The following is a 285,161-nucleotide window of genomic DNA, read 5'->3' as shown; positions in this document are numbered from 1 at the left end:
CCCTAGAGACTGTATATTAAGGGCAAAAGGGCAACTAGGGAGAGAATCAGTGTGGTCGGTTATGTGTGGAGCCATGGGAGACAGGCAAGATCTTAAATGAATACTTCTTGTCTGTATTTACTGTGAAGAAGGTTCATGGGAGCTAGGGAATCCGGGGAAGAGAACAGTGATGTCCTAAAACATATCAACATTATGAAAGAGGAAGTGTTTGCAGCCTTGAGACACATATAGGTGGATAAATCCCTGGGGCCAGACCAAGTGTATCCTAGGACATTGTGGGAAGCAAGGTAAGAAATTGCTGGAGCCCTGGCAGAGAGTTTTGTATCTTCCTTAGTCGTGAGTGAGGTATGGAAGACTGGAGGGTGACTAATGTAGTGCCCTTATTTAAGAAGGGCTGCAAGGACAAGCCAGGAAAGTACAGGCTAGTGAAGCTAACATCAGTGGTGGGAAAGTTACTGGAGGGGATTCTGAGGGACAGGATCTACCTGCGTTTAGAAAGGCAAGGACTGATTAGGAACAGTCAGCATAGCTATCTCACAAATCTGATTGTGTTTTTTAAAGAGGTGACCAAGAGGATCGACGAGGGCAGGGTGGTAGATGTTTGACATATTCCATATGGTAGGCTGGTCTGGAAGGTGAGATCACGTGGGATCCAGGGTGAGTGAGCCAATTGGGTATAAAATTAGCTCGGTGGAAGGAGTCAGAGGGTGGTAGTGGAGGTTTTTTCAGACTGGAGGCCTGTGACCAGTGGTGTGCTGCAAGGATGAGCGCTGGGATCTCTGTTGTCTGTCCCATATATTAATGATTTGGATGAAAATGCAGGTGTCATGATGAATAAGTTTGTGGATGAGACCAAAACTGGTGATGTGGTGGATAGTGAAGAAGGTAGCCTAAGGTTACAACAGGATCTCGGTCAACTGGGAAAGTGGTAAAGGAATGGCAGGTGGAATTTAACTCAGACAAGTGTGAAGTGATGCAGTTTGGAAAGTTTAAACCAGGGCAGGACTTACACGGTGAATGACAGGGCCTCTTTGGGGGATGTTGTAGAACGAAGAGACCTAGGGGTACAAATACATAGTTACCTATAAGTGGTCACAAACGTAGACAAGTGTGGTGAGGAAGGTGTATGGCACACTCTCCTTCATTGGAAAGGGCACTGAGTTCAGGATTGGGACAACTGTACAACATGTTGGTGAGGCTGCACTTGGGACCATTGGGTGCAGTTCTTATTGCCGTACCGTAGGAAGGATGTGATTAAGCTAGAGAGGGTGCAGGAAAGATTCACTGGAACTTGCTAGAAGGGGGCATGAGAAGGCCTTGGTGAGTAGGATTAAGGAAAACCCCAAGGCATGAAGAAAGTGGATGTGCTGGAACTTTTGAAAAACATTAGGATAGATAAGTCATGGGGCCAGACAGGATATATCCAAGGTTATTTCGGGGAGTGAGAGAAGAGATTCCCCACCTTTGGCGATGATCTTCGCATCCTCACTAGCCACAGTAGTGGTGCCAGATGATTGGAGGGTGGCAAATGTTGTTCCTTTGTTCAAGGGACTAAGGATAACCCTGGGAATTACAGACCAGTGAGTTTTACTTCAGTGGTGGGAAAATTACAGGAGAAGATTATTAGAGACAAGATTTATGGGCATTTGGAGAATCATGGGCTGATTAGGGACAGTCAGCATGGCTTTGTGAGGGGCAGGTCATGCCTCATGAGCCTGACTGAATTCTTTGAGGATGTGACAAAGCACGTCGATGAAGGTAGAGCAGTGGATGTGGTGTACATGGATTTTAGTAAGGCGTTTGATAAGGTTCCTCATGGAAGGCTCATTCAGAAAGTCAGGAGGCATGGGATCCAGGGAAACTTGGCTGTGTGGATTCAGAATTGGCTCGCCCATAAAAGACAGAGGGTGGTTGTAGATGGAGCGTATTCTGCCTGGAGGTCAGTGACCAGCGGTGTTCCGCAGGGATCTGTTTTGGGACCCCTGCCTTTTGTGATTTTGTTTTTATAAATGACTTGGATGAGGATGTGGAAGGGTGGGTTAGTAAGTTTGCAGATGACATGAAGGTTGGTGGTGTTGTGGATAGTGTAGAAGGTTGCTGTTGATTACAACAGGACAATGATAAGATGCAGAGCTGGGCTGAGAAGTGGCAGATGGAGTTCAACCCGGAAATGTGTGAAGTGATACACTTTATAACATCAAATTTGAAGGCAGAATACAAGGTTAATGGCAGGACTCTTAGCAGTGTGGAGGAACAGAGGGATCTTGAGGTCCAAGTCCATAGATCCCTCAAGGTTGCCGCACAGGTTGATAGGGTTGTTAAGAAGGCGTATAGTGTGTTGGCCTTTATTAATCAGGGTATTGAGTTCAAGTCTGCCAGATAATGTTGCTGCTCTATAGAACACTGGTTAGACCACACTTGGAGTATTGTGTTCAGTTCTGGTCGCCTCATTATAGGAAGGATGTGGAAGCTTTAGAGAGGATGCAGAGGAGATTTACCAGGATGCTGCCTGGATTGGAGAGCATATCTTATGAGGATAGGTTGAGTGAGCTAGGGCTTTTCTATTTATAGAGAAGGATGAGAGGTGACTTGATAGAGGTGTACAAGATGATAAGAGGCATAGATCGAGTGGACAGAGACTTTTTCCCAGTGTGACAATGGCTAACATGAGGGGACATAATTTTAAGGTGATTTGAGGAAGGTATGGGGGGATGTCAGAGGTAAGTTTTTTTTACACAGAAAGTGCTGGGTGCGTGGAATGTACTGCCTGCAGAGGTGGTGGAGGCAGTTACATCGGGGGCACTTAAGAGTCTCTTAGATAGGCACATGGATGATAGAAAAATGGAGGCTATGTGGGAAGGAAGGGTTAGATAGATCTTAGAGCAGGATAAAATGTCTGCACAACGTTGTGGGCCAAAGGCCCTGTACTGTGCTGTAGTGTTCTACGTTGCTGGGACTGGAGGGCTCGAATTATAAGGAGAGACTGGATAGGCTGCAACTTGTTTTCCTGAAGCATAGGAGGCTGAGGGGTGACCTTATAGAGGTTTGTAAAATCATGAGGGGAATAGATAATACATAGATAGCATAAATGGTCAGTCTCTTTCCCAGGGTAAAGGAGTCTAAAACTAGAGGGCATAGGTTTAAGGTGAGAGGGGAAAGATTTAAAGGGGATCTAAGGGGTAAGTTTTTCATACAGAAGGCGGTGGATATATGGTATGAGCTGTCAGAGGAGGTTGCAGAGGCAGGTACAATTACAATGTTCAAAAGACATTTAGACAGGTACATGGATAGGAAAAGTTTACAGGGATATGTGCCAAATGCAGGCAAATGGGGCCACCTCAGGCAGGCAACTTGGACAGCATAGATGAGTTGGGCTGACGGGCCAGTTTCCTTTCTGTGGAACTCCATGACTCTATACCCTTGTACTTTCTTTTTTAATTAACCCCTAAGCATCCTGTATTCCTGAAGCCCCCTTCCCCACTCCAATTATCAGTTCTCTATACCTGCCATTTCCTTCCGATTATTTAATCCAACCCACGTTATCCTTTAACATCCAGGGTTCTTTTGACTTGGTTTTCTTCTCATTCACCCTCTACTGGAACACGTTGGTCCTGAACTGTCACCAATCAACTTTCAAAAGAGCTCCACTTGGTGGAAGTTGACTTAACCGCAAGTAGCTGCTCCCACCCTACTTTTGCTAGGTCCTGCCTTATGGTATTCAAATTGCCCTCTGCCCAATTCAGGATTTTAATTTTCAGTCCATCCTTTCCTTTTCCATAACTATCTTGAAACATATGGTTATTGACACTATCTCCAAAATGCTCTCCCACTGACACCCTGCCACTCACCCAGTGATGTTTCTCATTAGGTCCAGTACTGGCCCTGCTCTAGTTACACTCTACTTACTTCTGGGCACACTTTAAAAATTCCACCTGCTCTGAGCTTTTCACACCAAGACTATCCCAGTTAATATGGTGGAAGTTGAAAATCCCAGATACAATAACTTTATTGTTCTTTCCCTCTCTCTGATTTGCCTACCTATGTATCTACTCTTCCATCTCCTGGTGACTGTGAGGAGGTCTGTAGCATAGAACAGCACAGGAACAGGCCCTTCAGCCCACAATGAACCACGAAGCCACTTTAAACTGCACGTCTGCCTGCACATGGTCTATATCCCTCCATTCCCAGCCTAAATGTCTCTTACACGTTGCTGTTGTATCTGCTTCCACCATCTTCCCTGGCAGCTGGTTCAAGGCACCTACCTGTGTGTAGAAAGAAATTTGCCTCATAAGTCTCCTTTAAACTTTCTCCCTCTCACCTTAAAGCTATGCCCTCTAGTATTTGACATTCCTTCCCTGGGAAACTCTATCTCTGCCTTTCATAATTTGATCTATTTCTATCAGGTTCCCCCTTTGGCAGGCCTACTTTCTCATGGACTTAAGTAATGAGTCAACAATAACTTAAAGCTTAGCCTCAAATGTGAGTATATCAACAGTGTACTCAAGGTGCAGTAATCTCGGTTCTAGGGTAGTAGCAATGTAGGTTCAGCAGAATCCCATTTCTCCTTTAGTTTAGGTCCACTCCAATGAGAAGCTAATTGGAGGTGAGGTGCAATGTTATGGACTGGAAGGTGCCTGTGCATGATTTGAGGTGGGTAGCTGTTACACACCAGCTACCACACGTTCTTAACAGAGTGAGGTCTTGGTTCCGTAGCAAGGGGGGAATCAAGACAGCTGTTCATTGTATCCAGTTGTAATCCATATGCACTCTGGACCCATATGTGACTCCAGACCTACTTTGCTCTGAAATACTCTGGCTTCAAATCATATCAAAATACCAACAATGGTTCAAGGAAGCCCACCATAACATCAAGGCAATAACTACCAAGCTACAGCGGTGCTTAGATAATGCTACAACAGCAAAATACTTCAGGCGCTGGTAACACGAAAAATGCTGGAGATACACAACAGGTCATCTGGCATTGAAGAAATACATCACACAAATTAGTTAGGATATTCTGGAAAAGCAATGTATAACCATGCCAGGATGGTATGTGAATTGGAGGCATTGGTGTTCAAGCACTTACTGCCCTTTAGCATGTAGGAAGCGGTTAGGGATTTAGAAAGAGCCAAAGAGGCTTTGAAGAATTCCTGCAGTGTATCCCATCAATGATATCTTGATCAGCTGTTCAATGATCACCTTAAAACCTACACTTCTTGCACCATAGTGCTTTATCTTACTGTTGAACACTGCGCAGCCACAGCCCCTCCAAGCAAGTAGTGTTTTACAACTTCCTAACTTGGCTGAAAAAGGTGGAAAACCTTTAGTACATTTCAGGTGATCCACGCATCTGAACTTCTAAGGGGCCTTGCAGCAGTGTCTTTCCATGTCTAATCTAGTTTTAATTTCTAACGAACAGTGGCCCCCAGCACACTGATGATGAAGGAATCAACAGTAGGAATGTGATGAGTGAATGATCAGGATTTGCTTTGAGGGGAAAGTTTATTGCCCAGTTCAGAAGACTTGCTGGTTAAAAACACTGATGGATCTTGTATTAAGTCACCTCCAGACTTCATAGTAACTTGATGTTTTATCTGCTTAATTGGTTTTCACAGAAAATAGATTTGTAGCAATTTCACACGGTGTTCAGAGTAGAGTATCAATTGCCAGTTTAAATCTGTGAAAAAAAATTTTGCCCAGCATCTGTAGAATTTTTATAGGGTAGGTTTAGATTTAGAAACTGCTTTGAAACCATGACATCATGCCACAATTTATTCAGTTTACGGATGATATCCATCCGAACTCAGTAACTCTCACACCCCGGTCAGGAAGCTCCTGCACTCGAGATCCACTTCAAAGTTTAGATCAGATTATGTAGGTTGACCCTTTACTGCTAATACTGAAGGAGCAATACACCTCAAGTGACACATTTTTTTTAAGAGATGTTTAAACCAAGGCCTTGCCTACTGCTCCTGTAGCTGCAAGATCCTACACCATTGGAAGGGTGAGTGTGGGAGTTCATCCTTCAACCAAAATCACAAAGACATTGGAATGATCATGTTGCTGTTTGCAGGACCTTGCTGAGCAGAAATCGGCTTCTGTGTAGTCCTATATTATCACATTTCAAAAGCATGCTCTTCTTGGTTGTAGGGCTCTCTGGCAATTTCCAAGCTTGTGAATGGTGCAATATACATGCTTATTTATTCAAAGAATGCAAAAAAAATGGCTCTGTAAATAATTTCAGGACAGTTGAGTTTCTTTTTGCTCCTTTGCAGGCACATATTGATTTTGATGGTTTCTTTTAAATATACACAGCACATCCTGGTATCTCAACTGTCCTTGCACAGAAGACAGAACGCTAATTTATCTTAGGATTCTCCCCATGAATGCAGCTCATCTGTTCATCCACTGCCATGTCTGGATGGAATCTAAGGCTGGAAAGAAACACTATGGGGAAAAGCTGGAACTAAAAAGCTGAAAATATCCAACTCAGGAAGTGCCCCACTACTGAAAGTGCAGAACTGGAGTCACATTGACCAAGTTCTGCACCGCCAGAGAAAGATTTTTTCTTAAAAAAGAGATGGCTCAATTCACCCTCAATCTCAACCTCAGAATGACAGATCCACTTCACCATCTAGCCATTCCTTTTGCCTTGTTGTAAATGCCAATTTTAGTATCAAATTGACGGGCAAGTCAGAAAAGACTGCCTTCAACCAGGAGCAACTCAGCTGAAACCACTGCCAGACTGCTAAGATGGGACTCATGCAGTTACAGGGAGATATGACCATCGGTAGGACTGGTCTGGAACCCAAGTCCACACATTGTTCTAACAGAGCAAGCAAACCCTTGCAGAAATAGAAAGCCAGTCACTAAACTCCAACACATCATGATGTCACTGGATGAGCAGAACTTCCTTCAATATACATTGGGAAGATCAAACCTAGTAACATCACGCACTCATCTACCCACACACTATACTCTGCTTCCCAGCCAACTCTCTGCTTAGTGCCAGAGACTGAATCAGACCATTTGCAATCTTGGTGCCACATCTAGCCCTCCTGCAAACTGCCATGGGACATTTTGACTCTGTTAAAGGTCCTGTATAAATATACGCTGCTGTTGAATGGATTTGGAAAATACAAGCAAGCCTGTGGGAGCAGCCAGCAGTAAACAGGGTGCAATCACAACAAAACTAATGTGTTTTTTTTTCTCCTTTTCTTGAGCATGATCCCAGCAGTACAACAATGCAAAGCACACACACTCTTATTTCATCTTTTTCTTCTTCCCTAAAGAATCATGCAGCTTCGACACTTCTGGCTCAAACAGATCCATAACCAAGGTTCCAGATTCATCAAAGAAGTACTCAAGGGACTTGGTAAATTCTCTTTCCCGCTCCTGGTTGGTTCGGCCATCAATGAATGTCATCCTTAAGGTGTACTGGTCATCAAACCTGGAGAACACAATTAGAAATTTGGTGCTTTGCAATCATCTTCCAGGGTCTTATGGGGTCAGGACAAACAATATCAATGAGCTCACAAACCGCCTCTTGCGTAAATTAAGTGGCCAAAGATCAGGAACAAGTCACTGGCCAGTAGCTAACCATCACAGACGAGTTGCACGAAAGGATCCAATACTTTTTCTTGTTCATTTAACTCAACTATCCCATCCAAAAAGCTGGCTGAGATACAGCTCAGGAAGGTGGCAAATTAGACCAATACCATCTAGACTTCCAATAGTAGGTTTTCAAATATTGATAGTGGTTGTGAGGCCTGTAGCTTGGCTGATATAGAAGGCACATATTAAGTCAGTTGCATATATGATTTAGTCTAGGCTGCAACAGGCAGCTAAGAATTATGTTCTTAAACCAAAATAACTGATTAAGTTAAATGAGCAATGCATGGTTTAGAGAGAAATTAAAATTCAGTACCTCCGCAGAGATGATGACAGCTGCCAGGTGTCACCGGGATCCAATCCAGCAGGGTCTTTCTGTATAGCAATTAAAAATATGCTTCGCTCTTTGTAGGAAGTATAAAATGTGAGAATCCCCATCATAACAAAATAGGTGCAGCAATGTTAAAGAAATCTCCAAAATGCACATGTATCTTCACTTATCCTACACCTTTCTCTTTGTTATTTTCTGATTGATCTAATTGTGCACAATCCTTGTACATCATCTCTGCATCATGTTTGGCTCAGCCCAACCTCCACTCTGAAACTTTGGCTAGTATAAACACAGGAATCTTTTGGTAATGCGCAGTTCCATGGAGTACAAATTCCATAGAGAATGAAACTTGAAAGAGGTGCTTCATGTTTTAAAATATCAGAGTTGAATTAATAATCTCAAATAGAGGCTAAACCAAAATCAAAAATCTTGAAAAAGAGGAAAATAATTACAATGCAATATAAAAGTGGACAGCTAGTGAGTATTCTTTTTTCTCTTTTTGTTATAAAGAACACAAGAAAATAGGAACAGGAGTAGGCCATCAGGGCTTCAAGCCTCCCCATAATATAATCATGGCTGAGCTATGCCAGCCTCAACTTCTCTTCTGTGCCATTTCTCTATATCTCTGTTCCTCAATCTATCAAATGTTCATCCACATCCAGTCTAAATACGTCTAATGATCCAGTTTCCATCACCCACTGGGGCAGAGGATTCCAGATATACACTACCCTCTGAGAGAAGAGATTTCTATGTACATCAGTTTTAAGTGACCGGCCCCTTGTTTGAGACTCTCCTACTAATGTAAACATCCCAACATTACCCTGTCAAGCACCCTTAGGATCTTATATGTTCGAATCAGTTCACCCTCATTCTTGTAAGCTCCAAGGAATACTGGCCCAAACTATTTAGTTTCTTTTGGGAGGACACCCTCTGATCCCAGGCATTAGCTTGGTGAATCTCCTTTGTGCTGCCTCTAATGATACTATATCTTTCTGAGGTAAGGGGACTAAAACTGCGTGCAGTATTCCAGGAGAGGCCTCACACCTTGTAAAAGTGCAACAAAACCTGCCTATTTTTAAACTCCAAGTCCTTTGCAATGAAGGCCAAAATGCCGTGTGCCTTCTTAAAGGGATTGACACTAAATTATAATCCACCGCAAAAATGGGAACTTCCTGAAAACTGTAGTAATTAGACTAAATTATATTATGATAAATTAGCAATGGAAATGCAAAATATGAGAGGGCATATGATGTGTAGTTGCTGTAGCATGTTTGAACTGGTGGAGATCACTGTTAACCACACTGACACATCCACAATAAATGTCTGCAGTCTGAGGAACTTCAACTTATGAGCTGGACTCTGAGTTTCAGATAATAAAACACACCTGCATTTCCAGAAATCATTGATAATGTACAATATAAAAGTTTACTGCACCAGGTGAGAATTCATGTTATTGGATAAATTTGCATGGGTTGAGGACTGATTAATGGTGAAGAGTTGGGAAGCATACTAGCAAGATGCCACAGTGCAGGGTCTGAACAATATATGATTTATTTTAATGATGCAGATTGAGAGAATAAGGGTACCATAGACAAATTTACTGATATAAAGAAAGTGAAAAAGCAAATTGTGAGATAAAGAAGGGCCTGCAAAAGGAATATAGATAGGTAAAGCAAGTGGGCAAAAATTGGGCAATAGGATAATAATACGGGGAAATGTGACGTTATGTACTTTGGTAGGAAGAATAGAAAATATTATTTCAATGAAAACAGATGCTGCTGTTGTACTGTTATATTTGGATATCCATCTGCATGAAGCCGAGTACAGCTAGTACTTAGAAAGGCAAAAGGAACATTGTCCTTTACTGCAAAGGGGACGGAGTATATAAATAGAAGGTCTTGCTACAACTGAAGCCCTGCATGCAGTTTGGTCTCCTCTTTGAGGAATATACTTGCACTGGAGGCAGTTCAGAGAAGGTTCATTAGGTTGATTCCTGGGATGAAGAGGTTAGAAAGGATAGAAAAAATTGGAATTATATATTCATTGGATTTAGAAGAATGAGAGATGATCTTATTGAAACAAGATGAGGGGGTTTGACAAGAATGATGTTCAAAGAATGCTTACCCTCAAAATCTAAAACTTCTGGGTACTGTTTAAGAATAAGGGATTGACTATTTAAAACAAACACAAGGAAGACTTTCTTCTCCTTGGAATTCTCAACACCAGTAAGGTGTGGAGGCTGAATCTCTGAGTACATTCAAGGCCAAAATAGACATGTTTGTTCTATAAAGGAGCAAGGATTATATATTTTTAAAAAAACAGGCAGGAGAATGGAATTGAAGCCAAAATCAAACTAACCATACATTACTGAATAGCAGAGTAGACTCAAGAGTCCATACAGATTACTCCTGCTCCTACTTACGTTCACTCCCTCTTCCCAAAATGCTTGAACTTCACGATTATGGTCCAGAAGGTAAAATTCAGTCACAAGGCTGTGGGTTTAAGCCACATTCTAAAGACTTGGACATGTAACCACTCAGTCAAGAGATGCAATCTTTAGCTGATAAAGTCCCCAGCTGGCTTAGTCAGAGAGTGTCATATCCCAAATGACCAATGAAAAATTATATGGTTACTATCTTGTTGATATTTGTGGGAGCCTACTGGGCACAAATCTCTGCCATATCTCCCTACGTTATATCAGTGACTGGTCTTTAACAAACACTTTATAGAAGGCACATCCAATAAGTACTTATAGTATCACATCCAAAGATCATGGCACTCCATTCATACTACAGTAAATAATAGATCACTTCCAAATAAAGGATATGAAAGAACACAGCCCGCCAGTACATTCTTTGACTCTGGAAAAGGGTGCATATAGTCCCAGATCAGGGCAACTATTGCAAAGAGGCAGGAGATTGTGCATATCAGAAGTCGACCATCAATCAGCCCGTAATTTTCCTCATACCCGTACTTCTCCAGAAGAACCTAAGAGGACAAAAGCATTAACAAAATTTGATGAATTCAAGTAGACATAAACATAAGTAAATGAAAGTATTGAAGAAGTAAACCCAAAAATTGTTGGAAAACACTCAAAGTCAGGATGTATTTGTAAACAGAACTCAAGTTAATGTTTCAGACTGATGAACTTTCACTGTCTACTGAGAAGCCCTTCCAAATGAACTCAGTAGCTTACATGTAAGCACGCTGATGAGAAGAGAAAGTTTGAGTTGTGTTTATCTACTTGGGAAAATTAGTCATCTACTGGCAGGATAAAATATACAGACTGTTCCAGACTGTAGGCAATAAAAGCAGAACTGGTGTAAAGCCAGTTCTAGACAAAACAAGTTTTAGACAAACTGCAAGAAATCCACATGCACAATGCTTACCTTTTTGGCAGCGTCGTCCAAGGCATTTTTCACAGCTGCACCATCCCACTTATCAATCTTAACTGGCTTGTCATCAATCTTCCACTAGGGGAATAAAATTAGGAAAAATTAAGAACAAAGAAAAATGGTCCCTGTAACTGCTGTGCCGTTCAATGAGACCATAGGCAATATTCTACTTCAAATCCACTTTCCCATCCAATCCTCATGACCCTTGATTCCTATAGAGCCCAAAAATCTAATAACTTGAAGATACTTAATGACTGAGCCCCACAGAACTCTATGGTAAATAACTCTAAAGAGTCAAATTTCTCTTAAACTCATCTTAAAATACTTATGCAGCCCTCAAATTCTTGACTTTTCAGTCAGGGGAAACAATTTGCTAACTTTGCATTCATTCAATCAGGACAGCAGCATTTTAGGAAAAAGCTCTCCACTGATAAGTTCAGTTCTCCAATGCTTTTTTAAAAAAAATGTATTAATTTCCATTTTTAAAAAGTATTCATTGATTCTACTTTATTCACCATTTTCAACAAGGAATTCCACATCTGAACAATATGGCATTAAAAAAAATCCTTAACCACTCAATCCTTTGAACCTTAAAATTATACTAAAGTCAGTGGCGCACTGAAAATTGTTTATGCTTAAGTATTTGATCAAAAACTTTTACCTACTTCTATCCAACATCCTAACCCTCTGTTTCTTTGAAAACTGCCTTAGTAAAAAGTGTTCTGCTCTCTTATATGCAACTACACAAAACTGTTTAAGAACATGGGAAATAAGTTTACTGGACTATAAGGTTCCTCACATCTGCATCATTATTCTATAAAATTGTGTCTGATATGACCATAGCATCAGCTCTATTTCCTTGCTGAACTCCCATAAAACTAGACTCTCCAATAGCCCAGAAATCTGTTTATCTCAGCTTTCAATGTATTCGACGACACAACCTTCACAACTCCCTGGCGTGGAGAACTTGAGTGCTGATGTGGTGATATCAATCTGTCATGCTTCTTAATGCATCCAAGTTTAAGGGCTTGCAGTTATTTTTTGTCAGTAACTGAGAGATAAAGTTTAAAAGCTAACCATTACTGAAAACAAATCACTGTACCATGGATGATGCAAAGGATCAACAGGTAACCTCAGTAGGAATATCATATTGAGGGACACTTTTCAGCGGACCCTGGTCTATTTTAGTTGTGTACCAATCCCCATCAAAATAGCAGGGCTGCCAATAACCTACAAGTTAAGTACAGTGGCAGCAGTATTTCCAGCTGGGCCTGTTTATTTTTTCCAGCACCATATACAGTCAAGCAACCAAAGTTAAATAGTGCACTTTCCAGCCTCAAAGTCTGAATAAATGTGAATCCTTATTTTAACTCTTCATTTTCTTTATCTTGATGCAATTTAATAATCAACTGATTTTGTTATACATCTTATTTCCTTGATGATAATCAATATAAAAATCAGATTTCTCATATTGATGCTAGTAATTTACTCATTAGTCAAAATTACCTTTTTAAAATCATCATACTTAAAAGTGGGAGCAGGAGGAATTTTTTTTAGAGTGGCATATCTGGTGTTAAGAAGAATCTACTAGTTGAAAGAGGCTGTGAGTAGCATTTGTAACAACAAACATATGTGACAAAGTGAGTTTGAGGTGAAAATAATTTCAGTTGTGTAAACTTTGCTTCTGAAAATGAGGTACACTGACAAGGAGTTAGTAAGTTTTCGGAAGTTTAAATATGGGCGAGATGTAGCATTCAGGCAGTTCAGGGCTCCCTCAATGAGAGTAGTGTTACATAAATGGAAGTTTTTGTTGGGACCAGACAAGAAAGCATCATGAATTTTAGCAGAGACCTAGTAAATCAAGGAGAAAAGCAACAATCAATACAGTATGTCTGGTTATAGCAGATGGATTACAGAGTTTCCGATATTGCAACCAAAATAATTAAAATAAACTAGAAAATGTAAATAGAGATTCAAAATATACTATGAAACATAGCTGTTCTGAACTTTGATAAACAAATGAATGGCTGTAAATTCTGTCTACGCTTCTCATTGCCTCGGTAAAGCAGCCAGCGTAATCAAAGACCCCTCCCACCCCAGACATACTCCTCCCCCCTCCCATCAGGAAGAAGATACAAAAGCCTTAAAGCATTTACCACCGGGTTCAAGAACAGCTTCTATCCTGCTGTTATAAGACTATTGAACGGTTCCCTAGTACGATAAAATGGACTCTTGACCTCACAATCTACCTTGTTATGACCTTGCACCTTATTGTCTGCCTGCACTGCACTTTCTCTGTAACTGTAACACTTTATTCCGCATTCTGTTATTGTTTTCCCCTGTACTGCCTCAATGCACTGTTGTAATGAATTGATCTGTATGAACAGAATGCCAGACAAGTTTTTTTTACTGTACCTCAGTACATATTATAATTATTAACCAATTTACCAATTTAAATGCAGCACCTCAAATATGTGGGTTTGGCCACATTCCTCTTAAACTACAGCTGCTTTTGCATGTTTATTTAAATGTTAGATTAATTTTTTTTCCTGCATTTTGGGGTCAGATATTGGCATCTTTGCTCAATCAAACAATGTCTCAAACAGTGCAGATTTGTTCTTGACCCAAAATGGCCATTTCCCTCCACAGACGCTACCTGACCCACTGAGTTCCTCCAGTAGCTTGTTTTTTTGTTTCAGATTTCAGCATTGGCAATCTCGTCTAATACAGGAACAGGAATGATCCATTCAACCAACATTCCCCCCTCCTGCTCAAGACTGCTGAATATGCACTCCTCCAGCTAGATTTGTGTCAGAACACACATACGTTGAAGCACAGCAGCTAAGAGTCACATTACAAAGCCATAATAACACAAGAACAGATACAAGGCTGCCATTCAACTCTCTGTGCCTGCTCCAACAGTTAACAAGATCATGGCTGACCTGCTAAATTACCATCAGTTGTCTATCCTATCCCATCCCCATATCTTGGTTTCTTTAATATCCAGAAATCTATAACTCAGTTTGAGTAGAATCGATGAATGAGGTTTCTCAACCCCAAGTAGAGAATTCCAAAGATACACCACATGTTAGTCCTAAATTGTCTTCCTTCTAGTCCTAGACTCTTCAGCCAGGGAAAACATTCTCCCCAGACCTCCCTGTAAGGATTCCTGTAACAAGTCCTGTAAGAATTTTACATATTCAAGGACATTGCCCCTTGAACTAGCCTTCTCAATTTCTTCTCAAACAACAGTTCTACTGTCCCAGGACCAGTCTGGTGAAGCTTGCTGCTCTCCTTGTATAGAAAGCATATTCAGTTTTTAGGCAAGTCTTCTCTCAATATCACCATTTTTTTTTATTTCTCTCACATCTAGCTAAGTAGGCAAGCACCTGTTTTAACATCCCATCAGAATGATGGCACCTTCAAAAGCACTACCATCGCTTGGTACTGCAGTGTAATGTTAACCTTAATCTCCGTGGAGCAGGATTTGAACCCAGTTCTGATTAGTTGATTGTCAGATAGACCAGGATGCAATGAAATTCCTTGCTTGCATGAAGCTTACAAAGTTATCAGTATACGTGGTTATAATAAATACAGCTAGAAATGGCATTTGAAGTACCCTGCAATTGCCGTTGTAATGAATTGATGTGTGAACGGTATGCAAGACAAGCTTCTCACAGTGTCGGAGTACATGTGACAATAATAAAGCAATTTACCAGTTAGGGGCTGGTGTTTGACGATGGCAAAATTTGGTTTAGAATATTTTGTATATGATGGCATTCAATGTATGCTGCTTTTCATCAATATATGCGTGCGCACAGTGGCGACTTGGATTCAATCCTGACCTCTGGTGCTGTCTGCGTGGAGTTTGCATACTTTCCCTGTGACCGTTTGCGCTTTCTAATGAGAATGTGGGGACAATAATAAGAAAAAATGGGACGAGTGTAGACGGATGCTTGACAGAGGCCCGGTGGGCTGAAGGGACTGTTTCTCTGCTGGATGACTATCTACAACAACAAATACAGCGATACTGTTGCACCCAAGTTTTTCACTGCACCCGTGCATACATATGACAGTAAACTCGACTTTGACGAGCGCACAAAACAACGCAAACAGCAAAGTACAGTAGTGCAACAAGAACAAGATCCCAGGAGCCCAGACTCAGGAGACATCACCAGGTCATGCACATAACGAAGGCGGTGAAAGGAGCAGCTATCCGAGTCTTTCATTAGTCTCTGCGGATTGCTAGAGGTGCCGAACTCATGCAGCGATGCATCCGACCCCCACGCCCCGAGGGAGCGGCCTTCGCGGCGCAGTTCTCCCCGGTTACATCTGCCATCTGGAGCAGCCGGAAGGATGCACGGCCGCTCCAGGCCTGAACCAGAAACCGGGGCCCTGCAGCTGCCGACAAATGGCCGAGATCAGGAGCGGGGGGCTGGGTCGGGGGAAGGCACGGGGCCCGGGGCTGGGGGGGCGGGATGGGAGAACGGGGCCCGGGGCTGGGGGGGGGGCGGGATGGGAGAACGGGGCCCGGGGCTGGGGGGGGGGGGCGGGATGGGAGAACGGGGCCCGGGGCTGGGGGGGGGGGCGGGATGGGAGAACGGGGCCCGGGGCTGGGGGGGGGGGCGGGATGGGAGAACGGGGCCCGGGGCTGGGGGGGGGGGCGGGATGGGAGAACGGGGCCCGGGGCTGGGGGGGGGGGGGCGGGATGGGAGAACGGGGCCCGGGGCTGGGGGGGGGGGGCGGGATGGGAGAACGGGGCCCGGGGCTGGGGGGGGGGGCGGGATGGGAGAACGGGGCCCGGGGCTGGGGGGGGGGTGGGAGAACGGGGCCCGGGGCTGGGGGGGGGGGCGGGATGGGAGAACGGGGCCCGGGGCTGGGGGGGGGGGCGGGATGGGAGAACGGGGCCCGGGGCTGGGGGGGGGGGGGCGGGATGGGAGAACGGGGCCCGGGGCTGGGGGGGGGGGGGGCGGGATGGGAGAACGGGGCCCGGGGCTGGGGGGGGGGGGGGGGTGGGAGAACGGGGCCCGGGGCTGGGGGGGGGGGGGTGGGAGAACGGGGCCCGGGGCTGGGGGGGGGGGGGTGGGAGAACGGGGCCCGGATCGCCATCCCGCGGCCCCATCACCGAGAAGGCGCGGGTCCCGGCCCACTTTCTCCTTTACCGCCGAACGTTTACCGGGGGGGGTGGGGGTGCCGGGCCGGGCCGCCTTACTTTGCTCAGGAAGCCGTTCTTGGTTCCCCTCGACGCCATTTCATCCGCCCGAGCCGCGGGAGGCCGACGGCGCGCCCGACAAACCGACCAATCGCCGGCCGCCTCGTGCCTGCTACGTCACAGGGACCAGGGGCGCGCGTGGGGGGGGAGGGGAAGGCGGTGACGTAAGGATCGGTCACGCGCGTGCGGCCGGGAGCCCGCCAGCCTGAAGCAATTGGAAAACAACATTTCCCAGCGGCCTTTGCGCACAGGTCCGTTAAGAGTAGCGGGAATTCGCGCTGAGTGTTCTGGGTATTGTAGTCACTTGGCTTTTGCCGCCGTTGGGGGGGGACGAAACCCACAATTCCTTTCGGTGGTTCGTTCGCCGTCGCCGTCGGCGTCGTGGTTGCCACGGTTACCAGCCTGGGCGGCAGGCTGGCGGAGAGAGTCCGGGCAAAAGTTAATCAATGAATACAGACCGAGAAGGGTGAAGCGTCAACGAGGGGAAAGAGTGGCCCGGTCACTTAGAGACGTCCAGGTGTAGGGTCGTGCCTGTCAGACAGGGCAGGTAAAGAGGGGGAGGGGCGGGACGCTTGACCCCTGTGGGGGTGGAATGGGGGAGGTGGTCAGTGAACCCCTGCAGGTGGAGGTGTGTGCCCCTGGTGAGGGGGGGAGGTGGTCGGTGAACCCCTGCAGGTGGAGGTGTGTGCCCCTGGTGAGGGGGGGAGGTGGTCAGTGAACCCCTGCAGGTGGAGGTGTGTGCTCCTGGTGAGGGGGGGAGGTGGTCAGTGAACCCCTGCAGGTGGAGGTGTGTGCCCCTGGTGAGGGGGGGAGGTGGTCGGTGAACCCCTGCAGGTGGAGGTGTGTGCCCCTGGTGAGGGGGGGAGGTGGTCGGTGAACCCCTGCAGGTGGAGGTGTGTGCTCCTGGTGAGGGGGGGAGGTGGTCGGTGAACCCCTGCAGGTGGAGGTGTGTGCCCCTGGTGAGGGGGGGAGTTGGTCAGTGAACCCCTGCAGGTGGAGGTGTGTGCCCCTGGTGAGGGGGGGGAGGTGGTCGGTGAACCCCTGCAGGTGGAGGTGTGTGCTCCTGGTGAGGGGGGGAGGTGGTCGGTGAACCCCTGCAGGTGGAGGTGTGTGCCCCTGGTGAGGGGGGGAGGTGGTCGGTGAACCCCTGCAGGTGGAGGTGTGTGCCCCTGGTGAGGGGGGGAGGTGGTCGGTGAACCCCTGCAGGTGGAGGTGTGTGCCCCTGGTGAGGGGGGGAGGTGGTCGGTGAACCCCTGCAGGTGGAGGTGTGTGCCCCTGGTGAGGGGGGGAGGTGGTCGGTGAACCCCTGCAGGTGGAGGTGTGTGCCCCTGGTGAGGGGGGGAGGTGGTCGGTGAACCCCTGCAGGTGGAGGTGTGTGCCCCTGGTGAGGGGGGGAGGTGGTCGGTGAACCCCTGCAGGTGGAGGTGTGTGCCCCTGGTGAGGGGGGGAGGTGGTCGGTGAACCCCTGCAGGTGGAGGTGTGTGCCCCTGGTGAGGGGGGGAGGTGGTCGGTGAACCCCTGCAGGTGGAGGTGTGTGCCCCTGGTGAGGGGGGGAGGTGGTCAGTGAACCCCTGCAGGTGGAGGTGTGTGCTCCTGGTGAGGGGGGGAGGTGGTCAGTGAACCCCTGCAGCTGGAGGTGTGTGCTCCTGGTGAGGGGGGGAGGTGGTCAGTGAACCCCTGCAGGTGGAGGTGTGTGCCCCTGGTGAGGGGGGGAGGTGGTCAGTGAACCCCTGCAGGTGGAGGTGTGTGCCCCTGGTGAGGGGGGGAGGTGGTCAGTGAACCCCTGCAGCTGGAGGTGTGTGCCCCTGGTGAGGGAGGGAGGTGGTCAGTGAACCCCTGCAGCTGGAGGTGTGTGCCCCTGGTGAGGGGGGGAGGTGGTCAGTGAACCCCTGCAGGTGGAGATGTGTGCCCCTGGTGAGGGGGGGAGGTGGTCAGTGAACCCCTGCAGGTGGAGGTGTGTGCACCTGGTGAGGGGGGGAGGTGGTCAGTGAAACCCTGCAGGTGGAGGTATGTGCCCCTGGTGAGGGGGAGGTGCTCCTGTGGGAGCAAAAGCAAACTACTTTGTCTACCTGCAATGCACTTCCCTGTAGCTGTGACACTTCTAACATAGAACACTACAGCACAGTACAGGCCCTTCGGCCCACAATGTTGTGCCGACATTTTATCCTGCTCTAAGATCTATCTAACACTTCCCTCTCACGTAGCCCCCTATTTTTCTATCATTCATGTGTCTACCTAAGAGTCTCTTAAATGTCCCTAATGTATCTGCCCCCACAACCTCTGCCGGCAGTGCGTTCCACACCCCCACCACTTTCTGTGTAAAAGAAACTTACCTCTGACACCCCCCCTTATACCTTCCTCCAATCACCTTAAAATGATGTCCCCTCGTGTTAGCCATTGTCGCCCTGGGAAAAAGTCTCTGACTGTCCACTCGATCTATGCCTCTTATCATCTTGTACACCTCTATTAAGTCACCTCTCATCCTCCTTCTCTCCAAAGAGAAAAGCTCCAGCTCACTCAACCTATCCTCATAAGACATGCTCTCCAATCCAGGCAACATCCTGGTAAATCTCTTCTGCACCCTCTCTAAAGCTTCCACATCCTTTCTCTGAGGCGACCAGAAGTGAACACAATACTCCAAATATGGTCTGACCAGAGTTCTATAGAGCTGCAACATCACATCGCGGCTCTTGAACTCAGTACCCCGACTAATGAAGGCCAACACTCCATACACCTTCTTAACGACCCTATCGACCTGTGTGGCAACCTTGAGGGATCTAGGGACGTGGACCCCAGGATCCCTCTGTTCCTCCACTTTACTCTATTCTGTTATAGTTTTACCATGTACTACCTCAATGCACAGTGTAATGAATTGATCTGTATGAACAGTACGCAAGACAAGTTTTTCACTGTACCTCGGTACAAGTGACAATAATAGACCAATACCAATACTTTGGGTGTTGAAAGTGTGAAATAAAAGCAGAAAATCCTGCAAATGCTCTGGGGGCATTTGAGGTAAAATAGGTGTGTGAGATAATAAAATGAGGAGAAACTTGGAGGGAAACTTATAATGTCCCACATTTTGTAGAGATGTGTGGGAGCAAGGTTGCACCCTCCCTGAGGAATCAGCTTTCAGGTCAGCTTGCATTGTGAATTACCTATTACTCTGTTTAAGGCATTCGTATTATATACAGTAAATAAAGATTTTTAAAAAAGCTGCAGATGCTGGAAGTCTGAAATGGTATGAGTAAATGATGGAAACACTCAACAGGTCAGGCAGCATTTATGGAAAGAGAATGAGAGCTAACGTTTGAGGTCAAAGACCCATTGTCAAGAAGCTATTCAAGAGGGGTAAGTGACCAATCATTTAGTGGTAGAGAGAGATAATATAGTGATGGGAACTGATGTCATTCTCTGAGGCAAAGATCATGTGTCCAGAAGACTGTGTTGCCTGTCTGGTGCCAGCATTCATATCTGTCCTGAGATAGGGCAAGGGGGTATTCAATGATTATGGCAAATATAGGTACCAACAACAAAGGCAGGGCTAAGAAAGAGGTTCTGCATTGTCAGTGTATAAGAGCTAGGCACCGAGTTAAGAAGCAGAACCTCAAACGTAGTAATCTCTAGATTGTTACTTGAGTCATGTGGAAAATAGCATAGGATGAATAAGGTTAAACAAATAAATGCTTGGCTCAAAGACTGCTGTAAGAGAAGTGGTTTCAGTTCATAGGGCACTGATGTAATACTCAGCAAAGTAGGAACTATACCAGGGGGAGAGTATATACCTGAATCTTTTTAGGTCCAGTATTCTAGCGAGCTGCTTAAGTAAGTAAATAGAGAGGATTTTAAACTAAATGGTAGGGTCAGGAAACAATGTATCAAAGATGTGGTAAATCTAGAGAGATAATAGTCTGAGAAATGGTTAAAAATGTGATTGGAAGAGGTAGGGAGTAGAAATCTAAGAGTAAATCTGTAGATGAGATTGGAGACTACAAAAATAATAGGACTAAACTAAAGGCTGTGTCTGATTTCAAAACAAAATAGATGAACTATCTGCAAATAACAATCTTAAATATGATCTGATAGGTGTACTAGAGACATAGCTACAGGATAACATAGATTTATTGGGATCTGAATATTGAAGGGTACATTACTTCTGGGAAGCACAGGAAATGAGGAACAGCTAGAGAAGTAGCTTCATTAGTTATTGTGAGTGTGAGCACAATAGACATGGTTGACCTAAGTTCTAGAAACCAGGATGTAGAACAGGTTTGGATGGAAATGAGATATATTAATGGCAAGAAGCCACTTGAGGCAGAGATGAACATCCCCCACCCCCACTGACGAGTAACCACATAGTAAGACAGAATATAAAGGAAGAGAAAATGGGAGTTTGTCATACTGTGGAAGTTTGTCAAGTACTGAGATAATCATGGGGGGCGGTGGGGAGGAGGATTCATCAGAGGCACAGTAGCGTAGCAGTTAGCATAATGCTATTACGGCGTTAGCGGTCTGGGTTCAATTCCCGCTGCTGTCTGTAAGGAGTTGTATGTTCTCCCTGTGTGTCTGCGTGGGTTTCCTCCCACATTCCAAAGACCTACAGGATAGGAGCTGCTACGTTGGCGCTGGAAGAGTGGCGACACTTGCGGGCTGCCCCCAGCACATTCTCAGTAACACGAAAAGACACATTTCACTGTGTGTTTCGATGTACATGTGACTAATAAATATCTATTAGTCACATGTACATCGAAACACACAGAGAAATGCGTCTTTTTGTGTTACTGAGAATGAGAGAGAGAGGGAAAAAATAGATATGGAAAGATGGTTTAGATGAGGAGTTCATATTCAGGATATTTTCTTAGAACCGCTGCCAACCAGGCCTAAACTAAAGTATAGCACAGGTCCATGATATTGTGCTGAACTAATTAAAGTTAATGACTCCTAATCTCTTTTGCCTGCTCATGATCCATATCCCTCCATTCTCTGCATATTCATGTGCCTACCTAAGAGCCTCATAACCACCTCTATCGTAATTTCCTCCACCGCCACCTTTGGCAGTGCATTCCAGGCACCCACCGCTCTCGGTGTAAGAAGAGAAAACCCAGACTTGGTACTCTACAATGAGAAGGGATTAATGAGTGAAGGTGCCCTAACATTTAGAAAGTATCTAGGTGAGCACTTGAATCACCAAGATGAAGCAGAACCAGGTGCTGGTAAATGGGATTAGTATAGATCTGAACTTGATGGTCAGCATGGATAGGGTGGGCTGAAGGGCCTGTTTCTGTGCTCTATGACTTTGTAATATAAAAACAACAATGAATGACAATAAGATTAATAAGGAAGGACAATTAGAGAATGAGATAAAGCTATCCTGAAATATAAACAGATAGAATTATTATAGATATCATAAAGGAGAGTTAGTAAAGTGAACATTGGCTCAACTGAAAATGAGTCTGAGGAATTAATAACAGAAAACAAGGAGATGGCAATGAACTATACAAGTACAGGTCCTCCCCAGGTTTCAGCAGGGTTCCGTTCCTGTGAACTGTTTGTAACCCAGACAGTTTGCACATCTGAAATGCAACTGCAAACTGAGTCCAAGGTGCAGAAGATGCTGCAACCCTGCAACAGCAGGCAAATACATCCCACCGGTCTGCCAAATGTTTGATCATATGTATGGGCTGTATATAATTCGGGCATTTTTAACCTGGGGAGGACCTGTATTTTGCATCATTCTTCGCTTTAGAGAATGCAAGTAACATCCTAAAATAGCTTTAGATAAGATTTCTTTATTGGTCACATGTACATCGAAACACACAGTGAAATGCATCTTTTGCATAGTGTTTTGGGGGCAGCCCACAAGTGTCGCCACGCTTCTGGCACCAACATAGCATGCCCACAACTTCCTAACCCGTACGTCTTTGGAATGTGGGAGGAAACCGGAGTACCCGGAGGAAACCCATGCAGTCACGGGGAGAACGTACAAACTCCTTACAGACAGTGGCGGGAATTGAACCCGGGTCGCTGGTGCTGTAATAATGTTACGCTAACCGCTACACTACCGTGCCTGCCCTGCACAGTAGTGTAGCGTTTAGCATAATGCTATTACAGAGGGTCCTAAATCATTGGAACTCTCTTCCTGAAAGGTGTGTGGAAATGTTTTTAAGGCAGAAGGAGATCAGTACTTGATAAACAAGGGGGTGAAAGGTTACGACAACGAGATGGGAATGCAGAGTTGAAGTTGCAGTCACATCAATAGTGAAGCAACCTTGAGGGGCCTACTCCTGCTACTAATTCATATTTGGATTTTACTACATTTCTCTGTTGTAGCTTCTGTTTATTTTTGCTTTGCCATGTGGCTTTCATGTAATATAATAACAAAAGGAAAAAGTGGTATATAAAGTTGTGTACAATAGTAACATCCATGTGGGATTCCTGATAAAATCCTGATCTTGTATTATAATTTTGTGTATTATTTGTTGTTTAACATAAAAAGACAATTCAAAGCAAGAAAGAAGTCCAGGAAAAGGGAGGGACAAGAATAAATGGCAAGAGGAAATGTGGGTGAATGTAGATAGAGGATGTTCTCTGTTTATTCAAATGTTTTTATTTATATTGTGAGCAGCAAGGTAGGATAGTGGTTAGCGTAATGCTATTATAGCGCCAGCGACCTGGGTTCAATTCCCGCCGCTGTCTATAAGGATTTTGTTCGTTCTCCCTGTGTCTGCACGGGTTTCCTTTGGGTGCTCCGGTTTCTTCCCACATTCTAAAGACGTACAGGTTAGGAGCTGTGGGCATGCTATGTTGGTGCAGGAAGCGTGGCGACACTTGCGGGCTGCCCCCAGCACATTCTTAGCAACGCAAAAAGACGTATTTCACTGTGTGTTTCAATGTACATGTGACTAATAAATAAATATCTTAAGCTTTATGGTATAATGGATAGAGGGAGCCTATTTCCTTTAGGAGAGAGAACAAAACTTGGAGGCAAAAAAATGAGTAATTTTTAGGACTGGAGGGACATGGAGGAATGTTTTTTCCATCCAAAGTCTAGTGGGAGTCTGGAACCTTCTGTCTGTAAAGGTGGTGGAGGCAGAAACTGTCCCCACATTTACAAAGTACCTGTATGAACAGTTAGGTTTATTGTAATCCATGGCTGCAGATGAATGCTGCAGAATTATATTGATCTAAACAGCTCTTTGGTATAGATATAATGTGCCAAAGGACCTCTTTCTGTGTTATAAATTTATATGACCCTGTTTTTCCATGAGTATCACAACTACATGATGCTCGATGTACAACAATGCAAAAATTATTGTTCTGAATGACAATACTTGGATTTTTTTTCAATTACCTGGTTGCAGGTTTAGCAATTCTGATTCGTGGAACCAAATTTAATTGAATGAAGTCACAACAGTAGACTGCAGGTTTTCATAGTAATGTTGGATTCGACTGTTTTAAGTAGTTTTTTTCTAACATACATAGTGTTTAATACACCTCAAGTGGCTGCACAAGGAATGGCCGCTTCCTAGCTTATTGGTTCGTCCACCAGGTGAATGTGTGTTTTCTCATTGGTTGGTTTTGCCACAGGTATCTAATAGGTTTCCTGATTGGACTATTGGTAACCAAGGAGTACCTCTCATCTCGGGTATAAAAGGTGTCATTTTTTTTGTCAATCTCTCTCTTGCTCTCTTCCCCGTCCACCACCACCTTCCCCCCTCCCCCCCCACCCCCCGGCCCTTGCTTGTCTTTAGTTCTTTTTGTCTCGGCTCATCTCCGAGTAGTAAAGCTAGTGCCATGTGCTCTGTGATTATTTCTTTGTTTTAAACTTTCCCAATAAAACTTTGTGAAGCACCAAGTTGTTTTCAACTCATTCTTGGACTCCTGAAAGAACCTGCGGATTTGAAAATAACCGGATCCGACAGTAATAAATTGCAGAGATTATAGAAGGTAGGAAGTATTCTATGAATGCTTCAATAGCTGATCATATATCCATTCCCCATGCATACAATGAATAAAAGTTGTATGGATTGTTATTATGAAGACAAACGCGAAAGCCACTTAGCATGGGGAAAGATGCCACAATGGCCTTATGTTGAGCAACTGTTTGATTCCATTCAGAAACAAAATGATCTTGTTTTTGATGAAAAGGGAGGAGGCTACCCAGGCTGACTACCTGCTTTTCCTCCGATAAATACTCACTACCTTGTAGAGAAGTACGTAAATTGTTTCGCCCAATCCAGCAACTGTGTCCAGTACCGTTTGAATCAAATCCTTCTTCCTGTAGACTGGGTTCTGTTTTTCAGATCTCCTGCAGTGATACTGGGTGCCCAAGTGCTTTGTGATATCTTTCTCCCCATGTCTGGCACAGCTCAGATAGACTTCGCACACCATGCAGTAAAAATTCTGGGTGCACTCTGGAACAGGTTGAATACATGGGTATTTGATGGCCCACTCATTCTTAAATTCATGGCAGATCCTTTTGTTGCCTTGATGCCGCATCTTCTCTTAACACTTCTCAGAGGAATGTAATGTGCAGTTGAGGAGGGGCAGGAGCCCAATTATTAGACATGTGGGAATCTCACTTGCCTTGCACATCCAGACTTTGTAAATCTTGAATTTTTAAAACTGCACTGATTGTAATATTGAAGCAAGAAAAAATCTCATAACGGTATCCTTACTAATCTGGTTAGATATCCCTCAGTAACACAGACATCACAATAACGTGCTGTGACAGAGCAAGTGTAAATCCTACCATATGGTAGTTACCTTTTTCATCAGGTTGATTTGCTTGACACTTTTGTCTCTTTTTCAAACAAAATATTGTTTTCTTTCTTTTCCTGCACAGCTAGGATAGCTTTGCTTTGAATGTACCACCACTATGAGTGTCTACCATTTTAGGATCAGCCATGAACTAAAAGAATAGTAGAGCAGGCTGCATGGTTGACTGCAGCTTCTTGTTGCTATGTTCCTACATAAAACAAGTAAGGATTTTTCCATCAGGATTACCTGTTTTGCACGCACAGGACTGGTGCTCTTTCTCAAAATATTGAGCGGAAGTCTTTAATATCAACTCTCCACTTATTTATGTATCATGTTCTTGTGGGTGAGGGGCTCTGGTATTAGAAATGTCCACCCTAAGTGTAGGCTTTTGGTTAAGTTAGGGCAAAGAATGTCCTTACTTATGATTTCTCAATGTGAGGGTCATCATTTTGATACTCTATAATGAAACAGATGCCTACAATTTTCAGATAGTGTCATAGAGATGATTCAGTTGTATGAAGTAAGCAGATTTCAGACATGTATTACCTATTTTCCTCTTTTTTTAATCTCCTCTCTTTCTCAGAAGTTCTCATGAAGCTTTGTGCCAATTCTTTTAATTCTCTCTTTTGGTTGCTTACCATTCCGTTGCCAGCACCAAGGAGCAGACCAGCACACATTTCCCCTATATGAGGTGTTTGGATGAAGAAAATTTAAGCCAGTCAGGTTGTGGGACCACCTGCTGGTAGATGTGTATCTGCACTGTTAGTTGGACGTGAGCATATTTCACTTTAGTAGACAACTTATTTCTTCTGGAGACAAAAACAACAAAGGATCACAAACTCAAAACATTGTCTGTTTCTCTTTCCACAGATGCTACCTAACCTGATGAGTTTTTCCAGCGTTTTCTGTTTTTTGTTTCAGTTTTCCAGCGTCTACATTTTTCCTTATTTTTATTTCTTCTGGAATCTTCTTATTCCTGAGGGAAGCTGGAACATGGGATATGATGGTATAAATATATGTGAATACCTCACTTTCTTCAAAGAATCCTATTATGAACTCTTATGCTCAACTCATAGCTTTCTGATTCATACAAGAGTGACCATGGCTTAAGACACAGCCCTCTTAACAAACTATGCCATACAAAAATGCTCTGTTAATTTACCTCATTGATAGGGTATTCAAAACTGGCCTCAGCATCCCTGTCCAGGTTTGTAATTCGCACCAATATTTAGCTACCCTATTCTCCCTACAAATGCAAAATTTGGTTTGAAAGCAAAACTTGAATAGTCAGGTTTGTACACTGACAGTAGCTACTTACAAATGAGGACTGCCTTTATCCTTGCATCTTGTACGCCATCATGGAAGGGGAGAAAATTAGGAATTCAGCAGATACCAGAACCAGTCAGTTGTGGTTCTGTGTGACATAATCTCAACTCTTCAGTCAGAAGGTTGTGAGTTTGCACCATTACAGAGTCCTGAGTACATAAATCTATGCTGTGGATCCAGTGCAGTGCTGAGAGAATGCTACTCTGTTAGGTAAGATGTAAAGCAAAGTCCTAACTGTTCTCTTCGGTAGATGTAACTTGCATCTTGGGTAGATCAATTTGCACGATACTATTTTGAAGAATTTTCCGGGTGTTCAGGGCATTGAGTATAAGAGTTGGGACGTTATGTTGCAGTTGTACAAGATGTTGGTGAGGCCGCAGCTGGAGTATTGCATACGGTTTTTATTACCCTGTTATGGGAAAGATGTCATTAAGTTGGAAAGGGTGAAAAGAAGATTTACGAGAACGTTGCCAGGACTCAAGGGCCTGAGTCTTAGAGAGAAGTTGGGCAGGCTAGGACTTTATTCCTTCATGTAAAGGAGACTGAAGGGTGATGTTATAGAGGTGTATAAAATCATGAGGGGCATAGATAGGGTGAATGCACACAGTTTTTCCCAGGGAAAGGGAACCAAAAACTAGAGGGCAGAGGTTTAAGGTGAGAGGGGAAAGACTTAAAAGGGACCTGAGAGGCAACTTCTTCACACAGAGGGTGATGTGTATATGGAATGAGATGCCAGAGAAAGTAGTTGAGGCAGGTACAATAAGGACATTTAAAAGACATTTGGATAGGAAAGGTTTGGAGGGATATGGGCCAAACGCCAGCAAGTGTGACTAGCTTAGGTGCACACCTTGGTTGGCGTGTTGGGCCGAAGGGCCTGTTTCCGTGCTGTGTTACTCTGTGACTCCTGGGTTAATATTTATCCCTCCTCCAGCACAATTACAAATTACCAGTCTTTATCATACAACACAGAACAGTACAGCACAGGAACAGGCCCTTCGGCCCACAAAGTCTGTGCCAAACATGATGCTGAATTAAACAAAATCTCTTCTGCCTGCACATGATCCATTTCCCTCCATTTCCTGCACATTCACATGTCTATATAACAGCCTTTTAAACAGCACTATCATTATCAGCTTCCAGGTTGCTTTTTATGGGAAAATTTTTTTAAAATGCAGATGCTGGAAATATGGAATAAAAATAGAAAATGCTGGAAAACTCAGCATGTCAGGCAGCGAATGTGGAAAGAAAAACAGTTCTGATGAAGGGTCCTAGTTTCTCTAGCCATAGAGCCTGCCTGACCTCCTGAGTATTTTTGGCATTTTCTGTTTTTATTGCTTTTTGTGGGAGCTTGCTGTGTGCAAGTTGGTGCTGTGTTTCCTAATATCCCTACAGTGACTACACATCTAAAGTACTTCATTGGCTGTACAGTGCTGAGGGACATCCTAAAGGGGATGTATAAGAGGCTGTAGAAATGCAAATCCTTTATTCCCTTTGTTTTTCAGCAATGACTTTCAAGGGCCAGTACAAACTTGATGATGGCACCAACGTTGTAATGGACTGCTTTCCAGTCAGAAAGATCTTCAAGGGAGGATACCAAAGTAAGCACTTCCTTTTTATAATTTCCATCCAAGGCCACTGTGACTTTAACAAAGGTCTCTTGAGTTTTCCATTCCCCGATTCCAATCCTGCCCCTCCACCACACATGCTCCTCCAAATGTGTGATTTACACCTGCAGCGTTGTGATTAATCACCTTGGGTGCACTATTTCGATTCACATACTGGAATATGAATTGATGAAACCTTCCTATGGCCTCTACCTGAGCTGTATACAGCCTAAGGATTCAGGAGCGGAACACTCCTAATGCAAGTATATTCTTCCTTGGGTAAAGAGAGCAAAACTGTACACAGCACTTCAGGTGTGGTGTCATGAAAGCCCTCGTGTAATTGCAGCCAGACTTTCTTGCTCTGTACTGCAACCCCCCCCCTTTGCAATAAAGGCTAATGTACCATTTGCCTGATGAACTGGTTGCTATTCCTGCATGTTAACTTCCTGTCATTCATGTCAAGGATACCCAAAGTCCTCTGAATGTCTCCTTTTTTAAAAAAATCTATTTTTTCAATTTTCCCAACAAAGTGGAAGATATCACACCGCAGCCACCGTATCTCCACACAGCAGCCAGGGTATATTTATTCAGTCATTAAACTCAAGACCCAAGCTAATACAGTAAGTACAGGGTAGTACAGTGCAAATTATGTGGATAAACTGAATCCTAGCTATTTACAGCAGTGTCAGGATTTCCTGACCAGCTCCACTTAGTTAGTGCAGCCTTTAATTTTTGTGTGTGCTTTGTCAACAGGTGCAGGACATTGGGTGGAGGCTCAGAAAAGTCCCAAGCAGAAGGACTTCCAGGCTGTCCTTGGCCCAAAGCCGCCGACCCAGCGGGTGTTTGCTGCACCTAGCCCGACATCCAAACCTCATGTTGCCCAGATTCCTAAGTCTGCCAAGGAGAAAGTACTGGATGGAAATTACTTGGTGAGTATTAATAAGCTGTGTAGCTCCTCTAGAAATGGTTGGGCAAATTCCTGCAGGTTTCACTGAATGACCGCCTTGTTCCTGTTTATCCGATCCTCATAGTCCAGCCTTTGGTGACCCAAAACGTACAACCTCACACCACACTGCCTTCCCACTACCAAGTGGAACAGGCAGTTTCCTTATCTGATTGATTATCTGGCACAGAACATAGAACAGCAGAGCACAGGAACAGGGCCTTCAGCCCATGATGCCTGCATCAAACACAATGCCAAATTCAATAGCACATTGGTGATGGGTAGATGGAAAGGGGAGGGGGGAAGAGGCATGGTGATAGGGGCCAGGTAGATCGGGAGGGGAGAAAAGAGGAATGCGGGCTGAGGGAGCAATTACCAGAAGTTGGAGAATTCAATGTTCATACTGCCAGGTTGTAGACTGCCCAGGAAGAATATGAGGTGCTGTTCCTCTGGTTTGCACTTAGCCTCAACTTGGCAGTAGAGGAGGACAGACATGTTGGTGTGGAAATGGGAGGGAGAATTAAAATCACTGGCAACTGGGCGATCCGGACGGCCATGGTGGATGGAGCAAAGGTGGTCGCCCAGTTTGCTTCTGGTCTCACTGACGTAGAGGAGACCACGACAGGAGTAACGAATATGTTCATTACCCACACTCTCCTCCCACCAGTTCCCCACCCCCACTACTCTCCTCTGCCCTCCCCACCTCCCTCCCTTTATTCAATGCCCCACCTTCCTCTCCTAGTAGATTACATTATCTTCAGCCCTTTGTCACTTCCACCTATCTCCTCCCAGCTTCTGGCGCCATTCCCACACTCCCCTCCCCCATCTGCCTACCAACCTTCCCCTCCGTCCCTCACCTGGATCCATCTATCACCTGCCAGCTCTTGCTCTACCCCTTCCCTCTAACTCTTTATACTGGCTATCTCCCCTCTATCTTTCAGCCCAGATGAAGGGTCTTGATCTGAAACGTCAACTGTCCATTTTCCTCCACAGATGCTGCCTCATCCACTGAGTTCCTCCAGCGTTTTGTGTGTTGCTCCACGTTGGCTCTATATCCTTTCTTCTTTTGTTCCTGTTCTAGTCTTATAGGAGGAGAGATCTAAACTACTTTCCTTAGCTCTTTTGGTTGTTCGTTGCAGGGTGAGATCTGTTTTTATTATCTCTCTGATGTTATCTCTCCATCTGTTGCATGGTACTTTCACTTGATGTATAAAAACTATGCTTTCTCATGTTTATTCATTTGAATCATTAATAAATATAGTAAAGGTATGAAGGCCCCGTACAGATCTTAGTGAGATAATACTAGCTAATCCTGGGGTATACACCATTTATTTCTATTTTCTATCTTCCTCCTCCTAAGTAATTTGCTAACCTCAGGCAGTACAGAGGGGCTGCCAGGGTGGGAGAGAATTAAGGGTTTTAACTCCACTAGATGTGGAGGTTAAGGGCACCTTGAGCAGTTAGACAGTCATAGGAGGACAAAGATAAGTAAACTGGAAGAATTTTTCAGTACAAAGGTGAGTGTGAAACAATTTTCCAATACTCACTACTTCTGCTTTCCGTTGAAGACTGAGGCAAATCTACAATTTGTATTTTTAAACTGAAGATCATTGGATGCCTCCTGTATTTCCTTCCGGCACGCTAGCATAGCGGTTAGCGTAACGCTATTACAGCGCCAGCGACCTGGGTTCAATTCCGGCCGCTGTCTGTAAGGAGTTTGTACGTTCTCCCTGTGTCTGCATGGGTTTCGTCCAGGTTCTTCTCACATTCCAAAGATGCACGGGTTAGGAAGTTGTGGACATGCTATGTTGGCGCCAGAAGAGTGGTGACACTTGCAGGCTGCCCCAGCACATTCTTAGCAACGCAAAAGATGTATTTCACTGTGTGTTTCGATGTACATGTGACTAATAAATAAATATCTAAAAAATATCCCAAGAGAGAAAGGATCATTGCCGATTCAACAGCGTGTCAACCATTCACTCCTTGCCAGTTTACAACTTCAGGTGATGGGATATGTGCATGTGCCATTGGGAACCTGCATAGAAAATATCCAAACGAGCCAAATTGGATTTTTATTACTCAGCAATGCCACATTCCTGGCTGTGCATTATCCTAGGACAGAGTCTATTCCCTGACAACTTCTTTGTTGTTCTTCACAGATGCTCCTGCACTGCGTGGATAATCAGTCGGACCTTTGTGTTGCAAATATTAGTGATCAGGACCTCAATGCCGTATGTATGACAAAATTCTCAATAGTGTACTTGGATTTTAGGGATCCAATGATAGAATGATACAGCATACATGAAGGCCATTCAGCCTATTGTGCCTGTACTATTGTTAGACCTCTCCAATTAATCACCTACATTTTCCCCATAACTCTAAATGTTTTCCCTTCAAGTAATTGTACAATTCCATCTTGAAATGTATTATTGCATCTGCTCCTACCACCCATTCAAGGGGTGCATTTCAGATCACAAGAACTTGCTGTGTTAAAGCTATATTTCCCACATTTCCTCATGTTCCTTTGCTGGTCCTCTCGGTTTGTGTCCTTACAACCGCAGACACTGGAGTCTCCTTGTATCACACCACATGTCTGGCCATATTATCATGGTCAGGATGGCTGTTGGATGGAGTTTTTTGCTGACTGCATCGCCTTTTTCCCTCGGGCTTTCAGTTTGTTTTCCTGCTCCTAATTTGTTGTCCTTAACTCTTGCACTGTGAAGTCCTCGGCTTTTGCAAGTTTCTGACGGGTCCAAGACTTGTAAGATCCCACAGAAAGAAAGTAACTTGCATTTTTTATATATTGTCCTTTATGACATCAGAATGACCCAATGAACTACCTTGTTGAAACGTAATAATAGTTGCAAGAAAACAGGTGGCTAATTTATGCGCAAGCTCCCAAACAGTAAAATGAAAGTAACAAATAAATGCTGGCTATCTTTCCCGTGTCCCTTCTCAAAACAGTACCATGGAATCTTTTATGCTGATCTAAGAGAGCAGATGGAGGGGCCTCTTTTTAATATCTCATCCAAAAGATGACACATCTGACTCTGCAGCATTTCTTCAGTACTCTTCAATCCCCTGCTTACTTACACTGTCGTCAGCATGTAGAACATTGGCCTTTTATACTTATAGTCTGGACCATTAACAACTTCGGACAGAACCAGATCATATTTGCAGGAAAGAAATTTGCAAATAACATGGTGTACAATTGACATCTCTCATAAATTAGAATACATCTGATTTAAGACATAATAAATTTTAAACTACAATAAACTTAAAAAAAAAGTTTTAAAACTAGCTTTCTATAGGGGTTTCTTTTTCTCCACTTTGTGTCCTTCAGGTTAATGAAGAAGATTTTCACTTGTTTGATAGTGTGGCTTTTATAAATGCAGCAGTGAACCATTTACCTTTTGGTAAGACTCAATTAATTATTAAAGAATCTTCTCAGCACCATGGATAAGGGGCAGGAAGCCCATGTGTAATGTATCCATACAGCTTTATCCTTCTCCATGTATTTGCATTGCGATCCTTTGTGTTGGACAGCAAAGCCATGTGGTCTATCTGCTTCTCAGTAATGTAACAATTTCACAGACATTCATTCTGTGTGTGTGTGTGTGTGTGTGTGTGTGTGTTTCTGAGACAATATATAATCATTTGCTTTTGTCTTGCTGTCAGAGCCGTTTCGTTTGTTTCCAGCTCTCAGGGATTTGGACCTTAGCGCGAATGGTCTGCAGAATCTGTTGGTGATATCTCAAGATTTCCCCCATTTGGAGGTAAATCATTCCATTTAGATTGATCCCCGGTGTCAGAAAAAACAGCTGTACGATACAACTCTGGGGCCAAGGACCAGTGAGAAATTTTACTGGCTTTTGCCTTGTCAGTCTCTCTGTAGAGGCCAGAAACGTAACGTCCTTATTCTTTGTATCAATAGCTATTATCTGTTGCTCTCTGTATCACTCTTCAGGCTGCCTGTTGTTTTCAGTATCACTCTTCTGATCATTTTCACTGGATCATCTAATGCTTCCCTTACTCTCAGTTTCACAGATGTTCCTCTTTCCTTGTGTCATCTGATGATAATCTAATCCTCAATATTTTGGTGTTGACTGTTAATCTCTGTGTACTTCTGCCCATTAACTGTTTCTGGCCATTTTATGTTATTCTCAATTTTCTTCCCCATTATTTCATTATTCCCAAAAATATTCCCATTATTTGTTTCATCAGCACCATTCTGCCTGTTGTCTGTCATCCTTGGTATCAGTAATAGTCTGTCATTTCCCATGCCTTGCTGTTTGTTGTTCTCTGTGTATTATTCACTGGGCTATCCACATCTTTACATCGGTGCTCATGTGTTGCAGGTACTAAATCTGTCCTACAACAATGTGTCTAAAGAAGATATTCTGGCACTGGGCATCCTCCCTCAACTCAAAGTCCTCCACCTGACAGGCAACGATCTGGACTCACTTCCCCCAGACCTGACGGCACCCTATGATCCTGTGGATAGGTATGATTCCAACAGAGACTACAAGCAGAGATGGAATAAAAGGTTCAAAACTGAGGGCATTTAAAGCAGAACATGACAAATAGAGTTATGATTGAGTTTGTTCCGCCATTGGCTCAGGTCATGGCTAACCTGATCTTGCCCTGGCTCTACTTTCCTCCTCTTCCTTGTAACCTTGACTTCCCTGTTGAACAAAAGTCTATCTATTTCGGTCCTGAATACATTCAGTGACTCAGCCTCAGCAGTACTCTGGCACAGAGAATTCCAAAGGGCATTTGGGGAAAGGAAATTCCTCAGCTCTATTTATAAATTTCTCCACAAGGGGAAACATTCTCTCAGCATTTACGCTGTTAAATCCCCTCAGAATCTATAACATTCATCCTAAGCTCCAGTGATATAGACCCAATCTCTTCAACCTTTCCTCAGTGAACCTTTACTGAACAGCCTTCCATGTAAGCGCATCTTTTAAACATGGAAACCAAAACTATAAGTGGTATTCACTAAAGTGGCCTTGCCAAAATGCTGTACAGTTGTAGCAAGACTTCCCTCCTTTAATACTCTCCTTAGCAATAAAAGGCAATATTCCACTTTGGATGTAAAACAAGTTTTTCATTGTACCTCAGTACAAGTGACAATAATAAACCAATACCAATACCAACCTTTAATGTTTCATGTATAACAACACCCAGATCTCTCTCTGCAGCAGTATTCTTTATTGCTTCTCCATGAAACAACATCTTACTTTCCTGTTCTTGATGCCAAAGTGTATAACATAGAACATAGAAAACCTACAGCACAATTCAGGCCCTTTGGCCCACAAAGCTGGGCCGAACATGTCCCTACCTTAGAAATTACTAGGCTTACCCATAGCCCTCTATTTTTCTAAGCTCCATGTACCTATCCAAAAGTCTCTTAAAAGACCCTATCATATTCGCCTCCACCACTGTTGCCGGCAGCCCATTCCACGCACTCACCACTCTCTGAGTAAAAAAACTTACCCCTGACACCTCCTCTATATCTATTCCCCAGCACCTTAAACCTGTGTCCTCTTGTGGCCACCATTTCAGCCCTGGGAAAAAGCCTCTGACTATCCACACGATCAATGCCTCTCATCATCTTATACACCTCTATCAGGCCACCCCTCATCCTCCATCGCTCCAAGGAGAAAAGGCCGAGTTCACTCAACCTGTTTTCATAAGGCATGCTCCCCAATCCAGGCAACATCCTTGTAAATCTCCTCTGCACCCTCTCTATGGCTTCCACATCCTTCCTGTAGTGAGGCAACCAGAACTGAGCACATTACTCCAAGTGGGGTCTGACCAGGGTCCTATACAGCTGCAACCTCACACTGTCCCACATTATTGCCCTCCTGCCAAATTTTTACCCTTGTTTAATCTATATTTAACCCCTCCAGATAACCTCTGTATCTAAGTCATTAATAAATATTGTGAATAGTTAAATTACTAATTCTTAAAGGACCCCAGTACCTACAGCTTGCCACTCTGAAAATGATCAATTTGTCCTGACTCTCGACTTTGTGGATTACCCAGCCCTCTATCCAAATTAACCTAATGCTGCCTTGTAAGTAACACACACAAAGTGCTGGAGGAACTCATCAGGTCAGGCAGCATCTACGGAGGGAAATGTACAGTCAACATCTCGGGTCGAGACCTTTCATCAGGACTGGAAAGGGCAGAAGACAGAATAAAAAGGTGGGGGGAGGGGGAGGACCACAAGCTGTCAGGTGATAGGTGAGTCCAGGTGAGAGGGGGAAGGTAGTTGGGTGGAGGAGATGGAATAAAAAGGGATGTGAGAAGCTGGGAGGTGATAGTGGAAGAGTCAAAAAGAGCTAGAGAAGAGGTAATCTGATAGGAGAGGGCAGTGGACTATGAAATAAAGGAAAGGAGGGGAACCAGAGGGAGGTGATGGGCAGGTCGTGAGGGCGAGGGAGGGGAAAGAGAAAGGGTTGGGGAGGCCACAGTAATGTGGGGAAACAAAGGGGAGGAGTTACTGGAAGTTGGAGCAATCGATGTTGATGCCGTCGGGTTAGAGACTACCAAGAAGAAATATGAGGTGTTGTTCCTCTGACCTGCATCTGGCCTCAATGTGGCAGTAGAGGAGGCTGTGGATAGACATGTCAGTATGGGAATAAGATGTGGAATTGAAGTGGCTGTCCACCGGGAGATCCTGGCTGTTGCAGCAGACGGAGTGAAGGTGCTCAACGAAGTGATCACCCAATCTTCGTCGGGTCTCAGGATGTAGAGGAGGCCGCACTGGATGCATCTTCGGATGTAGAGGAGGCCGCACTGGATGCATCTTCGGATGTAGAGGAGGCCGCACTGGATGCAATAAATGACATGGTAAGATTTACAGGTGAAGTGCTGGGAGGCTGGTCCAGAAGGTTAAGTTGCTCGGCATTCAGGATGAAGTAGTCAATTGGATTCAACATTGGCTTAGCGGGAGAAACCAGAGAGTGGTAGTAGATGGTTGTGTCTCTGATTGGAGGCCTGTGACTAGTGGTGTACTGCAGGGATCAGTGCTGGGCCCGTTGTTGTTTTCATCAATGTTAATGATTTAGGTGATAATGTGGTAAACTGGATCAGCAAATTTGCAGATGACACCAAGATTGGGGGCACAGTGGACAGCGAGGAAGGCTATCAAAGCTTGCAAAGTGACCTGGACCAGCTGGGAAAATGGGCTGAAAAATGGCAGATGGAATTTAATGCAGACAAGTGTGAGGTGTTGCACTTTGGGAGGACAAACCAGGGTAAGACTTACACAGTGAATGGTAGGGCTCTGAGGTGTGTGGTAGAACAAAGGGACCTGGGAATACAGATCTATAATTCCTTGAAAGTGACATCACAGGTAGATAGGGTTGTAAAGAGAGCTTTTGGCACTTTGGCCTTCATCAATCAGGGCACTGAGTACAGGAGTTGGGATGTTATGTTTGAGTTGTATAAGACATTGGTGAGGTTGACTTTCGATTATTGTGTGCAGTTCTGGTCACCTACCTACAGGAAAAATATCAATAAGCTTGAAAGGGTGCAGAGAAAATTTACATGGATATTGCCAGGACTTAAGGACCTGAGTTACAGGGATAGGTTAGGACTTTACTTCCTGGAGCGCAGAAAAATGAGGGATCTTGTAGTGGTATACAAAATTATGAGGGGTATAGTTAGGGTGAATGCATGCAGGCTCTTTCCCCTTGGGTGAAAGGTGAAATATTTAAGGGGAATCTGAGGGGGAACTACTTCACTCGGGGTGGTGTGAGTGTGGAACGAGCTGCCAGTGGAAGTGGTAGGTGCGGGTTCAACTGAAACATTTAGGAGAAGTTTGGATAGGTACATGGATGGGAGGGGTTTGGAGGGATCTGGTCCGGGTGCAGGTAGAAGGGACTAGACAGAAAACCAGGCCAGCATGGACTAGTTGGGCTGAAGGGCCTATTCTGTGCTGTAGTGCTCTATGAGTCTATGACCTGGAAGGACTGTCTAGGGTCCTGAATGGTGGTGAGGGAGGAGGTCTAGGGGCAGGTGTAACACTATCCACGGCCTCCTCTACTGCCACTGATGCCAGAAGCAGGTTGGAAGAGCAATGCCTCCTATTCCGTCTTGGTAGTCTCCAACCTGACACCATCAACATTGATTTCTCTAATTTCCAGTAACCACCCCCCTCCCCCCCCCCGCTTACCCCCCCCCTTTGCTTTCCCCCATTTCTGTAGCTCCCCTCACCCCTTCTCTTTCCCCTCTCATGACCTGCCCGTCACCTCCCTCAGGTTCCCCACCTCCTTCCCTTTATTCTGTGGTCCACTGTCCTCTCCTGTCAGATTCCCCCTTCTTCAGCCCTTTGCATCTTCCACCTTTCACCTAATAGCTTCTCACATCATTCCCTTTCATCTCCCCTCCCCCACCCACCTACCTCCCCCTCTCACCTGGACTCACCTGTCACCTGCCAGCTTGTGCTTCTCCCCCTCCCCCACCTTCTTATTCCGGCTTCTGCCCTCTTCCTTTCCAGTCCTGATGAAGGGTCTCGGCCCAAAACGTCGACTATGTATTTCCCTCCATAGATGCTGCCTGACCTGCTGAGTTCCTCCAGCATTTTGTGTGTTGCTCCAGATTCCAGCATCTGCAGAATCTCTTGCAACTGCCTTGTAAGTAACATTTTATACAGCACCTATCGAATGTTTGTTTGAAATCCAGATGCACTATATTAGCTGGGTTCCCTTTATCTACAGTCTCAAACAACTCCAATTAATATATAAAATATTATTTACCTTTCATAAAATCATGTTGACTTTACTTAGTTGCATTATGAATTTCTAAATGTCTTGCTACTGCTTCCTTAATAATGGGTTCCAACATTTTCCCAATGATATATAACAGATTGGCTTACTATAGTTTCCCGCATTGTCTCTTCCTCTTTTCTTGAATAGTGGCAATGCATTTATGATTTTCCAATTTACTGGACCTATTCATGATCTTGGGAATTTTGTAAGATGCGTCCATTATCTCTGCAACTATATCTCTTAAAACCCTAGGATGCAGACCATTACGTCCTGGGGACTCGTCAGCCTTCAGTGCATTTGTTTGCTTAATATCTTTTCTGTTGTGATAGTGATTATTTTAATTTGTTCTCTTTTGCCCTGGATTTTCTAATCTTAATGGGATGCTTTCTGTGTTTTCCACCATGAAGATGTACACAGAATATTTGTTCAGGGTCTCTGCCATATCATTATTATATGTAATTAATTCCCCAGTCTGATCCTTAAAGTATCAGCTTTCTTTTTATATACTGCTGCCACTGCTCAGCTCCAGGGACCCAGGTTCAATCCTGGCCTCCGACACAGCCCGTGAGCTGCATGGTAGTGTAGCAGTTAGTGTAACGCTATTACAGCGCCAGCGACCCGGGTTCAATTCTGTCCGCTGTCTGTAAGGAGTTTGTATGTTCTCCCCGTGTCTGCGTGGGTTTCCTCTGGGTGCTCTGGTTTCCTCCCACATTCCAAAGACGTACGGGTTAGGAGCTGTGGGCATGCTATGTTGGTGCCGGAAGAGTGGTGACACTTGTGGGCTGCCCCCAGCACATTCTCAGTAACGCAAAAAGAAATCATTTCACTGTGTGTTTTGATGTACATGTGACTAATAAGTAATTATCTTATTTTACATGGAGAGGCTCTTGCTTTCTCTTTTTATATCTCTTAGTAAAATATTCTCACAATCTATATTTTTCTGTCTTTTTTTAGTCATCCTTTACTGGTTTCTAACATTTTCTCAATCTTCTAGCCTACTTCTAATCTTCACAACTGATCATTGACAGAGCAAATAATGATAAATAGTGAAGAATGAATATATTAGAAACCTGAGGGATAAGTTTTTCACACAGAGGGTGGTGAACATCAGGAACGAGCTGCCAGAGGAGGTGGTGGAGGCAGACACAGTTACAATGTTTAAAAGGCATTTGGACAGGTACTGGGATAGAAAAGGTGTGGAGGAATATGGGCCTAATGAGGGCAAATGGGATTAGTATAGGTGGGCATCAAGGTCAGCATGGAGGGCCTGTCCTGTATGTTTCTATGATGTACACACCTCACTAAGGTCTTCTTATTACCATGTGTGTGTAAACACAGGCTGGAAGAACCCTTTCTGAGATTTCCAGTCCTTGAGGTTCTGATGCTGGATGAGAACAGACTCTCTGACCCCTGTGTGTTTTCAAGCCTGGCCAGTCTTCACAGGTAAGAAATATTGTTGGACCAACTCTCCCTTTTCTGGTTCACAGTGACCTGCTCCAGACAGGCAAAACCCACTCAGTAGTAACGTATATGAAGGAGATTTCGTTCATTTACCCCACAGTTTATTTTATAGACTGGGTTTTCAGTTTCTCTGTCTTCCAAGCTTTTGTCCAGTTGGGTGGGACTGTCCTCTCCTAGTTCCGTTCTTCAGGGTTTCAGATTTGTGGATCACTGGGATTTCTTCTGGGGAAGGTATGATCTATACAAAAGGGATGGGTTACACCTGAACTCAAGAGGGACCAATGTCCTTGCGGGCAAGTTTGCCAGAGCTTTTGGGGAAGGTTTAAACTAGGTTGGCAGGGGGTGGGAACCAGAGTGTTAGGTCAGATGATGGAGCAGTTGGTGTAAAGGTAGATGCATTATGCGGAGAGACTGTGAGGAAGGATAGACTGTGGACAGGACGTAAACACAGTCAGTTGGATGGGTGGAAATGTCTTTAATGCAAGAAGTATTAAGAATAAGGGTGATGAACTCGGAGCATGGATCAGTACATGGAATTATGATATTGTGGCCATTACAGAGCCTTGGCTGTCGCAAGGGCAAGATTGACTGCTTGATATTCTGTGGTTTAGATGTTTCAAAAGGGATAGAGAAGGAGGTAAAAGGGGGGGGGGAGTGGCATTGCTAATCAGGGATAATATCACAGCAGCAGAAAGGGAGAATGTCGTGGAGGGATCATCTACTGAGTCGATGTGGGTGGAAGTCAGAAACAGGAAGGGAGCAATCACTCTAGTGGGAGTATTCTATAGACCCCCATAGCCACCAGGACACTGAGGAGCAGATAAGTAGGTAGATTTTGGAAAGGTGCAAAAATAACAGGGTTGTTGTCATGGGAGACTTCAACTTCCCTAATATTGATTGGCACCTCCTTAGTGCAAAAAGTTCAGATGGAGCAGAATTTATTAGGAGTGCCCAGGAAGGATTCCTGACACAGTATGTGGACAGGCCGACTGGAAGAGAGGCTATACTGGATCTAGTACTAGGCAATAAACCTGGTCAGGTGACAGACCTCTCGATGGGTGAGCCTTTCGGAGATAGTGACCACATCTCCCCGACCTTTGCAATAGCCGTGGACAGGGATAGGAGCAGACGATATGGGAAAGGTTTTAATCGGGGGAGGGCTAATTACGACAATATTAGGCAGGATCTTGGGAGCGTAAATTGGGAACAGATGTTCTCAGGGAAATGCACAGAAGAAAGGTAGAGGCTGTTTAGGGAACACTTGCATGGGGTTCTGGATAGGTTTGTCCCACTGGGACAGGGAAAGGATGGTAGGGTGAAGGAACCATGGTTTACGAGTGGTGAAATATTTAGTCAAGAGGAAGAAGGAAGCAGACTTAATCTTTAGGAAGCAAAAATCAGGTAGGGCTCTTGAGAATTATAAAGTAGCCAGGAAGGAGCTTAAGAAGGGACTTAGGAGAGCTAGAAGGGGACATGAGAAGGCCTTGGCAAGTAGAATTAAGGAAAACCCCAAGGTGTTCTACACATACATTCAGTGTTCACTAGGGACAGGGACTTTGACGAATGTGAGGTCAGCATAGAACAGGCTAATGTGCCGGAGCATGTTGAGGTTAAGAAAGAGATAGTGTTGGAGCTTCTGAAAAACATTAGGATAGATAAGTCCCCGGGACTGGACGGGATATACCCCAGGTTACTACAGGAGGTGAGGGAAGAGATTGCTGGGGTGTTGACGATAATATTTGCATCCTCCCTGGCCACAGGAGTGGTACCAGAGGATTGGACGATGGCTAATGTTGTTCCCTTGTTCAAGAAAGGTAATAGGGATAATCCTGGGAATTATAGGCCAGTGAGTCTTACGTCAGTGGTGGTCAGGCTATTGGAAAGAATTCTTAGGGACAGGATTTATGAACATTTGGAGAAGCATAGTCTTATTAGGGATAGTCAGCATGGCTTTGTGAGGGGCATGTTGTGCCTCACGAGCCTAATTGAGTTTTTCGAGGAGGTGACAAAACAAATCGATGAAGATAGAGCGGTGGATGTGGTGTATATGGACTTTAGTAAAGTGTTTGACAAGGTTCCCCATGGTAGGCTCATCCAGAAGGTCATGAGGCATGCGATCCATGGAGACTTGGCTGAGTGGATTCGGAATTGGCTTGCCCACAGAAGGCGGAGGGTGGTAGTAGATAGAGAGTATTCTGCCTGGAGGTCAGTGACTAGTGGTGTTCTGCAGGGATCTGTTCTGGGACTCTTGCACTTTGTGATTTTTAAAAAAATGACATGGATGAGGAAGTGGGTGGATGGGTTAGAAAGTTTGTGGATGACATGAAGGTCGGAGGGGTTGTAGAAAGTGTAGAAGGTTGTCATAGGTTACAACAGGATATAAAAATGTTGCAAAATTGAGCAGAGAAGTGGTAGATGGAGTTCCATCTGGAAAAGTGTAAAGTGATGCACTTTGGAAGAATGAACATGAAGGTGGAGTACAAGGTTAATGGCAGGATTCTGAGCTGAGATTCTGTGGAGGAACAGAGGGATCTTGCAGCACAAGTTGATAGGGTGGTTAAGAAGGTGAATAGTGTGCTGGCCTTCATTAGCTGGGGGATTGAGTTCAAGAACCGCGAGGTAATGTTGCAGCTTTGTAAAACCCTGGTTAGACCACACTTAAAGTATTGTGTTCAGTTCTGGTCACCTCATTATAGGAAGGATGTGGAAGCTTTAGAGAGGGTGCAGAGGAGATTTACCAGGATGCTACCTGGATTGGAGAGCATGTCTTATGAGAATAGGTTGAGCGAGCTAGGGCTTTTTTCTTTGGAGCAATGTAGGATGAGAGGCAACTTGATAGAGGTGTATAAGATTCTGAGAAGCATAGATAGAGTGGACAGTCAGCACCTTTTCCCCAGGGCAGTAATAGACAATACCAGAGGAATTCTGTTTAAGGTCAGAGGAGGAATGTTCAGGGGAGATGTCAGAGGTAGGCTCTTCACACAGAGAGTGGTGGGTGCCTGGAACGCACTGCCAGGGGTGGTGGTAGAGGCTGATACAACAAGGACATTTAAAAGGCTCTTACATAGGCGCATGGATGTAAGAAAAATAGAGGGTTATGGGCTGTGCAGGAGGGAAGGGTTAGATTGACCATGGAGGAGGTGTTTGTATAGTTCAGCACAACATTGTGGGCCGAAGGGCCTGTACTGTGCTGTACTGCTCTATGTTCTATGTTGTCTACTCGTTCTTTGGCAGAGAAGCTCTTCTTCTCTTCCTGTACCTATATCATTACTTTGGCTTTACTGCCAATGATCTATTTTGGCTCCCTTCTATTTTCCATTTACTGGATGCCCTCGTCTGAAACCACAGGACCAGATTTACGCTGACAACACCACTCTCCACCTCTCCACCAGTCCTCTGACCTTCCCGCAGATGCACTTAAAGGAAAGCTAGGTCAGCATGTAAGCGACTAAAGGTAGGCTTTTAGATGAAGCTCAAGTGGATCATAAGCACCAGGCCTTATGGACTGAAAGATTTGCTTCTGTGCTCTAGACTATGTGTAACTATTACCCAGGGCAGAAGCTGCAGAGCAGTACTGAGAGACTGTTCCTTGAATGTCCTGCCTTTCAGATGAGTCCCAACAGCCTATTCATGTGGATAGGTAAGATTTCTGGGGTTTTGAGGAACACAAGACAGCTTTCCCACTGTCCTAGCCAGTAGTTATCCCTAAAAAAACAGATTGCAGCTGTCCTTGGAAACTTGCTGTTCACAAATTTAGTACTTCCTTGTATAACAACAATGAAAGAAGGACTTGTATTTCCATGGAGTCTTTCTTCATCTCAAAATCTTTTACAGAAAATAAAGTCATTGTCGTATTGTAGGAAGTGTAGCATTCAATTTATGGACAGCAAACTCCCAAAGTCAACAACGTGATATTGCCAGGTAATGTTTTATTCTCTGATGTGTTCTGAAGAACATTTTCTAGAACAATGAAAGTAACACTTGCTTCTCTTCAAAATAGGACCGATGGGATAAGTACGAGAGGACATGGCTTTAGGGTGAAAGGGGAAAGGTTTAGGGGGAACATTAGAGGGAACTTCTTCACTCAAAGATTGGTGGGAGTGTGGAATGGGCTGCCATCTGATGTGGTAAATGTGGGCTCACTCTTAACTTTTAAGAGTAAATTGGATAGATACATAGACGAGAGAGGTCCGGAGGGGTATGGGCTGGGGGCAGGTAAATGGGACTAGCTGAATAATGTCTCGGCACAGACTAGAAGGGCCGAATGGCCTGTTTTTCTGTGCTGTAGTGTTCTATGGTTCTATGGGATCTTGTATGTCCACCCGAGACACCAGATTGGGCCTTAGTTTAGCATCTTAAACAAAGGACCTCTGATAGATCGGGACTCAGTTCCACACTTGAGTGTCAACCTGAATGGGACTGTGTCTTAGTATTGAGGGATTTGACTGGGACTGCCTTGGCGTTAAGGAATTAGATGGGGCAGAATGTGTTAAGTGTGTCCAGGAAGGTTTTCTCAAGCAGTATGTAGGAGGCCTTATTAGAGAAGGTGCTACACTCAACCTTCTCTTAGGAGATAAAGCTGGGCAAGTGGTTGATACGTTGGTGGGAGAGCACTTTGGAACAAGTGACCATAATTCTATTAGTTATAGCCATTGAGTTATGGAGCAATACAGCACAGATACAGGCCCTTCAGCCCAACCAGTCCGTGCCGACCACCGTGACCACCCAGCGAGTCCCAATTTCCTGCATTCAGCCCATGTCCCTCCAAGCCCCTCCATGTACCTATCCAAGTGCTTCTTAAATGATACTGTTGTACCTGTCTCAGCCACTTCCTCTGGCAGCTCGTTCCATATACTCACCACCCTCTGTGTGGAAATGTTGCCCCTCAGGTCACTTTTAAATCTTTCCCCTCTCACCCTAAACCTATGCCCCCTAGTTTTGGACTCCCCTACCCTGGGGAAAAAACTGTTACCATCCACCTTATCTGTGCCTCTCACAATTTTAAACACTATTATAAGGTTGCCCCTCATTCTCCTACGTTTCAAGGAATAAAGACCCAGCCTGGCCAACCTCTCCCTGTAACTCAGGCCCTCCAGTCCTGGCAACGTCCTCATAAATCTTTTCCGAACTCTTTCCAGTTTAACCACATCTTTCCTATAACAGGGTGACCAAAACTGTACACAGTACTCCAAGTGCGGCCTTACCAACAATTTGTACAAGTGCAGCATAATATCTGAACTCCTATACTCAGTGGCCTGACTGATGAAGGCCAGTGTGCTAAACACCTTTATCACCACCTTGTCTACCTGTGACATTACTTTCAATGAACTATGCACTTGTATTCCCTCTGTTCCATTATACTCCCTAGTGCCCTACCATTCATAGTATAAGTCCTATGCTGGTTTGACTTTCCAAACTAAAGTAAGATATCTTTATTAGTCACACATACATCGAAACACACTGAAATGCATCTTTTGCGTGGAGTGTTCTGGGGGCAGCCTGCAAGTGTTGCCACGCTTCCGGCGCCAACATAGCATGCCCACAACTTCCTAACCCATACACCTTTGGAACGTGGGAGGAAACAGAGGCACCCGGAGGAAACCCACACAGACATAGGGAGAACGTACAAACTCCTTACAGACAGTGGCCAGAATTGAACCTGGGTCGCTGGCGCTGTAACAGCGTTACGCTAACCACTACACTACCATGCCTGCCCTGCACTTATCCTGCAAAATGCACCACCTATTGAAATCCATTTGCCACTTCTCGGCCCACTTCCCAAACTGATCAAGATCCCCCTGTAATCTACGATAACCTTCTTCACTAGTAACAACACCTCCTGATTTCATGCCGTCTGCAAACTTGCTGATCAAGCCTTCTGTATTTGCATCCAAATCATTTATATAAATAACAAATAACAAGAGCCCCAACAATGACCCCTGCGGCACACCCCTAGTCACCAGCCTCCATTCCAAGAAACAGCTTTCAACCACCAAACCTCTGCTTCCTAGCTCCGAGCCAATTTTGAATCCACCTAACTAGCTCTCCCTGAATTCCATGGGACCTAACCTATGTTAGATTGGGAGATTAAGAGATGATCTTTAGAGTATGAGAGGTCCATTCAAGAGTCTGATAACAGCAGGCTGTCCTTGATCCTGGTGTACATGCTGTCAAGAGGGAACAGTGGAAATAACGACAGAGGCTGGGAGTTGATAGGTGGAGGCAACAAAGGGTTGCGGTCTTGATTGCCCTTCATTGAACCAGCATGGATTCATACCTTAACAATTCTATGATTCTGACAGACTTCAGAAATAATTAATTGACTTTGAAGTGGGTCGGAACATCAGACAATATATGGTCAAGATTTTTCCATCGAGGCCCCAGAGAATGAAAGATAGCTGACTTTCTGAAGCTTTGTAAAAGCGACACTAGGGTTATCTACTCCTCTGTCTTCCCTTCTTTCATTGTTCAAAGTTTTTGCACTACCTACCCATTCACTTAGCTTACCTTTGCTAGTTGGTACTACCCCATAATGTGGACCTCAACTTTTCTAATTGATTTTCAGTCAAATCCTACACACTTTGCCCATATATTCTCTCCAATCCAAAATATTGTACCTTACCACTACTTTCTTCCTCGTTGTTAAACAGGCTAAAGTACTTAAATCTCGACCAAAACAACTTCACTGGGGTCCCCTACCTGCAACAGATGGAGACCTCTGCACCCTTTGAGAAGACTGAAAGTGCTCAGCTCTGCCATTCAATCATCAGCCAAATCAAACAGCCCATCAAATGTCCATCAGCGCCGTCAGTGGAAATTTCTGTGTTTCAGTCTGATGTCGAAGCTCAGGGACAATTGAGAGAAAGGGGCGAGAGAGAGGGGGAGGGGGAAAGAGTGGGGGAGGGGGAGACGGTGGGGGAGAGAGTGGAGCAGGGGGAGAGAGTGGGGGAGGGGGAGAGTGTGGAACAGGGAGTGGGGGAGGGGGAGAGAGTGGGGGAGGGGGAGAGTGTGGAACAGGGAGTGGGGGAGGGGGAGAGAGTGGGGGAGGGGGGGAGAGTGGGGGAGGGGGAGAGAGTGGAACAGGGAGTGGGGGAGCAGGGGGAGAGAGTGGGGGAGGGGGGGAGAGTGGAACAGGGAGTGGGGGAGGGGGGGAGAGTGGGGGAGGGGGAGAGAGTGGAACAGGGAGTGGGGGAGCAGGGGGAGAGAGTGGGGGAGGCAGAAGAGGAGCAGAAGGAAGAGGGTGAGAGGGGGAAGACTGTGAAAGAGGAGGAGGAAATGAAGGAGGAGCAGGAGCTGGACGATGACGAGGAGCTGGATGAGGACGAGGAGAAGGTAGAAGAACCTTTTGCCGGTGGGTTTAATTTCCCGTTTGCTTTTCCTTCCCTACAGTCAGTGACTTGTGGTCACACAGATGATGACTGCCTTCTGGTTACTGCATTATTCACGTGGCAATGGCAGAGAGGGACTGTTAATGGGATATTTGACTGTGGAAGGCAACATAGCCAACATGCTAACCCCTCATGCAGACGTCCACTCCTGGATCGTTATTAAGATTGGGAAAGGTGGTACAGTACCCTGCAAAGCTGAAGAAGTGCAGCCAATCAAAATGAAGGGACCCACCTGAGCATCAGCACGATATTAAACACACTCTTCCTCCACCACCTTACCTGTAGTGTCAGAGTTTCTTTGGCCACATCTCAAAGCAGCAAACTCTACCAACTAGAAGGACAACATGTAGCTTGGGAACAATCTCACTACTTTTTTCTCTTTCCATCAGCACAGCCTGACTTGCTCGGTGTTTCCTACAACTCTCACTTCCTAGCTTTTATGTTCCTTCAGATTCTGTCTCTCTCTATGTCCATTAACCCACCGACTGAATGACCTCGTTCATAGCTTATCCCCCATGGCAACCTTATCGGAGATATTCCCTTTGACCTATCCATCGCTCCTCAATAATCTTGATGCAGGGTCTCAACCTGAAACATCGACCATCCTTCTGTCTCCACAAATGCTGCCTGACCCACTGAGCTGCTCCAGCATAGAGTCATAGAGCCACAGAGCATGGAAACAGGCACTTTGGCCAAACTGGTTCATGCCGATTAAGATTCTGATCTAAGCTAGTCCCATTAGCCTGCGTTTGGCCCACATCCCTCTAAACCTTTCCTATCCTTGTTCCTGTCCAAGTGTCTTTTAAGCAGCTGGATTTTTGCACCATTGCTCCCCAAATCTCTCTGCAACTTAAAACCAACTTGCTTCCTCTTTCCCAGTTCTGATGAAGGTACTCTGACCTGTAACATTACCTGTTTCTCTTTCCACAGACGCTGCCTGACCTGCTGAGTGTTTCCAGTATTTCCTGTTTTAATGTCAGATTTCCAGCACCTACCAATTTTTTGATTTTTTTTATCCTCACTTCTACGTTCCCCTCCAATTCGTGCACTATCCTCGCTTGTGCATTTCTCACCATTTCTTTCTCATTTTTCATCATCAGGGCTGTGGGAGCACGGTTCAACCTCTAACCTAGATTCCTTGGCAGTCCTCTCTGCAAATGGTAATAGTGCCAGCAGCTGTCTTGATTCCATGCCCCACTATTTACATTAACTGGGCAGAACAATTACACCAACACTGCCACCACCATTGGAAGAGAGAGTACTGAGGGGGTGCCACACTGTTGGGGTGATAGTGTTGTGGGAATGCCGTATTATTCCCACAGGACTGAGGGGAACACTACATTGTAAATAGAACATTATTGAGAGTGTTGTACTGTGGGAACACCACATCATATTTTTATTTACTCATTTTTTTAGGACGTGGGTGATGCTATCAAAGCCAGAATTTATTGCCCATTGCTAATTGCCCTTGAGAGGATGGTGGTGAACAACTGCAGCCCTTCCAGTGAAGGTACTCTGCTGTTGTTGGGGAAGTTACAAGATGTAGACCCAGTGACCATAAAGGAACGGCTTTGCATTTCTAAGTCAGGATGGTGCGTGATTTGGAGGGGAACCAGCAGGCGGTAAAATAACATGGTGGAAATCTGAAATAACAAACACAGAATCCTGGAAAGGCTCAACAGGCCAGGCAGCATCTGTGGAAAGTGAAAAACTGAATTAGCATTATCTGCTTGGCATTTTCACCATTATTTCGGATTTCCAGCAACTGCCATGTTCCTTATCTCAGTTCCAACATTGTTTTCCTTCTCGCTCTGATGTGATTCATCTCCCTCTACTTGCACCCCCTCCAAACAGAATGGCTATGACTACCAAGCCCTCGACCATCTCAGCCAGCACCAGCACCACTTGTGTCTTCCAGTTTCTCATGGTCTCCACCTTATCGTAGCCATTCGCTGTTCTCTCACCTCTCCCCTTTCCTGCAGCTTAAAGCGTGCTTGTTTTCTAACTTTTCCTAGTTCTAACGGAAAGTCGTCGGCCATAAACGTTAACTCTATTCCTCTCTCCACAAGTGCTGCCTCACCTGCTGAGTATTTCTAGCATTTTCTGTTCTTACTGCAGGTAGATGTCTTCCCCAGCACCTCCTGCCCTTGTTCTCCGATGGCACGTGTCATGAATTTGGGAGGGGGTGTTCGAGGAGCCTTTGTGAATAACTGCAGAAAACCTTGGGGTGATGGGAGGTGAGCCATTTGCTGGATGAAATCAGCCCTCTGATCTGCTTCTGTAGCCTTGGTATTAATGTGACTGGTCCAACTGAGGCTTTGGTCTATGATGGACCCCAGGATGCTGACGGTGAGGGAATTGGTGATGGTGATGCTTCCTAATATCAAGGGTAGATGGTTAGATTCTTTCATTTTGGAGAGAATCGTTGCCTGGCACTTTTGTGTCACAGGTGTCTTTCCACTTATCAGCCAGTGCTGAAAGTTGACCAGAAAGAAACCATCTTTCTTTGGGCAAGGTATGACTCCAACCACGGGAGTGTTTTCCCCTTTGGTAAAAGCTGTGTTGAGGTTTGAAACCAAGGGGTTCTGGTGAAACCCAAATGGGGCCTTGTTGTGCGTTATTGGAAAGTGTCGGAGGTGTAGTACTGAGGGAGCACTGCACTGTTGGGAGTGCCTCCTTTTGCCTGTGATGTTAAACCATGGCCCTGTCTTCTCTCTCAAGTGGATGGAAAATAAGGAAGAATGTGGAATTTTCCTATTGCATCCACTCAGTATTTACCGTTAAATCAACGTCACAAACCAGTTATCTAGTTATTATTACTTTGCTAACGGTTGGATCCAGCAATCTGAACATTGTTGGACTGCAACAGCGTCTACACTTCTAATAAAAAAATTAATTGGTTATACATTCCTTTGGGACATTCTGAGTTCATGAAGGGTGCTGTGTAAATGGCATAGCTGTATTCAGTAACTTAGTTCATATACTACTAAAGAGAATGTTTAAGAGCTCGGTGGGCTAGGAAGCATCTGTGGGGGAAGAAAACAGAAGTCAACATTTTGACATGATGATCTGAACCAAAACCAGGAGGCAATCATCACCCTATAAACATTCACAGCATTTTCTGTTTTATTTTAGATTTCTAGCAAATGCAACATGTTGCTTTTGGAATTTAATTTGTGTCCTTTGATCTTTAATTTGCAGCCATCTCTACCCTTGCATGGGAGGAGAAGATCCCTTGAGCCTGCTCTTCCATGCAATGAGATCACAACTGATCCTCTCCCACATTCCCGCCCTACCACAACAGTCCCAGGTTTGACTCCACATCCACAGCTCTCTGGATAGAGACTTTCAAAGATTCAAAGCCCCCAGAGTGAAGAAATTTTGCACCATCTCAGTCCTGACCATTCCTTTACCCTGAGTATATACTCCCTAGTTGTAAACTCTCCAGCTCTCAGCATCTACCCTGTCAATTCCTCTCAGCATCTTATGCTTCAGTCAGATCAACTCATTCCTTAAGAGTCCAGTGAATGGACCCAACCTGTTCCTTGTAGAACAGCCTTCTCATCCTAGGAATCTGCCAGGTGACCCTAAGCTGTACTGGCTCCAGGCAAGTGTATGTAGAGTAATTTGGGTGTGGTCTCACCAATGTCCTGTCAACTGTAGACTTCCTTACTCCTGTACTCCTGCCCCTCCACAATTAGGGCCATTGCGCCACCTGTCTTCCCAAATCAATAACTTCCCAAGTTCCCACATTATACTACATCTGGCACATCCTTGCCCACTCATTAACTTGTCTTCGTCTCTTTGCAGATTCTGTGCGTCATCCTGTAAGTTCAAACGATAGCCTTGGCGAGACCTCTACTGCTGTGGAGGTATAGTATGTTAGACTGCTTTAAAAGTGACTGTAGTAATTCCTTAACTTGGTGCTCCTGTTGGGGACAACTGGACTTTGGCTGCCGTTTCCTGAGCTGAGGTCCCTGCCACTGACAGCCCTGATCAGGAACCATGTCTCACCGAATCACCCCTGTCTCTTGTCATCTCAGTGCCATCTTTCTCAATGTGCAAATGAGAAATTAGTACTTACAATTGGATTAGATAGGATGCGAGGCACAAAAGCAGGCCCTTTGGCTCTACAGTCTATTCTGGTACTTATGATCGTCTCAATCACCTCCCACCTTTCCTCATCTACATCTATCAGTGCGACCAATACTGTGTGCAGTTCTGGTCGCCACAGTGTAGGAAGGAATGTGAGGCAACAAACAGTCTGCTGGAGGAACTCAGCGGGTGAGCAGCATCTGTGGAAGGAACGGAACGGTCGCGTCGAAACCCTGCATCTCTCGTGTCCCCGTGGGAAGGATGTGATTGCGCTGGAGAGAGCGCAGAGGAGATTTGCCAGGATGTTGCCTGGATTGGAGGATGTTAGTTATGGGGAGAGATTACGTAGGCTGGATTTATTTTCACTAGAGCCATGAGGCTGGGAGGTGACCTGACACAGGTATATATTATGAAAGACGTAGGCTAGGTGGCCAAAATCATCTTCCTATAGTAGGGGTATCAACAACAAGAGGGCATGGGTTTAAGGCAAGGGGAAGGAGTTTTAAAGGGGATCTGAGGGGTAAGGTTTTTACACAGAGAGGGGTTGATATCTGGAACGAGCTGCCAGAGGAGGCGGTGGAGTCAGACACAATGACTACATTTAAGAAGCATTTAGACAGACACTTAAATAGGCAAAGCATAGAAGGATATAGTCTAATGTGGGAAATGGGATTAATATAGATGGGCAAAAAGGTTGGCATGGACGTGGTGGGCCGAAGGGCCTGTTTCTGTGCTGTATGACTCTGACGCCCTATCCCCTTCTCCCTCAGATGCCTGTCTGCCTTTCCCTAAATGCATCTCTTCTATTTACTTTAACCACTCCCTGTGGGAGTAGATTCACGGCCTCACCACTCTGAACTCCAGATTGAATGTGACTCTCCTGTGTTGACAGCCACTGGCTCTGCTCTTCCCCACGGATGGAAACATTCTCAGTGTCCATTCCATCAACACCCTTCACCATTTTAATTAGCTCACCTCTCAGCTGCCTTTTCTCAAGAGAAAAGCGACCCAGTCTGTTCAACCTCTCCTGACATATATGCTCTCGCATAAGACCACAAGATATAGGAGCAGAATTAGGCCATTCGGCCCATTGGGTCTGCTCCGCCATTCGATCATGGCTGATTTTTTTTTTCTCTCAACCCCATTTTCCCACCTTCTCCCCGTGACCCTTAACCCCCTTACCAATCAAGAACTTACCAAGGCCTTTCAGTATCTGGTAGGTTTCAATGAGATCCCCCCTCCTCCTGAACTCTATCGAGTACGGGCCCAGAGACATCAAGCACTCCTCATAGGTTAAGCCTTTCAATCCCGGGATCATTTTGTGAACCTCCTCTGGACCCTCTCTGGGACCAGCACATCTTTCGTTAGATACAAGGCCCAAAATTGCTCACAATATTTCAAATGTGGCCTGACCAACGCCTTATAAAGTCTCATATGGTATTAAAGCATTTCTGGTATTATCCTTCTAAATCCCTGCAGCCTCTCCAATGCTCTTTAATATCCTTTTTACAAAGTGGAGGCAAGAAGTGCACGGTTACTAAATGTGCTCTGTCCAAGATTTGACAGGTGTTGAGCATAACTTTCTGATTCATGTAGTTTATAAGCATATAAGGTGATGCACTTTGGGACGTCAAATTCCAACAGAATAAATACAGTAAACAGCAGGGACCTTGGGAGTGTTAGTGTTTGGAGGACCTCAGGGTGCAAGTTCACAGCTCCCTGAAAATGGCGACATAGGTGGATAGAGCAGTGAAGAAGGCGTTTGGCATGTTTGCCTTCATAGGCCGACAGATTGAGTGCGAGTGCTGGGACGTCATGTTGCAGCTGTACAGACCATTGGTCTGGCCGCAATTGGGGTATTGTGTACAGTTCTGGTCTCCACACTACAGGAAGGGTGTGGTGGCAATAGAGAGAGTGCAGAAGAGATTCCCCAGGATGTTGTCTGGAATGGAGGGCTGTAGTCATAAGGTGAGATTGGATAGGCTGGGTTTATTCTCACTGGAAGGTAGGAGGGGTGACCTCATTGAGGTTTACTGACGGGGCGGACTGAGGCTATGGAGTGATCTGAAAGATGAAGGTTGTAGAAATTGCCGTTCAGTTGAACAATACCAGCAGTTGATGTATGGGTAGGGCTTCATCCCAAGCCGCTGCCCTCTCACCAGGAACTGTGCTGCCTGCCAAGGTTTACAGTCTTGCCCCCTTGAACCCATTACTCCTACCAGGGTCCTAATATTGAACCCAATGAACTACTGGCAGTTGGTCAAGTGGCTTATTCACTTCTGAGGAGATACTGTAGCTAAAAATAAATGAAGCCATTCTCCCTTTTTTTTCAGGGGCAAGGAACAATGGACCAATTGCTGGAAACCCCCAAAGCCAAACAAATGTGTTTCCCAGAAGCAACGTATGAATTTCTACCTCCCTTCTCAGGGCTGGTACACCTCAGCCTTGCAAAAAATAAGGTATTGCCTGAAGTCTGCATCAGTCTCTCTGCCTCCCTTTTTCCTCTACCTTTTCCCCAGGTTCCACACTAGGAATGAGGTTCAGAGCCATAACCCTACTTGTGAAGGAGTGGTGAAGGGGAGGGGACCTGCATGGACGGTGCAGTGTGTAGGGGCAGCATTGAAGTGCTCCAGCATTTATCAGTGGGTGAACCCCACATCAACTCTTGTTCAGACCACAGCCATTTCAGCTTCACCTATGTCCTTGTACACTTGGAATGTCACTGATTGGCAGGGGTAGCAACATAATAAATTGCTAGATACAAATTTTTAATTGATCTCCGTCTCGAGTATACTCAGCAACTCACACATCCGAGGCCTTTGAGGTAGAGAATACACACATTTACCAACCTTTGTGCAAGGAACATTCTCCTCATCTTGGTGATAAACCTCCGAGTCCTAGTTCTGTACTCCCCAGCCTGAACACGAGAAAATAGGAGGAGTAGGCCACTCGGCCTCTCAAGCCTACCCATTCAGTGTGATCATGGCTGATCTATGTTGTCTCAACTCCTCTTCTGTGCCAGTTCCCCAAAACCCTTAACTCCCTGATCTTTCAAATATTTATCTATTTCTGCCACAAATATACCCAGTGATCTGGCCTCCACCCCCTCAGGGGCAGAGAATTCCAGAGATTCACCACCCTCTGAGAGAAGACATTTCTAGGCAACACAGTTTTAAATGACCGGCCCCTTATCTTGTAACTCTATCCCCTTATTTGAGGCTCTCCCACTGGTGAAAACATCTCAACATCAAGCCCTGTCAAGAAACTGCAGTGAGTTGTGGACACAGCTCAGTACATCATGGAAACCAGCCTCCCCTCCATGGACTCTGTCTACACCTCTCGCTGCCCCGGTAAAGCAGTCAGCATAATCAAAGACCCTCTCCGACACCAGACATTCTCTCTTCTCCCCCCTCCCATCGGGCAGAAGATACAAAAGCCTGAAAGCACGTACCACCAGGCTCAAGGACAGCTTCTATCCTGCAGTTATAAAACTATTGAACGGTCCCCTAGTACGATAGGATGGACTCTTGACCTCACAATCTACCTCACTGTGACCTTGCACCTCACTGTCTACCTGCACTTTCTCTGTAACTGTAACACTTTATTCTGCACTGTTGTTTTCCCTTGTACTACCTCAATGCACTGTGTAATGAATTGATCTGTATGATCGGTATGCAAGACAAGTTTTTCACTGTACCTCAGTACAAGTGACAATAATAAACCAATTCCAATTAAACATCTGAATAACGAGAACATTCAGATGTTAGGAGCGGGTGGGTTGGAGGGTATTAGGAGAATTCTGAAAGAGCTAGCACAGGCACATTGGGCCAAACGTCGTCCTCCTGTGCTGCATCATTCAGTGAACCTGTCGTTATCAGCTTTAGTTCCCCATCCCACCCAGTCCTAGTCTGAGCCCAACAAGGGCTGCTCAATGAGATCATGATGCCTCCCAGTGGCAGGCTGGTGAACAGCTTACAGATGAAGGGCCATGGAAGCAAGTGTTTTCCTGAAGGTGAGACTGGGATATTGCTGAGGCCAAACCATGTGGTTTGGGGGGGAAAGTGTTGCTGCTACTCCCACAGAGAGTCATGACTTATGCACGTTCCCTCTTCCTCTGTTTCAGATATCGGATGACGAGGAGCTGTTAGCTGTTTGTCTTTTCCCAGCACTGAGTAAACTGACCATCTACAAGAACCCTATCACCCTCAGCACCGGTAGAATATCTTGTTGCCACAGCTGTTTACCTTCATAAACTAACAGATGCACCACACAGATAAAACAGCAAGCATCCTGACACTGCAATCCCTGCTCTACTGACAATGCATTGTAACACTGGCCAATCATCCAGCCAGAACCTCCCCGGTCCAATAGCTCACACTTCTCGGCACTGATTCAATGTGTCACCTTTTTGCCTGCCCAATCAGTACACTGACATCTTCCTGCAGCCTAGAATTTCTTTCCTCAAACTCAACCACATGGCTAATTCCGAAATCACGGAGGGGAAATACTGAGAGTCTCACAGAACTCCTGTCAAAGAGAGGAAGGAATCTTCAAAGTGGGCATACCTTGAAGAAGCTTCGCAGTGGAGCAGTGAAATGGAGACACAGGAGACTGCAGACGCTAAAATCTGGAGCAACGAACGAGCTGCTGGAGGAGCTCAGCGGGTCAGGCAGCATCTGTGGAGGAGAATGGACCATCGATGTTTTGGGTTGAGACCCTTCATCTAGCTGGGAGATGAAGGGTCTCAACCTGAAACGACTATCCGCTCCCCCCCACAGATGCTGCCTGACCCGCTGAGTTCCTCCAGCAGCTTGTTCGTTGCTCCAGACTCCAGCATCTGCAGTCTCCTGTGTCTCCGGCTAAGTCTGATATCACTTAAGCGCATAATTCAGATTAAAATTCTCCATGCAGTACTGAGGGAGCTGTGTTTTATGAAGGAGGTGTTAAGCCGAGGATGCATCTGCTTTCTTGAACCGACTTAAAAGATTGCACATCACCATTTAACAGAAAAACAGGGGGTTTCCTCACTGTCTGAAAATAGGTTGTCTGCTCATTTACTTCCTGTTTGTGGGCTATTACTGAACACAAATTGGTTATCGCATTTCCGTGTTACAACAGGGACTGCACTCCATTGGCAGTGACATCCTTTGGTATTTCCTGAGGCCATAGAAGTTGCTAAATAGGAACATTCCCTCTTTGCAAACAGTGGTAGGGACATCAAAAACAATAGGGCACAGGTTTAAGGTGAGAGGAAGGGGATTTGAGGGGAACACTTTTACACAGAGAGCAGCTGTTATCTGGAACTCGCTGCCAGAGGAGGTGCTGGAAACAGGTACATTCACTACATACAAGAGGCATTTAGATAGATGCTTAAGTAGGCACAGAAGGATACAGACCTAAAGGTTGCACTAGTGCCTCCGTGTGACTCTGGTTTTCTGGGAAGCCCACAGCTCTGTTCTTACCCCAGCCCTCTTTGATTTGACACACAGGGAAGAAACCCCATCTGGTGATCTCCATGCTGAAGGACAGGCTAGGGATCGAGGTGATCACTGGTGAGCCGCGGCCAGTGGACAGGCCACCTGTCGTCAAGGTCTTCAATCCCAAGCGCAAGGTAACCACACACACACAATCCACTCTCGTTCCTCCTGAAGCTGTAACTCTCCCAACGATATTCCAGAGCGAGCACTTCAGAGAGTTATACAGCATGGAAACAGGCCCTTCAGCCACGTTCAAACCACGTTCTTGTGAAAGCTGAATGATCTTGGTTTGATGGCTTCTGGCTATAGTTGTGTGAGTCCCGTGGGTTTTGCATAGAAGAGGCCCTGAGCTGTGTCTCACAAGGTGTTGGGTTGATGTGCTTCCAGTGAAATGAGGTTGACATGTCCTGCTTGTTCCAGGTTGACAGTCACATTCCAAAGATCCCGAAACAGCCCCCGATGCTAGAAACAGCCAAACAGCTCCTTGGCTTGGAATGTGGTGGCCCTGGAGGGACCCAGCGTGGAGGGGCAGAGCTCAGACCTCCAGGACAGGTGGACGATATCTGCACAGAACCCATGTCAGCGACACACGGGACCTGCAGGGGACGAGACAGCATTCCTGAACCCACCACCGGAAATCCAGAGAAGCAACACCAAGAGGCCATGGAAGAAAAGCCCGTGGAAGGATTCTTCATGACTCAGGTTAACCCTGCTAAATTAGTCATTGGGAGATACAGCATGGAAACAGGCCCTTCGGTTCATTGAGTCTGTGCCGACCATGAACCACCCACTAACACTAATCCTACCTTAATACCAATTTTTTTTAATTTTCCCCACACTCTCATGAACTCCTCCCAGATTCTACCCCTCACCTACACACTAGGGCCAGTTAATCCACTGGCTTGCCTCTTTTAAGGATGTGGGAGGAAACTGAAGCACCCCAGGGGAAGCCCACATGGACATGGCTGGCACTAAATGTCCATCCATCAGCTTTGCAAAGTTATCAACATTTCCTGTTCTTCAAAAGTCAGATGTGACAACTCTGAGTTTCTGATATGTAACTAGCCTTTCTTGGCTGCATTCATTTCCCCCACTATGTCAGGAAGACCAGACTTATTCCTTCTGATGGGACGTGTCTGCCTAAAACCTAGCCTTCACCCTAGCTGTTATGTAGAATTGGATCCAGTCACTCCCAGGCAAGGCAGAGTTCAGACAGAGTACAGCAATCACCTGCTGATTTCACACCTCTTGCATTACCACAGTCGCCAATTGTGTCAATGACGGGCATTCCCCGACCTCGGGAATGGAGCCCTGTGTTTTCTGTGAGCACTGTCTTCTGACCTCAGAATTATCAGTGCTCCACATTCTCCTAATGCCAAAATTTCAATTCTGTCTGTTGTTTGAAATCATTAGTAACTGCACTGCACCTTGTCTGTGCTCCGTACAAAGCCCATCATTGGTCCCTGCCTTATCTCCCATTCTGACTGTGACACTGATATTTATTAGTCACATGTACATTGAAACACAGTGAAATGCATCTTTTGCATAGTGTTCTGGGGGCAGCCCGCAAGTGTTGCCACACTTCCGGCACCAATGTAGCATGCCCACAACTTCCTAACCCGTACGTATTTGGAATGTGGGAGGAAACCGGAGCACCCGGAGGAAACCCACACAGACACAGAGAGAATGTACAAGATCCTCACACACAGCAGCCGGAATTGAACCCGGGTCACTGGCGCTGTAATAGCGTTACGCTAAGCACTACACTACCGTGCTGCCATCTTGTATACTATAATATCTGTTGCTCCTAATTGTTTCCAAAGGTTGAAGACATAACGTTGAACAGCGAAGACAAGGTGGCCCTGGAGATAAAGCAGACAGCAGTGCCCTCGGTAACAACAGATCTCCCTGAGAGATACAAAGGGTATGAGGAACTCCTGGATGCTACAACTGACCCCTACTTTGTGGAACCAGTTGGTAAGTGATTCTTTCCCCCATTTTCCAACCAGGTTATCTGTGCCCTATCTATGGCATTTGGATTATTGATATTACCTGGAGTTGGCTGCTTTCCAGGAATGCCCTAGAGGGTGCAGGAATTGAACATCCATCTCTCACATACTGCAATGAACAAACCCAGAAGGAAAAATAAGCGTTAATAAAAATGTTTTTTTTTAGTTACTTTGAACACTTTTTCATTTATTAGTTACTAGAGAAAGGGGTGATTGGAGGCAACAGGTCACATAATAGTCATAAAAAGAGGCTGGGGCTTTTTTCCCTGGAGTGAAGGAGGCTGAGGGGAGACCTTATAGAGGTTTATAAAACCATGAGGGGCATGGATAAGGTGGATGGTCACAGTCTTTTCCCCAGGGTAGGGGAGTCTAAAACCAGAGGGCAGAGGTTTAAAGTGAGAGGGGAAAGATTTAAAGGGGACCTGAGGGACAAGTTTTCCCACACAAAGGGTGGTGGGTATATGGAACGAGCTGCCAGAGGTGGGTACTATTAGAATGTTTAAAAAACATTTAGACAGGTACATGGATTGGAAAGGTTCAGAGAGATACGGGCCAAACATGGGGAAATGAGACCAGCTCAGGTAGGCAACTTGGTCTGCATGGATGAGTTGGGCCGAAGGGCCTGTTTCTGAGCTGTACAACTCTGACTCTAATACCTCTAAACATAGTTAGCAGTTGAAGCATGAGTAATGCCTCTTCCCCAACTCCTTCCACTTCCCGTCTGGCTCCCAGTCACTCCCCTTATTCACCAGTGCTGTCATCTTGTTCTCGACCATTGCTCCTGCATTACCACAGCAGTACCAGAACAGACAAAATCAAAAATGTGGGAAGGCCATTCAGCCCAACAAACCTGTTCCTCCACAAAATGTTGCTTTCAATCCTGCTCTGAAAGGATTATTCTAGATGTTGAACAGTCTTTGCTTAAAGACATTTTTTCTGAAATCTCTTGTAAATTTACAAACCTCTAGTTGAAATGGTGGCACCCACGGGCACTGATGTTTCTTCAGTTTTTGGTGGAAAGAATGAAGAGAGGCAACATGTGTTAAATGGTGCACGGTCAATAGTGCAGCAACAGAACGGGGGTGGATGATCACGTCCTTGAAGGTGGCAGAACAAGTTCAGAAGGCTGCTAAAAAGCATTCAGGTCCTAGGTGTAGAAACAAGTCGCCGCATACTTACCCACATTCACACAGTGTCATGGGAGATATGAGCTGGGACCAATGCTGGACTTTGTACAGAGCTCTGTGGTGCAGATAGTAATGATTTCAAACAACAGACACAATTGATATTGAGTGCCAAAAGGCTTTATATAAAACGCTGGTTAGGACCTGATGTAATTCTGTCCAATTGTGGGTCCACTTTAGGGAGGGTGCAAATGTCTACCAGAACGGTATCAGTGTTGAGGGGCTTCATAGAGAGGCTGGAGAACTCGGGATTCTCTCTTCATAGTTCATAAACATCCATCATCTTTTACTAATCAAAGAAGTAAAACACTCAATGACTAAAAAAATACCCACAAGCTCTGCTTTACAACTTGCCAGTTTACCAACACACAATGAAGTTAAACTTCACGTGGATACACTTCGTGGAAGTGATATTTGCATCCCATAACCAACGTCTGGGTAAATTAGTCATGTTAAATTTATCATCAGAGGTCCAGTCAACTGCAAGTGGATCCTCCGTTAGCCACAGGCAGCCATTTGGGAATTTACCTGCATCACACAGGCCCGGCTGGAAGGAAAGCCTAGAGATAAGCTGTAATGGGACAAAAGGTCAGAGGCTGTAACTGGAACTGGGCTGACATCGTCAATGACCAACCCATGGAATGTTAATGCAGGTCAGGCAGCTTCTGTGGAGAGGAACATAGTTAACATTTCAAGGTTATGACTCTTCAGAACTGAAATGACCTGACATGTTTCTTTCTTCACAGACGCTGCCTGACTTGTTGAGTGTTCCCAGTATTTTGTGATTTTATTTCAGGTTCCTAGCAGGTTTTCCTTTTCAGTTACGGATCAAAGATTCAAAGTCGTGTAATCATTGAAGGGTCAGTCGGATCCGGTGGTAGTGAGCGGTGAAGGGCTGCTCGGGGACTGTTCAGAACAGATTGAACCAGCTGAGTTCCATGGCAGCTTTTTGATCTGAAGTGTCTTCACCATGTCCAGGTCTGCCTGTGCTTCAGTCATTGGTTCTCCTGCATTTTTCCTGATTCCATGTTTCCCCCTTCAGGAATTCAACAGAACGTTCAGCAACTGGAACGGCACCTTCGGAAACTGCAGCTGTATCCAGATCCCTTCAGCAGTGTGAACCTCCAGAGGAGGCCCTATGTTCCTAAGCAGAGGAAGGTATCCTCCTACTTTTATAACTTCCTTACTGCAACACTTCATTGTATAAAGTTACAGCATAGGAGCCCATTGTATCCATGCCAGGCAAGGAAGGAGCTATTCTGGCTGACACCCCACCGTCCAGGCATAAGCTGTCCACAGGATAAGGCGGCTCCCCTAATCACTTGTGACAACACCCTGTCCCTCACTCCTGCTCCCAGTGACCATGTCTCCCAAGGCCTACAGATCCTCACCTCCATGCCAACTCTCCCTTTGGAAAAGCCTCCCTGGAGCCCAGCTGCCTGCCGATGCCTCCCACTGTGCTGGGAGCTGCATGCAGGCTGGATCCTTTAGCCTGGACCCATGGTAGTGGCTGAGAGAAGCCAGTGGCACCCCCAGCATCAGTCCAACCGCACATTTTATCAACTGCTCTCCTAAAACACAAGGATGAAGTCTGCTCTGAAATAAAAAGCAAGACCTGCATTTCAACTCCTCAAGATGTACCAAACCTCTTCACAGCCAAGGAAGAATTTTCCAACTGTGATGATAGTTGTGATGGAAACACATCAGGGATGGACAAGTAGCAATGCAACAATGACCAGATAACTCACTTCAGTGATGATAGCTTAATGGTAAATATTCACCCCCCAGAAGCCCCTGCTTGTCTTCAACAAAGCTTCCAAGATCATGAAGAGAAGGCCAAGCATCTCACATCACCTCCAACACTGTAAATACTGCACTGTAGAATCTGCATGGACTATGGGACTCAAGTCTTTGGACTGAGACTTGAAACCATGATCTGCTGACTATCCCCTGACCCACAGCTGTCATAGGAAATGTGATCATGGGCACAGGCAGATCCCAGAAACATCCCTCACATGAAAGGCCTGTGGTTTTAAATTCTTTTAGCTGAGGAATATAAGCCAACTGTTTGCTCTTCAAGTGGCCCCTTCAACTTCCCATTCCCCAAGAGCAGGCAGACAAGCCTCTGACCAGGCAGCACTCCCTCAGCAACACAAAATCCCAACTAATTATTAACTTGCATGTGTTCACTGGCTTCCCGACCTTCCCGAGGGTCTGTGGTGAGGGAGGGGCAGTAGCTGTGCAAGATATTCATTGTTTTCTTTTGTGCTGCTCCAGAACCTTCCAGAATGTACGTCCCACAAAAGCAAAGCCGATAAAATGGAGGAGATCCTAAAGAGGATGAAGGAGCAGAGAGCCATGACTGGTATTCCATTAGGTAACTCCATCAGTGTTCTGTTTCAGTTGACCAACCAGCCCTCTACAGCAGGAAGATCCTACTGTACACCACTGCAGCACAGAACTGCCTTGTGAATCACTCCAGTTCAAGGGTATATATTCATTCCTCAAGTCCCCTGCTCTCTGAGGAGCCCTGGGAGATCTTTCATATTAAAAGGGACCTGAGGGGCAACCTTCATGCAAAGGGTGGTATGTACGTTGAACGAGCTGCCAGATGAAGTAGTTGAGGCAGGTACAATACCAACATATAAAAGACACTTGGACAGGTACATGGATAGGAAAGGTTTAGAGGGATATGGGGCTAACATGGGCAAATGGGACTAGCCTAGATGGGCACCTTGTTGGCATGGACCAGTTGGGCCAAAGGGCCTGTTTCCGTGCTGTATTTATCTATCCACCAGAGAGGGTAGATCACCATGACCTATCTATGAGTACTTGAAACCTACTTCGGCATCAGAAAAACAAAAGGCTGGAAAATCTCAGCTGGTCTGTCAGCGTCCATGGAGAGAGAAGCAGAGTTTCAGGTCAGATTCTCACTCCAGATAAATTTACTGCAGTCACCTCCTGTCAGGCTCTTCCTGTGATGATCATGACTCAATTCCCATCCTTATCCTGTTAATTGGTTTCATGGTGGACCGTTCCTATTTTGTACGAGCATTGATTCTTCTCACATTTACTGCCTCCATGGGGTAAAGTACCTCTTGCCTAGAAGACTGGTGTTTAGTCCTATCCTCAACTGGGTTCCCCACACGCACAAAATAAAAAATCACAAAATTGAACAAAATCCAGATTGAAAAAGCGTTAGGGTGGTACATACTCAGATGCAAAACAGCCAAAGGTCCTCCTCCAGAATCTCACTCATCTCAATGATGACAGCCTTGGAAACCACCAGCCTGCACGCACGCACACACACACACAGCTCAGAGGCCCTGGTAGGATGCAGTGTCTCTGAAGACTGTGGGAGTTGGCTCTTTCCTGACAGACATGGCCCAACTTACTGAGTGGCCAGCCATGGCTATAATGGGGCACTGATGGCACCCACTGGGGGAGCAGCTCAATGCTGGAGAAGGGACACTGGACTCTGGAAGGTGTTTGAGAAGCCTGCAGGCGAGTTCTGAAGTGACTTATGTCACCTGATGTCAGCAGTATCCCTGGTAACAACCCCATTCCACCCCCCCCCTCCAAAATAGCAGCACACTGCACTCCCAGTGCACCACCCATTCCACAAGGGACACAGGCTGCAGCTTTCTGCTCCAGTTTGTCAGGAAGGGCAGAAATGGGTGTTCCAGTAATATCACTGGCCTTGCACCTGCTGCAGGAAAATGCCAAGGATACCCAGAACTGAATGAACAATTGAGCAGCTGGTGTGATTTCACCTGGAAGGATCTCTAACTAAACCTACTAAGGTAAAGCCCAAACTGGACTCCAGTTCCCAAAATGCAGGCACCATGCAAATCCAATTTCCAGGCCTTTATAGCCAATCACTCGGGTCTTCCAACACCCAAGATTGATCATGGCCTGTTAACCATTCCTTAAATGCTGGCAGCTGCTCCTCTGACCTGGGCATGGTACAAGAGATAATTTGATCTTTACCTAGTCTAGGGTTTTTTCTGCATAAGGTCTGATGGGTTGATCTAAGAGAGGCCGTTAAAATGTACTAAGGTATTTGATAGGGAATATGTACAAATGAAATAAAATGGGGAATGTTGGAAATAACCAGGTCAGGCAATATCCAGCATTTAGGGAAAAGTCATTGACACGTAACATAACCCTGTTTCTCCTTTCAGACACTGCCTGACCTGCTGTGCGTTTCCCCAATTTATTTCAGATCCCCAGTATCTGCAGGATCTTATCTTCTGTAGATGTAGTGATTCTTCCGCTTGTTGGGGGAACCAAAAGCAGAGAATGAAAGATGATCACTGGCAAATTCTGTAAGGAACACAGAACTGAACGGACCTAGGAGAATAGGAGTATGAGTAGGCCACTTGGCCCTTCAAGCCTCCTCTGCCATTCGATATGATCTACCCCAGGCTTCATCTTTTCCTGTGTGTCAGATCCCCACAACTCCCAATTGCCTGACCTTTCAATAACCTATCTACCTCCTCGTTAATCTTGTCCCATGATCCAACCTCCACAACCCTCTGGGTCAAGAATTCCAGAGAGTCACCCTCTGCACCTCAGTGTTAAATTACTGACCCCTAATGGTGTAACTATGTCTCCTTGTCTGAGACTCTCCTGCCACTGGAAACATCTTGTCATCTACCTTGTTTACTGCCCTGGGACTAAAGGAAAACTAGATAAACAAGAGGGAGAAAGTTATTGGATCAGGCAGGATGGGTCATCCATTTGCAGCTCCCCCTCGGTTTGCTGATTTCTCTGTCTTTCTCAACCCTTGCCCCAACCATCAGACGTATCTTCCCATGTTGGCCGAACACCTTTAAATCTCCTAGCCTGCTCTGCCCCAAGTTCCTTGTCACCAACATCCCAGTAATTCTCTGCACCTTAGGCTACAGTGTCCAGACTCTGACCCTGTGATTAAGAGTAACTGTGCTGCCTCCACTAACCAAGAAACCTTGTGGTTCCACACAGCTCATGTTCTGCGGGGCAAGGGTGTCACCAGGCAGGAGTATGAAGAAGCCGTGGCTTTACTGAGGGATCTACAGCTGAAATACACGGAGATGCGTAGGCAACTGGCAGCCAATGTCAACAGGCTGTGCGAAGAGCTTAGGAGCAAGATACCAGACCCAGAGGGTTCAGTAGATCAGGGCACACTGAGTACCAGCCAGCCATAGGGGTTGCTGGCTCTGGTAGGATGGGTTCCTGACGGGCTGCATTAATGATTCCCAGACCCCCTGCTGCTAATTGAGCCTTTCTCACAGCATCAATTGTTTTTATAGTCCGAGTGACACATTGGTACCATGACATCGAGAGTACAAGCAACCTAACTACCGGTGTAAAGAAAATAAATTGAAAGAAAATTTGATGATAAACATTAACATTGCTTCAATTTTCCAGCTTACTTCTTCACGGTTCTGCCTTGTTTCAGGGCAGGGGAGCTGGCAGCTTGCAATGAGTGAGCCAAGTTGGGGAATGGTTTCAGGGAGTCACTGTGCAGCAGCAAAACAGGGCTGGGTATGAACACTGACAGAGCTGACTCTCAGCACTTCATGGGCAGGTCTTCTCAGTAATTCCCAAGTCAGTCAGTCAGTCAGGATCTTGGTTTATTGAGAGATTGGATCAGCAGGATACATGAACTACCTGCAACTCAGAGGCAGTACAGAATTGGGGACAGGATAACCCTTCATAGCCTCACCCTTTATATCGCTGAACTCCAGTAACAAAAATCGCAACCTACTTCTGATGCCTTCAGCATCCCCCAGTTTCACCGCTGGTGGCCATGCCTCCAGCTGCTTTGCATTTCTCAAGCACTTGTTGCATCTCAAGATTTAATAAAAAAACGTCCAAGACTTTTAAAGTGCAGTTAGTTTATGTAGACAAGGCAACAGTCCTTCACAGCAGATTATTATAGGTTAAATTAATCTGTATTGGGGGTCAAAAGGAATCCTAGATAGGAACTCCCTGATCAATTGAACACAGAACTCACTGGACAGGTTTAATATCTCATTCAGAAGACAGCATTCTTTCAGTCTGGATTACGTGCAGTCTCTGGAGTATGAGACAAACCATGAACTTCTGACTGGGGAAGAGAGAGCTGCTCACTGACACCCTTCCGAACACAGCCCATTTCACCATCTTCAAAGAGGAGCCCCCTACCAGTGCAAACTTTGGTCTAGATTTTCCCATTCACATGATTCAAACAGTGGTGATAAAACACTGATGTTAAAGACACAAGTATTGTGACCCAACTCACTGCATCCAGGACAGGAACACTGTGATTCAAGCTGGTGGCCTGGAGTTGTGTTTCAAGCACGCCCCTCTGGCCAGCCATCTCATTACTGTGCACTAAACCATCAATTTAATAACTTTATGCACTGGAAGTAAGCTCAGTTACAGTAGAGCCACCATGATCTGCACTCTAATTATTTGCTAAGGACACGTTCTTTGCCCATCTGGTTATGATTGCAGTGCCGTCTGACAGATGCAACAGTTAACCTCCAGGGGCCTTTACATCAACTTCCAACCTACATACAGGGTGCGAAGTGAAGAACAACAGAGGCAGACACCAGGAAAAGTAAACCAGAAAGTCCAGAATAAGTCTCTCTTTATATACAATCCCTCGAACCAACTCCTTTTTGGCACTAAGTCTCAGCTCAAAATTCCATTCTGTGCAAATGTCAGTTTTGAGACTGAAGTTCTGCTTTCCTGAAAATTCTTCTACAGGCTGCCTTGCTTAATTTTTTTTTACATAAATCTTTGGCAAATATTTTTCCTTTAAAGAATTTCAATGGGGTTGGAGGAGTCCAAGTGCTTTACTGGGTTTAGTATAAAGTGAACTAATAAAATATTCTCTGGTTTCATTAGTCCCATACTGCTTTCATACAGAAAAATCTTAATATCTTCCACAATGTTAGATAAAAATATTAGCCCTTGTCTGCAATTTCCAATCCAGTGCAGAAGCCAATACAGGAAACAAGTAGCTCAAATTGACAGAATTTAAATTATGGACCTAACATTACTGTAAATACCAGGTATAAACAAGACTTGTATGCAAGAGGCAGATAAATCCATGAATAGGGACAGAAAGCAGTAGTTCTTGCACTGTAAGTTCCATGAAATCTCACTGAATTAAAGTACCAATACTTGCTCCCACCCTCCAGGGCTCCAAGCCTCCCCATTAGTATACCACTCATGTACACAGTACAGTGGGGGTAAGCAGGAGCAGTCTGAAGATCTGGGTTCCTCTCATGTATCTGGTTCCTGAGGCACTCAGCTCAGTGCTTCATCTTGTTCTAGGATCACAAACTGACAGAACCTGCTCTGTTCATCTCCCACACTAGGACAGCCAATGTTCAGTGCTGGTGGTTCAGAGTGTAAGGCTGCCTAATTACCAATGGTGCCAAAACTGATTTTAAAAAAAGCCAACATTGCATGGGGCAGCAGAAAGATGGAACATCTGACCCAACGCAGAGCAGCGGACACTGCAATTCTGTGCTCACCGCTCTGAGGTCCTTGTCCAAGCCCATCCCTGATACACAGCTTCAGGACTGGGATTGGAGGGAAAGGCAGTTGTTCCGCTTTCCAAGGCCATCTGGTTATTTTACAAGTGGAGCTCTTGAATTGGTGAAGGTGGAGAGAGCAAGGAGCCTGTTAAGGTGCATCAGGCATGAGCTGGGATCAAGTACTGGCAATAAATAAGATGGTACAGTAGTGCAGCTGGTAGGGCCGCCGCCTCACGGCTCCAGAGACCCGGGTTCAATCCCGACCTCTGGTGCTGCCTGCGTGGAGTTTGCACGTTCCCCCTATGGGTTTCCCCAAGTGCTCTGGCTTCCTCCCACATCCCAAAGACGGTTGGTAGGTTAATTGGTCACTGTGAATTGCCCCTAGCATGAATGGTAGAATCTGGGGGGAGTTGATGGGAATGTGGGGAGAAGAAAAAGGAATTAGTGTAAATGCATGGTTGACGGTCGGCACGGACTCGGTGGGCCGAAGGGCCTATTTCTGTGTTGTAGAACTATGAGTAAAATTGAGGTGTCCAAGCCCAGAGATTATATCGTTGGTGCCCCAGTTTGATACACACTGCATTGCTATATCTGCAGGATTAACCAAGGCGGCACATTTAAAAAATAGTTCAGAATAAGGTACCCTGCTGAACTAACATCCGATAACTATTTAAGATTTCTCAGCTGAAAAAGTATTAGACAGCACAGAAGAGGGGAACTGTACCAAGCCAGACCTGGTCAGGAGGTCCAGAGGAACTTGTGGCAAGTAAATAATTTTAAACAACTTTAAAAATAATTGCATGAATCTTCAGCGAATTTCCAAGGACAGAGATGCTAAGGTGGACAAATTTCCCTCCTACCATCTATTGCACTGTGTGGGCTTTCAGTTAACCCTTTGTATGCTGTAGTTTCAGAGCAGGGCAGGCAAAGTGGCCAGAGATATCCTAAATCCTTAAAGAAAATATTTTTTTGGTGGGAGTGGGGAAGGGGTGCACTGTTGTCAGTTTACAAAAACATCAGCACTCCTCACCCCCCACAGGACAGCTCCAATACCACATGGAGCACCACCAACATTTGGGGGTCTCCTGGAACTCAGGAAATGATTGAGATCTTTCGTCCTCTCAAAACAGGAATACAGGAGATGACCCTTTCCCACACAGCTGCCAGAATAGCACAGCTCCCCATTAACCGAACCCCTCACCCTCATCAACAGACTCGAACAGCAAAGGGCTTAGTTGTGAAGCCTCACCAGTCATGGGATGCGACAGGATTGATAGATCAACTGGCCTTTTCCTGCCATCAGTTGGAAGGCTGAAGACCCGAGAGAAGTACACAATATTTAAAAAGTGAAATTGTTCCCCATATATAAAAAAATAAAGTACAGGCTGTGCTGTGGATACTGGCTGGTACAAGACCTGTGAAGTGCCAATGCCCCAGTGCTCAAACTACTTGTCCTGGTTGGCATGTGTTAACTCAGCACCGTGACCCATTGAGCGACTGAATTAGATTGTTCTGGGGCGAGGGCAGGAGTGGGCGCGGGGGAGATCAGCAGATTAGATTACAGGTAACAAAGGAGCAAGACCAAAGGTTTTAGGGAAGTGTGAGGTGCAGGGCTGTATTTTCCTGTAGTGGCTACACATCGAGGAGTGGAGCAACAGGCAGGGCCGAGGGAGGTTAGTGACGCCTCTCCTGCTACTCGGCGTTGGAGATAACCTTTGTCCGCAGCGGGTAGCTGTCCTTACTGCCCTTCTTCCGATTAACTGTGGTCCGCTCCAGATCAAACCTCCGCTGCAGCCTGTGGGCCAGCTTGCGATCCTCGTCCTCCTGACGGGCGCGGTCCATGTCCGTCAGCAGCGCCGTGTTGACCTTGCCGGCGCTCTGCGCCGGGCTCAGCTTCGCCCGCTTGTTTGCCTCCGCCGCCGTGTGCTTGGTCTTGTGGTGCCGCTTCCGGCTGTGGTGTGACCGTGAGGACGGGCAGTCCGCCCCGCTGCTGCTGGAGACGCCGCCCTTGCAGGATCTCTTCCTGGGGTGGGCAGGGGTCTGACGCCTGGGGTTCTGGTGCGCCCCGTTCTCCTTCTGCTCCGCGCCCCGGTGCCGGAGGGGGCTTGCCCCGGCGCTGCACTCCACCGTTTCCCACTCCAGGTCCTCCAGCACGGAGTCCGGAACCTCGGCAAAGTCCGAGCAGTCCATGGGCCGGGGCGAGGCTTGCGATTCTGCCTGCCCGAACCCAGGGGAGCTGTGGGAGCGCGAGGCAGTGGCGGGCTCCACCTCAGGGATGTCGCACTCGGGCACCGGCCGGCCAACACCTTCGTCCTCTTCTTCCTCGGAGGTCAGGGTGCCCTTGGAGGCAGTCTTCTCCTTGTGGCGATCCTGCAGGATCTGCCCCCATTTCTCCAGGACGTTGGGGCTCACTTCGTAGGTGGTCACTGCTTTCTGGAGGTTGCTGTACAAGTTGCGGGGCGTTGACTTGATGATCCTGGGCTTCAAGAGCCTGCCATCCGGCAGCTTCTTGGGTGGGGTGCAGGGTGAACAGATGATGGGCTTGAAGTGGTTGAGCTCCTCGGAGATGCTGTCATTGCTGTCAGGGCTGGTTGATCGCTCCCACTTGACCGGCTCTGACGCTGAGGTGTCGGCCAAGAGCCGCTTGTCGGTGCTGAGGTCGGGTGCAGAGTTGGGGCGGCTGTTTTCTGAGGAGGACAGGACGTTGAGGGTGTTGGTGCCAAGGGTCATCGAAGGTACCTGGAAGCAAAACAAGGAGAGGGGGTGGGGGATGTGAGATCAGGCCACAAATAAGTTCAAAAGGTCTGCCAGCACACTGCAGAAATACAGTAATAACCTCAACACTGAGGGTCAACACTGGAGGATACAAAGGGGTACACAGAACATACAGCATGGGACAGGCCATTCAGCCCATGATGTTGTGCTGATCTTGATGCCAATTTATACTAAATATCCTCCTCCAGTGTATCATCCACATCCCTCCATTCCCTTCACATTCATGTGTTGACCTAAAAGCCTCTTAAATTCCACCAAACTGCCTGTGTCCACTACTACCCCTGGTGACCCATTCCAGGCACCCACCACTCTCTGCGTAAAAAACCTTACCCCTCACATCACCTTTAAACTTCCTCCCTCATATCCTCTGGTGTTTGACATCTCTACCCTGGGGAGAAGGTTCTGACTGTCTACCCTATCTGTGCCCCTCAAAATTTTAAAAACCTCTATCAGGTCTCCCCTCAGCCTCTGACGCTCCAGGGAGAACAACCCAAGTTTGTCCAACCTCTCCTTATAGCTCATGCCCTTTAATCCAGGCAGCATCCTGGTGAACCTCTTCTGCACCCTCTCCAAAGCCTCCACGTCCTTCCTATATAATGGGGCAACCAGAACTGCACACAATTCTCCAAGCACCGTCTGGCTAAAGTTCTATACAGCTGCAACACGACTTCCTCACTCTTATACCCAACACCCCTACCAATGAAGGCAAGCGTGCCGTACGCCTTCCGTACCACCTTATCCACTTGTGTAGCCACTTTCAGGGAACTATGGACCTAGAGCTGATGGGATGAGATGTTGGGGTGTGGGGGGGGGAGGAGAGGAGAATAAACAAGAGTTTAGGGTTTTTGTTTTGAGAGTTGAGCTGATGGGACCAAACAGGCAAAACCGAGCATAATAAGAAAGGGGGAAACAATTTGTTTGGCTGGGAAAGCAGTCAGAGCCCGACGTCGAGGTTAGCAAACCATTCAACGTGGAATTAGCTGTGCTGGCTCCAGAACTGGATGTGCTGTAGCTGGAGTTCAATGAAATATTACACAGGATAAGGGTTACTATAGTGCCCGTCACCACCTCAGGAAGTCCCACAGTACCTTACGAGGATTTTTAACGAATGGTCACTGCTGTAACAACAGGAACATTTCACAGAGTTATACAACACAGAAACAGGCCCTTCAGCCCAACTCATCCATGCCGAATGAGATGCCTATCTATGCTTTGTCCCATTTTCCTGCACTCAGCCCATATCCTCCTACATCTTTCCTGTCCATGTACCTGTCCAATTATAACTGCACCCGCCTCTACCACTTCCCCTGGCAGCTCGCTCCATAAACCCACCACCCTCTCTGTGAAAAAGTTGCCCCTCAAGTCCCCTTTAAATCTTTCCCCTCTAAAACCTGTGCTCTCTACTTTTAGCTCCTTTACCCTGGAGAAAGACTGTGACCATCTACCCTATCTATTTCACACAGCAAGATCCCAGAATAGGAAAATGACCTGATGCACTGCTTCTGCAAATGTGGCTCAAACAGTGGGTATAACTAACCCCCCCCTCCCCACACAACTACCGCTGTGCTCATCTTCAAAACAGAATCATGGAAACTTACAGCACAGAAGTTCAGCCCATCGTGGCTCTCAGCAGGGCGGCATACCCTCCCTCAGTGCTGCCCCTCAGTGTAGCACTCTGGCTTTGTGTATTCCAAGTCTGATCAGTAGGGTCAATGAGCTGTGAGCACAAATCACCGTGAGGAAATATGATGTAGTGAGTGGCAATGAAGGAACTACGGCTTGAAAATAGTGAGGACTGTGCAGGTACAAAGTAGTCAGCACAGGCAGCAAAGGCAAGTACCGAATCAGAAGTGGTCAGGGAACCGTCTTTGCATTGGAAGGAGAGGATGTCCTTGAGGGGCAAAGAGTATCCACTTGGTTAGAGTGGAAAAGCAAAAATTTACTGGGGGTAAACCCTCTGCTTCCAAGTAATGAGAGGGAGAGGGAAGAGTAAACCTTCAGGAAAATTAGAGAGACGTACAAGAATTATGGAGACATTGTCCCTGTCAATATTTAGGAAATTTCTCAGATGTTCAGATGAACTCTCTTGTCCAGTATGTTCACAACCCAACTCCTGGACCTGGTGTTGAGGGCTGAGACGAGTGGACCAGGCATCTGTAAGAAAACTCGGGTAATAGTGATTGTCAGATTATAGAGTTGAGGTTAGTATTGGAGAAAGACAGGGAAAAATCTAAAGTAGGACTTTGAAACTGGAAGAGGGTCAACTACAGTGGCATGGATCAGAATTATCACCAGTGACTCAGATGACGTGAAATGTGTTGTTTTGCGGCAGCAGTACAGTGCAAAGACATAAAATTACTAAATAGTGCAAAAAAAAGGAATAACGAGGTAGTGTTCATGGACCATTCAGAAATCTGATTGCAAAGGGGAAGAAGCTGTTTCTGAATCGCTGACTGTGGGTCTTCAGAGTAAAATGAAACCAAAGGTTGGCAGGAAAACTGCTACAGAACAAAAAGTGATCCTTAAGGAAGAGATGTTTCAGGCACAGCTTAGGTATGTTCTCACAAGAGGGAAAAGTAGGGGAACCGAAGTTAGGGCTGCTTGGATGAAAGGGAAGATAGAGAATATGATAACCATAGAACACTACAGCACAGAAAAACAGGCCATTCAGCCCTTCTAGTCTGTGCCTAAACTTTATTCCACTAGTCCCATTGACCTGCACCCAGTCCATAACCCTCCAGACCTCTCCCATCCATGTATCTATCCAATTTATTCTTAAAACTTAAGAGTGAACCCGCATCTACCACATCAGATGGCAGCCCCTTCCACACTCCCACCCCTCTGAGTGAAGTTCCCCCTAAACCTTTCCCCTTTCACCCCAAAGCCATGTCCTCTCGTAAATAAAAAGAGTGCATGATGCATGCCAGGTGAATTCTTCAAGTATGAACCAGGCTACCTCCAGCAAGTTGAAAGGGGAATTGAAGGGGAAGTACGACTGGCAAAGAGGGAATATGAGAGTAGATTAACAGTTAACATAAAGAGGAACCCAAAGTCTTCCATTGCCATGTAAAAGCAAGCAGGCAGTACAAGGTGGAGTCAGATCTACGAGGGAGAAGGGGGGTGATGTATGCTTTGAGGCACAGGGTAAGGTTCGAACATTCAATCAGTACTTTGTATAACTGAGTAGCACGTTGACAAAATTTCAGTAGGGATGAAGATGAAGAGGTAATGGATGGGGTAGAATCAATCAGCACAATGTTTTGGAAAGGCTGGCTAAGCTTAGAGTGAGAAAGCTGGATGGTTTGCATCCCAGGTTGCTGAGGAAACGGAGGTTGGAGATAGCTGAGGAGCTTGCCCTAGTCTTCCAATCTTCCCTAGACATCAGGGAACTGCAAGAGGATTGACATGTAGCAAATGTGACATCCTTGTTCAAAACGGAACAGTGGAAGCAAAGATGACCAATGATTTCACAACAAAATTGGATGGCCACCTGTGGATAATAAAGTTCATGGCCACAGGGACAGAACAGGGGAGTGAGACTGCTCCAGAGAGCTGGCATGGGCTCAACAGGAAGAATGGCCTCCTCCTGAACCACAATCAGTCTAGGTCTTAATGCTTTCCTACAAATATGCTGCCATTATCTGCTTAAATAACCCAGAAAATGTACTGTTAAGAATGGTTTTGTCAATGCTTCCTACTGACAGTCTAGTCCATCAGTGTAGAAACAAGATCACAAGACAAGGCAGCAGAAGTAGGTCATTCGGCCCATCGAGTCTGCTCCAAAGGGAAAAACGAAATGAGAAATGGGGGGGGGGGTGCGGAATAAAACAAAAAAACCCACACTATTCTAACCCCAATTTCCGGCCTTATCCCCATATCCCTTGATACCCCGACTATTTAGATATCTATCTATCTCTTCCTTAAACACCTCCAATGATCGGGCCTCCACTGCTGTACCTGGCAAGGAATTCCACAAATTCACCACCCTCTGGCTAAAGAAATTTCTCTTCATCTCTGTTTTAAACCTGTACCCTCTAATTCTAAGATTGTGCCCTCTGGTCCTGGACTCACGCACCAAGGGAAACAGCTTGACCACATCTACTCTGTCCAGTCCTTTCAACATTTTAAATGTGTCTCCGAGGTCCCCTCTCATTCTTCTGTACTCCAGTGAGTACAGTCCAAGAGCCGACAAACGCTCATCATACGTAAGCCCTTTCATTCCGGGAATCATCCTCGTAAATCTCCTCTGAACCCTCTCCAACATCAGCACATCTTTCCTAAGATATAGGGCCCAAAATTGTGCAGAGTATTCCAAATGAGGCCTCACTAGTGCCCCATAGAGCCTCATCAACACATCCTTACTTTTATACACTATACCTCTTGAAATGAATGCCGACATAGCATTCGCTTTCTTTACCACTGATCCGACCTGGTGGTTAACCTTTAGGGTATCCTGCACGAGTACCCCCAAGTCCCTTTGTACTTCTGTACTTTGATTATTCCAGATAATAATCTGCCCATTTATGTCTGTTTCCAAAGTGTACAACTGCACATTTCTCAACATTGAATCTCATCTGCCATTTCCTTGCCCATTCTCCTAAACTATCTAGGTCTCTGCAACTTTCCTGTCTCCTCAATACTCTCTACTCCTCCACCCATCATCGGCAAACTTAGCCACAAAACCATTTACTCCATCATCCAAATCGTTAATGTACAAGGTAAAAAGAAGCTGCCCCAACACCGACCCCTGCAGTACACCACTAGTAACCGGTAGTCAACCAGAACAGGATCCTTTTATTCCCACCCTTTGCTTCCTGCCAACCAGCCAATGCTCCACCCATTCTGTTACCCTACCTGTAATTCCATGACCTCTCATCTTATTAATCAGTCTCTTGTGCGGCACCTTGTCGAAGGCCTTTTGAAAGTCTAAATACACAACATCTACCGCCTCTCCCTTATCCACCCTACCTGAGATTTCTTCAAAAAACTGAAGGAACTGAGGAACTGAACTGAGGAGGTCTGATGCATCACCCACTGGTGGCAGCTGCCAACAAGGTTACCTTGGTTCCACCGTCACTGCGAGGTATTGCTTTCCGGATCTGGTTATTTTCCACAGGTGTGCTCCAACTTCGAGATTCCTCCGAGCTGGAACCAAACATCCTGCAACACACGGAGGTGAGAGTGAGGGAAGAGGTGGTGTCATCCCGAGCCTCCGGGATCTCCCAATCATACAGCATCTTTAACTAGCAAAACGTCACAAGGCACTTCACAGGAGCATCAAACAGGACAGATCACCCAGACCTAGGAGGAGATACAGTCATAAACAGTCCCGGAAACAGGCCTGTCAGCCCATCTCGTCCATGTCGACCAAGGTGCCTACCTGAGCCAGTACCATTTGCCTGCATTTGGCCCATATCCCTCTCAACCTTTCCTATCCATGTACCTGTCCAAATTTCTTTTAAATGTCTGAATTGTCCCTGCCTCAACTACCTCCTCTGGCAGCTCATTCCAATATACACACCGCTCTCTGTGTAAAAAAAAACTTGTCCCTTGGATCCCTCTTAAATCTTTCCCCTCTCACCTTAAACCTATGCCTTCTAGTTTTGGACCCCACTGCCCTGGGGAAAAGACTGTGGCCATTCACCTTATCTATGGACCTCATGATTTTGTAAGTCTTCACAAGGTTATCCCTCAACCTCCTACACTCAGGGGAAAAAAAGTGTCCAAGCCCATTCATCCTCTTCTCATTACTCAAACTCTCCAGTCCTAGTAACATTTCTGTACACCCTCCAGTTTAGTGACACCCTTCCTACAGCAGGGTGACCAGAACTATAATTGGTACACCAAATGTGGCCTTACCAACATCTTGTACAGCTGTAGTGTGGTGTCCCAATCCTGTACTCAATATCCTGACTGATGAAGGCAAGTGTGCCAAATGCCTTCTTCACCACCCTGTCTACCTGTGTCACCACTTTCAAGGAATCATGTACCTGCACCCCTTGTTCTCTCTGTTCTAACCACTCCCCAGGGCCCTACCATTTATCGTGCAAGTCCTGCCTGGGACTGTCTTACCAAAGTGCAGCACTTCGCATTTATCTGAATTAAACTCCATCTGCCATTCCTTGGCTCAGTGGCCCAGTTGATCAAGATCCCAATGTATTCTTGAATAATCTTCCTCACTGTCCACTATACCACAAATTTTAGTATCATCCACAAACTTACCAACCACGCCACCTACACTCTCATCCAAATCGTTAATATAGATGACAAACTGCAGTGGGCCCAGCACCGATCCCTGCCGCACACCGCTGGTCACAGGGCTCCAATCTGAAAAACACCCCTCCACTACAACCCTCTACCTCCTACCACCAAGCCAATTGTATACCCCTGATCCCATGTGACTTAACCTTCCGGACCACCCTAACATTTGGTGCCTTGTCAGAGACCTTGCTAAAGTCCGTGTAGACAATGTCTTCCTGGACATGAGGAGGGAAGCGAGGCAGCAAGGTTTGTGGTGGGCCAATCACCTGAGGCGGTCATCAGTGATGGAGCGATGGAAATCAGGGATAGTGCAGAGATCTTAAAGTAAAAAACTACAGATGCTGATATTTGAAACCAAAAGAAAACTGCTGGAGACACTCAGCAGGTCAGCCAAAGAGAAACAGTTAACATTTCAGGTTGAAGACCCTTCATCAGATCCTGTGGGGTTGTAGGGTTAGAGAGTCAAGTCAACTTGAGTTTATTGCCATGTGCACAAGTACGGTGAGGTGAAAAACTTGCTTACAGCAGCATCACAGGCACGTAGGTACAGACAACACACAGGATATAAATTATATGTAAATTAGACAAGACAGTGAAGAGAGAAAAAAACTGCAAAAACAAGATAGTGCAAAAAGAAACGACTAAAACAGAGACAAGTCCATGGCAGTGCAAGAGGTGGTCCGTAGTGTTCCGTTGCTGAGGTAGGGTTAAGAACCTGATGGTTGTAGGAAAGTAGCTGTTCCTGAACCTGGTGGTGTGGGACTTCAGGCTTCTGTACCTCCTGCCCAACGGTAGCAGCGAGAAGAGGGCAATGAAACGAATGGTGGGGATCCTTGACGATCGATGCCGCCTCCTGTAGATGCTGTCAGTGGTGGGGAGGGCTGTGCCCATCACAGAGATGGGAAAGGGGGAAGCCACAGAGGGATGCAAGACAAGGATGTTACAATGGTGGTGTTGCTGGCTGCCAGTGCTGGGTGAAGGGGACTTGGTGCCAGCCAGGATATTGGCAGCAGAGTTTCGGTAATGAACTGCAGTGTGTACAGTTACACAACAAGCCAAGGTCAGTTCTTTGTTTACCTTGTGTTGTGACTGGAACAGTTGGAGCTCAGCTTGCCATTGGCCGTTAACCCCCATTGCCGGGTAGCCACTCGTTTAACCGGCTCTTCGTTCTCCGAATCAGACATGTTGTCAGCAGTCTGTAGAAGAAGGACACCTTAATGTTTCACCCTGGATCAACCAGGACAAAGAGGGGCACACACCAGCTACACTCCCAACTTCCCCTCAACAAACACATCTGATCATTCCAAGAAAATACATTAACCAGAAGATAATTAAGTTGCCTTGGTCAACAGATTTCAAACCGACCTAAAGATTGTGGGTTTAAGCCCCATTCCATAACCCAGGGTGACACCCCCAATCTGTATTGAAGGAGTGTTGCAGAGTCGGAGGTGAGACGTGAAGATAAGTGGTTAAACTGAACCCTTCAATGTTGGGTTTCTTATTCAAGACAGCGGGGAGATCCCCCCTCCCAAGTCCTGGGAGATTATTTATCCCTTAACCAACAACATTTTTAAAAAATCATCTGGTTCTTGCATCGTGTTTAAGCCTGGTGCTAACCATTCCATGATAATACCAACCAACATTCTGCTCTCAGCCACCACCACACACAGTAACTGGTCCTTCAGCACCAGTGTTTGCGGTGATGTATGCACTGATGCATGCACCGATGCAGGGACTGCATTTGTACATCAAGACCTTGTGGACATTTTATATTTCACTTCTTCCGTGTGCTGATGTCAATGATTCCGGCAGGTGTATAATTCCATTAGCCCCTGTGGCAGATGTACAATGAACCCTCGAGCTTCTAATATATGAATTAGGAGTAGGCCAGTCGGCCCCTCAAGACTGTCTCACATCAAAGTCATGGCTGACCTGATTGTAACCCCCAACTCTGTATCCCTGCCTACCTTTGTAACCTTTCATCCCTCGCTTATCAAGAATCTCTGACACCGCCTTAAAACTGTTCAGAGATCCTGCTTCCACCGCCCCTTGAGGAAGAGATTTCCAAAGACTCACAAAACTAATGACCCTTAGAGAAAAAAAATTACTTCACCTCTATCTTAAATGACGATTCCTTGTTGTTAAAAATTGACCCCTAGTTCTGGACTCTCTCACAAGAGAGCACATTCTCTCCGCATCCACACTGCCAAAATCCCTCAGGATCTGACATATTACAGACGTCCCCTCTCACTGTTCTATCCTCCAGCTTGAGCCGAGGTGTTGAGGGCTGTCACCCTGAGCCTGCTGATATCATTCCTAAACTCACTAGGAGGTGTTAAGCCCCCAAGGGTTTGATAGAAATCTTGTATTAGTGGCTTGTGGGTCAGTTGTTTTAATCCTAATTCAACAAAAGATGCACCACAGAACACTTGCCCCTGCCAGCAAGCACACTCAGCTTAGTCTGACCTCTTCCTCTGACTGCTCAGAAATCAGGAAAAGTCAAATACTTCTGTGTTCGTGCACAAGTTGTCAACAAAAACTGAAACGGGGAGAGCAGAGAGAGCTTAACACTCACAAATTCTCGATTCCATTTCCTCGCCAGCTGCTCGTCCCTTTTCACCTGCTCTGCGATTGTCAACTTCTTTTTCTCCAGCTGTTGCTTCTCCTGCTCCCCTTCGGCCAGAATGATCTGAATTATTTCTGCCGTGACCGTCTCATCATCCTCCTTCAAGCTCTCGTCTGCCTCGTACTGGAAAGACAAAAGGTTCAAGCCTCAGCCTCCGCATACTGATCAACATTCCTGTTCCTCCAACTGATCCAGGAGAGCAGCTTGGGAGGTGAATGGATGGGCAGTGGGAAGCTCACCTTTAAGGACATTGGCCACTGTCAGCATCACTTTACAATGTAAAGTGCCTTTAATGCAGTAAACTATCCTAAAGTCCTTCAAAGTGATATCTTTTGATGCTGAGCCACGTGAGGAGATTTGGGGACACGTGACCAACAGCTTGGTCAAAGAGGTAGGTTTGGAGAGATTCTTAAAGGGTAGCAGAGGTATGAACCAGTTTTTCTCTGTCCTGAAAACAGCTCTGTCTGGGTGACTCTCATGTTCCACAAGGACACACCCAAAACAGTAATCACTATTTTTGGAAGGAGTTAAAGTCAGATTTATTGTCATACGCACAGGTGCAATGAAAACCTTACTTGCAGTGATGCACAGGCACACAGAGCAGTGCAGGCTTCTGGTGGTGGTGGGAGGACACATCCTGCACATTTGCGTTATTTTTTTTTGCTTGGGAGTGCGTTATCCCTGCAGCAAATCCAGTCTTGAAGGATCGAGGATGCAAGAGAAATCTGGTTCCCTCAGTACCTACCTCTTTGTTTCCCCAATAGCACAGCACCTGTTCCCCTGGTAACACCGTGCACCCTCACCGCCCGTTCCCCTGGTAACACAGCGCACCCTCACCGCCCGTTCCCCTGGTAACACAGTGCTCCCTTACCACCTGTTCCCCTGGTAACACAGCGCTCCCTCACTGCCTGTTCCCCTGGTAACACCACACTCCTTCACCGCCTGTTTCCCTGGTAACACCGCGCTCTCTCACCGCCCATTCCCCTGGTAACACTCCCTCCCTTACCACCCGTTTCCCCTGGTAACACAGCGCTCCCTCACCGCCTGTTCCCTGTAACACCACACTCCTTCAGCGCCTGTTCCCTGGTAGCACCGCGCTCTCTCACCGCCCATTCCCCCTGGTAACACTCCCTCCCTTACCACCCGTTCCCCTGGTAACACAGCGCTCCCTCACCGCCTGTTCCCCTGGTAACATTGCGCTCCCTCACCGCCTGTTCCCCTGGTAACATTGGCGCTCCCTCACCGCCTGTTCCCCTGGTAACACCGCGCTCTCTCACTGCCCTGTTCCCTGGTAACACCACGCTCTCTCTCTGCCTGTTCCCCTGGTAACACCGCGCTCCCTCACCGCCTGATCCCTCAGCACTGGCCCCTCTCTTCCCTGACAGCTCCGTGCTCCCTCAGTGTCTGTGCCCCACGAACGCTGTGTTCCCTCAGCACCCACCACCCCTACAGTGAGTACGAGAAGCTCCAAACCTATGGAATACCTTTGATCCTGACAAAAGGTAGAAACTATACAATGGTCATAGGAGAAAATGTCTTAAACAAGCAATCCCAGTGCAAGGCAGGTGATATCCTGCGTTCTGTGTCCAACATGGAAAATGTGAGCTTCAAGGTGTGACCCAGAGGGGCGAGCCCAGGGCACAGACGTCTGGCTCACTGTGAATGGAAACCAGCTGGTGGTTCCCCTCCCACCTCCTCCTGCCTCTGCAGCTCAAGACTCTGGTCTCTGGCCAAGTGTGCAGGGAACATGCACGGACTTGCCTCGATAAGATACCAGCCTACATTTGCGAGCTCAGTAAATCTCGAGAGCTTGGTTTCAAAAGGTTACTGGGTTGTGCTACAGGAACTGGAGGAAATCATTTGGCCCCTTAACCTCTTCCACTACATCCTGGCTGACCGGCACATCAACCACTTCCTCTCCATATCCCTCAATTCCCTTCCACAATGAAAGGGAATCTCACCCCTGACCCCAGCACACTCATATTTAGCAGAGTTAAGAGCCCTGCTGCTCTCTGAATAAAACAGTGCTCCTTAATCCTTTTAGACCTAGTATCAACTTGGTCCAATTTACCCTTCGTAAGGTGTGACACCATACACCTTCCAGATGGCTACACAGTGAATTGTGGCTCCTCAGTGTACTCCAGCCCTCAAAGGCCAACATTTGATAGTCTTTTGGATTGTTTCTTTGCACTTGTGATTAATGATTTACCTACATGGCTTCTGATGTCAGCAGTCAAGGTTAATCTATAATGTGCATTCCAGATGCTTGCCCAGACTAATCTGACAGTAGCTCCCAAACCTGTGACTGAACCATCACGAAGGACAAGGATTTCTGCCACCACCTGCAGGTTCCCCTCCAAGTCACCCACCTTCCTGACATGGAAATTATATCACCGTTCCTTCATTGTCATTGGATCGAAATCTTGGAACTCCTTCTCTTACAGCACTAGGACTGTGGCGGTTCAAGGCAGCAGCTCACCTCCACCTTCTCAAACACCATTAGGGATGGGCACCTAATGCTGGCACAGTACATGAATAGCAGACTCTTGCTGGGAGAGAGGAGAGCTACGCACACTAGGGAGACCCTGTGCCTGATGATACTCATTGCATTTGTTCATGCATGGAGACTGACAACTGCGTTGGGGGCACTGCCCAGCAACAGTCAGCCCTTTAGGAGAGAGAAGCAAGAAGCATAGAATCATAGAACAGTACAGCACAATACAGGCCCTTCGGCCCACAGTGTTGTGCCGACCTTTAAACCTTGCCTAAGGCTATTTAACCTTTACCTCCCCCATATCCCTCCATTTTAAATTCCTCCATATGCTTATCTAGCAATCTCTTGAATTTGACCAATGTACCTGCCTCCACCACCGCATTCCATGCCCCAACCACTCTCTGGGTAAAAAACCTCCCTCTGATATCTCCCTTGAAATCCCACCCATTACTTTAAAGCCATGCCCTCTTGTATTGAGCATTGGTGCCCTAAGAAAGAGGTGCCGGCTGTCTACTCTATCTATTCCTCTTAATATTTTGTACACCTCTATCATGTCTCCCCTCATCCTCCTTCTCTCCAAAGAGTAAAGCCCCAGCTCTCTTAGTCTCTCCTCATAATCCATACTCTCCAAACCAGGCAGCATCCTGGTAAATCTCCTCTGCACCCTTTCCAACGCTTCCACATCCTTCCTATAATGAGGTGACCAGAACTGGACACAGTACTCCAAGTGTGGTCTAACCAGAGTTTTGTAGAGCTGCATCATTACCTCGCAGCTCCTAAACTCGATCCCACAATTTATGAATGCTAACGTCATGCAGTGATATAAACTTCACTTCATTCTCACAAGTGGGTTTCACTTCATTTTAAAAATAGAGCAGTTGGAGCCTTGGACTAATGCCCAAAGACAGGTTCAGCATCCGGAGAAGTTAAATTCAGTTAACTAAATACACCTGGAATGAAAATTAGCCTCAGTAATAGTGGTTATTAAGATACTGATTGTTGTGATAACCCATCTGGTTCACCAAGGCTGACCTTACCCAGTCCAGCCTACATAGAACATCAGGCCAACAATGTGACTGTCCTCTGAAGGGGGCAGCAAGCTATGTAGCTTCATTACACACATACACACTACAGTGACTCAAAGGGACAGCTTACCAGTCACACCTCAGGATGACTAGGGATAGGCAATAAATGCTGACCTTGCCAGCAAAAACTTGCCCCGCACATCCCCTTTAAACTTTCCCCCTCCTACCGTAAAGCTATTCTAGAGAGCAGAGCTTTAAGGTGAGAGGGGGAAAATTTAAAGGAGATGTGCAGGGAAAGTTTTTTTTTTCACACACAGAGAGGTGGGTGTCTGGAAGAGGCTGCCAGGTGTGGTGGTGGAAGCAGGTACAACAGTGGCTTTCAAGAGGCTTTTAGACAGGCGCATGAATATGCAGGGATGGAGGGATATGGATCACGTGCAGGCAGAAGGGATTTGTTTAATTTGGCATCATGCTCAACACTGACATTGTGGGCTGAAGGGCCTTTTCCTGTGCTGTACTGTTCTATGTAAGACCCACACCCGGAGAGTGAATGAATTATCACTGCCACAGAGGCAAAATGACCACATGGCTTCCTTCACTTCGGTGCTTCACAACTGCTGTGGTGGGATTTGAACGTGTCTCTGAACTATCAATCTTGGCCACTGGATTATGACTCCAACCACGTAACTGCGATGTTACTGTCAGATCAGAGGAGGACAGGGAAAACACAGCACTTGGAGGCTGGGAAAAATTCAGTGATTTCTCTGCTTCCCACTTTGATGACAGGAACTGAGTGCTCCCTCCAAGGTGGTGTCAGAACAACACATAACGATGCAATCACCCCAGGGACAGCTAGCCCCAAAGGCCACTAGCCATCACCCATCTGTCCCCTAAACAGGCAACTGCAGTAACCGGGAGTATAGTACCTGTCGGAGTTGGTTCTCAAACTCCTCACGGACGTCGCCTGCTTTACTCAAGACCAGAGGAGCACGGAACACGGGCTCTGCAAGCAGAAGGTGAAAAGGCAAACTCACTTAGGATAAAGCCAAATCCCATCTCACAAGGCTCGAGAAACGGCCAAGATAATCACAGAATAACACAGGACAAGAGACTACAATGCATGTGCTGGCTTTATGGAAAAAAACTCCCCAGTTAGTCCAGTCCTCTGCATATTTCTCCAAGTATTATTCAAGTTCCCTTTTTTAAAAGTTCCTGTTGAATCTTCCACTGCTCTTTCCAACAGTGATCTAGTCACAACTCACTGCATAAAATAAATTCTCAAATTTTCTTCCCCAATCTTTTTTTTTTGTGTCAATAATCCTAAACATGTCCTCTGCAGTTACCAACACCATACCCACACCCTAACCCCAACCTATTAAAATATGGAGTCTGGAATAAGGCACAGATCACAATAAAGGTGAGTGGAGCAGGACCAGGATAATGAAATCATGAGCCAAATCAAAGTGGCAGGGCCCAGTGAGACTGAATCTCCAGTAACAAGATCAATGAACACAAGAGGGATAATTTTCCCACTGCCTGCTAACTCACAACCTAAATCAAACAGTTCCTTTGAATCCATGTTGAGAAGGTTCTGTATTAATCAGAAACACAAGATCTGAGACTGAGCCACATTAGCAGATGCAAGGAGAGGGGACCAAAAGCTTGGTCAAAGAGGAGGATTTGAAGAATCATCTTAAAGCTGGTGAATCTTTATAAAACAATGGTTCAGGCACAACTGGAGTACTGTGTCCAGTTCTCTGCATACACTTTAGAAGCAATGAGAAGACTCTGAAGAAATTTACCAGAATGATTCCAGGAACGACAGACTCTGAAAGCTGGGTTCTTCTCACGAACAGAGGAGGTAAATTGGATCTTTACAGATATTTAAGATTAAGAAGGGTTTAGAGAGTAGATGGTGAAAAACTTCTCCTATTGATGGAGGGTTTATGAACCAGGGGATATAGAATAAAGCTAAATGGCAACAGAACCAAAACTGATGGGAAGAATATATTTTTTAAACAGAGTTTTGCTAGGGTCTGGTGAAAGTGGATTCAACAACAGTGTTGAACCAAGAGCTGGATATGTATCCTAAAGGAAGAATCTGCAGGGGCTGTGGGGAGAGCGGAGAGCTCCATCCTGTGCCAGCTCTATGTCGATAGGCTGAATCTTCCTTCCAATCTGTAACTATTCTAAGAGAGAAGAGAAAGGCAGAGGGATATTACAGGAGAATTCCCCACACCGTTACTTGGAAGGCATAGCCACCAACAATGGAATGACTCAACTCAGGAATGTGCAAGAGGCCATAATTAGAGCAGCTCAGGGAGCTGAGAAGGTTACAGAGTGGGAGAAGGATGAGTACATGGAGGAATTACAAAAGGGAATCAGAATTTAAAAATCATCACATTGCTGAATCAAGACCCTGTGTAGGTACATCCAATCCACACGCCCCTGTTCTACTTCACTAAAACCAGGTACGGAGCAGGAAGACAGAAGGAAAATCTTCCTCACATAAAGTGAACATTTGGAACTCACTCCCCAAAAAACTTTCAGGCTGGGGTGGAGAGGGAGGTTTCGTGGTAGAAAAAGGAGCAAATAAGTTCCCAACAAGATCAGGGCAAGGGTTTGGGGAGCTATGAAACCAAAATCATCATTTCAACAATTAAAATCAGCCAAAATCAAACTGAATGCAAGAAGAGGGTTAGGGAGCTGAATAGGCGCCTCCTGGTTGTTACGATAGAACGATGTCAAAGCAAATCGACACCACAAGTGAAAAGCCTCAAAAATGCAGCAACCCCTCAGCACTGCATTCCTTTTGATGCGTGGTCATTGACCTGAACCATCAACTCCCTGCATGATCCTGACTGATTCAGGAAGTATTTCCAGCTTTAGCATAAGCGTTACAGCCCGGAGAGAGAGCTGCCCATTAAGTCCACATCCGTCCATCCAAGAACAATTGACTCAACCCCATTCACAACCCCTTCCTTCCAGCTTTGTGAATTAGTTTTCTCTTTGTGTCGACTCAATTACCTTTTAATTGGATCTGCTTTTACCACCTCATGGGCGGTGAAAACCAGACTGGGGCCACAGCCAGTGTGAAAGGCCTTTTCCTGACATCATCACCTCTCTTGACAATCACCTTGAATTCTTTGCTTCTCAAACTTTCCACCAATGGGAACAGTTCCTCTTAAATCACTTTGTTTTTACTCTCTGCGTTTCATACCGCTCTACCCAACCTTCTCTGCTCAGAGGCGGACAATTCTAGCTTCTCCATTAATGAAGTGCCTCATGCCTGGTTCGTGATTACTGCACCCTCACATCACACAGTGTGCTGAAAGCAACACCTCCGCCACAATTATCCTCAAACACTGGTGCCCCACAAGGCTGCGTCCTCAGCCCCCTACTCTACTCCCTATACACTCATGACTGTGTGGTCAGATTCTGCTCTAACTCCATCTACAAGTTTGCAGATGACACCACTGTAGTGGGCTGTACCTCAAATAACGATGAGTCAGAGTACAGGAAGGAGATAGAGAGCTTAGTGACATGGTGTCATGACGACAACCTTTCCCTCAATGTCAGCAAAACAAAAGAGCTGGTCATTGACTTCAGGAAGTGGGGCAATGCACACACTCCTGTTTACATCAATGGTCCTGAGGTTGAGAAGGTTGAGAGCTTCAAGTTCATAGGACTGAACCTCACCAATAGCCTGTCCTGGTCCAACCATGTAGATGCCACAACCAAGAAAGCCCACCAGCACCTCTACTTCCTCAGGAGGCTAAAGAAATTCAGCATGTCCCCGTTGACTCTCATCGATTTTTACAGATGTACCATATGATAAGATGGACTCTTGACTTCACAATCTACCTCGTTATGGCCTTGCACCTTATAGTCTAACTGCACTGCACTTTCTCTGTTATTGTAATACTATATTCTGCATTCTGTTATTGCTTTTCCCTTGTACTACCTCAAAGCATTGATGTGATGAAATGACCTGTATGGATGGCATGCAACACTGTTTTCACTGTAGCTCAGTACACATGACAATAATAAATCATTTTATCACATTACAATTGTGAAACTGAAGAGCGGATTAGATAAAGAGTCTCAGAATTTAAGTGGCTTTGACACTGGTCATGGGACACAATTTACATTGATTGACAAAAGTGGGAGAAAGAACGGTACCCCTTCAGCTGCTCGTTCCACCATTCAATAAAATGATGGCTGATCTTTTACCTCAGTGGCACTTTTCCCCACTAACCCCTTATCCCTGGATTCCCTTAATATCTAAAAACCTATCGATCTCTGTCTTGTGATTGAGTGTCCACAACACTCTGGCACTAGAGAATTCCAACGATTCACCAACGTCCTGGTGAGAAAGTTCTTCTCATCTGTGTGTTGGGATTGTGAACCCCTGGTTTTAGACACCCCAGCCAGAGGAAACATTCCTGCATTTGCCTGGAAGAATCTTGTTATGTTTCAATGAGATCACCTTTCATTCTCCTAAATACTAAACAGACTGAGCCTACCTGTCTAATCTCTTCTCACAGGGTTAACCCAATATCCCTGGAATTAATTTGGTGAACCTTTGCTACATTCCCTCTATCCTTAGGTAGGGAGATGAGCTCCGTGCACAATATTCCAGATCAACACACAAAATGGTGGAGGAACTCAGCAGGTCAGGCAGCAGCTATGGAGGGACCCACTGAGTTCCTCCACCATTTTGTGTGTTGTTCCAGATTCCAGCATCTGCAGTCTCCTGTCTCCACAATATTCCAGATGTGGTCTCACCAGGGCTCTATAAAATCCTCTTGCAATGAAGGCCAACGTACATATGCTCTTCTAATTGCTTGCTGTCCTTTCACATTAACGTTCAGTAACTTGTGTTAGACATCAACAACTTACCATCTCCCATCATTTAAAAAGTATTTTCTATCAAAGTGGATGACGACATATTTTTCTGCATTTTATTCCATCTGCCACATGCTTGCCCAATCATTTAGCCTGTCAATATCCCACTGAAGCTTCTCTGCATCCTCCTTTCAGACTACACTGCCACCTAATTTTGTATAATCAGCAAACTTGGAAATCACGATTCCCAATGTAAACACACTGTGAACGGCTAGGGACCCAGCATTAAAACCTGTGGCACCACTCGTCACAGCCTTCCAAACCAAACAAAATACTGGTTTGTTCTTAAGTTTTTTTCCTGATATCCAATCCTCAATCTGTGCCTGTATAGTATCTCCAATATTGTGTGCTCTAATATTGGTAAATTGGTTTATTATTGCCACATGTACCAAGGTACAGTGAAAAACTTTGTTTTGCATGCTATTCGTACAGATCATTTCACCACACAGTACATCTTAAGGTAGTACGAGGGAAGAGCAATAACAGAATGCAGAATAAAGTGTTACAGTTACAGAGAAATTGCAGTGCAGGCAGACAATAAGGTGCAAGGCCACGTAATAGCCTCTTGTGTGGCATCGTCACGATGGCCTTCTGAATGTCCAAATTCATCACCTCAACTGGTTCACCGTCATCCTCAAAAAACTTTCAATGTATTTTTTAAGGTAGATTGTTACACCATGAAACAATTGCCCAGAAACAGCAGAAGGAGGTGTGGAGATTTATTCTGTTGGTGGCAGTGGTGAAGAGGGAACAGTCGATAGACTTATGAAGATCTGGAGATGGGGAAATGGAATGAGACAGCACTTCATTCAGAGAGACCACATAAGGGCGATAGACTGAATAGCCTGCCTATGCTCAAACATTCTACATGATGCCTTTAACCAGACGAAACACAGTGAGATACATGCCTGGGCAAGTTCTGTTTTGGAAAACTTACAAACTCAGACCAGGAGCAAGAAGTATTGAGATATTTTGCACTCAGGATACTTTTGCTTTTATTGTTGACAGTTACTTCAGCTTGACTAGATTTAAAACTAGCAGCTATCCATTTTAGAAACTCAGTTAACAATGGTGCAGCAGCCAGTGCTCTTATCTCATAACTCCAATGGCCTGGGTTTAATCCTGACCCTGGGTGCCATGTGGGTTGGACACATTTTCCATGACCGTAAGGGTTTCCCCTTGGGTTTCTGGTTTCCTCTCAGAGTCCAATGATGTGCTTGCTGGGGGTAGGTTAATTGGCCGCCGTAAATAGCCTGTAATGTAGTAGAGTGGCAGGAGAAGTGGGAGCAGTGATGGTCATGCAAGAGAGAATAGGTTACAGGGAAATAATTCGGGGGAAGGACTAGTGGGACAGTTCTGAGACATACACTTGATAGGCCAAATAATCTCTGTAGAAAGAAAATGTGGAATATGAAATAAAAGAGGGTTGCACTCCACCAATACACAAGGCTGCTCTTCACACAGGGTCCCGGTTGCCAAACTTGCTCAGCTCATCATCGCACCTCACTGTTCACCCTCCTTCCCTGGCAGTCCCTCAGGGTGAGAGCAACCTGCTCACACTCCAGTTGCACAGCATCTCTGAAGAGCCATAAGCAGACTCTGCCGCAGGTGGGACATGTGATGTTTGATGGAGCAAGGAAATTGGTTGTTTGGGCATTCCCTCCACTGGAGACACAAGAGAGAACAGATGCTGGAAGCTGAGCAACTCAGCAGGTCATGCAGCATCTGTGGGGGGGGGGGGGGGGGCGGAAGGAATTGTCAATAATTCAGGTTGAAACCCTGATGCTGGGTTCTGATGCAGGGTTTCAACTGAAACATTGACAATTCCTTTCCCCTCTTCAGATGCCCCTCAACCCACTGAGTTCCTCAGCAGGTTGTCTGTCACTCCTTCCACTGCTTGTGTATGGCTGCTGTGTGCTTCCTTTTCAGGGACTTGTACTGGGTGCTCAATTTTGAGCAGTCATGGACAAGAATTCCCATTGGTCAATGGGAGTTACATTTTTTCCCCAAGGAAACCATGGCAATGTCCTGGAGGCATTTTCTCTGTCCGTCTGGGAACATCTTGCTGTGATAGAACTCCTTGCTCAATTCAAGAGCCTGGTTACAGCATGCAGATGATGTAGTGCACACACCAGAGCCGGTTGATCAAAGCCTTGATGGCTGGGGATCCTGGCCTGGGAGAAGACGCTCCCATTACTGTGCACATCCAGCTTATAGATCGCTGGCAATTCTGCAGTGTGTTAGGCTGGCTGCTGTAGGTTGTCCATATTGCTGAGGCACAAAGGAAGGTGGAGATCGTTGTTGTTCAGTGGACCACGAGCTTGGTTCCGGGTATGAAGTGTTTTCTGAACAACTATGCTCAGTCAGCTGATTACTGCTGGGACATTAGAGGTAGTGGTGAATTTCAGAACCAATGTCTGCCCTCATTGTCAGTGGATTCTCTGCCCCAAATCTCACTTCTCTACCCTCCATGGGGCCATTCTTCCCCTCACACCAGTGTTCAGAGTACACTCACTCACTGGCTCACGTTGTCCTGCATCACACTCCTCCCCCCCCTACTTCCATCCTTACCCTGGGGAAGCAGCAGCAAAGAAGTGGGGTGGGAATGGTGATGGGCTGTGAAGAGGGGGGTGAGGGAGTAATGACGGTGAAGTAGCGGGAGATGGCAAGGGAGCGAGAGGGAAGGAAGGGAAATGGGACTGACGGGAGTGGGGGTAAAGGCACGTGGAATGGGTGGGTATTGGGGAGCAAAGAGGGAAAGGCAGGGAAGGGAGTGAGGATGGGATGAGAAATGAGGGGGATGGCAGGGGAAGGGAGAGAAGTGGGTGGTGGGGGAATGACGGGGGGTGGGGAGGTTTCGCGAGTGATGGGTGGTTGATGGGGTGGGTGGGGGGTTGATATGGGGAGGGGGTTGACACGCGGGGGTTGATACGGGGGTTTGACACTGGGAGGGGGGTGACACGCGGGGGGTGGACACGCGGGGGGGGGGGGGGGGGGGGGACACGGTGGGGGTGGGGGGGGGGGGGGTGGGGAGGGGGGGGGGGGGGGGGGGGGGGGGGGGGGGGGGGGGGGGGGGGGGTTGACACGGGGGAGGGGGGTTGACACGGTGGGGGTGACACGGGGGTTTGACACTGGGAGGGAGGGGTTGACACGGGGGGGTGGACACGGGGAGGTGGACACGGGGGGGTAACACGGGGGGGTGGACACGGGGGGGGAGTAACATGGGGATGGGGGGTTGACACGGGGGGAGGGGGTGGACACGGGGGGGAGGGGGATCCTCCTGCCGGCCTCCCACGACCCCGCCACCACCCAGGCCCCGTCCACCGCCCCGCTCACCGGCTCCGGCCGCTGCTCCGCCTCCTCCTGCCGCCGCGGGTCCCGCTGCTTCTTGCGGCGGCTCCTCTGCCACAGGGCGGCAGCGGGCCGGCTGCCGGGGGTGTCGCCGTGTCGGCAGAGCGGGCAGGCCAGGCCGAGGCCCAAACCCAGGCCCAGGCCGGCCTCGGGGATGGCGCGGCTCAGGCAACCGCCGCACAGCGAGGCGGCGGCGGGCCCGGTGTCCCCGGCCTGGCCCTGGCCGGGGCCCGCTCCCTGCCGCCCTCTCCGGACCCGCGCTCCGCTCCCGCTCCACGCCGCCATCTTGTGGCGTCAGAGGACGGCCCGCTGGGGCGCGCGCAGGGGGACGCGCGGGGCGGCGGGGGCGCGCGCAGGGGGACGCGCGGGGCGGCGGGGGCGCGCCGACCTGGTCTAAACTATCAAACCCACTCTGTACCAGATGAGGGAGCGCCTCACCCTGGGAGGGGTGTTAGAGGGAGCGTCCCACTGTGGGAGGGGAGGTACTGAGGAGCGTCCCACTGTGGGAGGGGCGGTACTGAGGGAGCGACCCACTGTGGGAGGGGAGGTACTGAGGGAGCGTCCCACTGTGGGAGGGGATACTGAGGGAGCGTCCCACTGTGGGAGGGGCGGTACTGAGGGAGCGTCCCACTGTGGGAGGGGAGGTACTGAGGGAGCGTCCCACTGTGGGAGGGGCGATACTGAGGGAGCGTCCCACTGTGGGAGGGGCGGTACTGAGGGAGCGTCCCACTGTGGGAGGGGAGGTACTGAGGGAGCGTCTCACTGTGGGAGGGGAGGTACTGAGGGAACGTCCCACTGTGGGAGGGGAGGTACTGAGGGAGCGTCTCACTGTGGGAGGGGAGGTACTGAGGGAGCGTCCCACTGTGGGAGGGGCGGTACTGAGGGAGCGTCCCACTGTGGAGGGGAGGTACTGAGGGAGCGTCCCACTGTGGGAGGGGAGGTACTGAGGGAGCACCGCACTGAGGGGAGGTACTGAGGAGGGTCCCACTGTGGGAGGGGAGGTACTGAGGGAGCAGCACTGTGGGAGGGGAGGTATTGAGGGAGCATCCCACTGTGGGAGGGCTATCTTTTACATCTTACCCTTCAGTGTTGTAACTTCATCAGTTGCCCACCAGTTTTACCTGCACCTGTCCTCCAGTGAGGGAGGGACCCCTGGTTTGATGATGATCACAGGGTGAACAGCCCAGGTTACCAAGTTGTAGGTTGAGGAGATGCAGAGATCTAATGCTGTGCCACCACATCCCAGGGATGGTCATTCTTGAGCAAGGAGGATATGGAGGCTTTGGAGAGAGTGCAGAAGTTCACCAGGATGTTGCATGGACTAGGGAGTATTAGCTATAAGGAAGTATTGGACAAGCTTGGATTGTTTTGAGGGGCAACCTGATATATAAAACTATGAGAGGCACAGATAGGGTAGATAGTCTTATTTACACGGAGAGTGGTAGGTGCCTGGAACACGCTGCCAGGGGAGGTGGTAGAAGCATATACAATAGCAATATTTGAGATGTTTAGATAGACAATAAGAACAAGTAAATGGGATTAGATTGACATACGGTGTATTGTCCTTCATCAGTCGTGGAATTGAATTTAGGAGCCGAGAGGTAATGTTGCACCTGGTCAGACCCCACTTGGAGTACTGTGCTCAGTTCTGGTCACCTCACTACAGGAAGGATGTGGAAGCCATAGAAAGGGTGCAGAGGAGATTTACAAGGATGCTGCCTGGATTGGGGAGCCTGCCTTATGAAAGCAGGTTGAGGGAACTCAGCCTTTTCTCCCTGGAGTGACGGAGGACGAGGGGGGACCTGATAGAGGTGTATAAGATGATGAGAGGCATTGATTGTGTGGATAGTCAGAGGCTTTTCCCCAGGGCTGAAATGGTGGCCACAAGAGGACATAGGTTTAAGGTGCTGGGGAGTAGGTACAGAGGAGATGTCAGGGGTAAGTTTTTTTACTCAGAGAGTGGTGAGTGTGTGGAATGGGCTGCCGGCAACGGTGGTGGAGGTGGATACGATAGGGTCTTTTAAGAGACTTTTGGATATGTACATGGAGCTGAGAAAAATAGAGGGCTATGGCTAAGCCTAGTAATTTCTAAGGTAGGGACTTGTTCGGCACAGCTTTATGGGCTGAAGGGCCTGAATTGTGCTGTAGGTTTTCTATGTTCTATATACAAGCTGGTAGTGACTATGTGAATGAGTTTAGCCCGGTGTGAGTGTATCAGAATTTGACCCACATTTCAAGTTGTTATAGACAGGTTCAGCTAATGGCTCTAAATCAGACTAAGCTCTGATATCCCCTCCATAAATCCCTCCTCTTTAGTCATCCCTTCTACATTCTTTTCCAAGACTTTGCATTTTCTCTATGCCCTGTGACACAATTTCTCTACATTAAACACACTATGTAAATTCAAAGATCTCTCCGAATGTCAAGCCAATTCTCTGCTTTACACCTAGTTTTCTAAGCACTTACTGTCCTCACCCAACTCTTTGTTTCCACCCTGAATGGCAGTTCTGAGGGCAGATGCCCTGGAATAGCTTTTTACGTCATTTTACTTCATTCACACTGAATAGTGGGAGCTCCCCAGCCCCCAAACCAACCCCTCCCCCTGCCCCCCCCCCGTCCTATTCATGATGTCACTGGAGTAGAACATTGTACAGTCAGAATAAAAGGGGAGTTTTGATAAATTGAAAAACCCAAAGAAAGAGCCTGAAGCTCCAATTCCTGGGCATTGCCAGGGTTGGAAACACGGGGAGATAGCTCTGAGTGCAGTGATCAAGTGGAGCTGGGTATACATCTTTCTAGAGACAGAGATCACTTGTATTTTCAAACTGGCAAAAGTATGGAACAAAACTACACAGGGTCTTTAAAATACAAATAACAGTTTCGTCAGCTACCTTGACTCCTAAACCTCTTTTTACCGTTCCTCTTTCAATGCCTGTGACATGCAGATTGATAATAACATCTCCTCCTCGCTGAAAATCAACACAGGTGCACCTCAAGCGTGCTTAGCCCACTGCTCTGTTCTCTCTACTCATAACTGTGTGGCTAGACACAGCTCAAACGCCGTCTATAAATTCGCTGATGACACCACCATTGCTGGCAGAATCTCAGATGGCAATGAGGAGGCGTACAGGAGTGAGATAAGTCAGTAAGATATCTTTATTAGTCACATGTACATCAAAACACATAAGAGTGTTCCGGGGGCAGCCTGCAAGTGTCGCCATGCTTCCGGCGCCGACATAGCATGCCCACAACTTCCTAACCCGTACGTCTTTGGAATGTGAGAGGAAACCGGAGCACCTGGAGGAAACATGCAGACATGGGGAGAACATAGACAGCGGCCGGAATTGAACCCGGGTTGCTGGTTGAGAGGTGTTGCAACAACCTTGCACTCAATGTCAGTAAGATCAAGGAAATGATTGTAGACTTCAGGAAGGGGAAGTCGGGAGAACACACATCAGTCCTCATTGAGGGGTCAGTGGTGGAAAGGGTGAGCAGTTTCAAGTTCCTGGGTGTCAACATCTCAAGAGGATCTATCCTGGGCCCAACACATTGATGTAATCACGAAGGAGGCACACCAGTGGCTCTACTTCATCAGGAGTCTGAGGAGGTTTGCTATGTCACCAAACACTTGCAAATTTCTATAGATGTACAGTGGAGAGACTGGTTGCATCACTGCCTGGTACAGAGGCTCCAATTTGCAAGATCGAAGGAGGCTGCAGAGGGTTGTAGACTCAGCCAGCTCCATCATAGGCACAACCCTCCCACCATTGAGGACATCTTCAAGAGGCGGCGCCTCAAGAAGGCAGCATCCATCATTGAGGACCCTCACCACCCAGGACACGCCCTCTTCACATTTACTACCATCGGGCAGGAGGTACAGGAGCCTGAAGACCCACACTCAATGTTTCAGGAACAGCTTCTTCCCCTCCGCCATCAAATTCCTGAACGGTCCATGAACACTACCTCATTATTCATATGTCAGTGATAATAAACCTGATTCTGATCTCCCACAACTCAATCCTTTGCCTCAACATCAATTCCCTGGAATGTTACTGGGACTGGAGGGCTTGAGTTACAAGGAGATGCTTGATATGCTGGGACTTTCCCCACACCACCAGGTTCAGGAACAGCCACTTCCCTTCAACTGTTTGGTTCTTGAACCAACCTTCACAACCCTAGTTACTACCTCAGTATGGCAACACTATGACCACTTTGCACTACAATGGGCTTTGTTTTTTTTTTGTTCTAATTGTGTTCTTTCTTGTATGATTAATGTTTAATTTGTTTTTCTTGTGAATGTTGTATCTCTAACCCTGTGTGCCTGTGATGCTGCTGCAAGTAAGTTTTTCATTGCACCTGTGCACACATGGACTTGTGTATATGACAATAAACTCTACTTCAAGGCTGATGGGTGACCTTTTAGAGGTTTATAAAATCATGAGGGGCATAGATAAGGTGAATAGTTAGTCTTTTCCCCAGGGTAGGGGAGCCCAAACTAGAGGGTATATGTTTAAAGTGGGAGGGGAAAGATTTAAATGGGACCCGAGGGGCAACTTTTTCCACACAGTGTGGTGGGTATACAGAATGAGCTGCCAGAGGAAGCTGTAGACGTGGGTACACTTACAATGTTTAAAAGACATTTGGACAGGTACCTGGATAGAATAGACCTAGAAGGATATGGGCCAAATGCAAGTGGGACTAGCTCAGATAGACATATTATTTGACATGGTGAGTGGGGCTTAAGGGCCTGTTTCTGTGCTGCCTAACTCTATGGGTTCTTCCAATTGTTGTCAGTGAGCAGGCTGCCTATGACAAGGTATCAAGTCCAGGTTCCACACCACGGGCAGTACCGAGAGAGTACTGCAAGGCTGGAGTTGGCCCATGTAGTGAGATGTTTAAACTAGGTGAACAGCGATTGGGATATCATTAAAGCATGATTTTCTTGCATCTCATTGGCATTTATGATACCTGACTATGCAGATAGAATCAGTATCAGGTTTATTATCACTGACATATATCGTGAAATTTGTTGTTTTGCAGCAGCAGTAGTACAGTGCAAGACATAAAAATTACTATAAGTTACCAAAAAATAAATAAATAGTGCAAGAGGAATAACGAGGTGGTGTTCACGGACCATTCAGAAATCTGATGGTGGAGGGGAAGAAGCTGTTCCTGAATCGTTGAGTGTGGGTCTTCAGGCTCCTGTACCTCTCCCCCGATGGTAGTAACGAGAAGAGGGTATGTCCCAGGTGGTGAGGGTCCTTCATGATGGATGCCGCCTTCTTGAGGCACCACCTCTTGAAGATGTCCTCGATGGCAGGGAGGGTTGTGCCCATGATGGAGCTGGCTGAATCTATAACCCTCTGCAGCCTCTTTCGATCCTACACATTGGAGCCTCCATACCAGGCAGTGATGCAACTAGTCACAATGCTGTCCACTGTACATATGCAGAAACTTGCAAGAGTCTGTGGTGACATGCCGAATCCCCTCAAATTCCAAATGAAGTAGAGCCGCTGGCCTGCCGCTGGCCTGCCTTCTTCGTGATTACATCAATGTGTTGGGCCCAGGATAGATTCTCCAAGATGTCAACGCCCAGGAACTTGAAGCTGCTCACCCTTTCCACCGCTGACCCCTCAATGAGGACTGGTGTGTGTTCCCCCGACTTCCCCTTCCTGAAGTCCACAATCAATTCCTTGGTCTTGGTGACGTTGAGTGCAAGAGTGTATACATTTCAAAATTACTTCTCTGGTTTGTGAAGTGCTTTGGCGTGATCTGATGTTGTAGGAAGTGTTATATTAACTCAAGTTCTCTAAAAGAGAATGAAGGCAAGCCATGCTGGTACTGGAGAGGACATGCTCTTGTCCAACAACTTGTGACTGCCATGAACACCAGCAGCTGGCAGGCATGGCATTCAAAAACTTGCACTTTTAAAGCACCAGTTATTTGGGAAAACATCCCAAGGTATCTGAGAGAGATGTAATCAAGCAAAGGTGGACAGGAAAGGAAAGGAGGCAGGAGGAGAGGTTTGAAGGAGGAGGAAGAGAGCAGTGATAATGTGGAAAGGCTCCAAGGAACAAATTCCAAAATTAAGGGTTTGGCAGCCAAAGGCATGGACAGTGAAAATCATGGAATGAGCGAGTACAGAACTGGAGGAGCAAGAGCTTCAGGGAATGACTGAGTCAGGTGATGAAGGAGACACAGGAGACTGAATCTGCTGGAGGAACTCAGCAGGTCGGTCCTGATGCACAGAACGTCACCACTTCCTTTCCTCCCACAGATGCTGCTCGTGCTGGTGAGTTCCTCCAGCAGATTGTTTGTTACTAGGTGATGAAGGAATTTAATCACAATCTGTCCTAAAAACCATGTAGATCTTGATATGCAGAAGCAGATGTGGAAAATGTTGTCTGACACTAACTACTTCTTCTTTAGAAAAAAAGAACGAATCAAAAATACATGTTCCGGAATGGTCCGTCGGGTTTACACCTACCTCAATGCACTGTTGTAATGAATGATTTGTATGGACGGTACGGAAGACAAGTTTTTCACTGTACCTCGGTACATGTGACAATAATAAATTAATTTACCACTGTCTCTCCTACTGCTGTGTGTATTAAAACCACACTCATCAGCTAATGTGTTTACTTTTCTCAAGAATGTTTTTATTCCCAAATCAATTCGATGAAAGTACAAGGGCTATTCAAATCCAGAACCTTTCCCTCACCCCCCACCCCATGGCGAGCCCAGCACCATTTCTCAGGCCTGAGACACAAATATGTAGTTCTTAAATACACATGTCCATGTTTGCTCAGTCTCCCAACATCTAGTTTCTCACAACAGCCAAGGCAGCAAGCAACACATCCTGAGGAGCAAATCACGTTTAACTGCTAAACTCTCGCCAAAGTCTGTGACAGGCTATAACTGCACAGGCGTCACAGGTCTGTGCAAAGCTGTCATTTGACATGGTTCAATGGGTGATCAGAACACCACATAACTTCAGTCACCTGCAAATAACCTTCTGCCAAAGTACACAAATAATAAGTCCTTTCCAAGCATGTTTAGGCAACACCATGCACCCTCCCCACACACACCAAAATTCCCACCGACACTTCTTGGCCACTGGGAGCTGTTATCAATGCCAGTCCACTGTCTCCCATCCCAATGTTGGAATGCACAGACGCAGAAGGGCGCAAGGATCAATCCCCAAAGCTTTCACAGTAAGTGTGCAGGGCCAGGACTGATTGATACCCACAACTGACAGAGTTTTGTCAATATTTGAAAACATGCCTGATGGGTCAGCAAGAAAACGTCACCAGGTTCAGCTGTGGGGCAGTACAGCCCTCGTACTAGGCTTCAGCTTGATAAATTATCTCATTACACCTGCAGCAGTTAATTAGGCTGGGGTAGTGTGCAATGGGGGAGTAATCAAATTAAAATGACCATTTACACTCCCACTCACTATCCAACAAGTTGTGGAAAGTGCACATTGGCGGACCCAGATTAGCCTGGGATGGCCAATACAATCTGAGGACATTCACAACCTCTGGGATAAGATACCAAAGGGCTGCAATGATATTGTGCCACAATCTGGGGCAGGGAGAACCTGGGCAGGTTTTTAAAAGCAGGTCTGATATGTTGAGGCATTTCCAAAACCTGGTCACAGATTTCACAGGACTAATAGGAAGTGTCTATGACACTAGATAGTGTTTTGAACACAACCAGTAACACGTTCACTCTGCTGTATAACAGGCAAAGCTCCAAATAGTATGCAAGGTAACAAGCTTATCCTGCTATAAACTTGTGTTTTTCTTTTTAAAATAAAAGGCCTCCCATTTCTCTTTGAATCTAAAAAAAAACCGATATTGACCCAGCCGGTGAGACAGCTGAAGTTTACTGCCTCCCAACTATCACCTGTGTGCAGTACGTGTTTGAAGCACGATTTGCCAACAACTACTGCACAGAGTTGAAGACAGTCTCATCAATAGATAGCACACCCAAGGCTCACTGAAAACCAGAGGGGAATAAATTACTCACAGAACTGTGAGGCAGCACAATGAACGATGTTTAAACATGCAAGGAGAAATGCTCCCGAGGTAACAGAACTGCAATCCAAGATCCAAGTCAGTGTCCAGGGTGCCCTTTTCCAACACACAATGTGCCCAGATTCAAATTTCCTTGAGCAGAGCTTCTGCTGTTATGTTTAATTGTCTGGCTATCTTTATGCACTCCTGTTGGTAGTGTCTGTCGGAACTCCACTCACGCTGAGGCGAGGTCAATGCAACAGCAGGAGGCGGCACTAAGTTGCCTTTTTGAAGAATCCCATGATGGATGCCTGCTTCCCTGCCCTGCTGGGGGCTAGTGCTTTCTTCTCCTTCTGCCCCTTCCGTTCGTCTTTGACTCCCCCCATGATCTTTGAGTCAGCCAGTTTCTCCACTTGTGGCTTGGCTGCAAACTCGCTCTCGCTGTCGGTGCACGACTCACTCTGGTAAACCTTTTCCGTCACTGATTGAGGGTAAGGAGACATGGTTAATACTATATATTATGCTGTACTTCTCCCCCTCCCATTGGGCAGAAGATACAAAAGCCTGAAAGCACGTACCACCAGGCTCAAGGACAGCTTCTATCCTGTTGTTATAAGACTATAGAACAATCCCCTATTACGATAAAATGGACTCTTGACCTCACAATCTACCTCGTTATGGCCCTTGCACCTTACTGTCTGCCTGCACTGCACTTTCTCTGTAACTGTAATTCTGCATTGTTTTACCTTGTGCTACCTCAATGCACTGCTGTAATGAAGTGATCTGTATGGATGGCATGCAAAACAAAATTTTTCACTGTACCTCAGTACATGTGATAATAATAAACCAATTTATTTCCAATTTAATTTATTTACTTCTCTTGGTGAATTTGACGAAGTGGTCAGCCGACATACACCCACAATGATGAGACCTAATTCCACAGCCCCTCTTTCATCCCTTCAACTGCAAGTCTGGATTGAGAGGAAGAATCAAAGTCACGTTCTTCAGTCAATGCACAACTGTGCTCTCTTGCCAATCAGTCCAACAACCGCTCTCCCCCCCTGCCCAATGTCTGTTTTGGGCAGACCAGAACTGCTTGCAACCTCAGCATCCTCTCCAACCCTGGGCCAACCCTCTCCATTACTACCACAATTTTGAGGACCCAAGCTTTTCAGTTACAGGGAGAGACAGGATAGATAGAGTATGTTTTCCTTGGTATGGAGGAGGCTGAGGTGGCACCTGATAAAAGGTGTACAAAATTATGACAGGCAGAGTTAGGGTAGAATAGAACACAAGAAAATAAGAGTAGGTCACCAGGCCCCTCAAGCCTGCCCTGCCATTTAATATCATCATGGCTAATCTATGTTGGCCTCAACTTCTCTTCTATGCCAGTTCCCCACAACCCTTGATTTTTCATACATTTATCTACCGCCACCTGAAAGATATCTAATGACCCACCTCCATCACCCTTGAGGGTAGAGACTTCCAGAGATTCACTACCCTCGGAGAGGAAATTTCTATGCACCTTAGTTTTAAATGACTGGTCCCCTATTTTGTAGCTATGTCCCCTTGTTCACAACTCTCCCACTGGGAAACTTGTTTCCCATAGTAGACACGTCTAAAACTAGAGGGCATAGGTTTAAGGTTATAGGTTTAGAAGGGTTCTGAGGAAGAAATTTTTCACCCAGAGGGTGGTTGGAATTTGGAACACATTGAGGTGGTGGTGGAGGCAGAGACTGTCACAGCATTTAAGTAGTGTCTGGACAAGCACTGGAACTGCCAAAGGTATAGAAGGCTATGGACCACATGCTGGTAAATGCAATGAGCATAGGTAGGTACTTAAATGGTCAGCCGAAGGGCCTGGCTGTAGAAATCGATGACCCCCATCCCTGTGACAACCACATGGACCCCCAACCATCCTCTACCATTCCCTTGTAGTCCTCCGTTCTTTGTCCCAATGGCCATTACCACCAGACACAAGATAATGAGAAGATGAACCGTTAAGCGGACTGAATCTTACCAAAGTCACCATCTTCATTCACATAGGTCTTGTTTTTGAGAACGCGACGCCGTTTCCTGCGTTTCACTCCTACCGTCTTCTAGGAGAGAACAAGGGAAAGGTGTGGTGTGGGTATAACACACACAAAATGTGCTGGAGGAACTCAGCAGGTCAGGCAGCATCTCTGGAGAGAAACAGTCGACGTTTCGGGTTGAGACCCTTCATCAGGACTGTGGGTATAACACTTAGTCCGTTAACGTTCTTGATACAGGCCCTCCCAGGGTAATGAATGGGTTCAATTTTACAGACATCCAGAATTCAATTTTGTCCATAAGTTAGAAAATACACAAAAATGACTCGATTCGGTAACCACACCTCAATGGTATTGTAATGAATAGCATCAAAAAGAAAGAACATTTACTAGAAGTGGAGAGAGAGGAAACTAGTTCTGCCATTTGTAGGAACAAATGCACGCACGTATGTCAGACTTTTGAATTTACTAAATATTATGGGAGCTCATTCATATGCAGGTGTGCCCATAAGTTGGGTGTTCATAACCTGGGGACGACCTCTACTATCTTATACGAAACCACGTTCGCCCCTGCCCACTGCTGACCTACAATGGCTCCACATGACAGTGCAAGTGTAAAATTCTCACCCATACTTTCAAACCCTTATAGTGCACCCCTTGCATTTTGCCTCCCATTCTAGCCTTCTGCACATCCCTGATATCCAAGCTCCACCACTGGTGACTGTGCTCTCTGCTGCCCAAGCCCCAGCTTCGGGATTTCCTTCCATAAGCTGCTTTGCCATTCTTTGACCAAGCATTAAAGGCGCTGCATAAATACCATACTGTTGTAGACTTTGGCAGCAAGTTGGCCAACAACAAAACTAACACACACAAAATGCTGGAGGAACTCAGTGGGTCAGGCAGCATCAATAGAGAAAGGTGGACGGTCGATGTTTCAGGTCGAGACCCTTCATCTGGACCAGAGAAGGGCCTCGACCCGAAACGTCAACTGTCCATTTCCCTCCACGGGTGCTGCCTGATCTGCAGAGTTCATCCAGTGTTTTGTGTTGCTCCAGATTCCAGCATCTGCAATCTCTTGTATCAACAACACTAACGTCTCCCGTCCCAGGTGCATGGATGAAGACAGTTCACACAACAGAAACACTGAAGCTCCTTTCTGGATCGTTTGTACAACTGATTTCTTTTGTTGATTGAAGAAGCTAAGTATTCAGGTAAAGACTTCAAAGAGGAAATGCGCATTACCTCAGTTTCCTCTATACTTTCCCAACATGGGGGCTTTACTGCAACCTCTGTAAAGCATGGGGGGGACGCATCCTCTTCAGCGATTGGGGCTTCAGGCATCGGTGATGGTGTTTTCATATCGTGGGCTTCAGGAGAGTCCAGGATCACTGGGACAGAAAGATACAGAGTGACTTGAAGAGTAAGCACTTAATCGTTTCTTTTAAACTTACAGTGGCATGCAAAAGTTTGGGGACCCCGGTCAAAATTTCTGTTACTGTGAATAGCTAAGTGAGTAAAACTTGACCTGATTTCCAAAATGCATAAAGTTAAAGATGACACATTTCTTTAATATTTTTAGTAAGATTACTTCTTTATTTCCATAAGTCATACAGCACGGAAACAGGCCCTTCGGCCTAACTCATCCATGTCAACCAGATCGTCAGTCCCATTTGCCCGCATTTGGCCCATATCCCTCTAAACCTTTCCTATCCATGTACCTGTCCAAATGTCTTTTAAATGTTGTTAATGAACATGCCTCACCCACTTCCTCTGGCAGCTCGTTCCATATACCCACCACCCTCTGTGTGAAAAAAATCGCCCCTCAGGTCCCCTTTAGATCTTTCCCCTCTCACCTTAAACCTGTGCCCTCTAGTTTTAGACTCCCCTACCCTGGGGAAAAGACTGAACATCCACCTTATCTAATCTCCTCATTATTTTATACAGTGGCATGCAAAAGTTTGGGCACCCCGGTCAAAATTTCTGTTACTGTGAATAGCTAAGCGAGTAAAAGATGACCTGATTTCCAAAAGGCATAAAGTTAAAGATGACACAAGCTGAAGGTTTTGCCATGGCCCTCACAGTTCCCTGACCCAAACATCATCGAACATCTGTGGATAGACCTCAAAAGAGCAGTGCATGCAAGACGGCCCAAGAACCTCACAGAACTAGAAGCCTTTTGCAAGGAAGAATGGGCGAAAATCCCCCAAACAAGAATTGAAAGACTCTTAGCTGGCTATAGAAGCGTTTACAAACTGTGATACTTGCCAAAGGGGGTGTTACTAAGTACTGACCATGCAGGGTGCCCAAACTTTTGCTTTGGGCTCTTTTCCTTTTTTGTTATTTTGAAACTGTAAAAGATGGAAATAAAAAAGTAATCTGGCTTAAAATATTAAAGAAATGTGTCATCTTTAACTTTATGCCTTTTGGAAATCAGGTCATCTTTTACTCGCTTAGCTATTCACAGTAACAGAAATTTTGGCCAGGGGTGCCCAAACTTTTGCATGCCACTGTAAGAACACACAGTTATGGAAAGAGCCGTGAGAGGAAGCAGTTAAGGCAGGCACAGTAACAACTTTAAAAAAAAACAGCCGGCCAGGTACATGGATAGGAAAGGTTTAGTAGGATATGGGGCAAATGCAGGCAAACTGGACTACCTTGGATGGGTATCTTGGTCAGCATGGACCAGTTGGGCCAAAGGGTCTGTTTCCATGTGTTTGTCTCCAAGACATATTTAATGTCAAGTCAAGGTATCATCTGAATTTCTCTAAGTGTTAACAGGCAACACTAAAAATTTCATTTCCTGCTCCCACTGAAAACTCAGCATTCTTTTTGTTTGTTCTGTCAAAGAATAGAGATACCACTGCCTACAGCAGCATTTCTTGTTCATCCATTATTGCCCTTTAATCAAGTGGAAAGTTAAAATTCATCAGCACGGTGGGCCTGGAATTGCATACAGGCCAGAGCAGGACAGGACAGCAGATTTCTTTGCTAACAAGACACTACTGAACCAACAGCAGGATCAATCCAGCTACTTTGAGAGTTTGGGCATTCTTCCCAATGTACAACTTGACTTTTAACTTTGCTTACCTCTACCTAGTCAACAGGAACCACCCTGCTCCTTACTGGAGTCAAAAAAAAGACAATTCAATGACTGCTCTTTGTTCCAGATCTTTAAGGGGCCCTATTTTAATTTTTTGCCCCAACCATGGAGTCATAGAGCAATACAGCACGGATACAGGCCCTTCGGCCCAGCCAGTCCATACTGACCACCCAACTAGCCCCAATTTCCTGGGTTCAGCCCATCTCTCTCTAAGCCCCGCCCTTGCACATACCTATCCAAGTGTTTCTTAAATGATGCTATTGTACCTGCCTCACCCACTTCCTCTGGCAGCTCGTTCCATATACTCACCACCCTCTGCATGAAAAATTTGCCCCTCAGGTCCCTTTTAAATCTTTCCCCTCTCACAAATCTATGCCCCTAGTTTTGGACTCCCCTACCCTGGGGAAAAAGACTGTTAACTCCTTATCTATGCCTCTCATAATTTTAAACATTTCTATAAAGTTGCCCCTCATTCTTCTATGTTCCAAGGAATAAAGCCATAGCTGGGCCAACCTCTCCCTATAACTCAAGCCCTCTAGTCCTGGCAACATCCTGACAACCATGGGTGATGGCCTGGACTCACAACCCAGGGGTAGGTAGGAATGAAATGCGAGAGGTATGAGAGAGTGGGATCAAAGAAAAAAAAGGTGAACAGGAATCAATGACACTTGTGATTGGCTGATTTGCACTCAGGATGTGGCTGCCACATAGAGTCCATTCTTCAATGACCTGGGAGGTGCAGAGGGCAATCACTGCAGCCCCTGTGGTGATGGTCCTCTTATGCGACACTATTACAGCACCAGCGATCGGGGTTCGATTCCCGTCGCTGTCTGGGAGGAGTTCGTACGTTCTTCGTGCGTCTGCATGGGTTTCCGCCGGGTGCTCCGGTTTCCTCCCACATTCCAAAGACATACGGGTTGGTTAATTTGGGGTTTAAAAATGGGCGGCGCGGACTCGTTGGGCCAGAAGGGCCTGTTACCATGCTGTAAATAAAATACATTTTTAAAAAAATGATTGCTTCCAGCACTTTGGCCCCACAACAGTGAAGGAACAGCAACCTGTCCAATTAAAAAAAAGCATACGACTTGCAAAAGACAGTGTTGCCATGGCATTGCCATCCTTGTCCTTTGCCAGGGTGCATCTCAAGGGCAGATGAGAAGAGCAGAGCTGGGTCTCCTCTACTGTGTGTGCAGCAGAGGTTATGGATGAGCAGAGGGATTTATCTCACCTCAAGAACTTATTCTACGATCTCCTTTGTAGAAACGTTATCCCTCGGCACGAAAAGGATCAAGACAAAAAGTTAAGTCGCAAGATCACCTCCTACCTTCCTCATCGCTGCTGTCTGACTGAGGCTGTCTGATCCTACGCCGCCGCTTGTTGTGGGGCTCCTCCCCGTCACTGGTCAGTGCCGCACTTCGCTTTGTTTTCTTGCTGCTGTCCAGAGAGAGGGATGCTTGGGATGAGGGTTTGGAAATATACAATTCTAAAACCTTTTCTGAACAAACCAGTTAACTGCTACCAATATTAAAAGTGCTTTCTAAATGCAAGGTGGTTTCACTCCTATTGCTGGAATCAGGTTAAAAAAAAGACAACAGTTAAGAAATTGAAAGAAGCACATCAGTACAACATCAGAAGAACAATGAGGAGATCTCACTGAAACAAGATTCTGAAAATGGTTGACAGGGTGGGTTGACCGTATTGGGCTGAGACAAGGAGAAATTTCTTCAATCACAAGGTTGTATGTCTTTGGAATTCTGGATCCCAGAGGACCGTGGACACAGTTGTTGAGTATATTCAGCTGAGATTCATAGACTTTGTCATCACCAAGGGAATAAGGGACTGGGAGCAATGGATCACCTGGACACTGAATGGAGGACAGACTCGAAGGACAGAAAAGCCCGTGCCGGTTCTCTGTGAAACAATCCAGTCACTGCATTCCCTGCTCCATCTGCAGGCTTATTTCCCTTGTGCCAGTCCAGTTTCCATTTGAAATCAGCGACCATCTCCACTTCCACCACTCACACAGAGCGCGTTCCAAGTCATCACCACTTGCTTTGTAAATTCTTCCTCACATCCCCTCTATCTCTTGCCCAAAACCTTAAATCTGGGTCCTCAAATCCTGGTCTCGTTAGTAATGGGAACAGCTTTTCTTATCCTACTTTATTTAAAGATCTTCGTTCTAATGATCTCTAAAGTTCCCTCAAGCCCCATTGCTCCAACAACCTCAATTTCTCCAAGCTTACCTTGTAGCCAAAACCCCTTACCTTAGAACATAGACCAGTACAGCACAGGAATAGGCCCTTTAGCCCACGGAATCTGTCCTGACCATGAAGTGAAATGAAACTAATCTCATCTGCCTGCACATGATCCATATCTCTCCATTCTCTTCATGTGTCTACCTAAATGCCTCCTAAGTGCCACTATCGTATCTGCTTTGTTTTTACCTGTACTACATCAATGCACTCCGTACTAACTCAATGTAACTGCACTGTGTAATGAATTGACCTGTATGATCGGTTTGTAAGACTAGTTTTTCACTGTACCTCGGTACAAGTGACAATAATAAACCAATACCTCCCCTGGCAGCACATTCCAGGCACCCACCACTCACTGTGTAAGAAAACTAGCCCCACACATCTCCCTTATGGCTTTGGGACCGTTCTGGTAAATCTCCGCTGCACCCTCTGAAGGTTCTTTCATCCTCCTGTGGTGTCTAGAATTGAATGCAAAACCCCACCTGTGGCCCTACCAGTGTTTTATAAAGGTTCAGCATAACTTCTCTGCTTTTACACTCAGTACCATTTGTAAAACCCAGGATCCCAAAAGTTTTAGCAATCACTCTTACAATATATCCTGCATCTTTAAACACCCGTGCATATAAACCTAAAAATCTTTCTGTTCCTGCACACTTCAGAACTGTGCAATTGAGTCCCTATTTCATCTCCCCATCTCTTCAATGAAATAGATCACCTCAGGATTAAATTCTATCTGCCAAGTCAGCCCGTTCTGTCAGCCAATGCCTTGTTGCAGTTGGAAGCAGCACCCTGTTGGCGACACCTCAGCACTGGTATCGTGGGCAAACGACACTTGACTCCGTATTCCAACATCAAAGTCATTTATATATATCAATGAAAACAGTGTTTATTTCCTTCCAATGGATGCTGCCTGACCTGCTGAGTTCCTCTAGCACTTTTTGGGTATTGCTCCAGATTCCAGCATCTGCAGAATTTTTTTGTGTCTCCGTGAAACAGTGGTTCTAGTCTGGCCCAAGGGGAACGCCACTGTCCACCACCTAGTCTGAACAATGAACCATTTACCACAATCTCTGCTTTGTATCCTCAGTCATTGTTTTATCTAAACCTACGCTGATGCTCCTGTTTCACCAGCCTCAGCTTTACAAACCATCCTTTTATGTGGTAGATTATAAACTTTAAAATTCATACAGATAACTTTAGCTGCACTCCCTTAATCAACCTTCTCTGTTACTTCTTCAGAACAAAAATCAATTAGTCATCACAAGCTGTCTTTTACAAATCTGCATGGCTTCTCCTTAATCACCTTAAACCTCCCCAAGCACTTAGATGAAAAACACTGATGCTGGAGGAACTTAGCAGACCAGGCAGCATCCGTGGAGAAAAGCAGGCGGTCAACATTTTGGGTCAGGATCCTTCTTCAGGACTGAAGATAGAAAAAGGGGAAGCCCAGTATATAGGAGGGAAAAGCAGAGCAGTGATAGGTGGACAAGAGAGGGGAGGCGGGTGGGTACTTCCGCCATCTCCAACGGGACCCCACCACTCATATCCTCCCCCCCACCCCTATCTGCCTTTCACAGGGACCTCTCTCTGTGCGACTCCCTAATTCACTCCTCCGCCCCCACCCATCCCACTCCCACTCCAGGGACTTTCCACTGCCCCCGCCATAGGTGCAACACCTGCCCCTACACCACCTCCATCCAGAGACCCAAACACTCCTTTCAGGTGAGACAGAGATTCACCTGCACCTCCCTTAATATGATCTACTGCATTCGGTGTTCCAAGTGTGGCCTCCTCTACATTGGTGAGACCAAATGCAGACTAGGTGACCATTTCATAGAACACCTGCGCTCTGTCCGTAACCGCGATCTGCATCTCCCCGTTGCCGGTCACTTCAACTCCCCCTCCCACACTGTCACTGATACATCAGTCCTTGGCCTCCCCCACTGCCAGAAGTTCAAGTGCAAACTGGAGGAACAGCACCTCATTTTCAGTCTTGGAACCTTGTAGCCTAACAGCATGAACATTGAATTCTCCCACTTCAAGTAATCCCCTCAACCATGCCTCTTCTTTTCCTCCCTTTCCTAGCCTCTCTTTCTTCCACCCTTTTTCCCTCCTTACCTTCGACCCATCCCCCAGCGGATCTGCTCTCGCCTCCTCCCCCACACCGGCCCATCACCATCTCTTACCTGCATCTACCTATCACCACCCTGTGCCCACCCCACCTCCCCTCTGTTGTCCACCTATCACTGCTCTGCTTTTCCCTCCTATATATTGGGCTTCCCCTTTTCCTATCTTCAGTTCTGAAGAAGGGTCCTGACTCAAAACGTTGACCACTTGCTTTTCTCCATGGATGCTGCCTGGCCTGCTGAGTTCCTCCAGCATCATAGTGTTTTTCATCTAGATATCCCAGCATCTGAAGTCCTTTGTTTCTCCCCAACCACCTGTTGATTTTGTCCTCGATTATTGCTTCTACAACTATCCATACTACTGACATTAAACATTCATACAACTGACAAAACATGTAGTTACAGGGAGTGTCCTTCCATGCTCTCTTGAACAAGGGTGTCACACTTGCAACTTTCCAATCCTCTGGCACCTCCCCAATATCTCAGGAGGATTGGAAGATGTGGGAAAACCTTCTACCGTCTCTACCACCCAGTTCTCTGTGATTCAATAAATGTTCTTTTCAATCTTTGGTGCCATTTTACTAGCTGAGCCCCACTGACAATAGCTCTCTTTCCATTTAAATGTTTTACTTTGGATTATTCCTTACTCTTCTCCATTACTGATCTAAACTCTATGATACAGTGATCATTCTTACCCAACTGTTCCCTCACTTACACTTCCTCCACCCAACTCCCTGATTTCTGATGTTCTTTGAACTTGGGTCTTTGGAATGGGGCTTGAATCCATGAATAGACTCAAGCAAAAGCTGTCGCTCACTGTCATTGACACCAACCTCTGTCCGTCGCCTTGCTGTATATTATCTCCTGCTTTCTTTGCCTGGATTTTCTCCTGCTGAGCCTTGGCTTGTGGTTTCTGTGCCGTGGTGTCACTTGTGGGGGCCATTTCTTCACTGTCCCCTTCCTGCGAAGCAGTGACGTGGCACTCTCCCCCCTCAGTGGCCTCCGCTTTCTCTGTGGACTCCGGGGCAGGTTTGCTTGGAGGGACCTCTTCCTTGCTGGTCTTGGATGGTGGTGACCCTTTCTCTGTGGGGTTTGATGTAGATTTAGACCTCAGTGTTGGTAACCTTTTTTGGAAAGTTAAAGGATCATTTACCTATGATTCAGCTGCTGCACTGTGCATGCAGCTCTCAGCTGTTGAGAAATCACAATATGGTGCTCCTTAAATACAAGTCTTCATGTTCAATTACTTTTAGCCTAAACTAAATTAAAGAATTCTAAGAAAGCACAGCAATCAGTTCAGTTGAATGATATGAGGTAGGGTTCTCAGAAGGAATGGAGTCAGCATTCCCTCAGTAACACACAAGGACTCTCACACACATTAACACAAAACTTCACAGCAGTGTTATCAGACAACCTCTGACTCCAAGCCACACAGGGAAATATTTGGATAGCTGTCCTAAAGTTTGGAGGAGCCTAGGAAGGAAATTCCAGAGCTTAGGGCCCAAGTGGCCGCAGAAACAGCTGCCAATGATTACTTACTGGCGCTGACTTTCTGGAAAAAATTGCTGAAGCTGTTTCCTTTGCTCGCTGTCTTACTTCCTGAAGGAGCCTGGAAAAGAAGGAAAGAAAGAAACACCCTCACAGTGAGCTGCTTTCTTTAAAATAAAAGGTGTTTCTTTTGCAGAAAAATAACATCTGGAAGCATCTCCTCACTCAAAGGCAGAGCCACACAGCTGGGAATTTAGGTTGTAGGGATCAGACAGGAAGGAGATCAGATCGGCCACAATCACTGAGCAGTGCAGCAGGCTTGAGGGCTGTATGGCTCGGAAAGGTTTAGAAGGTTATGGGCCAAACGCTGTAAATGGAACTAGCTTCGATGGGGCATCTTGGTCAGCATGGACCAGTTGGGCCGAAGAGCCAGTTTCTGCGTTGTGCTCAACGACTACTCCTGCTCCTATTTCTTAAGTTCTTCAAGTGGCCTGGACAGAAGATGGAAAGACGTGGAGTTATAAAAATTCTCATCTTACCCCCACCAATCCCTCATTTTTTAGTGGGTTTAAATGCCAATTTCAGAGACTATCTGACGAAGGCTCCAGTTCAGTAAAGAGGGAGTGCAGCACTGCTGGGGAATGCCACCTTTTGGACAAGATATTAAACTAAGCTACCTTCTGCCTTGGCAGGTGGATGCAAGCAGTCCCAGGACACTAGATGTTCCTCTACATCAGCCTAATACCAGACCCCTGGATTCTCCACTCCCCCTTCAGGGCCACTCTGCCCACCCTGCTCTGCTCATGCCCTGCAGATTTCCTACTAACTGCTGTGCCTCCGCCACCTCCATTCAACAGTCACGAGCCATCCAGCCCTCCAACCCTGTCACTAACCAGGATGCTGCCTGGATTAGAGGGTATGAGCTACAAGGAGAGGTTGTACAAACTTGGGTTGTTATATCTGGAGCGTTGGAGGCTGAGGGGAGAAGTTTATAAAATTATGAGAGGCAATAGATAGGGTGGACAGTCAGAATTTTTCTCCTCAGGGTAGAAATGTCAAGTACTGTAGGACATGAATTTAAGGTGAGAGGGGGAAAGTTTAAAGGAGATGTGTGGGGAAGGTTTTAATTTGGTGCCTGGAACGGGCTGCCAAGGGTGGCAGTGGAGGCAGGTACAATAGTGGTGTTTAAGAGGCTGTTAGACACATGAATATGCAGGAAATGGGGTGATGTGGATCACATACTGTCAGAAGGGATTTAGTTTAATTCGGCATTGTGTTTGGTGCAGACATTGTGGGCCAAAGGGCCTGTTCCTGTGCTGCACTGTTCTGTGTTCTATGAAGCACTGAATACTTTGGACAAATCCAAACCAGAGCCCCAGAGGCTGAGCTTGCTGTCCTGCGATACTTACAGCATCCTCCCTGTCCTTCACGACAACAGGCTCTGCCTTCTCCTCTTTGTCGCTCGATTTGGTCGCAGGTTTGGCAGAGAACATCCCCATGATTCCCTTGGGCTGTGGGGCAGTGCTTTTAGCGGGCATGGGCGGGCTGCCATTCACGAGGGGTTTGCTGCTGCTCGGCGGCTCACTTGAACTCCGGGAGGTCTGCTGCAGGGACTTCTGCAGGTGAGCCATCTCCTCTGCTGACCGGGGAACAGCATCTGCACACTGAATGGCGCTGTACCTGTGATTGGAAAGAGGCAGAGACTCAGCACAATTGGCATGGTGACCCCAAAATACACTGTAGGCTGTCATCTACTCCAAGGGTGAAGATAGTCAATATACCCCTTAATGAGTCTATGGCACCAGCAGTGGCTCAGTGTGCAATAATCCTGTCTTCAATTGGGTGTTTGTGAGTCATGCCCCACTTCAGGAACAAACATGTAACCCAGGACCACACTGCCAGTTGTATCCTCACTGGTACGTTACTGTAGAGGGTTAAAAAGGCCAAGGGGCAATTGGAGAATGGGCAATAAACGCTGACCTTGCCATCAATCGTCGTCGTGGCTATCCCGAGGTCGAGGATGGTCTTCGTTCTGTTGATTGATTTATGGGTTCTCAAGTGGCTTGAGTCCAATCTTGGCTCTGAAAGTTCAGAAGTAGCCCACAGAGCGAAGACGCCTGTGCGTGTGTTTGTTTAACATGTGCTTGATGTCGCACTACAAAAAGCACATGATACTTCACAAATCAACCAACTGATTCCAATGGCATGGAAACCACGACGATTGGAGCTGATGGATTTGTTGCAGCCTTCATCCGCCTTCACAGCCGTTGGGGTCGAAGTAACTTCGTCCGTCTGTTCCACCGTTGAGGTCTTGGTTGGATTGTTCTTTGTCAGGGACCTCACCATCGACCTTACCGCCATGGGTGACCCTACCAGGAGCATAGCTCCAGACGGCATCGCTCTCGGGATCTCAGGACCACACAAGCTTCTCCACCACGACAAGGTGACAATCTTGCCATCAATAATCAGATATCAACAACTGAAAAGTGCAGAAGTGTCCCAAGGGCAAATATTTATTACCCCCCCCCCCCCAATTGTCAGAGAGATGGTGAAAGAATTCTCACAGATCCAGGGTTTAGATCCAGTGAAGGAGACGGTGGTCACCTCACACCCCTGTGCCTTCTCGGTGATAGACACTGGGGGTTTGTTAGAGCTTTGGCAAGTTGCTGCAGTGCAATCTGTAGAGGAGCAATGTAGCCATGGCGCACTGCTGGGAACAGGCTGCTTTTTTCCTGCAGAGTACTGGCAGTCCCCAGGTTATGACGGGGTTCCATTCCTGAGAAACGTTTGTAAGTCAAAAATGAACAAAGACAACGTGTGGGGGAGCTGTGACGGGAGAGCAAGCAGGCACAGGGAGAGCGGCCGCCAGCCGGCCTTACTGACTCAGTGAGTGAGCGGGTGAGTCTGCTCAGCACTCCCAGTCTGCTCAGTTCAACCCAGTCCCCCATCGTTGCAGCTCAGGGGCGGTGGTGGTGTGGGAAGGCACACCAAAATACCCCATTCCCACCTGGCAGAATATGCCTACAGCCCCCAGCAGCCCGCAAATCCATCCCCATCCATCCTGCCGGTCTCCCAAACACATTCATATCTACGGGCTGTCAGTAAGTTGGGCATTCGTAACCCGGGAGAACTTGCACTATGCTTCTCGAGTGGTGTTGGGGCCACACATCCCAAGAAGTGGGAACTGTTCCATTACGTGCCTCAGAGATGCCCTATTCTCATAGCTACAAAATGGAAGGGAAGGTACAGCAATAAGGTGAAATGAAGGATAGGAGGATGTCCAGAACTTGAAATTTTTCCTCTACAACGTACTTCTTCCCCCTCTAGCAGACTGGAGCTTGGATACCTGCTACAAGGTCACTCTTGCCACAGGCACAATCCCTGCTCACTCCCCAACTCCATTCTCAAAGTAGCTAACAGTCAGTAGGGGGGAGTCAGATTTAAGAAGCGTTCACTGGGAGAAACCCACTGCAGGTCAGAGGCTGAGACAAGTGCTCCAGGCCATCACGTCAAGCCCAAGGGCACCATCATAGTTCAACACTTACTTGTTGCTGCTCAACAGGTTTTCCTTGATTGCTTCATAATCAGTGTTGAAGAGGGGACTGCTGTCCTTCAGCATTGCTTTCTGAATACTGTACACGTGCACACTGGCAGTCACCAGCATCTTCAGCTTCACTGCTGTGAATCCAAAAAACATTCAGAGGACACAGTTCAACAACTTGTCATAACTTATTGATATCAAAGCCCCCTCTGCCAACATCTCCAGCTCCAGTCTCTGGCAGAGTGAATGTCAACATGCAGAGTAGATCAGTTTATTCCTGTGCTCTGAAATCATTCACACTCCTTTTAGGGATCAGGAGTGTGGATCTGTCCTGACGTTGCCATCGCCCCCAACACCACCTTTCTGATCCAACTACTACTCAGCTAGAGATTAATTTATTGCACAGACTTGCAAATGGATCTTCGGCCTAAGACTCTGCGGGGCTCATGGGGACTGGAGTAGGCCAGTGGCCAGAGACCACTTCATGAAATGTTTATTCAGCAAGAACTCATGACTGGCACCCAAGCATCTGTAGCCACATGCTCTGTCAAATCAATACCAAACCCCTGCGAGTCTTTTTCAGACACTGCTCCACAGTGACCTCCATGCTCACCATCGAGTAATTAAATTACTTGGGACAAGAGACTGCAGATACTGGAATCCAGAGCAAAAATCAAACTGCTGGAGGAACTCAGCAGGTCAGGCTGCAACTGTGGAGGGAAATGGACAGTCAACGTTTCTGGACTCAAATGAGTCCAGATCAAGGATTTCAACCTGAAATATTAACTGATTATTTCCCTCCACAGATGCTGCCTTACCTACTGAGTTCCTCCAGCAGTTTGTTTATTGCAATCAACAAGTGTGAGAATAAGCAAGTCTTTTTCAGGCCAGGAGGATGTAACCAGTGGAGTACCCCAGGGATAAGTTCTTGGCCTTCAATCATTTATTATTTACCTTCATGACCTTGTGGAGAGGACAGAACGCAAGGTATCAAAGTTTGTGATAGCATGAAAATAGGTGGGAGGGCATGTTGCAATGAAGACATTATGACTACAACGTGATAGAGAGATTGAGTGAGTGGGTGGAAACTTGGTAAATGGAATTTAATGTGGGAAAGTGTGAGATCATGCACTTCTGTAGGAGGAGTCAAAAGGCAGACTATTATCTAAATGGAGAAAGGTTGCAGATGAGCAAAGTACAGAGCGACCTCGTGTTCTTGTTCATGAATCACTAAAAGTCAGCAGGCAGGTACAGCCAGTGGTTGGGAAGTCAAATGGCATATTGCAGAAGAGTTGAAGTTTAGAAATAGGGAAGCATTGCTGGTGAGGCCACATTTGGAGCATTGCACATGGTTTTGGTCCTCTTTATTTAAAAAAGGATGTACTGGAATCGGAAGCAGGCCAAAAGAGATTCACTAGGCTAACTTTTGGGGTGAGAGGGTTGACCTGTCACGAGTGGCTAAAGAAATTAGATCTGTATTCTTTGGAGTTTAGAATGAGGGATGATCTTATTGGAACATGCAAGATGCTGAGGTTGCATCACAGGGTAGATGTAGAGATGTTTCCACTAGTGGGACATAGTTACAAGATTAAGAATCTTATTTAAAACTAAGGTAAATATGTACATCGTCGAGAGAGTGGCAAATCTATGGAATTCTTTATCCCAGAGGACTGTGGAGGTGAGGTTGCGGGTATTTGAAGTAGATAAGTTTGTGAAAGATTGGGGAATTAAACGTTATGGGGAACTGACAGAAGAAATGAGGCCTGGGGCAGATCAGCTAAGATCATGTTGAATGGCAGGGCAGGCTTACTCATGGTCCCATTTTCTTATGTTTGTATGATTATCAGATCCACATTGAATAAAATATCAGCCACGTTCTGCGTGGCACTCCTACAATGCACTTATGCACCTTTAATATAACAAACCATCCAATTTGACACTGAGTCACATTAGGACACGCTTGAGGAGGTAACCAATAGTTGGTCAAAGAGGTAGGTTTTAAGGGGCTCCTTGAAAGAGCAGAAGCAGAGCTGTGAACAGATTTAGGGACAGAATTCCAGAGCACCAGGCAGCAGCAGAGGAATTCTGGATCCATTTAAAAAAAGTCAGGGATCCACAAGAGGCCAAACAGAAGGAATATGGAGATTCTCAGAGAACTGTATGGTCAGAGGGGGTGAGAGAGAGGGGCTGTGATGAGGCCATGGACAGGGCAGAAAACAAAGATGAGAATGTTACTATCCATGCATTGCTTAACCATGTAGGTGAGTGAGCACAAGTGTGAGGGGTGAAACTTCCTCTGTAAGGAGAACAATTCCAGTTTCTCCAGTCTCTCCACAGAGCTGAAATTTTTCATTTCCAATGGAACGGGATCAAGTTATGCAGACAACAATGCCAGCACTCAGTGCAAGCAGACACAAACCGACTCCCTCCTCCCCTCTTCACCCTGGATATGTGTAGACAAACACTCAGGTAATCTGTATACACAAGGCCACATGGACAGAATTCATATGTCTGCTCTTACCTTCCAATTGATCTTCTCTCACCACCGCTATCTTGTGACACTGCAACAAAATAACGCTGATTTAGCAAAGTCAGCCATCAATTTCACATTCCCTACGCATGACCCTCTCATAGACGGTAGCTGACTCCTTAGTAACTCAACCCAGGCAGCCAATCCAGTTTAAGCCTTGGCAATGATGGGATGCAGGCAGTTTATTGCCTTGTCCTGCTTCCTTCTCCCTGGCAGAACTAACATCAAAAACAGCAGCTAGAAATACCATAGAACACTACAGCACAGAAAACAGGCCATTCGGCCCTTCTAGTCTGTGCCAAAACTTTATTTGGCTAGTCCCATTGACCTGCACTCGGTCCATAACCCTCCAGACCTCTCCCCTCCATATATCTATCCAATTTATTCTTAAAATTTAAGAGTGAGCCCACATTTACCACGTCAGATGGCAGCCCGTTCCACACTCCCACCATGCTGAGTGAAGAAGTTCCCCCTAATGTTCCCCCTAAACCTTTCCCCCTAAAGCCACCCTAAAACCAATCCCAGCTCACATGAGCAAAGACACTGGATAGCACCTGGGGCCCTACTCTAGACGACTTAGTACCACAGAAGACTTGTACCTAATCCATCAGGTTACTACGGAAGCATTTGTTTTAGGAATGGGATGTGGATTAAACATTTATTATATATTATTGCACAGGGAACAGAGCAATTGGTTGATAATGAAGGAACATAGAATATGTGTCAGATATTAGGAATATGGGGAGTAAAAGAAGAGGGGGATTTGTGAAGGTGCTTTGTGAAGAAACTGCACAGCCATAATGGCTGAATGGCCTAATTTTGTTCCAAAAGATTCCATGAAAGGAAGTGAGAGATCAAACAGAAAGGATCGTGACAATTCCAGTTCTATGGCAGAAAAGGGAATGTCACTGAGGCAAAAATAAATCAAGATAAAATCTTGTAACTATGAAATGGTAGTTGAATAGAATTCTGACGAAAAAAAGGGCTAAAGGAAAAGCTAAGTTTGAGATGTTAACAAGGATGTTCAAAATGCTGAAACAGGAAAAAAGGGCAGAAGGTGGGAGAAACACAGATTCAGTGGCAGTCTTCAGATAAGAGAATGTTTTCACAGCTAGAAGCCAGCTGCAGAGAGCACTGTAACCTTACAGAACCAGCAAAACAATATTGTTGACAGTATTGTCAGCCTTGATCAGATGGCACTTTTACCATTTATTATTTGTTAACTTATGGGAAGCGAGGGAAGAGATTGCTGCGCCTTTGGCGATGATCTTTGTCACGTAGGTTGATAGAGTTGTTAAGAAGGCATATGGTGTGTTGGCCTTCATTAGTCAGGGTATTGAGTTCAAGAGCTGCCAGGTAATGTTGCAGCTCTATAGAACTCTGGTTAGACCACTCTTGGAGTACTGTGTTCAGTTCTGGTCGCCTCATTATAGGAAGGATGTGGAATCTTTAGAGAGGGTGCAGAGGAGATTTCCTAGGATGCTGTCTGGATTGGAGAGCATGTCTTATGAGGATAGGTCGAGCAAGCTAGGGCTTTTCTCTTTGAAGCGAAGGATGATGAGAGGTGACTTTCCAGCGACGAGAGAGCGGAGATTGCCGGAAAATAACGAGGTTTTTTTTTCTCTTTCTAGCGTTCGGGACAGTGGCGAGTGACTGCGCAGGCGCGTGACGTCACCCGGAAGCGCGCGGGCGATTTAAAAGTCGAAGGTTCGCCTTCAAGTTTTCTTTCCAGCGACGAGAGAGCGGAGATTGCCAGAAAATAACGAGGTTTTTTTTTTCTCTTTCTAGCGTTCGGGACAGCGGCGAGTGACTGCGCAGGCGCGTGACGTCACCCGGAAGCGCGCGGGCGATTTAAAAGTCGAAGGTTCGCCTTCAAGTTTTCTTTCCAGCGACGAGAGAGCGGAGATTGCCGGAAAATAACGAGGTTTTTTTTTCCTCTTTCTAGCGTTCGGGACAGCGGCGAGTGACTGCGCAGGCGCGTGACGTCACCCGGAAGCGCGCGGGCGATTTAAAAAGCAGACGAGCATATCTAGCGGGCAGCGTGGGAGCGGGCAGCGGAGTGAGACGGAGCAGAGTGGGTTCGGCTTTGGCTCAACGGGCTTCGGCGAGAGCGGGAAAGAGGCGAGATTATAGAGAGGGGTGAGTTATTAGTTTAGTTTAGTGTGGAGCTCAGTGATATTCAGCAGTATGCATCTGGGATTAGTGTTATGTTTGGAGTGTCAGATGTGGGGCCCCTGGGAGACGACCAGACTCCCTGATAACTACATCTGCGCAAAGTGCACCGAGATGCGGCTCCTCAAGGAACGGATTGAGAGTCTGGAGCAGCAGCTGGATGACCTTCGGTTGGTTAGGGAGAGCGAGCAGGAGATAGACAGGAGTTATAAAGATTATGTAGACAGCACCTCAGTGGCAGTCCCCCTCAAAAACCGATATCTCATTTTAGATTCGGTTGGAGAGGATGACTTCATAGAGGAAGACCTCAGCAGCCAGGACCTTGGCACCGTGTCTGATACTGTGGTCCAGCAGAGGAAGAGACATGCAGTGGTTATTGGGGATTCGATAGTAAGGGGTACGGATAGGAGATTCTGCGATAGCGATAATGAGTCTCGGATGGTGTGTTGCCTCCCTGGTGCCAGGGTACGGGATATCACAGACCGTGTCGAGAATATTCTGAGGGGGGAGGGTGAGCAGCCAGAAATCTTGGTACATGTAGGTACCAATGATGTAGGTAGGAAAAGAGAAGAGGTCCTGAAGGAGGAATACAAGGCATTAGGGAGAAGGTTGAAAAGTAGGACCTCAAGGGTAGTAATCTCAGGACTACTACCCGTGTCGCGTATCAATGACAGGAAGAATAGAAAGCTCTGGCAGTTAAATGCGTGGCTGAGTGACTGGTGCAAGGGGCAGGGCTTCAGATTCTTGGATACCTGGGACCTTTTTTGGGGGAGGCAAGACCTATTTGCTAAGGATGGGTTGCATCTAAACTCCAAAGGGTCCAATATCCTGGCGGGAATGTTTAATTTAGTTGTAGGGGAGGGTTTAAACTGATCTGGCAGGGGGATGGTAACCAGGATGCTAGGTTACAAGATGCTAAGGTGAGGGAGAAAGTGTATAGAAACGAATCCATTGAGGATGGCAAGAATGACAGGCAGGTGATAAGTCAGGATAATTTACTGAATAATAGAAGTACAACAAATCCGGATGTTAGGATACAGAATGTTAGGATCGGGGATGAGGATGTTCGGATACCGAATGTTAGGATAGGGGATGAGGTCTACACGAACATGTCTAAGATAGTAGGTAGCGAAGATAGTAAGAAGGATGGACAGGTAGAAAGTCAGGATAATCTGCTGATCAATAGAGGTACAATAAAATCAATAGCAGATACCAGTCTAAACATACTATATTTAAATGCACGTAGCATCAGGAATAAAGTAGATGACCTAGTGGCACAACTACAGGTTAATAAATATGACATCGTTGCAATCACTGAGTCGTGGCTTCATGATGGATGTGATTGGGAACTGAATGTCAAGGGGTATACAGTATATAGGAAGGATAGGAGGGTAGGCAGAGGGGGAGGTGTGGCCATGATGGTTAGTAGCGATATAAAATCAATAGAAAGGAAGGACATTGGGTCAGAGGAGGTGGAATCCTTATGGGTGGAGCTGAGAAATAGCAAGGGTAAAAGAACAATAATAGCAGTCATATATAGGCCCCCGAACAGCAGTCAGGAAGTGGACCATAAGTTGCAGATTGAGATAGAAAAAGCATGTCAGAGTGACAATGTGAAGATAATTATGGGGGATTTTAACATGAAGGTGGACTGGGAAATGCAGCAAGGCGGTAGTACTCAGGAGAGTGAGTTTGTGGAATGTCTAAGGGATGTTTTTCTGGAGCAACTTATTGAGGAGCCCACCAGGGGATCGGCTGTTTTGGATTGGGTGCTGTGTAGTGAACCCGAGGTGATTAGGGAACTAAAGGTAAAGGAACCACTGGGAACAAGTGATCACAATATGATTGAGTTTAGTTTCAAGTTTGAGAAGGAGAAGCTGATAACTGGTGTATCGATATTTCAGTGGAATAAGGGAAATTACAAAGGTATGAGAGATGAGTTGGCCCAAATTGATTGGAGGAGTAAGTTAGCTGAAGGGACGGCAGAGGAAAAATGGAAGAAATTTCTACAGGAAATAAGGACAATGCAGGACAGATATATTCCAAGAAAAAAGGTTTTGAATGGAAAAAAGGCACAGATGTGGATAACGAGGGAGGTGAAGGATAAAATAAAAGCAAAAGGGGCGGCGTACAAAGTAGCAAAAATTAGTGGGAAAACAGAAGATTGGAACGATTTTAAAAATCTGCAGAGAGAAACTAAGAAGGTCATTAGGAAAGCAAAGATGAGTTACGAAAGGAAGCTGGCGGACAACATTCGGAAGGATTCTAAGAGTTTTTTTTAAATACATAAGGAATAAAAGAGAGACACGGGTTGACATAGGACCAATTGATAACGGTGCAGGAGGTATTATAATGGATGATAGTGAGATGGCAAGGGAATTGAATGAATATTTTGCATCGGTCTTCACCGTGGAGGACATAAGCAATGTGCCCATTAGTCAGGAGTCTCACGAATTGGAGCTGAGTTCAATTGAGATTAATAGGGAGAAGGTGCTTGGAAAACTAAAGGGGCTTAAGGCTGATAAATCTCCCGGACCGGATGAGGTGCATCCCCGGGTTCTGAAGGAGGTGGCTGTGGAGATAGCGGAGGCGTTGGCGATTATTTTTCAGGAATCGATAGATTCTGGCATGGTTCCGGAGGACTGGAGGGTAGCGAATGTAGTTCCGTTGTATAAGAAAGGTGGGAGGCAGCACAAAGGCAATTACAGACCTATTAGTCTGACGTCAGTGGTGGGAAAATTATTGGAGTCTATCCTCAAGGAGGAGGTTACCGAATACCTAGAGGCGCAAGGCAAGATAGGACCTAGTCAACATGGTTTTGTGAAGGGGAGGTCCTGTCTGACCAACCTATTGGAGTTTTTTGAAGAAATCACAGGTAGGGTGGATAAGGGAGAGGCGGTAGATGTTGTGTATTTAGACTTTCAAAAGGCCTTCGATAAGGTGCCTCACAAGAGACTGATTAATAAGATGAGAGGTCATGGAATTATGGGCAGGGTAGCAAAATGGGTGGAGAATTGGCTGGTTGGCAGGAAGCAAAGGGTGGAAATAAAAGGATCTCGTTCTGGTTGGTTACCGGTTACTAGTGGTGTGCCGCAAGGGTCGGTGTTGGGGCCTCTCCTTTTTACCTTGTACATCAATGATTTGGATGATGGAATAAATGGTTGTGTGGCTAAGTTTGCGGATGACACCAAGATAAGTGGAGGAGTAGGGAGCATAGAGGAAATAGAAAGAATGCAGAGGGACCTAGACAGTTTAGGAGAATGGGCAAGGAAATGGCAGATGAGATTCAATGTTGAGAAATGTGCAGTTGTACACTTTGGAAGTAGAAATAAGCGGGTAGATTATTATCTAGAAGGAGAGAAGATTGATAGTGCGGTAGTACAAAGGGACTTGGGGGTACTCATACAAGATACCTTAAAAGTTAACCACCAGGTTGGATCGGTGGTTAAGAAAGCGAATGCTATGTTGGCATTCATCTCGAGAGGTATAGTGTATAAAAGTAAGGAAGTGTTGATGAGGCTCTACGGGGCGCTAGTGAGGCCTCATTTGGAATACTGTGCGCAGTTTTGGGCCCCGCATCTTAGGAAGGATGTGCTGACGTTGGAGAGGGTTCAGAGGAGATTTACGAGAATGATTCCAGGAATGAAAGGGCTTAAGTATGATGAGCGTTTGTCGGCTCTTGGACTGTACTCGCTGGAGTACAGAAGGATGAGAGGGGACCTCGTAGCGACATTTAAAATGTTGACAGGTAAGGATAGAGTAGATGTGGCTAGGCTGTTTCCCTTGGTGGGCGTGTCCAGGACCAGAGGGCACAATCTTAGAATTAGAGGGTACAGTTTCAAGACAGAGATGAGGAGAAGTTTCTTTACCCAGAGGGTGGTGAAATTGTGGAACTCCTTGCCACGCACAGCAGTGGAGGCCAGATCAGTGGGGGTATTCAAGGAGGAGATAGACAGATATCTAAATAGTCAGGGTATCAAGGGATATGGGGATAAGGCTGGCAAATGGGATTAGAATAGTTTTTTTTTTCTCTCTCTTTTTTCCCACCCCATTTCTTTTTCCCTTTTCCTTGGAGCAGACTCGATGGGCCGAATGGCCTGCTTCTGCTCCCTTATCTTGTGATCTTGTGACTTGATAGAGGTGTACAAGATGATGAGGCATAGATCAAGTGGACAGTCAGAGACTTTTTTCCAGGGCAAAAATGGCTAACATGAGGAGACATAATTTTAAGGTGACTGGAGGAAGGTATAAGGGGGATGTAAGAGGCAAGTTTTTTTATTTACACAGAGAGTGGTGGGTGCGTGGAACACACTGCCGGCAGAAGTGGTGGAGGCAGATACATTAGGGACATTTAAGAGACTCTTAGACAGCCACATGAATGATAGAGAAATGGAGGGCTATGTGGGAGGGAAGGGTTAGATAGATCTTAGAGCAGGATAAAATGTCGGCACAACATCGTGGGCTGAAGGGCCTGTACTGTGCTGTAATGTTCTGCGTTCAGGGTCATACTTTGGTATTCATTTCTGGTAAAATGACAGCCTCTTTGCTGTTGAGAATCGAACCAGCGACATGGTATCTTGAGAGGGCTTGATGTGGAATGGAACCCAACCACTCATTGGTCCCACAGGTAAAAAGTCAAATCCTTGCTGTGGCTCATCTGGGATAGATTTGGAAACCTCAATCCCAATAAATTGCTGGCGTACACACTCTTTGCCAAGCAATAGATAAGAAACATAGCCATACATTTGTGTCAGTGTTCATAAATCACCCTAAAACAAGTGTACATTAATTTTTGGACAAATAAGACTAACTGATCTTAAACATTAGTGTCAGGTTAAATCACTGCCCACCAGTAAAATCAAACCTTAAACTGATTTCAAAACCTGGTTACATTGGAAGACGTACCGAAATTCCATCTTCTACTGCTTTTCCAGACACAAGATAGGTCACGTGGAGCTGAGCTCCAGAGTTTTCTTTCCTTTTGAGCTCCACATAGTAATAAAGTAACCTGGAAAACGCATGGAGGGAACAGTTTAGTTGGTGGCACAAACCCTTGGCTGCAAACACAACCTTCAAATAAAACAGCTCTCTCCATACAAGCTGCAGAACATCAAGAGTGGCTCCTGGACCCATTACGACTAGCCTAATAGGTCCCAAGAAAACCTTGAGGGCAACATAATACACACAGTTCACAGATCTAAACTCAAAAAGGAAATTGGAGCCTCCCTTCCTTCAACAGTAGGGAAACTTCCCTCAGCACTTTACGAAGTTTCAACGTCATTAGACAAACTCTATCACCCTGCCTAATGCCATGTCGGACTGCTGAAGCCATATGCAGCATGTAGTTATAAAAGCAGATCAACTAGACTAGGGTTGATTTCTTTGGAACAAAGGAGACTGGGAGTTTTATTTGAGATACAGAGAATTATGAGAGGCCTGGACAGGAAGAATAAAGAGGAATTATTTTTCTTGGCAGAGGGAGCAGGGTCTTGACCTGAAACGTCAACCAACCCTTTGCCTCCACAGATACCGCTCAACCCCGAGTTCCTCCAGCAGTTGGTTTTTTGCTCCAGACTCCAGCATCTGCAGTCTCTCTTACGTTTCCATCAACTGAGTACAATGTACAAGTGATTCTCTTGCTCCACAACAGGTCCCTTCTCTTCTTAGATATTCTGGACAAATAACCACTCTTTAACCAGTACTAGTTTAAATTGGTCGATGAAGAAACGAGGTAGGTCAGGTTCAAGGTCCAGCACTTACTGTTTCGCCTGGTTGACATGAATGCCCAGGGAATGGCTCAGCATCTTGTAGGTAACCTGTAGAACAAAATCCAAATATAAAAATCTTAGAGTTGAGAGTAGGTCAAAAGGGGAAAGGGAATGTTTAGGATTGTGGCAATTGAAGAGGCCTGAGGAGCATTTATGTAGTGTCTTGAATGAAGAAAATGGTCGAACCATGGAAACGTACAGCAGAAATGGTGGAAAAGAATGGGCTGTCCCCAGAACACTCTACACAAAAGATGCATTTCACTGCGTTTTGATGTACATGTGACTAATAAAGAAATCTCATTTTAAATTGAAAGAGTCCAAAGACAACATTTTAGATGTCCCTACTATTCACCACGTTTCCACTCAATCCCCATCAGTCCAGTTTAACTATCTCTAAGTAACGTATACAAAATGCTGAAGGAACTCTATAATCCAGTCCTGATGAAGGGTCTCAGCCTGAAACATCAACTGTTCATTTCCCTCCATTGATGCTGCCTGACCTGCTGTGTTCCTCCAGCATTTTATGTTCCTTCCTCCAGATTTCCAGCATCTGCACTCTCTATTGTGCCTCTACTATCTCTAAACCATCTTCCCCACAAGTTTTAGCTCCAGCCAATCCTCATGGATTTAATACCTGCCCCAGGGTTATCTGCCACTCTCTCCCCCATCCACAGGTTTATCCCTACTCCTCACCCTCTCCCCGCCCCAGGTTTATGCAGACTCTCTCTCCCCCTCCATGCCCTAGGTTTCTCCATCAATCTCTTCCCTCTTCTTCCCCATCTGGGTTTATCCGCGCTTTACCCTCGTCACTTTCTCCCCATTCCTGCCCCTGGGTATCACACTGCTCCCTCCTGGGGGGTGGTCCGTTCTCCCACCCCTCCCCGTGTGTGTGTGTGTGTGTGTGTGTGTGTGTGTGTGTGTGTGTGTGTGTGTGTGTGTGGAGGGGGGGAGATGTCCGTCCTCCCGGGGGGGGGGGGGTCCGTCCTCCCGCCGTCCCTCCCGGGGAGGAGGGGGGGTCCCTCCTCCCGCCGCCCCTCCCGGGGAGGAGGGGGGAAGGGGGGGGAAGGAGGGGGGGGGAAGGAGGGGGGGGGAAGGAGGGGGGGGGAAGGAGGAGGGGGGAAGGAGGAGGGGGGAAGGAGGAGGGGGGAAGGAGGAGGGGGGAAGGGGGGGGAAGGAGGAGGGGGTCCGTCCTCCCGCCGCCGCCCCTCCCGGGGGAGGGGGGGTCCGTCCTCCCGCCGCCGCCCCTCCCGGGGGAGGGGGGGGGTCCGTCCTCCCGCCGCCGCCCCTCCCGGGGGAGGGGGGGGGTCCGTCCTCCCGCCGCCGCCCCTCCCGGGGGAGGGGGGGGGGTCCGTCCTCCCGCCGCCGCCCCTCCCGGGGGAGGGGGGGGGTCCGTCCTCCCGCCGCCCCTCCCGGGGGAGGGGGGGGGGTCCGTCCTCCCGCCGCCCCTCCCGGGGGAGGGGGGGGTGTCCGTCCTCCCGCCGCCCCTCTCCCAGAGAGATCAGACCCCGCTCCCTTTCCCACCCTGACTTCCATCCCCCGCTCCCGCGCCGCCGCCCCCGGGGCCGGACCCCGCTCCCTCGCCTCCCCACGCCCCCTGCTCACGATCCGGTTCTCGTCCATCACCAGCTCCTCCACGTTCTCCACCAGCAACTCCAGCTCCTCCATAGCGACCATGGCGCCAAACCGGGGTGAGAGGTCACGGGGAAGGGGCGGGGCCTCCTCGTTCCCCTGGCAACCGGGCCCCCGCCGCCCGCTCCCGGGGCGCCGACATCCCTCAGCAGCGAGCCCCCTCCGTTCGCTGCGGCAACCGACGGCGGAACCGTTGTATTAAACCCTCAACGTTGCAATAAGTGCATTAAACTTTAAAGGTGAGAATGGGGCTAAAGGTTATAAAGATGGCAGCGTCCGGGAGTTGAGGCTGTGACGCCCCGCTGAGGGTAACTTACAACCAAGTTTGCAGATAATTATTGAATTTTTACAGTTTTGGGCTATTTTATTATAATGTCCTGAAGGGTAATCGATTGTTGTGCAAACTACTTATTTAAGGTTCTGTTACTGCAGGACCAGCTCTTTGTATCAAGGTATTGTGGTCAACAGCAGCTGCAGGATCAACACATTTTGTGTGTTGCTCCAGATTGCAGCAGCCCTCCTGTGTCAGCAACTATAAGGTTATGAGAGGCATAGGTAGGGTGGATAGTCAGAGCCTTCCTCCCAGGGTAGTAATGTCAAATACTAGAGGATGTGCATTTAAGGTGAGAGGGGGAAAGTTTAAAGGAAAGTTGAAAAGCCTGGATAGAGTGGTCGTGGAGAGGATGTTTCCAGTAGTGGGAGGGTCTAGGACCAGAGGGCACAGCCCCAGAATAAAAGGATGTTCCTTTGGAACTGAGATGAGGAGGAGTTTCTTTAGCCAGAGGGTGGTGAATCTGCAGAATTCCTTGCCACAGACGGCTGTGGAGGCAAAGTCATTGGGTGTGTTTAAAGCGGAGGTTGACAGGTTCTTGATTAGTAAGGGTGTCAAAGGTTACAGGGACAAGGCAGGAGAATGGGGCTGAGAGGGAAAAATAAATCAGCCATGATCGAATGATGGAGCAGACTCAATGGGCCAATTTTGCTCCTATGTCTTATGGTCTTATGGAGATATGCAGGACAATTTTTTTTACACAGAGAGTGGTGGGTGCCTGGAATGGGCTGCCAGGGGTGGTGGTGGAAGCAGATATGATAGAGGTTTTTAAAGAGGCTGTTAGATATGTGAATTTGCAGGGAGTGGATGGATTTGGATCATGTGCAGGCAGAAGAGAATTTGTTCAATCGGTTAATTAGGGTGAAAGGGGAAAAGTTTAGGGGGAACATTAGGGGGAACTTCTTCACTCAGAGAGTGGTGGGAGTATGGAACGGGCTGCCATCTGATGTAGTAAATGCGGGCTCACTCTTGAGTTTTAAGAATAAATTGGATAGATACATGGACGGTAGTGGTCTGGAGGGTTATGGACTGGGTGCAGGTAAATGGGACTAGCACAATAACGTTTTGGCACAGACTAGAAGGGCCGAATGGCCTGTTTTTTCTGTGCTGTAGTGTTCTATGGCATGTGTTTGGCTCAGATGGCGCAGATTGCTCATGAATCTATGAACTTGCTTTCAAGTTATATGTTAAGGCATCCCCACGGAATTCACAGGAGTGTTATCCAACAATATCTGACAGTGAGCTATCTGGGGATATAGGGGGCTGGTGAGAAGATGCTTGGGTGAAATGGGAGGATCAGGAGCACCTTAAGGGAGGCAGAGAGGTTTGGGGGTGAATTGCAGAGTTTGGGGCCCTAGCTAGCTGAAGGGAAAGCCACCACTGATGCAGTGATTTAAAATCAGTATTGAACAGGCGGCCAGAATTGGACGAGCTTGGTGGTATCAGAAGGTTATAGGGCTGGAGGAGTTTACAAAGATGAGAAGGAATGAGGAGGACTTGAAAACTAGAATGAGGATTTCAAAAGACATTGCTTTACCTGGAGCCAAAGTAGAATAATGCATACATGGTGAAAAGTGAACTGAGCTTGATATAAATTTTATCAGAATCAGGTTTATTATCCCTGACAGATGTCGTGAAATTTGTTGTTTTGTGGCAGTAGTACAGTGCAAAACATAAAGATTACTATAAGTTACAAAAAGAAGTAAATAGTGCAAAAGAGGAATAACAAGGTAGTGTTCATGGGTTCACAGACCATTCAGAAATCTGATGGCAGGCCTGCTTTTCACAATTTAGTGCAGTGCTACATCACTTTGTACAAAAAGAGGGGAGAATTTCATGACTTGAGATACCCAAGATGCCTCAATGAAATTAATAGTCTTATTGCAGTGTTGTTATGTAGGAAATATGGCAACAGATTTTCTCACAGCAAGCTTTCAAAAAATGTCATTATGACAGCTAGATAATTTGAGTCACATTGTTTCAGTGTTTTCTGGACCAGAGGACATTGTGGAGGATTCTCCAGCTCTTCAAAATGGTGCCATGGGATAGTTACACCCTCCTCAATTTAGCATTTCGGCAGATAGGCAACAGAACTGAAGGTGTGGCACTTGCTCAGTAATGCACTGGTTATGTCAACTTGGGATGGAGGATGAAGGCTCCAGATTTTAACTTCACCTATTTAGTTTAGAGGGTGGACCATGGAATTGGAACTTGTGTGAAACAGTTTGTACAGAGATGGCTGGATCCCTTCCCTTAAGGACACTTGTGAAACGGTTTTGACTGTGCAACGGCCCGGCAGCTTTATGACCATTTGATGTGGTGTTGACCTGCGAGTCATCAGATTTCTGGAATGGTTTTTGAATGAACTTTGGTATTGGTTTATTATTGTCACTTGTACTGAGGTACAGTGAAAAACTTGTCTTGCGTACCGTTCGTACAAGTCAATTCATTACACAGTGCATTGAGGTAGTACAGAGAGCATTGAGGTAGTACAGGGTAAAAACAATAACAGAGTACAGAGTAAAGTGTCACAGCTACAAGGAAGTGCATTGCAGGTAGACAATAAGATGCAAGGTCAAACAAGTCCATCTCATTGTATAAGGGAACCATTTAATAGTCTTATCACTGTAGGATAGAAGCTGTCCTTGAGCCTGGTAGTATGTGCCCTCAGTCTCCTGTATCTTTTGCCTGATAGGAGAGGAGAGGAGAGAGGATGACCTGGGTGGGTGGGGTCTTTGATTATGCTGGCTGCTTCACCAAGGCAGCGAGAGGTAAAGACAGAGTCCATGGAGGGGAGGCTGGTTTCCGTGATGCGCTGGGCTGTGTCCACAACTCTCTGCACTTTCTTGTACTCCTGGGCAGAGTAGTTGCCATACCAAGCCGTGATGCATCCAGATAGGATGCTTTCTATGGTGCATCGATAAAAATCGGTGAGTGTCAAAGGGGACATGCCAAATTTCTTTAGCCTCCTGAGGAAGTAGAGACACTGGTGAGCTTTCTTGGCCGTGTCGTCTACGTGGTTGGACCAGGACAGGCTATTGGTAGTGTTCACTCCTAGCAACTTGAAGCTTTAAACCTCAGCACCATTGATGTAGACAGGTGCATGTACACTACCCCCTTTCCTGAAGTCAATGACTAGCTCTTTTGTCTTGCTGACATTGAGGGAAAGGTTGTTGTCATGACACCATGTCACTAAGCTCTCTACCTCCTTCCTGTACTCTGACTCATCATTATTTGAGAATGATGGGGCTTAAACTAATCAGCTCTTGGTATGCAAGCTCAGAATTAGAACAGTACCACTGAAAAAACTCACTGATTATTGGTAGTTTTGAGACTATGTAGATGCAGTTCTGAAAGCAATTGAGCAAATCTCAATTGATTTTTCATCTGTTCTTCCCCAGACTCTTGGAATGACTGAACTCCTTTACTTTGTAAACTGCCTTGGTGTGATGGTCTTTCTGCTCACTGTTCTCTATCACTGGGTCGACATTACACACACTAGATCTGCAACCCTTACTCAAAATTTCTATGATGCCAGGCCAAAAAGAAGCTTTCACAGCCACTGCCGAAGGAAGGTGTATACACGAATGTCTGAATCGGAGTGTGAACAAGAGTCTTGATCAGTGATTTTTGAACCTTGCTTGAGATATCTGGAGACGAAACATCCACTTGCATCAAAATCTGTGACGAGCTGAGAATATGTCAGTGAGAAATGTAATCTGCACAGAACAAGCTAGGAACTGATGGGATCCTGCTGCTTACTGACAAACAGGTGAAGTGTTGGAGAGCTGTTCTCTAAAACCCTAATCCAGAAAGTGAGCATGTAATTTAAGATGGTGCTTGTTGGTTTATTATTGTTACGTGCACTGAGATACTGTGGAAAACTTTTTGTTTCTGTGCGATCCAGGCAGCACATCGAGGAAGTAAAAAGAAAACAGAATGCAGAATACAGTGTAGCAATTATGGAGAAAGTGCAGTGCAGGTAGACAACTGAAGTGCAAGGGCCGCGATGAGGTAGATTGGGAGATCGAGAATTCAACTTTAGTATATGAGAGGTTCATTCAAGAGTCTGATGAGAGTGGGATAAGATATCTTTATTAGTCACATGTACATCGAAACACACAGTGAAATGCATCTTTGCGTGCAGTGTTCTGGGGGCAGCCCGCAAGTGTCGCCACACTTCCGGCGCCAACATAGCACGCCCACAACTTCCTAACCCATACGTCTTTGGAATGCGGGAGGAAACCGGAGTACCCAGAGGAAACCCATGCAGACACGGGGAGAATGTACAAACTCCTTATGGACAGTGGCCGGAATTGAACCCGGGTTGCTGGCACTGTAGTAGTGTTACGCTAACTGCTACACTACCATGCCTGAAGCTGTCCTTGAGTACTTCAGTAGCAAGGGAGTTCTGTAGTGTTGAAAGAGCCATCCTCAGAAAGATTCTGCTTCATCAGCCTGTTTCAGTGGCTAAAATTTCTCCCTCAGTCAAAAACAATAAAATTACCCATCTATGTTCCTGTATGTAGAGCCCTGGTGAGACTACATCTAAAATACTGTGTGTACATCTGGTCTCCCCATCCAAGGAAGGATAGAGTCAGTGGAATAAAGCTTCATTAGATTGATTAGATAGGCATAGTAGTGTAGCGGTTAGCATAACGCTTTACAGCGCCAGTGACCCAGGTTCAAATCCGGCCACTGTCTGTAAGGAGTTTGTACGTTCCCCCCGTGTCTGCGTGGGTTTCCTCCGGGTGCGCCAGCTTCCTCCCACATTCCAAAGACGTACGGGTTAGGAAGTCGTGGGCATGCTATGTTGGTGCCGGAAGCGTGGCGACACCTGCGGGCTGCCCCCCCAAAATCACTACGCAAAAGATGTATTTCACTGTGTGTTTTGATGTACATATGACTAATAAAGATCTTATCTTACTGGGATGGAGGGTTTGTCCCATTATGGGAGATTAAGGAGACTGAGCCTGTACTTCCTCTGGAGTTTTGAAGAATAAGAGGTCGTCTCATTGAAACAAGTAAAATTCTAATGGGAAGATGCAAGGACGTTGTTTCCCTTGGCGCGGATGCCTTGGACCAGGGGTCAGCCATTCAGGAAACAGATGAGAAGAAATTTCTTTACCCAGAGGGTAGTAAATCTTTTGAATTCTTTACCCAAGAGGGCTCTCGAAGCTCAGTTGCTAAGTATGTGCAAGACAGAGATCAATAGATTTTTGTATATTAGGGGAATTGAGGGATATGGGATTTGTGCAGAAAACTGAAGCAAAAGATCAGCTCTGACCAGCAACAGGCTGGTCCATTTCTTCTATTTCTCATGTTCTTACTTCTTATTATAACAGAGAGTGCCAAGTTGGGTGTAAAGTACTTTGGACCATCCAGGCATGATACGACGTCTTTTTCATCCTTGAAACCTAAAGTCTTAATTTGATGCCATGAACTTTTCAAAGCCAGTGATTGAAGTGGTGAACCTTGGTAGGATTTCTTATGGCAACGCACTGCAAGCTCAGCGGAAGTTCATCCGACGCCACTTTGATGCTCTGTCCCAGCTGCCCACTGCTGAGCCACCAGTGAATGCACTGCTCTTGTGTGAGCATGCTCCTGTTTACACTATCGGCATAAGGACAGCACAATACCCAATTGAGGAGGAAGAGAGATTGAAGGGGCTGGGCGCAGAGTTTTACCAGGCAAACCGAGGAGGTTTGATCACCTTCCATGGCCCCGGGCAGCTGGTGTGCTATCCCATCCTCAACCTGGCCCATTTTAGGAAGAGCGTGCGGTGGTACGTGGGTGAGCTGGAGAGGACCACCATCCAGCTCTGCCACAAGTTTGGGATAAAAGCAGAGACCTCACCTGAGACTGGAGTGTGGGTCGGAAACAACAAAATCTGTGCCATTGGTAAGTAATGTCACCTGTATTTGTAGGTGGAGGTATGGTGCCAGGCTCCACTTTAGGAGGCAGTTTGGTGTATGTGAATTGTAAGGTGCTTCACAAGAGGCTTGTTGAGATGGACAATATGTGGTTGGAACTTGGATAATTGATTGGCAAGGTGAGTAAAACCCCATGGTCCTTCTCGCCTTGCCCCATCCTGGTAGTCATTGATGCACTGATAATTGTAGGGCACTCATAGCCATCGATCATGTATCAATGAGTCTACAGCAGATCCATGCAGGAAGTGAGGAACTGAAGAGCAAGTCCAGAGTCATTCAGACCCTCGAGCCTGTTCTGCCATTCAGTAAGATCATGGTTCTGTAGATTAACCCATTTCTATCACTGACACATAGCACCAGCCTTGGCCTTGTATGGTTTTATACCTTTTTGTTTAGTAAAGTTAATCTCAAATTTAAAATTATTCAAGTTACCTGCTAAAGCATTAAGATAGGAAGAGAGATCTATTCAGCCCTCATGCTTGTTCCACGAGCCTTCTGTAAAATTTTAAGGAATTATTGAACATTTATGACAGGAAGAGACAATTTGGCCAATTGAGTCTGTGTTGGTGGAAATAGAACTACCCAGTGTAATCCTAGCTTCAGCTCTAAATCCATATGAATCCATTCTTGAAGAACACATTCAAAAACATTGTTAAATGTTATGTCTTCCTGCCTCTATTACCCTTTCGGTTAGTGAGTTCCAGAACCCTACTACTCCTTGGGTGAAAAGATGTTTCCTTATCTCTCCTCTAGTACACTTACCAATTACTTTAAATTTTGATTTTTAAATCCTCTGCTCAGGGAAATAGGTCCCTCATAATTTTATGACCTCAATTAACTCTCCTTTCCTCTCTACCAAGGAAAACATTCCTAGCCAGTCTAATTAGTTCTCTAAACTACAATTTTCAAGCCCGGCCAATATCTTCATAAATCTCCTCTGCATCCTATCTAATGCAATCATATAATTCCTGTAATGTGGTGACCAGAACTGTACACTGTAGTCTAACTAATGTTGTATACAGTTCTGGCACATTCCCCCTTTCTACCTCACTCTGTTCTATGCCTCTGCTACCAATAAAAACACACTAGGTCTTTTTAACCACATTTTTGATCAGATCTGCTATCTTTTAAGGATCTATGGACCCACATTACAAGGTATCTTTGTTCTCCACACAATATCCTCTCATTTATTGAATATTTCCTCTCCCTTTGCACCTCCCAGAAGACGGGTGAAACGAAGGGAATATCTCAGGATGCAGACACAAGAAATCGCAGATGTTATAATCTGGAGCCATAAACAAACTGCTGGAGGAATTCAGCGGATCAGGCAGAATCTGTGGAGGCAGAGGGATGGCTGATGTTTTGGGTCAAGACCCTCAATCAGGACTGAGTGTAGAGGTGAAATAGTCAGTAGAAGAGGTAAGAGGGAGCGGAGAGGCAGAATTGGCAGGCGATAGGTGCAGCCAGGTTAAGAGGAGGATGATGGACAGAAGGGGGAGGGATGGAGTTGGAGATGGCAGTTGGTGGGTGATAGGTTGCAACAGATAAAGAGGAAGAAAACGAAGCAGATGGAGCAAGATAGGGGAGAGGGCAAGTAGAGACAGAGGCTGGAAGGTGATGTGGAGACACAAGAGGTAGAAGATGCTGGAATCTGGTTAAGAAAGAAAGTGATAAGTGGAACGAGATAAGGGAATGATGATAGACAGATGGTACCAGTTGGACAAGGGGATAGGAGACCTAGTGGGTTAAGTGTTTGAGTGATAGGCAGATGGAACCATGTCGGTGAGGGGAACAAAACTGGGTGATGGGTTACTGGGGATGGGTTGGAAAAAGTGGGGGTGAGAGAACCTGACTGGCTCAGAAGCAGAGAGAAAGGAGCACATGTGCGAGTTATCTGAAACTGAAAAATTAATGTTCATACCATTGGGTTGTAGACTATCCAGGCAGAATATGAGGTTTTATTTTTCTAGTTGGCATTTGGCCTCACCCCGGCACTGGAGGAGACCAAGGACAGAGGTTGTTGTGGGAATGGAAAGGGGAGTTGAAATGGCATGCAACCAGGAGCTCAGGATTGCCATTGCTCTGTAAACCAGTCACCTAGGTTATACCTGATTCTCGCTGATGTACAGGAGGCCACATCAGGAGCGCTGAATGCAGTAGGCGATGTTGGAGGAGGTGTATATGAATCTTTGCCTCACCTGGAAGGCTGTTTGAGTCCCTGGATGGTGGTGAGGGAGGAGGTGTAGGGGCAAGTGTTGTACCTCCTGCGGTTGCAGAGGAAAGTGTCATAGGATGGGGAGTGGTGGGTGAGGAGGGACAAATGAACCAGGGAGTGATGGAGGGGTGGTCGCTGCAGAAAGGGGTGGGGAGAGGAAGATGTCACTGGTGGTGGGATCCTGTTGCAGAAATGACGATGGATGATGTGTTGGATGCTGAGGCTGGTGGGGTGAAAAGTGAGGAGCAAGGGAACTCTACCCCTCCCTATATTCTCTGTCTGTCTGTCTCTCTCTTTCCATAGGGATTCACTGTGGCAGATACATCACCTCTCATGGGTTAGCGCTGAACTGTAACACCGACCTCCTCTGGTTCTCACACATCACCCCCTGTGGTATCGAGGGGAAAGGGGTTACATCTCTGAGTCAAGTACTGAAGAGGGAAGTGACCGTCTCTGAGGCAGTGGAGCCTTTCCTGGAAACGTTCGCAGAGCAGTTTAACTGCACGCTAAGGCAGTAGAAGCCATCCATCTCCAAGCTGGCCATCTCCACAGATCCTCACCCAGTCAACTGGCTGTACTGTTTGAAGTGGGTTGAGACTTGCCTGTAATCTGCAAGGAAGAGTGGAGCTTGAATAGAACACGAAGATCAAACACATTACTTGTCCTGCCCAACAGGATCCAGTGAATTGCTAAATCGCGCCTTCTTGTCGACTGATACCAGAACACTGAATGAGAACTTGAGGGCGCAGATGCAAGTGACTGCAGATGTGGAAATCTGGAGAAAGAAACAAACTGCTGTAGGAACTCAGTGGTCAGGCAGCATCTGTGGAGGTAGTGGGATGGTTGACTCTGTATCAGGACTCTGGCTTGGAGTGGTTAAGTGAGATTAGGTAGTGGGAAGCTAAAGGAATGCTATTAAATAAAATGACATGGTGAATAATGCTGTGATGTGATTCTGAGCCATACAGAGTCGATGATGTTCTAAGTACATTTGTTGGCCTGTACCTATCATGGGGCAGTAGGTGTCAAATTAAAATTGCTCATTATATTGGTTTGGGATTGCTTTATTTTAGTTTTACTCATTTAGATGAACCATGCCACATTCTTGAACTACTGATGTCTATGTGAAAATGTCCCTAATGTTCTGGGATTTCTGATAAATGCACCGTGTATTTTCATGTCGAGATCATGCACTTGGTGTGTGTAACTCTTGTGGGAATAATGTGGGTGGACAGGACTGTACCCCTCTCATGGTAGTCAAATATGCATCTTGTCGGGACTCTCACTTGAAGAATATTAATTTGTGTAGTGTTGCCTGCATGGAGTTTGCATATTCTTCCTGTGACTGCATGGGTTGCCTCTGGGTGCTCTGGTTCCCTCCCACCCTCCCAATGGGATTAGTGAAAATGGGTGCTTGATGGTTGTTGTGGGCTGAAGGGCGTGTTTCCATTCTCTGGTGTAATGTTGACTGTTGATCTGCATGTACCATGGCCCTCAAGAGGGAAAAACTTGAGAAGAATATGGATTTAAACTATGCAGGTCCCACATACCACCTGCAATGGTTGTCAAAAACTTGGACATATGTTGACAGATGTCATGTGTGCAGATGCCAGAGGATGGCAGTGTTTGCAAATGACTGTACGTCACACTGCATTGTATAATGCAAGAAATCCTAGAACTGCCCAGTACAGTACAGAATGGATGGGCACCATTGGTATTTGTGTCAGCTCTTTGAAAGTGCTCTTAATCAATCCCAGTTCCCCATTTTCATGGTGCCTGTCATGACCTCAGGTTGGCCAAAGTGTTAAAGTATTTGATTAGCGGTAAAGTATAGTCACAGTTGTCATGTAGTAATCATTGTTATGCAGATTAAGACATTGGGGGAATACTCTCATTGGCCTCATTAGCCACCTCAGAATCCACAAAACCAGAGTGGAGTGAGTAATTCTTGATCCTTGAGGTGGTATGCTCCTCCCACCACTTACTTTCCCAATGCACTGCCTTGAGTTGCTCAATTCCATCCCGAATGCTCCTTCTCCACTTTGAGCAGTCGTGGGGATGTTGCACTTAAAGGAAGCTTTGAACATGTCCTTGAATCTTTTTCTCTGTCTGGCAATTTCAGAACAGTGCATCTCTTTCGGAAGTTTGCTGTTGGGAATGTAAACAACGTGACCTGCCAATGTAGCTGACAGGTAAGAGTAACTCAGGTCTTCAGGTCATGGTTGTAGGCCTGGGAGAGGACACTGATGTTGGTTTCCTTAATCTCTTCAGTGAATTTGGTCAGTTTTGCAGAAATAGCATTCATTTATTTTTCCAGTGTCTTGAGATGCCTGCTCGAGTCCAGATCTCGGAAATATCTATAAGGCAGGGATCACTGCTTCCTGGTAGAGCATGAATTTTGGGCCAGGTCTGAGGTTTCAATTTAAAACCCCAATGCGTTTCCTTAGTCAACTGGAGGCTCTGCTGGCACATTGAAAGTGGGGGTGAATTTTAAATCCATGATTGTCCTTGCTGAGGTGGCTTCCGAGAGATGGGAAGTGGTCTGTTTTCCAAGGTCTGGTCGTGAGCCTTTATGGAGGGCAGGGTGCTACAGCACCAGCAGGTTGACAGAGGACCTTTGCTTTGGGATATTGAATGCAAGGCTCGGTGGAAGAAGTCTACCGTGTCATGCAGCACAAAAAAAACAGGCCTACCATGTCTGTATTTACCAGGTTCCCGAGACAACTCCAAGACATCTCTCTTGTTCAGGGCGGTGTCCATGCAGCGCGCATTGCCTTCTGGGTGCTGTAGTCCGCGGTCGTGTCAGTCTCGGCGCATTTCCTGCGATCGAGACTACAATTCCCAGTTGGCTCCGCGGCGAGCTTGTCCTTCCCGCCCTTCCACCGTCGTTCCCCGGGCAACCAAAGCCGCGCCCGTGCGCGGTGCCCGCCGGGAGCTGTAGTCCGCCCACCTGCCTCCTCTGCGCGCCCCGCCCACGCCGCCGCCGCCGATAAACTACAAAGGCGGCGCCGTCCGCGCTGCGCAGGCGTGGTTTGAACTGTTATGGGGGAGGAAAATAGGCAGCGCTGGCGGCGGCGGCGGCTCGCACACGATGAGGAGGTGGCTCTGCGGCCACTGAGGTACCGGCGGCGCTCGGCCAGGCTGTGAGCGCGTTGGCCAGCGGTTGCGTGCCCGAGCGGAGATGGGGGACGGCGGGCAGGATGTGAACGCGAACCCGCTGAAAGGCGAGCTCCACGACGGAGACCAGGAGCTGGAGCGGGCGCTGCAGCAGTGGCTGCTGTGGGACCAGGTCGGTCTGCTCTCCCCTGCACACATGTGTGCTTCAGACCTCGGCCCTTCTCTCTCCCCCTCCCAGACCTTTCGGCTCTGTCTGTTTACCTTCGTTATCAGCTCGGCGCAGCGCGGGTCGGTCGCCACACGGCTGTTGATATTTAAAAGGCGTTGCTATTGGTAACGGCGGGTGGTGCAGTCCCTGATGGCCCTGTTGGGCTGATGGAATGAGCAATTGGTGACGGTCCTGTTGGGGTGGAGGGGTTGGAGGAATGGGTAATAGGTGATGGGGTTGGAGGAGGTGGGGAAATGGGAAATTGGTGACAGTCCTGTTGGGGTGAAGGGATCAGAGGAATGGGCAATTGGTGATGGTCCTGTTGGGGTGAAGGGATCAGAGGAATGGGCAATTGGTGATGGTCCTGTTGGGGTGGAGTGGTTGGAGGAATGGGCAATTGGTGACAGTCCTGTTGGGATGGAGGGGTTTGAGGAAAGGGGAAATAGGTGATGGGGTTGGAGGAGCTGGGGAAATGGGCAATAGATAATGGTCCTATTGGTCTGGAGGGGCTGATGGAATGGGCAATTGGTGACGGTCCTGTTGGGGTGGAGGGGTTTGAGGAAATGGGGAATAGGTGATGATCCTTTTAGGGTGGAGGGGCTTGGGGAATTGGCATCTCTTCTGATATATTGAAGTCAAATGCTCATGTCATGAGGGCAGAATTGTTTTAAATCTGTCATACAAGCTTTAGCATTGAAATTGACAGGTTGTGAGGTCACCTTAGCAGAACAATCCTGTTATGTGAGAAAATAATTTGTCCTATTAAAACAAACTTGATAACTGCACGTGGAAGGAGTGCAGCATAAATTCACCAGACTGGTTCAGGGGATGGTAGGTCTGTCAAAGGAGGTGAGATTGAGTAAGCTAAGCCTCTATCTCTTGAGTATGGTAGAATAAGAGGTGACCTCTTTGCAATATTATAAATGTGAGGATATGCTGAGGTGTGTAGACCAGAGGGGGAGGTCACTCTCCCTATATGACATGTGATTTTTATTTAAGGTGAGGTGACCAAAATTGTACGCACTACTTCTTCACTAATTTATCTATCAGATTCTTCTAAACACATATTCCCACCACCACTATTTTGAACCTGGTATTGGGAGACCGGCAAAATTAGTAATCTCTCCTTGGAACCAGACAGTCCTGCAAAATTCCATTGATGATTGATTAATGTCCCAGTAATTAGGCCTGGAGAAGAAATTTCAGTAAGATCTTTCAGTGTAACTTCTGTCTTTGGGTAATCCTGAAGTTAGTGTTCCAGTTAAGGCTGGAGTTGAAATCATGATAAGAATGCACTTCAGCATTTCTTTGCACTTGGCCTTGGTTGTGGAGATTCTGTGCTACAATATGCAATGAAATGTATGAATTTGATGCATTTGAGTGGAATGTCCTTAGCACATTGGAAAGACACTGCTTGTTCATTCTTCAGCCTTTGGAAGAAAGTTGAGGAATGTAAAGGTTGCCTTTCGTTTGTTATCTCTTTCCCACCACTGATGTGAGCACTATTGTGCCAGTGAGCAAAGCCAACAAGAAAGACTGAGCAGTGAAAGGAAAAGAAAGAACATGTCCAATAACAGTATTCTGTCCCACAAGAGGATTAATGAGATAATGATCAGTCTTTATGGTTTCTTTGATAAGAAGGGGGACTCTTGCAAAACACAATGCAAGGATTATCCTATCCAACAGCCTGTTTCTAACATGGGTATCTAGAAATATTGACAGTATTATCCAAGCTAGATAAATCATTAAAGTACCAGATACCCGATATTTTGTGGGTTTAGAGAGATCCCTTTGCTAAGAAGCTCTAGACCAATTAGGGTAAACAAGGCAATGTGAAAATCATGCCCTTTTTAGCAATCAGGGTTTTTAAAGAGTGCAGGGAAGCACCAACTGGACTTTTTAGCATTAGTAATAGAAAAGGAATTGAAACCATAGGTTGCAAAACAGATTGGATTTGTTAGAGGTACTTACCATTTTTAAGGCAAGGAGCAAGTAGATGGAAAGACACTGATACAATATAACATTATAACAAGATTGTAAGGACAGAAAACAGGAGAAACGTCTTTGCATGTAAGGCTATGAATGCAGAATACCAATTAATGATTAAATCACTGACACGTTGTGGATGGTTAAAGGAAAATAACAAAATGGGTATATGAGACTAGGACCAAGAGGAGGATAAACACCAGTATGGATTAGAACATAGAACAGCACAGGAACAGGCTCTTCGGCCCACAATGTTGTGCAAAACCAATTACATTAGTAATAAAATGCCCAACTAAACTAATCCCTTCTGCTTACACAATGTCCATCTCCTACCATTTCCCTCACATTCGTGTGCCTATCTAAGAGCTTCTTGAACACCCCTATCGTATTTGCCTCCACCACCAGCCCAGACAGCGCATTACAGGCACCCACCACTCTGTCTTAAAACAAACCTGCCCTGCACATCTTTGAACTTACCCCCTATCACCTTAAATGCACACCCTCTGGTATTAGATATTTCAACCATGGGGAAAAGATACTGGTTATGTACTCATAATGTTATAAGCCTCTATCAGATCTCACCTCAGCCTCTGCTGCTCCAGAGAGAACAACCCAAGTTTGTCCAACCTCTCCTCATAGCACATGCCCTCTAATCTTCATAAACCTCTTCTGCACCCTCTGCAAAGCCTCAACATCCTTCCTATAATGGGGCGACCAGAACTGAATGCAATACTCCAGATGCGGCCTAGCTAAAGTTTTATAAAGCTGCAGCATAACTTCCTGACTCTTCAACTTACTGCATAGACTAATAAAGGCAAGCATGCCGTACACTGCCTTTACCGCCCTATCAACCTGTTCAGCCACTTTCAGGGAGCTATGAACTTGGACTCCAAGATCCCTCTGCTCATCAACACTGTTGAGGCTCTTGCCATAAACAGTGTACTGTCTCTTTACCTTTGACCTCCCAAGGTGCAACACTTCACCGGGTTGAACTCCATCTGCCAGTTCTCTGCACATATCTGCAACTGATCTATCCTACTGTATCCTCTGCCAGTCTCCCATGCCATCCACAACACACCAATCTTCATATCATCTGGAGACTTACTAACCCACCCATGCACATTTTCATCCAGGTCATTTATATACATCACAAACAGCAGAGGTCCCAGTACAGATCCCTGAGGAACACCACTAGTGACAGACCTCCAGCTAGGATAAATCCCATCGACCACTACCCTCTGTCTTCTACAGGCAAGCCAGTTCTGAATCCAAACGGCCAATTCACCTTAGATCCCATGCATCTTAATCTTCTGGATGAGCCTCCCATGAGGGACCTTGTCAAACGCCTTACTAAAATCCATGTAGACAACATCCACAACTCTACCTTCATCAATCACCCTTGTCAAGAGATTCAATCAAGTTATTAAAGCATGGCTTGCCCTGCACACAGCCATGCTGACTGTCCCTAATTAGGCTGTGGTCTTCCAAATGCTCAGAAATCCTATCCCTAAGAATCCTTTCCAGTAACTTCCCTATCACTGATGTGAGACTCACTGGTCTATAGTTACCAGGATTATCCCTGTTTCCTTTCCTGAATGATGGAACAACATTAGCTACTCACCAGTCCTCCAGGACCTTGCCTGTGGCTAGAGAGGACACAAAGATATTGGTCAAGGCCCTAGCAATCTCATCTCTTGCCTCTCTCAATGATCTGGGTATATCCCATCGGGCCCTGGGGATTTATCTACTTTGATGTTCTTTCAGAAACCCAATACTACCTTCTCATTTATCTCGAAATGCTCTAGCATATTAGCATGCTCCACACTGATCTCCCTATCATCCATGTCCTTCTTGCAAAGTACTCATTAAGGACCTCGCCCACATCCTCTGCTTCCAAACACACGTTCCCTCCTTTTATCCTTGAGTGGTCCTACCCTCTCCCTTGTTATCATCTTGCTCTTGATGTATGTATAGAATGCCTTGGGATTCTCTTTAATCCTACTTGCCAAGGACTTTTCATAGCCCCTCTTGGCTTTCCTAATTCGCTTTGTGAGTTCCTTTCTTTATAATCCTCAAGTGCTCTGTTTGATTGGTATTGTTTGATCCCAGCTTCCTAAACTTTATGTACATTTCCTTTCTCTTCTTGACTAAATTCACCACCTCTCTCGACATCCAAGGTTCCCTTCCCCTGCCATCCTTGTCCTTCCTTCTTACTGGAACATACCTGTCCTGTACTCTGTGCAGTTGGTCTTTAAAAACCCTCCACTCATCAGATGTGGATTTGTCCAAAAACATCTGTTCCCAGTTAACTCTCCCTAGTTCCTGCCTGATGTTCCTGTAATTTGCCCGGCTCCAATTTAATACTCTCCTGCAAGGTCCATATTTATCCTTATCTATGGATATCTTAAAACTTAAGGAGTTGTGGTCAGTGTTCCCTAACTGTTCTCCCACTGAAAAGTCAGTTACCTGGCCAGGCTTGTTTCCCAACACCAGGTCTAGTACAGCCCCTTGTCTCATTGGACTATACACATATTGATTTAAGAAACCCTCCTGGATGCACCTAACAAATTCTGTCCCGTCTAACCCTCTTACACTATGAAGGTCCCAAGTTATATAAGGGAAGTTGAGGTCCCCCATGACAACAACCCTATTAGTTTTTCATCTTTCCCTAATCTGCCTGCATAACAGTTCCTCAATGTCCTGTTGGCTATTGGGGGGTCTGTAGTATAATCCCATCAGAGTGATTGCACCTTTTCTTATCTTTGATTGTTGGCTCAAAAGTCTGTATCAACCGTAATGCTTTAACTGACCTTCACCAAGGGATGTGATGACCTGTACTAAGGGAAGGGAAAGCATTTTGTGATCTCGATGCAATTGCTTCATTTATGTAAACATTAAAGGGGATCCTTTTGCATTCTTGCTGTTTCTCCCATGAAAGAATAGCTTGCTCTAGTTAGTGGTTTAGATTTTTGGAAGTAGATTAATTGCTTAGTCTTGTATTTTTGAGCCGCCGATAGCACTGGAAACTAGCCATGAGTCATCTTTTGAAATTATAGGCATTACAAAACCCATCTTGCTGTACATATCTTGATACGCAAGTGACTTCTCTGAATTTGAATTTGCTGCTTACCTGTCAGTTAATTAATGCCGTCTGGCTCATTGGATGTCTGCGATTATAGAGTTCAAGAGGCTTTAAAGATCAAATCGGAAGGACAAAATTAAGTCTTCAAATAAAAGCAAACCTGAGGAAGATTTCATTTTGATTTCTTTTTTTTTCCATTTTGTGCGTTGACTCTTTGAGGTTTGTTCTGAAGTACGATGTCTGTCCAGCTAAACATTGTGGATTGGTTCAGTGCAGTCGGAGTTCATCGTTGCACTTCACTCACAAGAATTTTTGTTCTGTTAATGAGCCGTTAGCTTTTAAAGCCAATATTTGTTTTTCAAATTCATCGTCTTTTTAGACACTGTCCAATGGCAGAAATCCATAATTTATTGTAAAAGAAATCAACCTTTTAAAAACAAAAGCTTGCAAATGAATGAGTTCCTTAATGATTTAAAGATTACCACAGTTTGAAATTATTCCAGCTAGATTGTTTATATTGAATACATGAATATTCTGTCTTGTAAACTGTAGAAAATGACTGACCAAATTATGTGCGAATTTCACAACATGACAAGTTAACAAGGAAGAAAAACGTATATCTTTTTACCAAGTGGCTTGGAGATGGTACTTGCTAGGCATTTATTGACCATTTGTATTTGACCCAAGCGTATTAAGAGTGATCCATGTGGTATTGGGCTCAGCTGGACTGCCAAGCTTTTTCACCCTTCCTGAGGGCATTAAGTGTAAATTATTTAAAACAGTCCAACAGCTGATTGTTTTTATCTTTCAACATCCTATGCTTCCACGGTGGTCTTTGAACTTCTGGTTGCAGGTTTCTAATTTTATTCACTAATTTTAAATTTCAATTTTATTCTCTACCTACCCTCCTCCTAAAAAGCTAATGAGTCGTTCAGATGCCAAATAACCTGCCAGTACAGCATCGGAATCACTGGGCACAACTATTATTCCCCCAACAAACAATATATGCTGGAGGAACTCAGCAGGTCGAGCAGCATCTGTTGGAGGAAAGGAATTGTTGACAAGTTGGAAGGAATTGGGAATTAGGAGTTCCTCCAGCAGATTGTTTGTCGCTCCAGATTCTAGCATCTGCAGTCTGTGTCTCTATTATTCTTATTGTACTTGAACCCTACTACAAAATAATTTTTGTTAGAACATAGAACAGTACAGCACAGGAACTGGCCCTTCGGCCCATGATGTTGTGTCAGATTAATTAAACTAGTAATTAAACGCCTAACTAAACTAATCCCTTCTGCCCACACAATGTCCATATCCCGCTGTTCTCTGCACATTCGTGTGCCTCTCTTAAATGCCTCTGTCGTATTAGTCTCCTGCACCCCTGGCAGCACATTCCAGGCACCCACAACTCAGTTTTTTTTAAAAAAAAAACTTGCCCTGCTCATCTTCTTTGAACTCTCCCCTTCTTGCCTTAAATGCATGCCCTCTAAAATTAGACATCTTGACCCTGGGAAAAAGATACTGTCTGTCTACTCTTTGCCTCTCAATCTTATAAACTTCTGTCAGGTCTCCCCTCAGCCTCCGCAGCTGCAGAGAAAACAACCCAAGGTGTTAAGATGTTAACCCAAACAGTGCCTAAAACAAGGGCACTATGCTCTTTGTCTCGGTCCTGTGCCACTTGAGGACTGGAGAAAATAAAACATTTTTTCAACTGTTATGTTCAATGAGTTGAATTAATGCCTTAAATTCATTTAGAAGTATAAAAGCATATTCGATGGTGTTTTTTCAATTTTCCTGAAGAAACGGATGGCAGGTTCTTTAGTCTGTTGAACTCCCAGTCAAAACACTTGGCTATCAATAGCTTAATGCTACTTTTCTCTTCACTTCACCATAAAGTTTGCCTATCATACCCGTACAAGAACAACCACACTGCATTGTATAGATGCTGTCCTATACAAATGCTCATAGCTTTCCTTCAATTATTGTGCACGATTCATCCAATTCAATGAAGTTGCCGCTGCAGTGGAAGCTGCTTGACAACAAACTAACATGTTCTGTAACTTGTACGTCAGCTTATCAGGCATTTAGTTTTAATAGCCCTAGATAATAACTCAGCACAGTGGTGCAGCTAGTAGAGCCTTTGCCTCACATCTGCAGCGACCTGGGTTCAATCCTAACCTAGAGTGCCGTGTGTATGGAGTTTGCACATTTTCCCTATGACAACATGGGATTCTTCCAGGTGCTTCAGTTTCCTCCGTCATCCCAAAGACATGCAGGTTGATAGGTTTTTAGCTGCTATAAATTGCCCCTAGTGTATAGTTGAGTGGTAGAATCTGGTTGAGTTGATGGAGTTGTAGGGTGAATAAGTAGGATTAATGTAAAGGGTGCTTGATGGTGGGCTGACGAGCCTGTTTCTGTGCTGTGTGATTCTGAGACTTCTAGGAATCGCATTTCCTTTCATCATATGTTGCCTATTGCAAAGCAAGCATCTAAATAAATGTCATCGAAATTCCTGCTAGCCATTATTCAATTGAATTGACACCTACGCATATGAACATAATAGATAATGACATTAGTTTCTGTTGCCTCCCTACTCCACAAGCCCAGGGGCTTTTGATCCTTGTGTAGCATGATAGCTAAGAACTGCAAAACAAATTGGGAATCAGACAGGCGAAGGTTGGAGGAATGACTCTTCATATTCCGCCTTGGGAGGTTCCAACCTGATGGCCTCAACGTCGATCTCTCTAACTTCCGGTAACCGCCCGCCCCACCCCCCCACTTTGTCTTCCCTTATTCCTGTCTTGAAGACCTGCCCATCTCCTCTCCTCCCCTCCCCCATCCTTTATTCCATGGTCCACTGCCCTCTCCTACCGGATTCCTTCTTCAGCCCTTTGCCTCTTCTACCTATCATCTCTCAGCTTATTACCTCTTCTCCCCCACCCACCTACCTTCGCCCCTCACCTGAACTCGACTATCACCAGAACTCGCCTGTCCCCTGCCTACGTGTGCTCCTCCCCCTCCCCCCACCTTCTTATTCTGGCTTCTGCCCTCTTACTTTCCAGTCCTGATGAAGGGTCTTGGCCCGAAACATTTCCCTCCATGGATGCTGCCTGACCTGCTGAGTTCCTCCAGCACTTCTTGTGTATTGCTCCAGATTCCAGCATCTGCAGAATTTTTTGTTTCTCTGTCAATTGATCTGTGTGGCTGAGTCATGCACCAGAGTTGGCTTCAGGGCATCCAGTAATGTATGTCTTTTCAGGTGTGGTGAGATTTGAGGAAGAGAGTCGTTTGGAGCATGTTAAATGGCAGCCTGACTTCGGGCGCATGTTATAGCCGAGTAGAGAATTAACCGTGTTTCTTGGGCAGCGAAAGAGGTCTGCCAACTGTGCTTGCACAACCAGAGCTCCTGACGTGGGATGTTTTAAAAATGTTTTTTCTGTAAAGTACTGTCAAGCTAATCATGCTTGTGTCTGAAACAGAAAATAAATCTCTCAACTGACATTTCTAAGCAATTACTACTTGGCAGTTCATTTTGTATTACAATTCTCCTAACTGATGATGGACACTTCAGATCTTCTGGTGGGGTACTATGTTGCTGAAGAGTATTATTAAGAAGCTCAATGTTGTTCTTGTACAATGTCTGTATAATCAGGAACCCTGAAATGATCTTTGCTCCCTTCCCAGTCTCAAGTTCAAAGGGGCCAATTGGAGCATCCAATGTTGCCATCCCTGAGAGCAGTGGTGGAGTCGTAACCAATCTGTTATCTGTACAGTACCTGAATGTGATAAGTTAAGATCTTTTTATTAGTCACACATACATTGAAACACACAGTGAAATGCATCTTTTGTGTAGTGTGTTCTGGGGACAGCCCGCAAGTGTCGCTATGCTTCTGGTGCCAACATAGCATGCCCACAACTTCCTAACCTGTACGACTTTGAAATGTGGGAGGAAACCGGAGCACCAGGAGGAAACCCACGCAGACATGGAGAGAATGTACAAAGTTCTTGCAGACAGCGGCGGGAATTGAACCAGGGTCGCTGGTGCTGTAAAGTGTTACGCTAACCACTACACTACCATGCCTGCCATGATAGTACAGGTATGGTATAAACATTGAATTTTCCAATTTTGGGAAACCCCCGAGCTTCTTTCTTTCTCCTGATCCACCCAGATTCTCTAAACCACAGCTCACCATTAATTAAACTATGAGATAGTTATTTCCCAGAATGTCTGCCAGCCACACTTGCTCCCACAATAGCCTCACGAACCTTCAGGAGCCCATCAGCACCCAACATCTTTAAGGCCTGCTGCCCTCATGATGTGGCAACCAGGCCTCTAGATGTTGCATCCTCAGGCCCTGCCCCAATCACTGCCCTGACAGCCTATAACACTGGATACTAATAGTGGCCTGCTTCACTTTTTAAATATTTGTTAATATCAGCAACATTTAAAGATAATTGAAATTGATTTAAATAATACAAATTTTAAAAACTTAAACATTAATATTAGTTTAAAACAAAATACAGTAATTAAATGTACAATTGAATAAAAAATAAAAATAAATACTAAGCTCAATTTAATGAAGATTGGTGACGCCATTCAAAAAAAAATGAACCATCTTTTTGAGCTGGGGAGCCAAAAACAAAAGTTCTTCCATCATCAGTGCAGTGTTATGGAATGCCTGGAGCCAACCCAATATAACAGACTGGATCTTGCAGTTGCAATGACTGAGGAAAATATTGGCATTTGCCATCATTGCACGATGGAACTGACAGCAGCTTGAAACTTCTACACATGCTTTGTTTAACATGGGAATGACACAACTGCTGTTGGTAGTCTGACATTTCTCCACATTGCTACTATTTTACAAACTTCCCTTGTATAATCAAAGGAAATCCCTGATGTGCATGTAGTTCAGATATTTATGACCTATTCTCGCTGTAATGTACCTTGATAATGTTACACTTTATTGCACGATATTTAATGATTTTTTTAATCAAAAAGTGGTGCTAACAAAAGCAGAAAATGCAATTTCAGTGTTTATTTCAGTTTTTAATTTTCATTTATTTGTAAATTATGAATACTGCTTGAGAAACACTTGGGGGAATTTAAAAATACAATTTTATGTATGTGGATTTTAATCCCTGAAATGATTATAAAATAGTAAATTTATTATTGCGAGCTTTTGACCACTGTTTAATGAAAGCAGAATGGCCATCTTATTCTGTGCTTAACTGGCCTGTATGTACAAGTGGGAGTGTTTTCAGCAATGTTAATTTTCATGGAGTCATAGAGTCACAATTTGTCTGTATTTGACCCATATCCCCCTAAACCTTTCCTGTCCAAATGTCTTTTAAACATTGCAATTGTACCTGCCTCTACCACTTCCTCTGGCAGCTCGTTCCCTCTGTGTGGGGAAAACTTGCCCCTCGGGTCCTCTTTAAATCTTTCCCCTCTCACCTCAAACACATGCTCTCTATTTTTAGTCTCCCCTATTCCTAGATAAAGACTATGACCATCTACCTTATCTATGCCCCTCATACCTTATAAATCTTTATAAGGTCACCCCCCAGTCTCCTTGTTCCAAGGTAAGCAGTCCCAGCCTATTCAGCCTCTCCTCATTAACTCAAGCACTCCAGTCCCAGCAACATCCTTGTGAATCTTGTTTGCACCCTCTCTAGCTTAATCGCATCCTCCTGATGCAGTGACAACCAGAACTGCACTCAGTATTCCAGGTGCAGTCTCACCAATGTCTTGTACACTTGTAACATAACGTCCTGACTCTTGTACTCAGTGCCCCACCTGATGAAGGCAAGCATACTTTCTGCCTTCTTCACCACTTTGTACTGAGGTCTCCCTGTTCTGCAATATTCTCCAGGGCCCTGTCATTTATAATTGATGTTGTAAATTACTGCCATGAATAATTTATGGTACTCTGTATGAGACTGAGCAACAGATGGCTGGTCGGTGTGTGTAATGGGAAAACATTTAACTGGGTTGAAATCTGATTGAAATGGCTCAGTGACATATCATTAGTGGTAACTGCCAAAATGAAAATTTATTTTCAGATGTCAGCAACTCCACTCGTGATTTGTGGTCTAGTGACTTTTGTACAGAAACAGAAGCATTGTTTAATGAACAAAAGTTTTTAGTTTCTGCAAAATTATATCCAAAGATGTAAGATCTTGGAAATAATACACTTTGGTTCCCAGACCCAGAGTGATAATGCTTAGCTGTGGGACTGCCTGTGTAACTGTAGCCTTACAACCGACCCTGAGGGATCTCAAGCCATCCCATGTCCCAAAATTCCCAGAGGCTATGTTTATACTGAAGTCTATTTTATTTATATTGAAAGTTCAAGTCAAGTCAAGTTTATTGTCATGTGCACAAGTACAGTGAGGTACAGGTACAATGGCAAAACTTGTAGCAGCATCACAGGCATATAGGTACAGACAACACAATATAAATTGTACAAGACAGTGAAGAGACAAAAATAGACTGTCTTTTCTTTTGCACAATCAGGGACAAGACAAGAGAACTTTGCGTACAAACTTTCAATATCCTGTTGAAGTGCTGATCTACTGAGAAACGGAGCCACCAATCTCTTCATCGGTGGCCAGCCAGTAGATCTGGCAGTGATTGTAAGCCAGACACTAGGGCTCTGGCCGCAGGAGTAGAACTGATGTTGAGCTGGGCATTGGGTCTCCCATTAGTTGAGGGGGAAAAAAATGATGGCTTGTTCTCTTGTTTGCTCTGTTGTACTTCCCAAGGCACAAACTCTACTTTGGAAAAATAACTATTCTTGTGTGACATTTAAAGATGGCTATGCTGAGGTGGTATGTGTTACTGAAATGAACACTTATAAAGTGTGACTTCTGGGACCTCTGGCTTCCCAAAGCATGGACTGATCTTCTGGAACCCATCAAGTTGTTTCTCTGGTTACGTAGTTCCTGCCGGCTTTTGTCTGTGTCCTTGGTGGCAGAGGGTAGGAGAGTAAGTTGGTTCCACTGTCAACTACAGCTTTGTTCTTGGGAGCACATTTCCTAAAGCCATGCATTGAGGTGTGTACCTTTTGGTTCTTAATTCTGTTTATGGGTTTTATTTGTTGTACTGTGCATGAACAGGACTTTATTTTTTTACAATGGTATGTTATGTCTTGGCAGCCAATCTCTTGTAAGGATGGCCCATTTCTTGATCTGGGTGTATATTTTCTGTCTGGCTTCCATACATTTACTGGAGATCAAAAATGCTAAATAACTGAAGTTGAAATACAAATTTAAGCCATTTGAAGATAGCCTGGTGTGTTATCTTTTAGTCAATGAACTCTCAACAAGCTCTATTCATGCTTGTAATGTGGAATAGTGGTGCTCAGATGAAGGATCTAATTTATTGATTGTTGTCAGCTGGGCAGGAGAAAGGATTTTTGCCAAGAGGCTTTTTGATATGCTTTATTATTCTTGAATCAATTATGTCATTGTTCACAGAATCCCAAGACAAAAGCTGAGATTGAGAAGCTCCAGTATGATGGGAAGAAGAAGGAGCTGCGGGATCGCCTGTGTTATAGAATGACATTCGGTACTGCAGGGCTCCGATCGGCTATGGGTGCAGGTTTTTCCTGCATCAATGATCTGACAATCATACAGTCCACTCAGGTAAGGGGGTCCAAACATTAGACCTTGTTTGGTAAATCCATGCACATGAGGAAACAGCGGGAGAGCATGAATAATTGGTTAGCTGTTTGACAATTGATATTGGTTTATTATTGTCACTTGTACCGAGGTACAGTGAAAAACTTGTCTTGCGTACCGATCATACAGGTCAATTCATTACACAGTGCAGTTACATTGAGTTAGTACAGAGTGCATTGATGTAGTACAGGTAAAAACAATAACAGTACAGAGTAAAGTGTCACAGCTACAGAGAAAGTGCAATGCAATAAAGTGCAAGGTCACAACAAGGTAGATCGTGAGGTCAGAGTCCATCTCTTTGGATAAGGGAACCATTCAATAGTCTTATCACAGTGGCGTAGAAGCTGTCCTTAAGTCTGGTGGTACGTGCCTTCAGGCTCCTGTATCGCCTACCTGATGGAAGAGGAGAGAAGAGAGAATGTCCCGGGTGGGTGGGGTCTTTGATTATGCTGGCTGCTTCACCAAGACAGCGAGAGGTAAAGACAGAGTCCAAGGAGGGGAGGCTGGTGTCTGTGATGCGCTGGGCTGTGTCCACAACTCTCTGCAGTTTCTTGCGGTCCTGGGCAGAGCAGTTGCCGTACCAAGCATGATACATCCAAATAGGATGGGTGGGAACAATATCACATATGTGTATAATCCTGTACGCTGATCATCAAGAGCTCCTGAATCTATAAGAAGCAGGGATTGCCATTTTCCGCCTATTACCTCTCAGATCTCTGACACTCTTGCTGCTGCTTCAAGAGGTACCTACTCAGTGGAGTTAGAGGAAAGACTATACTGAGCCCTTAGTGGTTTATTTGCCTGCTTGATGCTTTATAATTGTTATTTCTAATTAAAATGTGGATTTGCTTAATTGCAAATCACAAACAAAGGAAATCGTGTGATTTCCCCCTCCCTCGGGCATTTTAATGGATGTAAAAACTGATTGGTCCAGGATGACAGCTGATCTTAAACCATCCTCTATCATGAAAGAGTTGAGAAAATAGATGGCTCTTTCCGAAGTGTCCATAAAAGTGAGCTCATCCTAACTTGCACCAATGTTCTTGTTCACCCATCACCCCTGTGTTTGCTGACCTCTATTGGCCCCAAGTCTGACTTTGTCTTTATCTCAAAATTCCAGTTTGTGTCCAAGTCCGTCTATGGTTTTTGCCAGTATCCTCCACCAGCCCCATAACAGCCCTGTAGGCAGCTGAAACTGCAGCTACCTTGGTCTTGGAATTTACTCTAGCAACTTCTCTGCCTCTGTGTTTCACCGTCTTCCTTGAAATCTAACTCTGACCAGCCTTTGAACACCTGTTGTGGAACTTATGAGAAGAGTCTTGAGACTATTGCATCTTACCTCACCTGCTTTCTTTAGGAGATAGGTTAAGAGCCCTAACTTTTAAATGCTGGTGGATTGGCACAGCTGAGCTACTTTATAGCAGAAACTTCAGCTTCGTTACCTGATTGTGCTGAATTAGGCAATTGCCATTACCAGTGATGCAATTGATCTCATGTTCTTAGTCTAATCAAGAAAAATGTCCTGCCCTGTTCCTGATCACCATCTTGTGGTTTACCATCACACTTGACTATTGGGTGAGAAGAACACATCGCAATATCTAAAATTTCATAAGTTGTTGAACTTTGATGACCAGGCTTATCCATATAGTTATGGTACAGGAGGGTTGCAGCAGCTGTGGAAGTCCACCATACCAAGAGCCGCCACCAAGATGAAGAAATTTTAACTTTACAGATGTTTTAATTTTGACCCTCTATTGATCTTCATTTACATTGGAGACTATCAATACAGCTCATTCCTAATATGACAAAGATAAAGGCACTGTATCTTCTCTCTTTCCCATTTCCTTATTATGTAAAAGCCTATTTGGTCTTTCAATTTTGCTGTGAAATAGGACTTTATCTCCTTGTTTGGTGGTTTTGAAATTTTAAAATAGTATGCAGACCTTCCATTTTTGCTGGTTTAGTTTCTTTATTTATATGCTATCAGTTATAGAAACACACAAGTCCCTGATCAATTTAGCAGTCACGGTCACACAACATGGAAGCAGGCTATTCAGCCCACCAGGTCCATGCCGATCAGTGGGCACACATCCATATTAATCCCATCTTCCAGCACTTGTCCCGTAGCCTTCAATGCCTAGTGCTCATCTGCGACTGCTTCCACCACTCTCTAGTAGTGTATTCCAGGTTCCAGCCACTCTCTGTATGAAAAGGGTCCCTCTCATCCCCTTACCCTGAATCTATGTCCTCTAGTTTTAGCTACCTCTTATATAGAACAGTACAGCACAGTAACAGGTTCTTTGGCCCACGATGTCCATGCCAACAATGATGCCAGTTTAAACTAATCCCATCTGCCTGCACAGTTTCTATATCCCTCCATTTCCTGCCTGTTCATGTGTACATCTAAATGGCTCTTAAATGTTACTGTCATGTCTGCTTCCACCACCTCCACTAGCAGTACATTCCAGGCACCTACCACTCTGTAAAAGAAAAAAAGCTTGCTATGCAAATCTCCTTTCAACTTTTCCCCCTCCCACCTTAAATCTTTGCCCTCCAGTATTTGACATTTGCATATGGGGAATTCCTATAGTCGACCCTATATATACCCTCAGTTTTATATACCTCAACCTCTTAACCTCCTCCACTCCAGGGAAAACAGATGTAGCTTATCCAGTCTCTCCTCATGATTAAAACACTTGATCCCAGGCAACATGCTGGTGAATCTCCTTCTCCAGTGCTATCACATAATTCCTATAGTGTGGTGACCAGAACTGCATGCAGTACTCCAGCTAAGGTATGACCAATGTTTTGTAAAGTTGGAGAATCATTTTCCTGCTGTTCTATTCAATGCCCCGATTAATGAAGGCCAGCATCCCCCTATGCCTTCTCAATCATGTTATCTACTTGCACTGCCATCTTCGGGGATCTTTCAAATTGTGAATTTTTGCACACATCTCAAGAAAAGCTAAATGGTGTTAAATATGGGCCATCTTAACAGCTATCCAAATAGATAATGACAGCACAGTACCAGAAAATCTTGTAAAAACCTCCTCACAAGTTGCAGGTCTCTACACGGGCAGTTCTCTTGCACTGTACTCAGAAATATCAGGGCTTCTGGGACTTTCAGGACAGTTTGAGAAAGATGGTCATTTTGGTACAAGAGGTACTTCCATTAAAATAAGAGTTGGAGAAGCATTTTTACCGGTTTTTCTAGAAAATATGAACCACATGTTGAATTTTTACGTGTGGTCATGCTAAATTATGACATCGAGTAGCAGTAAGGCTAATAGGGATTTCTGAGCAGACCAAGGAGTTTGGGATTTTAATTCTGGAAACTTTGAACAGAAAAATGTGAAGGAAGATGCAAAAAAAATTCTGCAGATGCTGGAATCTGGAGCCACACACACACGCGCGCGAAGTGCTGGAGGAACTCAGCAGGTCAGGCAGCATCCATGGAGGGAGATAAACAGTCAATGTTTTGGGCTGAGACCCTTCATCAGGACTGGAAAGAAAGAGCAGAAGCTGGAAGAAGGTGGTGGGGGGAGGGGGAGGAGCACATGCAGGCAGGTGACAGGTGGGGGGGGGGGGAAGGTAGGTGGTGGGGGGAGGGGGGAGAAGATGTAATAAGCTGAGAGGTGATAGGTAGAGGCAAAGGGCTGAAGGAGAACATGAAGGAATTCCTGTTTTAAAGTAGCAAAACACAAACTGCTGGTTTAACCCGGTGGGTCAGACAGCATCTGTGGAGGCAGAAGGATAGTCGATGTTTCGGGTAGAGACCTGCATCAGGACTGGCATCTCCTGTTTGACAGTCATCAACTTTAACTTAAAACCATTATGATTCTATGTTCAAGTGGTAAAATGGAGATGTAAGAAACTGCAGTTGCTGGAATCTGGTGCAAAACAAAGAGTTGCTGCAGGAACTCAGCAGCTCGGGTAAGGAAATGGACAGTCAATCTTTTGAACTGAGCTTCATCCAGTCCAGATGAAGGGTCTCAACCTGGAACGTCGACTGTCCATTTCTTTCCACAGATGCTGCCCGACCTGCTGAGATCCTCCAGCAGCTCATTTTTTGACTCTACATTCACCTGCTTCACAATCAGAACAGTACAGCACAGGAATAGGCCCTTCGGCCCACAACATTGTGCCGAACCAATTACATTAGTAATAAAATGCCCAACTAAACTAATCCCTTCTGCCTACACAATGACCATATCCTACCATTTCTCTCACAGTCATGTGCTTATGAGCTTCTTGAATGCCCCTCTCATATTTGCCTCCACCACCACCCAAGGCAGTGCATTCCAGGCACCCACCACTCTATGTATATATATAAAAAAATTTGCCCCACACATCTCCTTTTGAACTTACCAGAGGGCATGCATTTAAGGTGAATGGAGGTGTTAGACATTTCAACCCTGGGGAAAAGATACTAGCTGTCTACTTTGTCTATACCTCTGTCTTATAAACCTCCCAGATCTCCCCTCAGCCTCCGCTGCTCCAGAGAAAACAACCCACGTTTGTCCAACCTGTCCTCCTAACACATGCCCTGTAATCCAGGCAGCATCTTGGTAAACCTTTTCAGCACCCTCTCCAAAGCCTCAACATCCTATAATGGGGCGACCAGAATTGAATGCAATACTCCAGATGCAGCCTAACCAAAGTTTTATAAAGCTGCAGCATAACTTCCTAACTCTTCAACTCACTGCATAGACTATGAAAGGCAAGCATGCCATATTCTCTTTACCACCCTATCAACCTGCGTAGCCACTTTCAGGGAGTATGAACTTGGTCCCCAAGATCCCCCTGCTCATCAACACTGTTAAGGGTCCTGCCGTTAACAGTGTACTGTCTCTTTACCTTTGACCTCCCAAGGTGCAACTCTTGGCATTTGGCCGGGTTGAACTCCTTCCATTTCTCCGCCCATATCTGCAACTGATCTATCCTGCTGTATCCTCTGCCAGTCTCCCACGCTATCCACAACACACCAATCTTCATATCATCTGCAGACTTACTAACCCACCCATGTACATTTTCATCTAGGTCATTTATGTACATCACAAACAGCAGAGGTCCCAGTACAGATCCCTGAGGAACACCACTAGTGACAGACCTCCAGCTAGGATAAGTCCCATCAATCACTACCTTCTGTCTTCTACTAGCAAGCCAGTTCTGAATCCACACGGCCAATTCACTGTGGATCCCATGCATCTTAATCTTCTGGATGAGCCTCCCATGAGGGACCTTGTCAAATGCCTTACTAAAATCCATGTAGACAACATCCACAGCTCTACCCTCAATCACCTTCGTCACCTTGTCAAAAAAACTCAATCAAGTTAGTGAGACACAATTTGCCCTGCACAAAGCCATGCTGACTGTCCCTAATTAGGCCATGGTTTTCCAAATGCTTAGAAATCCTATCCCTAAGTATCCTCTCCAGTAACTTCCCTACCACTGATGTGACACTCACCAGTCTATAGTTACCAGGATCATCCCTGTTTTCCTCCTCGGATAATGGAACAACATTAGCTACTCACCAGTCCTCCGGCACCTTGCCTGTGGCTAGAGAGGACACGAAGATATTGGTCAAGGCCCCAGCAATCTCATCTCTTGCCCCACTCAATAACCTGGGGTATATCCCATCAGGCTCTGAGGACTTATCCACCTTATTTGCTCTTTCAGAGGCCTGACACTACCTCCTCCTTTGTCTCGAAATGCCCCAGCACGTTAGCATGCTCCACACTTATCTCCCGATTCTCCACATCCTTCTCCTTGGTAAATACTGATGCAAAGTACTCATTGAGGACCTCACCCACCTCCTCTGCTTCCAAGCACATGTTCCCTCTTTTATCCTTCAGTGGTCCTACCCTCTCCTTAGTTATCCTCTTGCTCTTGATGTATGTATAGAATGCTTTGGGATTCTCTTTAATCCTACTTGCCAAACTAGTTTAAGCCCTCCCAAGTAGCACTGGCAAATTTCCCAGCCAGGATGTTGGTTTCCCCTCTAGTTGAGGTGCAACCTGTCCTCCTTGTACAGGTCACCCCTGCCCCAGAAGTTCCAATGATCTAAGAACCTGAAACCCTGCACCAGTACCTCAGCCACTCATTCATCTGTTCTATCATCCCATTCCTGCCCTGACTAGCACATGGCACTGGGAGTAACCCAGAGATAATTACCTTGGAGGTCCTGCTCTTCAGTCTCTTTCCTAACTCCTTCTACTCACTGTGCAGGATTTCTTTCCCCCTTTCTACCTGTGTCATTCTGCAGCCACTCTGAGACATCCTTGACCCCAGCACCTGGGAAGCAACACGCCATCCTGGTGTCTCTTTCACGGCCACAGAATCTCCTGTCTCTCCCCCAACTATCGAGTCTCCTATCATTATTGCTCTGCCTGAATTTACCCTTCCCTGCTGAGCCACAGAGCCAGCCACAGTACCACTGACCTGGCTGCAGTTGCTGTGCCCTAATAGGTCATCCCCCCCAGCAGTATCCAGAGGGGTATACTTGTTGCTGAGGGGTATGGCCACAGGGGAACCCTGCACTGACTGCTTACTCCCCTTACTTCTCCTGGTGGTCACCCATCTATCTGCAGTCTGTACCCTGGGTGTGACCACCTCAGTAAAATTCTCATCTTTGAGGTTTTCAGCTTCCTGGATGGTTGTGAGTACATCCAACTCCAGCTCCAGTTCCAGTTCCTTGACCTGGTCAGTCAGGAGCTTCAGCTGGGTGCACTTCCTGCAGATGTAGTCATCAGGGAGACGGTGAGGTTCCCTGACATCCCACATCTTACAGAAGGAGCATTCCACTGCCCTAACTGCCATCCTGCCTCCACTGAATCAAGGACTAAGGATTTACAGACAACAAAATAAAGACCTTGCCTGCTCTTACCTGTGCCTTCTCACTGAAACCTTTCCTTTTAAAGAGCTGTTCACACTCTCCCACTTAGGTCACTTACTCAGCCTCGGTCCCCCACGCTAACACTGAACCACCCACACAATGGCCACGCCACTTAACCCTAGCTTTTTATTGACTTCTGCTGATTAGCTAATTAGCCAATTATTACTAACAATGTGCAAGTGTGCCTCTGTAAGGGTCCTGCTCACTGAAATGAACACCAAGCACAGACGTGCTGCTTTTGAAAACTCCTGCCTCTTGCTCCAAGTCCCGGCTCCCGCTCACTGAAAATGAACACCAAACATCTTGAAAGCATGGTCCTTGTAACCTTTAAACAAGTCATAGAGTTAAGAGTCATAAAGTCATACAGCATGGGAACAAGCTCTTCAGCCCAACTGATCCATGCCGACCAGGATGTCTATCCAAGCTAATCCCATTTGCTTGCATTTGGCCCATATCCCTCTAAACCCTTCCTATCCATGTTATTGTCCAAATGTCTTTTAAGCGTTATAATTGTACCCACCTCTGCAGCTTCCTCTGGCAGCTTGTTACCCATACCCACTATCTGTATGGGAAAAGTTGCCCCTCGGCTCCCTTTTAAATCTTTCTCCTCTCACCTTAAATCTATGTCCTCTAAGTGTAAGGTCTGTCTTTACGCACTACCTGACACTGATAGCTGAATAAATTCACACGTCAAGCTTTGCAGATAGTTTTTAGCATGTGAATACACAAGTGTGCTGAAATTACATCAAGTAATATTTTATACAGGCTGCTACATGTGTTGCACAGCTTCCACGGTTCTATGTCATCAGGAATTCATTTTTTTGTTGCAGGCCATGCATTTGGCTACGTTGAATTGCAATGGACTTACAGCACAGAAATATGCCATTTGACCCAACTAGTTCATGCTGTGTATGCTGCATGCGAGCTTCCTCCCAAAAGTTTAATCTTATCCCTTCAGAAAGTTCCATATATTTTTTCTCCTTCATCTATTTAGTGGCTGCTTGTCTGAACCCTCACTCATTGAGCATATTCAAAACTGAGGTTGAGAGATTAATGATCAAAAGACATGGGGATAGGGTGAGGAAGTACACAGGACACATGATTACTGGGATGGTGGGACAAGCTCCAGGAACCAGCTGGCCTACTTTCCTGGAGTTTATGTTCTTGACCTCCATCAAAGCCTTTTGTTTCAAGAACCTCATTCTTTGGGTTAAAATATTCCATTGAATTCCTAACTGGATTTATTAATGACCGTCTTGTAATTTATTTTTGGACTTCCACACTTGGAAACATCTTCTCTACGTCCACCCCAAATCCTTGAAAATTTAAGGACCTATATCAGCTCACTTCTTAATCATCTCTTTTTTGGAAAAAGTACCCCAGCCCGGCAATGTGATTGTTTACACCATGACAGGAGTCAGGAAACATGCCAAAAGTCAGGAGGCGTGCAACCTGTGTCTTTTTCACTCTTGTGTATGTCTTTATATAAACCCAGCAGTTTCTCTGGTACATTGACAAAATAAAGGTCCAAATGAAGGGTCTCAACCTGAAACATTGACTGTCCATTTACGCCCCCCCCTCCCCCCACCGATGCTGACTGACCCTCTAAGTTCTTCTAGCAGCATGCTTTTTGCTCCAGATTCCAGCATCTGCAATCCCTTGTCTCCTGACAAAATAAAAACTTGTCACAGCTATTATTGTAATCAAGGTATGAGGCTCACTGTTGATGGGACTGAATTTTAGAGGTACCAATTTTGGGTTGGTACTGCCCCTTGTACGTGCTTCTGAGTGCTGTTTAGACTTAACATTTTGCAATAGGAGCAAACCATGGAGTGTAGAGAGCAAGCTAGGCGGATATGGTGGGTTCTCTTCTATAACAACATTACATTTGGGCTTTATTACAAACTGGCAGGTCATTAGATATAATGAATGTAATTTCACAACTAGTTACTTGGTGAAATTTCTTTTAATTTTCTTTTCTGCCTTTTTACAGGGTTTATTGAAATACCTTGAGAAGTGCTTCTCAGACCTTAAACAGAGGGGTGTTGTGATTGGATATGATACTCGAGGTCAAGAGACTAGCAGGTGCAGCAGTATGAGGTGGGTGCTATTGAGCAGTGTTGGAACTTGCAATATCTTTCCTTTTCATTTTTACGCAAGAGTGGAAAAGCAGTACAAAAATCTATAAGCTGCACAGTTGCTTTCCAGCCCAAACTGACAAAGCAAGTGGGAAAAGCTTCCCTTGTTTGCTTCATCTACAATCTTCCAAATTGGTCTTGGTTTATTATCGTCACTAGTACCGAGGTACAGTGAAAAGCTCGTCTTACAAACCGATCGTACAGCTCAATTCATTACACAATGCAGTTACATTGAGTCAGTACAGAGTGCATTGAGGTAGTACAGGTAAAAACCACAACAGTACAGAGTAAAGTGTCACAGCTACAGAGGAAGTGCAGTGCAATAAGGCGCAAGGTCACAACAAGGTAGATCGTGAGGTCAGAGTCCATCTCATTGTATAAGGGAACCATTCAATGGTCTTATCACAGTGGGGTAGAAAAGAAGTCTGTGTTCTCTTCAGTGTGTAATCCAGTGCCTAAAGGCTGTTGCGCATTGCTCCTGCTGTGTGTGGACTATTCTGCTTTGCAATGCAACAGTGACTACATTACAAGAGTACTACATTGGCTATAGTGGGGCCTTAGGGGTTGTGATAGAAATAGATATGCAAGGAATTTTTCTTCATCCTATTCCATGGAGACTTTGGTGTGTAGAGTTGTGTGGCTAGCTGAATCCTTGTTTTAGATATTTTTGAAATGAATTCTGATTAACTCACTACACTGTCCCGTTAAGCATACCCAGGTCAGATAGAGCAGTTTTTATTTGCTGGGTAAGATCTAGTCTTCTATGATGTACCTAAAATATACCTCTTCCAGTGAGCATTAGCAGGTTCACTTGGAACACGGTTGAGGCTATCCAGATTTATTCTGTAAATATTTGAACCTGATTCTTAGAACTGAATGAAAGCAAAATACTTTGAATTCTAGAGATTTGAACTTAAAGCAGATGATTAAAGGAAATGCCCAGCAGATTGGACAGCTCCCTCCATAGTTGCTGCCTGATCTCTTGAGCAATTTGTGCATTTTTCATAAATATATGATCAGTCAAACCACTGGACCAGCCAGCTACTTTGATTTAAAAGCTTTGATTGAAGATTGTACAAGGACTGTGGAGCCATAAAGTGCAGATCATAAGTTTGTGTGGGAGCAGAAGTGCCATTCTGCAATGAGATGCATCCCCCTGTTAATGAAAGATGGATGCAAGAAGCAAAAGTGTGATTTGGAAGAATGGGCCTTATCAGCGGTAACTTTTAACAAGGGTCTTGCATAAGACAGAAATATAGAGAGAGAAATTTAAGGGAATGAATTTTAGAGCTTGTACAGATGAAAGCATGACCAACAAATATGGAGTGGTTAAAACAGAATTAATATAATATAAAATAAAACAAAGTTAAATAGGAGTGGTTACACAATGTAGAAAAGTAAGCACAAAGGTGATGAGTGAGCAGACAATGTGTAACATGTCTCAGCGAGTTCTTGTTCTCTTCCTGAGATTATCCCTTACGTGACATGCAAACAGTGCATTCCATAGTGGATAAATAAGTCTGTTTATGAATACAAATTTCCATAATTTGTTCTGAAAATTTGGGTAACTTGTGTACCTAATAATGTAAATGTTACTTGTTAATAAATGGTATCAATTAATTCACTGTTCCTCAAAGCTTTCTTTATTCTGATATAAAAGTACTGTTAACTAATAAATAGTGACTTGATTTGTTTAACCATTTTTTTTGCAGACTTGCTCAATTGACAGCTGCAGTGTTCCTTAGCAAGGATGTACCTGTGTATTTGTTTTCTACATATGTGCCAACACCATTCGTGGTAAGAATGTTTGTGATTACAGCAAGTATATTTGCACCTGATATTCCCAGGTCTGGATTTGTTGAATACCAATTCTTAGAAACCTAATGAAGAGATTAGGAAAAAAAATTAAACTTGGAATTTGTTGGAGTCTTTGTGACACAATGGTTTAGCTGTTGGGCATTCACTGGCAGGATCTAAATTCAACTTCTCATGTTAAAGGGAACAAGGTCTTCTCTGACCTTCTTGTGCACTTTGTAGAGAATGAGCCCATTATCGTGAAACATTATTTGTTACTGATTAACTCTCAGCTGGCAATCTTGCTCGGGGTACTTGATCATGACTGTGGAAAATTGCACATGGACGTTCTTCTGCAGCCAAAGCATTTATTTGGGCAATGTAGAGGGACTCTCTTTATTTGTCACCTCATGGTACTACCTGAAAGAACCTGGTGATGTCTTCTCATGGTTTCTTTACGTTACACCTACAGCTCAGCATAGAAACAGGCCATTCACCCCTGCTTGTCACTGTTCATGCACACAAATCGACTTCACCCCATCAGTCTATGCTTCTATTCCTCAATCCCTTGAATTTAACCCCACCCACCCTGGACATTCTCTCTTCTGCTCAGTGGGAGCGGGGAGAAAATACAAAAGCCTAAAAGCACATAGCACCAGGCTCAAGGTCAGCTTCTATCCCACTGTTATAAGATGATTGAACGATAAAATGGACTCTTAATCTACCTTGTCATAGCCTTGCACCTTATTGTCTGCCTGCACTGCACTTTCTCTGTAACTGTAACACTTTATTCTGCATTCTGTTATGGTTTTCCCTTGTACTACCTCAGTGCACTGATGTGATGAAATGATCTGTGTGGATGGCGTGCAAAGCAAATTTTTTAATGTACCTCAGTACATGTGACAATAATCAACCAATTTACCAATTTGTGAGGTGCCCCTTAAATGCAGCTCTGCTACTTGCCTCAAGCACTTCCTATGGGAGAGAATTTCACATTCTTACCACGTTTGGGTAAACAGCTTTATCCAAATTCCTCATTGGTCCCGCTATTTAAGTCTTCTGTAGAAAGAAACAAAGGTACTTAAATGGCAGTGTTTTGGAACACCATATTAGTCCATAATATATTAAAGATGTAGCATGTCAAAAAGAGCCAAATGTCATTTTTTTTGCAAAGAATTAGTGAGCTCTTAAATTTGGAGGCTGCTTCAAAATGGGTGCAGGACCCTTCCCAGCCCAAACATTAGTCAAACCTGCATGTTGCTAGACATTCTATATGCCAGTCCAAGGATCTCAGCAAATGCCATGTAGATACACGACTATATAAAGGGTACTTCTGAAGATCAAAATTTTTACAATTAGCTGCATAACAGCAGTTATCAGAGTGCAAACACGGAACAACTTCTGGCTTTGCCAGTATGATGCTTGTTCGTACGCTGCAGAGACTTAACAACTGAGACCCAATTCCACAGAGACCCCAGTTTTAAACCTTTACTACTTAATCAATGAGCTGCAGTAGTTGACCATTTTTGCTGTTTCAAAGCCTATTTTGTTCTGGCATCCCCAGATTTCCAGCATTTTTTATGAAAATAGATGTGGTGATATCCATATCCAGTTTATTTTCCCTTGTCTTAGACTTAAAATTGTTTGCAGTGTAATTTCTTCACTCCATTTTCCTGCTCCTGGAAGAACTACTTTATCAGACATATATAGTGGGTAATACAGCAATCACTGAAGAATTTAATCTGCATGTAAACAGGGTGGTAATGTGAAGCAGGAGTCCACTTAGAGTATAAGAGATGACTTCCTTGATTGGTATGTTGAGGAACTGACAGAGAACAGCTACTTTAGATTTGGTATTATGCAATATGAAAGGGTTAATTAATGCTAATAATTAAGGGGCCTTTGGAAAAGAGATCCTTGGTTTTCCCAGCATGACACTTGACCATAAGACATAGGAGCAGAATTAGGCCATTCGGCCCATCAAGTCTGCTCCGCCATTCTATCATAGCTGAGTTATTTTTTCCCCCCAACCCCATTCTCCTGCCTTCTCTGTGTAACCTTTAACACCCTTACTAATCGAGAACCTATCAACCTCTGCTTTAAATATACCCAATGACTTGGCCTCCACAGGGATGATATTTATTTGTTAATCACATGTACATCAAAACTCACAGTGAAATGCATCTTTTTGCATTACTGAGGATGTGCTGGGGGCAGCCCGCAAGTGTCACCACTATTCCGGCGCCAGCATAGCATGCCCACAGCTCCTAACCTGTACGTCTTTGGAATGTGGGAGAAAACCAGAGCACCCGGAGGAAACCCATGCAGACACAGGGAGAACGTACAAACTCCTTACAGACAGCGGCAGAATTGAACCCAGGTCGTTGGTGCTGTAATAGCATTACGCTAACTGCTACACTACTGTGCTGCCCATGGCAATGAATTCCACAGATTCACCACCCTCTGACTAAAGAAATTTCTCCTCATCTCTGTTCTAAAGGGACATCCTTCTATTCTGAGGCTGTGCCCTCTGGTCCTAGACTCTCCCACTGATGGAAACAGCCTCTCCACGTCCACTCTATCCAGGCCTTTCAGTATCCGGTAGGTTTCAATGAGATTCCCCCCTCATCCTTCTAAACTGCAGCAAGTACAGGCCCAGAGCCATCAAATGCTCCTTATTTGTTAACCCTTTCATTCCTGGGATAATTCTTGTAAACCTCCTCTGGACCCTCTCGAATGCCAATACATTGCTCCTTAGATATGGGGCCCAAAACTGCTCTCAATACTCCAAATGTGGTCTGACCAACACCATAGAAAGCCTCAGCATTACAGTCTTGCCTTTATATTCTAGTCCTCTTGAAATGAATGCTAACACTGCATTTGCCTTCCTTACTATCAACTTAACCTGCAAGTTAACCTTTAGGGAATCCTGCACTAGGACTCCGAAGTCACTATTAATCCCTCCACAATCTCTGCAGCTACCTCTTTCAGAACTCTGGGGTGTAGTCCATCTGGTCCAGGTGACTTATCTACCTTCAGACATTTCAGCTTCCCAAGCACTTTCTCCTTAGTAATAGCGACTACACTCACTTCTGCCCCGACTCTCTCGAATTTCTGGCATGTTGCTGGTGACTTCCACAGTGAAGATTGACACAAACTACTTATTCAGTTCATCTGCCATTTTTGTTCCCCATTACTATCTCTCCAGCATCATTTTCCAGTGGTCTGATGTCCACTCTTGTCTCTCTTTGTATATCTGGAAAAAACTTGGTATCCTCTTTTATATTATTGCTTTTTTTTAGTTGCCTTCTGTTGGTTTTTAAAAGCTTCCCAGTCCTCTAACTTCCCACTAATTTTTGCAATATTGTATGCCCTCTCTTTTGCTTTTATGCTGTCTTTGACTTCCCTTGTCAGCCACGGTTGCTTCATCCTCCCTTTAGAGTGCTGCTGCTTCTTTTGGATGAACTGATCCTGCGTCTTCCGAATGACCCTCAGAAACTCCTGCCATTGCTGCTGTACTGCTAGGGTCCTCTCCCAATCAACTTTGGCCAGCTCGTCTCTCATGCCTCTGTAGTTACCTTTACTCAACTGCAATACTGATGCATCCGATTTTAACTTCTCTCTCTGAAACTGCAGGGTGAATTCTGTCATATTATGATCACTGCCTCCAAAGGGTTCCTTTACCTTAAGTTCCCTAACCAAATCTGGTTCATTGCACAACACCAAATCCAGAATTAGCTTTTCCCTAATGGACTCGACCACAAGCTGATCTCAAAAGCCATCTTGTAGGCATTCTACAAATTCCTTCTCCTGGGATCCAGCCAACCTGATTTTCCCAATCTACCTGCATATTGAAATCCCCCATGACCACCGTAGTGTAGCGGTTAGCATAACACTATTACAGCACCAGCGACCCAGGTTGAATTCTCACTGCTGTCTGTAAGGAGTTGTACATTCTCCCCGTGTGTCTGCGTGGGCTTCCTCCCATATTCCAAAGATGTACAGGTTAGGAGCTGTGGGCATGCTATGTTGGCACTGGAAGAGTGGCGACACTTGTGGGCTGACCCAGCACATTCTCAGTAATGCAAAAAGATGCATTTCACTGTGTGTTTCGTTGTACATGTGACTAATAAATAAGTATCTTAATCTTGTATCTTAACATTGCCCTTTTTACGTGCCTCTTCAATCTCCTGTTGTAACTTTTACCCCACATCCTGGCTACTATTCAGGCATCTGTATATAATTCCCATCAGGGTCTTTTTACCCTTAGTTTCTTAACTTTGCCCACAATGATTCTACATCTTCTGATCCTATGTCACTTCTTGCTAAGAATTTGATTTCATTTTGTTTTTTACCAATCCCACTTCCTCTGCCCACCTGCCTGTCTTTATGATAGGATGTGTATCCGTAGATGTTTAGCTCCCAGCTGTGATCTTCTTTCACTTGTGGGCTGCCCCCAGAACATTACGCAAAAAAAGATGCATTTCACTGTGTGTTTCGATGTACATGTGACTAATAAAGAAATCTTTTATCTTACAACCATGACTCTGTGATGCCCCAATGTCATACCTGCCAATTTCTAACTGTGCTGTCAGCTCATCTACCTTATATTTCATATATTGTGTGCATTCAAATATAACAGCTCCAGTCCTGTATTCATCACCTTTCTTCTCAAATTTGTCTCCATGTTGCCTGAAGTTAAATTCTTATCCCTTTCTAAACATTCTGTCTTATTCTTTATTCTGGAGACTTCAGTAACCTCTCCTGCACTCTCCTTTCCTTTTACTTTATCCATACTTTTTCAATCTGTTGAACCTGCACCCCCCCCCCCCCCCCCCCTCAAACTATTTAGTTTAAAGCCCTATCTACAGCCCTAGTCATGCAATTCACCAGGACTCTGGTCCCAGTGTGGTTCAGGTGGAGCCTGTCCCATTGGAACAGCTCCTTCCTTCCCCAATACTGGTGCCCATGTCCCACAAATTCAAATCCATTTCTCCCACACCAATCTTTGAGCCATGCATTTAACTCTCTGATCTTATTTACCCTGTGCCAATCAGAGATTACTACCTTTTTGGTTCTGCTTTTTAATTTAGTTCCTAGCTGCTCAAGTTCCCTCAACAAAACCTCTTTCCTTGTTCTATCTACATCATTGGTACCCACATGGACCACGACAACTGGATCTTTCCCCTCCCATTCCAAATTCCTCTGCAGGTCAGATGAGATGTCCTGAATCCGGGCACCAGGCAGGCTTGTAATACACTGCAGAGACTGAACAACTAAGATCCAATTCCACACAACTGAACATAGGCTTGATGAATTTTAAACCTCTTGCTCCTTAAATCAATGAACTGTAATAATAGTTGACTTTTACTATTTCAAAACTCATTTTACTTTGGTATCCCTATATGCCCAGTATATTTCATTTTATTAGGATCAATGTAATGATCACAAAATCTAGTTAAATTTCTTCCCTATCTTGGAATTGGAGTTGGTTACAGTTTAATTTCTGTTCTCCATTTTTCCCTCTCAGTTTGCCACCTTTCCTCTGGTGCATTTCAGTGGTACTGGCCATCCTTCTCTCTGGATTGAAGCAGGCTGTAAGAGGTTCTATTGACTGAAAGTATCTCAGCCCAACCCAATGCTTTTCCTCTTGCACCTTTTGATTAGGAGTTAAATAGCGTGAAGAGCGTATATCCTAGCCCTCTTCCTTCCCGAGCTGTGGATCACCAAAGCTAGTTGTTGCATTACTCATGGTGGGTTGGATAATTCAGCACACTTCAATGAAAAGGATCAAATTTTGAGAAGGGGATTAGTTCAACTTTACGAATCCAATACTGTGCAGCTGCTTTTTACAAATAACTCCCACTTATTCGTAGTATCTATATTTCATATGGAGAGATGAATGTAGGTTGGGCAGTACTAATGGACTAACGTCTCTGTTAATACAGCCTAACCTGCTGAGTATATTGCACAGTCCTGCTGTTAGCAACACGTAACACAGACAAAGAAGCATAATCACTCTACCTGTCCCCACTAACCTATGTAAACTTGCCTCACCCAATCCTCCCCTCCTGCCACCCTCTGCAACTTGAAACTAACTTGTTTTTCTCTTTTTCTCAGTTCTGACAAAGGTCATCTACTTGGTAACCTGACCAGCTGAGTGTTTCCAGCAACAAACAATCTGCTGGAGGAACTCAGTGGGTCAAGCAGCATCTGTGGGGTGGGGGGAAGAATTGTTGGTTTCCAATCTAAGTGTTTCCAGCATTTTCTGGTTTTATTTCTGGTTTCAGTATCTGCAGTTTTTTTTAATTTTGATTTTCAGATTGCTCTTTATAAATCAGCAAGCCATCTATTGATTGTTAACTGTATTGTCTTTTTCCCCTTTCAGCCCTATGCTGTTAGGCAGCTTCATGTTGCAGCTGGTGTGATGATTACTGCATCACATAATCCCAAACAAGACAATGGATATAAGGTATCGTGTGCTACAAGGCTGAATGATTTGTGGGTGTCTTGTGATTGGCACTGTGCCTTTTGAAAGAGCTTTGTCAGAAGGTACAGAAATTCAAAGCAGACTAGTCAGATCCTGCTTCCATGCTATGTCTGGTTCTGATTTAAAAAATGAGATGACGTGATTTTAGTCTGGTTGCCCATATTCTTTCTGGGCATGAGTGAAGCCAAGTTATAGTTACAACACTATGCAGTCGGTGCACTAAAGATTCATCTCGTAAATGAGATGAACTTTTAATAGTGTTAAACTGCTTCCCCTATCCTATCCCAAACCACAGCCAGCTGAAAGAGGGAGAGAACATTCAGACTGCAGTGATTGTAATGGCATCAATATTTTTGGGGTATCTTTCTATTCTCACTGGAAGATTTTTTTTTGTCAAAGATTCTAATGCTTTCTGGGCCACTGGACTGTATTTCTGGGTGTTAGACTGCACTTTCGATCTGGATTTTCACCAAATGATTTCTGTTTGGTGCAAATTCAAGATGTCTCTTTTTGAAGTGTTTAGGATCTATACTTGCGCACAAAATTATTATGGGATTATTACACCCTTCTAAGTCTCTATGAGCATTTACTGTGAGTATAAAAACATGTGGAATGTGTGGCTTTAGAATTCATTCAAAGGACTTATTCCAAACTAATCTTGCCTTACCTGAAGGCTACAATTGGTTTTGACTGAAAAGCATGGCTGTACTTGTGAACGTCAAGTAGATCTGACACCACAGTCCGTCAAAGCTGATCTTTTTGTTGAGTTCTAAAGTAAGAAAATGAGCCCAACGCCCAGGCAAAACAGCTAGGGCGTTTACAGACAACAGTTACTTGGAGTTGTCTAATCATGATCCACTTGCATGTGTCCAGTTTTCCTTAATTTCCTTCCTGAAAAAGTGCAGGAAATCCTGCAGATAAAGGACTGTGCCAACTTTGAAATCCAGCAAAAGGAACAAGCTGGATGAGAACTGGGACTGTTACACTGAAACCTGGAATTGGATAGTCTAGTTTATGATTAGGCTGGCTAGAAAATTCTGTAATAATTAAAACATGATGTCAAAAATGTTTTTTTAATTTTAAAGTAGTATTTCATCATTTTTTAAAAATAATTCTGATAATTCAGAAATAGCCAAGATTTTTAAGAGCTATTCAGTAGGAACCCAGCCTTCTGAATTCAGTCCTTGATCTGATCTATCTAGTTCATGTGTTGTCTCCCCCTTTCTTGAGGGAGAAGGAAGAAAAATTGTCTTCCGAGAGAGAGAGAGAGAGAGTGAGTGAGTGCATCATGTCCTCTCCCCTATCCACAAACAGCATTAGGGAACAAATTACTTTAATTATTTGAACTATAGCATTCTGTAGACTTTCTGAATTCAAACAGTAAATTATTTATGCTCCTGTTTCACAGGTTTATTGGGAAAATGGAGCTCAGATTGGTGCTCCTCATGATAAGAAAATCCTACAGTGTATTGAAGAATACTTGGAGCCTTGGCAGGAGTCATGGAACGAGAGCTTGTCTAATGTCAGCCCATTGCGGCAGGACCCCCTGAATGAAATTTCTGCACTTTACATGGAGGATCTGAAAAAGCTGTGTTTTCACAGGTTAGTGCTTGCAGTTGTTCAGCCTTGTCAATGGAGGAGATAGTTTCTACAGAAACTGTTATAATACTTCTTAATGCTAGAATTCCAAACACCTTTTTGTTTAGCATTTGTCACATAGTTGGACCTGTTTAATGTTAAATATTTGAAAATCCTGTGGGCTCGCTCTATTTCTCCCTTGCATTTTCTTCCACCCTGGTAGTAGCTGCCTGCAGCAGTGATTACGATCCCAGTTGCTTGATGGCTGTTCAGTACATCACACAGAACTGACTCTCTGGCTGAAGTAAATCTCCTTGTAGAGCCTTTAATGTTTTCTTCGAGGGGGTGAGGGTGCATTCTCACTGTTGTATTGTGTTCTATTAAATGACCTTGAAGGAAACGTGTAAAGCTTATTCCTAGAGTATCAGGCTATTGCCACTGCTGTGCCTTTTTGCATCACCATCATCACTCCACACCCCAGCATATTGGGTTCCAGGAAATTTAATAGGCATTGCTGGTGATGCTCTGATTTCACTATTATACCTTGCTGGCAAGACTTCACTGCCTTTAGCATCCTCTCTTCTGGAGAATTCTTACAAGATGCTGTAATACAAGTCACATCTGGAACTTGACCTTGCGTACAATTCCCTCTGATTATTTCTGCTTCTCCCCCTTATCTCCTAATTCTACTTCCTTGCCATTTTCCCCATTCTTTTCAACAAATTTTCCTTTCTTTATCTTTCCACCTCCCCACACTCTGCCTGTCCTGAGTTCCCTCCTGTTTTTACTTAATCTGGCCTCCTTGAGGGACCTATGCGTCTTTGCATATTTTGCTGTGTAAATGTACCTGTGCATAATAGAATTGCTGTTCCAAAACTTGGGTTGAGACACATTGTTTGACCAGAGTAGAGGAAGATTTTGTTTTCTTGTACCTTTCATCAATTGAGAGACCAATAGAAAAGTGCATATTTTATTGCCAGCAACTGTCTTACTTCATCAGAAATCCTCAGGGTCCAAAGATTAAGAAATTTGATAGGTGGATGAGAATTATTTCCAATAGTGTGGAGCCCACAATAAGGGGGCGGGGGGGGGGGGGGCGGGGGGTGGTGGTTGTGGGGTGGCAGTGGATACTCCTAAATTAGTATTGTGCTATTCTGAGCGATGTCAGGAAGTACTATACGCACTGACTGGAAAGCAGGAACTCTCTTCCTCAAAAGCTGTTGAGACTCAGTGCACGCTGCAAATGTAAAAGCTGATGCAAGTTTTTAAACCTTAATAAAACTACCTGTTACTGAAGCAAAACAGGTGATAGAGTTAAGATGCAAATCAGAGATGATATAGCAACATGATTAAATAGGTTTGAGGAGCTGAAAGATGATCTCCTCTTCCCATGATCAAGTATGAGTAGCCTCTACTTTGTTTTGTGGATTAGGCAAATGGCTCAACTGTACAATGAGATTGAAATCTGCATCTTTCGGTGCTCCAGGTTTTATTGCACCTAAAGCTCATTGTTCTTGACGTTGTAAAATGTGTTAATATTTTTGGACACTGTTCTGTAAGAAAAGGAAATTGATCATTTTCAAATGATTGCCTAAGTGCCTATGGCAATTATTGATTACCAGTGCAAACAGACAGAGAATTAGGTCGGGTCTGTTACAGTGCTGTTGTGTTTTTCCAGTTCAGAACAGTCCTTGATTTATCTCAGTAGAAGCTGCTATAGTTATGAAATGATTTGTTGAAATGTTTAAGCTTTCTTTGTGAAAAGACAACGCTCCTTTTCCTTTTGGGAGTCACCCTCCCTCTGGTAAAGATATGACCTTGCCAACAGCGGTCTGCTTGACACTAATCGATTTGGGCAAATGTTCATGGATTTTTCTTTTCTTTTTTCCTCTAGTCCACATCTCCCACAGGCAAGGATTGAGACTGTGAATCATCTATTTTTATTTACTAGCTGCTTCTCAGAGAAGCATTATATTAAGCAACGTGCTATAAATTACATAGAATTATCAGAGTTTTATATATATGAAGGAAATAACTTGCATTTATTTCCTGCTTTTTGTTTTAAACCTTGGGACATCCCAGAGTGCTTTACAGGTAGTTATGCACTTTTGAAGGATGTTTGCCACGTGTATTTGGAAGAATTACCAAACGTAGACCCACCTGATCTGTTGTAAACTGCCAGTTATATTACCGGAGCGAGATAGGACACCTGGGTGAGTGGTGCTGCAACAGCAATCTCTTGCTTGACATCAGTAAAACTAAAGAGCTGATTGTTGACTTCAGGAAGGGGAAGGAGGGCAAACATGCGCCAGTCTGCAGTGGGGGATCAGCGGTGGAGAGAGTCAGCAGCTTTAAATTCCTGGGCATTAACCTGTTGGATGACCTGTCCTGGGCCCAGCACTTAGATGCAATCATAAAGAAGGCACACCAGTGTCTTTACTTTCTTAGGAGGTTTGGCTTGTCACCGAACTCTCTAACAGACTTCTGCAGATGTACTTTTGGTTGCATCATGGTTTGGTACGATAATTTGAATGCACAGCAACATAAGAAGCTGCAGAGAATAGTGGACTCAGTCCAATACATCCCTCCCCACCATTGGGAGTATCACCAGCTGGGCCGTGCCACCTTCTCGCAGCTCCCATCGGGCAGGAGGTACAGAAGCCTGAAGTCCCACACCATCAGGTTCAGAAACAGTTACTTCCCTTCAACCATTTAGTTCTTGAACCAACCAGCGCAACCCTAAATACTACAGTTTAGCAACACTATGACCACTTTGCACTAAAATGGACTTTTGTTCTCATTGTTCTTGTAATGTTGTGCATAATTTATGTTTGTTTTTCTTGTGAGTGTTGTGTCTCTGATGCTATGTGCTTATGATGATACTGCAAGTTTTTCATTACACCTGTGCAGACATGTACTTGTAGATATGACAATAAACTCGACTTTGACTTTACCACATTCCCTTCCTGTCTCTCCCTCCTTTTGCTTTCCTCAGATCTGTCCTCTATTCATCGATCTAAAGAAGGTGGTAAGGCCCATGCTTTGAACTTCCTTGTGTGCATCAGTAATATTTTCTTGATCTACTCTGTGAATTCTTTGTCACAAGGTAACATAAGAAATAGGAGCAGGAGGAGGCCATCTGGCCCGTTGAGCCTGCTCCGTCATTCAATAAGATCATGGCTGATCTGGCCTACTTGCCGTTTTCCCCATAATCCTTAATTCCTCTACTGTGCAAAAGTCTATCTAACTGTGTCTTAAATATATTTAATGAGGTAGCCTCCACTGCCTCCCTGGGCATAGAACTCCACAGATTTGCTACTCTCTGGGAAAAGCAGTTTCTCCTCATCTCCATCCTAAATCTACTCCCCCGGAATCTTGAGTCTATATCCCCTAGTTCTAGTCTCACCTACCAGTGGAAACAACCTTCCTGCCTCTATCTTATCCATCCCTTTCATATGTTTCTATGAGATCCCCTCGCATTCTTCTGAATTCCAGCAAGTATAGTCCCAGATGACTCAACCTCTCCTTATAGGCTAACCCCCTCATCTCTGGAATCAACCTGGTGAACCTCCTCTGCACCGCCTCCATCCAATCTGGCCAATTGCTTCCCCTTCAATCACCACTGCAAAGTAATGGATAACGTTGACAGTGCTATCAAATGCCTCATTCTTACCCATAAGCTGCCCAGCAATGCCCATGTTGGGTTCTCCTGAAACCCATTTGACTCCAAACTTCATTACAGCCTTAGTTCAAACAGGGCTGTGAAAATTAAGAAACAAAGGGGGGGGAAAAAGCTTCAAATTCTATAAATAAAAACAAAAATGCTGGAAATACTCAGCAGGTCAAGCAGCATCTGTGGAGAGAGAAATAGTTAATGAAATGTCTTCAACCTGAAACATTAGATCTGTTTTTTATTTCTCTTCACACATGCTACCTGACCCGGTGAGCTTTTCTGGCATTTTGTGTCCTCATCAGAGCTACTAAAGAGAGTGCCTATGATATTGTGACAGCATGTGATCGAGTGTGGCAACCAAGAACTCCAGCCTATCCTTTTGTGCCTGCTTTGCCATTCATCAAGATCATGATTGATCCTGCCTTGGCCTCAACACCACCTTCCCACTCTCTGCCCATACCCTTATATTACATGTGGCTCTCAATCTCTGCCTTGAATATATTCAATGACCACCTCTCTGGGGTAGAGAATTCCAAACATTCACAACCTTCTGAAAGAAGAAATTCCTCCTCATCTCCATCCTAAATGGGTGACCACCAGTTCTTGATAACCTCACCAGGGTAACATCCTCTCAGCACTCATCCTGTCGATCCTCCTTTGAATGTTTTTTGTGTCAATAAGATCATCTTCTATACTCCAATGGGTCCAACCTACTTGACCTTTCTTTATATGTCAACCTCTTCATCTAGGAATCAACTTAGTGAAACCTTTCTGCACTGCTCCAAGCAAATACATCATATCTTAAATATGGAAACCAAAACTGTACACAGTACTCCAGGTGCTGACTCGCCAGTGCTCTAAAGTTGCAACAAAACCTTCCTACTTTTATATGTTATTGCATGGAGTATAAAGGCTAACATTCCATTGGTCTTCCTACTTGCTTGCTGTACCTGCACACTAACTTTGTGTTTCACACACAAGGACCTCCAAGTTCCTTTGAGTCATCAGCAAATTTGGCTACTGTACACTCTATCCCTATATCCAAATCATTAGTACAGATTCTAAACAGTTGAATACCTAGCACTGATTCCTGTGGGACCCCTCTCGTTACTGATTAGCAATCTAAAAATGACCCATTTATCTGTAATAATATGTTGCCCAACTCTGTGTGGTCTTGCCTTTGCAGTAACCTTTAATGTGGCACCTTATCAAATACTAGAAATGCAAATGTACTACATCTCTTGAAATAAAAACAAAATGCTGGAAAAACTCAGCAGGTCAGGCACTGTCTGTGGAAAGGGAAATGGTTAATGCTTCATCAGAGTTCACATTACTGGTTCCCCTTTAACTTGTGACATCCTCAAAGAGCTGTAGTAAATTTGTCAAACATGACTTCCCCTTCGTAGAACCATGTGACTCTACTTGATTGTCTTAAGATCTTAAGATTTTCTAAATGACATGCTATTACCTCCTCAATCATGGATTCCGGTACTTTCCCAGTGACAGATGATAAATCTATAGTTTCCTACTCTTTCTCCTTCCTTTCTTAAACAGCGGTGTTACCTTTGCAGTTTTTGAATCCTCTGGGGAACTGCTCTCCCCCCCCCCCCCAAGGGAATGTTGGCAGATAGAACATAGAACAGTACAGCACGGTACGGGCCCTTCGGCCCATGATGTTGTGCTGACCTATATAAACCTACTTCATGATCAATCTAACCCTTACCTCCTACACAGCCCATAACCCTCCATTTTTCTTACATCCATGTGCCTATCTAAGAGTGACTTAAATGTACCTATTGTATCAGCCTCTACCACCACATCTGGCAGTGTGTTCCAGGTACCCACCACTCTGTGCTTTTAAAAAAAACTACTCTGGCATCTCCCCTTAACTTTCCTCCATGCACCTTAAACGATGAACCAATGCATCCAGTATCTCTGTAGCCATTTCCTTTGAGACTCTAGGGTGCAGGCCATCAGGTCCTGGGAACTTGTTGACCTTTAGCCCCATTGGTTTGCTTCTGATTTCTTCTATAAAGTACCACTGCTTTTCTTAATATAGGTGACTTGGACTTAGTTTGCCTAATACTTTCTAGTGATTATTTTAAATTCCTCCACCCATGTGGCTTTTTGATTATCCATTGCTTTTAGTGTTTTCTCTCATGAAGACTGACTCAAGATGATCATTTATAATCCCTACAATTTTATTATTTTCTATTACTAATTCCCCAATCCTGTCTTCTATGGAACCAATGTTTACTTTACCTATATTCTCTTCCTTTTTTATACCTGTAGCAGCTCTTACTACCCATTTTTATGTTATTTGATGGCTTAACTCTCATACTCCCTCTTTTATGACTCTGTAGTCACAGATTTCAGAAGGCACTGACAGTGAAGCCTTGGCTGGTAGCTGCAGTGCATTTTGGAGATGGCCCATACTACAGCAACAGTATGCCAGTGGTGGAGGGAATGAGATTTAATGGTTACCAATCAAATTGGCTACGCTCATCCAGGCAAATGAAGATACTCCATCACACTCCTGATACATCTTTAACCTGATGGAAAAGCTTGGGGAGTCATATCTTCTTATTTCCTTACAACAAGCATGAGGGAATTCAGCCCATCAAACCTATGCTGGTTTTTAGAGCAATCCCATTTCATCTCAGACATGGTCATTAACACCTCCCATCATATCGCCATATACATTAGGGACAATTTACAGGAAATGGATAATCTGCCATCTAACATGTCTTTGGGATGTGGGAAGAAACGAGAGCATCCAGGGTAAACCCATGCAGTGACAGGGAGAACATACAAAGTCCACATAGATAGTACCGGTGGTCAGGCAGGTTGCTGGAGCTGTGAGAGAGTTACCCTATCTTCAGTGCCACTCAGAGGGTGAGACACACGTTGCAGAGTACCCATTTCTGTGACCTCCTTATTTAGCCACAATATTGCTGCAGTTGACTTGTTCAGTTTCCAAAGGATTGGGAGTATTTTGGAAAACAGCCTCCTGAAATCTGTGACTTTGCACCCAAGGCACATAAGTTTCCCACAAGTCGCACACCATCCATGACTTGGAAACGTATTGCTGTTCCTTTGTTATCACTGGATTGGAATCCTCAAAATGCAGCCCAGCCGCACTGCCAGAGCTCCTTCACCAGACAGACTAGTCTTTATTCCCAAAGCCAGTTAGAGAATGCTGGCTTTACTGTCAACACCCATGTATTGTATTTTTAAAGAAAAGGAAACCTATTCTTACCATTTGCCTGACTAATATTGACTCCTTCAGGTTAAATCATTTTTTGCAGTTGAAGATCTAATGTGATGTACAAAGAAAGCTTCAAAGAGAGTGGAATGAGTAGGGCTCATTACATATTTAGAGTGAACATCTGCATTTCAGTTTCCATTTTGTACCCTTATGTTATGAAAGAGAGTGACATCTATATGATGTAGCTGGTCTTGGTACCCTTTGACTGTATAGAGAGAAACATTGGTCAATGTTCCATCAGTGTAATTTGCCAATCCCTGCAGTAGTTTTATAATGTGGTTTGGCACAAACTATTTTAAGATGAACACTTCTCATAGCTTTGAAGAGCATCAGTGTAGCACCCTGATTATATGCACCCAGAGAGGTGACCCATGATACTGCTGCCTCTTTGACTCACAAGTATTTAATTACCTTAGTCACTGTATTCCTCTGCTTGATTCAGTTAATCATTCCCTCTGTAAGGTGTTGAATATAGATTTTTAATGTGGTTAGATTTCTCATTTTGCAACTGTATATCTTGATCTAAATGTAGTGTGTTCATAAAAGTTTTATTGAATAGTTTTGGTCACCTTGATATAGGAAAGATGCTATTAAGCTGGAGAGAGTGCAGGGGATATTTACAAGGATGTTGGCGGGACTTGAGGGACTGAATTATGGAGACAGGTTGAGCAGATTGTGACTTTTCTCAATGGAGCGTAGGGGAATGAGGGGTGATCTTATAGAAGTGCATAAATTTATGAGGGGCATAGAGAGGATGAATGCAGACAGTCTTTTTTCCAAGGTTGGAGAATCAAGAACTAGAGGGCATAGGTTTAAGGTGAGACGGGAGAGATTTAATAGGAACCTAAGGGGCAACTTTTTCCACCCAGAGGGTGGGCAGTATGTGGAATGAACTGTCAGAGGAAGTGGTTGAGTCAGATATGTTAATGACATTTAAAAGGTTCTTGAACAGGTACATGATTAGGAAGGGTTTAGAGGGATATGAGCCAAACGCAGGCAAGTGGGAATCTTGGCCAGTGTGGACCAGTTGGGCTGGAGGGCCTGTGTCCGTGCTGTATGACTCAAGTGCAGGAAGCAGCATGAAGTTTGAAGGAGATACGAAACTTGAGAAAAGTAGTAAATCACGAGGAGGGATATAAAACTGACCAATTGATGATGGTTACAGTTCAATGTGGAGAAGTAAAATGTGATGGACTTTAGCAGGTGTAATGCGGAAAAGCTATATACTATGAGGCAACATTTTGAAAACTCTAGGTGAACAGGTCAAGTTGATGTTTAATTTAAAAAAAAACACACATGGGTTTGTTGGATTTAAAAATAGATGAATGGAATAAAAAAAAGCAGTAAGTTATACTAGATGTTTTATAAATCCCAGCTAGAGGATTGTGGATCATTATGGGGGCCATAATTCAGACAAGATGTAAAGACCTTGTGGAGGGTAAAGGAAATATACCAGGAAGAGTAACTGGGGAGGTGGAACTGAAATAGTACAGTTTAGAAGAATTCAGTCCAAATCTACTCTAGCCCTTTGAGTAGTGTTATTGTTCAAAAGTGAATGCAAGAACAAAATTGGTAATGACAGGTTGGTCAGTTTTACCACAGTGCTGGAGAAGCTTTTAGAAACCATTATCATAGGCAGAAAACATGGTCATTTGGGGAAGATTGAGTTAATAAAGATTTGTTAATGTTTAATTTGTTTGATTAGAATTTTTTTGACAAGATAACAGTTGATGAAGGAAACGTGATAAATGCTCTCAAAGTAAATTCTCAGAGGCACTTGACAATGCTTGTATAAAAGGGTGGTTGGCAAACTAGAAGCCCTTAGCAATAGGATCAACATGGGTAAAACATTGGCTTGTGGAAAGAAAACTGCAAGTCATGGCTGATTTGCAGCCAGGTGGACATTGATATTCCCCAGGGATCATTGCTGGGGGCAATGCTATTTTTAACACATACGAATGACTTAGACACGAGTTTGCAAGATAAAATTTCCAAATTTGCAAATGATATGAAATTTGGGAGTGCTGTTAACAGTAAGGAGGATAATAATAGACTTGAAGATGATGGAGCGACCCGTGAAATGGGCAGACCAGCGGCAGTTGAAATTTAATGAGAGAAGTACAAAGTGATATGTTTTGGCAGAATGTGTGAATAGAGACAATGATTCCTAATGACGTTCTAAAAATGCTTCCATCCACTTTGCTGGAAAGATAGAAAAGCAGAATATTTTTAAAATGGGAAGCAATTGAAAGATGCTGGTGTTTAAAGGGACCTGGATGCCTTTGTACAGAAATCACTGAAGGTTAACATGCAGCAGGTAATTAGCAGGGTAACTAGTATGTTGACCCTTATTGCTGGAGGATTTGAGTACACAAGTCCTAATATACTTCATTCTGGGGTCTTAAAAGAAATGGCCAGTGAGAAAATTGATACCTTGGTTTTAAACTTCCAACGTTCCGTAGATTTGGGGACAGTTTCATTAGATTAGAAAATAGCAAAAAGGGAGCAAGACAAAAAGCAGGAATGTACAGGCCAGTTAGCTTAATATCTGTCAATTGAAGTTGGAAGCCATTATGGAATTAAAGCAGGGTACTTGGCAAAATTGAAGACAGTCAAAGTGAACGTGGTTTTGCGGAAAGGAAATCATGGTTTGCCAATATATTGGAGTTCTTTGTAAAACTAACATGTCCTTATCATAAAGGGGAACTGGGAGATGTACTATATTTATATTCCTAGAAGCTATTTGATAAAGTGCAGCATCGAAATCTATTGTGGAAAATAAAAGTTCACGGTGAGGGAGGTGGCATGTTGGTGTGAACAGGAGATTGGCTGCCCAACGGGAAATGGAGTGTAGGGATATATGGATCTTTTTCTGGATGGCAAAATGTAACGAGTGTTGTTCCATGAGGACTGGTGGTGGGTCCTCAAATTTTCTACAATTTAAGTAAAAGACATTGACGAAGGGGCCAAGAAGTTTGTGTTGATACAAAGAAGAGTACATAAGGTGGCTACAAAGGGACGCATGGGTTAAAAAAGAGAGCAAAGATCTGGTAAGTAGTGTGTGATGTGAGGGGGAGAAAGGTAACACTCGAGAGAAACGAGGCACTGTGGTACATGGATTGGAAAGGTTTAGGTTATGGGCCAAATGCTGGCAAATGGGACTAGCTTGAATAGGCATCTCGGTTGGCATGGACCATTTTGGCTATGTTTCTGTGCTGTATAACTCTAAGAAAGGGCCAGTGGGGGGATCTAACAAGTTGCTCTGGTAGAGAGCTGGTGTGGGCATGATGGGCCTCTTCCTGACCTGTAACCAATGAGGGATTCTGTCTCTCTGTCTCTCTGTCTCTCTGTCTCTCTGTCTCTCTGTCTCTCTGTCTCTCTGTCTCTCTGTCTCTCTGTCTCCTTAGGCATTTTTTGACTCAGACTTTATATTGCTTAGATTTCCGAATTCGCCTCATCTTCTCTCCTACTACTTTCACTTTCTTCCTGTTTGCAGCTCTTTAAATTGGTTTCAGTTTGAGCAGATGCTTGAAACATGAACTCTGCTTCTCTGTCCACAGACACTGCCTGAACTGCTAAGTATTGCCAGCAATTCTGTTTTCTGACATCTGTAGTATTTTTCTTCTGGATGAGCAAATAATGTGTTTATTTTGTCTGTATCATTCATCTACTAATTTAGTTACCACTTCAAAAGCTTCAGTGCTGTGTGTGACTGACTGCTTCCCTTATTTCCATGCTGGTTTATTCCATTCATTTTGCCCATTATTAATTCTACACCCGGTGCTTAGTTTTGATCCTGAGAACACAGTGGAACCTTTGGCTTCCATGTGCCGATTAATGGCCTTCTGAACCATCTGCCTGAATTTTTCAGCTGAACTTCTTGCATGTTTTGCCACATTTTTGCACAGTTCACCAACTATAATCATTTGCCTGCACTTACGACAGTGTATCCCAGGAGTATTGTCAGGACCTTCGAGCTCTGATAAAGGTTCATTGACCTGAAACTCTTTCTCTCTCCACAGAATGCTGCCTGCCCTGCCGAGTATTTCCAGCACTTTCTATTTATATCTCAGAATTCTATTAAGCTTGTTTTGGTCCTGTGTCTCAGGGTACAGCATCACTGCCTCATCAAATTTATAAATCTCTGGTGTGGGGAATTTAAAACCTATTCAATCTCCCCACAAGTTCACTAGATGTTATACTTTTTGAACTCTAAATCTGCTTCCTCCAAAGATTACAAAGCCAGTATGATTTTGCATGGGAGTGATTTGACATAGAACATTACAGCACAGTACAGGCCCTTCGGCCCAAAATGTTGTGCCGACATGTTATCCTGCTCTAAGATCTATCTAACCCTTCCCTCCCACATAGCCCTCTATTTCTCTACCATTCATGTGTCTGTCTAAGAGACATGTATATTAGTTTAGTATATATGCCATTTTCTGATCTAACTTCGTTTCCAATATCTCCTCTTTACTCCCTTTATCTATAATTGCCAACTCTTCTAGGAACCTTATCCATTTTATTGAAAAGAAGTCCTCAATGATTCAGAAACAGCTTCTTTCCCTCCACCATCAGATTTCTGAATGGTCCATGAACCCAATGTTCTCATTTATTTCTCTAACGTGTGTATGCTAATCAACTGCAGTTATACTAGTCTAATTTTTAATATTTTTTGGTCTCTTATCCTTAACATGAGTGCAACTTTAAGACCTCACAATGTTGGACATTGAGATGCTTGTTTCTTCCATTTAGAGAACTTAACAGAAAGACACCACTCAAGTTTGTGCACACTTCCTTTCATGGTGTTGGGCATGAGTACGTACAAGCAGCTTTCAAGGCATTTGGCTTTGCTCCACCCATACCTGTTCCGGAACAGAAGGATCCAGATCCTGAGTTTTCAACTGTCAAATGCCCCAATCCAGAGGAGGGAGAATGTGTGCTGGTAATACTTTTTTTCATGTTTTCTAAACAAATGGCTATTTCCTCGATCTCATGTACACCTGGGGATAGATTTTACTTTGTGTGATAACGCAAGGATAGGCAATGGAGGAGTTTTGCAATTCTGTGCCATAATGTGCAGTGAGTAGAACTGCTGCCTCACAGCTCCAGAGACCTGGACCTCTGGTGCTGTCTGTGTGGAATTTGTACACTCTCCTGACTGGCATGGGTTTCCCCCTGGTGCTCCGGTTTCCTCCCAGATCCCAAAGATGTGCAGTCGATAGGTTAATTAGACCCTAGTGTGTAGGTAAGTGGTAGAGTCTGGGGCGAGTTGATGAGAATGTAGGGAGTGTTATATAAAAAGGATAAGCATAGGAGGTGTAAATGGGTGGCTGTGGTCATTGCAAACTTGGGGCTAATGTACCTGTTTCCATGCTAAATGACTCTGAGCCTCTAATTTAGTAGGATTGGGGGAGAGATGTAAAATGAGGTGCCGATTCAGTCTAACCCAGTTATCAGAATTGCACTGTCAAAAATTCACCCTTGGTCTCTCTGTGTCTCTCGTATGCATAATATATAAATAGAGAAAACTGGACAAAGCTTAGCAGGTCAGGTAGCATCTGTGGTTGGAGAAACAGTTAACATTTCAGGTTTGGGAGCTTTCATCAGAATTGAGTACGCAAGGTATGGGAAGAGAGCAGGGATATGGTATTGAAATAAAGGATTTGAGGAAAGATAAAACTGCACAATATAAATTCCTTGGCTGGAAAGATTATGCAATGAGGAGAGACGGAAATGCACTAAGGCTACCATGCCTAGAGTGTAGAAGATGGAGAGGTGATCTGACTGGAACATACAGAAGGGCATGACAGTTAGATAGATACTGGAAAGATTTTCCAGAGAGGATTTTTGAACTAGAGATCAGAGCTCTGGGACCTTGGTTTCAGAATAAGAGATTGATTTTTAATGAAACCTCTTCACCTAGAGGGTTGTGAATTGTTACATTCTCTGCCCCAGAGGGCAGTGGATGTTCAGTGGTTGAGCAACATTTAAGAACAAGATTGTTAGGTTTTCTGTGCCGAGGGAATCGACTAATTTGAGGTGGTCTGAAGAGTGGAGACCAATCTTAGTGAATGGCTGAGCAGGCTTGGATTTCTACTCTTACTCTGATTTCTTATGTTCTCTTTTTCTAATTTTCTCTCTTCCTCTTTGTGAGATAATATCATTTGAATATTGCCTTTGGTTCCTGCTTTGAATTCAAATGGTCAGATACAATTATATTTGTAGATAAAATGATTAAACTCTGAGGTCTGGTAATTTCCAGTGGAGTTTTGACTTCAGAAATTCAATCCCCTGCCATTGCTAGCAAAGCCCTTTTGCAAATGTCACAGGTCAGACAGACTGGGGAGCAGTTGCTCTGGCTTGTTGCCCTGCCTGAAGAAACACGAGGACAGGGAATACAGTTCCCATGATCTGCTTCAGTAACTTCTCTCCTCTAACTGAAGTAAGTGCCTCAAAGCAAGTAGGAAGTAACTATCAGGGGGTGAACTCACTGTTACAACAGCACTGGCAGTGACAGATATAAAGCACCAGTGTGCAGCAGCCTCCAATACCTTGACCAAGGCACCATTCCCAATGAGTGAGTGTCAGTGGCGCACTTTACAGTCAACATTACCAAGCGCAGTCAAATTCTCTCATTATTTATCTGGGGGAGGGTGTAAGTACACTGGCAAATGATGTAAGAATATATGAAACCTCAAAAGATGATGTCAATGTAAGTATTAAAGGAATGGGGGGATATGGGATAGGGCAGGAAGATGGTGTTTGAGGTAGACCAGCCTTGATCTTGTCGAATGGTAGAGCAGATCTGAGGACCTGAATGGCCAATTCCACTTTTATTTCTTATGAGAGAAACTAAGGACCGCAGATGCTGGAATCTAGGTGAAAAACATTATGATGCTGGAGGAACTCAACAGGTCAGGCAGCATCTCTGGAGGGAAATGGACAGTCTTACGGAGGGTCTCGGCCTGAAACATCAACTCTTCAATTCCCTCCACAGATGCTGGCTGACCTGTTGAGTTTCTCCAGCATTTTGTGTGTGTTGCTCCAGATTCCAGCATCTGAAGAATCTCTTGTGTCTCCAAACGCAGCATCCCACTTCTCAGGACTGTTTTATGGCTTCCAGTATTTTGTTTGATGTAATCCACAATTTGGGATTGTCTGCAAGTTTTTAACTTCATTCCTATAATTCCAGAGCCCTCATGGTCTCTTGTGCATGGTAAGTGGCTGTGAATGTGGCACAGATCCCTGTAGGACACCACTTTCCTCAACCTGTACTATGTTCTTCCAGTTTGTAATGATCTTTCTATTCTTTGATTTTGACCTGAACTTTTGTGGCACTTTACTGAAACCTTCTGTAAACCCCGGAGACTGTTCCCCTCAATAACAGGTTTTCTGTTTTGGAAGCTGTTGAGGGGGATGACCTGCAGGGATCAAGCAGCAGTAGCCAGGTCTCTGGCACTGGGACTGGTCCTGCTGCTCAGAAGGGAAGGGAGGAGAAGAGGAGGGCAGTAGTGATAGGGGACTCGATAGTCAGGGAAACAGATAGGAGGTTCTGTGGCACTGAGCATGAATCCCAGATGGTATGTTGCCTCCCAGGTGCCAGGGTCCAGGATGTCTCTAATTGGGTCCACAGCATTTTTGAGTGGGAGGGAGAACAGTCAGAAGTCGTGGTACATGTTGGTACCAACAACATAGGTAGGAAGAGGGATGAGGTCCTGAAAAGTGATTTTAGCGAGCTAGGCAGAAGGCTGAAGAACAGGACCTCAAGGGTAGCAATCTCAGGATTGCTGCCAGTGCCACGCGATAGTGAAGGTAGGAATAGGAGGAGATGGCAGATGAATGTGTGGCTGAGAACTTGGTGCAGGAGGGAGGGTTTTAGATTTTTGGATCATTGGGATCTCTTCTGGGGAAGGTGGGAGCTGTACAGAGAGGATGGGTTACACCTGAACCCAAAGGGGGCCAATATCCTTGCAGCCAGGTTTGCTAGGGTGGTTCGGGAGGGTGTAAACTAGTTTGCGAGGGGGATGGGAACCAGAGGAGTAGGTCAGAGGAAGAAGTGAATGGGGAAAGGTCAGATCTAACATGCAGAGAGGCTGTGAGCTAGGAGAAGCAGAGTACAGGGTATAAAAGTAAAAAGGTGGATGGGCTAAAGTGCATTTACTTAAATGCAAGAAGTATCAGGAATAAGGGTGATGAACTGAGAGCTTGGATAAGTACATGGGACTATGATATTGTGGCTCTCGCAGAGACTTGGCTGTCACCAGGGCAGGAATGGATATTGAATATTCCTGGTTTTCAGTGTTTTAAAAGGGGTAGGGAGGAGGGGAGAAGAGGAGGAGGGGCGGTGATACTGGTCAGGGACACTGTTACAGCTGCAGAAAGGGTGGATAATGTAGAAGGATCCTCTCTAGAGTCAGTATGGGTGGAAGTTAGGAACAAGAAAGGAGCAGTTACTCTACTGGGAGTATTCTATAGGCCTCCCGGTAGCAGCAGGAATACTGAGGAGCAGATTGGGAGGCAGATTTTGGAAAGGTGCAAGAACAACAGGGTTGTTATCATGGGAGACTTCAACTTCCCAAATATTGATTGGCACCTGCTTAGTGCCAAAGGTTTAGACAGGGCAGAGTTTAAGTGTGTCCAGGATGGATTCCTGTCACAGTATGTTGACAGGCCGACTAGAGGGAGTGCCATATTAGATCTAGTATTAGGTAGTGAACCGGTCAGGTGACAGATCTCTCAGTGGGTGTGCATTTGGGGGACAGTGACCACCGCTCCCTAACCTTTAGCATTGTCATGGACAAGGATAGGAGCAAAGAGGATGGGAAGATATTTAATTGGGGAGAGTGTAAATTGGGGTGACATTTTTGAAGGGAAATGTACTATGGAGATGTGGTCAATGTTCAGGGATCTCTTGCAGGATGTTCGGGATAAATTTGTCCCGTGAGGCAGAGAAGGAATGGCAGGGTGAAGGAACCGTGGGTGACGAGAGAGGTGGAACAACTAGTTAGGAAGAAGAGGGCAGCATACATAAGGTGTAAAAGGCAAGGATCAGACAGGGCCCATGAGGAATATAGAGTAGCAAGGAAGGAACTTAAGAAGGGGCTGAGGGGAGCAAGAAAGGGGCATGAAAAGGCTTTGGTGAGTAGGGTTCAGGAGAATCCCAAGGCTTTTTTCTCGTACGTGAAGAGCAGAAGGATGACGAGAGTGAAGGTAGGTCTGATTAGAGACAAAGGTGGGAAGATGTGCCTGGAAGCTGTGGAAGTGGGTGAGGTTCTCAATGAATACTTCTCTTCAGTATTCACCAAGAAGAGGGGCCTTGATTTCACTGAGGACAGTGTTGGTAAGGTTAATGTTCTAGAGCATGTAGATATCAAGAGAGAGGATGTGTTAGAGCTGTTAGAAAATATTAGGATAGATAAGTCCCCAGGGCCTGACGGAATAGTCCCTAGGCTGCTTCGCAAGGCGAGGGAGGAGATTGCTGAACCATTGGCTAGGACCTTTGAGTCCTCGTTGTCCACAGGAATGATACCAGAGGATCGGAGGGTGGCAAATGTTGTCCCCTTATTCAGAAAAGGTAGTAGGGATAGTCCAGGGAATTACAGACCAGTGAGCCTTACGTCTGTGGTGGGCAAGCTGTTGGAAAGGATTCTAAGAGATAGGATCTATGATCATTTAGAGAATCATGGACTGATTAGGGACAGCCAGCATGGGTTTGTGAAGGGAAGATCTTGCTCACAAGCCTGATAGGATTCTTTGAGGAGGTGACCAGGAAGATTGATAAGGGTAGTGTAGTAGATGTGGTCTACATGGATTTTAGTAAGGCGTTTGACAAGGTTCCACATGGTAGGCTTTTTTAAAAGGTCAGAGGGCAAGGGATCCAGGGGGGCTTGGCCATGTGGATTCAGAATTGGCTTGCCTGTAGAAAGCAGAGGGTTGTGGTTGAGGGACTGCATTCAGATTGGAGGGCTGTGACTAGTGGTGTCCCACAAGGATCGGTCCTGGGACCTCTACTTGTCATGATATTTATTAACGACTTGGATGAGGGGGTGGAAGGGTGGGTTAGCAAGTTTGCAGACGACACAAAGGTCGGTGGTGTTGTGGATAGTGTAGAGTGCTGTCGAAGCTTAGAGGGATATTGATAGGATGCAGAGCTGGTCTGAGAAGTGGCAGATGGAGTTCAATCTGGAGAAGTGTGAGGTGTTACACTTTGGAAGGACAAACTCCAAGGCGGAGTACAAGGTTAATGGCAGGATACTGGGTAGTGTAGAGGAGCAGAGGGATCTGGGGGTTCATATCCACAGATCACTGAAAGTTGCCTCACAGGTGGATAGGGTAGTTAAAAAAGCTTATGGGATCCTAGTTTTCATAAGCCGTGGGATCGAGTTTAAGAGCCGTGAGGAAATGATGCAGCTTTACAAAACTCTGGTTAGGCCTCACTTGGAGTACTGTGTCCAGTTCTGGTCGCCTCATTATAGGAAGGATGTGGAAGTGTTGGAAAGGGTGCAGAGGAGATTTACCAGGATGCTGCCTGGATTGGAGAGTATGGATTACGAGGAGAGACTAAGGGAGCTAGGGCTTTACTCATTGGAGAAAAGGAGGATGAGAGGAGACATGATAGAGGTATACAAAATATTAAGAGGAATAGATAGAGTGGACAGCCAGCACCTCTTTCCCAGGGCACCAATGCTCAATACAAGAGGGCATGGCTTTAAGGTAATGGGTGGTAAGTTCAAGGGAGATATCAGAGGGAGGTTTTTTACCCAGAGAGTGGTTGGTGCATGGAATGCGCTGCCTGGGGTAGTGGTGGAGGCTGATACATTGGTCAAGTTCAAGAGATTGTTAGATAAGCATATGGAGGAATTTGAAATAGGGGGATATGTGGGAGGAAGGGGTTAGATAGTCTTAGGCGTGGTTTAAGGTCAGCACAACATGGTGGACCGAAGGGCCTGTATTGTGCTGTATTGTTCTATGGTTCTAAATCCATGGGAGTCACACCCACTGTGTCTCTCTTGTCTGCTTGTACCGTTATCTCTTCAAACAGTGAGTAAAGTTATAATTTCTACGCATGATGTGAGGTCTTTGCTCTTCTCACAGTCAGCTGCTGTGTTTGTAAACTCCCCAACTGGTGGAAGCAGGGAGAAACAAGTTTCCCTCACTACTTTGAAAATTTAAGTGAACTTACCCTGTGACTTTCCAAACAGGGAGTCAGAGTTATACAGCACAGAAACAGGCTCCAATGTGTCCATTGTCACAAACCAGCAACAAAAGAAACACACTGAGCATGATTCAGTGTTAAAAACTATTTTATTAATCACTACTTATGATAATATGTAAAATAAAAGTAAAAATGTTAGTATGTTAGAATTCAAAAATGTTAAACCTCGAACGTTAACCCCAAAACTAAACTCGTCGTGTGTGTGTGACAAAGTCCAAAACTCCCAGTTCCGGAATGGTTCTTAAAGTTCAGTTCCGCAAGCCATAAGGTGAAACATGAGCAAGGGCTTCTTCAACAACCACCGTTGTCTGAAGATAAGATGTAGATGTAGAAAAACATAGAGAGAGTACATACGAAATCCAAATGTTCCACGATGGAACCCAAACGACACTTCAGTGTTTACTCGGTAGTGACTTCCTCACCCCAAAAAGCATCCGAACCGTGGTCGTCCACACACAAATACCTGTTTCCTTCTACAGGTCAGCAACAAAGTGAACTCCACCGGATTACTTCCAACTTCCATACATGGATTTCAGTGGCAAACACAGTTATTGTTTCTCATCCATCGATAGAGAAAACAAGCAGGCTGGTGTCTCTCTCCCTTCTCTCTCTCTTTCTTCTTCTAACTTCTTCAACCACGTCATTACGTCCTTTATCTTCTATTGACGTAAGCACGCCCCACACACACACACTCTATCTTAAAGGGACTTTCACTGAGTCCATAACACCATGCTGACCAAGTTGCCTACCTGAGCTAGTCCCATTTTGGCCCATATCCCCCTAAACCTTTCCTATCCACAGCACAAGCAAACACTTGGAACTCTGGTCAGGAGTTGGGTCTGGACAGGGATTGAACTGAGTTTTATGCTGTTGTATGTGCTTTTGTACTGTGAGGCCTCTGGTTAAGTAATTGGAAGTGATGAATGACTACAGAATTTCAGTTTGGCATGGTCACTCCACTTGTCCAGAGAATGCTGCCTGTGTCTTCAGACAGTTTGGAGGATGAATAGCAGGCAATATGGGATATGCCCATTCTTTCTGATTCACTTAATCCTCTACTGACCCTTGTGATGTAGCAGGTACCCAAGTTGTGTTCCAGCTGTACAAAACACCGGTTCATCTTGTGTACTGAGGGAGTTCTCGGCACCACATACACTCAGCAGAGTTGTAAGTAGTGCAACATAGATTTATTAGGATGATCCTGGTTTCCAAGAGGTCAGTGCTTAGAATTTGGACAGTTACATGGATAGGAAAGGTTTAGGGGGATATGGGTCAAAATGGGACTAGCTCAGTAGGCAACTTGGTCAGCATGGACATATTGGAGCCTGTTTCTGTGCTGTATAACTCTGTAACTCCCTATTTGGAAAGTTACAGGGTAAGTTCACTTAAATTTTCAAAGTAGTGAGGGAAACTTGTTTCTCCCTGCTTCCACCAGTTGGGCGGTTTACAACCAGGGAATGTGGTTTTTAAAACAAAAATTAGAGGCAGGCTTTTCAGGATTGAAACACATCAGATCCTTTGGTGTTTTGCCAGGGTGGGTGTGGGGTGGTGTTTCCTCCTGGGAGTATATGGAACTAAGTGTCCCTGTTCATCAGTTAATGCAGATTAGGTGATTTTTTTTTTATCCCCTTCAGCGGTTCATGAGTTTTTGGAAGTCTCTTCCTTGAAGGATGCTAGAAGCAGAGTCTTAGAAACATTTTTAAGGCAGAGGTAGATAAATTCTTGATGATCAAGTGGGCGGAACGTTACCAGGGCTCAGAAAGAATGTGGAATTATAAGTGGATCAGCCACGGTTCATGATCTTGTTGATTGATGGAGCAGGCTCAAGGGATTGTTTGTAGTGTAAACTCTTGCCCTGTATTTGTGAATAAATGTGATATACTCACAGCCAACACATCAATTACAAAGGATGCTTTGCTGCAGAAATTACCAATCAACCCTCCAGCGGTCTCCCTCTTTTCATTTCCAACCTGTAGCCATGATTGCTCCTGGAGCTGTCTGCTCCTGGCTCTGCTAGTCCTATAGCTTAGACTTCCATGGTCTTCTCAAAAGTTTCATTCTCCATTGTGCTATCTTATAGTCTTGAATTACATAATAGATAGAACATAGAACTGTACAATGCAGGAACAGGCCCTTCAGTCCACGATGTCTGTGCCAACTGTAATGCCAATGTAAATTGCATATCTACCTGCACATGGTCTTCATTCCCTGCCTGTTCACATTGTTTGTCATTGTTTGAGGGCAAGTAAGGCATTAAAGCAGTCATCCTACTCAATCAACTGGGGTGAGTCTCTAGTTTCCAGCAATAAAGTGAATTTAACTTATACAAGCAGCCCCTGGGTTACATAAGGGCTTGATTCCTGGGAACTGTACCAAAGCCAATTTCTCCATAAATTAGAAATGTCTGTTTTTTCATAGCTACCCATGTTGTTAGTTTAACTATGGGCAGTTCTGGTGATCATTCAATGAAGATTGATGAGGGTAGTGCGGTGGATGTGGTCTACATGGATTTTAGTAAGGTGTTTGATAAGGTTCCTCATGGTAGGCTTCTTCAGAAGGTCAGAGGCCAAGGGATCCAGGGAAGCTTGGCTGTGTGGATTAGGAATTGGCTTGCTTGTAGAAAACAGAGGGTTGTGGTGGAAGGAGTGCCCTCGGATTGGAGGGCAGTGACTAGTGGTGTCCCACAGGGATCGGTTCTGGGACCTCTACTTTTTGTGATATTTATAGATGACTTAGATGAGGGGGTGGAAGGCTGGGTTAGTAAGTTTGCAGACGACACTAAGATCGGCAGTGTTGTGGATAGTGTGGAGGGCTGTCAGAGCTTACAGAGGGATATTGATAGGATGCAGAGCTGGGCTGACAAGTGGCAGATGGAGTTCAATCCGGAGAAGTGTGAGGTGGTACACTTTGGAAGGACAAACTCCAGGGCAGAGTACAGGGTAAACGGCAAGGTACTTGGCAGTGTGGAGGAGCAGAGGGATCTGGGGGTTCATATTCACAGTTCATTGAAAGTTGCCTCACAGGTGGAAAGAGCAGTTAAGAAGGCCAATGGGATGTTGGCTTTCATAAATCGCGGGATTGAGTTTAAGAGCTGCGAAGTGATGATGCAGCTTTACAAACCTCTAGTTAGGCCACACTTGGAGTACTGTGTTCAGTTCTGGTCGCCTCATTATAGGAAGGATGTGGAGGTGTTGGAGAGGGTGCAGAGGAGATTTACCAGGATGCTGCCTGGATTAGAGCGTATTTAACATGAGGAGAGGCTTAAGGTGCTAGGGCTTTATTCACTGGAAAGGAGGAGGATGAGAGGAGACATGATAGAGGTATATAAGATATTGAGAGGAATAGATAGAGTAGACAGTCAGCGCCTCCTTCCCAGGGCACCAATGCTCAAGCCGAGAGGGCATGGCTTTAGGGTTATGGGTGGGAGGTTCAGGGGAGATGTCGGGGGAGATTTTTCACCCAGAGAGTGGTTGGTGCATGTAGTGCACTGCCTGGGGTGGTGGTGGAGGCAGATACATTGGACAGGTTCAAGAGCTTGTTGGATAGGCACATGGAGGAATGTGAGATAGAGGGATATGCGGGAGGAAAGGGTTAGGTAGTGTGAGGGTGGTTTGATGGACGGCACAACATGGTGGGCCGAAGGGCCTGTTTTGTGCTGTATGGTTCTATGGAAATGAAAGAATTCTAGCAAGTGTATACATAGCAGTGCGGAGGAACAGGGGGATCTTGGGGTTCACATCCATAGATCCCTCCAAGGTTGTCGCGCAGGTCGATAGGGTTGTTAAGAAGGCATATGGTGTGTTGGCCTTCATTAGTCAGGGGATTGAGTTCAAGAGCCGCGAGGTGATGTTGCAGCTTTATAGAACTGGTTAGACCACACTTGGAGTATTGTGTTCAATTCTGGTTGCCTCATTATAGGATGTGGAAGCGTTAGAGAGGGTGCAGAGGAGATTTACCAGGATGTTGCCTGGATTGGAAAGCATGTCTTACGAGGATAGGTTGAGTGAGCTAGGGCTTTTCTCTTTGGAGAGGAGGAGGATGAGAGGCGACTTGATAGAGGTGTACAAGATGATAAGAGGCATAGATTGAGTGGACAGTCAGAGACTTTTTCCCAGGATGACAATGGCTAACACAAGGGGACATAATTTTAAGGTGATTGGAGGAAGGTATAAGGGGGATGTCAGGGGGTAAGTTTTTTTTTATATACACAGAGGGTGGTGGGTATGTGGAACGCATTTGCCTATGGAGGTTGTGGGGGCAGAAACATTAGGGACATTTAAGAGACTCTTACACACATGAATGATAGAGAAATGAAGGGCTATGTGGGAGGGAAGGGTTAGATAGATCTTAGAGCAGGATAAAATGTCAGCACAACATTGTGGGCCGAAGGGCCTGTACTGTGCTGTAATGTTCTGTAATGGAATATATACTGTACCCGGTCATTAATGAATACTATGAAACATTATTATTATTACTACTAGCTTGAAAAATGCTTTAAAAATGTATGGAAGAATTTGCATGAAGTCAGATTTTCATAAGTCAGGTTATTTGTAACCTAGGGAGCCCCGGTAATACATATGCAAAGTCTGACCCAGCAGCAGCTTACAGATAGCATAAAGTTGACGCAAAGGTTATCAGTTCCAAACTGCAATTTCCAAAAGCTAGGATTACCAGGAGTGCATAGAATGCCATTCCCTCAAAGTTACAGACCATCCCATTATATTAGTATTTTATTACTAATATAATACACTACCATTATATTAGTATGCCTTCATTGATGCTGGACCAAAATGTAGGTTCCCTGTCTAACCAAATTGTGGGAGCACTTTTACCACATGAACTGCAGCAGTTTAACAAGAAAATCCAATACTGCCTCTCTAGGGCTGGCAGCAATAATGTTGGCACCAGAAGCGTGGCGACACTTGTGGGCTGCCCCTAGAACACTCTACACAAAAAGATGCATTTCACTGTGTGTTTCGATGTACATGTGACTAAAAGAAATCTTATCTCAATGATGGACATGTCAGTGACATCCTGAATGTAAATTTAAAAGTTCCTCAAAATAATAAAAATATGCTAACGCCGGGAGTTTGTATAAAGCTGAAATATTTGAAGTTTTGTTGGGGTGCCAATTGAGAGGGATATAATTTACTTGGAAGTGAAGCTAATAGGTGTGTGGAAGAGAAGCAACAAAATGGGTACAACAGACAGTGGGAGCTCACTTGGTGAATATTCTGGCCTAATTTAGTTCACATGCAGATAGTCTGTGGGACTCAGTGTAGGATTCCCCCTCTCTCTGTCTACATTTCAATGATGATTGCTTCACTCCATATTGAATCTTTACTGTAAATAGGACTTCACCTGACATGACCTTTCCTTGCTCTCATTAGGTTCTTGCGATCAAGCTAGCTGAGAAAGAAGGGGCTCGGGTTGTATTGGCTACAGATCCTGATGCAGACAGACTGGCTGTTGCGGAAGAGCAAGAGGAGTAAGTATTGCACCTTGCAGAGCAATTATGCCTAACAAACTTAATATTTGAAATAAAACCACTGTTCACCGTAAGTGATGTTTATTACTTAGTGGTGTGCAGTTTTCATTAATGCTCCACCATCTTCACGTGGTTAGAAACATAGAAAACTTATAGCACAATTCAGGCCCTTTGGCCCACAAAGCTGTGCCAAACATGTCCCTACCTTAGAGACACATAGCCCTCTTTTTCTCAGCTCCACGTACCTATCCAAAAGTCTCTTAAAAGACCCTATTGTATCTGCCTCCACCACCGTTGCCGGTAGCCCATTCCACACACTCTCCACTCTCTGATTTAAAAAACTTACCCCTGACATCTCCTCTGTACCTACTCCCCAGCACCTTAAACCTGTGTCTTCTTGTAGCAACCATTTCAGCCCTAGGAAAAAGCCTCTGACTATCTACCCAATCAATGCCTCTCATCATCTTGTATACCTCTAAGATAAGATCTTTATTAGTCACATGTACATCGAAACACACAGTGAAATGCATCTTCTGCTTAGTGTGTTCTGGGGGCAGCCTGCAAGTGTCGCCACGCTTCTGGTGCCAACATAGCACGCCCACAACTTCCTAACCTGTATGTCTTTGGAATGTGGGAGGAAACCAGAGCACCTGGAGGAAACCCATGCAGACACAGGGAGAATGTACAAAGTCCTTACAGGCAGCAGCGGGAATTGAACCTGGGTCACTGGTGCTGTAATAGCGTTATGCTAACTGCTACACGACCATGCCTGCCTGCTCTATCAGGTCCCTCCTTATCCTCCGTTGCTCCAAGGGGAAAAGACCAAGTTCCCTCAACCTGCTTTCATAAAGCATGCTCCGCAATCCAGGCAGCATCCTTGTAAATCTCCTCTGCACCCTTTCTATGGCTTCCACATCCTTCCTGTAGTGAGGTGACCAGAACTGAGCACAGTACTCCAAGTGGCATCTGACCAGGGTCCTATATAGCTGCAACATTACCTCTCGGCTCCTAAATTCAATTCCACGGTTGATGAAGGACAATACACCATATGCCTTCTTAACCACAGAGTCAACCTGTGCAATCAAACAAAAGGCTGATGCCGAGCAATGTAAGGGGATGTTAAGGCAGATGACCTAAAGGTAGGTTAGAGGAGCATCTGAAATGAGAAATGTAATGGGGAGTGGGAGAGCTTGGGGCTACTGAAGTGTTGACACCAGTGATGGAGCGATTAGATTCAGGAACAGCTTCTTCCCCTCTGACATCATGTTCCTGAATGATCCATAACTACCTTGTTATTTTTTTTGGACTATTTATTTATTTTTGTAATTTATAGTAATTTGAAGTCTTTGCACTGTACTGCTGCCGCAAAGCAACACATTTCATGTCATATAAGTCGGTGTTAATAAATCTGATTCTGAGATTTGCAATAAAGCTTGATTTATGCATGATTTGGAAGCAAGAGGATGAAACTATAGTGTAGATTATAAGGCTGGAGGAGGTTAGAGAGGGGGAAGGACAGGATAACGAAGGGAGCCAAAAATTGGGGAAATTTCAAAATTGAGGCATTGCTTAACCAGGTGTCAATATAGGCTATCCAGTGCACAGATGATGGATGAGAGACCTGACCACTTCCAGGGAAGTTAAATGAGGGAGACCAGTTGGGTGCAGTGGAATATTCAAGTCCAGAGGAAATAAGTGAAGAAGGTTGTGCCAGCTAATGATGAGCTGAAGTGTGGCAGAATTAGATGGAGTTACAGTGGTGACAATGTAGTCTCGAGGGGAAGACACAGATTTGATCCAGAACTCTTCACCAGAGTGGGACCAATCAATCAGATAACTCATTCAGGAGCTAACATAAATGAAGTGAGCACTACAGTACAAAAAACAGGCCCTTCAGCCCACTTAGTCCATGCCGGCCTGGTTTTGTGCCTAGTCCTATCTACCCGCACCCAGACCATAGCCCTCCATACCTCTCACATCCATGTACCTATCCAAACTTCTCTTAAATGTCACAATTGAACCTGCATCTACCACTGCTGCTGGCAGCTCATTCCACACTCGCACCACCTTCTGAGTGAAGTAGTTCCCCCTCAGACTCCCCTTAAATATTTCACCTTTCACCCTAAACCTATAACCTCTAGTTCTAGTCTCGCCCAACCTGAGAGGAAAAAGGCCTGCATGCATTCACCTTATCTATACCCCTCAATTTTGTATACTTCTTTAAGATGTCCCCTCATTCTCCTGTGCTCCAGGGAATAACATCCTAAACTATACAACCTGTCCCTGTAACTCAGGTCCTCAAGTTCCAGCAACATCTGGGTAAATTTTCTCTGCACTCTTTCAAGGTTATTGATATTTTTCCTGTGGGTAGATGACCAGAACTGCACACAATACTCTAAATTCAGCCTCACCAATGTCTTATACAACTCAAACATAACATCCGAACTCCTTCCTCCATTTCAGGATCTTAACCCCAGGACCAGTCCTATCCTTCTCCATAATTAGCTAATGGAATTATGATCACTAGATGCAAAGTGTTCCCCTACACTCACTTCTGTCACCTGCCCTGTCTCATTCCCTAAGAGGAGATCCAGTATTGGGACCTCTACATACTGATTAAGAAAGCTTTCCTGAACAATTTGACAAACTCTATCCCATCCAGTCCTTTTACGGTATGGGAAATCCCATTCAATATGTGGAAAGTTTAAAAGTACCTACTATCACAACTTTATATTTCCTACAGCTGTCTGCTATCTGTCTACAAATTTGCTCCCAAATCCCACTGACTGTTGGGAGGTCTATAGTATAGTCCCATTAACATGGTCATCCCATTTTTGTTCCTCAATTCCACCCAAATTGCCTCAGTAGTCGAGCCCTCCAGTATGTCCTCTGAGCACTGCCATGACATTTTCCCTCATGAGTAGTGCCACCCCTCCCCCTTTATCATGTCTAAAACAATGGAACCCCAGGATATTGAGCTGCCAGTCCTGCCCCTCCTGCAACCAAGTCTCATTAATGGCTACAACATCATAATTCCATGTACGGATCCATGCTCTGAGTTCATCTACCTTACCTACAATACCCCTTGCATTGAAATAAATGCGACTCGGAACGTTATCCCATCACGCTCAACCTTTTCGGTTTCCATCTCTGTCTGTAGTCTTAACAACTACTTTCCCCACAGCCCCTCCACTTGCTGCCCTGCCACTCTGGTTCCCACCCCCCCTGCAACTCCAGTTTAAACCCCTCCCCCGACAGAACTAGCAAACCCTCCCGCAAGGATATTGGTCCCCCTCCAGTTCAGGTGCAAACAGTCCCATTTGTACAGGTCCCACCTACCCTGGAAGAGAGCCCAATGATCTGAAAATCTGAAGCCCTCCCTCCTGCACCATCTGCTTTAGCCATGTGTTAAACTGCACTATCTTCCTATTTCTTGCCGCACTGGCATGTGGCATGGGTAGCAGTCCTGAGATCACCACCCTGGAGGTCCTGTCTTTTAACTTGGCACCTAACTCCCTGAATTCACTCTGCAGGACGTCATCACGTTTATTGCCTATGTCATTGGTACTGATGTAGACCACGACTTCTGGTTGTTCACCCTCCCCCTTAAGAATGCTATGGACTTGATCTGAGACATCTCTGACCCTGGCACCTGGGAGGCAACATACCATCCGAGAGTCTCGTTCTCGTCCACAGAACCTCCTGCCTGCTCCCCTAACCAATGAATCCCCTATCACTACCACTTACCTCTTCTCCCTCCTTCCCTTCTGAGGGAAAGAGCCAGACTCAGTGCTTGAGACCTGACTGCTGTGGCTTTCCCCTGGTGGGTTCCCCCCCCAACGCTATCTAAAATGATACATTTGTTATTGAGGGGAACAGCCACAGGGGTACATGCACTGACTGCCTATTCCCTTTTCCACTCCTGACAGTCACCCAGCTACCTGCCTCCTGCAACTTGGGTGTGATTGCTTCCCTGTCTATCAATCCCTCAGTCTCCCGAACAATCCGAAGGTCATCCAGCTCCAGTTCCCTAACACTGTCTGTAAGGAGCTGCAGCTGGATGCGCTTCTCACAGGTGTCGACATCAGGGTCACTGGAGGTCCCCCTGACTTCCCACATCATGCAAGAGGAGCACACCACTGCACTGGGTGTCATTCCCACTGCTCTACCTGTGCAATAATAAAGAAAGAAAGGGAACTTAACAGAACCTCACCTTGGCCTCCACTTCTATTCACTAAAGCCTCAGCTTCCCGCTCTAACACAGATCCACTCCTACAATGGCTGCTCTGCTTAACCCTACCTTTTTATTGGTTGCGTCAATTAGCTATTTTCCCAATCAATTATCACAACAATTTGCAGCTGTCCCTCTTTTATTTGTCCTGCTACCTGGAAAAGAACAGACTCTCACAGGAGGGGGACCAATATCCTTGCGGGCAGGTTTGCTGGAGCAGTTGCGGAGGGTTTAAACTAGTTTGGCAGGGGATGGGAACCCGAGTGATAGGTCAGAGGATGCGGCAGTTGGTGTACAGGTTGATGCAGTGTGTAGAGAAACTGTGAGGAAGGATAGGCAGTTGATAGGGCAAAATTGCAGCCAGTTGGATGGGTTGAAGTGTGTCTATTTTAATGCGAGAAGTATCAGGAACAAGAGTGATGAACTTAGAGCATGGGTCAGTACGTGGAACTACGACGTTGTGGCCATTACAGAGACTTGGCTGTCACAAGGGCAGGAATGGCTGCTGGATGTTCCAGGCTTCAGCTGTTTCAAAAGGGACAGGGAGGGAGGTAAAAGAGGTGGGGGAGTGGCTTTGTTAATCAGGGATAGTATCACAGCTGCAGAAAAGGAAGACATCCTAGAGGGATCGTCCACTGAGTCAGTGTGGGTGGAGGTCAGAAACAGGAAGGGAGCAATCACACTATTGGGAGTATTCTACAGACCCCCCAATAGCAGCAGAGACACTGAGGAACAGATCAGGAGGCAGATTTTGCAAAAAATAACAGGGTTGTTGTCATGGGTGATTTCAACTTCCCTGATATTGACTGGCACCTCCTTAGTGCAAAAGGTTTTGATGGGGCAGAATTTGTTAGGTGTGTCCAGGAAGGATTCCTGACACAATATGTAGACAGGCCGACTAGAGATGAGGCCATTCTAGATCTGGTACCAGGCATGAGCCTGGTCGGGTGTCAGATCACTTGGTGGGTGAGCATTTCAGAGACAGTGACCACAACCCCCTGACCTTTACCCTTGCCTTGGAGAGGGTTAGGAGCAGACAGTATGGGAAAGTATTTAATTGGGGGAGGGGGAATTATGATGCTGTTAGGCAGGAACTTGGGAGTGTAAATTGGGAGCAGATGTACTCGGGGAAATGCACAATGGAAATGTGGAGGTTGTTTAGAGATCACTTGCAGGGGGCTCTGGATGTTTGTCCCATTAAGCAGGAAAAAGATGGTAGGGTGAAGGAACCATGGTTGACGAGATGTGGAATATCCGGAAGAGGAAGAAAGAAGCTTGCTTCTCTAGAGAGTTACAAGGTAGCCAGGAAGGAGCTTAAGAATGGTCTTAGAGTTGGAAGGGAGCATGAGAAGGTCTTGGCGAGTAGGATTAAGGAAAACCCCAAGGCATTCTACACAGGTGAAGAATAGGAGGATGACTAGAGTGAAGATAGGACCGATTAGGGATAGAGGAGGAAACGTGCCCAGAGTCAGAGGAGGTAGGGGAGGTCCTTAATGAATACTTGGTATTAGTTTATTACTGTCACTTGTACTGAGGTACAGTGAAAAACTTGTCTTGCATACCGATCGTACAGGTCAATTCATTACACAGTGCAGTTACATTGAGTTAGTACAGAGTGCATTAAGGTAGTACAGGTAAAAACAATAACAGTACAAAGTGTCACAGCTACAGAGAAAGTGCAGTACAGGTAGGCAATAAGGTGCAAGGTCACAACAAGGTAGATTGTAAGGTCAAGAGTCCACCTCATCGTATAAGGGAACGGTTCAATAGTCTTATCACAATGGGATAGAAGCTGTCCTTCAGCCTGGTGGTACGTGCCCTCAGGCTCCTGTATCTTCTGCCTAATGGGAGAGGAGAGAATGACCTGGGTGGGTGGAGTCTTTGATTATGCTGGCTGCTTCACCAAGGCAGCGAGAGGTAAAGGCAGAGTCCATAGAGGGGAGGTTGGTTTCTGTGACGCGCTGGGCTGTGTCCACAACTCTCTGCAGCTGCTCTCCAGATAGGATGCATCATAGATAGCAAATACTTTGCTTCAGTATTCACCTGTGAGAGAGACCTTGACATTTGTGAGGACAGTGTAAAACAGGCTAGAACATGTTGCGGTTGAGGAGGATGTGCTGGAGCTTTGGAAAAACATTAGGGTAGATAAGATATCTTTATTAGTCACATGTACACCAAAACACACAGTGAAATGCATCTTCTGCATAGTGTTCTGGGGGCAGCCCGCAAGTGTCGCCACGCTTCTGGCACCGACGTATCATGCCTACAACTTCCTAATCCGTACCTCTTTGAAATGTGGGAGGATGGTGTGTATGGACTTTAGTGAGGTGTTTGATAAGGTTCCCCATGATAGGCTTATTCAGAAGGTCGGGAGGCATGGGATCCAGGGTAAATGGCTGTGTGGATTTGGAATTGGCTTGCTCATAGAAGACGGAGGGTGGTTGTAGATGGCGTATTCTGCCTGGAGGTCGGTGACCAGTGGTGATTCACAGGATCTGTTCTGGGACCCCTGCTCTTTGATTTTTTTTTTAATAAATGACTTGGATGAGGAAGTGGAAGGGTGGGTTAGTAAGTTTACAGATGACACGAAGGTTGGTGGTGTTGTGGATAGTGTGGAGAATTACCGAGGGTTGGAATGGGACATTGATAGGATGCAAAGCTGGGCTGAGAAGTGGCAGATGGAGTGTGAAGTGATTCACTTTGGAAGGTCGAATTTGAAGGCAAAATACAGGGTTAGTGGCAGGATTCTCAGCAGTGTGGAGGAACAGAGGGATCTTGGGGTCCACGTCCATAGATCTCTCAAGGTTGCCGTGCAGGTTGATAGCGTTGTTAAGAAGACGTGTGGTATGTTGGCCTTCATTAGTTGAGGTATTGAGTTCAAGAGCCATGAAGTAATCTATAGAACTCTGGTTAGACCACACTTAGAATATTGTGTTCAGTTCTGGTTGCCTCACTATAGGAAGGATGTGGAAGCTTTAGAGAGGGTGCAGGGGAGGTTTATCAGGAAGTTGCCCTGATTAGAGAGCATGTCTTATGAGGATAGGTTGAGTGAGCTAGGGCTCCTCTCTTTGGAGAGGAGGAGGATGAAAGATGATTTGATAGAGGTGTACAAGATGATAAGAGGCATAGATTGAGTGGACAGCCAGAGACTGTCTTCCAGGGTGGAAATGGCTAACGTGGGGGCATAATTTTAAGATGATTGGAGGAAAGTACAGGGGGGATATCAGAGGTAAGTTTTTTACACAGAGAGTGGTGGGTGCATGGAACGCACTGCCAGGGGTGCTGGTGGAGACAGATACATTAGGGACATTTAAGAGACTCTTAGATAGGCATGTGGATGATAGAGAAATGGAGGGCTATGTGGGAGGGAAGGGTTAGATTGATCTTAGTGTAGGTTAAAAGGTCGGCACAACATTGTGGGCCACAGGGCCTGTACTGTGCTGTTATGTTCTACGTTCTTTATATGGCTCCCACTTGTACCGAGATTCTCGTTTCTCGTTCCAAGTCTCAGCTCCTGCTGCCTGGAAACCTACTCGCTCCTTGCTTCCTACTCATTGTAGCAACATAGTTCCCTGTTGGTAAGCTGTCCCTAACGAGTTTACAACATTAGAGCAGTTGCACTCAAATGAATCTCCAAAGTATGCTGCTGATTAATTGTGGAATATAAACAGGAGATTTGACAGTTCAACAAAGGAGCTGGGGTTGCACATAGCTCCCTCAACCATTGCATGCTCTATAATCTGTGTAATATTAAACAAAGTTAAACATTCTGTGCAGTTTAAATGCCATTACCTTTTGAAGTAGTGGGTGGAGCCCATGGGTTTCACAAGGGCTGCAATGTGCCCGCAGTATTTCATTGCTGGATACTCTGCTCACTTAAAGATAAAACTACAAAACAAACTTTGCATTTGTACATATTTTAAAAGTTCAAACTAAGTTATGTGGTGTTGGGGTCAGTTTCATTTCAAAGATCAGGTGAGGGCTTTTTATAGGGTTGCACTTGATTTGTATCAGACATTGACGTTGCATCAGAATCTCTAACTGAGCAGGTCACTTGTGCTTACTGCTTTTAGCACATTGTAATTGTATGTGCTCTTTTTAATTAAAGTCACAGTTGTGTGTGACATCCCAGGTTGAATTTATTTGTTTTTTTTTAATGAACTGGGTACTAGGACTTTACTTGATGTGAGATTAAGAATCCCAATCCATGGTGCCATGGCATAATTGAATGAGAAAGGTGACAGAATAATTTACAACAATAAATATCAACTCCAAACAGAGGGCAATAGGAACATTTGTATTAATAGATTTTTTTTTCCTAATCACATTTAGATCCAGAGATTAACACATTTTTAGTGATTAAGGAAATCAAGGGATTTGGGGTTAGTGCAGGAAAGTGGCGCTGAGGAGGAAGATCAGCCATGTTCTCATTGAACAGCAGAGCTGACACAAAGAGCCAAGTGGCCTCCTGCTTCCATTCCTTGGTTGACTTATTTAAAAGCTCCTGGAACTGACTGCACACCCGGTTGTGACACAGAGCATGAAAGTCTAGGTTTTAATCTCCGTTCCATAAGACAAAGGAGCAGAAGTCGTCCATTCGGCCTATCGAGTCTGCTCCGCCATTCTATCATGAGCTGATCCATTATCCCATTTAGCCCCACTCCCCCGCCTTCTCACCATAACCTTGATGCCCTGGCTACTCAGATACCTATCAATCTCTGCCTTAAATACACCCGATGACTTTGCCTCCACAGCCGCCCCTGGCAACAAATTCCGCAGATTCACCACTCTCTGGCTAAAGAAATTTCTCCGCATCTCTGTTCTGAATGGGCGCCCTTCAATCCTGAAGTCGTGCCCTCTTGTACTAGACTCCTCTACATTGGGAAACAACTTTGCCACATCTCCTCTGTCAAGGCCTTTTAACATTCAAAATGTTTCTATGAGGTCCCCCCTCATTCTTCTGAACTCCAAGGAGTACAGCCCAAGAGCTGTCAAATGTTCCTCGTATGTTAATCCTCTCATTCCTGGAATCATTCTAGTGAATCTTCTCTGAACCCTCTCCAACGTCAGCACATCCTTTCTTAAATAAGGAGCCCAAAATTGCACACAGTACTCCAAGTGAGGTCTTACCAATGCCTTATAGAGCCTCAACATCACATCCCTGCTCTTATATTCTATTCCTCTAGAAATAAATGCCAACATTGCATTCACCTTCTTCACCACCAACTCAACCTGGAGGTTCCATGTTAGATGGTGACGGAGCTAAGAGGTGTGATCTTTGAAATGGATTTAGAAGCTGAATCATTGAAACTTGAGTGCACCTTGATCGTAATTGGTCATTGAAAGGAATATTCAGCAGATCTTGTGACAAGGTGATGGCCAGCTTAACATAAAGGCATATCAAGGTGTCTGAGTTTGCTTCCCGCCTGTCCTGGGATTTACCATTGAGCTTGTTTATTTAGTGCTAAGGGCAATAGGATACTTGCTTGTCAACTGCAAACTGTTTAGCTGTCATAACAAAATAACCTGCTTGCACTTGTGAAGGGTGACCATTGACCAAGGGTGACCAACACCATGGTATCCTATCCCTGCAAGGGCCAGGCTACAGTGGAGGTTGTTCATTTTCGCACAAATACAACACAACTCTGCTCAGCATTAGTTAGTGCTTTGAGTCTCAGAATGGCGTGAGTCTGCTCACCTTCAGCACCTCACCTGGAAGATTCGCACAGTGAACTCCCCAAGGTATCTAACGCAACCTGCTTCTTCTGTCTTGATGCAGTGGCACATGGAAGGTGTTCTCTGGCAACGAGCTGGGAGCCCTCCTCGGGTGGTGGATGTTTAACTGTTGGAGGAGTGAGCATCCTGATCCGACTGATGTGAAGAACGTGTATATGCTGGCCACCACAGTCTCCTCCAAAATCCTCCAGGCCCTTGCAATTAATGAAGGCTTTCACTTTGAGGTGAGGCACAGGGTGGGGGCATTTTAGACACACTGCTGTTTTCAATAGAAGGCTTCTTTTCAGTCCATGGTATCTTGCTAAGAATTTCAAAAAGTAAATCTGGACTGGGTGTGGCTGTGAAAATTAATCCTCTGCTAACAGTTGCTGTCTAATCTCATGGGTGAAATTAGGGACGCGAGTGACTGGCATCTGGAGGTTTTACCCAGAAAGAGTTAATGGGGGAGAAATTCATTTTTGGTGATGTGTGAGAGGATCAGCTCTCTGTTGTACATGGCTCCCTGCACTGACTTCAGTGGGAGTAAATATGGAGAGATGAGTACAACTAGGTTACTGAATACTCCTAGGTGGTAACAATCTAAACAATTCTGAATTCTGGATTCAGAATTGGCTCGCCCACAGAAGACAGAGCGGTGGTAGATGGAGCGTATTCTACCTGGAGGTCGGTGACCAGTGGTGTTCTGCAGGGATCTATTCTGGGACCCCTGCTCTTTGTGATTTTAATAAAAGACTTGGATGAGGAAGTGGAAGGGTGGGTTAGTAAGTTTGCTGATAAATTTGGTGGTGTTGTGGATAGTGTAGAAGGTTGTCGAGAGTTACAATGGGACATTGATAGGATGTGAAGTGATTCACTTTGGGAGATCGAATTTGAAGGCAGAATCAAGGTTAGTGGCAAGATTCTTAGCAGTGTGGAGGAACAGAGGGATCTTGGAGTCCACATCCATAGATCCCTCAAGGTTGCCACACAGGTCAATAGGGTTGTTAAGAAAGCGTATGGAGTGTTGGCCTTCATTAGTCGGGGCCTTCATTAGTTGGCTCTTCATTAGTTGAAGAGCCATGAGGTGATGTTGCAGCTCTATAGAACTCTGGTTGGACCAAACTTGGAGTATTGTGTTCAGTTCTGGTCGCCTCATTACAGGAAGGATGTGGAAGCTTTAGAGAAGGTGCAGGGGAGATTTACCAAGATGCTGCCTGGATTGGAGAGCATGTCTTATGAGGATAGGTTGAGTGAGCTAGGGCTTTCTCTTTGGAGAGAAGGATGAGAGGTGACTTGATAGAGATTTACCGATGATGAGGCATAGATTGAGTGGACAGTCAGAGACTTTTTTCCAGGGCGAAAATGGCTAACATGAGGGGCCATAATTTTAAGGTGATTGGAGGAAGGTATAAGGGGGATGTCAGGGGTAAGTTTTTTAAACAGAGTGGTGGGCACATGGAACGCACTGCCGGCAGAGGTTGTGGGGGCAGATACATTAGGGATATTTAAGAGACTCTTAGATAGACACATAAATGATAGAGAAATGGAGGGCTGTGTGGGAGGGAAGGGTTAGATAGATCTGCTGGAAACGGTGGTGGAGGCGGATACGATAGGGTCTTTCAAGAGGCTGTTAGATAGGTACATGGAGCTGAGTAAAATAGAGGGTTGTGGGTAAGCCTAGTAATTTCTAGGGTAGGGACCTGTTCGGCACAGCTTTGTGGGCCAAAGGGCCTGAATTGTGCTGTAGTTTTTCTATGTTTTATGTTCTTATCTTAGAGCAGGATAAAATGTCGGCATAACATCGTGGGCCGAAGGGCCTGTGCTGTGCTGTAATGTTCTATGTTCTGAACACTGTATTTTTCCCAGGGTTGGGGAATCAAGAACTAGAGGGCACAGGTTCAAGGTGAGAGGGTAAAGATTTAATCAGAACTAGAGGGGCAACTTTACCACACCGAGGGTGGTACGTGTATGGAACGAGCTGCCAGACGGTTGAGGCAGGTACAATAACAACATTTAAAAGTCATTTGGACATGTACATGGATGGGAAAGGTTTAGAGGGATATGGGCCAAACATGGGAAATGGGACTGGCTTTTAGATGGGCATCTTGGTTGGCATGGATCAGTTGGGCTGAAGGGTCTGTTTCCGTGCTGAAGAACTCTTGTGACCATGTGACTCCAAGTACGTTGGCTCATTTGTGTGCAGGCCATTCACTATGGAAATTAATGTACATGGCTAAAACTGTTACTATAGTACTGTCCATCGGACAATCCAAGTCACCAATGGGACGACGGTTGGTGGGAGTAAACGGACCCAAGTCCATTCCAGTGCTGTTTGTGGTACCTCCAGTGCAGCAGCTGGTGAAAAGGGAGCTGCTTGTGCAGGGTCTTCCCTTATACTGTTCTGGGCCAGTGACTGAGATTGTTGAGAATTATCCCACATTGTTACCCACTCAGTGGCGTAAATAACGTCTGAGCTGCCCGGTTCACTCTGCAGGGCCTCAAAGTGTTGGCTTCATGGAGTTAAATTGTTTAAACAACTCACAGAAAAATCAAAACATTATCTTTAAAATACTCCACCTGTCAAAGCAGTCAAATAAACCTGAAGCATCTGTCAGTAATGTCAGAGGACAACGAGCTCATGTATTTGCGATCCACTGTTAGCAGGGGCATATCCATCCTGCCAGTGGCAAGCAGCAGACATGAGATAGTGAAACCCTAGCTTGAAATGTGATGCCTCAGTGGGATCTGTTCCAACCTTTCTCTCACCTAGAGTGAAAGAAAACAAGGTACAATGGCAGAATGGAAATCAAGCACAAAATATTGCAAGTACCCAGCCCCTCAGGCACTGTCTACAGAGAGTTGTAGAGTCATGCAGCACAGAATCTGGCCCTTTGGCCCATCTGGTCTGTGCTGACCAAGATTCCCATCTAAGCTAGTCCCCATTTGCCTGCATTTTGCCTGTATCCCTCTAAACCTTTCCTATCAATGTACCTGTCCAAATGTCTTTTAAATGTTGTTATCATACCTGCCTCTACTACTTCCTCTGGAACAGGTAACAGTTAAATTGATGATCTTTTCACAGATGCTCGCTGACCTGCTGAGTATTTCCAGTTATTTCTGTTTTATGTCAGACTTCCAGTGTCTGCAGGATTCTGCTTTAGGCTGTTAGTGAAAAAGCAGTGGTGAAAGCCCTATAGTTCGGGCCCTTTAATGCTTTCTGCTACAAAACTAATTTCAGAAAAATTATAGAATAAAGAAATACCTTAAATTCTGGCTCACATTGCATGCAACCTGCTAGTTTTCTCTCGTATCTCTCAAAATATTGTATCCCTGATATGATCAAGACTAAAAATCCTACACTGTCAAAGATGCATGGCTTTAAAGTAATGGGTGGGAAGTTCAAGGGAGATATCAGAGGGAGGTTCTTTACCCAGAGAGTGGTTGGGGCATGGAATGCGCTGCCTGGGGCGGTGGTGGAGGCAGGTACATTGGTCAAATTCAAGATATTGCTAGATAAACATATGGAGGAATTTAGAATAGAGGGATATGTGGGAGGAAGGGGTTAGATAGTCTTAGGTGAGGTTTAAAGGTCGGCACAACATTGTGGGCCGAAGGGCCTGTATTGTTCTGTACTATTCTATGATTCTATGTTGGGTGCCAAGCAGGATGATGAAATCTGATTATCGTGATGCAAAGCAAACTTTGCATGCTACCAAAGGACCTCTCTTTACAGATCTGTCTGTGCAGAAGAGCTGGCAGAGGCTTTAGCCAGTGCTATTTTTTTACCCATCTTTGGAACCATTGCAACTTCACTTCCCTCTGTGCATAATCTAGAGCTTAGCAAAATTCTTATTGCAAAGCTCTAACCAATCATTCAATCCAGGAACATTTCTCTTGTACCTGTTCATCAGATTAAAGAGAATAATAGATAAATGGATCTGAATAATAGAATGCAGACAGTTAATAGGTTTGTATAAAGGGAGGGGGTGTATGAAGGGTTGGTGAAGTGCCTGCCATTGAATGCAGTGAATGTCCTGGCAATCTCTCATCTGTAGCAAGCACAGGAAAGCAAAGCAGCAACTGCATCTAACATAAGGAGTGATGCTTGAACTTTATCCTAGGCTCAATGGCAACCTGCCTGAATCATTCTAGTAAGTTTCTGATCCCACTCCAAGTTCTCAATATTCTTCCTAAAACTGAACACAGTAGTCCAAATGGGGTCCCATCAGTGAGCACTATCCATTTTGCAGAGAGAAAGTTGTGCATCACAGAAGTGGGCCCCTCAGTCCACCAGGTCAATGCCAACCTTTTGTCCCTCTACACTAATCCCATTTGCCACACCTGGTCTGTATCCTTCTATGCCTAGTTAGGTGCTTGTCTAAAGGTCTCTTAAACGTAATGATTGTACCTGATTCCACTGCCACCTCTGGCAGCGCGTTCCAAATATCAACTACCTTCTACGTGGGGGGGAAAAAAAAACCTTTTCCCCTCAAATCTGCTTTATAACTTCTTCCTCCCACCTTAAACCTATGCCCTCTAGTTTTTGATACTCCTACCAGGGGATAAAGATTCTCACTATCTACCCTATATACTAATTTCATATACCTCTATCAAATCACCCTCAGCCTCCTTTGCTTCAAAGGAAACAAATCCAGCCTATCCATCTCTCCCCACAATGTCATCCAATTCAGGCAACACACCAGCGCTGCTACTCTGCACTCTCTCCAGCGCAACCACTCAAAGTCCAGTCTAACCACTGTTTTGTAAAGTTGCAACACAACATCCCAGCTTTTATATTCCGTGCTCTGACCTATGAAGGTAAGCATGCCATATGCCTTCTTCACCACCCTATCAACCTTTGTTGCCACTACCATGTACTATATATATCCTACCTCTATTTGACTTCCCAAAATGCATAACATTTCATGAGTCAGGATTAAGTTCCATCTGCCAGTGCTCCGCCCAACTTCCTATCTGATTTACATCCTGCTTTACAGCCAAAAACTTAATTATACCTCTGTAATGAATTCATATCCTTCCCATAACGTGGTGACCAGAATTAAACAGGCCAGACCAGTTCAGTATGACTGCCCTGCTTTTATATCCTCTGTTGATAAAGCTGAGAACTCTGCATGCCTTGTTTACCATGTTCTTAACCTGCCCTGCCACTTCCAATGATCTGTGTTCCCACACCCCTAGGACCCTCTGCTCCTGCTCCCCTTTTAGAACAGTATCCTTATTCTCTCTTCATTTTGTCAACCAAAATGCATCAGCTTGCATTTCTCCACATTAAACTTCATGTGCCGTACATCTGCCCATTTCACCAGCCTGTTAATCTTCACAGTTCACAAATTAAGAATTAATACGCTTGCACCACCAAGTCCAAATGATTAATACAGATCAAAAAAAAGCAAAGGCTCTAATATCAACCCCTGGGGAGTGCCACTGTACACTCTTTTCCAGGCCAAGAAATGACCATTTCCCTCTGTCTCCTGGAACTTGTCCGGCTTCTTGTCTGTGCTATCAATATCCCATTTAGCCGTTAGCTTTAACACAGTAACTAGGGTGGTACAGTAGCGTAGTGGTTAGCGTGACGCTATTACAGCACCAGGGGTTTAGTTCCAGCCACTGTCTGTAAGGAGTTTGTACGTTCTCCCCGTGTCTGCGTGGGTTTCCTCCGGGTGCTCCAGTTTCCTCCCACGTTCCAAAGACATATGGATTAGTAGGTTAACATGGGTGTAATTGGGCGGTGTGGGCTCATTGGGCTGGAAGGGTCTGTTACCCTGCTGTATAAATAGAAAGGAGGGCACGAAGGAAAGTTGATGAAGAGGGGAATCCAGGGGTCCAAGTCCATAGTTCCCTGAAAGTTGTGGCACAGGTCGATAGGGTGGTGAAGAAGACGCATAAGATTTGGGATGTTATGTCGCAACTTTACAGAACACTGGTTAGGCTGCTCTTGGAGCACTGTGTGCAGTACTGGTGGCCTGGAAGGATGTGATCACGCTGGAGAGAGTGCAGAGGAGATTCACCAGGATATTGTATAGATTGGAGGGCTTTAGTTAGGGGGAGAGATTGGATAGGCTGGGCTTGTTTTCTCTGGAGCAAAGGAAACTGAGAAGTGATCTGATAGAAGTTTATATTATGGGAGGCATAGATAGAGTCGATAATCAGAATTTTTTTCCCATGGTAGGGATACCAAAAACAAGAGGGCACAGGTTTAAGGTGAGAGGAAGGGGATTTAAAGGGGATCTGAGGGGTAAGTTTTTTTTGCACAAAGAGGGGTTGATATCTGGAATGTGCTGCCAGAGATGGTGGTGGAATCAGATTCAAAAACTACATTTAAGAGATATTTAAACAGACACTTGAATAGACAATGTATCGAAGGATGCGGGCAAATGGGGTTAGTGTAGATGGGCAAAAAGGTTGGCATGTTCGTGGTGGGCTGAAGGGCCCATTTCTGTGCTGTACCAGTCTGTGACTGACTAATGGGTTGAATGGCCTTCTGTGCTGTGTCATTGTATGATTGGGGCCTTCATTCCTATCAAACCGTACTGTGCTTAAATCAACACCGTATGGATTAATAGTTTTCCAATGTAGTTCCTGCAGGCTGCAGCCAGGCAGAATGTAGCTTCTGCCGCACTCGCTTGCTGTATTTTTCATTCCATTTGGACCACTCTGAAAGACGGTTTGTTTACTTGACACTAACTGTGGCACTGGTTTTGTTTCAGGAAACTTTGCCGGGGTTTAAGTGGATTGGAAACCGAATTGATGAGCTGCTGCAAAGTGGGAAAGAGGTGCTGTTTGCATTTGAAGAATCCATTGGTGAGCCACTCTTTGCATTTTGTCTCCCAATACTTGAGTAGAAACAGACAGCCACGGCCTGTGACTGTTCTGGACTCATTCCTGCTAAATGTGGTACTGCTGTGTGTGAGTTGCAGAGCTGGTGTTCTGCGCAGCAGCTCTAAAGAAGTAATTAATCCTATGCAAACCAAGAAATATAAACATCTGAACTCCAAGATTAAATTCCTGCTGTGATGTTACTGCTGACTGTTACAAATATGTATGGACAGCTGTAATCTGTTTTGTTCTTGTGTTGTGTGTGTGTGTGTGAGAGTAAGTTCTTTATATGTGAGAGTCCAATTTGCATGAACATCTCTACATTGTAGGTTTGGTAAAACTGTGTTGGACTTGTCAGCTTCAATACTTAAAGTGTGCTGTTTCATGTAAGTCTGTCTTCTGGTGGACATGCTGTACTGCTCTCCACACCCGTACTGTTCACATTCTCAGATAATTTGCCTTTGCTCTTGTTCCATTAGGGTTCATGTGTGGCACCCTGATGTTTGATAAGGATGGGGTGAGTGCAGCTGTAGTGGTGGCAGAAATGGCAGCGTATCTGGAAAGCAGGAGCCTCACCATAGTCGAGCAGTTGAATAATATTTACAGAACGTAAGTAGTGCCTATTTGGTATTGAGATAGGCTCCATCTTCTTGCGGTGTAGCCTTTCCTGTCATTATGTGTTCATGCCTCTGATACTGAGCCATTTTCTCTATTGTTTAAACGTTGCATTAGAAATGCTAACGTTCATTTCTACACCAGCTCCAGTTGATGGCATGAATGCTGTCTTAAAAAAAACCCTGATCTGAAATAAACACTGGCCTCACTGCAGGTTCTGGAGATCCCAAACAAAAGTAGGAAATGTTGGCAGCATCTGTGGAAAGAGAAACAGTTAATATCTCAGGTCAAAGGGGTGCTAAAACAAGAGGGCAGAGGTTTATGACCAGAGGCGAGAGATTTATAAGGGTCACCAGGGGCAGCTTCACCACACAAAGGGTGGTGTGTATTTGGAATGAGCTGCCAGAAATAGTAGTTGAGGCAGGAACATTAGCAGCATTTAAAAGCCACCTAGATAAGTCCATGGATAGGAGAGGTTTAGAGGGCTCTGGGCCAAACGCAGGCAGATGGGACTAGCTCACTGGGCAACACAGTCAGCATGGACGAGTTGGGCCGAAGGGCCTGTTTCTGTGGCTTATGACTCTACACTTCATCAGAACCTAGTACACCATCTGAGTGAAATCTTTTTTTTCTGGCTCAGCCACTGACTCCTTTGATGTGGTGTGGGGGAACAGAAGGTTTAACCCCGTAAAAACAAAAGTGCTCTTTGTAAAGATTGAGGTGTGTTATTGGGATGATGCAGAGAGACCAGGCCCTAATTTGAGGACAGATTGCCAATTTTGGATTCCTGTATCCCAACACCAGTATTCCTCACCATTAAGGCCATGAAATGGAGCAAGTGAGAAACTAGCTGCACGTTTGGGCTTGTACTCTAGATGCTTGGAAACTTGTAACCAGAAATTGGTGTTCACCTTCTATGTTTAGGTATGGTTATCACATCTCAAGGACATCCTACTTTAAATGCTACGACCCTGCGACAATTAGGAGAATTTTTGATCGACTTCGGAACTATGAAACAGAAAATCAATATCCCTGTCTCTGTGGCCCATTTGAAATTTTGCATGTAAGGGATGTAACCACAGGATTTGATAGCAGCCAGCCAAATAAAAAGTCGGTAAGGTTAAACCTTTTCTCATACTTCACCTGTCATCTGTTTCCAAGTAGTAATTTGTATCAGTTTTGTAAGCTGGATAAGTCCAGGTGCCGCCTCCTACATTTGGAGAAGCATGGGCTGATTAGGGACAGTCAGCACGGCTTTGAGAGGGGCAGGTCGTGCCTCACGAGCCTGATTGAATTCTTTGAGGATGTGACAAAGCACATTGATGAAGGTAGAGCAGTGGATGTGGTGTACATAGATCTTAGTAGGGCGTTTGATAAGGTTCCTCATGGAAGGCTTATTCAGAAAGTCAGGAGGCATGGGATCCAGGGAAACTTGGCTGTGTGGATTCAGGATTGGCTCGGCCATAGAAGACAGAGGGTGGTGGTAGATGGAGAGTATTCTGCCTGGAGGTCGGTGACCAGTGGTGTTCTGCAGGGATCTGTTCTGGGACCCCTGCTCTTTGTGATTTTTATAAATGATTTGGATGAGGATGTGGAAGGGTGGATTAGTAAGTTTGCTGATGATAGAAAAGTTGGTGGTGTTGTGGATAGTGTAGAAGGTTGCTGTAAATTACGATATTGATAGAATGCAGAGCTGGGCTGAGAAGTGGCAGATGGAGTTCACCCCGGATGTGTGTGAAGTGATACACTTCAGGAGATCGAATTTGAAGGCAGAATACAAGGTTAATGGCAGGACTCTTAGCAGTGTGGAGGAACAGAGGGATCTTGGGGTCCACGTCCATAGATCCCTCAAGGCTGCCGCGCAGGTTGATAGGGTGGTTAAGAAGGCATATGGTGCGTTGGCCTTCATTAGTCGGGGGATTGAGTTCAAGAGCCTGAGGTAACATTGCAGCTCCATAGAACTCTGGTTAGACCACACTTGGAGTATTGTGTTCAATTCTGGTCATCTTGTTTTAGGAAGGATGTGGAAGCTTTAGAGAGGGTGCAGAGGAGATTTACCAGGATGTTGCCTGGATTGGAGAGCATGTTTTATGAGGATAGGTTGAGTGAGCTGGGGCTTTTATCTTTAGAGAGAAGGAGGATGAGAGGTGACTTGATAGAGGTGTACAAGATGATAAGAGGCATAGATTGAGTGGACAGTCAGACACTTTTTCCCAGGGTGACAATGGCTAACACGAGGGGACATAATTTTAAGGTGATTGGAGGAAGGTATAAGGGGGATGTCAGGGGTAAGTTTTTTTACACAGAGAGTGGTGGGTGTGTGGAACACACTGCTGGCAGAGGTTGTGGGGGCAGATACATTAGGGACACTTAAGAGACTCTTAGATAGACTCATGAACGATAGAGAAGTGGAGGGCTATGTGGGAGGGAAGGATTAGATGGATCTTAGAGCAGGATAAAATGTCAGCACAACATTGTGGGCTGAAGGGCCTGTACTGTGCTGTAGTGTTCGATGTAAGTTAGAATCAGATGACTCTCAAGGCCCTAGATCACATCGAGGTGTATATCCATGGTGCTGGCAGCTTTGGAGAACCTGATGACTGTGTGTTAGCAGCTATTTTATAATGAAGGGCATCATGCATGGTTAGTAACAGCCTTATCCATGACTTTTGTTCTCCTGTTTCCCATTGCCTTTTGTTCTTCATAAGAACGTAGGAAGTAGGACCAGGAGGAGGCCATTCAGCCCATTGTGCCTCCTGCCAGTCGATAAGATCGTGGCTGATCTTCTACCTTTGCACTACTTTCCTGCACTGACCCCGGCTCCTGGCACTGACTCCGCTTTCCTTGATTCCATTAACCTTTTAATGTAGTGTTCCGTCTCTATTGTTCCCCCAAACACACACCACCTCCCTTTTCTTTCCCACTCCTCAACTGGGAGCTTCTCATCAGGAATAAGGATTCTTATTTAGCTCGCTCTCTTTGTGCTTTTCCAGCATGGATGAAGTGGGCTGAAAGGCCAGTCATGTGCTGCATGAACTCTCAATGGTTACAGCGCGGGACAAGGCCGTCTGGCCTCCTGACTCTGGAATCGTGATTACCTTTTGCTGCAGATTCCAACATCTGCAGTCTCGCGTGTCTCCTGTGATTGTCTAATCCTCTGCTTGACATTGGGTAACTCAGCAGGTACCATCCAGTCAGGGGCAGAGCCTCTGTGCATGCTCAGGACCTTTAATGACTGGGACGGAGCAAGCACTGATCTCTTGGCAAGTCCCATGAACCAAAGGCTTGCAATGACAAAGCACACATGGATTTGATTTGGCACGAGAGATGGTGCCGAGTTTGTTTTAACTTATTATGACCTGGAAAAGTCAAGGTCATTTCCATGGGCTAAGGTTTGCCTTCAGATTATATATTCAAGATTTAATTTGGCTCTCTGTACCTGCACTGCCTAAAACCTTGCTCAAGAGCTGTACCTCAGCTTATGGCTCCCAACACCAATAGGTGTCTGTAACTTTCACAGTCTGTAATATCCTCTCCATTCATCCACATCAGTACGTTGTGTCTGTGGCTATTACATTGAGTGCCACAGGAGAGAAGTGCTGTGGAGCTGTGATTCCAGGCTGATGTAATGTGTTCTCAGTTCAGAAGCTTGTAGTGCAAGGAGCCAAAATAGGCAGGAACGACAAAGGTGACTGAGCTTTTGTAAACTTGAGTGTATAAAGCCAACTGGAGACCCCAGAGACGGCAGATGCTGGAATCTGGAGCAACACGCAAGCTGCTGGAGGAACTCAGCAGGTCAGGCAGCGTCTGTGAAGGGAATTGGACAATTGACATTTAGCGTCGAGACCCTTCCCCTGGACTGAAAGAGTAGAGGGGAGATGGCCGGTATAAAGATGAGGGGAAGGGGGGAGCGAGCGATAGGTGAATTCAGGTGAGCATGGGTGATGTGCATAAGGAGGAGGGGAGGGGGGAATAGTGACAGGCTGGGAGGTGATAAGTGGGGGGTAGCAAAGGGCCACAGATGATGGAAAAAGTGGAAAAATGATAATTCTTGCATCAGAGCTTAGTTGAGCACAGGAGTAGCCCAGGATAGGACAAGGAGACACTAGCTTTCTATCTTCAGTTTATACATAAGGCTTGAATTTTTCTGTATATTCTGATGACAGCCAAAACCTCCCCTTCCCACCCCTCTACTCCCAAACAACCACTTGAAAAAAGAAATTGTCCTGTGTATTATGTGTCAACTATTCAATTTTCTTTTAAGATAGGTGACTTTTAAAATGTGAATGTTGCACATAGGCAACTGATTAATTGAACTTGTTTGTGGTCACAATGCCTGATGGGTCTGGGTATGTCCGGCAAGGGAGGGGAATGGGGAGTGGGGCCAAAACCAGAACCGGTAAAAATGTGCACAGCAATAAACGACTGTGGGATGGCTGGGATTATTTATTGTCACTACTAATGTTTATTATAATTTACTACAGACGGCCAAAGTTCATACCTTCTCCTAAAGGTTTTTTTAATATCCAAAAATACTAGGTTTAGCCAAATAATTATTATGACTGAATAAACACCCGTGCACTGAATCAAATATAAAAACAGAAACTTTCAAGCCCAATTTTGCAGGGTGATTTCAACCTTCGTTACTGAGTGGAAAGGATTAATGATCCCACAACAAATTGCACAATTGCTTTTGTGTTTAATCTTCATTTAAAAACACAGATTTACTAGGGCACAATGCAGAGACAAGTTTAGGCCTGGGCTTTGTTTAACAACAGATGCAGGAGTTGGATTGCAGGCAATAATTTCAGGTGTTTTTGGGGGCTTTGGTTTGGGTAATGACTCCTGTCAGGGCTGTGGTTAGGAAGCTTGTTTTTACAGGATCGTAATTCTTTCTCGCTGTCTGTATTTCAGGTACAGATGCACCCGCTCTGCGTTGCTCCTGCTGCACAACTTCCACGCACGTGTGGACCCTTGCTCCCTGCCTCCTGCACATGCACCCCTGGCTCTCGCATTCTCACACTTGCAAGAATGTTCCTAACACTGGCATATCACATTCACACATCGTCATTCTCACTCTCATGTACAATCCTGACACCAACTATTCACGTCACATCATTGCACATGCAGAATTCAGTGAAGTGACGAGAACTGGGTTAGGAGGAGACCACGTACTCCTGCAGTGATGTGTGTATTTCACACTGTTTGATCCCTGTTCGCTTGAGACCCATGATGTTATGGTCAGCGCTCTGGACTCCAAATCCGGTGTTCCAGTCCGTGTTTGGTAGAACCTGAACCTCTTCAGACGTGAAATCCTCAGAACAAGGGGTTGGTCATTTGGGACACAGATGAGAAGGAATATTTTCACCCAGAGAGTAGAACACAGAACAGTACAGCACAGGAACAGACCCTTCTCTGTTCTATTCTCTGGGTGAAAATATTCCTCATCTCTGCCAAGCACGATGCCAAATTAAACTAATCCCTTCTGCCTGCACAGGATCCACATCCCTCCATCCCCTGCATATTCATGTATCTATCTAACAGCCTCTTAAACACCACTATCGTGTCTGCCTCTGCCTTCACCCCCACACTTGGCAGCCTGTTCCAGGCACCCACCACCCTCTGTTTTAAAAAAAAGACTTGTCCCACACATCCACTTTAAACTTTCCCCCCTCACCTTAAATACATGTCCTCTAGTATTCGACATTTCTACCCTGGGCAAAAAGATTTGGACTGTCTACTTATCTGTGTCTCTCATAATTTTATAAACTTCTCTATCAGGTCACCCATCAGTAATCGACTTCCTGTTGGGGAATTGAACCCTGCTATCTAGCGTGACAGGTGGGGATACTAACCACTACACTAACAAGGAGCCAATGATGGTGCTGAATGATGAAGGATAGTGAAGAGCTGTGGGTGCTCAGTCACTGAGTATATTCTAGACAGATTGATGGATGTTTGGTTATTCAGGGAGCTGAGGGGTATGAGCTGGTGCAGGGAAGTGGTGCTGAGGTAAAAGATCAGTCATGATCTTATTAAATGGTGGAGCAGGCATGTGGGGCCGAATGGTCTACTTGTGTTCACTCCATTCTACAGTATACAACAGCTGCTCACATTGTAGGGTGACACTGCATGTGTGCTGTGCTCTGCTGACCAGACTTACAGCCTGTTGGTTTCCCTGCCAGGTGCTGCCAGTGAGTAAAAGCAGCCAGATGATCACCTTCACCTTCCTGAATGGATGTGTGGCCACGCTCCGGGTCAGCGGCACAGAGCCAAAGATCAAATACTACGCTGAGTTCTGTGCACCCCCGGGACACAGGTCAGTGGTTCCTTCCTCATCTGAACCTTTTTATCTCCTTAGGATGCAGAGGAGGCAGGGTTTCAGGACAGAAGGTTTGTGGTTGGGTGGAAGACGGGAGTGATTAAACACCAGAAGGGATGGTGGTAGAAGAGAAAAGTGGAAAATAGATGCCTCCCACCCCACACTCCCTGTTCATCTGTAATTGGACCATCGTAATGCACCCATCTCCTCAGAACCTTTGCCTAGCGATTAGCGTGACGCTATTACAGCGCCAGCGACCCGGGTTCAATTCCCGCCGCTGTCCGTAAGGAGTTTGTACCTTCTCCCCGTGACTGCGTGGGTTTCCTCCGGGTGCTCCGGTTTCCTCCCACATTGCAAAGACGTACGGGTTAGGAAGTTGTGGGCATGCTGCATTGGTGCTGGAAACGTGGCGACATTTGCAGGCTGCCCCCAGAACACTGCACAGAAGATGTGTTTCACTGTGTGTTTTGATGTACGTGACTAATAAAGAAATCTCACCTTATCCTATCTTCACATTTCTCCCTTTGTCCGGTCCCTCCCACCTCTGTTTACATTGCTCACAGTGCCCTTCGCCACCTTGAGGTTCCCATTTTTGGTTTCCTGGCCCAACCACCTTAATCTCTCCACGACATTAATCCCTCTACAGCATCATGCCCCAGCAAATGGCCTGAGGGCTTTCACATGAACAGAAACCAAACCACCAGAATTCTCCTCTCGTAGAGTCATACAGCACAGAAACAGGCCCAACTGGTCCATGCCAACCAAGGTGCCCCATCCAAGCCAGTCCCATTTGCCTGGGTTTGGCCCATATCCTCTAAACCTTCCCTATCCATGTACCTGTCCAACTGTCTTTTAAATGTTGTTATTGTACCTGCCTCACCCTCTTACTCTGGCAGCTCGTTCCACATACTCACCACCCTCTGTGTAATTAAAAAAAAAGTTGGCTGAACTTAACTTCACATTAAACTTCACTCAGCTTTCCAAATAAAATGCTGGGGATTCTGATTCCCAGTTATACAGATCTGTGAAGCATTCTGTGCTGCAGTCACTTTCTCCCTCATGTTGGTCTTTTTCTGTCTTACTCTCTCACTTGCAAGGTTGTTTTGTATTTAAACCCCTGCACAACAGCATACCTCCACTGTGCCTATAGCCCCAATCCTTGTTTTCCTCCTTCCCAGAATATATTGGGTGACAGTTGCAGATGATTTGCCCCTGCTCCTTGCTTGACTTTAAAAGCAATGCTCTCTTTCCAGTGACACAGCCTACCTGGAAGAAGAGCTCAACAAATTGATTGATGCATTGGTCAAAAACTTCCTCGAGCCAGAGAAGAACGGGTTGATCGCACGCATTTAAGATGCACCTGTAATAATGAGAGTGTGTCTGGTGTTGGAGTGAGAGAGAGCAAGCGTGGGAAATGCCACCAAAGCTGTTTGCACTGTTGAGGGTGATGCACTGCTGGTGCCGCCTGCTTGACAACTCTACTCTTGACAACTCTTCAGTGAATTAATAGTCCTGATGTGTTGCTGGAAAAGAAGCCAGCTTGGAACCAGAGAAGGTGTCTGGCCCGTTTGCTAGGAAGTTCTCGTCATTCTCCGTCAACAGTCTCTTCTACCTGGTGGTGTACATTCGTTCAGTTGCATTTGTCTTAATATAAACATCACCATAAATAGAATCTGGTCCCACTAATGCCCAAAGCGCAGGCTATTACCATCAGTGTTGTGGGGGCTCTGTCAGCAAGTGCCAGGGATGTGCCCAGTGTTCCAGCATGGCTTGAGAGGGCTCTACAGATATGCGGACTAGCCAGCTGCCAAGCAATCAAAGTTGCTCAGTGATGCTTTTCTGTATACTCTGTACAGGGAGACGGTTTAAAACAAGTGTTTGGCATCTCCTCCCTCTCTGCTTAAAATTTCACTGCTCCTTATATGAATTTGCACAAATATTTCACCCCTTGATCTAAAAGCTATAGGCATATTTGTAAAAGAATTATTTACTATCCCATTTGCCAGTTCTAGTGTTTTTTTTAGCAAAAGTGAACAGGAGCAGTAGCTGCAAATGTCACTGAGAAATAATTGAGCAGTCCTTCTGTCTGGGGAGGTCAGTGGCCCCTGACTACTAGTGCCCCACTGGTGTCTCTGCAAAGCAGAACACTTCACCTTGGCTGCCACAAACCATCTTCAGTGCAAGGTGAGTGCCATTGGTGATGCCCCAAGGCTTCTGACCCTTCATCCAGTCAGAGTGACATGTGCACGACTGCCCGTCTCTCCCATGGACATATCCTGCCATACAGGCTGGTGTTGGATCAGTAAACGCCTCCTAACCGGGCTTCACATATTACAATTACTGGGTATGCCCTGTAATAAATAAAAATATGTTGCAGTGTATACAGCAGTGTTGAGAGAGGGAGCCATTGTTTGTGGACAGCCGTTTTCTGTGGCTGTCCCTTGCTATGAAATTGCATGTATGTGTCCTTGTGAGAGGATGTATTGTGCCTGGGTTAGTGTTTACCTGTCGCTGTGTGTGTGGGAGTGCATGTATCTGTGTGATGATGTGTGTTGTACACTCAGTATTACTGCAGACAGGAGTAACTGCTGCAGAGGATGTTCTCGTAGAGTACCAGGGAAGATTCTGGTCCCGTGTTGTCTCCCTTTGAACATTTTAGGCTGAAGCATTTTGCCAAAGGCTTAAGAGAATATAGTTAGTGTATTTATTTTAATTCTTTATGTGTGCATTTGGATAAACTAGACGTCTTATTTTGCACTTGAAAGCTTTTATTTTAGTATTTGCAAAACTGAGATTTGATTATTTTGATCTTTAATTTTGTAAACTATATTCTCCTTTATTTGTAAAGCCAACAGCATTGCAGCACCCTGAGCAAAGCCCATGTACCTGAGGGACATGGCCCATGGCTGAGGCTGGTAGTCTGTGCTGTGTGAACTGACTGCAGGCAGATTAGCTGCAGCAGTTCATCTGATGAAAGTTCTTTTGTTTCTTCCCAGATGCTGACTGACCTGTGAGCATTTCCAGCACTTTTTGTTTATATTCCAGATTTTGCAGCATCCACAATATTGTTTTTTATTTCTACAATTGCTTTTCTGCTCATGGTTAAGAAGGGAAAGGTTACCTTGAATACTTCCAAGTAATTTCTAACTGGAAGCATTCAAGCATCAGCTGTGATGCACGCTGTGGTTGCTAAGCTGCTGACATTGGTTGTCTCTCTTCTGCCACAGATGTGGTACGGTGGGTGTGGTACCAGCGGAAGAACTGGTACTTCAGGAGGACGGAGGCTGGGGAAAGACCAAGGGAGTGGGGATAATTGGAGACCTCTCTCGAGGAAAAGCCGTAAACCTCTCGATATGTAGAATGCTCGTGAGAGTTGTTACCTGGAGACCAGCTCCTCAGAGCTCCCGTAGCAAAGCCAAAGAAATTGCTCCTCAACACCACATCATTTCAAAATGACACCTTCCAGACCAGCGTGTTTTGCCAATTTCCCTAAAAAGGCCTTACCGAGGCTGTGTGTGTCCCAGAAATGTGGCCCTCCGGCAGCACCCGCAGGTTTGTTTCATTGCTGGAGGAACTCGGGAGGTCAGGCAGCATCTGTGGAGGGAAATGGACAGTCAACAGTTGAAGGGTTGAGCAGGTGAAGGGTCTTCACCCAAAATGTCGACTGTCCATCTCCCTCCACAGATGCTGACTGACCTGCTGAGCTCCTCCAGCAGCTCATTTTTTGCTTATAACCCCACATCCAATCACTTGAACCAGGGTAATGTTTAAATTGCCTTATCCTGACGACCCCCCTCTGGTGCGGTAGTCCTGCCCAATATCAAATTTCCCATCGCTCCAATCGTTATTCTTCTTACAAGAGCCTCACTAACAGTAACATCCAAGTATCTATCGTTCACTGTACCTCTTCTAAAACATTTCAGACTCTCGTATCTAGTGATGGCATCTTCCAGGTTAACACACACACACATTCAACCAGGAGGAGAAGCAGGTCATTGCTTGCCTCTAGAAATCCTTGTGATAAGGATTTGCACCTCCGGTTTGAGCACCCCTAGTCCTACATCACATGTCCTTGAGCATAAAATTCCATTCTGAACACAGCTTAGTGATTATAAAACAGAATTCATAATTGTTGATTTTCTGATTTTATGCTAGCCATTGCAAAATACTTTATTAAATTATTTTGCAATGGCTAGCATAAAATCAGAAAACAAAAGCAAGGAACTACAAACACTATAAAAATCTCAAGCTTCTGAATGGGCCCAGCCTTTGACTCAGGGTCCAGCTCCCTGACTTCTCACACCAACTGCCCACAGACCTGATCCCAGGTCTACCCAGGCACCCAAATATTCTTCAAAAGAAATGGGGCAATAAATTCTAATTCAATACTATTAATTTTCCAATTCTTGACATCATTAAAAATGTCTTATTTTTTAATTTAATTTAAAATCCCATTGTTTTCTCAGCATCAATTTCTACTCCATTTTTAAGACAACATTTCTAAGATTTGTAGACGTACCTTGCGAGAATCACTCACAAGGTCTGTGTCAACAGGAAAAGGTAAAGCTTTACTGTGTCGTTCTGTGAAACAGGAGAGGAGGGAAACTTGACTGTATTTTGCCACCTCGAGCCTTCCCAGGTCTGTGGATTGAAATTACGGAGAGTTTTCATTCAAGTTTGATTTTTTTTCTCCAATTGTAATTTTCTGGCAGTTTAATTTGACTGATTATTAAACATACAGATTCTCAGTACAGTTGCCCACAAGCAGATGTGAGTAAGCAGCCTTTCCCAAGATGCTGTGATGAAGTTATTCACAAGAACAAGGAGTTAGGCTGCCAGTGTTCAAAATTTTTTTTATACTTAAACATATTTTCAAAGTAATTTATTTGAGAATTTTAGGTGAGGGAGAAGCAATAATATTGAAGTACGTGGAAGGTCTTGCACTATGTGAAATGCTGCTTAACTCTTCTGTTCTTTGTTGTGAAAGGTGTTCGATGTTCCTGCCTAAAGGTATTTGTCCTCTTTATTAACCACACCTGCTGGAAATTGCTTCAGTAGACCTGGGGAAAGTCCAGGTTGTTGGCTTGAATGTACGTATATTAGAAAAGACAAATACTTGTTTTCTAGACTGTGTAGATCCTGTTTACCTTGTACCCTTGTGGCTGAGAGTTTGTGCTGTGCCAGTGTTGGAAAGTGAATCATTTCAAGTTACTGTTTCGCAATGCCTATATTTTGAGCCTAGACTGCCGAGTGAATTTGGAACGATGCATCAGTTAAGCCATCTATTTCAGACAACAGAGGCTGCTGATTCAAGGGACTGCAGTCACAAGCTAACTTTTACCTTTCAAGTCTGCAGCCACTACTAACAGGTTCTAAATATCAACTGCTGTTAAGTCAGAGCCCTTTGTATGGGTTTTGAGCTAGATCTGCTGTTTTGTTTCCATCTGTTGGTGAAATGGGTGGAAGCTTTCACACCTTCATAGCTGGGGCTGAGACTTGCCTTTGGAGATCGAAGGAAGCACCGTCTTGCAACCTACAGCAACCAACCATGGTGCATTACACCAGTGGCACAAGGTCCACCTAAACTCTGGCTGTATTGACTGTGTGGATCCAGCCCAAGAGTGCACGAGTCCTGTCCTGGTGCTGTGGAAGTGAACATGCTGATGATGCAGATTGAAAATGCTTTATGTGCACTATTTTGTTTGGAAGAGTTGGACAGTTTTGTCTCTCTGGGTTATTTTTGACCTTTCTGTAATGGTATTGTTACCTCATTGCCTTTTTTTTTATCGGAAATGATATGATTATATTTCCCTCTTGCCTCCAGTTGCTGCTTCACTGCTGATAGTTCAAGAGTTGCTCAAGAACTTGGGGCTGATGGTATATTCAACAATGTCCATTTATGTTTTAATTTAACTGTGTACTTTTGCATTCACAACAATATTTGTATAGAACCTGAAATATGGAAAGAGTTTGCAGTGTGTCTGTGGTGAATAAAGCCCACAGCTCTTCAGTAAGTGCTTCAGTTTTCTCTGCACTCGGAGCTACAACTGACCACTTCCACACTTCCTTTTTCTGCCTTCAATTTCACCCAGGATCTATAGAGTTCCTGCACAATCTCATTCTTACCCAGCCTTTCCCTCCTTCACGTTCATTCTCCAATCCCACAGATTTTTGATCTTGCTGCTTTCTATTTCCTTTGGACATTGGCAGTGTGTTTAATCATTCAGTGGATTGTAAAATCTGTATTACCTTTTGAAATAGTTCTTCTAATCCCAAGGAAGGGAGCAGTTACTTAATAGGTTTGCACTTCTTGTGTTCAGTGATACTGTGTATTTATTTATGAATTAAAGTATATATTTAAAAAAAATTAAAGTAAGTCTGACTGCTGTCTTCATCGTCCTTATTTCACTGTTTATTCTCTCTGGAATGTAGGTGGCTGAGGGGTGACCTTCTGGAGCTTTATAAAATATGAAGGCTATAGGGAGGGTAGATAGTCACAGACTTCCTCCAAGGACAGGGTAGTCTAAAACTAGAAAGCACCGATTTAAGTTGAGGGAAAAGAAATTTAAAGGAGATCTGAGGGGCAGGTTTTTCCACGTAGAGGGTGGTAAAGATTTGGAATGGGTTGCCAGATGCAGATACAATGAATAAAGTTTGGGGATCGGAAACGTCAACTATTTCAACTACCCACAACTGCTGCCTGACCTGCTGAGATCCTCCAGCAGCTTTTTCTTGCTTCGACAGGCGAGGTGTAGAGGGATGGGGGCGTGAGACAGGCAAAGGCCATTGGTGCTGTTGGCCATCACGGTGCCATGGAATGGGAGAGCAGCCATGCGGGCTGAATGGCCTGCTGTTGCAGTGGTGGGAACCAGCTGCTGCATCTCCTGCATTGCATTACTGACCGCGGTTCAAAAGCATTTTAATTAGTGGGTAAAATTCTCTGGGGCATCCTGAAAGCCCGGTGACCTGACAGCCTGTCGTTCCTCTTCCGGGAGAGCGGACTACAACTCCCAGAGGCCAGCGCGACTCGCGCATGCTCAGCAGCGACAGGGCGGTAACCATAGCGACAGGGCCTCCAGAGCCTGAGGTAAAATTTAAAACGTTTCCAATCGAATCGGCGACCGGTTCCCGCATCGCGCGGCGGAGAATCGGCCGGTGGGACCGGGCCCGGAGCGGATCCCGGGCCTCGCCTGCGCCCGGGCTCGGAGCGGATCCCGGGCCTCGCCTGCGCCCGGGCCCGGGGCCTTCGCCCTTTATTAAATCCGGAGGACGGTTCCCGCGGGGGAAGGAACATCCGCCGCTTCCTGGCTGGGGCAGGGCTCAGGCCCCGCACAGCAAGATCCCAGCAGCAGCAGCAGGCCTGGCCTGAGGGGGAAACAGGCCCTTCGGCCCCCCCGGGTCCGTGCTGCCCATCGTTTAACTGACACGTGGACAGGCCCACGGATGGGGAAGGTTCCGAGGGACCCGGGCAAATGGGACTGGCTTAGGTGGGAATCTTGGCCGGAATGGACCAGATGGGCCGAAGGGCCTCTCCCCTGCTGTATTGCTCCAGGACTCTGCCCTACGACAGAGAAGGTGCCGGAAACACTCCGCAGGTCAGGCGAGGTTCACCGACCTGAAGCATCGTCTCTGCCGCTCCCACCCCAGGCGCTGCCCGACCTGCCGGGTGTTTCCAGCACCTTCTGTTTTTGTGTTGGATTCCCAGCATCTGCAGTCTTTTCACCATCAACATTAATGCCATTTACTGGCACTTGGTCCACAGCCGCCTCCGTCTTGGCGATTTATGTGCTCGTCCAGATACTTGGAGTCACACAGCACAGAAACGGATGTCGACCAAGATTCCCATCTAAGCTCGTCCCATTTGCCTGCATTTGGCCCATTATCCCTCTAAACCGTTCCTATCCATGGACCTGTCCGAGTGCCTTTTAAATGTTCTTTTAAATTAAACTTCTGAAATGTTGTGAGAGTCTCTGCCTCCACCACCCCCTCAGGCAGTGTGTCCCAGATTCCAACCACCCTCTAGGGGGAAAAGATTCTTCCTCAAATCCCTTCTTTTGACACCCCAGAAAAGTTTCCTACTATCTACCTTGTCTGTGCCCCCCATAATTTGATATGCCTCCATTAGGTTCCCCCCTTGGCTTTGTCCACTCCAAGGAAAACAGACCCAGCTCTCTGGTTTCTCCTCTAACTGAAATATTCCATCCAAGCCAACATCCGGGTGAATCACCTCAGCACCCTCCCCCATGCAACCACGTCTTTCCTATAGTGTGGTGACCAGAACTGCACACAGGTGCAAATTGGCACACATGCAAATTGCTTTTAAAAACAACAGAGGGCAGTTAAAAAAGCAATAAGGGGAGAAAAGATGAAACATGAAGGTAAGCTAGCCAATAATATAAAAGTTTTTTTCAGATATATAAAGAGTAAAAAAGAGGCAAGAGTGGACACCGGACCGCTGGAAAATGATGTGGAGAGGTAGTAATGGGGAATGATGAAATGGCAGATGAACTGAATAAAGTATTTGGCGTCAGTCTGCACTGTGGAAGACACCAGCAACATGCCAGAAATTCGAGAGAGTCAGGGAGCGGAAGTGAGTGTAGTCGCTATTACTAAGGAGAAGGTGCTTGGGAAGCTGAAAGGTCTGAAGATGGATAGGTCCCCTGGACCAGATGGACTACACCCAGGGTTCTGAAAGAGGCAGCTGAAGAGACTGTGGAGGCATTAGTAGTGATCTTTCAAGAATCATTAGAGTCAGGAATGGTTCCAGAGGACTGGAATATCGCAAATGTCACTCCACTCTTTAAGAAGGGAGGGAGGCAAAAGACAGAAAATTATAGGCCAGTCTGCCTGACCTCAGTGGTTGGTAAGATGTTAGAGTCCATTATTAAGGATGAGGTTTCGGGGTACCTGGAAGCTCATGATAAAATAGGCTGAAGTCAGAATAGTTTCCTTAAGGGGAGATTTGCCTGACAAATCTGTTGGAACTCTTTGAGGAAATAACAGGCAGGATAGAGAAAGGAGAGTCAGTGGATGTTGTTTACCTGGATTTTCAGAAGGGCTTTGAAAAGGTGCCACACATGAGGCTGCTAAACAAGGTAGGAGCCCATGGTATTACAGGAAAGGTACCAACATGGATAGAAGATTGGCTGACTGGCAGAAGGCAGAGTGGGAATAAAGGGGGTCTTTTCTGGTTGGCTGCCGGTGACTATTGGTGTTCTGCAGGGGTTGATGTTGGGTCTGTTACTTTTCACGTTATATGTTAATGATCTGGATGATGGAATTGAGGGCTGTGTGGCCAAGTTTGCAGATGATACAAAGATAGGTGGTGTTGAGGAAGCAGGGAGTCTGCAGAAGGACTTGGACAGGTTGGGAGAATGGGGGAGAGAAGTTGCAGATGGAATACAGCGCAGGGAAGTGTACGGTCACGCACTCTGGTAGAAGGAATAAAGACGTAGACTATTTTCTAAACGGGGAGTGAATTCAGAAATCAGAGGTGCAAAGGGACTTGGGAGTCCGAGTGCAGGATTCCCTGAAGGTTAACTCACCTGCTTCCACCTATCATTCCCAAGCCCTACCTCACCCCTCCCTCTTACCTCTTTATACTGACTTTTTTCACTCTACACTCTCAGTCCTGAAGCAGGATCTCAACCCAAAATGTCAACCATCCCTCTGCCTCCACAGATGCTGCCTGACCTGCTGAGTTCTTCCAGCAGTTTATTTTTTTGTACCCTAACCTCCCTGCTCTTGTACTCTGTGTCTAAGCTAATGAAGGCAAGTATTCCACATGCCCTCTACCTGTGCTGTCACCTTCAAAGATCCTTGCACTTGCATACCGAGGTCTCTCTGTTCCTTGGTGCTCCCTACCATTCATGGTATACTTTCTACCTTATTGGTCCTCGCACCTATCAGGGTTAAACTCCATTGGCCACTCCTCTGCCCATTTTATAACTGATCAATATCTAACAGTCCAAACTGACTTTGAAACAAGAATAGGGAATCATTCCCTGGGCTACAGGGAAGAATGGGAGGCTGGATACCAGGAACCAGCCGAACAATTACCTTCTGTGCAGCAACAATTCTGTGATAGTTTCACAAGTTCTGGGAGATTGTGAAATGCAACACTTTGCACCATTCATTAACAGTCTGCGGAGACACAGACTTTACCTTGCTTTCTTCACTTCCTTGAACAGGTTTGGTGACCATGGCGGCTGACCAGGTCTCAGGTAAAGTCACCTTGTTCAAGAGGGAGGAGAGCGAAGCCGTGTATCGCATCCCCTCCCTCCTTTACCTCGACAGAGATGCAGTTTTTTTAGCGTTTGCGGAGAAACGGAGCTCTTCCAGTGATTTGGATGCCAAGAGTCTGGTGCTACGGAGAGGGAATTTTCAAGATGGATCAGTGAAGGTTGGTGTTGGCTCCTCAACAGCACAATTCAGCTCGTGATTCTGGTTCAATCCCAACCTCTGGCGCTGCCTGTGTGGAGTTTGCATGTTCTCCCTGTGACCGTGTGGGTTTCTCCCGGCTGCTCCGGTTTCCTCCCACATCCTAAAGGCGTGCGGGTCAGCAGTTTAATTGGTTGCTGTAAATTGTCCCCAATGTGTGGGTGGATGGTAGAATCTGGGTTGATGGGAATGTGGGGAGGGTAAATAGGATTGGTGTAAATGGGTGCTTGACGATCCGGAGGGACTCTGGGCTGAAGGCCTGTTTCCGTGCTCGATGATGCTATGACAAAATCTTGCAGGTTTGTTGAAAATAGAGAACATGTGGGTCAGTAAATTAAATTAGTTCATTATTGTCACATGTACGGAGGTACAGTGGAAAAACTTTGTTTTGCATGCCATCTCTACAGAACATTTCATCACAGTACATTGAGGTAGAACAAGGGAAAACAATAGCAGAATGCAGAATAAAGTGTTACAGTTACAGAGAAAGTGCAGTGCAGGCAGACAATAAGGTGCAAGGTCACAACGAGGTAAATCTTATCGTACTAGGGGACTGTTCAATAGTCTTATAACAGTGTGATAGAAGCTGTCCTTGAGCCTGGTGGTCCGTGCTTTCAGGCTTTTGTATGGGAGGGGGGAGAAGAGAGAATGTCTGGGGTGGGTGGGGTCTTTGATTACGTTGGCTGCTTTCCTGAGGCAGTGGGAAGTGCAGAAGAGTCCATGGAATGGAGGCTGGTTTCTGTGATGCACTGGGCTGTGTCCACAACTCTCTGTAGTTTCTTGCAGTCCCAGGCAGAGCAGTTGCCGTACCAAGCCGTGATGCATCTGGATAGGATGCTTTCTACTGTGCGTCAATAAAAATTGTTCATATCTGCCTTCAGGAATAAGAGTTAAGGCAGGCAAATGGCTTTGAAGCGTGGATCAGTTAGAATCAGCTGGAGGGGCTGAGAGGTCTCCTCTTGGTTCTAATACTTAGATGAAAGAGACATAAAAGGGTGGGAAAAGGCTTGTGCGGTTGGGTGAGGTGGAAATTCCCGTGAGCTGGCTGGAAAGACATCATCTGGAGTAATGAACATGGCTTGCTGTCGTGCTAACTCCCTTTATCCAATTATGCAGGCAAATGGGACTAACTCAGATGGACATCTTGGGTGGTGGGTCCCTGATTATCACACAGCAGTGACCCAGAGAAACTGAGAATTGTTTTTTCTATTTACTCATTCTGGGGATGTGGACACTGTGCACAGTGCCAGCATTTATTGGATGTGGGCAGTGCCAGCATTTATTAGATGTGGACACTGTGCACAGTGCCAGCATTTATTAGATGTGGGCAGTGCCAGCATTTATTGGATGTGGACACTGTGCACAGTGCCAGCATTTATTAAATGTGGGCAGTGCCAGCATTTATTAGATGTGGGCAGTGCCAGCATTTATTGGATGTGGACACTGTGCACAGTGCCAGCATTTATTAAATGTGGGCAGTGCCAGCATTTATTAGATGTGGGCAGTGCCAGCATTTATTAGATGTGGGCAGTGCCAGCATTTATTGGATGTGGACACTGTGCACAGTGCCAGCATTTATTAGATGTGGGCAGTGCCAGCATTTATTGGATATGGACACTGTGGGCACTGCCAGCATTGCACTAACCCAGCCAGCCATACACCTTTGTTGTCCACTCTGTGCCCTGACGTGACTGTTTCTTGTTCCCAGTGGGAGAATGAGGTCCAACTGAAGACTGCCGGGCAGCCGGGCTACCGCTCCATGAACCCGTGCCCGGTGTACGAGCAGCAGCAAGGAGTCGTCTATCTCTTCTTCAACTGCATCAAGGAGGGGGTGTCGGAGAGGCAGCAGATCTTCTGCGGGAAGGACGCCACCAAACTCTGCTACGTGCTGAGCCGAGATGCGGGGGTCACCTGGGGCCCGCTGACCGACCTGACGGACACTGTGCTGGGCCCGTGGGTCGGCCACTGGGGCACCTTCTCCGTTGGCCCCGGTCACGGCCTCCAGCAGGCGTGCGGGACGCTGATCATCCCCGCCTACACGTACATCATCAGCCAGAGCTGCCGCCTCCTGCCGCCCTGGTTCCGCACGGCACCCCACCCCTTCTACTTCTACAGCCAGGACGGTGGCGAGAGCTGGCAAGTGGGCGAGCCGGTGACCAAGTACCAGGCGGCGGAATGTGAGCTGGCAGAGATCGCCATCGCCAACAACAACCGCGTGCTGTACTGTAACGCCCGGACGAAGGGTCAGGCAAGGGTGGAGGCTGTCAGCCTGGAGCCCGGGTGTTTCGAGATTGCCCGCCTAGCCAAAGGGCTGGTGGACAGCAAGAGGGGGTGCCAGGGCAGTGTGGTGAGTTTCCCTGTGCCCGACGTACAGCCCAACACAGGGGAGCAGGTGTCCTGGCTCCTGTACACACACCCGACCGGGGAGCGCGGATTCTGGGGCCACAGGCACAACCGCACCAACCTGGGCATCTTCGTTAACCCCAGGCCCCTGCAGAAACACCAGTGGCGCGGGCCCTGGGTCATCCAGACTGGGCCCTGCGGTTACTCTGACCTCGCCTATGTTGGCAGCGCAGCCACCTTTGCCTGTCTGTATGAATGCGGCACGGACGTCTCCTGGGAGCGCATCGTGTTCTGTCTCTTCTCCGCCAAGGACGTGATGAAGAACGTCTCCTCGCGGCATGGCAGCGAGCCAGCAGAAGGGAGGCAACTCCTAGCTGGGGCACTGTAAACACCTCTGCTTGTATGCATGCATGGAACATGCGTGCATGCATTTCCATGTATATGTAACACAGGCACTGCATCTTCTGCACACCAGGTCTGTTCGCAGGATGCAGTCCCAGATCCAGCCCCTCACCCCCTCCAGCTTGTATTCCAATTCCCGCAGATCTGACCACAGCAACACCACAGCTCACATTGGCTCATCCCACAGTGACACCCATTTGCCTGCCCTGTCCGGCTGGGATCAATGTGCCAGAAAGCCAGGTACATTGTCACGGCCCCCGTTGAGATCGGGTCCAGAAGGCGCTGTGTGTGGGGCGTCACCAGCTGGGCACAGAGCAAGAGGGGGATGTGCTGCTGCTTTGTTTTTTTTTGCTGTACGTTGCCACATGTAGAATATTTACAATGTATTAATCACCAGTGGTAGTCGCAGTGCCAGCATTTGCCTGTCCCTAATTACCCCTGAACAGAGCAGGGCAGCTGAGGGTGCCTGTGGTCACCTTGAGCCCAGGTGTCCTTCCCTGAAGGACATTCATGAACCAAATACCTTTTTAGACAATCCAGGGGTTTCATGGTCACCATTAGAAGGTATTTTTTAATAAAGGTTTTTTCCAGATTTTTTGTATACTTGAACTTCCCTCTCAGGTGGTCTTAGGGAGGGAGCTGAACATGAATCGAGGTGATTTAACCACCACACTCCTGTCCGTCCAGCCACATATTCCCAGCTGACAAACACCAGTTACATGGGTAAACCTCACACTGAGAAAGGTCTTGCCTTCCCACAGCCCTGTTCACTGCCTCAGACACTGAGTATTTTACAGCTTGCCCCACTGACGTGAGGGCAGGTCACCAGCTGTAAGCACAGAACCCTGCTTCCACCTTTAGACAGTCAAGAGGCATCGCACAGAAACGGGCCCTTCAGCCCATCAACCACCCACTTGCACTGATCCCATTTTATTCTCCCCACCTTCCCATTAACTCTCCCCAGATTCTACACCTCACCTACACACTAGGGGCAATTTACAACAGCCACTTAACCTACCAAAAGGCACATCTTTGGGATGTGGAAGGAAACTCGAGCAGCTGCCTTAATGTAATGTGGGAGGGGATCCACAGATGGCTGTCTGCAACTTAAACCAAGGTGCTTCTAAGGTTCTCAAATGATCCCATTGGGAAATATTAAGATGTGGGAACGACAAAATCTCTTAAATGGCTGGTGCTTGCGAACACCGTTAGCTCTGGTGTGGGTTGGTGTGTGAGTGTCAGCTGTGTAGAACCTGTGTTTATGAGCCGGAGGAGAGGAGAGGGTAACGTCTCCAGGTCTGTCAGCGATACAGACCCAGGTGGGAACGTGGGCAGTGAATGAGCCTGCAGAGTGTGAGTGGGAAAATGTGAAGCTATCACTCGGGCAGAAGCAAGGCCGAGACAGGGTAGGTAGAGTCTGTTTCCCAGGGTGGAGAAGCCTAATGCTAGAGGGCAGAGGTTGAAGGGGAGAGGGGAAAGTTTCATGGAGATTTACAAGGCAAGTTTTTTTAAATACAGAGAGTGGTGGGTGCCGAGAACACATTGCGAGGGGGTGGAAGCAGAAACAATAGCGATGTTAAGGATGCATTTCGACAGGCAGATGGGATTAGTTTCACTTGGCCTCGTGGACGGTACAGACATAGTGGGCTGAAGGGCCTGTTCCTGTACTGTTCTACATTCTAATATTGGTCTCTTGTCTTCCAAACCATCAGCTGTTGGTGCATGGGGAGGTGAGGGGGTTGGTCCACGAGTTGCAGACAGGTCACCTGCAGGTCCGGCCAGAATCAGGAAGGCAGATGGGACACTGCTGTTTATTGAAAGGGGTTAGAGCACCGCGTGAGGTCTTCTTGTCGACAACAAACATGTCTGCAGTGTTTGTACAGTGAAATGCTCAGCAGGACAGTCGGTGCAGTGGTGGTTGATCCCTGGGAGGGGGCTGACCTATGGGGAGCAGGTGAGGTAGAGTGGCTGATGCCCAGGAGTGAGAATGGTCTCATTAAACAATGGTGTGGACAGCCCGTCCCCTCTGCAATCCTCTGCTCTTCCAATCCAGCTGATGTCTTCCCACTGTTCTCAGGAGGACAGCATCAGCCCTTCCTTGAGGCAGCCCCCCCACACACCCCCATGGTTCTGCTGGACTTTCCAGTTTATTGTGCTGTTACTTATTCCATGTATCTCAGTAGTAAAGACAATATAAACATATAAAAGCCATGAAACAGTTTGTTGGGAAACTTCCCGGTCATTTCATCTTTGCTGAACAATCGACCTGTGGATTCCATCGGAGGCACAGATTGAATCTGGTCTGGACAGTTCGCTCCCCCCAGCGCTGCCCCTCCCACACGGGCTCTGACAGCACCAGTGGACACCTTGGCACTGGGCTCTGGAGTGAAACTGATCCCCAGCACTCACTCCACACGGAGTCACCACAAACCATGGGAGAGGGAAGAACATGACGCTCCCGTTACCCTCACACCACGACAATGAACCGGCAGGAAGAGACAAAAGGAAAGGCCACAATAAGTGATGTTTAATTATGTAAATCCTAGTGAAACACGCACGGTGCAGAGGGAGTGTTTGTTGGATTCCCCCGTCCCGCCCGTGCCCGGGGCTGGCACTCACCACAGTGAACCTCAAGTGAAGTGGCCCACGGTGCCGCTCAGTCCTGAACCAGGACAACTGTATAGATGTACACAACACCGGACACACACGCACTCCTGCGTACTGCCTCACACCCACGCAGGAACATCCGCAGTTTGAGCAATAGGAACCCTGCGAACTTCTCCCTCACAAAAATCAAACAGTACCCTCGCCTCCAGAGGGACTGGGGTCACAGAGTGATGGGGTCACATGGGCGAAGGGTCGGTCACAAGGTTACAAGGACAGGCAATGGACCTGGACTAAGGCCACCAGCAGCAACTCTCCCCGACTGAAGCCACGGTGAGATTTGGGAGGGAGCAGGAGCCCAGGACACGTCACCTGGGAGCAGAGGAGGTGACGGCGCAGTGATCAGGCACTGGTACAAGCCGTCCAGTCCCACACGTGCAAGGACCCGTCGTCTGCAGCCGAGAGCAGCACTCGCTCCTTCCAGGGGTGCCAGGTGTGTGTGGTGACCAGCGGCAGGTCCTGCTCCGGCTCCGCGCTGACACTGTGGCCCCGGTGGACAAAGGTGGGCTCCACCCGGCCAGGACTCGAAGACCAGGAGCTGGTGTCGTAGATGTGAACGTTCCCATTGAAACCTGTAACACAGAAAGAAGTCAGCACGTCATCTGCCTCCCAGTACATCCTTCCCCCGGTAGATGGGGGGGGGAAGACCAGGGCAGTGTCCAACGGATGCGCAATCTGAGGATTTTCAGGGAAACCAGCAGTGTACAGAGAGCAATTCAATACAATGCCACGTTAAAGGTCACTACAGATAGCCTAGTGGCGCAGCAGGTAGTGCCGCTACCCTGCAGCTCCAGAGACCCAGTTCGATCCTGACCTTGGGTGCTGTCTGCGTGGAGTTTGCACATTCCCCCCGTGACTGCGTGGGTTTCCCCCCACATCCCAACGATGTGCTGGGTCAGTGGGTTAATTGCCCGCTGTAAATTGCCCCTTAGTGTGGGTGGGGGAGTTTGATGGGAATGTGGGGAGAATAATGTGTGTAAATGGCTGGTTGATGGTCAGCATGGACTCGGTGGGCCGAAGGGCCTGTGTCTGAGCTGCCTCCCTTTATAAAGGCACGGAGTTGGGGGCAACACATCAGCTCAGACAGACCACTGGGCCAAAGGCAGATGAGAGACAAAGGCCTTTCCAGACACTGACGGGGCTGCCTCAGGGATCAGCCCCGGACCCTCAGGACTTGCAAGGGAGGAACACAGAAGCTTGGGCTGAGCATTGTTGGCCGTGATCTGACTGAATGAGCAAGTCCTGTCCCAACACACCACCGGCCTCCCCTCCCACCCCAACCAGAGCCAACGTACCCGACACTGCCAGGTGCTGCTGCAGCCGGGGTGCCCAGGTCAGGCAGAGGTGGTCACTGTTGGCCAGTGGCCTGGGTACTGCCAGCTCCACCTGCCCCAGGGCCTTGCTCAGGTCTCGGTAATCGGTCACCACCACCTGTCCAGCCGAGGATAGTCTTCCCACCATCGAGCACCCAGGCGCCAACCCCATCGTCCAATGGCTGCCGCCGCCGCTGCTAGCAGGCAGGCTTGAGTGTCCAATCAGACTCGGGCACTGCCGGGTGTCAGCCAACCACAGGTGGCCGTTCATAGAGCAGACGATAAAGGTGGAATGGTCAAGAAAGTCCAGCTTACTGATTGGTTCATTGTCTTCCACTCCTGTGGGGAGGATTAACACTCTCGTTAGGTGGGACCCAAGAAAGGCATTGGGAGCCAAAGCCCATCTTCCTCTCCTCCTAACCCCCACTGTACAGATCCCCAAACCAACGCCTCCCATTCCCACCCACCATACAGATTCCCAAACCACCAACACCTTCCCAATTCCTCTCACTGTACAGGTTCCCGAAGAACATTCCCACTCCCTCCCACTGTACTCAGTCAAGCAGGAAAACTATTGCGATGTTCAGTTCCATTTTCTGTCTCTTCACCGGACAGAATCTCCCATTTGTTGTGCCAAGATGGCAGGGAGACAGGACGGGGCACATACCGGTATTAACCCCTCCACCCCTTTCCCATCTGACCCTGCACCCATACCCTGAACCACCCGCGTTGCACTTTAGTGTAGTGGTTAGCGTAACACTATTACAGCGCCAGCGACCCGGGTTCAATTCTGTCCGCTGTCTGTAAGGAGTTTGTACGTTCTCCCCGTGACTGCGTGGGTTTCCTCCGGGTGCTCCGGTTTCCTCCCACATTCCAAAGACGTACGGGTTAGGAAGTTGTGGGCATGCTATGTTGGCGCCGGAAGCGTGGCGACACTTGTGGTCTGCCCCCAGAACACTCCACGCAAAAGCTGCATTTCACTGTGTGTTTCCATGTACATGTGAGTAATAAAGATCTGATCTGTTCTGGATTAGTGCTCAGCAGCTCCCCCTGGAGGGAGGGTTGAGCTTCTGTCAGTGCATCTACCACCACCCCTCTCCCTCACAGCCTGACCGCCCCTCCCGAGGAAGCTACGTGCTCCGTGAGAGAGCACTCATTCACCAGCTCCGGAGAACAGCACCGACTGTGTCACGATTTCCTGGATGGCAAGGTCACTGATCTTCGAACCGTGAAGTACCCGGGGAGTTGGAGAGCAGGAGACGGAAATCCGTGACCACTCACTGACGGCGGTGGTGAGCGGAGACGTGGTCAGCAGCGAGATGGTGTCTGTCGCAAGGAGAACAGCAGAGTTAGCGTCAGAACCAGAGAACAGCACAGCACGACAGGAGGCCCTTTAGCCCACTGCACTGGTGCTAGCCCTTTCAAAGAAGCTTCGATTTTCTCCGGCTGGAAAATAAAACACAGCAGATGTAGGAAAGCTGCAAGGAAGCAGAAAGTGCTGGGAATATTCAGTCAGTCAGCACCTGAGGGGTAAAGGCTGCACAACTTGCAGAATATTCCCCACAGCCCCACGTCCCGAGAATCACAGAATGGTAAAAGAGCTGGTACAGTACAGGAAAAGGCCATTCAATCCATTATGTCCATGCCGGCTCTCCACCAGCGCAGATCTCCAGTTCCACCCACTTTCTCCATAGCCTTGCAAAATCTCCCTCCCCGTACATTCACCCAGCTCCTCCCAAAGGCCACCATGGAAGTTGCCTCCACCACAGCTGCAGGTACCAGATTCCAACCACACAGTGAGAGACAAATCCCCCAGCACTAACTCCCATCCCTTACACCCGGGGAGTAGAATGGCTGATTAACTGACCTGCACATCTCTGGGATGCGAGAACAATCCCTTTATCCCCACACTTTGCCGTCAGTCCAATAACCAACTCTCAGTCCTTGTCCAGTGTCTTCTAACCCAATGATCTTATCGAATGTAGATCCACCAAATCATCTATTCTACCAGTTACATCCTCAAACAACTCCAACCGATTGATCAAACATGATTTTTCTTTCATAAATGCACATTGACTCTGCTCCATGCTGTTATTCTTCACAAGGTGTTCCAGTTTTACGTTGTTCATTACAGATCCCAGCACCTACCCTACCGCTGGGGTTAGGCTAACAGATCGGGGGTTCACTCAAACAATGGAGCCACATTTACTACCCTCGAAACCAGAGGAATGATTCCAGAATCTATAGATGTTTGGAAGATGACAACCAGAGCATCCACCATCTCTCCAGTCACCTCCTTCTAAGCTCAGATGTAGATCACTGGATCCTTGGGATTTATCAGCTTTCAAGCTCTCCAACTTTTCTAGTATTACTTTTTAGCTAAAGCTTAGTTCCTTCAGTTCTAGACTCTAGCTAGAGTCTTTATTCTCTAATATTCCTGGCAGGTTTTCTGTGTCTTTTATGGAGAGAAACTCAAAGTATGTTTCACTCTTCTGCCAGTTGCTTGCTCTGCATTACAAATTCTCCCACCTGTCTGTAAGGGAGCTGATGGGCATGTGGGAGCAAGTTTTGCTCTCGTAGGCAGTGGAAGCAGCTTCAATAACTTCCAAAATGAAACTGGGTAAATAATACAGCACTGCTCTTTCACCATCAGTGGGTCCAAGCCCCGGCACAGGACTAGCTTCCAGAAGGACTGCAGTGATTCAAAAAGGCAGCTCACCCTCACCTTCTCAAGGGCAACAAGTGCTGTCAGAGTTGTATAGCATAGAAACAGGCCCTTCAGCCCACCATGTCTATGCTGACCATCATGCCTATCTATACTAATCCCACCTGCTGCATTAATTCTATATCCCTCCCTGCCCATTCAAGGACTTGTCCAGATGCCTCTTAAATGTTGCTACTGTTCCTGCCTCCACCACCTCCTCTGGCAGCTCATTCCAGACACCAACTACTGTGTACATGAAACATTTACCCCTCAGATCCCCTTTAAACCCCTACCCCCACCTTACACCTGTGCCCTCTAGTTTTATACACCTCCACTGCGGGAAATCAAGACTGATATCTCCCGTCTGTCTCTCTCAAAATTGTATATACCTGTCATGTTACCTCTTAGCCTCCGCGCTCCAGGGAAATCAGACCCAGCCTTATCCAATCTTTCTTTATAACTCAAACCCTCCAATCCAGGCAACACCTTTGTGAATCTTTCCTGCACCCTCTCTGGCATAATCATGTCTTTCCCCTATTGTGGCAACCAGAACTGCACACAATGCTCCAAGTGCGGTCTACCCAATGTTTTGTACAGCTGTAACACAAGCCCCAACTCCTGTACTCAATGGCTTGGCCAATGAAGGCAACCATGACATATACCCTCCACCCCCGTCTGTATTACCACTTCCAATGTGGTCGTACCTTAGGGCTGTGTGTTCTACAACATTCCCTAGACATTCACGTGTAGGTCTCGGCCTGGCTTAACATTCCGTAATACACTGCCTCACACTTGTTCAAGCCAAACCCCATCTGCCATTCCTTTGCCCACTTTCCCAGTTGATCAATATCCTGCTGTAACCTGAGCCCACCTTCACCACTGTACCTCACCAGTGTCCAGATCCTTTGAAATGAATATGTTTAAAAAGCATCCTTCTGGCAGGAACAGGAGCCCGGACAAGGGAGTGAAGAGGCTGCCCTCAGCACCTCCTGCTGAGTTAGGCCCCTTGGTCATCGACTGCCTCACTCACAGGCACAGCCCCACAACCAATAACTCCAAACCCCATTCACTCACCGCTCTCGTCAGCTGCCAGGCACCAAACCTGTAGCGAGGAGTCTGGGGGGCCACTGCTCACCAACAGGCTGTGGGGAAAGAGAGAACAGTGCGTGATCCTCCTATATCCCACCAGCCCCTCGCCCCTCTCCCCTCTCCATCTTCTCTTACTCTCCTCCTGTGTTTACCCAGCTCCCCCTCTTCATCACATCCCCTCCCTCCCTCTGGGGAAAGGAGCTTGAACTGAGTGCCCTGTTGGGAAGTTGAGTGCCCGTCAGATAGAACAGGGTATGGGGGTGTGAGGGAGCGAGACAGATGCCGAGGTGGTTGACTTACCTGGTCCCCGCAATGTGCTTCAACTGGTAAATGGGCCTCTGGGAGAAACCACCATGTTCCACATGGAAATCTCTCTCGGGGCAAAGTCCCTGCGGAGGAAAGAGAGGGACTGCACTTCAAACATAGTCTGGTGAAAGAGCCCGCAAACATCAACCCCACCTCCCCCCCCACCCCACCCAACCACCCAGAAACTCTGTGACCTCCCTACCCATGAAGGAGCAGTTTGAGCACCAACGGAGTGGTCAGGAATCCCTGGGAAGATGGGTTTGCATTGGGCAATATCCTGAGAGCAGTTTCAGACTTCACTGCCCCAATCCATCAAGATCTCCCAGCAACCAGTAACACGGGGCAGTGTAGGGCCACAGTGCACACTCTGCCTCATACCCACTAACATTCCCCCTTCCCACCCATTCTTTAACAGACCAGGGGTGATTATTATCCTCTCCTGAGGAACTCTGCTCCTCTCACCTGCTTTTCTTTAGCCGAGAGTTTCTGAGGGAGGGAGAGCTCCTGGATTTCATTCTTCCTCCCAGCGCTGTAGCCAGCGACACAGACACCTGCCAGATGGAGAGGATTAGATCAAAGTTACACCAGCCTCCAAAATCAAACAGCTTGACCCTCCAACCCCCAAATGCTTCTCTCACTGTTGCCCTGCGTACAGTTCTGCCTTCCTTCCCTGCCTCCATAGAACAACCTCAACATCCTGTGGGACACAAACTCATGGAAACCAGAAGGGGCAACCAAACCCTTAGCCAAAAACCCCAAGCAGGAGGAAGACCTTCAACACGAGACTGTTTCACCCCTCAATTAGATGCCAGATGATCTTAACCTTATCGATCCATCCCTGGCCCATAACAAACAGCAAATATTGGAAATACAAACTAGAAACAAAAAGCACTCAGCAGGTCAGGCAGGACCTGTGGCGAGAGAAAGCGACTTAACATTTCAGGTCAAAGACCTTTCATCAGGATGGGGAAGTGTGAGGGATCAAACGTGCCTTAAGTTTTTGAGAAGTGGACAGAATATTTGTGGTGCCGTCACCGTCAGGGGGTAATTATCTGTTTGTTGGAGGTGCAAACAAACAGAAGAGAGGTGAGGGGGAAAAGAGGGCTGTAACTCTGAGGTGCCAAACATTGAAGTTGCTGAAATTCTGAAATAAAAGATAATTTTACAGAACCTCAGCAGGTCAGGCAGCATCTGTAGAGAGTGAGCAAAAACAGAGAAACGTGGGTTGGTGATCTTTCTTCAGAAGTGACCAGCTTGAATTCAAGCTGAGCAGTTGTTTAATTGTTAAATGCAATGTTAATTCACAAGGGAAGTAACGTGCCGGGTTGGAAGATGTAACCTCAAGGATACACTGGGTTCGTTGGAACAGCCTAGGAGGACAAAGGCAGAGGGGGAGTGAATTGGAGAATTAAAATCACAGGAAACAGAAACTCAGGTCATCTTTGGAGACTGAACGAACATTGTCTACAAAGCATTCCCCCAATATGCACACGGCTTCTCCACAGTCAACACTGCAGCAGTACAACAAAATGGAACTCTTGGTTATGTCCATCTTGGTTACGAAATTTCACTTCATTTCCAGCTTTCTGGAGAAGGAAGTCTCCTTGCCTCACCACCAGCCCTGCATCTGCTCAGAAAAGTGTTTCTATCTATCGTACTGAATCTAAAAACACATTAATCATAACGCACAAATGCGCACAAAGACATGCACAAAGACACAAAGAAAGAAGCTCATCGTACTTCGGTCCTGAATCCACTCTAGAACTCTTGTCGGCTCCTGCAGCTCAAACACATGAAGGTCGTTATACCTGAAACAGGTAGAGGTAGTGGTGCAATGAGAATGGTGGCACAGGGGGACATTCTGCCCGCTTAGTTGATACTGGCACCATCGGTCCCAGTCCCCTGCTCCTTCTCCATTGCCCAGCAAATCACTTCCCATTAAGTGCCTGCCCAAATCCCTTTCGAAAGCCTTCAGTGACTGTGTCTCCAACACTCCTACAGGCAGTGAATGCTAGATCATAACTAGAAGTTTTTACCTGCACCCCCACTCACTCCATATTGTAACAAAAATTTTAAATGCGTGTCTTTGTCCTTTGGACAATCTGCCGATGCACAAGGGACTGGAATCTGGAGCAACACACAATCTGCCATAGGAACTCTGCAGGCAGCGTCTGTGGAGGCAGAGGGATGGTTGACGTTTCGGGTTGAGACCCTGAATCAGAACTCCAATGACCTTTTACAGGTCCTCCTTACCTTACAGGTAAGGTAAGGTATCTTTATTAGTCACATGTATAGCGAAACACACGGTGAAATGCATCTTTTTGCGTAGTGTTCTGGGGGCAGCCCGCAAGTGTCGCCACACTTCCGGCGCCAACATAGCACGCCCGCAACTTCCTAACCCATACGTCTTTGGAATGTGGGAGGAAACCGGAGCACCCGGAGGAAACCCACACACACGGGGAGAACGTACAAACTCCTTACAGACAATGGCCGGAATTGAACCCGGGTCACTAGCGCTGTAAAGCGTTACGCTAACCGCTACACTACCGTGCCTGTGTACCGTACTAACACCCTACTCATGGACACCCCGTAGACATGAACAACCATTTAGGGTACCAACAGGATTGACAACACTGCTGCAGGCATCTTCTGCTGGGTAAAACAATTTGCCCCTCAGGTCCCCTTGAAGTTGAGACCCTTCACCTGGACTGACAGCCCCAAACAACAACTGTCCTTCTCCCTCCACAGATGCTGCCTGACCCGCTGAGCTCCTCCAGTGCCTTTCAGAATCAGGTTTGTTGACTCAGATGATGTGGTTTGTTGTGTTGCGGCAGCAGTATGGAGCAAAGACATCAAATTACACCTGTCCACCCCCCGTCCCCCCAGTGACAAGGGCCAGACCCCCCACCGGTCCCCCCAGTGACAAGGGCCAGACCCGTTCCCCCCCCATTGACAAGGGCCAGACCCCCCACCGGTCCCCCCAGTGACAAGGGCCAGACCCGTTCCCCCCCCCATTGACAAGGGCCGGACCCCCCACCAGTCCCCCCAGTGACAAGGGCCAGACCCGTCCCCCCCCATTGACAAGGGCCAGACCCCCCCCCCAGTGACAGGGCCGGACCCCCCCCCCAGTGACCGGGCCCCCCCCCCCCGGTGACCGGGCCCCCCCCAGTGACCGGGCCGGACCCCCCCCCCAGTGACCGGGCCGGACCCTCCCCCCCCCAGTGACCGGGCCGGACCCTCCCCCCCCCAGTGACCGGGCCGGACCCTCCTCTCCCCCCCCCCCCAGTGACCGGGCCCTCCCCCCCCAGTGACCGGGCCGGACCCTCCCCGCCCCCCAGTGACCGGGCCGGACCCTCCCCCCCCCCCCAGTGACCGGGCCCCCCCCAGTGACCGGGCCGGACCCTCCCCCCCCCCAGTGACCGGGCCGGACCCTCCCCCCCCAGTGACCGGGCCGGACCCTCCCCCCCCCCCCAGTGACCGGGCCGGACCCTCCTCTCCCCCCCCCCCCAGTGACCGGGCCGGACCCTCCTCTCCCCCCCCCCCCAGTGACCGGGCCGGACCCTCCCCCCCCCCAGTGACCGGGCCGGACCCCCCCCCCCCCCCCCCCCCAGTGACCGGGCCGGACCCTCCCCCCCCCCCCCCCAGTGACCGGGCCGGACCCTCCCCCCCCCAGTGACCGGGCCGGACCCTCCCCCCCAGTGACCGGGCACCCGTCCCGCCCGGTCCCCGGCCGTGTGCCGGCGTTTTACAGCGAGCCAACCACCTGACCACATCAGGCGGCCATTCAGCCGGTCGGTGCCGGTGCTGTCCCATCCCGGCCGCTCACCGCCGCAGACTCTCCACCATCCACGCGTCCCAGCCGCTCTCCGCCATGGCGGCGTCTCCACGGCAACCCCGAGCTCCACTTCCGGCTCCCCCCCCGCCCCTCGTCACTTCCTCTCCCGCCGCCACCGCCGCCAGAAATCAGCCGCCCGTCCCCGTCCCTGGAGCTGGGGGGGGCGGGGTGGAGTTGGGGGCGGGGCGCCGTCTGAGCCCCGCCCACCGGGCTACCGGCGGGAAACCGAACCTTCCCCTCAGACGTCACTCACTTTCTGTCACGTGATCAGCAGGATTCTTGTCACCGGCACAAATCTCCCGGCAGTTTTTTTATCCGGTAACCGCGATTAAAATGTTGCTGGAAAAACCCGCGAAGGGGACAAATCCTGGCTGGGAAATGTTCCCCGACCGACCGGTCCCCGGGGAGGTGGGGTTTGCGTGCCGAGGCGCTGGCCAATCAGAGAACCGGAGCCGCTGTTGCCAAGGGGACTGACTGACTGGCGGGGGCGGGGGGGCGGCGCCCGCCTTGAAATGCGCCTCCCAGCGGCTGGCTGAGCAGCCCGGGTTCCGTGGTGTAATGGTTAGCACTCTGGACTCTGAATCCAGCGATCCGAGTTCAAATCTCGGCGGAACCTGACCTTTTCCTTCCCGCCCAGAGCAGCGGCTGCTCCAGCTGCAGCGCACCGCTGGCCACCGCATCTGTCCGGCTGCAGCGGTGCTTTACCACCTCTTTATTGCAGCATGCGGTGGGGCAGGCGTTGTACACTGGTTTATTATTGCCGCATGTAGGGGCAGCTTCTTCCCCTCTGCCATCCGATTTCTGAACGGTCATGAACCTCTGGACACTTACCTCGTTATTCCTCTTTTTTTGGACTATTTATTTTTGTGATTTATGTGTTTGCACCGTACTGCTGCTGCAAAACAACAAATTTCACACCCTGATAAACCTGATTCTGAAAGGCACTGGAGGAACTCAGCGGGTCAGACAGCATCTGCGGCGGGAGATGGACAGTTGATGTTTGGGTGGGACTGTCAGTCCAGAAACTGGATGTTTGGGTCTCAACCTGAGGGGCAACTTTTTCCCCCAGAGGGTGGTGGGTGTATGGTACTAGCTGCCAGAGGAAGTGGTAGTGGCAGGTACAATTACAATGTTTAAAAGGCATTTGGACAGGTAGAATCAGAATCAGGTTTATTATCACTGACATATATCGTGAAATTTGTTGTTTTGTGGCAGCAGCACAGTGCAAGACATAAAAATGACTGTAAGTTACAAAAATAAATAAATAGTGCAAAAGAGGAATAACAAGTTAGCATTTATGGGTTCATGGACCATTCAGAAATCTGATGGTGGAGCTGTTCTTGAAACACTGAGTATAGCCTTCAAGCTCCTGTACCTCCTCCCCGATAGTAGTAATGAGAAGAGGGCATGTGCCGGGTGGTGAGGGTCCTTAATGATGGATGCTGCCTTCTTGAGGCACCACCTCTTGAAGATGTCCTTGATGGCGGGGAGGGTTGTGCCCGTGGTGGAGCCGGCTGAGTCTACAACCCTCTGCAGCCTCTTTCGATCCTGCACATTGGAGCATCTATACCAGGTAGTGAGGCAACCAGTCACAATGCTCTCCACTGTACATCTGTAGAAATGTTCAAGAGTCTTTTACTGAAGAAATCTCCAGTGGAATAACATGGGATACCTTTAAAGCATATGCCCGTGGTCAAATTATTTCATATTCCGCTGCATTGAAAAAACTAATAACGAAATACATATATTGGCTGACAAGATTAAAGAAATCGATAAAAAATATTCTGATACTCCGAAACTGGAGCTTTTTGAAAAGAGAACAGAACTCCAATTACAACATAGTTTATTATTAACATCTTCAATTGAAAATCTACTACTTAAAAACAAAAGTCAATTTTATGTTCTCTCAAACTATATCATGTTTAAACTTGGAAACAATTAGCAGTGGTACTGTTGATCCTTCGCTTAAATTTGAAGATATTTGGAGTCCATTTATTCAATATTTTCACATGATGTTGATCCCCTTTCAATAACTTTCCAATTTAGAGGAACGGAATTGATGACATAATATTGCTCTGTTTCTACTGAGAAATTTTAGTCCATTTTTTTTTGGTTTTTTTAAATTTTTTCTGTTTAGTTTAGTTTATATTGTTTATAATTTTTCTTATTGATTTGGGTTTTTTCTTTTTTTAAATTTATATAATAAATCTTTTTCCTTCCCTTCTTTTATATTATATTCATTTACTAAGAGATCGTTGGATCTACAGATTTTTTTATATCTTACTGTTCTTTATGATTATCTCTGCCATGATTGTTCTCCTGATCTGTGTACTACTTGTACAAACATTGATGCTATATATTAATCTGTATTAATTTGAAAACTAATAAAAAGATTGAAAAAGAGTCTTTGGTGACATACGAAACCTCCTCAAACTCCTGATGAAGTAGAGCCGCTGGCCTGCCTTCTTCGTGATTGCATCAATGTGTTGGGCCCAGGATAGATCCTCTGAGATGTTGACGCCCAGGAACTTGAAGCTGCTCACCCTTTCCACCACTGACCCCTCAATGAGGACTGGTGTGTGTTCTCCCGACTTCCCCTTCCTGAAGTCCACAATCGATTCCTTGGTCTTGCTGACGTTGAGTGTGAGGTTGTTGTTGCAACACCACTCAACCAGCCGATCTCTCACTCCTGTACACCTCCTCATCACCATCTGAGATTCTGCAAACAGCAGCATCATCAGCAAATTTATAGATGTCATTTGAGCTGTGCCTAGCCACACAGTCATGAGTGTGGAGAGACTAGAGCTGTGGGCTAAGCACGCATCCTTGAGGTACGCTTGTGTTGATTGTCAGCAACGAGGAGATGTTACTATCAATCCAGCTGCAGAGGGAGGTACAGAGGCCCAGGTTTTGAAGCTTGTTGATTAGTACTGTGGGGATGATGATGTTGAATGCTGAGCTGTAATCGATAAACAGCAGCCTGACGTATGTTTTGCTGTTGTCTAGGTGCTCCAAAACCAATTGGAGATTGAGTGAGATTGTGTCCACTGTAGACCTGTTGTGGTGGTAGGCAAATTGCAGCAGATCCAGGTCTTTGCTCAGGCAGGAGTTAATTCTAGCCATGACCAATCTTTCAAAGCATTTCATCATGGTAGATTTCATCATGAAGTAGGTACATGGATAGGAAAGGTTTAGAGGGATATTCGACTCGCTCAGCTAGGCAACTTGGTCGGTATGTGTGTGTTGGGCCAAAGGGCCTGTTCCCACGAAATATAACCCTGTGACTGTGATTGACCTCTCAGATTCTTCTCTGCATCAATACCATCACTTCCCACCCTTACAAACTCCAGAAAATACAGGCACAACCTGTTCTTTTGTCATACATCAACCCCTCTATCCCAAGAATCACCCTGACCATTGGGAGCAGCTTAAAGTTCAGAATCAGAACTATCACTGACATATGTTGTGAAATGTGTTGTTTTACAGCAGTACAGTGCAATACGTAAAATTCACTATAAGTTACAAAAATAAATTAGTGCAAAAGAGGAATAATGAGGTAGTGTTCATGGACCACTTAGAAATCTGATGGCGGAGGGGAAGAAGCTGTTCCTGAATCATTGAATGTGGGTCTCCAGGCTCCTGTACCTCCTCCCTGATGCTAGTAATGAGAAGAGGGCATGTCCCGGATGGTGAGGGTCCTTAGTGATGGATGCCGCCTTCTTCAGGCACCACCTCTTGAAGATGTCCTCGCTGGTGGGGAGGGTTGTGCCCGTGATGGAGCTGGCTGAGTCTACAACCCTCTGCAGCCTCTTTCGATCCTGCACATTGGAGCCTCCATACCAGGCGGTGATGCAACCAGTCAGAATTCTTGAAAAATGGACCAAGAGTCATAGAGTGGTACAGCACAGGAATGGGCCTCTCAGCCCGTCAAGTCCATTCCAATCTTTTTGTCCATCCATACTAATCCCATTTGTCCACATTACAACCATATAACTTGAAGCCTCGCCTATTTAACATAGAACACAGAACAGTACAGCACAGGAACAGGCCCTTTGGCCCACGATGTCTGTGCTGACCATGAAGCCAAATTAAATTAAATCCCTTCTGCCTGCACATGGTCCACATCCCTCCATTCCTGCGTACTCATGTGTCTGTCTAAATGGCTCTTAAATGTAGTAGAGATTGATTAAAAAAGCAAAATTAGAGTGTGAGAATACACTTGCCAGGAACATAGAAGCTGGTACAACAGTGTAAAAAGCCAATGATTACTGAGGACAAAGGTAGGTCCCGTACAGTCAGAACAGGGAACAAAGAAATGACTGAGTGATTAAACAAATCCTCTACTTCTGTCTTCACAGAAGAGAACAGAAAAAACTTCCCAGAAAGAGCAGAAAACCAAGAGTCTAGTGAAAAGGAGGAATTGAGGGGATTAGTGTCCGTGAAAAAATAGTAGTGGGGAAATGAAGAGGGTGACAGCCGATGGATCCCCAGGCAGTGATCATCTGCATCCCAAAGAACTGGGAGAGGAAGCTGTGGAAATAGTGGGACATTGGTTGTCCGCTTCCCGAATTCTACAGGTTAAAGTCAAAGTCGAGTTTATTGTCATATGCACAAGTACATGTGTGCACAGACGCAATGAAAAACTTACTTGCAGCAGCATCACAGGCACATAGCAATCAGAGACACAACATTCACAAGAAAAACATAAATTAAAGATAAATCATACCATAAACGTAATTAGTTGCAAGAAGATGGCATGCCCCGAATGGTGGGGATCTTTGATGATGGATGTTGCCTTCTTGAGGCAGCGCCTCCTGTAGATACTCCCGATGGTGGGGAGGGATGTGCCTGTGATGTATTGGGCAGAGTCCACTACTCTCTGCAGCTTCTTACATTTCTGCACATTCGAATTGCCGTACCAGACCGTGATGCAACCAGTCAGGATACTTTCAACAATACAACTTTAGAGGTTTGTTAGAAGTTAGGGTAGCAGTGAGGCAGTGCTGCACTGTCAGAAGTGCTGTCCTTCGAATAAACAGAACCCCGCGCCCCCCCCCCACCCACCCACTCTCAGATGGATGTTTAAATTGTAGAAATGGTGCAGGAGAATGGAGAGAATTGTTGATTAGGCACAACCCTAATCACTACTGTTAGGAACACTATGACCACTTTGCATTACAATGGACTTTGTTTTTGTTCTAATTGTGTTCCTTCTTGTAAAATTGTGTTTCATTTATGTTTTTCTTGTGAATGCTGCTTATCTGATGCTATGTGCCTGTGATGCTGCTGCAAGTAAGTTTTTTATTGAACCAGTGCACACATGTACTGTGCGTATGAAGATAAACTTGACTCTGACCTTGAACTTTGACTTTTGAGATCTCTGGTAGGACACAATTACGCTGTTTCAAAAGCCACACGCTGGTGTATGCAGACCACAAGAACAGCAATAATTATAAAACAAAATTTTAAAACTGCAGGTGCTAGCAATCTGAAGTTAAAGCAGAAAATGCTGGAAACACTCAGCAGGTCAGGCAGCGTCTGTGGAGAGAGAAACAAGAGTTAATGTCTCAGGTCAAAGAGCCATTGTCGGAGTTGGGAGATGTTAGTTTTATATTGCAGTGAGGGTGGAAGGGACTGGGGAGGGGACTTTCTGGAACAGTTCCAGAGATGAGGGGCTTCCTGATGGGGAAGATGGGGAGCTGGAATGTTCTCCTTAGAACAGAGAAAGTTAAGGGGAGATTTGAGATAAGACATTTAGGACTGAGATGGGGAGAGATGTATTCACACAGAGCACAGTGAACCTGTGGAATTGTACACCACAGAGGCTGTGGAGGACAAGGTGCTGAATGTAATTCAGAAGGAGGTAGATGAATTCTGTCGCAAAAGGCATCAGGGGGTGTGTGGAGTGAGCAGGAAAGTGGTATGAGATGGAAGATGAGCCATGACTGCACTGAATGGTGGAACAAGCAGGCAGGGAGGGCTGAATGGTGTCTAACAGAGACATTCAAAACCATGAAGGGTTTCGATGGAGAAAATGATGGGAAAGAGTTTTTAGTGAGAGGAATTGGTGACTGATGAAACTGGTCTTTCAAAGGCAGACACAATGGGCTGGAAGGCCTCCTTCAGTCATAGAATCATAGGGTCGTACTGCATGGAAGCAGGCCCTTCGGCCCAGTGTCCATGCTGACCTTCAAGTCCCCATCTACACTATTCCCATTTACCACCACTTGGTTCATAGCCTTCTCTGCCTTGGTAATTCAAGTGCTCATCCAGATACTTCTTCAATGTTGTTAGGAATTCAGCGGGTCAGGCAGCGTCTATGAAGAGAAGTGGACAATCGACGTTTTGGGTCGAGACCCTTCATTCATCCTGAAACACCGAACGTCAGCTTCTCTCCACAGATGCTGCCTGACCTGCTGAGTTCCTCCATGGAACATAAGAGCAGGGAAGTTATGGTTCAACTTTATGAAGCATTGGGTAGGTCACAGTTGTAGTACTGTGTACAGTTCTGGTCATCACACTACAGGAAGGAATTCATTGTACTGGAGAGGGGACAGACAGATTCACCGGGACGTTGCCCACGATGGAGCGTTTCGGTTATGAGGGACTGGGTCTGTTTTCCTTGGAGCAGAGGAGGCTGAAGGAGGACAAATAGAGGTGTACAAAATGCCTCCACCACCCCCTTAGGCAGCATGTTCCAGATTCTAACCACCCTCTAAGGGAAAAAGTTTCTTCCTCAGATCCCCTCTAAAATTCTTACCCTTCACCTAAACTCATAATTTTGTACACTACTAATAAACAGTAAGGGTCCCAGCCACCACCACAGATCCTTGTGGTATACCACTGGTCACAGGCTTCCTATCTCAAAAACCCTCCACACTGACCACCCCCCCCCCCCCACCCCCTATCACCAAGCCAATTTTGGATCCAATTTGCCAACTTGCCCTGGATCCCATGGGCTCTAACCTTTTGGACCAGCCCTCCATGCAAGACACTGTGAAAGTCCTTACTGAAGTCCATGTAAACTGCAGCAACCACACTGTTACCTCCTCAAAAAAATCAATCAAATCGGATCTCCCTCTAGCAAATCCAAGCTGACCAATTAATCACTGCATTTTCAACTGTAGATGAATTCTGTTCTGAATCGTTCTATGATTCTAGGAAACAAGTTGACAACGTGCCAAAGATATACATTTAAGAAGGAACAGCACACCCAAGATAGAGTCAGTGTGTTCCCACAGCATCTCAGCTGCAGTGTGACTTGTTGTGAGAATGTATTTTAAGCAAGACAGAAGTGCTAGACCCTGTCCAGGGGGAGGGAAGTGCCAGAGAATTTAAAATATTGCCCCTCCCACTGCCTATAATCTGCTGGCACCGTGCAGCCTGCTCCCAGTCAGTGCTTGGGAACTGCCTGCTCGTTGTCAGGGTCCCAACCCTCGCCAAAATGTCCAGGATGAGTGTGCCTCAGCTCAGACCCCGTCAACGCTCACCGTGATCCCTCAGAAGGGGTCTGACACCCCTCCGCACAGCTCTCGGCTCAGGTGAGATTCAACTTAACCCTTCATTGCCCTTGAGGGTCGCCACATTAATTGACACTCCGATAAATTAGCCAAGAGGATTTTTGTTCTGTGTGGGGAGGGCAAGAGGGAATACCCAGTGAGGGTGGGTGTGGGGGTTGGGGGGGGGGCGAGAGTGTGGAGCTTATCGCTACAGGGAGGTAGGAGGTGAAGGGGAGCAGTGGGGAGGGGGAGGCAGCTTAAAGGGAAGCTGGGAGGGAGGGGGAATGGGAGGAAGCTGGTGTGGAGTGGGTACAGCAGCATGAAGTATAGGGGCCAAAGGGCCTGTCTCTGTGCTGTGGGTGCAAGGGAAGCAAGAACTGACCCAGAATCCAGCCTCTGGATGTGCCGATGGGGCATCTGTCACAGTTACGTGGGTTGGTGTGTACACAGCAAGAGCCCACAAACGACAAGAATCCCAGGAATGTTGGCTGTTGACACCCTCCTGTTTCTTGTAAAGAATGGCCCCCGACCCAAGGGAGAATTCCTTCACCTTCTTTCCAGTGGAGATTGGGTGGGGTTGGGGGGATCTTTCATGTCCACAGGAGACTTGATTTAATGGTTCATTGGAAATATCAGCACTCCTGCAGTGTGACTGACACTCCCTCAGTACCACCCCTCCCATGGTGTGACCCTCCCTCAGTACCATCCCTCCCATGGTGTGACCCTCCCTCAGTACCATCCCTCCCATGGTGTGACCCTCCCTCAGTACCATCCCTCCCATGGTGTGACCCTCCCTCAGTACCATCCCTCCCATGGTGTGACCCTCCTTCAGTACCGTCCCTCCCATGGTGTGACCCTCCTTCAGCACCGCCCCTCCCACAGTGTGATCCTCCCTCAGTGTGATCCTCCCTCAGTACTGCCCCTCCCATGATGGGAACGTTGTCCAAGGTTACATGCCAAGTGTTGGGTGTCCAGCTTGAACCCATGACCTTCTGGTTCAGAGTTTGGTGGGTTGTCCCATGCTCCCTGACCCCAGCAGACAGCAACCTCTGGAAAGGGTAGAATTGGTTTGTCCACTGGAGACTGCCATCCTCACCCGTCCGTCTCACGGCTCACATTTCAGTCCTTTTAACCAGGGTCAGGTTTCCCCCTTGTGAACCTCTCCTCTATCTCCAGCTCCAACTTCCCTGTCCTACTTGGTATTGGTTTATTATTGTCACTTGTACCGAGGTACAGTGAAAAACTTGTCTTGCGTACTGATCGTACAGGTCAATTCATTACACAGTGCAGTTACACTGAGTTAGTACAAAGTGCATTGATGTAGTACAGGTAAAGCAATAACAGTACAGAGTAAAGTGTCGCAGCTACAGAGAAAGTGCAGTGTAATAAGGTGCAAGGTCACAACAAGGTAGATCAGGAGGTCATAGTCCATCTCATCCTATAAGGGAACCATTCAATAGTCTTATCACAGTGGGGTAGAAGCTGTCCTTAACTCTGGTGGTACGTGCCCTCAGGCTCCTGTATCTTAGATTCCCGGTCTTGAAATTGGGATCCAAGGCTCAGTCTGCCATGTGTAGGGGGACAAGGAGTCCATCAGCCTCTCCTCTCTCCCCGCACAGCCCCTGCTCCTCTCCCTAGGCCCAGAGTCAGCTGCAGAGTTCTTGGCCAAGATTCAGCTCAGTCACTGCTGAATCCGAGCTCGAGACAGGCACTTGGCAAGTGTTAAAGGTCACCGGTCAGCTTGTGTCCAAAATTAGCCCAGCAATCCTGGAAGCCAGTTCTGTCTGGCAGGGCAGGGAGCACTGTGCCTTTAAAGGGGCCTCAGTGTGGAGAAAGGCTCAGTACTAATGACGTGGACCCACCTCGTCTGCAGACACACTCAACCGCCAACTGCACCCCAACCGGTTCCGCTTGTTCCTGTTCTCAGTGACACAGGAATCAGTCAGAGGCATTCCCAGCGACGCCCAGGGAGTGGGGTCTCGGGGGCAGAGGTGGGGAATGTGAACAGCAGACACCCACTGACCAGAAACCCCATCCAACACCACTCCCACCCTCACCTCTGCACTCCCCCCCCACCATCCCCACTCCCACATCTGCACTCCCTGACCACCACATACACCCCCTCCCACACACCTCCACCCCACCACCTCTACACTCCCCCCATGCCTGTCCCCAACACCACATAGACAAAGAACCCCAACTCAACACCTCCATACTCCCCCAGCAGCACCTCCCACCCTGAGATCCTTTCCCATCTCCCCCCCCCCACCCCACTGGATCACTCGACAGATCATTAACTCTGCTCACTGAGTTCAATACAGTGAGATGATCGAAATAGTGTCATACTGTGGGAGAGGCAGTGAGGAGGGAGGGTCACACTGTGGGAGGGGTGGTACTGAGGGAGGGTCACACTGTGGGGGGGCGGTACTGAGGGAGGGTCACGCTGTGGGAGGGGCAGTATTGAGGGAGGGTCACACTGTGGGAGGGGCAGTACTGAGGGAGGGTCACACTGAGGGAGGGGCAGTACTGAGGGAGGGGCAGTACTGAGGGAGGGTCACACTGTAGGAGAGGCAGTACAGAGATTTCTCAGTATTCTGGAGTCAGTGTTACCCTCAAGCAACATCAGTAGGAGGGATTACCGAATTGGTGTAGTGGGATCTTGCTGTGTTCTGGTGTTAGGACAGTGACTGTGTGTCTGGGGGGGTTGACCTGAGGAGGGGGCAGTTGGAGGGAGGAATCAATGGGGAGTATCACGTGTTGGTGGCCCTGGTGTTCTCCACCCGACCCTCCCTCCCTCTCCGGCCCCCAGTCCCCTCACTGAACTCCCTGGCACTGAATCAACCTGCCCCTCCTTCCCAAATCATCCTAGGTGACCCCAATCCCCCACCCCTGACTCCACCCTCCCCAGGCCAGTCCCCCTCAGTCTTCCCTACACCTGCATGGGGTCTTGCAGAACTCAGATGTCCTGTGTCCCCACCACCCTGTTCCAAACCCCCTCCGCTGGGACTCTGTGCACCCCATACCCAGTCCAGCCACAGCTTAAAGCAGATCACCTTGGAAACACTGAGCACGTCAGGCAGCGTCTGTTGAGACAGACACAGAGGTAATGTTTCCGGTGGAAGACCTTTGATTGGTTCCAATGAAGGGTCCCTGACCTGAAGCACTGCCTGCCTCTCCCCCACAGATGCTGCCTGACTCGTTGAGTGTTCGCAACATCTTTACTGCAGGTTTCCAGCACCTGTGGCACTTTCCTTTCCATTTGAAGATCTCACTCGTTTTTAAACATTTTTCTGGCCCTAGCCCCTCCCACAAGGAAACGAGGAGTAGGCCACATGGCTTCTCAAGCCTGTCCCACCATTCAATGTGATCATGGCTGATCCTCAGCTCCTCCCAACCCCTCTTCCCTCCTACAATGCTCCAGACTCAGATTCCGGCCCCTTGGTCATCCATGGATTTATGCATTCCAGCACAGGTGGCCGTGCCTCCAGCTGCTTGATCCCGAACTCTGGAATTCCCTCCCTAACCTCCCCCTCTCTCCTCAACACTCGGGGGGACCTCTGAATGGATCGGTCACCTTTAATTACTGCTGTGTTGGTATCCGGTGACAGGTGCTAGGGATGATTTAGATGTGGGAGCAGCTACAGTAAAGCAGTGAATGTTGTTATTGTTAATGGGTTCAGGAAGCCCTCTGCTTCTGGGGGTGTTGGGAGAGTGGAGGGAGGGAGGGGTGGGGGAATGGGAGGGAAGGTGGGGGAATGAGAGGGAGGGGAGGGAGGGGTGGAACTGTTACTAACTGTGGTTGATCTGACAGTGCTAGAGGTCAGAGTCACAGAGTTGTACAGCACATTAACAGGCCCTTCGGCCCACGTCCATGCCAACTCTTTTGCCCATCTACACTAATCCCATTTGCCTGCATAGGACAGTATCCTTCTATATATTGTCTATTTAAGTGTCTGTCTAAATGCCTCTTAAACGCAGCGATAGTATCTGATTCCGCCACCTCCTCTGGCAACACGTTCCAGATATCAACCCTTCTCCGTGTAATCAACTTACCCCTCAGAACCCCTTTAAACCTCCTTCCTCTCACCTTAAACCTGTGACCTCTTGTTTTCAATACCCCTACCCTGGGAGAAAGATTCTGACTATCTACCCTATCTATGCCTCTTATAATCTCTACCAGATCACCCGTCGCCCCCCCTTCCCTCCAGGGAACACAAGCCCAGCCTATCCAATCTCTCCCCATAACTAAGGTCCTCCAGTACAGGCAACATCCCAGTGAATCACCACTGCACGCTCTCCAGCGCAACCACATCCTTCCTATAGTGAGATGATCAGAAGTGCAGACAGGATTCCAAGTGCGGTCTAACCAGTGTTTTGCAAAGTTGCAACATAACCTCCCAACTCCTACATTCTATGCACGACCTATAAAGGCAAGAATGCCAAATGCCCTCTTCACCACCCTCTCCACCTGTGCTGCCACCTTCAGGGACCTGTGGACTTGACCCGAGGAGTGGAAGGATGAGCTAAGAGTTGCCACATCCACTTTCTGGGAACAAGGTTAGGGGAATGTTAAAAATACCAGTCAGTTACACTTCCCTGTTTAGTTTTAAAATTATACTGATGACATAACTGGAAATTCAACAATCGGGTCAGTGTCTGAAGTGTGTGCGTCTGGTTGTGGGTGTCTCTGTGTGTGTAAATGTGTGTGTGTGAACGTGAGTATGAGGGAGTGTTGCTTTTGTGAATGTGTGTGTGTTCATGTGTGAGTGAGGGAGTGAATGTGTACGTGTGTGTGCGCACATTTTTGTGTGTGAGGTGTATGTGTACGTGTGTATGTGAATGTGTGTAAATGATTGCATGTCTGTATGAGTGTGTTTACTGTGTGTGTGTGCACGCACGCGCACCCATGTACATCCCTGGTCTCTCTGCCACCTTCTCAAACAATGGGGTTCCATATACCCCTCCAGTTTTTACGGGACCTGTTCCGTAACCTGCAGAATTCTGGAAGCTGACAGCCAATGTCCCACTATTTCCACAGCTCCCTCTGCCAGTGCTCTGGGATGCAGATGGTCACCCCCTTCATTTCCCCACCATTTTCCACTGATACTAATCCCCTCAATTCCTCTTTCACACCAGACTCTTGGTTCCCCTCTCTTTCTAGCAAGTTCTTTGTGCTCTCTTCCGTGTAGGCAGAAGCAGAGGATTTGTTTAATCACTCTGCCACTTCTCCCCCCAGCACATTCTCAGTAACACAAAAAGACGCATTTCACTGGGAGTTTCGATGTACATGTGACTAATAAATAAATATCTTAAATATCTGTATCTTATATCTTCTCCTGTTCTGACTGTGAGGAACCTATGTTTGTCCTCACTAATCATTAGCTTTTTACACATTTAGAGTCACAGAGTCCTACAGTACAGAAACAGGCCTTTCGGCCCATCTTGTCCATGCCAACCATCACATACCCATCTACACCAACCCCATTTTCCAGCACTCTGTCCGTACCCCTCACTGCCTTGGTCAAGTGCACACCAGATACTTCTTGGATGTTGTGAGAGTCTCTACCACCACCAATCCCTTCAGGGAGTGCGTTCCAGGTTCCAACCACTCACTACTCTTTTCCTCGGATTCCTTCTAAACCTCCTAGTCCTCAGCTTACATCTGTGCCTCTCATCTTAGACACCTCTACCGCGGGGAAATGTTTTTACCTTCTACCCTATCTGTGCCCCTCATAGTTTTGTACATCTCTATCAGGATCCCCCCTCAGCCTCCTCCACATCAAGGGAAACAGACCCAGCCTCCCCTCATAACTGAAATGCTCCATCCCAGATAACGTCCTGGAGAATCTCCTCTGCACCCTCTCCAATGCAGTCATCTCCTTCCTATGGTGTGGTGACCAGAGATCCACACAATGTCCAGCTGTGGCCTAACCAACATTTTATGAAGTTGTACTAAGGCCTCCCTGCTCTTATATCCCATGCCCCAGCTAATGAAGGCAGGTATCCTGTACGCCTTCTTCCTCATCCTATCTCTGCTGTCACTTTTAGGGATCCTTGGACTTGTACACCAAGGTCCCTTTGTTCCTCAATACTCCCTAGGGCCGTATCATTCATAGTATACATCCCACCCTCCCAAAATGTTTCACCTTGCATTTATCAGGATTAAATTCCATCTGCCATTGCTCTGCCCAAATTACCAACGGATCAATATCACCTTACTAATCATACCTCCTAATATTCACATCTTGGCTGTTAACAGCAAGAGTCCCAGCACTGATCCCTGTGGAACTCCAGATCACACACAGCCACTCACAAAGACAACCCTCAACCTCTGGCGCCTATCACCAAACAAGTTTTGAATCCAGTTTGCCAACTTGCCTTGGATCACACGTGCTTGAAACTTTTGGACCTGCCCTCCATTTTAAAGACTTTACTGAAGTCCACATAAAGCATTTCAACCACATTGCCCTCATCAATATATTTAATTACCTCTTCAAAACCTCGATGTCAGACAGGATCTTCACCAACAAATCCGTGCTGACTATCTCTAATCAATCCTCACCTCTCCAAGTGTACACTCATTCTGTCCCTCAGCATTTTTTCCAATAATTTCTCCACCAGACATTAGATGAACTGGCACATGAACTCCTTGGTTATCCCTACTTGTACAGTTCAATTATCTTCCAAGGTCACTCTATATTTTTGCTCTCTTAATCAATCTCTTGGCCTATTTTTGCTTACAATTTGCCTCCTCTTTGGATCTAACACGATAACTTCCATGGTTAGGTGTGGTTGTCATTTTATACCTGGCAGGAATGTATAACTTGCAGTTTCTACATTTGTTCCTTAAACACTAACCATTGCCTGTCCACTGTCATGTCTTTCAGTGAAGCTCCCCAGACAAAGACGATTCACCCTCATCCCTTCGTCAATTTATTTGTTTAGATCTAGGACCCTAGTCTCCCACACCCTCAAAGGGGCTTTTGTTTTGGCCAAGAACCCCTCTGCTCTCTTAGATGGAAGAGATCCTATCACCACTATTGAGAGTGTCTGTCCCATTTCTGAGGGCCAATGTTTACTCCCACCCCCCTTAACACCACAAGGCAGGTGCTCCTTATGCTACCACATTACAGACTGTGACACTGATCTTGCTGTTGTGCTTCCCCCTTTATAGCAGTGGCTATGTCACGAAACCTGGTGGTGTTGTGGGTAGCAAGGTAGGTTGCCTAAGGCTACAGCAGGATATAGATCAGATGGAAAGTCGGGCAGACTGTTGCCAGTTGGAAGTTAACCTCAACCAGTGCAAGGTGATGCATTTTGGAAAGTCAAATAAGGGTAGGGTGTATACAGTAAATAGTAAGGCGCTAAGTAATGTTGATGAACAGAGAGACCTGGAGGTTCAAGTCCATAGTTCCCTGAAAGTAGCTAAATAGGGTGGTGAAGAAGGTGTACAGGCTGCTTGCCTTCATTGGATGTGGCACAGACTACAAAAATTGGGACATCATGTTACAAAAAATTGTGCGCAGTTCAGGTCACCAGTAGGAAGTGACTGCACAGAAGAGGGTGCAGAGGAGATTCACCAGGATGTTGCCGAGGATGGAGTGGTTCAGTTATAAGGAGACTGCATGGGCATAAAAGATAGAATTTTTTCTCATGGTGGAGGTGTCTAAGCCAAGAGTGCAGGTTTAAGGTGAGATGGTTAGAGGAGATCGGAGGAAGAATTTTTTCTCCCAGAGAGTATTTGGAACCTAGAATGCACTGCCTGGGGGGGGGGGGGGGGGGGGTGGTGATGGAGGCAGAGACTCTCACATTACAGAAGCATCCAGAGAAGCACTTGAAGTGTCAAGGTATAGAAGGCTGTGGCCTAATGCAGGTAAATGGCATTGGTGTGGATGAGTGCAATGGTTAGCATGGACATGGTGGGCCAAAGGGCCTGTTTCTGTGCTTTACCACTTATGACTCCACTGTGGATTTGGAAGTCTAGGAGACACCACTGTTACCACACTTTCTGGTTGTCCCATTACAGTGGAGACTTTGGAGTGGGTGCAGGAGAGGGTCACCAGGATGCTGCCTGGATTAGAGGGCGTGTACTATAGAGAGAGATTAGACAAACTTGGGTTGTTTTCTCCGGAGCGTCGGAGGCTGAACAGAGAGCTAACAGCAGTTGTAAAATGATGAGAGGCATAGATAGGGTGGACAGTCAGAATCATTTTGCCCAGGGTAGAAATGTCAAATACTAGAGGACCTCTATTTAAGGTAAGTGGGAAAAGTTTGAAGTTGTGTGGAGCAAGTTTGCACAAAAACTGGGAGGTGCCTGGAACGGCTGCCAGGCAAGGTGGTGGAAGCAGATACAATAGAGGCGTTTAGGAGACTGTTAGGCAGAGACATGAATATGCAGGGAATGGAGGGATATGGACCATGTGCAGGTAGAAGGGGCTTAGTTTAATTTGGCATTGTGTTCGGCACAGACATTGTGGGCCGAAGGGCCTGTTCCATGTTCCTATGCCATTATGTTCTATGTTCATGTGCTGTTCTATGTTCCACGTTCCTGTGCTGTGCTGTTCTATGTTCCACGTTCCTGTGCTATACTGTTCTATGTTCCATGTTCCTGTGCTGTACTGTTCTATGTTCCACGTTCCTGTGCTGTACTGTTCCTTGTTCCTGTGCCGTACTGTTCTATGTTCCATGTTCCTGTGCTGTACTGTTCTATGTTCCACGTTCCTGTGCTGTACTGTTCCTTGTTCCTGTGCCGTACTGTTCTATGTTCCACGTTCCTGTGCTGTGCTGTTCTATGTTCGACGTTCCTGTGCTATACTGTTCTATGTTCCATGTTCCTGTGCTGTACTGTTCTATGTTCCACGTTCCTGTGCTGTACTGTTCCTTGTTCCTGTGCCGTACTGTTCTATGTTCCATGTTCCTGTGCTGTACTGTTCTATGTTCCATGTTCCTGTGCTGTACTGTTCTGTGTTCCATGTTCCTGTGCTGTACTGTTGTATGTTCCATATTCCTGTGCTGTACTGTTGTATGTTCCTGTGCCGTACTGTTCTGTGTTCCATGTCCCTGTGCTATATTGTTGTATGTTCCATGTTCCTGTGCTGTACTGTTCTATGTTCCATGTTCTCTTGTACTGTTTTACGTTACGCCGGATACTGCGGTTTTGAGCTGTTGGTTGATCTTTGGCCGGTTGTCCGCAGGTTTTCTGGTCGGGGAGATGGTGACCATCAAGGTGATGCTGCTGGGCAGTGAGCTGGTGGGGAAGACCTCCCTCATCGTCTGCCTGACCACCCGCATCTTCCCTCGGGACAGCCTGCCCACCGTCTTCGACACCTTCAGCACCCAGATAACGGTGAACGAGCGGACGGTGGTGCTCAACGTGTGGGACACGGCGCCGCAGGAGGAGCACCGCCTCTCCGTCCGCCAGTTCTACTACCCGCTCACCGACGTCTTCATCATCTGCTTCTCCATCGGCGACCCCGCCTCCTTCGAGCGGGTGTGGAGCGACTGGTACTCCGAGGTCCACCGGCTCCGGCCCAACGCGCCCGTCCTCCTGGTGGGCACCAAGAAGGACCTGAGGCACGACTCGGCCACCATCCTCGGCCTGCTGCAGCACCAGTCGGCCCCCGTCACCTACCAGCAGGGCGTGCGGCTGGCGCGGCGCATGAGGGCCGCCAAGTACGTGGAGTGCTCGGCGCTGCTGCGCGACGGCGTGGCCGAGGTGTTCGAGGAGGCCGCCCGGGCCGTGCTGCGCGCCGGCCACGCCAAGCGCGCCAGGGCCTGCGTGCTGACGTGACGCGGGGGGGGGGGGGGGCGGTGAACGCGCCAGGAGCCCAGCCAATCCCCGTCGTCCGACGGCCAGTGTGGCGGGAAACTGAGGGCGGGGTCAGACCCCGGAGCGGACAACACCCTTCCCCCCCCCCCGCCATTGTCCGACCCCCGGTGTGGCGGGAAACTGAGGGGGGGGGTCAGACCCCGGAGCGGACAACAGCCCCCCCCCGCCATTGTCCGACCCCCGGTGTGGCGGGAAACTGAGGGGGGGGGGTCAGACCCCGGAGCGGACAACACCCTTCCCCCCCCCCCGCCATTGTCCGACCCCCGGTGTGGCGGGAAACTGAGGGGGGGGGGTCAGACCCCGGAGCGGACAACAGCCCCCCCCCCGCCATTGTCCGACCCCCGGTGTGGCGGGGAACTGAGGGGGGGGGGTCAGACCCCGGAGCGGACAACAGCCCCCCCCCCCGCCATTGTCCGACCCCCGGTGTGGCGGGAAACTGAGGGGGGGGGTCAGACCCCAGAGCGGACAACACCCTCCCCCCACCCCCCCCCCCCCCGCCATTGTCGTCCAACGCCCAGTTTGGTGGGAAATACTGAGGGGGAAGAGGTGAGAGAGAGGGGGAGGAGGAGGAGCAGAAGGGGGGGGGGGCTAGAAGACCGTCAGGAGGGGAGTGGGCCTCCAGCTACACCACCAGGGGACGGGGGGGGGGCACCCAAGGGCATGGCACGGCGGCCACTCGCCATGGACAATGGACTGATGGCCCGGCTGGCAGGTGGACCCTCCCTCCGCTCCCCAGGGCTCCACCAACCCCCCCCCCCCCCCCCCCACCCCCACCCCCGGCGGCAAAACGTTCCCAGTTTCCCGCCAGCACCTCCGGGAATGACGGACGTGGCTGCAGGCAAACACCCCGGCCCGCACTCCGGACACTCCGGGTTACTCGTCTGACGGGATGCCGGACACTGGGACCAGGTCGGGCGACCGCTGTCAGTGCCCCTCCGCCCTGACCTCTCCATCTGTGGTCTGCTGCTCGGGCAGCCCTCCAGACTCCGCGTCGGATTCAACCACTCCACGTGAGTCAGTGATGATAAATCTGATTCCGGCTCCGATGAGAAGAGAGGACGTTGGAAACACTCAGCGGGTCGGGCAGCGTGTGTGGAGGGAGACACAGAGTTAAGGTTTCAGGTCGATGACCCCTCACCAGAGGTTCAGAGACTGATTCTGCTGTTCCTGTTCACGCCAGATTGATTCCTACTGCTGACCCCATCGCTGTAACATCAGCCATACGGCATGGAAACAGGCCCTTCGGCCCAACTCATCCATGCCGACCAAGGTGCCTTCCTGAGCTAGTCCCATTTGCCTTTATTTGGCCCATATCCCTCTAAACCTGTCCAAGGACCCTTTAAATGTTGTTAGTATAGCTGCCTCTACCACTTCCTCTGGCAACTCATTCTATATGCCGACCACCCTATGGGTGAAAAAGTTGCCGCTCAGGTTCTTGTTAAATCCTTCCCCTCTCACTCTAAGCCTATGCCCCCTGGTTTTAGGCTCCCCTACCCTGGGAAAAAGTGTAACCATTTATCTTACCTACGCCCCTCATGATTTCATGAACCTCCATATGGTCACCCCTCAGTCTCCTTCGTTCCAGGGAAAACAGTCCCAGCCTATCCAGTCTCTCCTGATAATTCAAGCCCTCCAGTCCTGGCAACATCCTTGTGAATGTTCACCCTCTCTAACTTAATGATATCCTTCCTATAGCTGGGCGACCAAAACTGCACACAACACACCAAGTGTAGTCTCACCAACATTTTGTACAGCTGTAACACGATGTCCCAGCTCCTGTACTCAGTGTCCTGACCAATGGAGGCAAGTGTGCCGTACGCCTTCTTCACCACCCTGTCTGCCTGTGAACCACTTTCACATTCACCGTATCACACACCTTCCCTCCTGAACTTGTTTCAAACCAGTTCTGTCTCTAACTTGTGATGAAAGTTCATAGACCCAAGGAAAGGTGGCAGACCTGAAACATTGACTGCTTCTCTCTCCACAGATACTGCCTGACCTGCTGAGTGTTTCTAGCATGTCCTGTTTTTATTGCAGACCAGGAGCACTGACTCTCTGCAGATGCTGGAAGTCTGAGGTAAAATCAGAAAATGCTGGAAACACTCAGCAGGCCAGACAGCATCTGAATGGAGAGAAACAGAGTTAACATTTAAGGTTGAAGACCCTTTGTCAATTCTCTCTCCACAGATGCTGCCTGTCCTTCTGAGTATTTCCAGAATTTGCTCTTAATGTTGAAGATCCATTCAGTTGGTGGTGGCCATTTGGCCCCACAAGCCCGTGCTGTTTCTGTAAGAGAGTTACCAGCCGAGCTCCCACCTCCTACCAAGCTGTCTACCAAGCTGGGTTTGGGATTGGCCCTGATTCCAGCCAATGGGAAAACAGGAATAAAAACAAAATGCTGGGAATGCTCAGCAAGTCAGGCAGCATCTGTGGGCAAGGCAACAGAGATAATGTTTCAGCCTGAAGTGTTGACCCTAATTCTCTTCCCACAGATGCTGCCTGATGTGCCAAGTGTTTCCAGCGTTTTCTGATTTTATTCCACATTTGCAGCATCTGCAGTTTTTGAGGTTTTCAGTGGGAAGCCAGGCTCCTCATTACCCAACGGCGGAGGAGCCTCAGTCTGTCACCCGCAGCACCCACCTCCCACCGACCTTTCCTGAGACCAAGAGCTTCCAGTGTTGGGAGATGGTTTTCTACAACAATCCTCCCTCAAGCTCAGGTGGGCTGCTGGGAGAGAGAAACCAACAGGACAACGCTGGAGTTCAAAGATCCCAATATCTGGTGGTGTAAACATCTAGACCAGTGGAATCTATAATTCATAACCTGGCAAGAATTATTGATCTGTAAAGATGATTCCATCAACCTGTCGCTCCACAGTCTATTTCCATCCACAGACCAACCTGCACTACTCCAGAACTCGTTGAGACATAGGCAGCTGATTGGCTGGTGCGTTCAATGGCCTGTACTCTGGGTGACATCTACCTACTAAATGGCTATACATGGAAAAGATGCAAAACACACAAAATGCTGGAGGAACTCAGCAGGTCAGGCAGCATCTATGGAGGGAAATAAACAGTCAACGTTTGTGATTCACAAGAGATTCTGCAGATGCTGGAATCTGGAAGCATAGAAAAACTACAGCACAATTCAGGCCCTTCGGCCCACAAAGCTGTGCTGAAGATGTATAAATTGTTGGAGGAACTCAGCAAATCAGGTAGCATCTTTGGAGATGAACAGTCGACATTGCGGGTGGAGAGCCTTCATCAGGACATTTGTGATTCGTTGGCTGCTTGCCAGCAGTGTGGTGTGATTGGCTGAGTAGCTTAATGGGGTGTGATATGATTGGACAGCATCTTTAAATCAGTGTTGTGATTGGCTGGTTCCATTTCCAGCTTCTTCCCTACCAAAACTGTTTCTGCCAATGTGGAGGGCGGACCTGTGTGAACTTTCACTAACTCTGGTTAACCTCTTTTAATCTTGCTCTGTTAATGATTTCAGCTAAATAAAGCATCTTTAGCAGAGGTTGGCACTGCTGTCTTAAACATGGTTATTGAACTTGGCTGTAGTGGTACACCAGAGGATGGGTGTTACCCATCTGCCAACCTAGGAAAGGTCCACACATTGGGCCTGGAGTCACCGCCAAAGGAGGTCAAAGTTGATAGAATTGGAATTGGTTTATTATTGTCACTTGTACTGAGGTACACTGAAAAACCTGTTTCCCATACCATTCATACAGATCAATTCATTACACAGTGCATTGAGTTAGTACAAGGTAAAACAGTACAGAATGCAGAGTAAAGTGTCACAGCGACAGAGAAAGTGCAGTGCAGGGAGACAATAGGGTGCAAGGTCTTAATGAGGTAGATTGTGAGGTCAAGAGTCCATTTTATCATACTAGGGAACCATTCAATAGTCTTATAACAGTGGGATAGAAGCTGTCGTTGAGCCTGGTGGTACGTGCTTTCAGGCTTCTGTATCTTCTGCCTGATTGGAGGGGGGAGAAGAGAGAATGTCCAGGGTGGATGGGGTCTTTGATTATGCCGGCTGCTTCACCAAGGCAGCAAGATGTAACCAAAGGTAAGTAGGGACTGGACAGGAAGGTACTTGAGGTGCAAAGGAAACACAAGAGATTGCAGATGCTGGAATCTGGAGCAACAAACAATCTGCTGGAGGAACTCAGCGGGTCGAGCAGCATCTGTGGGGGGGGGGCAGGGGAGGAATTGTTGACATTTTGGGTTGAGACCCTGCATCAGGACTTTTAAAGGGGCAAGGGCAGTGGGACTACCAGGACAGAGAGGGGAGCGGGAACTATGGTGAGAGGCTGTGGAGGGGAGATCTGCTGTAATGAGATCTGTGACAAGGCAGGAGATGGAGGCCTGGTGCTTGTTGGTGGGATCATGGTTCAGGGGTTGGTAAGAGGAGGTATCCAAGAGCTGTCATCTGGTCTCTGCAAGGTAGAGAGGTCAATTCACCAATCTACAATGGCACATCAGTCCTGATGCAGGGTCTCGACCCGAAACATTGACAATTCCTTTCCCCCCACAGATGCTGCTTCACCTGCTGAATTCCTACAGCAGACTGGTTGTTCCTTGAGGTGCTGAGGTGGATAAGGAATCATTGGGTCGGCCACAGAGGGAGGGAGCTGGGGGCATCCTGAAGGAGAAGTGGCAGGGAGGGCATTACAGAGCCTGGGGCCCAGGCAGCCAATGGTGGAGTGATAGGAGTGGGTGGGTGGAAGAGGCTGGCATTGGAGGAGAGCAGAGACCTGAGAGGGAGTGATGAATGCTAGAGGGTTTACAAGAAATATATGAATGTAGGAGCAGGAGAAGGCCACTTGGCCCCTCCAGCCTGTCCTGCCATTTATGGCTGATCTGCCCCAGGCCTCATTTCCTCTGCCAGTTCCCCATCACCCTCCAATTCCTCACTTTCAAAAAATGTATTCCCTTCATTTTAAATATTTTAAACCTGACTGGTCTGATTGTAATCTCAATTTAGGACGTAGAACAGTACAGCACAGGAATAGGCCCTTTGGCTCACAATGTCAGTGCCGAACACAATGCTGAATTAAACAAAATCCCGTCTCCCTGCACATGATCCACGTCCCTCCATTCCCTGCATGTTCATGTATCTAACAGCCCCATAAGCAATGCTATCATATCTGCTTCCACCAGCAGCACATTCCAGGCACCCACTGCTCTCTGAATGTAGGTGGACTGATCAGTAAGTTTGCTGACAGTACAAAAATTGATTGAATTGATAGTGAAGAAGGTCATCCAAGGATACAGAGGGGCATAGATCAGTTGGAAAGTTGTGGAGAGTGCTGGAGATGACGCAGTCACTGGGAGATGGTCCCCACCCTGGTTATTGGTTGACTTCCAGGCTGTACCTTGGTCTCAGGGAACTGAGCACACTGAGTTATCTTTCCCAAAGAGCAAGTTTTGCCATGTTTAATAATAAATGTTTTCCCACCTGGAGTTGTTCTTGTCAAATCTCATTAACAACACAGTTTGTACTCTGGCCTCCATGGTGCGAGAATTCACAATCAGCGAGAAATCGAGTACCACGTCACTGGGCGTGGAGTGGAATCTGTCCTGCCCACACCCTCACTGCCTCCCTCACTGGGCACCGCCTCAGTGGATCATTGGGCACTGATCCTCAAACACTGGCCAGTCACCTTCCCACTGTGGGTCTAGGTCAAGGTGGCTAGTGAGATAGTTGATGTAACTGTCCTTTTCCCTCTTTCCTTTCCCACCATCCAGGCACCCAGTGCTTCCAGGTGAAGCAGTGAGTCACTTTCAACCCAGTTACACAGTGTGATCTCCTCTACACTGGAGAAACCAGGCACCAAATGGGGCAGGGGTGACCCTGAGTTTCCTGATATGTTAGGAGTAGGCCTCTCAGCCCTTCGAGCCTACCCTGCTGTTCCATAAGATCCTGGCTGATCTGAATGTAGCCTCAGCTCTGCATTCCCACCTGCGCCCCCCCCCATAATCTTTCACCCCCTGGCTGATCAAGAATCTCCTCAGTGTTGTAACTACAACCCTCCATTCCAGGCAACATCCTGGGGAATCTCTTCTGCACTGTCTCTATTGCTACCACATCCTTCCTGTATGGTGACCAGAACTGTACACAATATTCCAAATGCGGTCTAACCAATGTTCTGTACAGCTGCAACATGATGTCCCAACTCTTATACTCAAGCGTGCCAAATGCCTTGTTTACTAACCGACCCATCTGTGTTGCCACTTTCAGGGAACTATGAACTTGCACTCCAAGGACCCTCTCTGTACATCAAAGCTCCTAAGGTCCCTGCCATTTACCATATATCTTCTACCAAATTTGACTTCCTAAAGTGCATCGTATCTTAGAGTCATAGAGCAATACAGCACAGATACAGGCCCTTCAGCCCAACGAGTCTATGCTGACCACATTGTCCACACAGCTAGTCTCAACTTCCTGTGTTCAGCCCATATCCCTCCAAGCCCCACCCCTCCATGTACCTATCCAAGTGCTTCTTAAATGATACTGTTGTACCTGCCTCAACCACTTCCTCTGGCAGCTCGTTCCATATACTCACCACCCTCTGCATGAAAAAGTTGCCCCTCAAGTACCTTTTAAATCTTTCCCCTCTCGCCCTAAGTCTATGCCTCCTATTCTGGACTCCCCTACCCTAGGGAAAAGACTGTTACCATCCACCTTATCTATGCCTCTCGTAATCTTAAAAACTTCTATAAGGTCTCCCCTCATTCTCCTGCATTCCAAGGATTAAAGATATAACCTGGCCAACCTCTCCCAATGACTCAGGCCCTCTAGTCCTGGCAACATCCCTGTAAAATCTTCTCCCTCTTTATAATTTTTTTTAGTTATTCTTTGCAAGTTTACAAAAGTGCCTACTTCTCTGGCCCACCACCAATCTTTGCAATATTATATTGCCTCTTCTTTCACCTTGATACCATCCTTAAGTTGGTTCACCACAGATGGCACTTCTTTCTCCTGGAATCCTTTCTCACCCCTTGCTGAAATATATATTGGCATTGGAATTGGTTTATTATTGTCACTTGTACTGAGCTACAGTGAAAAATTTGTCTTGCATACCGTTTGTACAGATCAATTCATTACTGAGGGAGTGCAGGTTAAAAACAATAACAAAATACAGAGTAAAGTGTCACAGCTAGATATATATATATATATGAACTGTCTGTCATTAACAATCTACCATCCTAGCCTTTAGTCTACTTTCCCAATCCTCTTTGCCAACTCTGTCACATCTCTGTAATTGCCTTTAGGACACGAGTTCCTCGTCCTCATACTGAACGTGAAATTCTACCAGGCTGTGGTCACTCTTTCCTACAGGATCCTTTACTATGAGATCATTGATTAATCCTGTCACATTACACAGTGCCAGATCTAAAATAGCCTTCTCCCTGGTTTGTTTCTCAATGTGTTTGTTCAACGAAAGTGTCTCAAATACACTCTATCAGCTCACCCTCAAGGCTGCCCTTGCCAACTTAGATTTGTCTGACCTATATGATGATTAACATCCACATGATCATTGCTCAACCCTTCTTACAAGCCCCTCTCCCTCAGTATAGCTGTTGTTAGGGCCAATACATCACTCTCACCAGTAACTGCTTACCCTTCATGTTTATCTCTGGCCAAACTGATTCATAGAGTCATTGAGCACTTCGGCCCAACTCGTCCATGCCGACCAAGGTGCCTTCCTGAGCTATTTCTATTTGCCTGCATTTGGCCCATATCCTATCCATGGACCTGTCCAACTGTTTTTTAAATGTTGTAACTGTACCCGTCTCTACCCCTTTTTCTGGCAGCTTGTTCCACACAGCCTCCACCCTCTGTGTGAAAAACTTGCCCCTCAGGTCCTCTTTAAATCTTTCCCCTCTCACCTTAAACCTGTGCCCTCTTAGTTTTAGACTCCCCCACCCTGGGGAAAAGACTGTGACCACCCACCTTATCTATGCCCTGCATAATTTTATAAACCTCCATAAGGTCACCACTCAGCCTCCTTCACTCCAGGGAAAGTCCCAGCCTGTCCAGTCACTCCCTAGAACTCAAGCTCTCCAGTCCTGGTAATATCCTTGTGAATCCTTTCTGCACCCGCTCTAGCTAAATGATCTTTCCTATAGTGCGGTGACCAGAATTGCACACAATACTCCAAGTGCGGTCTAACCAATGTTATGTACAGCTGTAACATGATGTCCCAACTCTTGTACTCAATGTAGTTTTTATACAATATTCATGACCACTGCAGTGATCTCGTCCTCTATTAACAGATCCACCTCCATCCTTTCCCCTTCTGCTTATGCTTCTGAAATGAACACTCAGTCTCCAGCCTTGGTCACCTTGCAGCCACATCTCCATATAGCCATCAGTCCTTACCCATTTCTACTTGTGCCCTGAATTCTTCTGGTTATGAATACTGTGTGCATTCAGATAAAAAGCCTTGAATATTATTGTCTCTTGTGCTTGTAGGCTCTCCTTCCCAATACACTCTGGTTATTGTTACCCTGTCACTGTCCAGCACTAATGCCCTGTGCCTTCTCTCCTCCTTCCCTGATGCCCCTTCTCTTGAAGTCCTACCTTCTGTTTCCAGCTTTGCTTTGCTCACAGTTGTTCCTTGCTCCTACTCTCTCCCAAGATTTCATGATTTCCTTTTGAAAATCTATCAACCCTGGTCGTGAATTGTAGAAAACCATCACATAAGGGAGGTTTATAAAGACTAGCCAGTTCCCAGCTTAGGGACCTTGGCTTTTTTATGGGTTACAACTCTCCCAAGGGTACATCCAGATCCCCTTTCGGTGTGAAGGGTTCTGTCTTCATTCTGCCCCTCTTCAGGCAGTGAGATCTACTTGTTGAGTGAAAAGATTATTCCCAAATCCTCCCCCCAGTGAATTGAGGTCTCTGCCTCCCAGTAATGCCCTCTCAGCTGAGGGAAGGAGATCCTCATCTCCCTTTCTAGCTCACTCTGAATTTGAGACCTAAGGTAAATCTAATGGCTGTCTGTATTTCAGAGAAAACCATCCCAGCTGAGACAATCACCTCTCATCAACAACACCTCACCCTGGCCACCCTCTTCAGTGGGATTGCATCCTTCCTGTAATGTGGTGACAATTTACACAAGGTACTCAGTACCAGCAGAACCTCCTGCTGCCTTTGGCAACCTCTTGTTCTGTCCCGTGAACTTTGCTCTGCTTTTCCACATTTCCCACTACTTATCCTGTATTCCTTGGGCTCCGTGGCTCTTCACCCTGAAATGAATTCCTGCCAACTTAGAGTCATACAAAGCAGAAACAGGCCCTACAGCGCACCGTCCATGCCGACCATTAATCACCTATTTAACACTGATCTCATTTTATTCTCCCCACATTCCCATCAGCCTTCCCCGGATACCACCCCTCACCCACACACTGGGGGCGATTTGCAGTGGACAGTTAACCCACCGTGTGGGTTTCTCCTGGGTGCTCCAGTTTCCTCCCACAGGGAAGAGGCAGGTAGGTGGAGCTGAGTCCACGGCCAAATCACAGGTAGGATGGTGAAGAAAGCTTTTGGCACGCTGGCCTTCATCAGTCGGGGCATGAGTATAGAAGCTGGGAGGTCACGGTGCAGTTGTACAGGATGCTGGTGAGGCTGCACTTGGAGTATTGTGTTCAGTTTTGGTCGCCCTGCTACAGGAAAAATGTTTTTAAGCTGGAAAGAGTATAGAAAAGATTTACAACAATGTTGCCAGGACTCGAGGGCCTGAGCTACAGGGAGAGGTCGGGCAGGCTAGGACTTGTATTCCTTGGTGTGTAGGAGACTGAGAGGTGATCTTATAGAGGTGTATAAAATCATGAGGGGCATAGATAGGGTGAATGGTCAGTCTTTTTCCCAGGGGAAAGGAAACCAAAAACTAGAGGGCATAGGTTTAAAGTGAGAGGTGAAAATAGGGACCTGAGGGGCAACTTCTTCACACAAAGGGTGGTCTGTATTTGGAATGAGCTGCCGGAGGAAGTGGGTGAGGCAGGTACATTAATAACATTTCAAAGACACTTGGACAGGTCCATGGATAGGAAAGGTTTAGAGGGATATGGGCCAAACACAGGCAAATGGGACCAGCTTAAATGGGCATTGTGGTTGGCATGGACCAGTTGGGCCAAAGGGCCTGTTTCCATGCTGTATAACTCTATGGGAGGAAACTGGCCCCTGGGGGAATCCCACGCGGTCACAGGGAGAACATGCAAACTCCAGACAGACAGCACCAGAGGTCAGGATCGAACCCAGGTCTCTGGAGATGTGAGGCAACAGCACTACCCGCTACACCATTGTACCAAAATTAATTTTTTAAAGACAGTAAACCTCTTACTGTTTCCCCTCTTGCCTAATATTTCACCCTAGCCCTCAGTCACAGTGACACGGACTATGATAGACCTCTGGGGCAGGGGACATCTCTGGGCCAGGGTGCAGACCCCTGGGGCAGGGGGCAGATCCCTGGGGCAGGGGGCAGACCCCTGGGGCAGGGGACAGATCCCTGGGACAGGGGACATGTCTGGGCCAGGGGATAGATCCCTGGGGCAGGGGACAGATCTCTGGGGCAGGGAACAGATCCCTGGGGGAGGGGATTACAAACATTTACAGCCTCTCTGAGTGACAGAGGTCCTGGTGTCAGACTGAGGTGACCATCTCCCTCCTTTGGACCCTCCTCTTGGGTCTGCCCTCAGCTCCTCGCTGGACAACAGTTTCAGGGGTGGGAGTGATGGTGAATCTGCCACCTCTCCTCCACAGTCTCTGCACCCCCACCTCCCTCCCTCCCTCCCAACCTTCCCTCCCCTTCCCTCCCCCTCCCTCCCCCCTCCCCCCTGTCCGTCCCCCTGACCCCTCTCCCTCCCCCTCCCCTACCTTCCCCCTCCTCCCCTCCTCCTCCCCTCCCTCCCCACCTCCTCCCCTAATTCCCCTTCCATCCCTCCCTTCTCTCTCTGCCCTCCTCCTCCCCACTCCCTCCATCTCTCCTCCCCACCTCCCTCTCTGCTCCTCCCTCCCCACTCACTCTCCTTCCCACCGCCTCTCCCGGCGATGTCCTGCCTCCGGCTCCGGTTCCTCCTCCTCCTGCTGCCGTGCTTCGGGCCGCCGGGTTCGTTCCCTCGGCAGGGGGATGGGGTCCCGGAGCGCGGGGGATGGGGTGCCGGAGCGCGGGGGATGGGGTCCCGGAGCGCGGGGGATGGGGTCCCGGAGCGCGGGGGATGGGGTGCTGGAGCCCAGGGGAGGGTCCCGGAGCCCGGGGGATGGGGTCCCGGAGCGCGGGGGATGGGGTCCCGGAGCGCGGGGGATGGGGTGCTGGAGCCCAGGGGAGGGTCCCGGAGCCCGGGGGAGGGTCCCGGAGCGCGGGGGAAGGGGTGCCGGAGCGCGGGGGATGGGGTCCCGGAGCGCGGGGGAAGGGGTGCCGGAGCGCGGGGGATGGGGTCCCGGAGCGCGGGGGATGGGGTGCTGGAGCCCAGGGGAGGGTCCCGGAGCGCGGGGATGGGGTGCCGGAGCGCGGGGGATGGGGTCCCGGAGCGTGGGGGATGGGGTGCTGGAGCCCAGGGGAGGGTCCCGGAGCGCGGGGATGGGGTGCCGGAGCGCGGGGGATGGGGTGCTGGAGCCCAGGGGAGGGTCCCGGAGCCCGGGGGAGGGTCCCGGAGCGCGGGGGATGGGGTCCCGGAGCGCGGGGGAAGGGGTGCCGGAGCGCGGGGGATGGGGTCCCGGAGCGCGGGGGATGGGGTGCCGGAGCGCGGGGGATGGGGTGACGGAGCTCCGGGCAGGGTCCCGGAACCCAGGGGTTGGGATTCCGGAGTGCGGGGGAGGGTCCCGGAGCCCGTAGGATGGGGTCCCCAAGTTGGAAGAGTGGCCCCGGCTCCCACAACAGCGGGGGAGATCCGGCGGGGGGGAATGGACACGCGGGGTAGCAGGGGTAAAGGGACCGAACGGCTGCTCCCGCTCCCAATTCCGATCTGACGGCGTTCGTTTCGTGAAACACCCCTTCCCCTCCCCTCCCCCTCACCTCCCCTCCCCTCTTCTCCCCTCCTCTCCCCTCCCCTCCACCCTGACACTCTGACCCTCTACCTTTTCCCTGCACCCTCACCCTCCTCCACCACACTCATCCTCCAACCCCTCCTCATGACTCCAACCCCACTCACCCCTCCATCTCTCCCTGACTCCTCCCCTCCCCTGCACCCTCCCTCTCCCCTCCTTCCCCCTCCCCTCTCCCATCCCTCCTCCCCTACACCCTCCCTCCACTCTCCCCCTCCCATCTCCCTCTCCCCTTTCCCCCTCCCCCTCCCCTCTCCCCCTCCCCTCCCACCCTCCTTCCCCCTCCCTCCTTCCCTGCTCCTGTCCCTTCAGAGTTCCCGTTTGAGGGGGTCACCAGTAACCTGCTCCCACCACCCCCATGTCCCCTGAGGGTTCCCACCTCCTGCCAGCCTGAAGCAGTGTTCCGTCCCTCCCTCCAGGCACACACCCAGCCAGTGGGAGGATTGCCCGGCAGCTGCTCCGGGACCTGTGGGCGAATTACTCCAGTGTCCTGAGGCCAGTGCTGGACACGGAGCAGGTCCTCAACGTCACCCTGCAGGTCACGCTCTTCCAGATCATCGACATGGTAGGTGCGCTCTTGGGGTTGAGGAGGTCGCGGGCAAGTGAATCCCTTGAAGGCTATAAAAAGATTAAGGAAACTCTTGAGAGGGAAATCAGGAGGGCAGAGAGAGGGAAGAAATGGATCTGGCAGCTCAGGTTAAGGAAAATCCCAAGAAGTTCTATAGCTACACTAAGAGTAAAAGGGTGGCCAGGGAGAGAGTAGGTCGCTTGGGGATCAGCAGGGCTGCCTATATCTCGAGCCACAGGAAATGGGTGGGATTTTTAACAAAGATTTCTCCTTGGTGTTTACTGAGGAGAAAATCATGGTTGCTCAATAGATGAGGGAAACAAGTGGAGATGTTTTGGAGGGCATTCACGTTACCAGGGAGGAGGTATTTGCAGCCTTACAGCACATTAAGGTGGATAAATCCCCAGGGCCTGACTGAGTACATCTTCAGACTTTATGTGGGAGGCTAGAGAAGAAATTGCGGAGGCCCTTGCGGCGATATCTGTTTCCTCATTAGCTACTGGTGAAGTTCTCGAAGACTAGAATGTGGCTAATGTTGTTCCACTGTTTAAAGGAACGGAAGGAGAAGGCAGGGAACTACAGGCCAGTCAGCCTGACATCAGTAGTGGGGAAGTTACTGGAGGGAATTCTGAGGGACAGGATCTACCAGCATTTGGATAGACAGAGTCTGATCGGGAGGAGTTAGTATGGCTTTTTGCATGGGAAGTCATGCTTGACCAGTCTTGAGGGTAGGGCAGTGGATGTTTTCTATTTGGACTTTAGCAAGGCCTTCAACAAGGTCCCGCATGGCAGGCTGGTCTGGAAGGTTAGGTCCCTTGGAATCCAGGGAGAGCGAGTAAGGTGGATTCAAAATTGGCTCGGAGGTAGGAAGCAGAGGGTGGTTGAAGGTTGTTTCTTGGAATGGAGCCACACAGCATGGAAACAGGCCCTTCGGCCCAACTGATCCATGCTGACCAAGATGCCCACCTAAGCTAGCCCCATTTGCCCGTGTTTGGCCCATATCCCTCTAAACCTTTCCTATTCATGTTCCCGTCCAAATGTCTTCTAAATGTTGTTAATGCACCTGCTTCACCCACTTCCTCTGGCAGCTCGTTCCGTACACTGACCACCCTCTGGGTGAGAAAGTTGCCCCTCAGGTTCCGATTAAATCTCTCCCCTTAAACCTGTTCCCTCTAGTTCTGGATTCTCCCACCCTGGGACAACGACTGTGTGCAGTCACCCTGTCTATGCCCCTCATGGTTGTAGTCGGGTGAATGGTATTGGTGACACCCTTCCCCTCCCTCACCCTGGATGGGTCCCACAGCCCTCAGCTGCTGGATCCCTGACTCATCCACACTCTCCTGCTCTCCAACGTTTCTTCTAGGCACCAACACTCTCCCCTCGTCCCCATCTCCCTCTGCTCCTTGCCCCTTCCTGCGTTTATCCAGCTTCCCCCACCCCACCATCCCCGTCGCAGACTAACAAGAGTTATGTTTCAGGATGAAAGGAACCAGGTTCTGACCACCTACCTGTGGACCAGGCAGGTGTGGAGAGATGCCTTCTACCGTTGGAACAAGGAAGACTACGGTGGCCTTGACAACATACGTGTACCCAGCAGTTACCTGTGGAGACCTGATATCGTCCTGTACAACAGGTGGGTCCCAGTGGGCTCCATTCTGGCCCATGGATCCCAGGCAGAGGGCAGAGGGCGGCACTGCCTGCCCTTTTACCCCTGGAGATGTGCAGCCTCCAAACTCCCTGCGTTACGATTTACCGGCAGTTGGAAATAGACAGGTTAGGTAAACAGGCAAACCAGGGTTTGGGGACTGTGGACATGGGGTGTGTGATCAGAGAGGCTGTGTCTGTTCTCCATGAAGCGGAGGAGGCTGAGGGGGGAGCTGACAGAGGTGGACAGAATTATCAGGGGCACAGTCAGGGTGGATGGTAAAGCTGTTTTAGATGAGAAGGCGTAGGTTTAAGGTGAGAGGTAGGGGGTTTAGAGGCCAGATCATTACATATACTTTCCCCCTCATTGGAGGAGACTAGTGGATATAAATTTAAGGTATATATACTGTAATCTGTTCTGTCCGAGACTCCAGCTTAAACTGAGCCTACATTTGGTGGGTGTTGCACACTGCAGCTGTGGTGTGGGGGTGTCACAGACCCCGACAGCACAGAACCATCCTTTACCATCCACACACCCCATTTACAGCACATGCTCCGTCCCCGTCTCTGCCTGTCGACTCGTGCTCCTCCAGATCCTTCAATGTAGTGAGAGTCTCTGCCTCCTCCACCCCCTCTGGGAGTGCGTTCCAGATCCCAAACCCTATCTCCAGGGGGAAAACATGCTCCCTCAGATCCCCTCCAAACATCTCACTCCTTACCTGGTGCCCTCTGGTATTGGAATTGGTTTATTACCGTCACTTGTACCGAGGTACAGTGAAAAACTTGTCTTACAAACCAATTGTACAGGTCAATTCATTACACAGTGCAGTTACATTGAGTTAGTACAGAGTGCATTGATGTAGTACAGGTAAAAACAATAACAATGCAGAATAGAGCATCACAGTTATAGAGAAAGTGCAGTGCAGGCAGACAATAAGGTGCAAGGTCATAACGAGGTAGATTGTGAGGTCAAGACTCCATCTTATCGTACTAGGGGACCGTTCAATAGTTTTATAACAGCGGGATAGAAGCTGTCCTTGAGCCTGGTGTTACGTGCTTTCAGGCTTTTGTATCTTCTGCCTGATGGGAGGGGAGAGAAGAGAGAACGTTTGGGGTGGGTGGGGTCTTTGATTATGTTGGCTGCTTTACCGAGGCAGCGGGAAGTGTAGACAGAGTCCATGGAGGGTAGGCTGGTGTCTGTGATGTGCTGGGCTGTGTCCACAACTCTCTGCAGTTTCTTGTGGTCCTGGGCAGAGCAGTTGCCATACCAAGCCGTGATGCATCCAGATAGGATGCTTTCTATGGTGCATTGATAAAAATTGGTGAGGGTCGACGAGGACATGCCAAATCGCTTTAGCTTCCTGAGCAAGTAGAGGCGCTGGTGAGTTTAGAGACTCTGCTGTGGGGATAAGTTTCCTACCATCCACCCTATCTATGCCCCTCATGATCTCATGTACCTCCATCATGTCCCCCCTCAGCCTCCCGCCGCTCTGAAAAGTAAAATGCGCTGGTGGAGGGAGGGGGTGTTTAGGGGTGTTGGGGGGGGTTGCTGATCGAGCGGGCTGCTCTGACCTGGATGGTGTTGAATGTCTCGAGAGTTTTGGAGCCACACTCCCCCAGGCAGGTGGGGAGTGTTCCATCACACGCCTGACTCCTGAGTCACCCACCAACCCGCACGTCTTTGGGATGTGGGAGGAAACCGGAGCACCCGGGGGAACCCACGCGGTCACAGGGAGAACGTGCAAACTCCACACCGACGGCGCCGGAGGTCGGGATCGAACCGGGTCTCTGGAGCTGGGGGTAGCAGCTCTACCTGCTGCACATCTATGTCTCCCCCACTGGCTCATTGACACCAGCGAGAGTTGCCCTCATTGGGTGGGGGTGCGCGGGGCAGTGGGATCCCCCCCGAGGGAGGTGTGGAGGGGGTGCCTGGGTTAGATCACAGGACCAGCGCCTGGGGTTCTGATCCCACCAGTCGGAGGAACCATGTCCTCGCCTGGTCTGAGCTGTCGGTCACCCTCGGGGGTGGGCAGTGAACACCTAGTCCCCCCCCCCCAAACACCCAGACCCCGAGAGGGCAACAAACCTTCACTAACATCCTGGGTCAGGGGCATGGAAACTTCCAGAAACACTTTGTTCACTCCCTTTGGTCAGGAGTTGTCTCTGATGCCTGTTCTCTTTTATTCTCCCCCCACCCCGTCCTCCCCACCCCCCCGTCCACCACCCTCTTCTCCCTCCCTCCCCCCACCCTCACTCCTCCCCCCTCGCTTCCTCCCTCCTTTTCCATCTCCCCTCCTTCCTCATTCCACCCCTCCCTCCCTTTTTTCCCACCTCCTCCCCTCCCCTCCCACCCCTCCCACCCCTCCCACCTCCTCCCCTCCCCTCCCACCCCTCCCACATCCTCCCCTCCCCTCCCACCCCTCCCACCTCCTCCCCTCCCCTCCCACCCCTCCCACATCCTCCCCTCCCCTCCCACCCCTCCCACATCCTCCCCTCCTCACCAGCACCTTCTCCACCTCCTCCTCTCCCCTCCCCTCACTCCCTCCCCATCCCCCTCTCCCACCCCACCCCTCCCTCCCCACTCCATCCCCTCCCACACCTCCCTCCGTTCCCCTTTCCTCCCCTCCCTGCCCCTACCCCTCCCCCTCCCCGCCACCATCCCCTCCCTCCCTCCTTCCCCTCCGCCCCTTCTCTCCCTCCCTGCCCCTCTCCACCCCCCCCCCCCCGCCCCTAGCGTTGACTACTTCACCGGCCCGGCGGACACGAACGTGGTGGTCCGACACGACGGACTGGTCACCTGGGACTCTCCGGCCATTGTACGGAGCTCGTGCCGGCTGGACGTGCGCTGGTTCCCGTTTGACAGGCAGCGGTGCCCTCTGACCTTTGGCTCCTGGACGCACGGGGGGCAGTTGCTAGACCTGTGGCCGGGCGAGAGGGGGGCGCAGCTGTCGGACTTTGTGGAGCACGTGGAGTGGGAGGTGCTGGGGATGCCGGCCCGGAGGGAGTTGCTCCACTACGGATGCTGCTCGCAGTCCTACGCCGAGGTCACCTTCACCCTGGCACTGCGGCGACGACCAGCTTTCTACCTCCACAACCTGCTGCTGCCCTGCGTCCTGCTGTCCACCCTCACCCCCCTCACCTTCCACCTCCCGGCCCCCTCTGGCGAGAAGGTCTCCCTGGGCATCACCCTCCTCCTGGCCTTCACTGTCTTCCAGCTGATGGTGGCCGAGATCATGCCCCCGGCCGAGAGCCCGCCCCTCATCGGTGAGTGCTGCTGCTCGTCGGGGCAGGGGTCACAGGTGCGGGGGTCACGGCTGGGGTCACAGGGGCAGAGGTCACGACTGGGGTCACGGGAGCAGGGGTCATGGGGGTGGGGTCATGGTGGGGTCACGGGGCTGGGGTCATGTCTGGGGTCATGAGGCCGGGGTCACGGTCCGTGTCCTGTCCACTTCCTGCCTCAGCCCTGGCCCACCCCTGACCAATTCCAACCCAACTCCCCATCCCCTCAACCCACACCTGACCCCCAACCCCTAACCCAACCCCTGACCCCCACCCTCAACCCAACCCAATCCCCCAACACCCAACTGAACCCCTGACCCCCAACCCCACCCCCACCAACCCTCAACCCAACGCCCCCCCAACCCACCTCCCCAACTCCCAGCTGCTCTAGCCTCCCTGGGGCTGAGAGTGTCTCCACTTCGAGCTGTTGGAGGGGCTTCTCCATGAATGCTTAGAGGGATCACCCATGGGGTGTGGTCTTCCACTCTCCCAGGCACGCATTCCCCTTCCAACCCTTGACCCCACACCGAATCCCCTCTCCGTGCCTCAGTCCCCTCCACCACCCTCGTCCCTCCCTCCCCTCCCTCCCCCTGAGATCTCCACTCCCTCCCAGCCCCCAGATAATCCTGGATTCCTGATGTTCCCACACTTGTGGCCGTGCCTCCTGCTGTCAGGGCCCTGGGCTCCGAAAGTCCCTCTCTAAATCTCACGGGTTCATTCCCCCCCCCCCCCCCCCACCCCTTCCACCCCCCACCCATCTTCTGTCTCCGCGCCCCGGTCCAGGCGTCTCCTGCGGAGGAGCTCGTCCAATGTTGTCCCGGGACGTGCCTGTAGGTGTAACCAGGCGCTGTCTCTGTTATTACAGGGAGGTACTACATCGTCACGATGGCCATGATCACCACCTCCACCGCCATGACTGTCCTGGTCATGAACATCCACTACTGTGGTCCTGAGGCCAAGCCGGTTCCCCGCTGGGCCAAGGTGCTCATCCTCGGACACCTGGCCAGGGTCCTCGCCGTCCACGAGCTGGGTGAGGGCTGCAGGGGGGGGCTGGAGTCCGGCCATCGGCTGCTGGGGGAGGGGGAGGCCCCCGGCGAGGAGGACGAGGAGGAAGGATCCGAGGGAGCGTTCCACCACACCAATCCTCTCTGCGTGGCGTCCAGCAGCGCCCCGCACAGGGAGGTGGATCAGGGCAGCGGAGGCGGTGGAAGCTGCCCGCACCACTGGCAACAGCTGGCCAGTGACGTTGCATTCATCAGCAGCTGTGTCCGGCAGCAGAGGGAGGCTCAGCGACAGGTGTCCGAGTGGAGGAAGTTGAGCAGAGTGGTCGATCGGCTCTTCACCTGGACCTTCACTCTGATGGTCACTGTGATGAGTGTTTTCATCACTGCCCAAATGCTGTAGTCCGACTGTAGCTCGACTGTAGTCTGTAGCTCAATTGTAGCCTGACCATAGTCTGTTTGTAGCCAAACTGTAGTCTGGCTGTATTCTGGTTGTAGTTGGACTGTAGCTTGGTTGCATTCTGTTGTAGCTCAATTGAAGTCTGACTGTAGTCCAGTTGTAATCTGACTGTAGCCTGATTGTAGTCTGTATCCCGATTGCAGTCACCTTTTGCGGTCCCAATTGTAGTCTGACTGTAGTTGAGTTTTAGTCTGGCTGTAACCCAGCTGTAGCCAATTGTAGTCTGCTTGCAGCTCAATTGTAGTTCAACTATAGCCTGCCTGTAGCCCCCAATTGTAGTCTGACTGTAGCCCTGGTTGCAGTCCGACTGTAGCCTGGCTGTACACCAGCTGTCAACCAAATGAACACTAGGCCAGCTGGGCGCTGACTATTGACCGACAGATTGAACACTCACTGTGACTCCACTGACTGTACCCTGAGTGAACAGTGGGAACTGTCCCAGAATCTCAGGAATTCTGGAGATGTCTCCACCACCACCAACTCTGGGACACACGTTGCTGGCTCTGGGCCATGTTCCTCTCTGTTTTCTTTCTAACTCGAGTTCCCCTGAGCTCCTGATTCACTCTGGAACTGTTGCTCTCCTCTATTTCCGGCTTCTGTGTCTTCCTAAAGATAAAATATCCCCCTCATTCCCACATTCCCGATTCTGAAGGAAGTTGGGAGGTGAGCGAAAGGCCGACCCTGGCAGGGTGGGCCAAGGGGCCTGTTTCTGTGCTCAGTCCCGGCCACGCTCCCCTCCCTGTCTGATCGCAGGGGGACGGTGATGGTAATCGATATCCGTTGTTGAACCACTGGACTTGCACCGCCTGCTGTCCTGGGTCATCCGCTGGGGTTGGTTCCCACGGGGAGCAGGTTCAGGGGGAGGATGAGAAACAGACAAGGCAGAGAAGGAGGTGGCTGGTGGGAGGCTGAAGTCAAGGGACCGAATGGCCTGCTTCTGTGCTGTAACTTGCAGGAAATTCTCTGTGAATCCTCTGTGACAACCCCACCCCCCACCCCAGTCCGACTCCTCCCCACAGCCGGGATAAGACAAGATATCTTTATTAGTCACATGTACATCAAAACACACAGTGAAATGCATCTTTTGCGTAGAGTGTTCTGGGGGCAGCCCACAAGTGTTGCCGCGCTTCCGGCGCCAACATAGCATGCCCACAACTTCCTAACCCGTATGTCTTTGTAATGTGGGAGGAAACCGGAGCACCCGGAGGAAACCCATGCAGACACACTTGGAGTTTGACCCTCAGTTACCCTTTCAGGACATCTTCCCATTTCACAAGAGCTCGAGAGCACGTGCCACCAGACTCGAGGACAGCTTCTATCCCACTGTAATCAGGCTCTTGAACGGACCTCTCATGTTAAAGATGGACCCTTGATCTCCCAATCTACCTCATTATGACCTTGCACCTTATTGTCTGCCTGCACTGCACTTTCTCTGTAACTGTAACACTTTATTCTGCATTCTGTTTTCCTTTTTACTACCTCGATGTACTTACGTATGGCACACAGACAAAAGCTTTTCACTGTATCTCAGTACATGTGACAATATTAAACCAATACCTATGGAGGAGGCCACAGTCAATGAATTAACCCTTTGTGTTCAAAGTGTTGGCAAAGCACAATTGTTCACTGAGTCTCCAACTGCCTCAAGAAGGCAACATCCATCAGCAAAGATCCCACCATTTGGGCCATGCCCTCTTCTCGCAGCTCCCATCGGGCAGGAGGTACAGAAGCCTGAAGTCCCACATCACCAGGTTCAGGAACAGCTACTTCCCTTCAACCATTCGGTTCTTGAACCAACCGGCACAACCCTCATCACTACAGTTTAGCAACACTGGGACCACTTTGCACTAAAATGGTTTAATTTATGTTTTTCCTGTGAATGTTGAGTCTCTGATGCTGTGTGCCTGTGATGCTGCTGCAGTAAGTTTTTCATTGCACCTGTGCACACACGGACTTGTGTGTGTGAGACAATAAACTCGACTTTGACTTTACTGCTGTTTGCATTGGAGCGCTAAGTCTGGAAGACATTGTTGGAAATAAGACAATGCTGGAAATACTCAGTGAGTCAGGCAGCATCTGTGGAGAGGGAAGTGAGTCAATGTTTCAGCTCGAGGAGAGTTCATCCGAACCAGGTGGAAGGCAGGCAGGAGGGAGTGGGAGGCAGAGACCGATGAACGAGTGGAGGCTGATTGTCAGAGAGATTTTCAGGAAGAGAAGTGCAGGTGAATTAACACTGGCATGGGCTGCGGGGGTGTAGACCGGCTGATCCAGCAGCTAGAATAACAAATCATTGATAGAGTTACTCACGGGATTGTATGACATTTAAGGGCAGATCACCGTGTCCCTCCAATTTAAAATTGGAGGTTTATAAAAGGTATAGAGGTTTATAAAATAATGAGGGGAATAGACAAGGTGGATGGTCACGGTCTTTCCCCAGGGTAGGGGAGTCTAAAACTGGAGGGCACAGGTTTAAGGTGAGAGGGGACCTGAGGGGGAACTTTTTCCACACAGAGGGTGGTGGGTGTGTGGAACGAGCTGCCAGAGGAAGTGGTAAAGGTGGGGACAGTTACAATGTTTAAAAGACCCTTGGACAGGTCCATGGACAGGGAAGGTTTAGAGGGATACGGGCCAAACGCAGGCAAATGAGACTAGCTCAGATGGGCTTGGTTGGCACGGATGAGTTGGGCTGAAGGGCCTCTTTCTGTGTTGTATGACTCTATGACTGGTTGTTAGGATATTTGTGGTGGGATAACTTTTGGATTAAGTGGGAGATCACTGTCCAGTTTGTAGCTAAGGTGGTGAGCAGTTCAGAGAAAAAAAAGCAGAGAGTTAGAAACACTCAGCAGGTCAGGCAGCTTCTGTGGAGATAGAAACCGAACCAACAGGGAGGTACAGTTCAGCCTCTCCCTCGGAGCTGATCCGATGAACGTTCCTGGGATTCTGACGGAGTGGATCGAGTGGTGAGATCTAAAATCAGGAGGTGCAGAGGGCAGAGAGGAAATGTCTAATACCAGAGGGTGTGCATTTAAGGTGAGGGGGGAAAATTCAGAGGAGATGTGTGGGGCAGGTGTTTTACACAGAGAGCGGTGGGTGCCTGGAATGTGCTGCCGGGGATGGGGGTGGAGGCAGATACGATAGAGGGGTTGAAGAGGCTCTTAGACACATGGATGTGCAGAGACTGGAGGGAAAGGGACATCGTGCAGGCAGAAAGGATCACGTTAGGCATTTAGTTACTAGTTTAGTTAGTTTGGCACAACATTGTGGGCCGAAGGGCCTGTTCCTGCGTTGTGTTCCATGAGGTGGGATCTGGGCGGTCCCTCCGGTGTGGGAGCTGGGAAGTCATTCCCTCAATAGTTTGGAAATGGGTTTGGGTGGGAAGAGGGAAGCCTCCTGGAAACAAGGGCCACTCCGATCCCACTCCGCGGATAGCCTTCCCCGGATTCGGTGGGAGGAGAAACTGCCACTTCACCAACGTAAAACACGGTAAGGCGGACACCAGCTCGGGGCCAATCACTGACGGCTGGTCCACTCAGCAAGGTCATCCACCGAGGTTCATGGTTTGATCCCGGTGCTCGACCCTCTCAGACATCCAGGGCTGAGATCAGAACATTAGGAAGGAGGCCATTCAGCCCTTCGAACCTGCCCCACCATTCATCAGGACCGTGGCTGATCTTTGACCTCAGCTCCATTTTGCTACACCCTCCCCGTGTCCCCCCGAGACCCTCAACCACCTCAATAGGTACACGGAGGGGTGGGGCTTGGAGGGATGTGGGCCGAATGCAGGAAATTGGGACTAGCTGGGTGGGCACCGTGGTCGGCATGGACTGGTTGGGCCGAAGGGCCTGTATCCGTGCTGAATGACTCTTTACCCCCTATTCAGAAACATCCCCCTGGCCCCTGACTCCTCAGCTGGGGAACATCCTCCCTGCATCCAGCCTGTCGATTCCCTTCCATCCCTTTTTCAAAAGAAAACAGGAAATGCTGGAAACACTCAGCAGGTCAGTCAGTGTCTGTGGAGAGAGGAGCAGAGTTAACGTTTCAGATTGAAGACTTCATCCTTTCAGGTAGGGAGACATAAACTGTGCCCAATACTCTGGGTGCGGTCTCATCGGGACCCTACCGGCCCAGTGGAATTAAAATCATAGAATCACACAGCACACAAACAGACTCTGCGGCCCAATTGGTCCGTGCTGACCAAGATGCCCTATCCAAGCTGGTCCCATTTGCCACCGTTTGCCCCATAACTTTCTAAACCTTTCCCATCCATGTACCTGCCCAACTGTCTTTTGGAAGTCATTATTGTACCTGCCTCAACCACTTCCTCTGGCAGCTTGTTCCATACACCCACCACCCTCTGTAAAAAAAAAGTTGCCCCTCAAGTTCCTATTAAATCTCTCCCCTCTCACCTCAACCCCATGCCCTCTAGTTCTTGATTCCCCAACTGGGGAAAAAAGACTGAGTGCATTCACCCTATCTATGCCCCTCTTGACTTTATGAACCTCCATAAGATCACCTCTCAGTCTGCTATGCTCTAAGGAATGAAGTCCCAGCCTGCCCAACCTCTCCCTGTAACTCAGCCCCTCAAGTCCTGGCAACATCCTTGTAAATCTTTTCTGCACGCGTTCCAGTTTAACAACATCCTTCCTACAGCAGGGCGACCAAAACTGAACACAATACTCCTAGTGCGGCCTCACCAGCGTCCTGTACAACCGCACCGTGACCTCCCAACTTCTGTACTCACTGCCCTGACTGATGAAGGCCAGCCTGCCAGATGTGTTCTTCACCACCCTGTCTACCTGCAACTCCACTTTCAGGGAACCATGTACTTGTACTCCAAGGTCCCTCCGTTCTAGTATTAGATCAAGAGAGTTATGGATACCAAGAGGGTCAGGAGATTGGAGGGAAGGGGTGGGAGTGGGGGGAGTTATGAATGAACCTCTGAACCAGCCCTGACCTGACTGAATGAAGAGTCGAGTGTTGGAACCGTTACTCCTGGTTCTACGCCTCAGCGCTCCCCGGGAAGATCACTGTCCTGCCCTACAAAATGATTTTAATTATGTGGCTTTTCCTTTAATTAATGACTGTGTGATTGACACATACACCGACTTCCAGTCTCCATAATTAACAAGGAGAGTGTGTCTTACACACCACAAACACCAGTTACTGTGAAACAAGCCATCGGAGGAGGTGTACAGAGCTTTAAAACATTCATAGCCCCAAGCCCAAGAGCACTCCATCAATAATGAACAGTTTCCAAATATCTCCTTCCAAGTGCAAGTCCACACCTCCCTGTAAGTAGTGACACAGGGGGTGAGGGCAGTGAAGAAGGCATTCGGCAGGCTTGTCTCCGCAGGCCGAGGCACTGAGTACAAGAGTTGGGACGTCACGTTGCAGCTGTACAAACGTTGGTCAGACAGCGCACAGCACCGTGAACAGTTCTGGTCACCACACTGCAGGAAGGATGTGGCAGCAATGTAGAGGGTGCAGGAGAGATTCACCGGGGTGTTGCCTGGAATGCTTTACATTGTGGTTACAGGGAGAGATTGGACAGGCTGGGTTTGTTCTCACTGGAGCGCAGGAGGCTGAGGGGTGACCGTATAGAGGCTCATAAAATTATGTGGGGCATTGGTAGGGTAGACGGTCAAAGTCTTTTCCCAATGGCATGGGAGTCTAGAATTAGAGGGCATAGGTGAGAGGGAAGAAACTTAAAAAACATCTGTGGGGTAAGTTTTTCACACAGAGGGTGGTGGGGATACGGAATGAGCTGCCAGAGCAAGTGGTAGAGGCAGGTACAGTGTTTAAAAGGTGTTTGTACCAGTACTTGGATAAGAAGTGTGTTGAGGGATACAGGCCTAAAGCAACAAATGGATTAACGTAGATAGGCATCATGGTCAGCATGGACAAGGTGGGCTGAAGGGCCTTTCTGTGCTGTACCATTCTATGAAATTGGTGCAGAGATAGTCGTGATAATCCACCATTCCCTGGATTATGATAAGCTCCCAGAGGAATGGAAAACCCCAGATGTAAGACCACTTTTGAAGGAGGGAGGGAGACGGAGAGCAGGAACCCATGGGTCAGTTAAACTTATACCTGTACCAGGGAAATGCTGGACCTGTGATCGAGGAGGTAATGGTGGAAATGTTGAAAAATGTAACTCAGAGCCAACGTGGTTGATGAAAGGGAAGTTGTATTTGAGAAATTTGCTGAAGTTCTCCAAGGATCTCACTAATGGGGTGGGTAAAGTGAACCTAGTCCACATTTGCAATTGGATTGCTAAGAGGTATGCGAGAAGGTCACCACACAAGAGCAGTAAGAGGGTTGGGGAAATATATTGGCACATAATAAGGGGAGTGACCAACTGACATAAACAGGCTCAGGATAGATGAGTCATTTCCAGACTGATAGCAGCAGAGAGTCACCGAGATCAGTGCTGGGGCCTCAACTATGTACAATCCACATCGATCACTGATCACAGCACATAATTAGGAACGTTGGTCTTTATTGCAAGTAGTACAGGGTGTAAAAGTGGGGAGGTTTTGATGCAACTTGACACCGCATGTGATTTTGGTCTTCACGTTGATGTGTTTGCACTGGAGGTCGTGCAGGGAAGGTTCAGTGGGTTGATTCCTGGGAGGGGGAGAATGTACGTAAAGGGTTGGGTAGGGGGGTCCTATACTCATTGAAGGAGAGGGGAATTGAAAGAGGTAGATACTGAGAGGCTGTTCCCCCCACTGGGGCTATCTAGAATTAGGGGCAGCATTGAAGAATGGGTTACCCACTTCAGACAGCGACAAGGAGGAATTTGTTCCCTTGGAGGGTGGTGAGTTGTTGGAGGTGGTGATGGAATCAGTGAATGTATTCCAGGTGGAGACCACAATAGAGCTGAGGGATGTGGAGAGTGGGTGGGAGATGGTGTTGACGTTGTGCTTGGAGCAGCCTGGATCTTATTGACCATTGGATCAAGGTGGCAGGGTGGACTGAGCCACCACTGATGTATCTGTGGAATCTACACTCACTGCCGTCACATAGAAGTGCCAGAGGTTCCACAAACAGTCATATGACCTGACGATGGTTTTGCTCATCGATTGGCAGACAGGTACCAGGTACAGGAATGTGGTACCAAGCTAACAGGCTCAGGCTTGGCCACAAGCATATTTCTCCTCCAGTCTGTGCTCAGGGTGGTTTCAGACACTGGGATGGGTTGCATTCAGCTGAAGAGCAGGAAGCTTTGCAGCAAGAGTCTGTCCTTCTGTTGGCCTGCAGGAGTCTGATTTATCCAGAAACAGGGAACACTCAGGGAGGGTCTCAGACCCGAGGTGCTGACCCCGTTCCTCTCTCCACAAGCACTGTCCAACCTGCTGAGGATGTCCAGCAGGTTCGGTTTCTATTTCAGATTTCTGTTTGATGCCCAGCTCTCCAGCCCTCCACATTACCATCCTATGAAAGAACACAAGGAGCTGCAGACCCTGGCTGCACTCGAGCCTGACCCTGGACCTCAATACCTCCCCACTCAGCCTCCGGCACCAGGGCAACCTGGAGATCAAAGGCAGCACCTCCTGCCAAAGGGCCTGAGATGGGATCCAGGCAGGTGACACTACCTGCTTGCATCCCTGGAACTTGCACTGTGATCCGATTGGGATGGATGGTGTGACTAAAGGGTTCAAGTCTGGTAAATGCAAACTGTTTCTTCTAATTGGAGGTTTATTTTGGGGGAG

General features: G+C 46.9%; 11 protein-coding genes and 1 non-coding gene across 26 annotated transcripts; 8 read left to right on the top strand and 4 right to left on the bottom strand.

Moving 5' to 3' along the window:
* Positions 1-5,577: 5,577 nt before the first annotated feature.
* Positions 5,578-16,679, bottom strand: spcs2 (signal peptidase complex subunit 2). The gene is made up of 5 exons (XM_052026084.1): positions 16,550-16,679; positions 11,332-11,415; positions 10,771-10,930; positions 7,928-8,063; positions 5,578-7,450 (listed from the first exon to the last, which is right to left on the bottom strand). Exons 1-5 carry the CDS (start codon positions 16,586-16,588, stop codon positions 7,264-7,266), a joined length of 606 nt encoding a protein of 201 aa, XP_051882044.1. The 5' UTR covers positions 16,589-16,679; the 3' UTR covers positions 5,578-7,263.
* A 243-nt stretch (positions 16,680-16,922) lies between these two features.
* LOC127576112 (X-ray radiation resistance-associated protein 1-like) lies at positions 16,923-48,855 on the top strand. Its single transcript, XM_052026498.1, has 10 exons — positions 16,923-17,096; positions 28,138-28,233; positions 28,993-29,168; positions 31,342-31,413; positions 32,526-32,598; positions 32,861-32,958; positions 33,541-33,686; positions 39,304-39,408; positions 46,077-46,294; positions 48,830-48,855. Exons 2-10 carry the CDS (start codon positions 28,140-28,142, stop codon positions 48,853-48,855), a joined length of 1,008 nt encoding a protein of 335 aa, XP_051882458.1. The 5' UTR covers positions 16,923-17,096; positions 28,138-28,139.
* LOC127575694 (X-ray radiation resistance-associated protein 1-like) lies at positions 46,697-65,108 on the top strand. Of its 3 annotated transcripts, XM_052025652.1 has the most exons (10): positions 49,840-50,124; positions 50,625-50,686; positions 53,243-53,368; positions 55,033-55,123; positions 56,399-56,520; positions 56,807-57,088; positions 58,210-58,363; positions 60,622-60,737; positions 61,857-61,956; positions 64,566-65,108. In XM_052025652.1, the coding sequence occupies exons 1-10, from the start codon at positions 49,968-49,970 to the stop codon at positions 64,766-64,768; spliced, it is 1,413 nt and encodes a 470-aa protein (XP_051881612.1). In that variant the 5' UTR covers positions 49,840-49,967; the 3' UTR covers positions 64,769-65,108. The 3 variants fall into 3 exon arrangements, with proteins under 3 accessions (XP_051881613.1, XP_051881612.1, XP_051881611.1); XM_052025653.1 differs by lacking the exon at positions 64,566-65,108 and adding an exon at positions 46,697-46,777 and having other exon boundaries at positions 50,016-50,686; positions 60,622-61,993; XM_052025651.1 differs by lacking the exon at positions 64,566-65,108 and having other exon boundaries at positions 60,622-61,993.
* Positions 65,109-65,297: 189 nt separating this feature from the next.
* rnf169 (ring finger protein 169) lies at positions 65,298-90,821 on the bottom strand. Its single transcript, XM_052026497.1, has 6 exons — positions 90,470-90,821; positions 83,204-83,280; positions 78,708-78,881; positions 77,210-77,328; positions 74,932-75,031; positions 65,298-69,835 (listed from the first exon to the last, which is right to left on the bottom strand). Exons 1-6 carry the CDS (start codon positions 90,819-90,821, stop codon positions 68,789-68,791), a joined length of 1,869 nt encoding a protein of 622 aa, XP_051882457.1. The 3' UTR covers positions 65,298-68,788.
* Positions 90,822-96,226: 5,405 nt separating this feature from the next.
* pold3 (polymerase (DNA-directed), delta 3, accessory subunit) lies at positions 96,227-125,360 on the bottom strand. Of its 3 annotated transcripts, none has more exons than XM_052025900.1 (12): positions 125,167-125,360; positions 123,557-123,612; positions 122,702-122,804; positions 115,616-115,655; positions 113,099-113,231; positions 110,963-111,233; positions 109,605-109,674; positions 108,899-109,148; positions 105,009-105,118; positions 101,827-101,972; positions 100,575-100,653; positions 96,227-99,035 (listed from the first exon to the last, which is right to left on the bottom strand). In XM_052025900.1, the coding sequence occupies exons 1-12, from the start codon at positions 125,236-125,238 to the stop codon at positions 98,830-98,832; spliced, it is 1,536 nt and encodes a 511-aa protein (XP_051881860.1). In that variant the 5' UTR covers positions 125,239-125,360; the 3' UTR covers positions 96,227-98,829. The 3 variants fall into 3 exon arrangements, with proteins under 3 accessions (XP_051881860.1, XP_051881862.1, XP_051881861.1); XM_052025902.1 differs by having other exon boundaries at positions 100,575-100,650; positions 125,167-125,261; XM_052025901.1 differs by having other exon boundaries at positions 105,009-105,115; positions 125,167-125,261.
* lipt2 (lipoyl(octanoyl) transferase 2) lies at positions 125,310-134,720 on the top strand. 3 transcript variants are annotated; one of them, XM_052025904.1, is made up of 4 exons: positions 125,310-125,432; positions 128,926-129,296; positions 130,870-131,425; positions 133,976-134,720. In XM_052025904.1, the coding sequence occupies exons 3-4, from the start codon at positions 130,963-130,965 to the stop codon at positions 134,188-134,190; spliced, it is 678 nt and encodes a 225-aa protein (XP_051881864.1). In that variant the 5' UTR covers positions 125,310-125,432; positions 128,926-129,296; positions 130,870-130,962; the 3' UTR covers positions 134,191-134,720. The 3 variants fall into 3 exon arrangements, with proteins under 3 accessions (XP_051881864.1, XP_051881866.1, XP_051881865.1); XM_052025905.1 differs by lacking the exon at positions 125,310-125,432 and adding an exon at positions 125,483-125,501; XM_052025906.1 differs by lacking the exon at positions 128,926-129,296 and having other exon boundaries at positions 125,343-125,432.
* Positions 125,377-222,323, top strand: pgm2l1 (phosphoglucomutase 2-like 1). Of its 4 annotated transcripts, none has more exons than XM_052025899.1 (14): positions 125,377-125,432; positions 149,545-149,712; positions 158,637-158,743; positions 160,494-160,578; positions 166,964-167,047; positions 168,474-168,667; positions 180,340-180,529; positions 192,193-192,290; positions 202,301-202,481; positions 208,965-209,058; positions 209,553-209,682; positions 210,613-210,802; positions 215,874-216,007; positions 217,264-222,323. In XM_052025899.1, exons 2-14 carry the CDS (start codon positions 149,626-149,628, stop codon positions 217,361-217,363), a joined length of 1,674 nt encoding a protein of 557 aa, XP_051881859.1. In that variant the 5' UTR covers positions 125,377-125,432; positions 149,545-149,625; the 3' UTR covers positions 217,364-222,323. The 4 variants fall into 4 exon arrangements, with proteins under 4 accessions (XP_051881859.1, XP_051881858.1, XP_051881856.1 ...); XM_052025898.1 differs by lacking the exon at positions 125,377-125,432 and adding an exon at positions 135,567-135,864; XM_052025896.1 differs by lacking the exon at positions 125,377-125,432 and adding an exon at positions 136,719-136,961.
* Positions 222,324-222,985: 662 nt separating this feature from the next.
* On the top strand, positions 222,986-229,787 carry LOC127576054 (sialidase-3-like). Of its 4 annotated transcripts, none has more exons than XM_052026387.1 (3): positions 222,986-223,097; positions 226,201-226,412; positions 228,159-229,787. In XM_052026387.1, exons 2-3 carry the CDS (start codon positions 226,212-226,214, stop codon positions 229,179-229,181), a joined length of 1,224 nt encoding a protein of 407 aa, XP_051882347.1. In that variant the 5' UTR covers positions 222,986-223,097; positions 226,201-226,211; the 3' UTR covers positions 229,182-229,787. The 4 variants fall into 4 exon arrangements, with proteins under 4 accessions (XP_051882347.1, XP_051882349.1, XP_051882348.1 ...); XM_052026389.1 differs by lacking the exon at positions 222,986-223,097 and adding an exon at positions 223,116-223,497; XM_052026388.1 differs by lacking the exon at positions 222,986-223,097 and adding an exon at positions 223,524-223,605.
* Positions 229,788-231,700: 1,913 nt separating this feature from the next.
* Positions 231,701-241,248, bottom strand: wdr73 (WD repeat domain 73). Of its 3 annotated transcripts, none has more exons than XM_052026391.1 (8): positions 241,098-241,248; positions 239,012-239,079; positions 237,734-237,822; positions 237,266-237,354; positions 236,951-237,018; positions 234,334-234,498; positions 233,155-233,511; positions 231,701-232,431 (listed from the first exon to the last, which is right to left on the bottom strand). In XM_052026391.1, the coding sequence occupies exons 1-8, from the start codon at positions 241,142-241,144 to the stop codon at positions 232,202-232,204; spliced, it is 1,113 nt and encodes a 370-aa protein (XP_051882351.1). In that variant the 5' UTR covers positions 241,145-241,248; the 3' UTR covers positions 231,701-232,201. The 3 variants fall into 3 exon arrangements, with proteins under 3 accessions (XP_051882351.1, XP_051882350.1, XP_051882352.1); XM_052026390.1 differs by having other exon boundaries at positions 241,035-241,159; XM_052026392.1 differs by having other exon boundaries at positions 241,040-241,143.
* Positions 241,249-241,650: 402 nt separating this feature from the next.
* On the top strand, positions 241,651-241,722 carry trnaq-cug (transfer RNA glutamine (anticodon CUG)). The gene has a single exon. It is a non-coding gene; the product is annotated as a tRNA-Gln (tRNA).
* Positions 241,723-248,295: 6,573 nt separating this feature from the next.
* On the top strand, positions 248,296-258,560 carry LOC127576237 (rho-related GTP-binding protein RhoG-like). Its single transcript, XM_052026674.1, has 2 exons — positions 248,296-248,647; positions 257,800-258,560. The coding sequence occupies exon 2, from the start codon at positions 257,817-257,819 to the stop codon at positions 258,393-258,395; it is 579 nt and encodes a 192-aa protein (XP_051882634.1). The 5' UTR covers positions 248,296-248,647; positions 257,800-257,816; the 3' UTR covers positions 258,396-258,560.
* A 10,941-nt stretch (positions 258,561-269,501) lies between these two features.
* LOC127576109 (neuronal acetylcholine receptor subunit alpha-10-like) lies at positions 269,502-277,389 on the top strand. The gene is made up of 5 exons (XM_052026494.1): positions 269,502-270,375; positions 270,914-271,059; positions 272,541-272,695; positions 275,441-275,970; positions 276,851-277,389. The coding sequence occupies exons 1-5, from the start codon at positions 269,502-269,504 to the stop codon at positions 277,387-277,389; spliced, it is 2,244 nt and encodes a 747-aa protein (XP_051882454.1).
* Positions 277,390-285,161: the final 7,772 nt, after the last annotated feature.

This window comes from Pristis pectinata, chromosome 11 (genome assembly GCF_009764475.1).
Source record: "Pristis pectinata isolate sPriPec2 chromosome 11, sPriPec2.1.pri, whole genome shotgun sequence".
In the NCBI taxonomy this organism is placed as follows: Eukaryota; Metazoa; Chordata; class Chondrichthyes; order Rhinopristiformes; family Pristidae; genus Pristis; species Pristis pectinata.
This window is presented reverse-complemented; position numbering and strand designations above follow the sequence as displayed.

Coding starts and splice junctions, on each gene's coding strand:
- spcs2 (XM_052026084.1), bottom strand. CDS start 16,588: ATGGCGTCGAGGGGAACCAAGAACGGCTTCCTGAGCAAA. Junction 11,416..16,549: donor AGAACGGCTTCCTGAGCAAA/GTAAGGCGGCCC, acceptor TTATTCCCCTAG/TGGAAGATTGATGACAAGCC. Junction 7,451..7,927: donor CTGTCATCATCTCTGCGGAG/GTACTGAATTTT, acceptor TGTGTTCTCCAG/GTTTGATGACCAGTACACCT.
- LOC127576112 (XM_052026498.1), top strand. CDS start 28,140: ATGACTTTCAAGGGCCAGTACAAACTTGATGATGGCACCAACGTTGTA. Junction 31,414..32,525: donor GTGATCAGGACCTCAATGCC/GTATGTATGACA, acceptor TGTGTCCTTCAG/GTTAATGAAGAAGATTTTCA. Junction 39,409..46,076: donor AGCCTGGCCAGTCTTCACAG/GTAAGAAATATT, acceptor GTTGTTAAACAG/GCTAAAGTACTTAAATCTCG.
- LOC127575694 (XM_052025651.1), top strand. CDS start 49,968: ATGTTGCTTTTGGAATTTAATTTGTGTCCTTTGATCTTTAATTTGCAG. Junction 50,687..53,242: donor AGACCTCTACTGCTGTGGAG/GTATAGTATGTT, acceptor CTTTTTTTTCAG/GGGCAAGGAACAATGGACCA. Junction 53,369..55,032: donor TCAGCCTTGCAAAAAATAAG/GTATTGCCTGAA, acceptor CCTCTGTTTCAG/ATATCGGATGACGAGGAGCT.
- rnf169 (XM_052026497.1), bottom strand. CDS start 90,821: ATGGCGGCGTGGAGCGGGAGCGGAGCGCGGGTCCGGAGAGGGCGGCAG. Junction 77,329..78,707: donor GGAAATGGAATCGAGAATTT/GTGAGTGTTAAG, acceptor CTTCTTCTACAG/ACTGCTGACAACATGTCTGA. Junction 75,032..77,209: donor TGTTCCAGTCACAACACAAG/GTAAACAAAGAA, acceptor CGTGTGTTGCAG/GATGTTTGGTTCCAGCTCGG.
- pold3 (XM_052025900.1), bottom strand. CDS start 125,238: ATGGTCGCTATGGAGGAGCTGGAGTTGCTGGTGGAGAACGTGGAGGAG. Junction 122,805..123,556: donor CATGTCAACCAGGCGAAACA/GTAAGTGCTGGA, acceptor TGCGTTTTCCAG/GTTACTTTATTACTATGTGG. Junction 109,675..110,962: donor TGAAGGACAGGGAGGATGCT/GTAAGTATCGCA, acceptor CTTCTTTTCCAG/GCTCCTTCAGGAAGTAAGAC.
- lipt2 (XM_052025904.1), top strand. CDS start 130,963: ATGAACTTTTCAAAGCCAGTGATTGAAGTGGTGAACCTTGGTAGGATT. Junction 131,426..133,975: donor CAACAAAATCTGTGCCATTG/GTAAGTAATGTC, acceptor CTCTTTCCATAG/GGATTCACTGTGGCAGATAC.
- pgm2l1 (XM_052025896.1), top strand. CDS start 136,854: ATGGGGGACGGCGGGCAGGATGTGAACGCGAACCCGCTGAAAGGCGAG. Junction 167,048..168,473: donor AACAAGACAATGGATATAAG/GTATCGTGTGCT, acceptor CCTGTTTCACAG/GTTTATTGGGAAAATGGAGC. Junction 180,530..192,192: donor AGGAGGGAGAATGTGTGCTG/GTAATACTTTTT, acceptor TGCTCTCATTAG/GTTCTTGCGATCAAGCTAGC.
- LOC127576054 (XM_052026386.1), top strand. Junction 226,413..228,158: donor TTCAAGATGGATCAGTGAAG/GTTGGTGTTGGC, acceptor TCTTGTTCCCAG/TGGGAGAATGAGGTCCAACT.
- wdr73 (XM_052026390.1), bottom strand. CDS start 241,084: ATGGGACAGCACCGGCACCGACCGGCTGAATGGCCGCCTGATGTGGTC. Junction 234,499..236,950: donor CCTGGCAGCTGACGAGAGCG/GTGAGTGAATGG, acceptor TCCTTGCGACAG/ACACCATCTCGCTGCTGACC. Junction 233,512..234,333: donor GGTGCTGTTCTCCGGAGCTG/GTGAATGAGTGC, acceptor TCCTCCCCACAG/GAGTGGAAGACAATGAACCA.
- LOC127576237 (XM_052026674.1), top strand. CDS start 257,817: ATGGTGACCATCAAGGTGATGCTGCTGGGCAGTGAGCTGGTGGGGAAG.
- LOC127576109 (XM_052026494.1), top strand. CDS start 269,502: ATGTCCTGCCTCCGGCTCCGGTTCCTCCTCCTCCTGCTGCCGTGCTTC. Junction 271,060..272,540: donor TCTTCCAGATCATCGACATG/GTAGGTGCGCTC, acceptor GTTATGTTTCAG/GATGAAAGGAACCAGGTTCT. Junction 275,971..276,850: donor CGAGAGCCCGCCCCTCATCG/GTGAGTGCTGCT, acceptor CTGTTATTACAG/GGAGGTACTACATCGTCACG.